We start from the raw sequence: 241,335 nt of genomic DNA on the forward strand, positions 1-241,335 counted from the left end.
GAGACGGCGCTAAGTGGCACAACGACGTCAAACACGTGAGCCGTTGAGACGGCGCCAAGTGGCACAACAACGTCAAACACGTGAACCGTTGAGACAACACCAAGTGGCACAACGACGTCAAACACGTGAACCGTTGAGACGGCGCAAAGTGTACAACAACGTCAAACACGTGAACCGTTGAGACGGCGCCAAGTGGCACAACGACGTCAAACACGTGAACCGTTGAGACGACACCAAGTGGGTCAACAACGTCAAACACGTTACCCGTTGAGACGACACCAAGTGGAACTACAACGTCAAACACGGTAACCGTTGAGACGGCGCCAAGTGGGTCAACAACGTCAAACACGTTAACCGTTGAGACGACACCAAGTGGCACAACGACGTCAAACACGGTAACCGTTGAGACGGCGCCAAGTGGGTCAACAACGTCAAACACGTTAACCGTTGAGACGACACCAAGTGGGTCAACAACGTCAAACACGTTAACCGTTGAGACGACACCAAGTGGAACTACAACGTCAAACACGTTAACTGTTGAGACGGCGCCAAGTGGCACAACGACGTCAAACACGTGAACCGTTGAGACGACACCAAGTGGGTCAACAACGTCAAACACGTTAACCGTTGAGACGACACCAAGTGGAACTACAACGTCAAACACGTGAACCGTTGAGACGACACCAAGTGGAACTACAACGTCAAACACGTTACCCGTTGAGACGACACCAAGTGGAACTACAACGTCAAACACGTGAACCGTTGAGACGACACCAAGTGGAACTACAACGTCAAACACGTTAACCGTTGAGACGACACCAAGTGGAACTACAACGTCAAACACGTTAACCGTTGAGACGACACCAAGTGGAACTACAACGTCAAACACGTTACCCGTTGAGACGACACCAAGTGGAACTACAACGTCAAACACGTGAACCGTTGAGACGACACCAAGTGGGTCAACAACGTCAAACACGTTAACCGTTGAGACGGCGCCAAGTGGGTCAACAACGTCAAACACGTTAACCGTTGAGACGACGCCAAGTGGGTCAACAACGTCAAACACGTGAACCTTTGAGACGGCGCCAAGTGGGTCAACAACCTCAAACACGTTAACCGTTGAGACGACACCAAGTGGCACAACGACGTCAAACACGTGAACCGTTGAGACGACACCAAGTGGGTCAACAACGTCAAACACGTTAACCGTTGAGACGACACCAAGTGGAACTACAACGTCAAACACGTTAACCGTTGAGACGACGCCAAGTGGGTCAACAACGTCAAACACGTGAACCATTGAGACAACATCAAGTGGGTCAACAACGTCAAACACGTTAACCGTTGAGACGACACCAAGTGGGTCAACAACGTCAAACACGTTAACCGTTGAGACGGCGCCAAGTGGGTCAACAACGTCAAACACGTTAACCGTTGAGACGACGCCAAGTGGGTCAACAACGTCAAACACGTGAACCTTTGAGACGGCGCCAAGTGGGTCAACAACGTCAAACACGTTAACCGTTGAGACGACACCAAGTGGCACAACGACGTCAAACACGTGAACCGTTGAGACGACACCAAGTGGGTCAACAACGTCAAACACGTTAACCGTTGAGACGACACCAAGTGGGTCAACAACGTCAAACACGTTAACCGTTGAGACGACACCAAGTGGGTCAACAACGTCAAACACGTTAACCGTTGAGACGGCGCCAAGTGGGTCAACAACGTCAAACACGTGAACCGTTGAGACGACACCAAGTGGGTCAACAACGTCAAACACGTTAACCGTTGAGACGACACCAAGTGGGTCAACAACGTCAAACACGTTAACCGTTGAGACGACGCCAAGTGGGTCAACAACGTCAAACACGTTAACCGTTGAGACGACACCAAGTGGGTCAACAACGTCAAACACGTTAACCGTTGAGACGACACCAAGTGGGTCAACAACGTCAAACACGTTAACCGTTGAGACGACACCAAGTGGGTCAACAACGTCAAACACGTTAACCGTTGAGACGGCGCCAAGTGGGTCAACAACGTCAAACACGTGAACCGTTGAGACGACACCAAGTGGGTCAACAACGTCAAACACGTTAACCGTTGAGACGACACCAAGTGGGTCAACAACGTCAAACACGTTAACCGTTGAGACGACGCCAAGTGGGTCAACAACGTCAAACACGTTAACCGTTGAGACGACACCAAGTGGGTCAACAACGTCAAACACGTGAACCGTTGAGACGACACCAAGTGGGTTAACAACGTCAAACACGTTACCCGTTGAGACGACACCAAGTGGAACTACAACGTCAAACACGTTAACCGTTGAGACGACACCAAGTGGGTCAACAACGTCAAACACGTTAACCGTTGAGACGGCGCCAAGTGGGTCAACAACGTCAAACACGTTAACCGTTGAGACGGCGCCAAGTGGGTCAACAACGTCAAACACGTGAACTGTTGAGACAACACCAAGTGGCACAACGACGTCAAACACGTGAACCGTTGAGACGTCGCCAAATGGGCCAAGAGCCCCTTCTCTGCTGCAGCCAATCAGGCGTCTTCTCCATGAAGAAAACAAGTGGGTGAAACCGCCGACACTGGAGTTTCATGAGGGTTGAAAAGTGTCTCCCACTAAAGTTTTACGACCATCATTAGTGCAGTGATGTGCAGTCATTATTCCAACCCCCACAATAAAGAGCTGGTGTTCCCTCAGAACGATCCCAGCTGAAGTTCATTAACACCAGACTCAGATGTGCTCCATCATGACCACAATGATGGGAACACACGCTTTTCTGTTTGGTAAAACCCTTCCTCGTTAGAACATTTCTGCAACATTTTCTGTGATTCCTCAGCAAATTATCATCAAGATTTGGGTTTTTTGTTATCAGCATTTTATTGTGAAGGTTTTCCTGTTCAATGATGTTTTCCTCTAAACTTCCTCCTGCAGACATCGATGAAGGAATCTGCTGCAGCCTCAAATGTGTGTTCATAAATATTAAGATGTTATTTCTCTGATGACTGAAAAACTAACAGAAAATCCACCATCAGCTCTTGAACCAATCAGACGCGTCCGGCTGGCGGCAGCCAAGAGCACCTGCATGACCTCACCAAAGAAGTCTGAGCAGAGAGGCGCTTATGTAAGCCCTGAGGCTGCAGCACAAAGCCGCCTTTGTGTTCCTGCTGGACACACGCACACACACACGCATGCACACACACACGCATGCACACACACATACGCTCCAATCCCTCCACACAGCTGTTGGTGGTGGTTCCTGGTGTGTTCTCCGTGTTGGTGGGTTCATGAAGGTAGTTAGCGTGAAAACAGCCGTCTAATGAAAACCGTTCATGAGTCCATCTGGACCTTGTTCCATCACAGTCTCCTGAAGACATGAAGCTCATGTTCTGGAACACATGGACCTGTCACAAATGGTAGACGCTGTCATGGAAGTCCATGAGTCAGTGTTCAGCTGAGGCTTGTCCAAAACTTTTAATAGATTAGAGTCAAATAAACGGAGCTGACAATCATCACAGGGAGGAGAATCATTCCAGCTCTGAACATAAACACAAAGCCTGAAACATGAGGAGCTCAGCTGCTGCTTCTACAAGGGGAGAAGGACGGCAGGATGGATGCTAGAAAAATCTATAATAGATGGATGATGAATGAAAGAATGGATATTAGACAGAGTAGTTAGATGGCTGCACTTTTGGTGGTTGGATGGATGGATGGATGGATGAAAAACATTCAAATTAGTGGTTGGATGGTTGACTTATTCTTTTAGAATAGTGGATGTCTGAAGGTTGGATGGATGGATGGATGGATGTGTGTGTCGGAGGGAGGGAGGGATGCTGGATGCAGGACGGATGTCTTTTAGAGGCGTGGATTGATCATTTATTAGAAAGCGCGGTTGGATGGATAAATGTTGGATGACAGGAGCAGCTGGTTGTTTCATCCTCCAGGACCCCCTCTCTCTCTCTCTCTCTCCTGTAAATGGTTCCAGATGTCTCTCGACCTCCTCTTCTCTTCTCTCCTGGAGTTCTTTGGACAGAAGACGAAGGTTCAGTTTTCATGCCAGCTCACATGGAGAAAAGCCCCCCCCCCTTCTGAGGGGGCTGCCCCCCTCCCCCACCATTAAGGGCTGTTCTCCAACTGCACAAACAAGAACATGAAATCAGGAAATCCCCCAGAACACCAGAGAGGCCCGTTTGGGCCCGGCAGCTGCAGCTGCTCAGAACAGAACATGGACCACAAAGGTTCTCCTCAGAGAAAGACTAGAAACATGTTCCGGGCTCCAGGAAAGGTTCTGGATCGTGAACATGACATCTTCTGATGTTCTGAACAGATCTCCACAGGTGAGGAGGCCGTGTCGTTCTCACACCTGGACGGGAATGAGCGTTTTCCCAGAATGCCATTCTCACCCTGGAGCTCCGTGGCTGATTCTGGGCCAACCAGCACACACCTGGACAAGCTCCGCCCCTGCAGAGACGGTAAACCAGGAACCCGTGTCTCCAGGGTTCTCCTTCTCCCTTTGTGACGTTCCTCAGATCATCCGACACCTGAGGAAACGCTGAGCGTCTAAAAGGTCACCTGCGCCGTCTGGACCCAAAGAGGCGGAGCTGAATCCTTTGATTTCCCATCAGGCCTCACAAGTTTCCATTAAAAGACGCACTAAGGAGGTGACTAACACAGGGATGAAGAGGAGGAAGAGGAGGAATAGGTAAAAATAAATGAAATAAAAGAAGAACAGACGCATGGAAACGTAAAGAATCAGTCCCAGCTGACAGTCTGGTTCTGGTTCTGTTCACTTACCTCAGTCATTAAGGTCAGACCCATCTGTTCATCAGAACCCTGAGCTTTTATTTTGACTTCCTGCTGTGCCGTGCCTCCAAAATAAAAGCTTACAGATGTGGTGTGTTTGAAGGTAAAAAACACCTTCTGAGTTTGAGAAATGGAAGGAGGAGAACCTGATGAAGAACATTCAACACAGAGTTCTAAAGAACCCGGATGTTGCTGTGGAACCTGATGTAAACAGAACCATAAATACTCAGAAGAACGTCTTCTGTCCTCCTCCAGACTGCAAACCGATGTTCTGGTTATGGTGGGTTCCACTGATGGAGAACATGAAGCCCAGAACCAGCAGAGGTTCTGGTTCTGGGCTTAAAGACGAAGGTTAAAAGAAGCAGCTTCAGATCTTCATCCTTCAACTGCTCGTCTTCCTCTCCACGTCTGACCGTCAGCTGGAAAAGCTGAAAACAATCTTTTCTCTGCACAAACACACAAACAAGCTCACACACACATGCACACACCTACACACATAAGGTCACACACATGCACACACAAGCTCACACACAAACGCACACACACACATGTACACACCTACACACACAAGCTCACAATCACATAAACATGCACACACACATGCACACACACACCCACACACACAAACGCACACACACACATGTACACACCTACACACACAAGCTCACAATCACATAAACATGCACACACACATGCACACACACACCCACACACACAAACGCACACACACACATGTACACACCTACACACACAAGCTCACAATCACATACACATGCACACACACACATGCACACACAAGCTCACACACACAAACGCACACACACACATGCACACACCTACACACACAAGCTCACAATCACATAAACATGCACACACAAGCTCACACACACATGAACACACCTACACACATATGGTCACACACACATGCACACCCATGGATGCACACATAGGGACGCACACACACCCACACACATGCACACACACTAACGCTCACATATACATGCACAAACACACACGCACATACAAGCTCACACACACACAAACGCACACACACATGCACACACAAAAACGCTCACATATACATGCACACACCTACACACACAAGCTCACAATCACATAAACATGCACACACACATGCACTCACAAGCTCACACACACACACAAACGCACACACACACCTGTACACACATAAACCCTCACGTATACATGCACACACCTACACACACAAGCTCACAATCACATAAACATGCACACACACATGCACACACAAACGCACACACACACAAACGCACACACAAAAACGCTCACATATACATGCACACACCTACACACACAAGCTCACACACACATGAACACACCTACACACATATGGTCACACACACATGCACACCCATGGATGCACACAAAGGGACGCACACACACACATGCGCACACACACACACAAGCTCACACACACACAAATGCTCACATATACATGCACACACACAAACGCTGTCACACACATGCACACCCATGGATGCACACAAAGGGACGCACACACACACATGCGCACACACCCAAGCTCACGCACACACAAATGCTCACATATACATGCACACACACAAACGCTCTCACACACATGCACACCCATGGATGCACACATAGGGACGCACACACACATGTCCCAGCCCCTCCCCAAAGAGCCAAGAAGCCGATTCTGAGCAGCCATGAGTGAAAAATGTTTATTCCAGAGAAGAGAGAACGGCAGGTTTGTGCTGCTCTAGTGTTGAACAAACAGCATAGAAAACACAATACAAAACACAGGAACGCACAACAGACAACGACACAGTACCGCACACACGCCATCATCTCAGAACCTTCTGCTTTACACTGAGGTCCACCGGCTGCTGACTACAGAAGAATGCTGACATTTACAGAACGTCTAGGACCAACTACCACCACACATGATCAGGGTTCTGCAGAGACCAGCTTCTCTTTGGTTTGGGTTCTTTGTCCGTTCACGTTCTCCTCGTTTCTCCATTAACTACACGAGGAAAAATGTAGAACTGACAAAACAGGAACACAACAATAAGAACATCAATAGGCAACAAGATGGTTCCAACAGAATGGGAGAGGATCCAGCAGGAACCAGAACACCTGTGATAGAACCTGACACTGGAGGAACCAGAACACCTGTGTTAAGATCTTGAAGTGAAACAACCAGAGAACCACTAATAGAAGCTGATACAGACAGGAACAGAGGAACCTGACACTGCAAGAAGCAGAGGATCTGTGACAGAGCCTGGTGCTGGTGGAACCTGAGAACCTGGGGCAGAACCTGACACTGAATGAATCAGAAAATCAATGAAGGAACCTGACACAAAAAACAGAGAACCTGTTACAAAACCTGAAACCAGAGAACCCACGAAGAACCTGGTGTAAAAGACAACGTGTGACAGAACCTTCCACGTATGGAACTAAAGAACTTATGCCAAAACCTATCACTGCAGGAACCAGTTAACCTATGGTAGAACCAACACTGAAACCTTTGGGAACAAGAGAACCTGTAATACACCTTGATGCTGAGGGAACTAAAGAACCGGTGGCGGAACCTAATAACAGGGACAGGTGAGAACCTGACAGCAAAACAACTAGAGAACCTGGACTAGAACCGAATAGTGAATTAATCAGAGAACCTTTGCTGTTAGAGAAGAACAAAACCTTCATGGAGCAAGAAACTCAAAAATGTCGTAGAACCTCTTAGAACTGAATTTAGCAGAGCTGTGAGACCACAGACCATCTTTAAAGAACCAACCAACTTTGTTGAAACTACTCCACCGGAACCATCTAGTGTTCTTTATGAACTCAGGATCAGCTCCACAACAGAACCTAAGAACGGAAATGTGTCTGATTGTGAAGAACCTTGATGTTCCGTAGATGCAGACCGGTCCAACCGTTGGAGGTTAAAGAACTCTGTCTGTGGACGGCTCCTTTCTGTCTGGACCGTATCGCAGGGACATCTGTGAAACCTCTGAGGAAACCACGAGAACCCAAACCTTTAATGCAAGAACAGCTTTGTGTTCCGTTCTGCAGCCTTTGGATTTTCAGTTCAAACCCTGAAGCGTCGGTACGAGGTCCGCTCAGGAACAAGTCTACACATCTAACACACTAAAGCAAAGATCAGAAATGTAAACATTGCTGAGATGAAGCAGATGTTAACGGTCTGAGATGTTCCAGACCCAGATCCAGGGTTCTGCGGTTCTTTAAGTGAAGTCCTAGAGAAGGCACTGACGAGGAACGCTGAGGCTCACCGCTCAGAGGTACTGAGTGGGCCTGGATGCTGGCAGAACCCTTTGATCTACCACAGCGCGTGAGCAGAGATCCTAATGTGCAGGAGGAAGAACAGGAAAGGTTTGGTCCAAGTCCCTTCAGGAGAACCCAGCAGAGAACATCCACAGAAAGAAGTCCGGCATCTTTGCCTGCAGCGACTGTCTTTCCTAACCGCAGGAGCAGGACGCCGTCTGCAGGAGAAACAGGATTTTAAGAACAACTTCCAACTGCTGAACAGACTCTAAGAGCAAAGGCTTCAGGAGCTTCAAGAGCTTCAGGAACTTCAGGAGCTTCAGGAGCTTCAGGAACTTCAGGAGCTCCAGGAGCTTCAGGAACTTCAGGAGTTTCAGGAGCTTCAGGAGCTTCAGGAACTTCAGGAGCTTCAGGAGCTTCAGGAGCTTCAGGAACTTCAGGAGCTTCAGGAGCTTTAGGAGCTTCAGAAACTTCAGGAGCTTCAGGAACTTCAGGAGCTTCAGGAGCTTCAGGAGCTTCAGGAGCTTCAGGAGCTTTAGGAGCTTCAGAAACTTCAGGAGCTTCAGGAAATTCAGGAACTTCAGGAGTTTCAGGAGCTTCAGGAGCTTCAGGAGCTTCAGGAGCTTCAGGAGCTCCAGGAGCTTCAGGAACTTCAGGAGCTTCAGGAGCTTCAGGAGCTTCAGGAGCTTTAGGAGCTTCAGAAACTTCAGGAGCTTCAGGAAATTCAGGAACTTCAGGAGTTTCAGGAGCTTCAGGAGCTTCAGGAGCTTAAGGAACTTCAGGAGCTTCAGGAACTTCAGGAGCTTCAGGAGCTTCAGGAGCTTCAGGAACTTCAGGAGCTCCAGGAGCTTCAGGAACTTCAGGAGTTTCAGGAACTTCAGGAGCTTCAGGAGCTTCAGGAGCTTCAGGAGCTCCAGGAGCTTCAGGAGTTTCAGGAGCTTCAGGAGCTTTAGGAGCTTCAGAAACTTCAGGAGCTTCAGGAACTTCAGGAGCTTCAGGAGCTTTAGGAGCTTCAGAAACTTCAGGAGCTTCAGGAGATTCAGGAACTTCAGGAGTTTCAGGAGATTCAGAAGATTCAGGAACTTCAGGAGCTTCAGGAACTTCAGGAGCTTTAGGAACTTCAGAAACTTCAGGAGCTTCAGGAGATTCAGGAACTTCAGGAGTTTCAGGAGATTCAGAAGCTTCAGGAGCTTCAGGAGCTTCAGGAACTTCAGGAGTTTCAGGAACTTCAGGAGCTTCAGGAACTTCAGGAGCTCCAGGAGCTTCAGGAACTTCAGGAGTTTCAGGAGCTTCAGGAGCTTCAGGAGCTTCAGGAGCTTCAGGAACTTCAGGAGCTCCAGGAGCTTCAGAAACTTCAGGAGCTTCAGGAACTTCAGGAGCTTCAGGAGCTTCAGGAACTTCAGGAGCTCCAGGAGCTTCAGAAACTTCAGGAGCTTCAGGAGCTTCAGGAGCTTTAGGAGCTTCAGAAACTTCAGGAGCTTCAGGAAATTCAGGAACTTCAGGAGTTTCAGGAGTTTCAGGAGCTTCAGGAGCTTCAGGAACTTCAGGAGCTCCAGGAGCTTCAGGAACTTCAGGAGTTTCAGGAACTTCAGGAGCTTCAGGAGCTTCAGGAGCTTCAGGAACTTCAGGAGTTTCAGGAACTTCAGGAGCTTCAGGAGCTTCAGGAGCTTCAGGAACTTCAGGAGCTTCAGGAAATTCAGGAACTTCAGGAGTTTCAGGAGCTTCAGGAGCTTCAGGAACTTCAGGAGCTTCAGGAGCTTCAGGAGCTTCAGGAACTTCAGGAGCTCCAGGAGCTTCAGGAACTTCAGGAGTTTCAGGAACTTCAGGAGCTTCAGGAGCTTCAGGAACTTCACGAGCTCCAGGAGCTTCAGGAACTTCAGGAGTTTCAGGAGCTTTAGGAGCTTCAGAAACTTCAGGAGCTTCAGGAACTTCAGGAGATTCAGGAGCTTCAGGAGCTTTAGGAGCTTCAGAAACTTCAGGAGCTTCAGGAGATTCAGGAACTTCAGGAGTTTCAGGAGATTCAGAAGATTCAGGAACTTCAGGAGCTCCAGGAGCTTCAGGAACTTCAGGAGTTTCAGGAACTTCAGGAGCTTCAGGAGCTTCAGGAACTTCAGGAGCTCCAGGAGCTTCAGGAACTTCAGGAGTTTCAGGAGTTTCAGGAGCTTTAGGAGCTTCAGAAACTTCAGGAGCTTCAGGAGATTCAGGAACTTCAGGAGTTTCAGGAGATTCAGAAGATTCAGGAACTTCAGGAGCTCCAGGAGCTTCAGGCGATTCAGGAACTTCAGGAGCTCCACGAGATTCAGGAGCTTCAAGAGCTTTGGGAGCTACATGTAGCATGTTCTGCTGAGGCTCATGGGAAATGTAGTCCTAGCTTCTGCTGACCTAAAGCCTTGAGCTGAGACTGGGTAGGGGGGTGCTTTACCTGTAGGACAGCAGGTGGGAGGAGTTATGTGGTGGAGCTCCCCCTCCTCTCCAGGTATCTGCTCCCCAGAGACAAACAGGGTGAGATTGTTAGAACTGTCCTACGCTGAGGATGAGGAGAAGCTTTTACACACTGATCTTCATCATACAGTTTATTGTCATTTCCTCTTGAGGAAACATCTGAACTTCACCTGAACCTTTCTGTTGATTCCGTTTGTTTGAATACATTTATGTGAAGCTACAACTTTTCTTTTTGTCTGTCAGACTCTTTCTTTTAGAAGATCAAACGTTTTTCAGCAGAACCTTCTAAGGACTGGACAGAACACCACAACACAGGAAGACAACACTCACACTTGAGTCTGCCGCACAAAGTCAGCAAAGCGCTGGTCTCTGGAGCACAGCTCGATTATCCGGAGACGCTCCTGGATCTCCTGCAGAGGTCAGAGGTCACCAGAGACAGTGTTACATAAGACAGCGGAGCCGCAGGTAAAAATACCCATCAGCCCGGCGCCAACATCCTGCTGAGAGGCGGCTCTGCGGGCCAAAGAAACATCACAACAAAGTCACCCTACTAAACTGGGAGGAGCCAAAGATAGCTGTTCAAGAGGGGGAGGGGCATCAGCAAAGAAGCCTGTCAAGTTCATTCCAATCAGGTTAGACTGTTTCATGTTCCTGATTCTAAAAAATACTCATTTTCGACAGCAAAATATGTTCGGTAGTCATCAGCAAAAAAGTGTTCCTCGTGTTCTTCAACCCGTCAAGTACCGCTTACTTGCTACAGAGAAGAGTAAATATCTGGTTAGTATTAGTTTAGTACTGGCTATTATTGGTTGAATGCTGTCAGCTTACTCCCATCCTTCCGAGTTGCCTTGATTTTAGCCTCTAACCGTTGCTTCCATGGTGGGTACTGTTTTCTTCCATGGTTGCTCTTCTAGCCAAGCATCTCAAGGATCACTGCTGCTGAAGTGTAGACCAGTTCATTGGTTTCTGAGATGGTTGTGGTAGGAATTGCCCTCAATGCTTCATTCACAGTTTCCAGTAGACTTTCAGGTACGTCACTTAACCGTTGTAGCTGGTGTCGGGGTTGCCTAGTGTTCATTGTAGACATGATCTTGTCTTTCAGGTCAGTTGCTGCCTCGCTCAGCGTAATTGTTGGGACTGTGTTGGGAGTGTGGCATAACCTCCTCTCTGACCTGTTGTTCTGGCTCTTCCGTGGCATTGTATTGTATCGCTTCAATTTCAAGTTGTGATAGGAGTTGCTGTTTCTGGATGTTAGAGCACTGGGCTACCAGTTGTTTGGTAGTTAGCCTTGATTGTGGGTTTCGAAGCATCCATTCATTCCACATTCTCTGCATGTAACCCCTCTGGGTGGGATTACTTGAGTAGTAGCATTCTAACAGAACCTTGTTCTCACATCTAGTCCATTTCCGTCTTGTTCCAGTAGCCCACTTTCCATCAGAGTGCTCTGGTCCCTCAGCACCTGACACAGACCTTGTTTGGCCGGGCGACGCCTGAGCCGGCATGACATGTGGTTCATTGTCTCTCATGTTGTGAGGTAGGCTTTAGCATTAAGGGTTCTTGCCCAAGGACCCTCACTGGGTAATGTTAATTGCCCATCATTGTTATGGTAATTGCCCCATTTCCATGGTAAATGCCCCATTTCATTGCCATTTTTTCCATTACCATTAATTGTTCGTTCCGCCCTGGGAATCGAACGCGGGTTTCCTGCATGACAGTCCTGCACCTTACCAACCGAGCTACCCAGCTGAATCTTGGTTTCGGCGGAGGCGCATTTCACGGTAACATGACAACGCGCCACACCACGTAATAGTCTGCTTTTTGTCAAAAAAGCAATACACATCGGAAAAACAAAAACAAGAATTAAGTACTAAAAACTGGTTAATATTTATTTCTTTAGTAAGTGACTATAGTATAGGTGGGTTAATGGCCTTTAAAGTATGCATTATCACGTTAACGCACGCCGTGGAAGACTGAATAAACCGCAAAGTGCGTTAATTCTAATAATGCAGGCCATTAACCCTTACATGTTATTGATTTACTGAAATAATATATTACTTTAATCTTGGTTATGATGCTGTTAAGTTTAATGCTGGTAATTATTGTTTAATGCTGTTAATTATTGTTTAATCCTGGTTATAATAGTTTAATGCTGGTTATTATAGTTTAATGCTGGTTATAATAGTTTAATGCTGTTAATTATTGTTTAATGCTGGTTATAATAGTTTAATGCTGTTAATTATTGTTTAATGCTGGTTAATATAGTTTAATGCTGGTTATAATAGTTTAATGCTGTTAATTATTGTTTAATGCTGGTTATAATAGTTTAATGCTGGTAATTATTGCTATAATGCGGATGATGGTGGGTTTAATGCTGGTTTTTATTGGTCATCATGGGACCCTCTCTGTGTAGTGCAATAAGTGAATGAATCATTAGAGCCTTTCCTTACCTGGGGGGTCAGGGCCGTGTTCCGGTAAATGTGGAGCGTCTCCTCGGTGGTCACTGGATTGGAGGCGTATTGGGGAACCGCAGCGTCTGCGTGCTGGGACGTGCCGTCGTCATAACGACGGTAGTACTGTGTGGTCACTGGATCGTTTTCAAACATGGGGTTGAACTTGGTTGCTCGCTTTAGACTGGGATCGCTCTCCCCCCTCCTGAAAGAGAAGGAGTTCAGCCTGGACGTTCTCCGTCTCTGTAAACTTCCCCACACTGGAGACTTGGCTCACCGCAGAGGGTCCTCTGTGTCTTCACCGTTGTATTGCTCCCTGAGTGTTCTGGCCAAAAAGAAGATGATTCCAGCCGCCACGGCCAGAAAGCCGACCACAGAGACGATGGCGATGCCCACCACCAGCGGTTCAGAGACGTACTCTTCACAATGCTCCCCCCGGTACCACCAGTTCTCCCCAACTCGACACCTACGGCAGAGAACAGAATGAAATCCCACTGACACCCCCCAGTGTTTGCAAAAGGTGGGGCCCTGTGAGCAGAGACTGGCATGTGTGCAGACACATTTTCTTTTACATTAGATTTACAAACCGGTGCACTGTGCTGTAGTGGTTAGCTCTCTTGCCTTACAACAAGAAGACCCTTGTTCAAATCCCAGGGATCGCATGTTCTCCTGGTCTAGGTGTGGGTTCTCTCCGGTTTCCTCCCACAGTCCAAAAACAGGCTTCATTGGTTCATTTGTGTGAGAATGTATGAATGAATGTGTGGTTCTGTGTCCCGGTGACAGAAAGGTGTGTAGGACACCGCAGAGAACCCACACAGTAGCTGGAATAGGCTCCAGCAACCAAAGGGGATTCAGCAAGTTCTGAAAATGGTTGATGGATGAGTGGATGGATGGATGGATGAGTGGATGGATGAGTGGATGGATGGATGAGTGGATGGATGAGTGGATGGATGGATGAGTGGATGGATGAGTGGATGGATGGATGAGTGGATGGATGAGTGGATGGATGGATGAGTGGATGGATGGATGGATGGATGAGTGGATGAGTGGATGGATGGATGGATGAGTAGATGGATGGATGGATGAGTGGATGGATGGATGGATGGATGGATGAGTGGATGGATGGATGGATGGATGATGGATAGATGGATGGATGAGTGGATGGATGAGTGGATGGATGGATGGATGGATGATGGATAGATGGATGGATGGATGGATGGATGAGTGGATGGATGGATGGATGAGTGGATGGATGGATGGATGAGTGGATGGATGGATGGATGATGGATAGATGGATGGATGGATGAGTGGATGGATGGATGGATGGATGAGTGGATGGATGGATGGATGTATGTATGGATGGATGAGTGGATGGATGGATGAGTGGATGGATGAGTGGATGGATGGATGAGTGGATGGATGAGTGGATGGATGAGTGGATGGATGGATGAGTGGATGGATGGATGGATGAGTGGATGGATGAGTGGATGGATGGATGAGTGGATGGATGAGTGGATGGATGGATGGATGGATGATGGATAGATGGATGGATGGATGGATGAGTGGATGGATGAGTGGATGGATGGATGAGTGGATGGATGGATGAGTGGATGGATGATGGATGAGTGGATGGATGGATGGATGAGTGGATGGATGGATGGATGAGTGGATGGATGAGTGGATGGATGAGTGGATGGATGGATGGATGATGGATAGATGGATGGATGAGTGGATGGATGAGTGGATGGATGGATGGATGGATGATGGATAGATGGATGGATGGATGGATGAGTGGATGGATGGATGGATGAGTGGATGGATGGATGGATGGATGGATGAGTGGATGGATAGATGGATGGATGGATGAGTGGATGGATGGATGGATGAGTGGATGGATGAGTGGATGGATGGATGGATGGATGATGGATAGATGGATGGATGGATGAGTGGATGGATGGATGGATGGATGAGTGGATGGATGGATGGATGGATGGATGTATGTATGGATGGATGAGTGGATGGATGGATGAGTGGATGGATGAGTGGATGGATGGATGAGTGGATGGATGAGTGGATGGATGGATGAGTGGATGGATGGATGGATGAGTGGATGGATGAGTGGATGGATGGATGAGTGGATGGATGAGTGGATGGATGGATGGATGGATGAGTGGATGGATGGATGGATGAGTGGATGGATGGATGGATGAGTGGATGGATGGATGGATGAGTGGATGGATGGATGGATGATGGATAGATGCATGGATGAGTGGATGGATAGATGGATGGATGGATGAGTGGATGGATGGATGAGTGCATGGATGAGTGGATGGATGGATGGATGATGGATAGATGGATGGATGGATGGATGGATGAGTGGATGGATGGATGGATGGATGAGTGGATGGATGGATGGATGGATGGATGGATGAGTGGATGGATGGATGGATGGATGAGTGGATGGATGGATGGATGGATGAGTGGATGGATGGATGGATGAGTGGATGGATGGATGGATGGATGAGTGGATGGATGGATGGATGGATGAGTGGATGGATGGATGGATGAGTGGATGGATGGATGAGTGGATGGATGGATGGAAGAGTGGATGGATAGATGGATGGATGGATGAGTGGATGGATGGATGAGTGCATGGATGAGTGGATGGATGGATGGATGGATGATGGATAGATGGATGGATGGATGGATGAGTGGATGGATGGATGGATGGATGAGTGGATGGATGGATAGATGGATGGATGGATGGATGTATGTATGGATGGATGAGTGGATGGATGGATGGATGGATGATGGATAGATGGATGGATGAGTGGATGGATGGATGGATGAGTGGATGGATGAGTGGATGGATGGATGGATGGATGAGTGGATGGATGATGGATAGATGGATGGATGGATGGATGAGTGGATGGATGGATGGATGGATGGATGAGTGGATGGATAGATGGATGGATGGATGAGTGGATGGATGAGTGGATGGATGGATGGATGGATGGATGAGTGGATAGATGGATGGATGAGTGGATGGATGAGTGGATGGATGGATGGATGAGTGGATGGATGGATGGATGAGTGGATGGATGGATGAGTGGATGGATGAGTGGATGGATGGATGGATGGATGGATGGATGGATGAGTGGATGGATAGATGGATGGATGGATGAGTGGATGGATGAGTGGATAGATGGATGGATGAGTGGATGGATGAGTGGATGGATGGATGGATGAGTGGATGGATGAGTGGATGGATGGATGAGTGGATGGATGAGTGGATGGATGGATGGATGGATGGATGGATGAGTGGATGGATGGATGGATGGATGGATGGATGAGTGAATGGATGGATGGATGGATGGATGGATGGATGGATGAGTGAATGGATGGATGGATGGATGAGTAGTTTCTAAATGACCCAAGAGTCATTTTTTATCTATACTGGCCCTTTGGACTTGATGAAATATTCCCGCCACACAGTAGCTCATGCTTTTGGACAGTCAGACGGTAAATCGGCTCAACTCAAGCTTCATTCTAGAGAAAGTAACCACCTGCAGTTGCTCGTATGTCTGCTGAACCTCCCACCTGCAGATGGCGCCTTTGCCAGGCAGGACATCACATTTGCCGTCATTCAGGCAGAAGTCCTGTTGCAGATCACAGACGCTCTGACACGGGAGGCCGTCCACGCTCAGGTAGCCGGGGTCGCACACGCACTCGGCCTCCCCAGACCACTGGTTGACCATGCACCTGGAGAACTCGTTACAGGCCTGGAACTTGCAGGGATCGGCCCGGTCACCTGGGAAACAGAGAACCAGGACCACCATCATGGAGGGAGGCATCTGTGTCTGGACAACACCTGATTGGCTCATGAACGGTTGTAACCATAACTGTTGACAAAGATGCTCCGACACAGTGGACCACCGAGAGCAACAACCAGCCCCATGAGAAGACACAATCACACACTTCCTCCCCTACTCAGCAGTACAGACCGAGTACATTTGTAAATGGGGGGGAGGGTCAGTTTCCTGCAATGCTTTAGGGACTGGTCCATGTGAACCTGAAAATAAACCTCTTTGAGCATAAAGAACCGGACTGGTGCACCACGTTTGATTCCAGACACAGGAACAGTTTTTCCTTGAACTTAAATCCTGGAAACCCTTTGACCCATAAGCCAAACCCCTGCAGCAGAGCAGCACAGCGATTATGTGGCGCTCAGAGCCGAGAGAGTCATTGCTGCAGATTAGGCTGGTACGGCTGCAGCGTGATTGGCTCAGACAGATTAAAGAGCCGCCGCTCAGCAAACGTGCAGGAAGCCTGGAGTCTGTGCTGCATCAACAGCAGCGCCTGCCTTCAGTCCACAGCCTGGACCCTTCTGACGCCAGACCTGAGGAACAGCGCCGACCACCCGTCTGCTTATGGCGACTGAAGCTCTGGCAGCAGCAGCTGCTCCTAAACCAGAAAACGTCTGCATGCTGCTGATCGGCTTTCAAACGCCATGCTGCTGCTGCATGGCGTTCTGCAAAGACGTCCTTGGGTTTACAGAAGCAGACGGGCGGGTCGCTCCGGGTGCCGCTCGTCAACACTGACCGATGGGAGGGAAGGCAGACTGTGAGTCACGGCGAGCTGCAGCTCAGGTTCCTTCCAGACAGATTATGGGAGGCATTAGATAAGTGGAGGGAAAGGCGGACTGCAGGTTCCTCAGGCTCATGGTCTGCTTAGACCCTGAACCTTTTCCTAAAGGGGGTCAGATTTGGTGAAAATGTGTGAAGCAGTCGCTCTAAACCTCATAATAACAATGTCAGCTATCTGATGACATTCCATTCACAATAGGAGACTTCTCATTTCTTCACGTAGAACAGAAATGCATCTAAATCCATTTTTACCTCAACTAGTGTGAAGTTCTGATTGGAGGAGACTGGAAAAAACTTTAGTCAACGTTAAATCTGGGTCACATGACACGTTATAGATTATTCATTATGAAATGCTCACTGCAAACATGTCCATATAATCAGGAGAGCAGGAAAATCACAACCAACCACTGTGGTTTGGATCAGAGAACAAAGAAATCGGTTCTTCTCGTTAAGGCGCTAAAGGCCATGCAGCCACAGATTAATGATAACGTAGATTAGCCAATCACAATCCAGAAATCATGGCCCATAGAAAGTACTGGGGGCAGATAATATTGATTTTATGTAGGGCTGCACGATATGAGGAAAACTTGCGATATGCGATATTAGAGATTAATACTGCGATAACGATATAATTTGCGGTATATGAAAAAATAGAAAAATGCCAAAAACATCATTCCCATTTCATTAGAAACAGTTTAAAATTACACTCCAAATGACCCTCATCGACATAGGTGACAAACATCTAACATAATAGGCCTCCATCTGATTGGTAAACAATGGGAAGGCGTCCATCTGATTGGTCAAAGCATAAAGGGATTTATTTGATTCGTGAAAAGCGTCAAGCTGCCATAAGATTGTTTTAACACATTTTGGGTTTACGATTTATTGCGATATTCGCAGTCTTTTGCGATATGCCTATTGCAGAGCTGGATATTGCGATAACGATAAATTTGCGGAATATTGTGCAGGCCCAATTTTATGACAGCAGCCCAAGACATTTGATCCAGAGCCGTTTGGGCCCCTGGGCCGGACTTTGGACATGCCTCTACCATCAAACCCCCGATGACATCATCTCTGATGATGTCATGTCATTTCTGTCTGCGCGTGTCCTCATAACCTCCCACCTGACTCCACATCCAGCGAGTGCTTGTCGATGGCCATGTTCATCTTCTGGTAGGCCGTGTTGGCGAAATCCTCCAGGATGAGGTAGATCACGTTGGTCACCTCTTTGGGAACCGGTTTACCAAACCGCATCCTGCTGTTCACTACAATGCTGCCGTTCCTGAAGTTCAGGATCTCCAGGTTCTGGAAGTTGTTAAGGTTGGACTGCAGGTAGGGGACCAACTACAAAAACAAAGAACCTGCATGAATAAGACAGAAGGCGCTGAGGTCTTAGCACCTGGAGGACGGTTCTCACCAGATGAAGGAACTGTTGCTCCAGAGCTTTGTACTCCGTAGAGCTCTTGTTGAAGAGGTCTGGAGAGAAGGCCATGTTGGTGACCCTCAGGCTAAAGAACACGGTGAGAGCCCTGCCAGGCTGGACTGGCAGGGCTCCAGCAGCTCTGTCCAAACTGTGAGCTTCGCTGAAGAAGCCGCTGCTTTCCCCTTCCTCCCCCACGCCGCCATACTGGAACACGTCAATGCTCATGTTGATGGCTGACAAGGTCTGGTCAAAGGATGGAGAACTGCTGTTATCCACGTCTGCCAGGCCGTCCACAGGTTCTGCTTGCTCGTCCACAGGTTCTGCTTGCTCGTCCACAGGTTCTGCTTGCTCGTCCACAGGTTCTGCTTGCTCGTCCACAGGTTCTGCTTGCTCGTTCACAGGTTCTGCTTGCTCGTTCACAGGTTCTGCTTGCTCGTTCACAGGTTCTGCTTGTGACTGAGAGTCTCCTGTTTTCCCAGCAGAGGAGTAAACTTCTGCTTCAGATGGTTCCTTTTCCACGCCAAAATCCTCTCCAGAGGGTTCTGCTTTCACCTCTAAAGTCTCTACAGAAGGTCCTTCCTCAGCTCTGAAAATGTCTTCTCCTGGACCCAAAGGTTCTGTTTCACCTTCTGATGGTTCCGCGTTGTCCCCAGAAACAACGTCTGTGCTTTCAAATGGTACCACTTCTATGAATTTTAGAACGTCGGAAAGGTCTTCTTGGACTTCTGAAGGTGTTTTGGTCCATTCCAAAGGTTTCCCATCACTTGTTAAAGGTTCTTCTGTTCTTCCAAAGTTGTCTTTTGTCTCTGAAACTCCAGTAGAAGTATTTTTATCTTCATGCAAACCCAAAGGTTCCCCTCTGACGGCTTTATCTTCAACAACCAAAAGTTCTTGTTCTCCAATTGAGGATTTGAACCTCACATCAAAAGGTTCTTTCCTATGTTCTGAAGGTTGAGCTTCCACTCTTGCTGAGTCTGGTTCCCCTCCTGAAGGTTCTGGTAGATCCAGACTTTGATCCATGGTCTTGCTCCCTACCAGCACCCCCAGCGTGGACCGAGAGGTCTCTGAGAATGGAGGGTGGATCGGAGCTGCAGTGACATCATCAGGGTTCTGGTGGAATAGATCTTCCTCGTCTGGAACCAGATCTGATACTCTGGTGAATGGGGATTCCTTCTCAGGTGAGAGGATTGTGTCGCTGCGCTCTGGAACCCAGGTTCCAACTGTTGCTGTGACAACCAGGACTTCATCCACAGCTAGGTCAGGGTCCATGACCTCAGGTTCTGGAGGTGTGCTGTGAGTGGTACCAACATGCAGGTCCTCCAAAATCTCAACTTTGATGTTGATTTTTGTTTTAGAGAATGGAGCTACTGAAGGTTCTTCTGGGGTGGCTCCATCATCTGACTCACTCACTGCCTGGACCAATGGTCCAATGGTTACAGGTGTGTGGTCTTCAGCATTAGGGACTTCAGGTAATTCAAGTGGATGGATCAGTTCCTCCATCTCTACTGATTCTTTTGGTCTTGCAGCTGCAATGTCTTCTGTCTCAGTGGTTTCTTCCACATTTTCAATTGTTTTTTCCACCTTCTCAGTGGTTTCTTTCACCTCCTCAGAGGCTTCTTGCACCTTTAAAAAGACTTCTTGCACATTCTCAGTGGTTTCTACCTCCTTTCCAGAGGCTTCTTCCCCCTTCTCAGAGCCTTCTTGCACCTTCTCAATTGCTTTTTCAAGCTTCTCAGTGGTTTCTTCCACCTTCTCAGAGGCTTCTTCCCCCTTCTCAGAGGCTTCTTCCCCCTTCTCAGAGGCTTCTTGCACCTTCTCAATTGCTTTTTCCACCTTCTCAGTGGTTTCTTCCCCCTTCTCAGAGGCTTCTTGCACCTTCTCAATTGCTTTTTCCACCTTCTCTGTGGTTTGTTCGAACTTCTCAGTGGTTTTTTCCACCTTCTCAGAGGCTTCTTGGCCCTGTACAGAGGCGTCTTGCACCTTCTCAGTGGTTTTTTCCACCTTCTCAGAGGCTTCTTGCCCCTGTAAAGAGGCGTCTTGCACCTTCTCAGCGGTTTCTTCCCCCTTCTCAGAGCCTTCTTGCACCTTCTCAATTGCTTTTTCCACCTTCTCAGTGGTTTCTTCCACCTTCTCAGAGGCTTCTTGCCCCTGTACAGAGGCGTCTTGCACCTTCTCAGCGGTTTCTTCCCCCTTCTCAGAGCCTTCTTGCACCTTCTCAATTACTTTTTCCACCTTATCAGTGGTTTCTTCCACCTTCTCAGAGGCTTCTTGCCCCTGTACAGAGGCATCTTGCCCCTGTACAGAGGCGTCTTGCACCTTCTCAGCGGTTTCTTCCCCCTTCTCAGAGCCTTCTTGCACCTTCTCAATTGCTTTTTCCACCTTCTCAGTGGTTTCTTCCACCTTCTCAGAGCCTTCTTGCACCTTCTCAATGGCTTTTTCCACCATCTCAGCGGTTTCTTCCACTTTTTCGGGGGCTTCTTGCACCTTCTCAATTGCTTTTTCCACCTTCTCAGTGGTTTCTTCCCCCTTCTCAGAGGCTTCTTGCTCCTTTTCAGAGCCTTCTTGCACCTTCTCAGAGGCTTCTTCCCCCTTCTCAGAGCCTTCTTGCACCTTTTCAATTGCTTTTTCCACCATTTCAGCGGTTTCTTCCACCTTTTCGGGGGCTTCTTGCACCTTCTCAATTGCTTTTTCCACCTTCTCAGTGGTTTCTTCCACCTTCTCAGAGGCTTCTTGCTCCTTTTCAGAGCCTTCTTGCACCTTCTCAGAGGCTTCTTCCCCCTTCTCAGAGCCTTCTTGCACCTTTTCAATTGCTTTTTCCACCTTCTCAGTGGTTTCTTCCACCTTCTCGGAGGCTTCTTGCCCCTGTACAGAGGTGTCTTGCACTTTCTTAGTGGTTTCTTCCAACTTTACAGAGCCTTCCTGCCCCTGTACAGAGGCTTCTTGCACCTTCTCAGTGGTTTCTAGCTCCTTTTCAGAGGCGTCTTGCACCTTCTTAGTAGTTTCTTCCACCTTCTCAGAGGCTTCTTGCACTTTCTCAGAGATGTCCCTCACCTCTTCCAGAGTTTCCTCCACCTTCTCAGTGCTTTTTTCCACCTTTTTATTTACTTCTTGCACCTTTTCAGGGTTTTTTTGCAGCTTCCTGTCTGAGTCAGCGAGACCAAACACTGTTTCTGTCTTTTGAGTCCATTCTTCAGGTGGGGAACCCGTGATTGGTCCTTCATTGGAAACCATTGGAGTCTCTGTGTGGTCTTTCCAGAGTCCAGATGCCTCCACTGTAGTTGGAGGCAGTTTCACGGTCAGGGTTTCCTGGGGTAGGAGTAAGGGTGGGGGTGTTGGGGTGGAGTATTGTGGAGATGTGCTGATGTGTGGAGTCAGCAGCTCTGGACTCAGATAAGGAGCCTCTGTGTATCTGCTGAAGGTCTCTCCTTCAGAAGGAGCAGGAATTGCTTCCTCCAAATCACCAGCATGTGCTTCCTCTGCTGTGGACGGTGGTTCTGCTGAGGCCACGTCCTCGTCCATGTCCTCCTCTAAATCGGGCGGAGGAAGAACGTCTAGCTTGTTTCGTTCTACGATACGACTAATGTTAAACTCTGCTGGTGGTGGCAACGACCAGAGATCTGCTCCCTGGTCGTCTCCAGAGAACCCAGATCCAGACCGGTCATCGAGTGAACCTTTAGAGTGAGTCTCCACAGACGGGAGTATGCTGACTGCAGGAGGACCTTCAGGACGTTCTGAGGGCTCCTCTTGTGGAACCCCTGTTCTGGAGCTGAGCGTGCTAGTGAGGAGGAAGCCCTCCTCCTGGATGTGCTCTGGGTCTGTGGAGACGTACATCAGGAGGTTAGTATCTCAGACATCGGTGGTCCTCATGGTCCACAAACTGGACTCACTCTGCTCCTCCTGAGGCTCCAGGTTGCTGATGGGTGGAGGGGCAGGCGTCCTCTCATCAAACAGGAAGACATCGTTTTCGCTGAGCGTCTCCTTCTGCTCGCCTTTCCAAGGGTCGATGGGGTTGAAGAGAAAGTCCTCCTTCTTCAGGAAGACCTCACTGCTGTCAGCTTCGTGGGCCGGAGCATCCGGAGGCTTCTCTGCTGCCAGAACGTTGTCCTGAAAAGAAAGAACATTTCAGATGTTTCTGCAGACGGATCAGACCTCCGGTTGACCAGAAACTATGAGTCACCATGTTGTTAAAGGTGTCGGCCGGTTGACTGGTTGGTTTCACTGCAGACCAGATGTTTTCTGCTGCTAAAACAAAGACGTGAGAGCTCCGTCAGAGACTTTAGAGGAGAAACATCAGAGGAGCACAGAGAGGAGATCTTCTGCAGATGAGGACATCTGGAGCAGCTTACAACTCTCCACAAGGTCCAGGCTGCTGTTGCTCTTGAAGGTGTCCTTGTGCAGAGCCTCCGTGATGAAGTTACGGAAGTCGGTGATGGTGTAGATGACGGTGGGCTGTTCGGCACCGCCGGCAAAGTTCTTCTCCACCAGGTTGTTCTGCAGAATGATGAAGTCCAGAGTGTCGTTGGAGATGCCGCCGCTGTCCACCTCCACCTCCAGAGTGATGGAGTAATGCACCAGAACCACCAGACCGCTGGGAAACCAAAACATGGCCAACTGGGTCAGAACTTCGAACAGAAGGTCCACATCAGACATGGAGATGTCAACAAGGGAAAAATTCAAAGTATTCCATCATCTTTAAAAAGAGAGGCTAACAAAAATATCAAATATGAGAGAAAATCCACAAATGTAGGAGCTGTTTTGTACGGAGACAGCTGGTCAGAAGCAGGGGATAAAGGCATGTGCCTTTCAGTAAGACGCTTTCAGTTTTCTAACCGTTTCAATCCATTCCTAATTTCTTCTGCATTCTGACCATTTCTGACCTTGTCAGTTTCTGACGGTTTCTGTTATCTGACTGCAGATCTGAGGGCGATGCCTCCAGCTGAAGGTGATACTGGTGTTACCATGGTAACAGATGGGTTGAACTTACCGTTCCAGGTCCTTCTGAGGCCTGAAAACAGAAAGCAGAACATTAGACAGAGGAACAATTTGACTTTCTCCTGAAGTTCTCTGCTAGAACCAAACGTTCTTCATCAGAGAACAACCTTACAATGAAGGCTCATTCTCAGAAGGTGAGTGAGAAAGTTCCAAAGTGTACCTGAACTCAACGATGGAGATGCTCTTGAAGCCTGGCAGTCTCTCAAAAGCGTCTTCAACCTGTCAGACAAACAGAAGACATTTGATGGACTCCAGAAGGTTGCAGATCTTTGGCAGACCAGTTTTCTTTTATCCCAGAAGTCCAAGAGAAAGACAGTCATGGATCAGCAGATCCAACCATGTTCTGATCCAGGAAAAGCTTCAGGGGTCATCTTTCTGAGGGCAATGCAGAAAGATGACGTCGCAACCGAGCTACCCAGCCGGTTGGTAAGGTAAAGGGCTACAACGCAGGAATCCAGGGTTCAATTACCGAAGGGGAATCAACAATGGTACTGGGGGCAATTACCATATCAATGGCGAGCAATCCACATCACCCAGTGGGGGTTCTTGAGCAAGACCCTCAACGCTACTGCCTCCCAGGCGCGGCTCGTCTGCAGCTCACCGCTCACCCAGGGGATGGGTCAAATGCGGAGAACAAATTTCGCACACCTAGGTGTGTGACAGAAAGTAGCACTTTCTCTGATGAACCCTGAAGCTGAATAATAACATCTGCTCCATGGATCATCAACCATGTTCTTGTGCCTTCAGGTTTGAGGCAGACGAAATCAACTGCTCTGGATTTACCGTCTAACACAGATGAAGGTTAGTTTAGAGGTTAGTTTAGTAGAACCAAAGGAAGCTCCGCCTCTGCTCACCCTGCGTTTGAAGTGTCTGGCCAGGTGCTGGTACTCCAGGCTGCTGGGGTCCCTCAGAGCATCGTTGTAGCTTTGTCCCTTCAACTTGATCCTCAGATCCACCGTCTGGTCCTTCAGGAGCCGCGGGGGCTTCAGCAGTGTGTCTGCGATCTCGTTGTCGATCTGAGAACCCAAAGAAACATCATGTCAGTTTTGGTTCAGTTCTGAAATCAAGGTCAGCGCAGACTTACCGAGCTGTCATGCTCCACCTCTGAAGGGAAGCCGTTGTTTCCAAGTTGGTTGTCCTCCTCTTCTTCATCTTCTGGGATGTCTAGGAGATCCGGGAAGTTGCCGTTGTTGGTTTCCACCACGTACTTTGTTGTGATGTCCACAGGAGAACCGCTGATGCCGGCTAAACTTTTATCTGTGGCTCCAGCGGCTGATCCTGGGATGAGGTGGTCCTGGATGATCTCTGGTGCAGCTTCTGCTGCGGTTTCCTCGCTGGTTGCAGTTTCTAGGTCGTTGGGAAACTTTTCAGGGAACTCAGGGGTTCCAACCTTTGTGTTTTCAACGTCTGAAAGCCTCCCCAGATGGTCTGCAGTCTCCAGGACATCTGCTGTTATTCCACTCTGCTTAGAGACTTTACTCTTGAGCTCATCCACATGAGAAAGTACTTCCTCTGTGGAACCCTCCCTACCTAAATCAACTGGAGGTCCTTCAGGAACCTTTGGTTCCTGTATTTCCCCCTCTTCCGGCTCTGGCGTGACCTCCTCTGGGTCTTCTGGGACAACAAGGATAACAGGAGTGATGTCCTGGTCTGATTCCAGAGCAGGCTCTAGTACTTCCACCTCTCTGGAACTCTCTAGAGTTCCACCGTTCTCCATAGGTTGATCTGCTGTTTCTCCTTGTTCTTCATCCACCAAAATCAAATCCTCAGATGGATTAGTATCAGATTCTACCTCTGGTACAGGTTCTTCTGTGTGCTCTCTGGTTGGTTCTGTCTTCTCCACCATTTCATCATTTGAGGGATGAGATGTTCCTGTTTCATTCCTGAAACCTTCTGGGTCTTCTGTGGGTTCAGGACCACTTGCTGGTACTTTGGTAAATTTAGTGTCTTCTTTTGATTCAGTTGCAGGTTCTGGTATCTGTGGTGGTTCCCTTGTGGGTTCTATCTCTAGTGTATATGTTTTTGTTGGTTCATGTTCTTGTTCGAATGCTGTGGGCTCTGCTTCTTTTTCTGGTTCTTTGGGAGCTTCAGTGTAATTCTGTAACTTTTCAGTGGGTTCTGCTTGTGTTGGTTTTGCTTCTTCAGATTCTTCTAATGGGATCTCTGATGTTTTGGCATCTGGACGAGCTAGTTCTGTGATGGGTTCCTTCTCGTGTGCAGGGTTTATTTCATGTTCTGATTCCTGTTTTAGTTCTTCAACTGATTCTGGTTCCTTTACAGATTCTCCAACAGCTTTTTCTTCTTGCGTTGGCTCTTTGGTGGGTACTGGTTCCTGTGCTGGTTCTTTGGCGACTTCTGGTTCTTCGATTGGCTTTCTTGCTTGTTCTCCACGAAGCTCTTTTGTCAATTCTTTGGTAGTTTCTGGTTCCTGTGTTTTTTGTGTGAATTCTGGTTCTTTAGTTGGCTTACTTGCTTGACCCTGTTCTCCAAACAGTTTTGGTTCTTCTCCTGGTTTTGTGACATATTTCTCTTCTTGTATTAATTCAGTGGTGGGCTCTGGTTCTGGTGGTTCTTTTGTAGGTTCTGCTTTCTTTGCTTTTTCTCTAGGAACCTCCTTTGTCAATTCTTTTGTGTGTTCTGATTTCATTGATGGTATTCCTGTGGATTCTGTTTCTTCTGAAGTTGTGCCTGGCTCTGGTTTTAGTTTTGTTACTGGGTCTGATTCTTTGGATTCTTTATTAAGTTCTACCTCCTGTGCTGTTTTTTGGAGGGGTTCTCGTGATGGTTTTATGGCATCTTCTGGTTCTTGTTTTAGTATTGTGCTTTGTTCTGCTTCCGTGACAGGTTTTGTATTCTCTGTTGGTTCATTTGTTGGCACTGGTACTTGTACTGGTATTATTGAGTAGTCTGGATCTGATTCAAGTTCTGTAATTGGTTCTGCTTTTTTTTCTGGTTTTATAGCATGTTTTGCTTCTCCTGATTCTGATGTGCTTTCTAATTGTTCTGTGCTTGTTTGTCCTGGTTCTGTGATGTACTCTGATTCTTGTATTTTAGTTGGTTTTTGTTCCTTAGCTGGTTCTCTGTGAGGTTTTTCTTCCACCGTTGGTTCTTTAGTTGACACTGGTACTTGTGCTGGTATTCTAGCTTGTTCTGGATCTGGTTCTGTGATTAGTTCTCCTTCAATTGCTGGTTCTCTTGAAGGCTTTGGTTGATTCTCTAAATCTGATTCGTGCTTTGATGTGTCTGCTCCTGTTGGTGCCAGTTCTGTGATGGATTCAGCTTCATATGCTGGTTCTTCAGTAACTTCTTCATTTGCTGGTGCTCTAATTGGTTCTGGTGGCTCCTGTGTTTTTTCTTCAAAAAGTTTGGAGTCTGCCACTGGTTCTGCTGAAGGTTCGGTTTCTCCTATACTTTCTTTAAGAGTGTGTGTCTTGTGTGCTGGTTCCTCTGGATATGTTGGTACTTCTGCTGGTTCTTTTATGGGTTCTGGAGTATCTTCTTCAGGTTTTGGGTCCACTGGAACACTTTGGGGAGGTGCTTGTTGTTTTGGTGCAGCTTCTTCTACAGGTTCTTGATTCTTTAAAGTTGCACCAAGAAGCTTTGGTTCTTCTGCAGTCCTGAAACCTTCTTCTTCTGTCAGTGTGTCTGGTGTACCTGGAATAACTGGTTCTTCTGCTTTAACTGTAGATGAATCTAGTGACGGTTCCGTTGTATGCTCTACCGAAGGTCTGGCCAGTTCCGTTTCTGGAACTGCGTCTTCTGTGGTTCCGGTTACCTCCGCAGCACCCTCAGTCTGGACATCCACCGCTGGTTCAGGTGTCTCATCTTCATCAATGACCTTCGGTTTTACAGATGTGTCTTTCTCCACGGTTGTCGGTAGACCTTCATCCATCTCTTTTTCGAAAATCAGAGTTGGTTGGGAAGGAACCTCTGCTAGAACGTCCGGTTGATTCTGCCCCGTATCTTCACCAACCTCCATTTTTGTTGTTCTGATAGAAACCTGAGAACTGTCTTGTGGTTCAGAGACGGTGATGGATTCTAGTTCTGGAAACACATTGATGGATGATCCCTCATGTTCTGTGCGTGTTCTCTCAAATGCAGGTGGAGGTGTTTCTGCAATGATCTCAGCTCCATGAAGGCTGACTGCAACAGTTTCTTCAAGAGGAGGTTCTGGATGTGGTGTTGCTGTTCCCACTTCAGACATTCCAGAAGGGGCTGGATCAGGTAACCTTTCTATGATGTCATTGGCTAAAGTTACAGCTGGGATGACGCTTAAAGAAACGTCTCGTCTTTCCTCGTCTTCTGACACTACAAAGCTCTTGGTGGTGGTTCCAAGCACAATGTCTTCAGGAACCTCAGAGATCATGTGCTCTGATCTCACCAGAGTGACCGGGTCTGCTGCAGGTCTTAGAGTGGGTTCTGGAAGAACCACAACAGCTCCACCTTCTGAAGGAGGTTCTTCAGAATCCTGAGGAACGTTCTCCAGGATCTCATTGTCGGTTCTATCTAAGAATGTTCTGTTTTCCCTCTTGTCCTGGTCCAAACCATCACCAAGTTGGTGTGTGGTATTGACCTCAGAGGTCACCTCCACAGGTTCCTCAGCAATCATCTGAAGATGAGGAATGTTGGGGTCAGAACCTCCAGGACTCTGAGAAGTTTCCTCCACATTGTTGGTCTCTTCGGGTGCTGTGGTGAGGTCCACTTGGCCTCCAATTCCAGTTGTTCCAGCTGCTTCCTGACGGGAACTTTTGGTCTCAGAGAGCAGAGAAGTTGAAGACGTTCCTTCAAGGCGTGGTTGAAGTTCTTGCTGGTCTGCTGTGACGATGACTGGACTCAGACTGGTTCTTTCTGAAAAATGAGGATAATGATGGAGAACGTCTAAACTGGACCTTAAGAACAATGTCAGCTCATCTACTGCAGAACCCCCCCCCCATGTGAAACCCCAAACCAACAGGGGTTTCTCCCAGCAGAACCCCACCCCTACCCTAACTATGAGTGAAGGTTTCAAACCTTCACTTGGTTCAGGTATGGGTCTTTGGTGCTGCATAACATGTGGTCAAACAGCTGGAAGCAGTTGCCCCCCCCCCCCCCCCCCCCCCCGCATATGACTGAACGTATGCTGTGAATTCAGCAGGGGGCGGAGCTGCACCTGTGATCTAACTGACCCCGATCATAGCGAGAGTTCAGGCACGTCTACACCTCTATTGTCCCCCCTCCCTCCATGGACCAGTCTGCTGCCCGTAAATAGGCTTAGGCGTCTATTCTGAGAGCGAGCGCGTGACGGGAATCAGCCTGGTGCATCCATCCTGCTTCCCGTAAGTCCGATTGGGGCGTAAGGTGAGCCGACCTGAGCGTCCACCTGTACAGCCTGTGCCAAACACAGTCTGGCTTGCAGCCGTCAGGGGGGAGGCGTACTTACAAAGGTCACCGTGAGGTTACGATCAGGACGCTAATCCCTGCAAACATCCATCCTCTCACTGTAAACTATCCAATTTGCTAAAGACGCCCAGCAGATCTATCCAGCCAATGACGGCAGTAGCTCACGGTGCGTGGGGTCTGAAAATATTTTGTATTTGGGTTTCAGAATCAGATCCTGGCAGCAGATCAACAGACAGACCCGCCGCCACCACCAACAACTAGCATGACCCCTCAGTAATCCCCTTCAATCGTCGTTTTATCCCGGGAAATCCACCAGACACAAACATGTTGATGCAAAGGTCTGACATGGAGAACGTCCACCAACAGAACACCCATCCAGAACAGAACGGGTCGACTCAGAACAGAACGGGTCGACTCAGAACACAACGGGTCGACTCAGAACACAACGGGTCGACTCAGAACACAACAGGTCGACTCAGAACACAACGGGTCGACTCAGAACAGAACGGGTCGACTCAGAACACAACGGGTCGACTCAGAACACAACGGGTCGACTCAGAACACAACGGGTCGACTCAGAACAGGAAGGGTCGACTCAGAACAGGAAGGGTCGACTCAGAACAGGAAGGGTCGACTCAGAACAGAACGGGTCGACTCAGAACACAACGGGTCGACTCTGAACACAACGGGTCGACTCTGAACACAACGGGTCGACTCTGAACACAACGGGTCGACTCTGAACACAACGGGTCGACTCAGATCAGAACGGGTCGACTCAGAACAGGAACGGGTCGACTCAGAACAGGAAGGGTCGACTCAGAACAGAACGGGTCGACTCTGAACAGGAAGGGTCGACTCAGAACAGAACGGGTCGACTCAGAACAGAACGGGTCGACTCTGAACACAACGGGTCGACTCTGAACACAACGGGTCGACTCAGATCAGAACGGGTCGACTCAGAACAGGAACGGGTCGACTCAGAACAGGAAAGGTCGACTCAGAACAGAACGGGTCGACTCTGAACAGAACGGGTCGACTCTGAACAGAACGGGTCGACTCAGAACAGAACGGGTCGACTCTGAACACAACGGGTCGACTCTGAACACAACGGGTCGACTCAGAACACAACGGGTCGACTCAGATCAGAACGGGTCGACTCAGAACAGGAACGGGTCGACTCAGAACAGGAAGGGTCGACTCAGAACAGAACGGGTCGACTCTGAACAGAACGGGTCGACTCTGAACAGAACGGGTCGACTCTGAACAGCACGGGTCGACTCTGAACAGCACGGGTCGACTCAGAACAGGAACGGGTCGACTCAGAACAGGAAGGGTCGACTCAGAACAGAACGAGTCGACTCTGAACAGAACGGGTCGACTCTGAACAGCACGGGTCGACTCTGAACAGCACGGGTCGACTCTGAACAGCACGGGTCGACTCAGAACAAAATTGGTCGACTCAGAACAGAACGGGTGGACTCAGAACAAAACGGGTCGACTCAGAACAAAACGGGTCGACTCAGAACAGAACGGGTCGACTCAGAACAGAACGGGTCGACTCAAAACACAACGGGTCGACTCAGAACACAACGGGTCGACTCAGAACACAACGGGTCGACTCTGAACACAACGGGTCGACTCAGATCAGAACGGGTCGACTCAGAACAGGAAGGGTCGACTCAGAACAGAACGGGTCGACTCTGAACAGAACGGGTCGACTCTGAACAGAACGGGTGACTCAGAACAGAACGGGTCGACTCAAAACACAACGGGTCGACTCTGAACAGAACGGGTCGACTCTGAACAGAACGGGTGACTCAGAACAGAACGGGTCGACTCAAAACACAACGGGTCGACTCAGAACACAACGGGTCGACTCAGAACACAACGGGTCGACTCAGAACACAACGGGTCGACTCAGAACACAACGGGTCGACTCAGATCAGAACAGAACGGGTCGACTCAGAACAGGAAGGGTCGACTCTGAACAGAACGGGTCGACTCTGAACAGAACGGGTCGACTCAGAACAGGAAGGGTCGACTCAGCACAGAACGGGTCGACTCAGAACAAAACGGGTCGACTCAGAACAAAACGGGTCGACTCAGAACAAAACGGGTCGACTCAGAACAAAACGGGTCGACTCAGAACAAAACGGGTCGACTCAGAACAGAACAGGTCGACTCAGAACAGAACGGGTCGACTCAGAACAGAACGGGTCGACTCAGAACAAAACGGGTCGACTCAGAACAAAACGGGTCGACTCAGAACAAAACGGGTCGACTCAGAACAAAACGGGTCGACTCAGAACAGAACGGGTCGACTCAGAACAAAACGGGTCGACTCAGAACAAAACGGGTCGACTCAGAACAAAACGGGTCGACTCAGACATAGGGATGCAGCGATTAATCAACTTAATCCATGAATCAATTTCTATTCCTACGATCGATCTGACGCAGAATCGAATCGACCTAAACTTTTAAAATCAATAATCGATATCAGAAAATCCCATCTGCATTGAGGTCCAGTAGGTTTATGTGACTGAGGTCAAACCGACCAATCACAGTGGACAATACTGTGGAAAAACAACAGTGGTGAACTTTAGGAAACTAACATGTTAATGGATTTGACATTCATTCTAGTTTACTTGTTGGTTTGGACACAGATTTCATTAACTTGATGATCTGGAAGAAATCCAAGAATCTGGAAAACTGTTCAGTAGCAGGAATTTCTGTCTGAGTCTCACTGCTGGAAGTTTGGATGAAGAGGATCTGGATCCACTTTAGGAAAGGGGATTGGATTGATCAATATGGACCAAAATTGACTAGGAATCCTATTGTCAACCACAAATTATAATATGAAATGAATTAAAGTCCTCACTGATCCAGACCCCTAGAGTCTGGTCCAGACCCCTACAGGCGGATCCAGACCACTACAGGCTGATCCAGACCACTACAGGCTGATCCAGACCACTACAGACTGATCCAAACCACTACAGTCTGATCCGGACCACTACAGGCTGATCCAGACCACTACAGGCTGATCCGGACCACTACAGGCTGATCCGGACCACTACAGGCTGATCCAGACCACTACAGGCTGATCCGGACCACTACAGGCTGATCCGGACCCCTACAGGCTGAACCAGACCACTACAGGCTGATCCGGACCACTACAGACTGATCCAAACCACTACAGTCTGATCCTGACCACTACAGGTTGATCCGGACCACCAAAGGCTGATCCGGACCCCTACAGGCTGAACCAGACCACTACAGGCTGATCCGGACCACTACAGGCTGATCCGGACCACTACAGGCTGAACCAGACCACTACGGGCTGATCCGGACAACTACAGGCTGATCCGGACCCCTACAGGCTGAACCAGACCACTACAGGCTGATCCGGACCACTACAGGCTGATCCGGACCCCTAGAGGCTGAACCAGACCACTGCAGGCTGATCCAGTCCAATACAGGCTGATCCAGACCAATACAGGCTGATCCAGACCAATACAGTCTGATCCGGACCACTACAGGCTGAACCAGACCCTTACAGGCTGAACCAGACCACTACAGGCTGATTCAGACCACTACAGGCTGATCCAGACCCTTACAGCTGATCCAAACGACTACAGGCTGATATAAACCACTACAGTCTGATCCAAACCACTACAGGCTGATCCAGACCACTACAGTCTGATCCAGACCACTACAGGCTGAACCACACCACTACAGGCTGATCCGGACCACTACAGGCTGATCCGGACCCTTACAGTCTGAACCAGACCACTACAGGCTGATCCAGTCCAATACAGGCTGATCCAAACCACTACAGGCTGAACCACACCACTACAGGCTGAACCAGACCACTACAGGCTGATCCGGACCACTACAGGCTGATCCGGCCCCCTACAGGCTGATCCAGACCAATACAGGCTGATCCAGACCAATACAGGCTGATCCGGACCCCTACAGGCTGAACCAGACCACTACAGGCTGATTCAGACCACGACAGGCTGATCCAGACCCTTACAGGGTGATCCAAACGACTACAGGCTGATCTAAACCACTACAGGCCGATCCTGACCACTACAGACTGATCCAAACCACTACAGGCTGATCCAGACCACTACAGTCTGATCCAGACCACTACAGGCTGAACCAGACCACTACAGTCTGATCCAGACCACTACAGGCTGAACCACACCACTACAGGCTGAACCAGACCACTACAGGCTGATCTGGACCACTACAGGCTGATCCGGACCCCTACAGGCTGAACCAGACCACTACAGGCTGAACCAGACCACTACAGGCTGATCCAGTCCAATACAGGCTGATCCAAACCACTACAGGCTGATCCGGCCCCCTACAGGCTGAACCAGACCAGTACAGGCTGATCCAGACCCTTACAGGCTGATCCGGACCACTACAGCCTTATCCAAACCACTACAGGCTGATCCAGACCACTATAGGCTGATCCAGACCACTACAGGCTGATCCAGACCCTTACAGGCTGATCCGGACCACTACAGCCTTATCCAAACCACTACAGGCTGATCCAGACCACTATAGGCTGATCCAGACCACTACAGGCTGATCCAGACCAATACAGTCTGATCCGGACCACTACAGGCTGAACCAGACCACTACAGGCTGAACCAGACCACTACAGGCTGAACCAGACAACTACAGGCTGATCCAGACCACGACAGGCTGATCCAGACCAGTACAGGCTGATCCAGACCACGACAGGCTGATCCGGACCCCTACAGGCTGAACCAGACCACTACAGGCTGATACAGACCTCGACAGGCTGATCCTGACCACTACAGGGTGATCCGGACCCCTACAGGCTGAACCAGACCACTACAGGCTGAACCAGACCACTACAGGCTGATCCAGACCCTTACAGGCTGATACGGACCACTACAGGCTTATACAAACCACTACAGGCTGATCCGGACCCCTACAGGCTGAACCAGACCACTACAGGTTGATCCAGACCCTTAAAGGCTGATCCAAACCACTACAGGCTGATCCAGACCACTACAGTCTGATCCAGATCCTTACAGGCTGATACAGACCACTACAGGCTGATCCTGACCACTACAGGCTGATCCTGACCACTACAGGCTGATCCTGACCACTACAGGCTGATCCTGACCAATACAGGCTGATCCTGACCAATACAGGCTGATCCAGACCACTACAGTCTGATCCAGACCCTTAAAGGCTGATCCAAACCACAACAGGCTGATCCAGACCACTACAGTCTGATCCAGATCCTTACAGGCTGAACCAGACCACTACAGGCTGATCCGGACCACTACAGGCTGATCCGGACCCCTAGAGGCTGAACCAGACCACTGCAGGCTGATCCAGTCCAATACAGGCTGATCCAGACCAATACAGGCTGATCCAGACCAATACAGTCTGATCCGGACCACTACAGGCTGAACCAGACCCTTACAGGCTGAACCAGACCACTACAGGCTGATTCAGACCACTACAGGCTGATCCAGACCCTTACAGCTGATCCAAACGACTACAGGCTGATATAAACCACTACAGTCTGATCCAAACCACTACAGGCTGATCCAGACCACTACAGTCTGATCCAGACCACTACAGGCTGAACCACACCACTACAGGCTGATCCGGACCACTACAGGCTGATCCGGACCCTTACAGTCTGAACCAGACCACTACAGGCTGATCCAGTCCAATACAGGCTGATCCAAACCACTACAGGCTGAACCACACCACTACAGGCTGAACCAGACCACTACAGGCTGATCCGGACCACTACAGGCTGATCCGGCCCCCTACAGGCTGATCCAGACCAATACAGGCTGATCCAGACCAATACAGGCTGATCCGGACCCCTACAGGCTGAACCAGACCACTACAGGCTGATTCAGACCACGACAGGCTGATCCAGACCCTTACAGGGTGATCCAAACGACTACAGGCTGATCTAAACCACTACAGGCCGATCCTGACCACTACAGACTGATCCAAACCACTACAGGCTGATCCAGACCACTACAGTCTGATCCAGACCACTACAGGCTGAACCAGACCACTACAGTCTGATCCAGACCACTACAGGCTGAACCACACCACTACAGGCTGAACCGGACCACTACAGGCTGATCTGGACCACTACAGGCTGATCCGGACCCCTACAGGCTGAACCAGACCACTACAGGCTGAACCAGACCACTACAGGCTGATCCAGTCCAATACAGGCTGATCCAAACCACTACAGGCTGAACCACACCACTACAGGCTGAACCAGACCACTACAGGCTGATCCGGACCACTACAGGCTGATCCGGCCCCCTACAGGCTGAACCAGACCAGTACAGGCTGATCCAGACCCTTACAGGCTGATCCGGACCACTACAGCCTTATCCAAACCACTACAGGCTGATCCAGACCACTATAGGCTGATCCAGACCACTACAGGCTGATCCAGACCCTTACAGGCTGATCCGGACAACTACAGCCTTATCCAAACCACTACAGGCTGATCCAGACCACTATAGGCTGATCCAGACCACTACAGGCTGATCCAGACCAATACAGTCTGATCCGGACCACTACAGGCTGAACCAGACCACTACAGGCTGAACCAGACCACTACAGGCTGAACCAGACAACTACAGGCTGATCCAGACCACGACAGGCTGATCCAGACCAGTACAGGCTGATCCAGACCACGACAGGCTGATCCGGACCCCTACAGGCTGAACCAGACCACTACAGGCTGATACAGACCTCGACAGGCTGATCCTGACCACTACAGGGTGATCCGGACCCCTACAGGCTGAACCAGACCACTACAGGCTGAACCAGACCACTACAGGCTGATCCAGACCCTTACAGGCTGATACGGACCACTACAGGCTTATACAAACCACTAAAGGCTGATCCGGACCCCTACAGGCTGAACCAGACCACTACAGGTTGATCCAGACCCTTAAAGGCTGATCCAAACCACTACAGGCTGATCCAGACCACTACAGTCTGATCCAGATCCTTACAGGCTGATACAGACCACTACAGGCTGATCCTGACCACTACAGGCTGATCCTGACCACTACAGGCTGATCCTGACCACTACAGGCTGATCCTGACCACTACAGGCTGATCCTGACCAATACAGGCTGATCCTGACCAATACAGGCTGATCCAGACCACTACAGTCTGATCCAGACCCTTAAAGGCTGATCCAAACCACAACAGGCTGATCCAGACCACTACAGTCTGATCCAGATCCTTACAGGCTGATACAGACCACTACAGGCTGATCCTGACCACTACAGGCTTATCCAAACCACTACAGGCTGATCCAGACCACTACAGGCTGATCCAGACCACTACAGGCTGAACCACACCACTACAGGCTGATCCAGACCACTACAGGCTGATCCAGACCACTACAGGCTGAACCACACCACTACAGGCTGATCCAGACCACTTCAGGCTGATCCAAACCACTACAGGCTTATCCAAACCACTACAGGGTGATCCGGACCCCTACAGGCTGAACCAGACCACTACAGGCTGAACCAGACCACTACAGGCTGATCCAGACCCTTACAGGCTGATACGGACCACTACAGCCTTATCCAAACCACTACAGGCTGAACCAGACCACTACGGGCTGATCCGGACAACTACAGGCTGATCCGGACCCCTACAGGCTGAACCAGACCACTACAGGCTGATCCGGACCACTACAGGCTGATCCGGACCCCTAGAGGCTGAACCAGACCACTGCAGGCTGATCCAGTCCAATACAGGCTGATCCAGACCAATACAGGCTGATCCAGACCAATACAGTCTGATCCGGACCACTACAGGCTGAACCAGACCCTTACAGGCTGAACCAGACCACTACAGGCTGATTCAGACCACTACAGGCTGATCCAGACCCTTACAGCTGATCCAAACGACTACAGGCTGATTTAAACCACTACAGTCTGATCCTGACCACTACAGGCTTATCCAAACCACTACAGGCTGATCCAGACCACTACAGTCTGATCCAGACCACTACAGGCTGAACCACACCACTACAGGCTGATCCGGACCACTACAGGCTGATCCGGACCCCTACAGTCTGAACCAGACCACTACAGGCTGATCCAGTCCAATACAGGCTGATCCAAACCACTACAGGTTGAACCACACCACTACAGGCTGAACCAGACCACTACAGGCTGATCCGGACCACTACAGGCTGATCCGGCCCCCTACAGGCTGATCCAGACCAATACAGGCTGATCCAGACCAATACAGGCTGATCCGGACCCCTACAGGCTGAACCAGACCACTACAGGCTGATTCAGACCACGACAGGCTGATCCAGACCCTTACAGGGTGATCCAAACGACTACAGGCTGATCTAAACCACTACAGGCCGATCCTGACCACTACAGACTGATCCAAACCACTACAGGCTGATCCAGACCACTACAGTCTGATCCAGACCACTACAGGCTGAACCACACCACTACAGGCTGAACCAGACCACTACAGGCTGATCTGGACCACTACAGGCTGATCCGGACCCCTACAGGCTGAACCAGACCACTACAGGCTGATCCAGTCCAATACAGGCTGATCCAAACCACTACAGGCTGAACCACACCACTACAGGCTGAACCAGACCACTACAGGCTGATCCGGACCACTACAGGCTGATCCGGCCCCCTACAGGCTGAACCAGACCAGTACAGGCTGATCCAGACCCTTACAGGCTGATCCGGACCACTACAGCCTTATCCAAACCACTACAGGCTGATCCAGACCACTATAGGCTGATCCAGACCCTTACAGGCTGATCCGGACCACTACAGCCTTATCCAAACCACTACAGGCTGATCCAGACCACTATAGGCTGATCCAGACCACTACAGGCTGATCCAGACCAATACAGTCTGATCCGGACCACTACAGGCTGAACCAGACCACTACAGGCTGAACCAGACCACTACAGGCTGAACCAGACAACTACAGGCTGATCCAGACCACGACAGGCTGATCCAGACCAGTACAGGCTGATCCAGACCACGACAGGCTGATCCGGACCCCTACAGGCTGAACCAGACCACTACAGGCTGATACAGACCTCGACAGGCTGATCCTGACCACTACAGGGTGATCCGGACCCCTACAGGCTGAACCAGACCACTACAGGCTGAACCAGACCACTACAGGCTGATCCAGACCCTTACAGGCTGATACGGACCACTACAGGCTTATACAAACCACTACAGGCTGATCCGGACCCCTACAGGCTGAACCAGACCACTACAGGTTGATCCAGACCCTTAAAGGCTGATCCAAACCACTACAGGCTGATCCAGACCACTACAGTTTGATCCAGATCCTTACAGGCTGATACAGACCACTACAGGCTGATCCTGACCACTACAGGCTGATCCTGACCACTACAGGCTGATCCTGAACACTACAGGCTGATCCTGACCAATACAGGCTGATCCTGACCAATACAGGCTGATCCAGACCACTACAGTCTGATCCAGACCCTTAAAGGCTGATCCAAACCACAACAGGCTGATCCAGACCACTACAGTCTGATCCAGATCCTTACAGGCTGATACAGACCACTACCGGCTGATCCTGACCACTACAGGCTTATCCAAACCACTACAGGCTGATCCAGACCACTACAGGCTGATCCAGACCACTACAGGCTGAACCACACCACTACAGGCTGATCCAGACCACTACAGGTTGATCCAGACCACTACAGGCTGAACCACACCACTACAGGCTGATCCAGACCACTTCAGGCTGATCCAAACCACTACAGGCTTATCCAAACCACTACAGGGTGATCCGGACCCCTACAGGCTGAACCAGACCACTACAGGCTGAACCAGACCACTACAGGCTGATCCAGACCCTTACAGGCTGATACGGACCACTACAGGCTTATACAAACCACTACAGGCTGATCCGGACCCCTACAGGCTGAACCAGACCACTACAGGTTGATCCAGACCCTTAAAGGCTGATCCAAACCACTACAGGCTGATCCAGACCACTACAGTCTGATCCAGATCCTTACAGGCTGATACAGACCACTACAGGCTGATCCTGACCCCTACAGGCTGATCCTGACCACTACAGGCTGATCCTGACCAATACAGGCTGATCCTGACCAATACAGGCTGATCAAGACCACTACAGTCTGATCCAGACCCTTAAAGGCTGATCCAAACCACAACAGGCTGATCCAGACCACTACAGTCTGATCCAGATCCTTACAGGCTGATACAGACCACTACAGGCTGATCCTGACCACTACAGGCTGATCCTGACCACTACAGGCTGATCCTGACCAATACAGGCTGATCCAGACCACTACAGGCTGATCCAGACCACTACAGTCTGATCCAGATCCTTACAGGCTGAACCAGACCACCACAATCTGATTCAGACCACGACAGGCTGATCCAGACCCTTACAGGCTGATCCAAACCACTACAGGCTTATCCAAACCACTACAGGCTGATCCAGACCACTACAGGCTGATCCAGACCACTACAGGCTGAACCACACCACTACAGGCTGATCCAGACCACTTCAGGCTGATCCAAACCACTACAGGCTTATCCAAACCACTACAGGCTGATCCAGACCACTACAGGCTGATCCAGACCACTACAGGCTGAACCACACCACTACAGGTTGATCCAGACCCTTAAAGGCTGATCCAGACCAATACAGTCTGATCCGGACCACTACAGGCTGAACCAGACCACTACAGGCTGAACCAGACAACTACAGGCTGATCCAGACCACGACAGGCTGATCCAGACCACGACAGGCTGATCCAGACCACGACAGGCTGATCCAGACCACGACAGGCTGATCCGGACCCCTACAGGCTGAACCAGACCACTACAGGCTGATACAGACCTCGACAGGCTGATCCTGACCACTACAGGGTGATCCGGACCCCTACAGGCTGAACCAGACCACTACAGGCTGAACCAGACCACTACAGGCTGATCCAGACCCTTACAGGCTGATACGGACCACTACAGGCTTATACAAACCACTACAGGCTCATCCGGACCCCTACAGGCTTAACCAGACCACTACAGGTTGATCCAGACCCTTAAAGGCTGATCCAAACCACTACAGGCTGATCCAGACCACTACAGTCTGATCCAGATCCTTACAGGCTGATACAGACCACTACAGGCTGATCCTGACCACTACAGGCTGATCCTGACCACTACAGGCTGATCCTGACCACTACAGGCTGATCCTGACCAATACAGGCTGATCCTGACCAATACAGGCTGATCCAGACCACTACAGTCTGATCCAGACCCTTAAAGGCTGATCCAAACCACTACAGGCTGATCCAGACCACTACAGTCTGATCCAGATCCTTACAGGCTGATACAGACCACTACAGGCTGATCCTGACCACTACAGGCTGATCCTGACCACTACAGGCTGATCCTGACCACTACAGGCTGATCCAGACCACTACAGGCTGATCCAGACCACTACAGGCTGATCCAGACCACTACAGTCTGATCCAGACCACTACAGTCTGATCCAGATCCTTACAGGCTGAACCAGACCACTACAGGCTGATTCAGACCACGACAGGCTGATCCAGACCCTTACAGGCTGATCCAAACCACTACAGGCTTATCCAAACCACTACAGGCTGATCCAGACCACTACAGGCTGATCCAGACCACTACAGGCTGAACCACACCACTACAGGCTGATCCAAACCACTTCAGGCTGATCCAAACCACTACAGGCTTATCCAAACCACTACAGGCTGATCCAGACCACTACAGGCTGATCCAGACCACTACAGGCTGAACCACACCACTACAGGTTGATCCAGACCCTTAAAGGCTGATCCAAACCACTACAGGCTGATCCAGACCACTACAGTCTGATCCAGATCCTTACAGGCTGATACAGACCACTACAGGCTGATCCTGACCACTACAGGCTGATCCTGACCATTACAGGCTGATCCTGACCACTACAGGCTGATCCTGACCAATACAGGCTGATCCAGACCACTACAGGCTGATCCAGACCACTACAGTCTGATCCAGATCCTTACAGGCTGAACCAGACCACTACAGGCTGATTCAGACCACGACAGGCTGATCCAGACCCCTACAGGCTGAACCAGACCACTACAGGCTGATCCGGACCCCTAAAGGCTGATGCAGACCACTACAGGCCGATCCGGACCCCTAAAGGCTGATGCAGACCACGACAGGCTGATCCTGACCACTACAGGCTGATCCGGACCCCTACAGGCTGAACCAGACCACTACAGGCTGATCCAGACCACTACAGTCTGATCCAGATCCTTACAGGCTGATACAGATCCTTACAGGCTGATACAGACCACTACAGGCTGATCCAGACCACTACAGGCTGATCCAGACCACTACAGGCTGATCCAGACCACTACAGGCTGATCCAGACCACTACAGGCTGATCCTGACCACTACAGGCTGAACCAGACCACTACAGGCTGATCCAGACCACGACAGGCTGATCCAGACCCCTACAGGCTGAACCAGACCACTACAGGCTGATCCAGACCACGACAGGCTGATCCAGACCCTTACAGGCTGATCCGGACCACTACAGGCTGAACCAGACCACTACAGGTTGATCCGGACCACTACAGGCTGAACCAGACCCCTACAGGCTGATCCAGACCCCTAAAGGCTGATGCAGACCCCTACAGGCTGATCCAGACCCCTAAAGGCTGATGCAGACCACTACAGGCTGATCCAGACCCCTACAGGCTGATGAGGACCACTACAGTCTGATCCAGATCCTTACAGGCTGATACAGACCACTACAGGCTGATCCTGACCACTACAGGCTGATCCTGACCACTACAGGCTGATCCTGACCACTACAGGCTGATCCTGACCAATACAGGCTGATCCAGACCACTACAGGCTGATCCAGACCACTACAGGCTGATCCAGACCACTACAGTCTGATCCAGATCCTTACAGGCTGAACCAGACCACTACAGGCTGATTCAGACCACGACAGGCTGATCCAGACCCTTACAGGCTGATCCAAACCACTACAGGCTTATCCAAACCACTACAGGCTGATCCAGACCACTACAGGCTGATCCAGACCACTACAGGCTGAACCACACCACTACAGGCTGATCCAGACCACTTCAGGCTGATCCAAACCACTACAGGCTTATCCAAACCACTACAGGCTGATCCAGACCACTACAGGCTGATCCAGACCACTACAGGCTGAACCACACCACTACAGGTTGATCCAGACCCTTAAAGGCTGATCCAAACCACTACAGGCTGATCCAGACCACTACAGTCTGATCCAGATCCTTACAGGCTGATACAGACCACTACAGGCTGATCCTGACCACTACAGGCTGATCCTGACCATTACAGGCTGATCCTGACCACTACAGGCTGATCCTGACCAATACAGGCTGATCCAGACCACTACAGGCTGATCCAGACCACTACAGTCTGATCCAGATCCTTACAGGCTGAACCAGACCACTACAGGCTGATTCAGACCACGACAGGCTGATCCAGACCCCTACAGGCTGAACCAGACCACTACAGGCTGATCCGGACCCCTAAAGGCTGATGCAGACCACTACAGGCCGATCCGGACCCCTAAAGGCTGATGCAGACCACGACAGGCTGATCCTGACCACTACAGGCTGATCCGGACCCCTACAGGCTGAACCAGACCACTACAGGCTGATCCAGACCACTACAGTCTGATCCAGATCCTTACAGGCTGATACAGATCCTTACAGGCTGATACAGACCACTACAGGCTGATCCAGACCACTACAGGCTGATCCAGACCACTACAGGCTGATCCAGACCACTACAGGCTGATCCAGACCACTACAGGCTGATCCTGACCACTACAGGCTGAACCAGACCACTACAGGCTGATCCAGACCACGACAGGCTGATCCAGACCCCTACAGGCTGAACCAGACCACTACAGGCTGATCCAGACCACGACAGGCTGATCCAGACCCTTACAGGCTGATCCGGACCACTACAGGCTGAACCAGACCACTACAGGTTGATCCGGACCACTACAGGCTGAACCAGACCCCTACAGGCTGATCCAGACCCCTAAAGGCTGATGCAGACCCCTACAGGCTGATCCAGACCCCTAAAGGCTGATGCAGACCACTACAGGCTGATCCAGACCCCTACAGGCTGATGAGGACCACTACAGTCTGATCCAGACCACTACAGTCTGATCCAGACCCCTACAGGCTGATCCAGACCCCTAAAGGCTGATGCAGACCGCTACAGGCTGATCCAGACCCCTACAGGCTGATGAGGACCACTACAGGCTGATCCAGACCACTACAGTCTGATCCAGATCCTTACAGGCTGATACAGACCACTACAGGCTGATCCTGACCACTACAGGCTGATCCTGACCATTACAGGCTGATCCTGACCACTACAGGCTGATCCTGACCAATACAGGCTGATCCAGACCACTACAGGCTGATCCAGACCACTACAGTCTGATCCAGATCCTTACAGGCTGAACCAGACCACTACAGGCTGATTCAGACCACGACAGGCTGATCCAGACCCCTACAGGCTGAACCAGACCACTACAGGCCGATCCGGACCCCTAAAGGCTGATGCAGACCACTACAGGCCGATCCGGACCCCTAAAGGCTGATGCAGACCACGACAGGCTGATCCTGACCACTACAGGCTGATCCGGACCCCTACAGGCTGAACCAGACCACTACAGGCTGATCCAGACCACTACAGTCTGATCCAGATCCTTACAGGCTGATACAGATCCTTACAGGCTGATACAGACCACTACAGGCTGATCCAGACCACTACAGGCTGATCCAGACCACTACAGGCTGATCCAGACCACTACAGGCTGATCCAGACCACTACAGGCTGATCCTGACCACTACAGGCTGAACCAGACCACTACAGGCTGATCCAGACCACGACAGGCTGATCCAGACCCCTACAGGCTGAACCAGACCACTACAGGCTGATCCAGACCACGACAGGCTGATCCAGACCCTTACAGGCTGATCCGGACCACTACAGGCTGAACCAGACCACTACAGGTTGATCCGGACCACTACAGGCTGAACCAGACCCCCACAGGCTGATCCAGACCCCTAAAGGCTGATGCAGACCCCTACAGGCTGATCCAGACCCCTAAAGGCTGATGCAGACCCCTACAGGCTGATCCAGACCCCTAAAGGCTGATGCAGACCACTACAGGCTGATCCAGACCCCTACAGGCTGATGAGGACCACTACAGTCTGATCCAGACCACTACAGTCTGATCCAGACCCCTACAGGCTGATCCAGACCCCTAAAGGCTGATGCAGACCACTACAGGCTGATCCAGACCCCTACAGGCTGATGAGGACCACTACAGTCTGATCCAGACCACTACAGTCTGATCCACTGGTACAGGCTGATCCACTGGTACAGGCTGAACAAGAATACTACAGTTTTCTCTAGACTGAAATGGGCTAACCTGGACTGACCCAGATCAAACCAGAGGGGGTCAAACCAGTCCAAAAGACTGATCTAGATCTATCTTGATCAACTGGATCATCAAATATCCTTTCTTCAAACTTTAGCATTTGACTGAGGACCAGCAGATGTCAGAACTCACTGGTTCTGATTTTAGAGCCACAGATTAGGAGTTCTAGAATCATCACTGATTCTAGCTGGAGTTTTCTCCAGAAAAGCTGTGGAACCACAGTGAGGATCTAAAGGTCTCTGAACTAGAGAACTCTTTCTGAACTCTCCTCTGGGTTCTGCTGTGCTAAACCTCAGGGCAGAGAACATAGGCGAGCCCCTACCTGACGGTGTCTCCGTGGCTGGACTTGGTCTCTGAACCGTCTCTGAGCTGCAGGACAGACAACAGAGAACCGTTAAAGTTCCTCACACTCAGGAACGTTCCTCTGAAGAACACAGGAACACCAAGAAAAACAAAAAGCCACCGGCTCCTTTTCTGTTTTTTTTGAGCGTCTTCCAGCATCTAAATCAGACTCCCAACATTTAAAGAGCTGGTTCTATGGGAGAATCTGGAACAAAGATTCAGAACCGCAGGTTTTCAAAATACCAGCTTCTGAAACATTCACTGAAATAAGGTTCTATTCCAACGATGGGGAAGAACTCAGAACCGGAGTTTGGTTTGTTTTCATGTTTCAGTCTGAGGGGAACTCTAAACCTGATGGTTCTCCAGATGAGCCGAAACGCTTCAAAAACAGAGTTCTACAAAGATCAGAGCTGGACTCACAGAGACCCTGAACACTTTTTCCTGATTGTTCCACTAAAGAACCGGACCATCCTGTTCTGATCCCAGATCAGGTTCTCTGTGTGGTTCTGACTGCGATGCAGTAACGGATCAGAACAGGAGAAAAGGCTGCTCAGGAGTGACTCCAGCTCTGAGGAGAACGTCTCAGGTTCTGCGGACCTACCTGCACGGACCGGATCCAGAGGAGGGGGGCTTACTGCAGCCGGTGACGGTACACAACACAGGAGTCCAAACACAACAACAACACACACGTCACAAGACTGAACATGGAGACTCTTTCAATGAAACAAACCACACAGTTAGAACTGGATCAGAACACCAGAACCCAGCTAAAGGTTCTGCTGCTTCTGGACCCAGAGAAACAACAAACCATGATGGCGGTTTGTAGTCATTCAAAGTTCAAATATTCATGTAACTGATGAGAAGAAGAGGGAAGTTCACTGACCTGTTCATGGCAGCCGCTAGAACCACCCTCTGAAAAGAACACACACATGATGGAGTCATGAGGAACACGCAAAAGGAACACAAGAACCGGACGGGGATGAACGAACAGATCTACTGATCCCTGACCGTCTCCTCCCCCTGGAGGAACAAATGTCTGCAGAATGCTGAGGAAACAGGTACTCGACCTGAAGAGAGCTGGAACCACAGGAACAGAGGTTACCATGGTAACACACGGCGTCACCATTCAAGTCCAGCAGAGCTCCAAAGGCCCTTCTGCTTAAACCACAACATGTCCAGAACCGGACCAGAGGAGGACTGGGAGAAGGTCATGGAATGAAACTCTTTGGTAGGAACACCACTGGCCGTGTTTGGAGGAGGAAGAACGCCACACCCATTGTGAAGCACGGGGGTGGAAACATTATGGTATGGGATAGAAGGAAAGGATGAAGGGATCCATGTATGGAGAGAACCTCCTTCCATCTGTGAGAACATGGAACATGTCTGCATCCTCCAGCATGAAATGGACCCTAAACGCATCGCCATGGCAACCAAGGAGTGGCTACCTAACAAACATTTCAAGGTTCTAGAGAGTTCTAGCCCAGAATCTAGACCTTAAACCAACAGAGAATCTGAGGAAGGAGTTCAAAGTCCCAAACATCCCAGTTGTGGAGAGGTTCTGCATGAAGAACGGACCAGACCTGCAGGTGACCTTTGGCCTTTGCCCTTGGGTCACATGTTACATTTTCTCCTCCATTATCCAAATAAATCAAACATGTGATTTCTGCAGAACATCCCAGACCAAACACAGAGGAACAGCCTGCAGAACCTGTTCAGACGACCCGTCACACGTTCTCCACATTCCTCTGACGGGCTGCTCCTAAACGTTCCCTCATGAGGAGCTCAAGCTAACTTGTTTTGTTTTGGGAACTGCAGACGGAGGACAAAGGGGGCGGACCTACCCTCATGACGAGGCTCCTGTGTTCCTCTGATTGGCTGAAGAACCTGCCAATCTCCATGGTGCTGACGGATCCGTTCATGCAGCGGCTGACCCAGCTTTGGTACTGGTCCCGGTCTGGCAGCTGGTCCCAGAAGACTTTAAAGGCCTCCCACACCGTCTCCTGACACACTGAAGGACAGACCAGACGGTGAAGGTGGAGGAGAACATCTCCAGACCGAATACCATCAGTAACATCAAGAACCGCTGTGCTGCAGAGGCAGAGCCCCCAACCTCTGATTGGACGATCGCAGGTTCAGTTCCCGCTTTGCACGCCCATTTGTTGAAGTGTCCTTGAGCAAACAGAACCCCACAATGCTCCTGGCCAATCAATCAATCAATCAAACTTTATTTATAAAGCACTTTCACATAAAAGTAGAACACAAAGTGCTTTACATTAAAACAAAATAGTATAATATAAAAACAAGCATGAAAGTAAAATAAACAAAAATAGGCCCCCCCTCCCCGTACCTACACAATCCCCCAGTTCTTTCACAAATCCCACCCCCTAACTGATGAGGAAAGAAAAAGAGAGATAGGCTGAGCTGGAAAACAAGATGTTGGAAAGGCTGACGACTGAGAAATGATGGATGGATGATGGATGGATGGATGGATGGATGATGGATGGACACCAGAGGAGCGGCTGAGTCAGGATCCAAACGGCGGTCAGGGGGGGTTAACCTGCCCCTCTTGAGTCACCCCCCCTCTGTTTTTGTGTTTTCCAGAACCTGGTCGGGGGTGTCCGTCCCTCTCCCTCTCCCTCTCTCCCTCCCCCCCCCCCTCTCTCTCTCTCTCTCCCTCTCTCTCTCTCCCTCTCTCCCTCCCTCCCTCCCTCCCTCCCTCATGATAAAACTGAATATCTCACTATTAATCTAACAGCATTTAACTGGTAATTCTTTGTATCTCAACATTCCTCTTGACCCTCACACCAACAAATACACAAACATCTGGACAGAACATCCTTCTGCTGTCTGAGTCATTCATATTCATAATAGACACATTAAATACATTACATTTCTGTTGTGTGCAACTCAGAGCTTTTCATCTGCGTCTCTATTTTCCTGTTAAAGCGTTTTGTCGTTGTGACGACCTCTGTGACCTCTATGAGCTCTTTGACCTCCGGACGGGTCGACTCGGTTCCATAAAGGTTCATAAACACAGGAACAGCTGCCTTGCTCTAAAGCACTCCAGCACCAGCCCGAGGAGGAGGAACCCAGACCAGAATCTGTCCTCTGAGACTAAGAGGTTCTTCTTCATCTTCAGTTATCAATAACCCAGGATGGAACAAGGTTCTAGTGACATCCATCATCTGTTCCCCTGAAGCCAGAAGATCTCTGTTCTGGTTCTTCTCTGATCCAAAAACCAGAACAGAGACCGTCAGAACATCTCAGGTTCTTCTTGGAATAAACATATTTTGGGTCTGAAACACGGATGAAGACGGCAGAACCTTCAGGAGCTCTGCATGATCACAGGGTGTGGATCAGAACCTGTGGGATCAGAACCGGAGCAGCAGAACCTCGTACCTCTCAGGTGGAAGTAGGTCAGGTGGTTGGAGACCGCCTGGTCCAAGGTCTCCTGGGAGCAGAGCTTCACGCCGCTGGGAAACAGAATGTTCCGTTTCCTGCGGGTCAAAGTGGAATGTTCTCGGAACCGGAGGGGGTCCGTCCCTGGAGCGGGTTCCTCCAAACGTCCGGTTGGATCCTTCAAACCTGCAATCTGGTTCTGAGAGGCATCTGGGGGCAGAGAACAGCAGACCTCTAACTTCAGGATGGTGTTCAGGCAGGTTCAGTCCAGGAGAACCGAGCAGAACCACTGGAGAACTCTGAGCTCCAGCACAGGAAGCAGCAGAACCAAAGTCCAAGGATCTACGTTCTTAAGCAGAACCTTTCAAATGTTTTATCATGATTCAGCAGATCAATAAGTCCAGATGATCAATGATCCACTGATCAATATGAGAACGTCAGGATCTGAGGTTCCTCTGCTGTTCTCCAGCATGAGCTCATCGGATCATTGATCCCTGCGTCCGTGACCAGACCGGCTCCTGGACGCTCGGTTCTGCCTGAAGGTCGTCGGTGGCTCACCTGTGCGGGGGTGCAGGTATCCTGACAGCAGCGCCGCGGCGAGCGCCCACAGGGCCCCCCTCCTCATCCTCATGTCGGGTCCCTGTGCGGCTGGGTCTGCGGTTCCTTAGCTCCCCAGCGGGTCCCTGGAACCTCCGGCGGTGGTCATGGCAGAACCTGGAGAAGGTCACGGTTCCTCCTGTCAGAGCGGCAGATGGGACTTTGCTGCGGCTGCAGGAGATTTCTGCTCGCCTCTAATCCTATTTGCTAAGCCGCTGGCGTGGACCAGTGTCCGACGCCGCCGAATGGCTTCAGAGCGGAACCAGCCCAGACCATGAACGCGCCTCTGCAGGCAGCGTGCTGTGACGACCACCAAAGGAAACAGGATTTATCTAAAGAACGGTAGAACGAATGCAAAGTTCTAGCAGACATTCAGTTACAGTCAGTTCATTTCCAAAGATCCTGATCAAAGTTTAAATTCTACAATTATGGGGGACTGCAGGGTTTGAGTCCCTGTGGTGTAGTGTCTTACTGACGGTAGCCTTTGTTACTTTGGTTTTCCATTTCCTAATAACTGCCCCCACAGGTGATTTCTTCAGTCCAAGCTGCTTATCTGTAGCAGATTCAGTCTTCCAGTCTGGTGCAGGTCAGCAGTCTGGTTTCTGGTGTCCTTAGACAGATCTTTGGTCTCCATAGTGACTGTGGGAGGCTGTGGACAGCTGACAGGTTCAAACAGGTGACAGTGATACAGGTAACCAGTGGAGGACAGAGGATCCTCTACAGCAGAAGTTACAGCTCTGTGAGAGACAGAAGTGTTTGTTTGTAGATGAACAAATATTTATTCTCCACCTAAATATGCTAATAAATACTTTAAAAAGTAGACAATGAGATTTTCTGGATTATTTTTCTCATTTTGTCTCATTATATAAATATATATTCAACTCTATGTGAAGGAGATGTGTGGCACTTCATGAGGCAAATGGTGGTCACACCAGATCCTGACTGGTTGTCTGAGTCCCCTGACCCCCTCAATAAAACACAACTGAAGATTTCAGAGTGGTCTTTTCTTGTGGCCAGTCTAAGGCACACCTGTGCAATAATCATGCTGTCTAATCAGCATCTTGATATGGCACACCTGTGAGGTGGGATGGATTGTCTTGGCAAAGGAGAAGTGCTGACTATCACAGATTTAGACAGATTTGTGAACAATATTTCAGAGAACTGGTTATTTTGTGTTTGTGGAAAATGTTTCACATCTTTGAGTTCATACCATAAAAAATGGGAGCAATAACAAAAGTGTTGTTTATATTTTTGGTCAGTGTATATATATATATACACAGATGGATCCACATTAGTTTAGATATTTAGTCATAAATTGACAAAAAAAAAAAAAAAAAAAGGAAAAAACGTCAACTTGAACACCCCCCCCCATGCAATAAGAGGGTAGCCGCCCTTTGACCCTGAACGGGGGCGGGATCAGAGAAACGATGGATGAAGCCCGTTAATGAGGGGAAGGGTTCTGTGGAATCAGACGTCTGCAGACGCTAATCTGCCCCCCCCCCCCCCCCCCACATACACACACTGCAGACGTCTAATTGGATAAAGAGATTACAGGGGGGAAGGGGGGGGGGGACAGAGAAACGTTCAGGGTCTTAAAAACCAAAACTGCTCAGACCCCCCCAAGAAAGTTCTGTTCCCCTGCAGTGCTGTCAGGATGGGGGGGGGGGCAATAAAGACCTCAAATCTGGATAATCTGTAGCAACACCAGGATTAACTCCACAGGAACCAAAACCACCACCATGATCCAGAACCAGAACATGGATCCAAAACCACCACCATGATCCAGAACCAGACTACTGAACCAAAACCACCACGATGATCCAGAACCAGAACATGGATCCAAAACCACCACGATGATCCAGAACCAGAACATGGAACCAAAACCACCACGATGATCCAGAACCAGAACATGGAACCAAAACCACCACCATGATCCAGAACCAGAACATGGAACCAAAACCACCACGATGATCCAGAACCAGAACATGGAACCAAAACCACCACGATGATCCAGAACCAGAACATGGAACCAAAACCACCACGATGATCCAGAACCAGAACGCGGAACCAAAACCACCACCATGATCCAGAACCAGAATATGGAACCAAAACCACCACCATGATCCAGAACCAGAACATGGAACCAAAACCACCACGATGATCCAGAACGCAGAACATGGAACCAAAACCACCACGATGATCCAGAACCAGAACGCGAAACCAAAACCACCACCATGATCCAGAACCAGAATATGGAACCAAAACCACCACCATGATCCAGAACCAGAATATGGAACCAAAACCACCACCATGATCCAGAACCAGAATATGGAACCAAAACCACCACCATGATCCAGAACCAGAATATGGAACCAAAACCACCACCATGATTCAGAACCAGAACATGGAACCAAAACCACCACCATGATCCAGAACCAGAATGCAGAACCAAAACCACCACCATGATCCAGAACCAGAACATGGAACCAAAACCACCATCATGATCCAGAACCAGAACGCAGAACCAAAACCACCACGATGATCCAGAACCAGAACATGGAACCAAAATCACCACCATGATCCAGAACCAGAACGCAGAACCAAAACCACCACGATGATCCAGAACCAGAACATGGAACCAAAACCACCACGATGATCCAGAACCAGAACATGGAACCAAAACCACCACGATGATCCAGAACCAGAACATGGAACCAAAACCACCACGATGATCCAGAACCAGAACGCGGAACCAAAACCACCACCATGATCCAGAACCAGAATATGGAACCAAAACCACCACCATGATCCAGAACCAGAACATGGAACCAAAACCACCACCATGATCCAGAACCAGAATATGGAACCAAAACCACCACCATGATCCAGAACCAGAATATGGAACCAAAACCACCACCATGATTCAGAACCAGAACATGGAACCAAAACCACCACCATGATCCAGAACCAGAATGCAGAACCAAAACCACCACCATGATCCAGAACCAGAACATGGAACCAAAACCACCATCATGATCCAGAACCAGAACGCAGAACCAAAACCACCACGATGATCCAGAACCAGAACATGGAACCAAAACCACCACCATGATCCAGAACCAGAACATGGAACCAAAACCACCACGATGATCCAGAACCAGAACATGGAACCAAAACCACCACGATGATCCAGAACCAGAACGCGGAACCAAAACCACCACGATGATCCAGAACCAGAATATGGAACCAAAACCACCACCATGATCCAGAACCAGAACATGGAACCAAAACCACCACGATGATCCAGAACCAGAACGCAGAACCAAAACCACCACGATGATCCAGAACCAGAACATGGAACCAAAACAACCACCATGATCCAGAACCAGAACGCAGAACCAAAACCACCACCATGATCCAGAACCAGAACATGGAACCAAAAACACCACGATGATCCAGAACCAGAACATGGAACAAATACTACCATGGAACTGATCCAGAACCAGAACATGGAACCAAAACCACCACCATGATCCAGAACCAAAACATGGAACCAAAACAACCACGATGATCCAGAACCAGAACATGGAACAAATACTACCATGGAACTGATCCAGAACCAGAACATGGAACCAAAACCACCACCATGATCCAGAACCAAAACATGGAACCAAAACCACCACGATGATCCAGAACCAGAACATGGAACAAATACTACCATGGAACTGATCCAGAACCAGAACAGAAAGTACCAGTATTGTGCTGCTTCGGTTAGAACAACAGATAATCTGGACCAATGTTTTTACCAAACACCTGAGGTCATCCTGAGGAACATGTGTGTGTGTGTGTGTGTGTGGTTGTTGTTCTGCATGTGTGTGTGTGTGTGTGTGGTTGTTGTTCTGCATGCATGTGTGTGTATTTCTGAACATTCTCACAATGACACACACAGACAGAAGTAAAATAAATACTTTATTCAGTAGAACAGGAATGTGTGCTGGAACACACTAGTAGACATGAAGTTCTGGTTTTCCTCCTGGAGTCCAGTCCGGTTCTAGAGGTTCTGCTCACTCCCAGCTGGACTGGTTCTGATGCAGCTCCAGGATCAGATTCCGGATCTCCTCGCGCTTCCGCCTGACCTGCTGCCGTGGAAACCAGTTCTCCAACCGCGGCGGAAGCTCAAAGTTCACTACGGGGTTCTGAGGAACCAATCAGAGTCCAGCTCAGGTCAACTGCGGTTAGGCTCCGCCCCCTGCTGCTGGCAGACTCACCTGCAGGAAGCTGTGAGCAAACTGCAGCAGGAAGACGCCGCAGTCGCTGGAGTTGTCCTGCTGAGGAACCCTGCAGCTAAATCCTTTCATCGAATCCGCGCTGAAGAGGCGGGGCGTCCTCCTGCGCACTTCCCACTCCACCTGCAGGTAGCTGAGAGGAGGCGGTCCTTAGGACCACCACACAGGTGTAAGATCTGAGCCAATCAGAGAAACTCACTCTCTGAGGAGCCGGCAGACGCCGTCATGAGAAGACGTCTTCAGAGAGTCCATGACCAGAATGCAGGGCCTGCAGAGCAGAACACAGAACGGCCGTCAGAACCAGAACCGTTAGAACCATGTCCACTAGAACCATGATCGCTAGAACCATGTCCACTAGAACCATGATCGCTAGAACCATGTCCACTAGAACCATGATCGCTAGAATCATGTCCACTAGAACCAGAACCGTTAGAACCAGAACCGTTAAAACCATGTCCACTAGAACCAGAACCGTTAGAACCATGTCCACTAGAACCAGAACCGTTAGAACCATGTCCACTAGAACCAGAACCGTTAGAACCAGAACCGTTAAAACCATGATCGCTAGAACCATGTCCACTAGAACCAGAACCGTTAGAACCATGTCCACTAGAACCAGAACCGTTAGATCCATGTCCACTAGAACCATGATCGCTAGAACCATGTCCACTAGAACCATGATCACTAGAACCATGTCCACTAGAACCATGATCGCTAGAACCATGTCCACTAGAACCATGATCGCTAGAATCATGTCCACTAGAACCAGAACCGTTAGAACCAGAACCGTTAAAACCATGATCGCTAGAACCATGTCCACTAGAACCAGAACCGTTAGAACCATGTCCACTAGAACCAGAACCGTTAGAACCATATCCACTAGAACCAGAACCGTTAGATCCATGTCCACTAGAACCATGATCGCTAGAACCATGTCCACTAGAACCATGATCGCTAGAACCATGTCCACTAGAACCATGATCGCTAGAACCATGTCCACTAGAACCATGATCGCTAGAATCATGTCCACTAGAACCAGAACCGTTAGAACCAGAACCGTTAAAACCATGATCGCTAGAACCATGTCCACTAGAACCATGATCGCTAGAACCATGTCCACTAGAACCAGAACCATTAGAACCATGTCCACTAGAACCAGAACCGTTAGATCCATGTCCACTAGAACCATGATCGCTAGAACCATGTCCACTAAAACCAGAACCGTTAGAACCATGTCCACTAGAACCATGACCACTAGAACCAGAACCGTTGGAACCATGATCGCTAGAACCATGTCCACTAGAACCATGACCACTGAAACCAGAACCGTTAGAACCATGTCTGCTAGAACCATGATCGAAAGAACCATGACCACTAGAACCATGATCGCTAGAATCATGTCCACTAGAACCAGAACCGTTAGAACCATGTCCACTAGAACCAGAACCGTTAGAACCATGACCACTACAACCAGAACCGTTAGAACCAGAACCGTTAAAACCATGACCACTAGAACCATGATCGCTAGAACCATGACCACTAAAACCAGAACCGTTAGAACCATGTCCACTAGAACCATGACCACTACAACCAGAACCGTTAGAACCAGAACCGTTAAAACCATGATCGCTAGAACCATGTCCACTAGAACCATGATCGCTAGAACCATGACCACTAAAACCAGAACCGTTAGAACCATGTCCACTAGAACCATGACCACTAGAACCAGAACCGTTGGAACCATGATCGCTAGAACCATGTCCACTAGAACCATGACCACTGAAACCAGAACCGTTAGAACCATGTCTGCTAGAACCATGATCGAAAGAACCATGTCCACTAGAACCATGACCACTGAAACCAGAACCGTTAGAACCATGTCCACTAGAACCAGAACCGTTAGATCCATGTCCACTAGAACCATGATCGCTAGAACCATGTCCACTAGAACCATGATCACTAGAACCATGTCCACTAGAACCATGATCGCTAGAACCATGTCCACTAGAACCATGATCGCTAGAATCATGTCCACTAGAACCAGAACCGTTGGAACCATGTCCACTAGAACCAGAACCGTTAGAACCAGAACCGTTAAAACCATGATCGCTAGAACCATGTCCACAAGAACCATGATCGCTAGAACCATGTCCACTAGAACCAGAACCGTTAGAACCATGTCCACTAGAACCAGAACCGTTAGAACCATGTCCACTAGAACCAGAACCGTTAGAACTAGAACCGTTAAAACCATGATCGCTAGAACCATGTCCACTAGAACCAGAACCGTTAGAACCATGTCCACTAGAACCAGAACCGTTAGAACCATGTCCACTAGAACCAGAACCGTTAGATCCATGTCCACTAGAACCATGATCGCTAGAACCATGTCCACTAGAACCATGATCGCTAGAACCATGTCCACTAGAACCATGATCGCTAGAACCATGTCGACTAGAACCATGATCGCTAGAATCATGTCCACTAGAACCAGAACCGTTAGAACCAGAACCGTTAAAACCATGATCGCTAGAACCATGTCCACTAGAACCATGATCGATAGAACCATGTCCACTAGAACCAGAACCGTTAGAACCATGTCCACTAGAACCAGAACCGTTAGATCCATGTCCACTAGAACCATGATCGCTAGAACCATGTCCACTAGAACCATGATCGCTAGAACCATGTCCACTAGAACCATGATCGCTAGAACCATGTCCACTAGAACCATGATCGCTAGAACCATGTCCACTAGAACCAGAACCGTTAGAACCATGTCCACTAGAACCAGAACCGTTAGAACCATGACCACTACAACCAGAACCGTTAGAACCAGAACCGTTAAAACCATGATCGCTAGAACCATGACCACTAGAACCATGATCGCTAGAACCATGACCACTAAAACCAGAACCGTTAGAACCATGTCCACTAGAACCATGACCACTACAACCAGAACCGTTAGAACCAGAACCGTTAAAACCATGATCGCTAGAACCATGTCCACTAGAACCATGATCGCTAGAACCATGACCACTAAAACCAGAACCGTTAGAACCATGTCCACTAGAACCATGATCGCTAGAACCATGTCCACTAGAACCATGATCGCTAGAATCATGTCAACTAGAACCAGAACCGTTAGAACCATGTCCACTAGAACCAGAACCGTTAGAACCATGACCACTACAACCAGAACCGTTAGAACCAGAACCGTTAAAACCATGACCACTAGAACCATGATCGCTAGAACCATGACCACTAAAACCAGAACCGTTAGAACCATGTCCACTAGAACCATGATCGCTAGAACCATGTCCACTAGAACCATGATCGCTAGAATCATGTCCACTAGAACCAGAACCGTTAGAACCATGTCCACTAGAACCAGAACCGTTAGAACCATGACCACTACAACCAGAACCGTTAGAACCAAAACCGTTAAAACCATGACCACTAGAACCATGATCGCCAGAATCATGTCCACTAGAACCAGAACCGTTAGAACCATGACCACTACAACCAGAACCGTTAGAACCAGAACCGTTAAAACCATGACCACTAGAACCATGATCGCTAGAACCATGACAACTAAAACCAGAACCGTTAGAACCATGTCCACTAGAACCATGACCACTACAACCAGAACCGTTAGAACCAGAACCGTTAAAACCATGATCGCTAGAACCATGTCCACTAGAACCATGATCGCTAGAACCATGACCACTAAAACCAGAACCGTTAGAACCATGTCCACTAGAACCATGACCACTAGAACCAGAACCGTTGGAACCATGATCGCTAGAACCATGTCCACTAGAACCATGACCACTGAAACCAGAACCGTTAGAACCATGTCTGCTAGAACCATGATCGAAAGAACCATGTCCACTAGAACCATGACCACTGAAACCAGAACCGTTAGAACCATGTCCACTAGAACCAGAACCGTTAGATCCATGTCCACTAGAACCATGATCGCTAGAACCATGTCCACTAGAACCATGATCACTAGAACCATGTCCACTAGAACCATGATCGCTAGAACCATGTCCACTAGAACCATGATCGCTAGAATCATGTCCACTAGAACCAGAACCGTTAGAACCATGTCCACTAGAACCAGAACCGTTAGAACCAGAACCGTTAAAACCATGATCGCTAGAACCATGTCCACTAGAACCATGATCGCTAGAACCATGTCCACTAGAACCAGAACCGTTAGAACCATGTCCACTAGAACCAGAACCGTTAGAACCATGTCCACTAGAACCAGAACCGTTAGAACCAGAACCGTTAAAACCATGATCGCTAGAACCATGTCCACTAGAACCAGAACCGTTAGAACCATGTCCACTAGAACCAGAACCGTTAGAACCATGTCCACTAGTACCAAAACCGTTAGATCCATGTCCACTAGAACCATGATCGCTAGAACCATGTCCACTAGAACCATGATCGCTAGAACCATGTCGACTAGAACCATGATCGCTAGAATCATGTCCACTAGAACCAGAACCGTTAGAACCAGAACCGTTAAAACCATGATCGCTAGAACCATGTCCCCTAGAACCATGATCGATAGAACCATGTCCACTAGAACCAGAACCGTTAGAACCATGTCCACTAGAACCAGAACCGTTAGATCCATGTCCACTAGAACCATGATCGCTAGAACCATGTCCACTAGAACCATGATCGCTAGAACCATGTCCACTAGAACCATGATCGCTAGAACCATGTCCACTAGAACCAGAACCGTTAGAACCATGTCCACTAGAACCAGAACCGTTAGAACCATGACCACTACAACCAGAACCGTTAGAACCAGAACCGTTAAAACCATGATCGCTAGAACCATGACCACTAGAACCATGATCGCTAGAACCATGACCACTAAAACCAGAACCGTTAGAACCATGTCCACTAGAACCATGACCACTACAACCAGAACCGTTAGAACCAGAACCGTTAAAACCATGATCGCTAGAACCATGTCCACTAGAACCATGATCGCTAGAACCATGACCACTAAAACCAGAACCGTTAGAACCATGTCCACTACAACCATGATCGCTAGAACCATGTCCACTAGAACCATGATCGCTAGAATCATGTCCACTAGAACCAGAACCGTTAGAACCATGTCCACTAGAACCAGAACCGTTAGAACCATGACCACTACAACCAAAACCGTTAGAACCAGAACCGTTAAAACCATGACCACTAGAACCATGATCGCTAGAACCATGACCACTAAAACCAGAACCGTTAGAACCATGTCCACTAGAACCATGATCGCTAGAACCATGTCCACTAGAACCATGATCGCTAGAATCATGTCCACTAGAACCAAAACCGTTAAAACCATGACCACTAGAACCATGATCGCTAGAATCATGTCCACTAGAACCAGAACCGTTAGAACCATGACCACTACAACCAGAACCGTTAGAACCAGAACCGTTGGAACCATGATCGCTAGAACCATGTCCACTAGAACCATGACCACTGAAACCAGAACCGTTAGAACCATGTCTGCTAGAACCATGATCGCTAGAACCATGTCCACTAGAACCATGACCACTGAAACCAGAACCGTTAGAACCATGTCCACTAGAACCAGAACCGTTAGATCCATGTCCACTAGAACCATGATCGCTAGAACCATGTCCACTAGAACCATGATCACTAGAACCATGTCCACTAGAACCATGATCGCTAGAACCATGTCCACTAGAACCATGATCGCTAGAATCATGTCCACTAGAACCAGAACCGTTAGAACCAGAACCGTTAAAACCATGATCGCTAGAACCATGTCCACTAGAACCATGATCGCTAGAACCATGTCCACTAGAACCAGAACCGTTAGAACCATGTCCACTAGAACCAGAACCGTTAGAACCATGTCCAGTAGAACCAGAACTGTTAGAACCAGAACCGTTAAAACCATGATCGCTAGAACCATGTCCACTAGAACCAGAACCGTTAGAACCATGTCCACTAGAACCAGAACCGTTAAAACCATGTCCACTAGAACCAGAACCGTTAGAACCATGTCCACTAGAACCAGAACCGTTAGATCCATGTCCACTAGAACCATGATCGCTAGAACCAAGTCCACTAGAACCATGATCGCTAGAACCATGTCCACTAGAACCATGATCGCTAGAACCATGTCCACTAGAACCATGATCGCTAGAATCATGTCCACTAGAACCAGAACCGTTAGAACCAGAACCGTTAAAACCATGATCGCTAGAACCATGTCCACTAGAACCATGATCGCTAGAACCATGTCCACTAGAACCAGAACCGTTAGAACCATGTCCACTAGAACCAGAACCGTTAGATCCATGTCCACTATAACCATGATCGCTAGAACCATGTCCACTAGAACCATGATCGCTAGAACCATGTCCACTAGAACCATGATCGCTAGAACCATGTCCACTAGAACCATGATCGCTAGAACCATGTCCACTAGAACCATGATCGCTAGAATCATGTCCACTAGAACCAGAACCGTTAGAACCATGTCCACTAGAACCAGAACCGTTAGAACCATGACCACTACAACCAGAACCGTTAGAACCACAACCGTTAAAACCATGATCGCTAGAACCATGACCACTAGAACCATGATCGCTAGAACCATGACCACTAAAACCAGAACCGTTAGAACCATGTCCACTAGAACCATGACCACTAGAACCAGAACCGTTAGAACCAGAACCGTTAAAACCATGATCGCTAGAACCATGTCCACTAGAACCATGATCGCTAGAACCATGACCACTAAAACCAGAACCGTTAGAACCATGTCCACTAGAACCATGATCGCTAGAACCATGTCCACTAGAACCATGATCGCTAGAATCATGTCCACTAGAACCAGAACCGTTAGAACCATGTCCACTAGAACCAGAACCGTTAGAACCATGACCACTACAACCAGAACCGTTAGAACCAGAACCGTTAAAACCATGACCACTAGAACCATGATCGCTAGAACCATGACCACTAAAACCAGAACCGTTAGAACCATGTCCACTAGAACCATGATCGCTAGAACCATGTCCACTAGAACCATGATCGCTAGAATCATGTCCACTAGAACCAGAACCGTTAGAACCATGTCCACAAGAACCAGAACCGTTAGAACCATGACCACTACAACCAGAACCGTTAGAACCAGAAACGTTAAAACCATGACCACTAGAACCATGATCGCTAGAATCAAGTCCACTAGAACCAGAACCGTTAGAACCATGTCCACTAGAACCAGAACCGTTAGAACCATGACCACTACAACCGGAACCGTTAGAACCAGAACCGTTAAAACCATGACCACTAGAACCATGATCGCTAGAACCATGACCACTAAAACCAGAACCGTTAGAACCATGTCCACTAGAACCATGACCACTACAACCAGAACCGTTAGAACCAGAACCGTTAAAACCATGATCGCTAGAACCATGTCCACTAGAACCATGATCGCTAGAACCATGACCACTAAAACCAGAACCGTTAGAACCATGTCCACTAGAACCATGACCACTAGAACCAGAACCGTTGGAACCATGATCGCTAGAACCATGTCCACTAGAACCATGACCACTGAAACCAGAACCGTTAGAACCATGTCTGCTAGAACCATGATCGAAAGAACCATGTCCACTAGAACCATGATCGCTAGAATCATGTCCACTAGAACCATGATCGCTAGAACCATGTCCACTAGAACCATGATCACTAGAACCATGTCCACTAGAACCATGATCGCTAGAACCATGTCCACTAGAACCATGATCGCTAGAATCATGTCCACTAGAACCAGAACCGTTAGAACCAGAACCGTTAAAACCATGATCGCTAGAACCATGTCCACTAGAACCATGATCGCTAGAACCATGTCCACTAGAACCAGAACCGTTAGAACCATGTCCACTAGAACCAGAACCGTTAGAACCATGTCCACTAGAACCAGAACCGTTAGAACCAGAACCGTTAAAACCATGATCGCTAGAACCATGTCCACTAGAACCAGAACCGTTAGAACCATGTCCACTAGAACCAGAACCGTTAGAACCATGTCCACTAGAACCATGATCGCTAGAACCATGACCACTAAAACCAGAACCGTTAGAACCATGTCCACTAGAACCATGACCACTAGAACCAGAACCGTTGGAACCATGATCGCTAGAACCATGTCCACTAGAACCATGACCACTGAAACCAGAACCGTTAGAACCATGTCTGCTAGAACCATGATCGCTAGAACCATGTCCACTAGAACCATGACCACTAAAACCAGAACCGTTAGAACCATGACCGCTAGAACCATGTCCACTAGAACCAGAACCGTTAGAACCATGTCCACTAGAACCAGAACCGTTAGAACCAGAACCGTTAAAACCATGATCGCTAGAACCATGTCCACTAGAACCATGATCGCTAGAACCATGACCACTAAAACCAGAACCGTTAGAACCATGTCCACTAGAACCATGACCACTAGAACCAGAACCGTTGGAACCATGATCGCTAGAACCACGTCCACTAAAACCATGACCACTGAAACCAGAACCGTTAGAACCATGTCTGCTAGAACCATGATCGCTAGAACCATGTCCACTAGAACCATAACCACTAAAACCAGAACCGTTAGAACCATGACCGCTAGAACCATGTCCACTAGAACCAGAACCGTTAGAACCATGACCACTAGAACCAGAACCGTTAGAACCATGACCGCTAGAACCATGTCCACTAACACCAGAACCGTTAGAACCATGTCCACTAGAACCAGAACCGTTAGAACCAGAACCGTTAAAACCATGATCGCTAGAACCATGTCCACTAGAACCATGATCGCTAGAACCATGACCACTAAAACCAGAACCGTTAGAACCATGTCCACTAGAACCATGACCACTAGAACCAGAACCGTTGGAACCATGATCGCTAGAACCATGTCCACTAGAACCATGACCACTGAAACCAGAACCGTTAGAACCATGTCTGCTAGAACCATGATCGCTAGAACCATGTCCACTAGAACCATGACCACTAAAACCAGAACCGTTAGAACCATGACCGCTAGAACCATGTCCACTAGAACCAGAACCGTTAGAACCATGACCACTAGAACCAGAACCGTTAGAACCAGAACCGTTAAAACCATGATCGCTAGAACCATGTCCACTAGAACCATGATCGCTAGAACCATGACCACTAAAACCAGAACCGTTAGAACCATGTCCACTAGAACCATGATCGCTAGAACCATGTCCACTAGAACCATGATCGCTAGAATCATGTCCACTAGAACCAGAACCGTTAGAACCATGTCCACTAGAACCAGAACCGTTAGAACCATGACCACTACAACCAGAACCGTTAGAACCAGAACCTTTAAAACCATGACCACTAGAACCATGATCGCTAGAACCATGACCACTAAAACCAGAACCGTTAGAACCATGTCCACTAGAACCATGATCGCTAGAACCATGTCCACTAGAACCATGATCGCTAGAATCAAGTCCACTAGAACCAGAACCGTTAGAACCATGTCCACTAGAACCAGAACCGTTAGAACCATGACCACTACAACCGGAACCGTTAGAACCAGAACCGTTAAAACCATGACCACTAGAACCATGATCGCTAGAACCATGACCACTAAAACCAGAACCGTTAGAACCATGTCCACTAGAACCATGACCACTACAACCAGAACCGTTAGAACCAGAACCGTTAAAACCATGATCGCTAGAACCATGTCCACTAGAACCATGATCGCTAGAACCATGACCACTAAAACCAGAACCGTTAGAACCATGTCCACTAGAACCATGACCACTAGAACCAGAACCGTTGGAACCATGATCGCTAGAACCATGTCCACTAGAACCATGACCACTGAAACCAGAACCGTTAGAACCATGTCTGCTAGAACCATGATCGCTAGAACCATGTCCACTAGAACCATGACCACTGAAACCAGAACCGTTAGAACCATGTCCACTAGAACCATGATCGCTAGAACCATGTCCACTAGAACCATGATCGCTAGAATCATGTCCACTAGAACCATGATCGCTAGAACCATGTCCACTAGAACCATGATCACTAGAACCATGTCCACTAGAACCATGATCGCTAGAACCATGTCCACTAGAACCATGATCGCTAGAATCATGTCCACTAGAACCAGAACCGTTAGAACCAGAACCGTTAAAACCATGATCGCTAGAACCATGTCCACTAGAACCATGATCGCTAGAACCATGTCCACTAGAACCAGAACCGTTAGAACCATGTCCACTAGAACCAGAACCGTTAGAACCATGTCCACTAGAACCAGAACCGTTAGAACCAGAACCGTTAAAACCATGATCGCTAGAACCATGTCCACTAGAACCAGAACCGTTAGAACCATGTCCACTAGAACCAGAACCGTTAGAACCATGTCCACTAGAACCATGATCGCTAGAACCATGACCACTAAAACCAGAACCGTTAGAACCATGTCCACTAGAACCATGACCACTAGAACCAGAACCGTTGGAACCATGATCGCTAGAACCATGTCCACTAGAACCATGACCACTGAAACCAGAACCGTTAGAACCATGTCTGCTAGAACCATGATCGCTAGAACCATGTCCACTAGAACCATGACCACTAAAACCAGAACCGTTAGAACCATGACCGCTAGAACCATGTCCACTAGAACCAGAACCGTTAGAACCATGTCCACTAGAACCAGAACCGTTAGAACCAGAACCGTTAAAACCATGATCGCTAGAACCATGTCCACTAGAACCAGAACCGTTAGAACCATGTCCACTAGAACCAGAACCGTTAGAACCATGTCCACTAGAACCATGATCGCTAGAACCATGTCCACTAGAACCATGACCACTAAAACCAGAACCGTTAGAACCATGACCGCTAGAACCATGTCCACTAGAACCAGAACCGTTAGAACCATGACCAAATGAACCATGGACAGACCTCAGAACCGGTTCTACCAGAGCCCTCAGACAGACTGAGGAAAAGGCTCCGCCCTCAGGAAAGGTGCAGGTTCTGCAGGAACGTCTGGACCTGATGGCTGCCTGGTTCTGTGTGTTTATTATTATTCCTTTATTTAACAGGGACATTAAAAGCGTGGCTGCAATGCACCAGAATCAACCCAAAGGCTGTTTTTCATCTGTCGTCCCCAGACAGGTGTGAAAATCATCAACCTAAAAAGTGTGAGGCATGAATCAAATACAGAAATAGAAAATATACAATAGACAGTCATTTAAAATACATGAAACATGCTCACAGTGAGAAACATAAACAAATATAAGACACACAGATCAGACAGGGAGGGGCAGGCATTAACATACTTCATTGTAGACACGTTTGTTGTGATATGAACCAGTTTTCAGGTCTCTAACATTGTCAGTTCCACTCTTGTCTGCTGTTCCAGAGAAGACACTCTGGCTGAAGGAACTTCTCCTCAGAGGAACTATCCAGTCTTGATGAACCCACCCTCTTTGGGAAAATGATCTTATGTTAACACACTGACTGAGTGGATGGAGGGATGACAGTCCATTGATGGTTTGATGAATCAGGCATAGTTTTCTTAGTGCTGTGTTTGTGTTTTTGTCACAGTGATGATGTCTTAATGGGTTTTATCCAGTATTTTGATTGTTTGTAAAGTGACTGCAGAGGTTTGAATGCTGAAAGTTTGTCATGTGGGATAAGATCATTGCATTCATGAACATTGTAGCAGCTGCAGTGACAGATTTGCCCTAATAAATCTAAAATTAGACACTTCACACGGTTACACACTTTCTGGATTTACCATTTATTATTGAATTTTGTATCTATTAAAATGCCAAGATATTCCAATTTTTCAACAACTTCTGTTTTCTTTCCTGCCACAAAAACATCAGCCTGAATATTTTTCCGGTTTGTCTTGGAAAAGAACATTGCAGCTGTCTTAACCTGGACCGTTCCAACCATTCTGCAACATGGTCCCCATAGTTCTGGTGAGACTCTCTGCCACCTCAGACGTGTTTTAGCATAAATGACAGTATCATCAGCATACATCTGAATGGAGGTCATTAATGTAGAGAGAGAAAGGCAGAGGCCCTAGAATGGAACCCTGCAGAACACCTGTAGAGATATGGGGGGGAGGAGGATGATTTCTCCTGACTGACAGATCTATTTGATAAATGTGATTCTATCCAGTTTATAGTTTTTAATGAGAAACTCAATTTGGTTAGTTTAGTCAGTAGTTGCTTTGTTGTTGTGTCGTTAGATCTGTGTGTGTTTGTGTGTGTTTGAAGGTGAACTAGAGTTGGTTCCATCTACATGGAACATTTTTATTCACTCCCTGGTTCTATGTTGTATAAAAAGTGAACACAAGAACAACACAAACAACAACAACGTTTGCTGGAATCCAGTATGAACAGACACAACGACAGGATGAAGGAGCAAAGTCTTCCTCACCTCTTCATCACCGTTCTTCGGCTGCAGCCTCGCAGCGTGCACTCCTGCAGACACACAACAGGAGTCACAGGTGCACACGCTCACACACACACACACACACAGGATCTGCATCTGCTCTGACTGAACTGCCGTGGCTGCATGATTACCGGCGGCTGCGCAGACGGCAGGCTGACCACCTGTCCAGCTGCAGAGACACAAACCATGTGTGAGCTCCAGCAGCAGACTCACAAACAAACACAAAGAGAAACAGGTCAGAACGGATCAGAACCGCTCACCTGATTCAAGCTGTTCCTGACGAGGTTCCTCCAGACCCGGAAAACAGATCACAACCAGGAACCAGTGAGAACTGCAGAGGAGGAGATGTGAGGAACGCAGACGCGCAACAGACGCGCAACAGACGCACAACAGACGCGCAACAGACGCACAACAGACGCATAACTGACGCACAACAGACGCACAACAGACGCGCAACTGACGCGCAACAGACGCACAACAGACGCACAACAGACGCACAACAGGCTCCAGAGAAGGGTATAGGGGGAGGGCTTACTCTTGATTGACAGGCACAAACAGGAAGTCTTTGGTGAAGATGTCCAGGTGACGCGTCCACGTCTTCACCCTCTGGTGGCGGCGGTGGCGGTCTCTGTGAGGTCGACAGGAACGGGGTCAATTTTGGCGCCACAGACATGGCGAGGGGGGGGCGGCGCTCTTACGGGACAGAGGCGGCGCCGTCTTCGTCCTCTCCAGCTGTGCGGCGCCGGCTCAGCTGTCTGAAGAAGAAGCTGCTGAAAATGTGGGTCGTCTCAGCCACGGCACTGGCCACACCCTCCACCACGAGGTACCTGCACGCACACACAGGCTAGTCTCACACCTTAACACACACACAGAACCGGGCCGGGCCGGGACACCCACTTGAGGTAGAAGTCGATGATGACATCATTGAAGAACTCGCCGGCGTCCAGACAGGCCAGGTCTTCCCGGGTCACGGTGATCCGACCCTTACATGCAGACAGCGGGTACTGGACCAGCCTGCAGAACCAGACTGTGGGTCAGAACACTCAACCGGGTCTGGGTCAGAATCTCAGGTCCTGCTGTCAGTACCTGAAGGGCAGGTGCTGAAGATCTGACGGTCCTGGTTTGGATTTGTTTACCTGACTGCTCCTCAGCGGACTGGACCCCTACCAGAACCAGAACCAGAGTCAATTCCCACAGAAGCAGAGAAAGTCTCAGTAGAACCTGACAGCTGAGGGGGCGGAGCCACGGGGATGAACACGCCTTCCCAGCGCTGAGAATTCCACGTCGTCCTCAAACTCACCCTTTGAGTTTCTCCTTAAAGGAGCTGAACTTTACCGATTATGTTACTAGATTTGTTGGCAGGTCCCTGAACGCAGCACAGCTGACGTCAGCTGTGCTGCGTTCAGGGACCTGCCAGAGCCGTAGGAGCAGCAGGAGCTCACCGCCGAGTGCCCCAGCAGCCGGAGGAGGTGCTGGTCCACCGGAGAGGGACAGCTGTGCACCAGCGTCAGCCCGTCAGCCCAGTCCAGGGGGGAGGCCGGCCCCCCGTGGGAGGAGCGGCCCTGCCGATAGCTCTGCAGGTCCAGGATGGAGGCCAGCAGGGCCGCCTGGAGCTCCGGCAGCTGCTCCTTCAGAACCAACAGGAGGACGGAGGAGGAAGGGCCTGTGGGGGACAGCAGGAGAACCGTCTGCGTCATCCGCCTGCAGCGCTCCATGAAGCAACGTCTGCAGGCGTCTGCGCAGCTCCAGCACTGCAGAGCAGCTGCCTCCGCTGGCGTTCAGATTCCCTGATCACCTGTGGCGCCGCCGGACGTCTGGATGGCGGACAGCTCTCTGTGCAGAAGGCTGGCCTGGGCGTTAGACACCCACAGGAAGAGCAGCGAGGGGGCGGGGCCTCTCCAGCCTGCCAGCAGAGTCCCGCTCCGGGCCACGCCCCCGTCCCACACTCCGTAACCCCACACCTGAGACGCCACCACCACCAGCTGGCCGTCATCCGCCCCTGAAAAGACCCAGATCATGACGGAACCCGCAGAACAAGGTTCTCCGTGGAACCACACAGCAGAACCGTAGTGTGTTGTGTGCGTGTTCTGTTTGTATGTTTCTGCGTGTGTTGTGTGTTTTTTGTGTGTTTTGTGTTCCTTCATTGTGTTTGTATGTTTCTGTGTTGTGTTTGTATGTTTCTGCGTGTGTTGTGTGTTTTTTGTGTGTTGTGTGCGTGTTTGTATGTTTCTGCGTGTGTTGTTTGTTTTTTGTGTGTTGTGTTCCTTTGTTGTGTTTGCATGTTTCTGCGTGTGTTGTGTGTGTTGTGTTACCTCTCACAGGAAGCGTGATGGCGTCCTCCGTGACCTGCAGAGGACAGAACATGCAGAACCTTCACAGCTGCTGTTACAGAGCTCACAGCGTGTTCTGGTTCTGACCCGTCATTCCTGCCTTAATGAGCTGCTCGTTAACTTTACAGCTGCACTTTTACTGCTGTGGAGCAGCGGACCTCCACAAACACTCCTCTTTAGTGTTTGGTTCTGGTTCCCCTCTGTTCACTATGATGCTTTAAATAAAGTTTTATCGTCCCCGGTTCTGCTGACGGTAACCTTCTCGGGGATCAAACCCTCGTCCCACAATGACTCGGCCTCTCCTGTTGACTCACCGTTGCCGCTCCGTTGGCGTGCGCCTGCATGAGCCCGACGTGCAGACGGCTAAACTGCAGCTGCAGGAAGGTGGGCGGAGTCACGGGCGGCTGCAGGGAAACCTGCAGACAGAGCATGGGGGAGGGGAGTGAGGCAGCTTTGTGAGCGTGCACGTGGGTGCACGTGCACAGCATCTGATACAGTTGTGGGTCAGTGGCTCGTTTCCAGAACCACCTGTGAGCCGGGCCGGCTGCTCCTAAGCTCCGCCTCTGCTGAACATGAGTCCACTAACCCGCAGCGCCTCCGATCCGCCTCCATCCTCCGCCAGGCCACTCCTCCCCGACTCCTCCCCCTCCTCCTCCTCACTGGACAGGACAACTGCAGACACACGTCGTCATGGAAACATCACTCAAACCCAGATGGGCGGGGCCAGACGGTCTCAAACTCACTGGGTTCTGCTGGAGTGACTCGTGCTTTCTTTGGGCGGGAAGCAGAGCTCCGCCCCTCTCTGAACCGCCTCCAGCGCTCTCTCTGGGCCTCCGTCACGTCCCGCGGTGGAACATACAGGCTCCGCCTCCCATTGGGCCGCGTTTGACGGACATCCGAGAGAGGAGAGGCTGCCGACAGCCTGATCCTGATCCTGGTTCTGGTCGGTGAAGTCAGCCGCTCCTCTGAGGCCTTTGGTCCAGAACTCTGACAGGAGTCGCTCTGCCGTGAAGAAAGAGGAATCTGGACCCGGTCCACACGTCCAGCACCATGGACAGCAGGTGGTCCACCCAGAACCAGCACCGGACCCACACAACCCACCCTAACTATAGAATCATCGGCTCCACCTTCAAGAGTCCACTTCATTACCCAGAACATCAACAGAACCGCCTTAACTGAGCCACCATCAATACCACCTTAAAAGACGGATTTTATTCTAACCTCCCAGAAATGAACTTTACTTTGAAAGATCCAGACTTCCTGTTACCTGGTCCTCCTCAGTGTCCTCTGAGGACTGGCCTCTGGTTTGCAGTGAGGAGGAACTCCAACTCCCAGCATGCCCCTCGGCTCGCAGCTCAGCCAAAGAGTCCACAGAGGCGTTTGTGAGGGGGAGGGACACACCTGGACAGACCACGCCCACTGGTCAGTCTGGTCATCATTGATGCGTGTCCTCCGCTCTCACCTGTCTCACCTGTCTGAGGCGGCGGCGGGTGGAGGTGCGGCGGCTCGCCGTCAGGCTGCAGCAGGCGGTCTGAGGCTCTCTTAGGACGCCATCTGGTGGAGCAGAGGGGGAAGGCGGCGTTGAGTCTGACTCCCATCATGCAGCAGAAGCCTGATGTAGTCCTCACCCTTTGGCCTGTGATTGGCAGTTCCAGCTCGCCGGCGATCTGTGATTGGCCGCTGAAACTCCGCCTCCATTGGGGCTGTTGAGACCGAGCAGCGTTTTGACCACGTCTCTGAACAGAGGCCTGCGGGACGCCACCGCACAGAGACACAACAGCAACACAACATTAACACAACTTCAGTGGGCAGCACCCCAGCTGGGCTTTTGTTTTGGGAGGGGTGGGGGTCATACCAACCTGTCCCTCCCTGCTGCAGGGCTGAGGGCGCCCCTCCCCTGGCGTCTGCGTAACCCCCCTCTGCTGCAGGAATCCTCGTAGCCCTGCACACATGACGGGACAGTCCACCTTAAAACCAGCAAGGACATGTTCTCTGGATGGGCAATTCCACCTTAAGAGGAAGTTAGACACAAGGAGATCATACTTCCTTAAAGGACTCAGAAGCCGTTCCGTATTTGTGGGGGGGCACCAGTGGACGTCTCCTTAAAAGGACATCTGGGTCTCTGAGGCCCGCTCCTCTCAGAACCGCTCCGACTCCAGAACCTTTTCTGGACCCAGAGACGGGCAGGTTTTCTTTAGGTTTCAGATAGTGAGGGGGGGGGGGGTCATCTGTTACAGTAGGGGGGTGAACGTCTGGTCCAGGGTTCATGCTGGGGTTCAGGGTTCAAACCCCCCTTCATCTGACCCCCTCAGCCCGTTCATTCCACCTTAAGTGGACTCAGGTGTTTCCCCCTGATGGACTGAACACACCTGGTCTGCCGGGGGGGGGGTCTGTCAGTCCACCTTACATTTTGATGACCTCCATGAGCAGCAGACAAGCTGACTGGATCCGGGTCAGTCCGCCCCCCAGCAGGGGGAGGGACCTCCTCCTCGTATCCACGGCAACCAGCATCCCTTTAAATGCACGGAGGAACCTGAGGCGGGGTCTCAGGTGAGCAGACATCTGATTGGCTCACGGGTTAGGAGTAAAGGACATGGGGGGGTGGAGGCGAGTGATTGGCTGAGGCGCCTCCTAAAGCTCCTCACACCCAGGGAGGGGGGGACCGGGGGCCGTCAAAGGTAAACAACAGTCTGTCAGCCAATCATAGAGCAGGAGGGACGGACACGCTGGTCTCAGACTGACGGGTCCAAGGCGAGGAGAACGTCTGACGTTAGCTCCTCCCACACGCGGTGGGAAACTTTCTGACCTTTGGGACAAACGTGGAGCAGCGACTTTGATGCGTGTCAATCAAAGGATGAGACACATGGACAGACGTGGAAGTGAGGAAGGACTATTCACTACAACTCCCATCATGCATTGGGCTAAAGTGGCGGCTTCATGAGGCTGAACACAAACGTCTGCTGTAATATATTAAGCAGGAAGACACTCAGTGATGGTCAGAAGTCATCTTCATAGAGAAACAGCTGCTTTCTAAAATAATCCCATTAAACTTTATTCACGTTTAGAAAACCTGAAGTTCAGTTTCAGTTAAGTTCAACAACAAAGTAACAGAAGCACTGAACTGACATGAAAACATTTAATCACCATAATAGAGAAACGTTTCTGATTTAGACAGAAGAAAACTACCAACACTTTAGTGTGTTCATGTTTTTGTGTTGTTAATTTAAACTTATATCCATAATGTTGATCTTCTAGTGTAAATCTATCTATTCTGTGATTATAGGCCTCAAATGACAGAAACTGAATGAGCGTTTAGACAGAAGGTGGTTTCTGTGACCTTCCATTAAAATGCATTTTAGTTAGAACAGCTGGAAGTTCATGTTTGTGTCTGAATTATGACGGACATGCAGCAGAGATGGTGGAGAGACAGTACATCAGTACACTCTCTCTCTCTCTCTCTCTCTCTCTCTGACATTTGAGTCAGGGAAAAGTGACCAGAAACACTGACCTGTCTGTCTACACAGAGATCTGTCACCTCCAACGTGAATCACATGACCAGAAACTGTGGAGCAGCCAATCAGAACACAGGAAACCAAATCCCACCTTAACCTGAGGGGCGGAGCTCTGGAGGCGGGACAGAGGGGACTGCATGTGGAAGTGGGAGGAGCCTTCAGGCTGCTTCCTCTTTGGGATTTTGAAGGAGGACGACATCCTGAAACACAAAGACGTGTCGGTCACAGAGCAGCTGGAGGTCTGAGAGAGAGATGACAACATCTGGATGATGGCTGCAGCTGGATCACTGAGATCATCCTAATAATTATGGTAATAATGTCAGTATTTACCAACTACTGTAGATATTCTATCAGGTGTCTTTTCTGTGGTTTAGTTGGTGTCAGTGTTTGACATAAAGACTACAGTAATGCAAGAAAACAGCTGAACTTTCTGACATCATTAATAAACTAGAGATCATTTTTATGAATGGATGTGGGTTTATGGAGGATTTCTACTGTTGGTGTTTCATAAAACTAGGGAAATGTCAAATATGTTTGGAGTAATCCCACTGATGAGTTCTATGATTTAGTTTATAATGTTAGATAAGACCTAAAAATGGTATTAACAATAAGTTTATTTACATCCAATCCTCTGATGTGTTTCACAAAGACACACACAGAACCAAAGACACACACAGAACCAAAGACACACAGAACCAGAGACACACACAGGACCAGAGACACAAAGGACCAAAGACACACACAGAACCAAAGACACACACAGGACCAGAGACACACAGGACCAAAGACACACACAGGACCAAAGACACACACAGGACCAGAGACACACAGGACCAGAGACACACACAGGACCAGAGACACACAGGACCAGAGACACACACAGGACCAGAGACACACACAGAACCAAAAACACACACAGAACCAGAGACACACAGGACCAGAGACACACACAGGACCAGAGACACAAAGGACCAAAGACACACACAGAACCAAAGACACACACAGGACCAGAGACACACAGGACCAAAGACACACACAGGACCAAAGACACACACAGGACCAGAGACACACAGGACCAGAGACACACACAGGACCAGAGACACACAGGACCAAAGACACACACAGGACCAGAGACACACACAGGACCAGAGACACACACAGAACCAGAGACACACACAGGACCAGAGACACACAGGACCAGAGACACACACAGGACCAGAGACACAAAGGACCAAAGACACACACAGAACCAAAGACACACACAGGACCAGAGACACACAGGACCAAAGACACACACAGGACCAAAGACACACACAGGACCAGAGACACAAAGGACCAAAGACACACACAGAACCAAAGACACACACAGGACCAGAGACACACAGGACCAAAGACACACACAGGACCAAAGACACACACAGGACCAGAGACACACAGGACCAAAGACACACACAGAACGTCACACACCCAGACATTATTGCTAAAATGATGCAGGAGTCCAGATCTAATCTAATCAGATCTATGATAAAAGAGCAAAGAAAACAGAAAGACATGATTTGTAATTTCTTATGAATATTTCCAGGTTTGTTTGTTTTGTTCTACAGCATCTTTATATTTGTATCATTTTGACAGAATATATTTCTATGGTGAGTAAAATATTAAATGTTATTTAAGGTTTAACTTGAGTTATTCTGGATTAATGTTCCTGTTTTTATTCATATTTATCTTTCAGTTCAGTTTTAAAGGTTTTAAAGGTGTAAAAGTTTATCTTTAGTACGGAGCGGTTATCCCGGAAACGTCCACACGGGGGCGCCCGCCGACTTCTGCCTAAATCTGCGTCCTCCCGGACGGAGGACGAGTTTGGACCGAATTTCTTGGGCCGAATTATGGTTCTACGGTTCTGTTCAAACTACGAAACCCGGCAGGGTTTGAGTTTCTCTCCATAAACGGATCAGAACCGGCGGACCCACCTACGGAACTGCGGCAGCCGCACGCTGGCCTCCAGGTCACCGGGAAGTTCCGCTCACTGTCCGGGCCGAAGTTCCGGACAGGGTTCGACGGCGGCTCAGTCCGGTCCAGTTGGGAAAAAGCTCCAAAACCCCTTTAAGCCGCATTTGTTTGGACCTGCTGTCGGGACACAGAAACGGAAGGACGTAACTGGAGGCTTCATACGTGATGACGTCATCGAATTGACTTCTTCTGCGCTCTTAAAGCGGGTAGATGCAGATGTAGCTCTGCCCCCTGCTGTACAGAAGAGGAATGACACCAAAGAAGGAGTCTCGTGCACACGCGCGCGCGCTCATGAAGTTAAATAAAGTATTTTAAACTAAATTCCAGTTTTAAGCCTCTGTGTGTCACAAAGTCCAACAGAAATGTGGATTATTCTCTGTAAACATGACCTCCAGACCTCATGTTCCTCACATAGAACCATATAGACATCTATGGTTCCTCATACGGGAGGTTTTGGGTTCAGAATGTTTGGGGAATTTCCTGAAGGAGAACCTGGAAAACAACAGATTCGACCAGGAGGTTCTGGAAATCAGAACCGTAAGTAGAAGAACAGAGAATCTGGTGGAGGTGCAGCAGTTAAAAACTGATGAGTGAGGTCCAAAGTGTCTGATGGGTTCTTCATCTGTGGATCAAACTCACCAATAGAACCACAAACAGCCTAGATAAAGAAGCGTCATAAACGTCATCAGCCAGCAGGGGGCAGCAGCAGACCTCTGCAGATGGGGAACATCTGCTTCCTCCATTCATCCAGAAGGTTCTGCTTCCAGACTGAGGGAAAGGTTCCAGTCCTGGTCCTGAACATGAAGCAGACCTTCAGAGACGCTTACGGCTGAGCCTCCATCAGGTGCAGCAGGGTGGGCGGAGACTTCCTGCTCTGATGATCCACATGCAGCGTCTGTGTCTGCAGGTTGAGGGTCTGACGCCGTGGGCTCTCTGATCTGCTCCTGCGTGTCAAAGCTGCTGCATCAGTCTGAGACCACCAACATCACAGCTCCGCCCCCAAAACCACTCTGCTTCTGCTGAAATAGATCTGTGACAACCAGGAGACTCTAAAGTCTGGCTGCTGCTGAACATGGAGCTGAGGATGATGATGGTGGTGAGGATGATGATGGTGGTGAGGATGATGATGGTGGTGATGATGGTCAGAGCTGAAGGAGTGAATGTGATGAAGGTCAGAGCAGAGTTGGGTACAGACGTCTCCTTAAACTGCTCCATCAGGAACAAAGACATCTTCTGGTTTGTAGAGATCTACGGTCAGATCAGAGCAGGAATAGGACGACTTTATCATCCTGACATGTATCAGTACTATTCTCCGGATTCTGAATCCAAATATTTCATGATGGAAACCCGTCTGGAGATCAAGAACGTCACCAAAGACGACTGCAGGTCTTACTTCTGTGCAGAGAAGAACAATGGGAACCTCGTCTTTGTGGACTCTTTCCTACTAGAATCAGGTAAGAACGTCTTCCTGCAGACCAGGGGCCTCATTTCTAAAGGTTGCGTACGCACAAAAGAAGGCGTACGCCACTCTCTACGCAATAGTTGAGATTTATGAAAAGCAACTTGACGGGAAAATGTGCGGCCCTTCACGCTCTGACCCAGGCGTACGCACAAAAACGGGTGAAATGAGAAACGGCGACACCGTCGGCAGATGGAAGAAACACGTGAAAGTGAAAATGACAATACTGCCTCTCAGAAATAACATGAAGACTTCACAAAGCAAGTCTTACAATTAACAGCTACACCAACACCCGTTTGAACGATCAGCAGTGAAACAAACAAAAAAATCAAACGAAAATTACAACAGAAATTCAGATGAACACATATTTGCAAAAAGAAAAGTGAAATATGTTCTGCAATATTGGCATGTAGTGCAATTCATCCTCATAAATAATATATTTAACAGAACGAAATAATGTACAAAACTGATATTCTCCTCAGTGTGTCCGTCTGGTGGAGCAGATATAGGTGCAGACAGACAGACAGACGGACAGACGTACTAATTCTCCACTGGGGAAAGTTGTTTTCATAGTAAAACATTTCCTCATAAGCTACAGAATTATGGTATTCATGCATATGCCTTTAGTTTGTTTTATTTTTGATAAAACAATGTATGGCGTATGTCTCAACCATTCAGAAAGCAACGAGAAATTACATTTGCTGATCAATTTCCCATTTCCACGTGGATTATTACCGACATCTGTAGCTTGTCAGATGTAATTAAATGGAGGGAAATAAAATGTCCCATCACAATGCGTAATGACGCACAATGGCTGATCTTAGAAGATGTGGCATCTGGTAGCTTTAAATCGTTGTCTCTGTATTTAAACTTTTTAGTAATAATTGATTTAAGTTGCTGATATTCCAAGAAGTTATATATTCCATGTTTGTCTTGAAGTTCCTGGGGAGTTATGAATCTTCTATCAATAATTATGTGCTCTAGTTGTTTTATGCCCCCTGCTTGCCAAGCTGGGAAGTGGATAATTTTTTTGTTTATGAGGATGTCTGGGTTGTTCCAGATGGGTGTCATTTTGCACGGATGAATTGATGATTTTGATATTTTGAGAAATTCCCACCAGGCTGTTAAAGTGGCATTTATATTAATACTTTTGAAACAATCCTGTTTTTTAACTATTTGGCTAATAAATGGAAGATCTGACAGGTTGATCTTTCCACATAACGCCTGTTCCAAGTCTAACCATGAGTTGGTTTCTGGATTATTTTTTTAACCATTTTAAGATGTATTGTAATCTATTTGCAAGAAAGTATTTGTGGAAGTTAGGTAATTCTAATCCTCCACAGCTTTTTGCAGATTTTAAAGTTTTTAGACTAATTCTTGCAGGTTTATTGTTCCATAGAAAGCTTGATATGGATGAGTCTAATGTTTTGAACCATTTTAATGGCGGTTGTGTGGGAATCATTGAGAAGAGATAATTAACTTTGGGTAAGATTTTCATTTTTACCGTGGCTACCTTGCCCATAAGGGACAAAGGCAGGTTGGTCCAGCGTGTTAGATCGTCCTGTATGCTTTTCAGTAATGGGGTGTAGTTTAGCTGCACCAGTTCTGATAGTTTGGGGGGAAATTTGATACCCAGATATTTGATATTTCCTGATTTAACTGGTATTGTGAGTTTTTTCTCCGCATTATTGTTCAGTGGTAATAAAACAGACTTATTCCAATTAATGGAATAGTCTGATATAGAAGAGAATTCATTTATAATTGTTGCCGTTTCATTTACAGAATGTAAGACCTTTTCTTTTTTATTTAACCACGGTCCGAGGTTGTGAGGCTACAGCATTACGGCGTCTACCACCGTTTGCCGCTCACGTGCCTTTTTGTCATTAGTGATGCCCACACTGTGCCCTCCAAACAACACTTTTCTCCTCTTTTCCACCTCGCCAACGATAACTTCTACTTCACATTGAGTGAAGTTACGTTTTTTTCATTTCCTCTCTGTGTTTGCCATGGTTTCAATCAATGAATATTCATTTGTGGGCGTTTCACGGACTATTTATGGGCAACTATGGGCGTGTCATGAAGCCGCAAAAGCTGCGCTGCATTTAGAATTGGTTGTGATTTATTAAGGGAAAGATGCGTAGGATGTGCGTGCGCACGGTTTTATAAATCCGAATATTTCTGTGCGTACGCACGTCCTATGTTTCATCCGTACGCCACTTCTGACGCAAATCCTACGCAAAGTTTTAGAAATGAGGCCCCTGATCCTCATGGAGCTTCACTAAAGTCTCATTGGTGTTAGTTACTACCTCACTGAATGTAATCAGATTACTGAAACCCCGTAAATGCTGCTAGAGAAGGAGAGGAAGAAGCTAAATGTCGTTGGTATTTGGAGACATTTACATAGCAGACAGAACGGATCATGTTCCTACTGAAACTCTCTTCATCCAGGACTGAGAACCACTGATGGACGGTTCTGAGGACCAGTATTTGAAGGAAGGATAAGGATACAGTAACTTATCCTGCCCCCCCCAGTGAAGAAAGAATACAATCATTATTTTCAAACCTGCAGTCTGATCCTGAGAGAAAATCCTGATTAATTGATAATCAGCATCAGACCTCTGACAGGTTTATCTGAACTCCGTGGAAGGAAACTGTTCAATAATCTTAGGAATTCAGATCTACTCTAGATCTAGAGAGTATAGATTAGGGTGACCTATAGGAAATATCAGGTGGTAGATCACATAGAGGGAAAATAAGTATTGAACACGTCAACATTTCTCTCAAAAAAACACATTTCTAATCGAGCTATTGACAGGAAACTTTCACCAGTTGTCGGCATCAACCCAAGTAATGCACACATAGAAAGAAATCCAAACATTTATGTCCATAAATGAAATTATGTGTAATAAAGTGAAATGGCATAGGGAATAAGTATTGAACACGCTTACTGAAATGTATTTAATACTTAGTGCAAAAACCTTTTGTGATGATTCCAGCCTCAAGACGCCTCCTGTATGGAGAAACCAGTGGAATACATTGCTCAGGTGGGATTTTGGCCCATTCATCCACACAAACTGCCTTCAAATCTTCAAGGTTCCGGGTTTCTTCTGTGAACCCGGATCTTCAGTTCTTTCCAAAGATTTTCAATTGGATTCAAGTCTGGTGATGGACTGGGCCATTCTAGCAGCTTTCTTTTCTTTTTCTTCAACCAGTTGAGTGTTACCTTGGCTGTGTGCTTGGGATGGTTGTCTTGCTGAAAGATCCACCCTCTTTTCATCTTCAGCAGCCTGGCAGATGACAGCAGATTCTGATCAAGAATGTCTCCATACTTTTCTCCAGTCATTATTCCTTCAATGATATGAAGTCTACCAGTACCACATGCTGAAAAACAGCCCCACGCCATGATGCGCCCACCTCCAAACTTGACTGTTGGTATGGTGTTTTGGGGGTGATGTGCGGTGCCATTTTTCCTCCAAACATGTTGTGTCTTATGACATCCGAAGAGTTCAATTTTGGTCTCATCTGACCAGAGCATCTTCTCCCAGAATGTCATGGGTTTATCCAAATGTTGTGTCACAAACTCCAAACGAGCTTCAACATGCTTCTTCTTCAGAAATGGAGTCTTGCGTGGTGTGCGTGCATGGAGGCCATGGCGGTCGAGTGCATTACTTATTGTTTTCTTTGAAACAACGGTACCTGCTGGTTCCAGGTCTTTCTGAAGCTCTCCACGAGTGGTCCTGGGCTGTTGGAGAACCCTTCTGATGATTGTTCTGACTCCTCTGTCTGAAATCTTGCGAGGAGCACCTGGCCGTGGCAGGTTTATGGTAATGCCGTGTTCTTTCCACTTCCGGATGATGGCCCCAATGGTACTCACTGGAACTTTCAGAAGTTTAGAAATGCGCCTGTAACCAATGCCTTCAGTGTGTTTTGCAACAATAAGGTTGCGTAGGTCTTTGGACAGCTCTTTGCTTTTACCCATCATGCAATGCTTCTTGTCTAACACCTTGCTGGTGAAAAACCTTTTTAAAAGGCATCAATCAGGACTATACCAGCTGATATTACTTTGCACTAATAGGGGGCAGGTTAACCTTCTGAATACTGACAAACTCCAGCTCCTTTCTTGGCTTGCCAGACCTTTTTACCCTCCTTTTCTTCATGTGTTCAATACTTATTCCCTGTGCCATTTCACTTTATTACACATAACTTCATTTATGGACATAAATGTTTGGATTTCTTTCTATGTGTCACGGTGCGGGGTGGCTCGAGAGCCGGAAGGATCCAGATGCAGAGACGGGAGGCCAACGGGTTCAGGGACTAGAGGGTTTAATACAAAACAAAAGGCGCTGCAGAGCAGGATGACAAAACCAAAAACAAAAACTCACTGTGACGTGGCATGAGACAAGGAACATGGCATGAAGATGTGAACACCGAGACAAAGGCTAATGGACCAGCACAGGAGGAAGGCAGAGACAAGACTTAAATACAGACAGGGCAGACAAGACACAGGGGCAGAATGGGGACCAAAGGAAGTAAAACTCAAGAAACAAGACATGACAGGAAACCTTTCAAAATAAAACAGGAAACATAAACAAACAAGACAGAACAAGGACGAAAAACAAGACAACAAACTCAAACCATGACACTATGTGTGCATTACTTGGGTTGATGCCGACATTTGGTCAAAATTTTGTGTCAATAGCTCGATTAGAAATATGTTTTTTGAGAGAAATGTTGACGTGTTCAAAACTTATTTTCCCCGCTGTATACAAACTTTTATGTAATTTAGATAATAATATTTCACTTCCAACAACAAAATGGGATGCAGATTTGAGCATCAGCACAGATGAAAGCTTCTGGTCAGAACTTTGTCTAAACACCTTTAAACTGACAAAAAGTCCAAATCTGCAGCTAATCCATCTCAAAACTCTTCACAGAATTTACTATACTGGACAGAGGATGTTCAAGATGGGTCTCAGTAACTCAGACATTTGTCAGCACTGTGATAATAATCTACCTGACAATTACATGCATGCACTATGGTTCTGCACTCCTGTCCAGGCTCTCTGGCAGTAGGTATGTGCCGATCTATCAGTCTGGCTTATGGTTTCAATCACTGCCTCACCGTCACTTTGTGTGCTTGGTGACATGAGTGCCATCGATGTAGAAGGAGGATTAGCATCAATCATTTTCATAACTCTTTGTATTGCTAAAAAAAACTATTTTAATAAATTGGAAAAGCAAGAAAAATATAAATATAAGTCAACACAGAAATCTGCTGCTTGATCATATCAGCTTGGAAAAAATGTCAGCCCAAGGTTCAAGTAACTTTGAAAGAATTCAGTCTCTCTGGTCTCCCATAGCTAACTCCATGACTTAGGGGGTGGGGGGCCTGGTTGTCGCTGCTCCTTGCCCTTCTTCCGTGGTTCGGGGTGGGGGTCGGGGCCTCCGGTGCCTGGCGGGGGCGGTGGGGGCTCCGTTGGTGGGGGGTCGGGTCCGGTGCCTGGGTGGGGCGGACTGGGGCGTGGCATGGTCCTCTGGGCTTGGGTGTGGGGGGGCGTGGGGGGTGGTGGTGGCCTGGCTTGGCTTGGGAGGGGGGTCCCCTTGCCTGTGCTGGGGGGGGGTTGGCGGGGGGCCCTGCTGGGGGGGAGGCCCAGCGGCACTGGATGGGCTGCCCATCTACACCTGGGGCTGGGATCGGCCCTTCCCTGGCTCTGGGACAGGACGGGACAACCCTCTTGGGACCCCCGGTCGCTCTGTGGGTCATCCGCTTCGGCTGCGGGGTCTGGGGTGGGGGCCTTGTCAGCCCTGTCCTGTGGGGGGGGTGTTCTGGGGGGAGGGGGGCCCACTATTGGTACGGGACCTTGGGGGGTTGACGGGTCCGGGTCTCCGCTGAGGCATTTGGCGGTTGCCCCGGCCGGTTGGCTGCCTCGGTCCTGTCCAGGCCTGACCAGAGCTCTTCTAGGGCTGGCGCTTGGAGGTGGGGGCCTGGACTTGGCTCCTCTCTCTCTGTGTGGGGTGGGTGGTGCTGGGCCTGGGGTGTCGGCGCCTCGGGGGATTGGGTCTCTGGGCTGGGGTGACCTGGCCCCTATGCTGGAGGAGGGCTGGGGGACGGCTGTTTGACCACCGGGGGGACAGTCTACCAGCTGTCCCCAACCTACCCCCTTCCTCATATAACCTCATATTAGGGTGAAGGGGTGGGGGGTTTAGCCTGCGATGTGCCTTGGGGGCGGAGCTAATTGGCAGTGGTACCCCTCCCATGGTTGCCGCATGGAGTGGGCCCCCTCTCTTTCGGTTTTATTTGCACCTTAGACATGTAGGGCCCTTGGTAGGGGGGGTGCTTTGGACATCACTGCAAGCAAGCAGCAGATGTCCTCCTAGCACCCTACCCGCCAATTTTAACCGCACCTTAGACATTTAGGGTCCCTTGGTGGGGAGGGTGAGGGGACATCACTGTGAGTAATCAGGAGATGTCCCCTCATTGCCCTACCCGCCAATTTTAACTGCACCCCCCTTAGTACACACACCCTTCCCCCCTCAAAATAAACACTCCAACATATAACCCATACACGCACACACATTTTGCAAGGAAGGTGGGACCTGGGACTATCTGTCCCCTACCCCTTCCCTGGTGGGGGGTACGGGCCCTTGGCAACGGCTGCTGTGTCCCCTGGGTGCCGGTCTCCTGGGCCCGGCGGTGCTCTTTCCGCTCGGGGGGGGGGTTCACATTACACCTGAGCCGGGGGTGTCCATGTCCCTGGGGCGGGTTTTGGTCCTTGCCCCTGGGCGCCAAGGTTATTATAGTTAACGAAAAAGAACGAAAAAACTAAAACTAGAACTGAAAAAACATTTTCGTTAACTGAAATAAAAATTAAAACGAGAGTTTAAAAAAAACGAAAACTAACTAAAACTGTTTGTTGTGTGTATAAAACGAACTGAAACTAACTAATATTAACCCCAAAAAATACTTCGTTTTCGTCTTTGTTAATACATAAGTCTTTTGGGTTGAAATAAAATCTATTTACTTCACGCTGCTAGTTTTACTGTGTATTTGACCCTTACGGCATCACGTAGTCTGTGACGTCAAATGATGTCTATCAGACACTGCCGGCTAGCGTTGTCATAGACATTTACATGAGCGTGATGGCTGCATTAAAAGTTGGGAGAAAGCGGGAGAGTCCTATTTGGGACCTTTTTGAATATAACAGCGTCGAAAACAAAAGTAAGTGCCTTGTAGTCGAAGCAGGAGACAAAATTTGTGGAACGCTCCTCAAAGGGAAAAACCTTACGAATCTAAAAGTACATTTAAAAAGCGCACACAAAAACGCAAATCAACAGTACCTAGACAAGCTAGCCTGTCGCCCGCCCTCCCCCGAGAAAGAAGCCAGAGCAGATAACGTAATGCTGTTATCGGCTGTTGTATTTGAATTTAAGGATGGTTGTCCTTGTGTCCTCTGAATAATAAGTGTTTCAAAATATATCTTTGAGTTTTTATCATACAATACTTATTCTGGTGATTTTGAATCATGCACCTGACAAATATCCTAATTTACAAAAAAAAAATGAAAAAACTAAAACTAACACTAAAACTAACAAAAACTAAACTAAAACGTAGCAATTTCAAAAAATAAAAACTAGTAAAGCTGCCTCTAAAAACTAATTAAAACTATATAAAATTTAAAAACAAAAATTCAAAACGAAATAAAAACTAAAACTAATAAAAAATCCGAAACTATTATAACCTTGCTGGGCGCTGGTCCCCGCCAGATTTCCAACAGTGGCCGAGCCTGGTCGGGCCATGTTTACAACACCCCTTGTGGGCCCCCCTTTTTCCCCGGGGTGCTCTCCTCCGGAGTGGGGGGGGGCTGGCCCCTGCCTTGCTCATCCCTGGACCAACCGTGGGCCGGGTGGGTGTCTGCCTGGAGTGCGGAGCGGGTCTCCCTTGGGGGGTCCGGGCTCGTACCTGGGATTGGGGCGGGGGGATGCCCGGAACTCCTCGGTGGTAATGGGGTGCTCGTCTGGGGCTGTGGGTGTCCTTCTCGGGTGGGGCCCTGCGTTTGGCTCTTCCGGCGCGGCGGGGGCTGCTCTCCTGGTTGGGCTGGGGCGGCGCTCTCTTTCCCCCCATGCCTCCCTACTCTCTGGCTCTGGGGGCCTCGCGGCGGTCCTGCTGGTCCTGGCCTGGGTGGCGGATTTGGTCGCACGGGCGGCGGTTGTTCCCTGCCTGCTGCCGTGTGGCGTTGGGGGGGGTACGGGCTGCCGCTGCTGCTGCGGCGGGGGTCTTGTTGTGGGGATGGCTGGGCGCTCCTCCTCCTTCTTTTCACATTCTACCATCCATTTTAGAAGAACATAAACACTCACCTGAGCACAGGTGTTAGCTCACCTTTGCACTAATTGTTTGCATGATTGAATGAATGAAAGATTTCACACTAGTTGGTTTTAAGGCATAAGTATGCGTGTGAACACTATCTGTTTTGTGTACATGTTGACATGTGGACATTTTTGCGGCTAGCAGGTGTGTTTATAATATTTGAGTGTGTGTGGACAGGCCCCACCCTTTTTTGTACTACATTTGAACCGTACCGTAGTGATAAACAACCAGTAAGCCTGTCTGCTCTATGCTGCTTCATGGTCTTATCCCCCTTCCCCTCCTATTATCACCCTCTTACCCCCCCCCTCTCTCTCTAACATCCCTCTCTCTTCTTCCCCTCTTTCCTTTTCCGTCCGGTCCAACACCAAAGATTTTCAGACATGATTGAAATTAATAAAGTTTGGCCTCAATTACAAAAGGGGTTTATTCAGACATACCTTTGGTTTGTCTGAAGATTAATAACCCCTCTTGTTAAAGTAAAATATGTCCAACACAAGAGGCCCTCAGCTCTCATCTGCCTGCCCAGCTGTTGGACAGGACAAGTTAAAAAAAAAAGAAAAGAATATGTTAAAAAAGGTACCAGATCCAGAACGGTTCTCCTGACCCATAGAAGGACAGCTGTTGAATGGGGTCTGGGCTTGTTCTGCATCTGCATGTTCTCACGAGTCTGCGGCTTTGCTTTGGCTTTAGCTCCTTCCACAATCCAGGAATATCTGCCATAGGTTCTTCTTCACAGGTTCTATGTAGTACTGTGTGTGTGTGTGTGTGTGTGTGTGTGTGTGTGTGTGTGTGTGTGTGTGTGTGTGTGTATTCAGGTACCCTGTGCCATCATCTGCCCTCAGATGTATTTATTTTGTTGTGGTTTCTGAGTCAGACTTTTAGAATGAGGCTAACAGGAAGTGATGTCACTGAACTCCTGCACACTGCTAGAAACGGTTCAACGTCCAAGGATATCTAGACTTCTTGTCAGGGGGTCTTCATCATAATCTTCATCATAGTCTTGATCATAGTCTTCATCAGACGTGAACTGGAAAATCAACCAGGTGGCGTTTTTGCTGCTAAATCACCAATTGACCGTATCAGAGAACTGAACTGAGTGACTCCTCCCCCTCATGTTCCAAACAGGAAGTGGTCCAAAGAAGTCAAGATCCTGTAGATGTCTATAAAGAAATTAACTCAGTCATTCTATTGGTCATAAGAACGCTCTGGATCTGATGCCTTTTTCAAAATCTTCTTTATATTTTTTGCTTTCCATGGAAGGGGTGTGGCTTCCACCAAACTCACTCCTGATTGGTGACAGTAGTTGCCATAGTTGCCATAGAAACGGTGACACTGACGAACTCGAACCAATCACAATTTACCAAGCTTGGTTTGGTGTTTGCAGAGGTTCTCATGGTTGGTTCCTTCAACCACAGTCAGGGAAGGTTCTGGTTCCAGGTTCTTTGTGTTTCTGAGAACATTGACACCAATCTGGAACCAACAGCAGAGCAGACAGATCTGCAGGAGGTTCCTCTGAAACAAACATCTGGGAACATCTAAAGTTCTGCTGAGGATGAGAGTTAAACCCGTCTTTAGTTCTGTTCTGGATCATCTACTCATTTTCATCCTTCCTGGTTCCTCCAGATGTTCCTGACAGTCAGACGCCGTCCACAGACTCAACCAGCTCCAACCAGAACAGAACCGGTGAGAACCGTGGACCCGAGCTGCTGCAGAGGAAGGAGGTGGTGATCTCCTCTCTGGGTCTGAACGGACTCCTGCTTCTCATCCTCATTGGTGGGGTTGCTGATGGTTCTGGTTCAGATCAGTAGAGGAACCAGATCATTGATGGACCTTCATGTTCATGATGGTTCCTTCCATGATGGTTTGTTCTCCTCCTCCTGTGTCAGCAGGTCTGATGTTTCTTCATCTGAGGAAGAGGAGGAGCAGCAGCAGGACTGACGTTCCAGAACATCACCAAACCCAGGAGACTTATGTAAGAACCTGACTCTGATCCTCTGACCCAAAAGTCCTCAGACAGAACCTCATCTCCATCCTTCATGGAGCAGCAATGTTCCACTGAGGAGAGAACGTCTGGTTCTAGAGCAAACAAAGCTCTCCGATGTTCCTCCTTCTGAAGAACAGCAGCTCCATGAAGGTCCAGATCTCTCATGGTCCAGTCAGAGTTGGTCTCTCCAACAGGGTTCTCCAGGTCCACCATTAGAAGGTTGCAGGTTCTGTTCCTGTCCTTGTGTTGAAGTGTCTTTGGGCGGGAGACCGCCCCCACATGGGTTAGTGTGTTCTGTTACATTGATCCGGTTCTGGAGTTCTGCAGAGACTCTGGAGAACCAGCAGAGTGTTAGATCAGGGAGGTTCTGAAGGTTCTGTTTCTGTGAGGTTCTGTGCTGTTTTGCAGTATGACCTGGCTATCTACCACAAAGTCCAGCATCCTTTGTGACTCTCTGCTGCCTCACCTGGACACACCTGGACACACCTGGACACACCTGCCTCACCTGTAGTCACCTGTCTCACCTGGACACACCTGCCTCACCTGGAGTCACCTGTCTCACCTGGACACACCTGCCTCACCTGGACACACCTGAACACACATGGACACACCTGCATCACCTGGACACACCTGAACAGGTGACTGACCTGGACCAGACCTTTGGTGATCAGAGGACTGGATCGGTGGAAGAACACAGAGGAGGAGGAGCCTGCAGCTGTCATGACTTGAACGTTTTTGTTGTCCTTGTTTGTTGTTTTTGCATCGAATGTTTGTTTTCTTTCATCTTTGGATCCAAATAAATGTAAATAAAGTCAGAGAGCTTCTCCTCCATCTTTGTAGTTTTTATCTAAAGTTCTGGTTTCCTGAGAATGTTCTCCATCACCTCCAACAACAGAACTGTGGGGGCGAAGTCACAGCAGTCCCACAATCTCCATTTTGGAGCCTATCGTCATGGAAACAACACATATCAATCTTCTGAGGACCCCTGCACCTTGGCTAAGGACACCTCCCATGACCAGACGGCTGCTGTAGGGGGGGGGGGGGGGGGGGGGGGTTGGTGGTGGGGGCTGTTTTCTTTATGTTGTAGCTGTCCTCAGCTGTAGCTGTCCTCAGCCCAAGGTAAATGTCCCTCACGGGGCAATAACGTATTTATTTATTAATTATTGATTGAATGCCATGAAAAGAGGAAGCTGCTTCGTTCTATTGGTGGAGAGGCTGAACCTGCAGTTCACAGCAGATGTAACTATAGGAGTGGTGTAGCATCAGACACACATACAGTTTATTTGGATAAACCCTTTCTGTATCTCAGAAGAAACTTTATTTGCTTTTGTGTGGATTTCTTTTTTGAACGGACTGAAGACAGAGGGGGAGTTGGGTATTAGAGGGGGGGGCAGAAGGGTGCAAGAAAAGAAGTTGGAGAATAATTAAGGAAATGAATAGGCAGGGACAGTTTTACATCATTTACATCCACTCACATACTATTGTTTTCTGGAGTTCCTGTTATTCTGTGTTTATTTTACAACATTATGGGGTTGAAGGTCACCTTCATCTATAGTTCTCTGTAAACATTAGTTAGGTTCATGTATTTGAAATGTGTTTTCAGACGGAAGACACAAAGAACTCTGTAGAGTTTCACTGTGTTGTGTTCAGCAGTGACTATGAGAGTGTTGTGGTGAGTCCATGGTTGAAGTGCAATGATGAACAACTGCACACCACAAACGATCACAAGAACAAAACAGGAAGTGGAGTCAGACTTGCTATTGTCTTTAAGGTAAGGACGGGACAATAAAACAGATTTCTTTACCATTTTTTATATAACCTGAAAAATCCAGCATTTTAGAAATGTTTCTAAACGCTTCATGGTTTGTCCTTCAAATGTTCTCTGCATTTGTTCAAGTTCCAATAAGTTCTTCAACTAAAGATCAGACAAAGATTTTCTTTGTTTTTGGTTCTCCAGTTCAGAGCAGACAGAAACCACATGTGGAGATCCACAGGGCTCCATTCTGGGCTTCTCCTGTATTGGTTCTGCCATGTTGTGGATACGTTTCTATGCAGATGACACACTGCTCAGACTTTTTGGAACCGTTTCTTTTGTGGTTTGAATCCACCTCTAAAAATGTGTCCCAGGACTTGAACTCATTTCATTTGCTGCATAAATGAATCAGCTTTTTCTTCTCACACTTGAGTTTCAGATCAAATGTAGTAAAATGATTTATGGACTCACCTGTGCGACAGACCTGTCCAGGAGAGACCACCTCCCACCTGATGACGGCTCCATCAGCTCCAGCAGACCCTTGAGGTCCAGGGTTCCCCTCAACAACTGAAGACAGGAATCTGAGACCCGCCAAGGATCACTCAGGACTAGGACGTGGAGGTCATGGACTCCTTCCAGGACCTGGGTGTTCACCTGGACAACTAACCCAACCATAAACACAGATGAGGCATCCAGGAGGGTCCGAGGATCTAAAGGGGGGGGGGGGGTCTGTACCTATAGATGCTGCTGGTGGGATCAATAAAGTTTTATTTAATTTTTTTTAATTATTATTATTTGCTGTGATTAAAACAGGTTTAGGATGTAATTAAAGGACTTTCTGGGCGTAGACTTCAGCCAGTCTGATGGTTTTGTAAAAATGTCTCAAGAAAGGAATGTTGTAAAGATCCTGAACCGCTGTGACATGCAGGCGTGTAGAACAAGGGAGACTTCATGTGACCAGAAGGTAAATGATTCTGAGGATGCACCTGAGATGGCCGGTGTTAACAGAACAGTGAGGCTGTTGGCAGCCTCATCTATCTGACCATCTGCACACCTGATTTAAGTTTTGTGGTAAACAAATCATCAACATTGTGCTGATCCCACCGACGAGCACTGGGTTACAGTTAAACATGTTTCACCTAACCTCAGAGACACCGCTAACAACCAACTCTGTTTCAGAAAGAGCAGTGAGGGTCTAGGCCTCCAGCTGGCTACTGACGCATTAGACAGATTATTGAAACTAAGGAAACCAAGAAGCAACCAACAGTAGCCCTACCCACTTATAGATGGCCCCGGCCCTGACAATCCAGGAGTGTCCTTCTGTGGAACAACAATATAGACACACATGAGTAGATAAAAACTCTAGTTTATGAGGACAACCAGGGGACCATAGCACTTATCAGACAGAAATGCCAACGAGTGGACTTTATCAGGTCCACCATTAGAGATGGGAGGACATCACTGCCCCTCAGAAGACGTAGTTTCAGATGTTCTGACTAAACCATCACCAAACAGAAGTTGATGAGGTTTGCAGAGATTGTGTTTGGTGTGAAAGTGCCTGACATTTGAGTGACGTCCTAGTTGTTTGTTTATATGGCAATGCTAATGTACATAATGCAAGTCATTCACAAGTGGGAGTGTTGATGAACATATGACTGCTTGTAACTGCACACGTGTTGAACCTCACTTTGGTCTCTGACCGTGGTCAGAAGACGAAGGGAGATCCTCTCCAGGGTTGAAGCCTGATCTACCTCTGGGATCCACGTCCCCGTTTGGACCCTCAGAGCCTCCAGAGCGGGTCAAACCAAGAAAAGAACAGTCTCAGTTCTTTAAGGGGAACTTTCTTTATTATTTTTTCTCAACTCCAAACTGACGACTGACTGCACATGAACGCGTCCACACTCTTACATGCACTCTCTCACATGCACACTCACTCCCCTCCTCTGCTGCACCACAAAGAGGTGAGACACATCGGTTTAAACACACAATCCCACAACCCATGTGAGCAAAGACAACCTGTCCATATAAGGAGAATGCTCACTTCCTTCCTTCTCTCTCTCCACTTGACTCATGTCAGAGCTAAAGGTTTTTTTGTACTGCTGCTAATAAGAAGTCAGTGACTGAAGTCAGACGTGGCTGTCTGCTGTCATTTGTTCAAATTTTTCCAGTGCAGGAGGACAAAAGGTAGAAACCTGCGCTGAAGAATTACACCTGCTAACAGACCCCCTTCCCCGGACCGCTCCACCTGCTCCGGTACTTCACCTGGATTCCTCCGCCGCGGCGGGAAACGTGTGGATTCGGAGCGGGAGACTTCAGGGAAGAGCCCGGGAACATGGAGAGGCGCGTGCGTGCGCTGGCGCTGCTGGCGGCTCTCCTCTGTGTGGGTAAGCGGCTGCTCCAGCTCCTAAAGAATTCAGCATCATTAGGATTTATGACAAAAACTATTTGAATGGTATTTTTAAACTTTATGTCAGAAATCCCAGCGGCTAGCTGCGTCCACCTGCTGCCGGTCTGCACCGCGGTTCACAGGGAAAATCAAAAATATGAAGCTAAAACGTGTCAGCAGAGTCAGGCCGATTTAAAGAACGGCTTTAGAAAAGCTCAAATATTCCCACAAACCATTCTTTAGATCAGGAACGACACTGAAGTTGGCTTCTGATTCACCAGTGCACTAAGGTCACTTAGAACCGGGTCCTGTTCAAAAACCGCTGGACCTGGACTGCTCAAACCTGGATTCAATTCTGATTTAGATCCTGAAGAATCCGTTAAACACAATTTCTGATTTGATGTAATTTAAGGATAATAGGGACAATGGAAGGACAACTTGAAGCTAAACACCAAAACAGGAAGTTTAAAGTAAATCAGGAAACAAACCAAGAAACATTGAACAAAAAACCAAAACCTAGGTCAGGGTCACATGCTAACCGTGACCATAACTATGTGTCCAATCTGATACCTGTTTCCCAGTTTCTTTTGTATGTTGAGATTGTGATGTCTCCTCGTCCAGCCTTCTTTCCTGTAGTCCATCATAAAAATGCCACCTTTTGTCTGTGCCCAGTCTGTGAAATGAAACAAAGTGATTTAACACACCAGGTGATGTTATGGCCACCGCCTCCTACCTGTGTGAACAAATACAATAGTACAATGCATGCAGGTATGAATTGATACCAGTAGAAGACATGGCAACCCACGCACACAGGTACGTTGGGATGTTCTTCTTTGTTTGGGGCGTGGCCCAGCACCTCTGAAAAGATTAAAAAGTGAGAAAGTCCAGCATTTGTTTCAAATATTTGGGCTTTTCTTTGTTTGATTCTCATATCTATGCTACTTTCTACATCCCTATTGCATGGAAGTAGTCCGATAATGTCATTGGACCACTGAATGTTCTGTAGATGTGAGAAAGACTGCTGACATGCAGACGTCAGTACAGCGACACTTCAATGAGTGACGGACAGCATGTTCTAAGTTCTAACAATCAGCTGGTCTGCAGGTTGAAGTTCTTTCATTTCACTTGTGTTGACTCTCCAGCTCTGCTTCTGTCCTTCAAGTCTTTCCACATCTTCATTCAGTGACTTGAACTTATTCACCCACAAGTCTGAGGCCTTCAGGTCAGCAGCTTGTAGCTCTAAATCTCAAGTCTGTGCTGTAGTCCAGCCTGTTTTCCATGCAAACCCTGTTGTTGCAGGGATGAGATGGTATTTCCTAGGCCTTGCATTTTCACATTCAGCTGGTTTAGATGTCCAGTCATGTCCACGATAATAGAACTTCAGGAGCCACTCAGTGTCAGATAACTCAGGATGCTGGACATGTTTCATTTCAAGAAAAGGCCAGATTTCACTCAGACAATCAGCAAACAGCTGAGCACCTCCCCCCTTGACAACCAAAGCAGACCAGGATAACTCCTCCCACCTTCATCCAGCAGAGCTTTAAACTGGCCATCATTCAAAGCTCTGGCAACAATAAAGTTGACCACCCAAACGATCAGTGACATCACCTCGCCAAGCTGCTCGCCACACATCTGAGCACAAAGCGCCTCCTGATGACGGATGCAGTGAAACTGAGGACGAATCTCTTTTCATGTTCACAAAGAGACGTGATGAATCCTCTGTTGTTCCCCACCATGCATGGATCCATCAGCGCACATCCAACAAGTTCATCCATCGGTAGATTCTATTCTTTAGCAAACTCATGAAGGATTTAAAGACATCCTTCCCTCTTGTTGTCCCTTTCAGAGGAAAACAGAGACTTTCCTCATGTAGTGTCACAGACAACATACCTGGTAATCACACTGAACTGGGATCAATTGATCACGTCTGTTGACTCGTCCAGAGAGAGAGAGAAAAACTGTTTATGTCTGTTGATGAATTGATGTCCTTGACTTGTGTGGCCTCAGTCTGATTGACATCAGGATGGTCTGATCGTGAACAGTTCTAGCAGACAGAGGCGTGTCTTTATCTGTTTTAAAGAGTTGCTGCTGGCTAGCTTCAGTCTGGACATGATCCTGACAGGCTTTATTTCTGCTGTCCCCACAGGACACTTCAATGCAAATGCAGCATGAAATGTGTGGAAGTGTCCTTTAATATTTGACCTGTTCACTGATGCAATCTTATAACTGCATATAAGGCCCAGGCTTTGGACGCTCCTGGTTCCAGACCTTCTGCTTTGGACTGAATTAACTTCAGGAAGTGGTCAGAAAGAGTCGCAGACGCTTTAAAAAAGACGGCGGCTGTGGTCTGATGGCTGCTCTGCAAAGCGTCTCGTCTGACACGAGGAAATCAAACCCTGAACGTGACGGTCAGCCGCTTAGGCCTTGACCTTCTGCAGGAGAAACCCTCCACCCAACAGGCCGACCCAGATCCCAGCTGGCCTGCTGACGGATCACTCAGGTCTTTTTAAGGTCGAACCAGGTCTGGGTTCAGGTCTGGCTCCAGGTCTGGGTTCAGGTCTGGGTTCAGGTCTGGTTCCAGGTCTGGGTTCAGGTCTGGTTCCAGGTCTGGTTCCAGGTCTGGGTTCAGGTCTGGGTTCCAGGTCTGGTTCCAGGTCTGGTTCCAGGTCTGGGTTCCAGGTCTGGGTTCCAGGTCTGGGTTCCAGGTCTGGTTCCAGGTCTGGTTCCAGGTCTGGTCCCAGGTCTGGTTCCAGGTCTGGGTTCAGGTCTGGGTTCAGGTCTGGGTTCAGGTCTGGTTCCAGGTCTGGTTCCAGGTCTGGTTTAGGTCTGGGTTTAGGTCTGGTTCCAGGTCTGGTTCCAGGTCTGGTTCCAGGTCTGGGTTCCAGGTCTGGGTTCCAGGTCTGGGTTCAGGTCTGGTTCCAGGTCTGGTTCCAGGTCTGGGTTCAGGTCTGGTTCCAGGTCTGGTTCCAGGTCTGGGTTCAGGTCTGGTTCCAGGTCTGGTTCCAGGTCTGGGTTTAGGTCTGGTTCCAGGTCTGGTTCCAGGTCTGGTTCCAGGTCTGGGTTCAGGTCTGGTTCCAGGTCTGGGTTTAGGTCTGGTTCCAGGTCTGGTTCCAGGTCTGGTTCCAGGTCTGGGTTCAGGTCTGGGTTCAGGTCTGGTTCCAGGTCTGGTTCCAGGTCTGGTTCCAGGTCTGGGTTCAGGTCTGGTTCCAGGTCTGGGTTTAGGTCTGGTTCCAGGTCTGGCTCCAGGTCTGGGTTCAGGTCTGACGTTCCAGAGTCCCGTTGGACCAAACCTTCTCAGCACATCAGACCTGGACTCTGTTATGAGGATGAAGGACGAGTCCAAAGTCAGATGGACGGGTCAGTGGAAGCTGCTGAGGCAGGAGGAAGCATCCCATAATACTCTACAGTAATGAGTCCTCTGTGATGGGAGTTTGGCCCAACGTGAACATTCTTCCTCCTGTTTACGTTCACCTGTGATGATGGTGACGATGATGATGATGATGATGGTGATGGTGATGATGATGATGATGATGATGATGATGATGATGATCTCTTGGTCCCCAAAGGTCAGAGTCAGGCCCGGATCGTCAAAGTGCCTCCTGGTCCGTTGGTCAGAGTGGAAGGTGAGCCGGTCTCCATCAGGTGTGATGTCACGCAATACGATGGACCTCGTGAGCAGGTGAGGATGACATCACAGCACGCCTTTAAGCCCCGCCCCCCACTGCTTCCACTGATGGTTGATCCCTCCTCTCCCCCCTCAGGAGTTCGTCTGGATCATGTCCAAAGAGGATAAACGTCGGATCAACATCATCTCCACCATGGAGAGCGACTTCACGGACGCCGCTCTCAGAAGCCGCGTGGCGTCCAGCGACATCACGATACAGCGGCTGCAGGATAACGCGGTGGAGCTGAGGGTCAAAGCGGTGACGGCGCAGGACTCTGGGACCTACTGGTGCAGGACGCCCAGCACAGACTCAGTGACCTCCGGGAACTACGAGGCTCAGGTGATCCTGACAGGTAGGAGGCTGTCGGAGCGGTGGGAGGGGCCAACACCATGACCTCTGAACCCTCTGTTTGTGAGAACTCCTTCCTGGTGGTTGGAGTCCTGGTTAGCAGCAGTTGTTGATCACATTTGATCAGGGTGGACGGATTCATCTGTGGTGAGAAAGCAGCCTAAAACTGACAGACCGACAAAGCGGAGCGTCCCTCCGACAGACAGGAATTCTACGACGCCCAGTCTTTCCTTCATGGGAGTAGAGCTGAGAATGTTCAGTTGCACCAGATTTACACGCTCAGACGTTTCTCACCAAACTCTTCTAGCTCTGGTGGTCGGACACGCACTGCTAAACTGTAGAAGGACAGAGAGTGAAGAAGCCCCTCCCTGCCTGTACAGTGTGATCCCTAAGAGCTAACCACAGATTCAAGAACCAGCGTGGGGCGGGCTCTGAAACAGGCGGCACATGCCTGCAGTGTCCGACACGTAACAGGGAGGAAGGTGAGACGCAGGCGTGTCATAAATCCTGCAGACTGAACGAGGCGCCGTTAGTGCTGTTCACGTGACACATGCACGCTCCTCACTGCATCCTGACTGTTAGAAGAACACTGCACTAACCACACACCTGCGCACAGGTCAACCCTCACGCCGTCATGTGACCAGGCCTCAGGAGGCAGGAGGATTGTTTTTGTCGTCCGTTTGTCTTTAACCAGATCCTCACTTCCTGTTCTTCTCCTGTCAGTCATCCCCAAGTCCCTGAAGGTCTCTCCTCAAGCCCCGCCTCCAGTGGTTCCAGAGGGAGGTGACCTGGTCCTGGCCTGCAACGTCACCCGGGACCTGACCCACTCCACCTACCTGTCCGTCAGCTGGTCTGTGAAGAAGGCCGCCTCCCCCGAGGAGCTCCTCACCTTTGGTCCTGGGGAGGGAGTGACGGTGGGAGTGGGCGTGGCTCAGAGATTCTTGGACGGGGGCATACGCTTACTTCCTGGCAGGAACGGCGTCTTTCAGCTGGTCATCTCCAGAGCGATGGCGTCTGACAGCGGCGTGTACGGATGCACCGGCACCGAGTGGACCAGCGAGAACAGGAAGTGGGTCCAAATCGTGCAGAGCGTGACTGAGATGGGGCGGGTCACGGTCACCCCCACAGGTGAGAAGGCCGCTCTTCATCTCACCTTAACTGTTCCACACGCTCAGCTGAAGCTCCGCCTCCTAGGGAGGTTAGAGGTGACCTGAGAGGTCCTCTGTTGCTGCAGGCAGAGCCAATCGGTAGGTCTTAGCTTTAAGTAGACGTAGATGAGGAAGGTCACCATCTGACGTAGAAATGGACGGCAGCTCTGCTGGATTTGATGCTCTGTACGTGAAATCAGTGGTTGTCAATAGGTGGACAACAAAAGCACAGACAACTGAAATATTAATTAGCAAAGGGGAGTCTGGATACTGGCAAAGGAAGAACAATGAGATCCATGAGAGATCCTAGGTTTTAATAGTATTTTAGCCGGGCTGAACCTCATGTATCTAGAGGCAGACAACAACAGGTCTGTCAATGCAGATGCACTCATCCAGTCTCATGTCAAGTAGCCGGCGTATATTAAAATATGGAGGCCTGAGTTTAATAAAGCCTGTTTGATCCTTGGAGATGATTATAGGGAGGATATCCTCCAACCTACAGTATGAGACAAAATGCTGGTGTCTGTACCAAAGAGGGAGAGTGGTCTGGAAGAGCAGTCAGCTGGGTCTTTACCTCTTTTAGCAATGAGGGTAAAACAGGCCTCAGGAAAGGACTTGGGGAGAGACCCCACCCTGGAAGAGTCAGACAGCACAAGACATAAGGATGAGAACTTTGCAGACATTTCTGTTGGAAACCCATCAGAGCCTGGAGATTAGCCAGACTGCATAGATCAGGGGTCCCCAAAGTTTTTCCAGTGAGGGCCACACGACTTTCCATTTTCTGATCGGGGGCCGGGGTCAGTCAGAAACAGAAAAAGTCTAACAGTCTCAGGGGGGCAAAAATGTAAACTGAAAGCCATACATAACCAAACATTAATAACCCAATCTGATAATAAATAAGCCTCTCTGGGTTCTTCACCCAAAAAAAAATATGATAATCAGCAAATATATAATGGGACTCTTTATGAAATCAGGAAAAAACATAAAACCCTCTCTGGGTTCTTTACATAAAACGTCAGGAAATATTTAGTAACAGTATTTTAGACCAAATAAATGTCTGGTTGTTGACAGAAATAAACATGAAATCTCAGTTGTAGAGCAGAATCTCTGAAATGACTCAGACTCTGAAGGTTTTTCCGTTCTTTCCTTATAATCCAGAGGTTTTCAGGAGGCTAGACTCTGATCAACTTCCTATCTTAAATACTTGCATTCTGGATCAGTGTTTCCCTTAACTAACATTTTTGTCATTTTTCTGTTTTGATGGGGGGGGGGGGGGGGGGTCAGGTTCTATGACTGGGGCAAAGTTCAATTATTCAAATAAGATTACATAAGATAACTTTATTTATCCCACAAGGGGGAAATCTTTATGGGAGAGCTTTATTGATGCTTCCACAACAGTGGCACCTCCAGAAATGTTTCAGGGGGGGGCCGGTAGGGGGCCACAATAAATCTTGGGGTGGCACACAGAAACCATGAGCTATGTTTTAAAAGTTCATTCTATTAAAACATATAAATCAGCCTTTAGAAAACCAACAGGAAGTTAAATGTGTACTGCTATATTTTGATGGTTGTATTTATATTTCATGCTTTGGTGTGTCTGCTTGGGGTGTTCAGCTCTTGACTGACAGATATTTATGAGTTTGTCTTCCTCATTCTCTTCGGTCATTCATGCTGCTCGGTCTCATCTTCCTCCTCCTCACTACTCCTCTGTCTCTCCCCTACCATCTCTTTCCCTCCTTCTGCTGGACTTTTCTTCTTAAAATAAGAATATATGTTGAATTTCTCTTCATTCTCTGAAAATTGACAGACACAAGCATCAACTAATAACTTTAGGTAACATGACAGAAACACATGAACATGCTGCAGTAACACAACAAAGAGTCATCAAATATGACAGGCCCACGGACGTCTACAGTAAATTGTCATCCCACATCCACCACCGCTGGTGATGCGGTGTGTTTGTAATTGTCCACAATACAGATCAGGTGATCTAAAGTAAACAGATTGTTAAAAGACCCACAGGAAATGTTTAACAGGTGGGAAAAGAAATGCAGTGGGGGGGGGTGTACTATGTGTGCTGAAACCAGTGCTAGCTCGATGCAGGAAGGGGGGGCGCGTGTAAGGGTGTGGAGGGCGTTCACGTCCGGTCAGTCGCTGTTTTGGAGTCAAGGAGAAAATAATAAAGAAAGTTGCTCTTGAAGAACTGAGCCTGGTTCTTTGGTTTAACCCGCTCTGGAGGCTCTGAGGGTCCAACGAGGAAGAACCCCGAACCAAAGTCATCCTCACCGTCTGATTCTGTTCTGCTTCCAGCAGCTCGTCTTTGGCTTTAGATGTCTGCACACGCAAAGGCAGCAGGGAGGGGAGGGGAGGGGGTGGGGCTGTGCATTTGGGATGAAATGCATAACTGATGCTACCACAGTCTATAGCGGCTAGTGGGGGGGCCAGGAGTGACCGTGCCACTGCTTCTGTGAGTCTTGATGGCCAAGCTAAAAACAATAATAATGCAAAAGAAAGGAGAAAAAAAAGGTTCTCTCTGGTATCGTTCAGGGGGCCGGGTCAGATGGGTGGGCGGGCCGGATCCGGCCCCCGGGTCGTAGCTTGGGGGCCCCTGTGTTAGACGTTCAGTGTCTGAACTACGTACATGACTTTCTGCAGGAAAGCTGCGTCTGCTTTAAGTTGTTTAGGATGAGAAAAGCCGTTCTTCTCCTAATGGGGGGGTTTAGACCTTTAACGTTCCAGCTGACCAACTTTATGTAACTGAGCATGTGGGTCTGTGGTAAAACCTGCTGCAGACAGGTGGATGTGTGAGCAGCCAGAGGAACAACAGTGGTGGCTACCAAAGGGCAAAAACAACAGTTTGGGATAGAGCCATAACTCCCCCACAGCCCCCCAAACCAGGAAGCTGCTCTAAAAATACAAGCTCTTCAGAACCAACTTTTAGTTTTAAATGTTCTCCCTGACAACAATCTACTCAGACTCTGAGGGAATATAAGTACACACTGCAGCCACTCTGGATGGCGTCTGTTCTACTGCTGACTCTGGCTGCATGGGGGGGGGGGGGGGGGGGGGCTGCAGCACACCACAGACTACAGAGGCACCATCAGCACCATCAGTGCTGCAGACAGTACAATGCTTTCTACACCCGCTTTGAGACGCCCCCCCGCACAGAGGAACCAATACACTCTTGCACCATTACACCCCCCTCACCCCCACCAGTCGTCTCATCAGCCCAGGTAACCAAAGCCCTGAGGAGGGTCAACACCCGCAAGGCGACAGGACCGGACAACATTCCTGGACGAGCCCTCAGAGCTGCTAACGAGCTGACAGACGTTCTCACCTCCATCTTCAACCTGTCCCTCAGCCAGAGAACCACCCCCACCTGCTTCAAGACCACAACCATTGTCCCCCTCCCCAAGAAGAGCCCTCCCACCTGCCTGAATGACTACAGGCCAGTAGCACTCACTCCGATCATTATGAAGTGCTTTGAGAGAGTGATGCTGACCCACATCCAGAGCAGCATTCCAGACACACTAGACCCCCCCCTGCAGTACGCATACCGGCCCAACAGGTCCACCTCAGACGCCATCGCTGCAGCACTGCACACCTCCCTGTCACACCTGGAGAATAAAGACTCCTACATCAGGATGCTCTTTGACTCCAGTTCTGCCTTCAACACGGTCGTTCCCCACAAACTTTTCTCCCTTGGAATACATCCCATCATCTGTGACCGGCTCCTGGACTTCCTGACTGGGAGGCCTCAGTCTGTCAGAATAGGGAACAGGACCTCAGCCAGCATCATCACAAACACTGGCACCCCCCAGGGCTGTGTCCTCAGCCCCATCCTCTACACCCTGTCCACCCACCACTGTGTGGCCTCTCACAAGGACAACATCATCCTGAAGTTCGCTGACGACACCGCTGTGATAGGACGCATCACTGGCGGGGGCAGAGCGGCCTACAGGAGGGAGGGGGCCAGTCTGGTGACATGGTGTGAGGACAACAACCCCACCCCCCCTCAACACAGACAAGACAAAGGAGATGATAGTGGACATGAGACAATAAACCCTGAATGTTTGGATCTAAATGAAAGAAGAAAACAGCTTCCAGCTCCTCAAACAGAAACCTGATTGAAGAAAACGCCCCCCCCCCCCCCCCCACACACACACACAGCAATGGCCAACCTGGAACAGACCCTACACCCAGAGGTGAGACAGAACACAGACTGGGGTTACCTAGTCCACTCAGCTGAATGAAGACCATGTTAAGAGGCTCCAGGTGATGGGGGGGGGGGCTGATGTATCTGTTAGCCTCATCCACAGAGCCTCCATGTTGTGTCTCCATCAGCCACAGTGACCTGGAGCAGGATACAGCAGAGGGGTTTGAGTCTCTGGTTATAAGCTCATCATGTCATCAGCAGCATGTCTGAAAGCAGCTGGACGTCCTGAGACTAGAGGACTCAGTGAGACCAACTGTCCAGGACTACGGCATGGAAGACCTCCTTCACCTGGCAGGAGGGGCTCAGGTGCTGAACGCACTCCTCTGGAGGCTGTCAAACGTCTCCATGAGGTCCGTCACCGCTGACTCAGGTGCTCTGAAGGCAGCTCCACAGATCAGAGGCGTTGACCGCGGGCCTCCACCGCCAGGCGTGTTCGGTCCAGCTTTAGTCCAGCCAGAGACCCTGCAGAGAACCAGACTCAGAGCTGACTGCAGGAGGACCTAAGGTTCTGCTGTGGTTCTGCTGTGGTTCTGCACACATGTGTCCAGGTCTTCATCACAGCTGCTCTGCCTCTTCCTCACAGGAATCCATCAGAGGAGAATCAGCTGAAGTCAGAAAATCGTCTCCACGCTGAAAGTTTGGTTTCCTTCCTCTGCTGGTCTGTGGTTTGACAGCAACTGAACAGTCATCAGTCAGAGGAACAGGAAGACGAGCTTCATCTGACGCTGACAGCGGAGATAACCGGATAATGGAGCTGAGGATGATGATGGTGGTGATGATGTTGATGGTCAGAGCTGAAGGAATGAATGTGACGAAGGTCAGAGCAGAGTTGGGTACAGACGTCTCCTTAAACTGCTCCATCAGGAACAGAGACATCTTCTGGTTTGTAGAGATCTACGGTCAGATCAGAGCAGGAATAGGACGACTTTATCATCCTAAAACATCTGAATACTACTCTCTGGACTTTAAATCCAAATATTTCATGGTGGAAACCCGTCTGGAGATCAAGAACGTCAATGTAGACGACTGCAGGTCTTACTTCTGTGCAGAGAAGAACAATGGGAACCTCGTCTTTGTGGACTCTTTCCTACTAGAATCAGGTAAGAACGTCTTCCTGCAGACCTGATCCTGACTGCAGTGGAGAGGAAATGTTGGAACCTAAAGTTAGAAGAACCTCCATTACCCACAATCCACATCTTCAGAATGAAACTAAACATAAATGTTTCAAATAAATACTAGATAGGTCAAAGCTGAAAACAGAAGAACCTTCAGGTAAATGTTCCTCATTCAGCAGAGGTTCTCCTCAGAGATGCGTCTTCTGAGGCTTTGGCCTCAGTAAACACAGGAAATGCTCTTTTTGTGGACAAACTAGATCCTCTTCTTCTGTGTGGGGGGAGTGAGTGAAGGACTTGGGGAGTTACTGATTCTGTTGCCTTTTTCTGTTTTTTCTTTTCTTGATCACGTTGGTGTTGGTTTTAGCTGATTGGGTGTATCTTTGGTTCATATATTTTAGTTTTGGGGGGGTTTCTGTGGGTTTTTATCTGGTGGCGGTTGGACGCCATGTCTCTCACGTCCCTCACCAGGAAACACGACATTTAAACAGGCGCCTGCTCCCTGCACGGCGTGGAGGGGGGGCCTCTGGCCGTGGCAGACGTTATCTCTGTGATTGAATCTGCTGCTGAATGAACAGACGTTGTGTTTGCTGGATAAAGTGGAACCTTTGTCTGCTGTTGTGTATCCAGTCAGATGGAAATGAAGGGAACAGTCTGTCAGTCCAGTGTTTAGCTAAAGCCGCTAACAGGACATGGGGTCAGAACAGGACAGTCATGAGTGAAGAAGAGTCTGGACGGAGCAGCAGTCGCTGTGCCTCAGCGAGCAGCACCAGCCAAGAGTTACCGAGTGGCCAAGATGGCTGAAGCGGTTCCAGCGCTACAGGATAGTTTCTGGACTCAAACCGTCACAGGAGTTCCAAATGAACAGCTTCATGTACGCAGCCGGAGACGGATGACGTCCTGAATGTGTCGCCCCTCACAGACGCACAGAAAAAGTCCTACGATGACGTCACTGCAGCGTTCACAGCAGACTGTGAGGAAGAGGAACGCCATTTGTGAAAGAGCGTCATTCAACCGCAGGAGTCAGGAGGCGGGTGAGAGTGTGGAGTCTCTCATCACGGCGTCGATCACGCTGGCACAAAACTGAGTTTGGAGCTCTGAGAGCAGCTGATCCGGGATCATATAGTTGTGGGAATAAGAGAGGCCAGACGGTCAGAGAGCCTGCAGTTACATGCAGATTCCCTGGAGAAAGCCATGATGCACGTGAGGAAAGGTGGGGAGATGAAGAGACAGCAGCAGTTCTCAGGGGGCGGAGCTACCAGGACAGGTGGAGGATATACATTGGGGGGGGGGGTCCACAACATCTGTGGACAACAGCACAGTAAAAGCAGCGATGAAGAGGATTCTGCATCTCTGGGTGAGATGGTGAACAGAGAGGTTGATGCAGGATGTGGATGTGGTGAAGGGACCACATCAACCACTGCTGGCTCTTCCTGCAATAACTGCTGTAGATCATCAGGCAGGTGAGTTCAGGCCAGACTGAAGGCCATGAACCCCACAGTGTTCTCTGCTCTGGGGGTGTTGAAACAGCCACACAGAATAGAGTTGGAGCAGGGGGGGGGGGGGGGGGGGGGGTCCCATATTTCCTGCATTATGCCCCTTGTATGTGTGGGGGGGGGACCTTCTGCCCTCAGCCAAATGTAATGATTCAGCTCATGCAGCGAGCTAAACACAAAGGGCTTCACATAAAAGCAGATTAAACAGTCATAAAAACCGAAAATTGTTAAAAACAGCAAACAAAGGACAATCACACAAAGATGGGACCCCTCCCTCAACCCCCCCAACCCACACCCCATCTACCCAGCCCCCCCCTGTAGAACCCTGAACAGGTCTGGCTTGGCTCCACAGACTTGCTTTTCTTGAGCCACTTTTAATTTTGTAAAAAGATCATGCTTCTCACAGGGTTCTGAATACATCAAAGAGCTTTACTTTTCACGCATGCGCACCCCTCTCCAACACGCAGCACGTGCCTCTCTTCCCAAACCAAGCTTCCCACCTTACGTACCGCATGTGGCCACTAGATGGCTATGGATTCATATACTGTTCATAATTAAATAAATACATATTTAATTAAATAAATAAATATGACCTCGTGCAAATACACAATAAACCAATAAATCTCTCATAAATATATAAAAAGATCATGAAATGGTGAAAAAGCTGCACACTGATTTTAAATTAGCCATTATATTATTCAATATATTTCATTTTGCTTTAAAAACCTGTTCATTATTTTAAAACAGCATTTTAAAATATTCATTTTTAATCATGTTGAATTTTACTATAATTCTGTCTTTTTTCAGAAGCTCGTATTTCAAAATCAATATTTTCCAAAGTAGCTTTGTTTTATTTCATGTTGCTGTTTTTCACAATGGCTGATTTATTTCATGAAGAGCTTTTTCAGCAGAATGGGTCTATCTGTCAATCAGTGAAAGTGGGCGGGATCTAAACGCTCATTGGCTGATCCATGGATATCGACTCTTATTCCTCGATACCAGCTCAGCGGTGGTACCAGTCAGAGAGATGACATATTTCAGCGATATCCGTGAGGCTTTGCTGACATTAGAGGATCAAATAGAGACAAACTATCTGTCTGCTGCACCAAACATTGACAACTCTGTTTTTGTAGTTTGAGGGTTTGTGTGGACCAAACCACAGAGGAGCTCCGGGGGGTATTCCAGGAAGCATGTTTAAACTAGCCTGACTTTAACCCTGAACTCTGGCTGAAATCCGCCTGAACTTGCTTACTCTGGGTATGTCGGTTCCAAAAGACCGGATATGAGTTAGCGTAATTACGCTCGACTTGGTAACCCTGGGTTAATGCTCGGTACATAAAGACATAAAGTCACCATGGAAACGCGTGGAGAAAAAAAAAGAAAGCGCTGTACTTAAGTGAGACGGAGTCTGAGATTTTAATGACGGCGGAAAAAAATTACAAGTCCATCAAAAAAGTAACACGGCTGAAAAATAATTTAGTTAAATTAATTCAAACTCAATAATTGTTTATACGACTCAAATTTACGTATTTATCTAACTAAATGTCACATTACTCCATTAATCTTTTTTCCATCTTAATTACTTATATTTCTTGAACTTTCATATTTCTAAGTTTGAGCGGCAGATATGCTCATTTTTATAACAATAAAAAGGGCGGGGGAAAAATGCACGGAGTGCATAAACTCATTAAAGAAATTTCCGTCACTGTAATTGCTGAATAAGATGGTAGAGGTGCTATATAAACTCATCATCCTCTCCTTCACTCTCACTCATGGTGCAGAGACTTAAGCACAGTGGGACAAAATAACTCGGCAAAACACGGTGAAACAGCTACACAACTAAACACATTTTGTCAAAAACCCACACTTAAACCAAAATCTGTCCAGACAGGCAAAGGGAATGATATCCCAGAATCCCTTGCGGTGCCGATCTAACGGCAGCATAAAAGTTACACCTACAAGTTTAATTGAATTAATTTGAATGAAAGGAAAATAACTGTCTGAAAACTACGTGTTATTTTTAAGGTGACCTAACAAAAAATGATTATTATTTTTTTATTTTTTATTTTTTAACTTGTCCTGTCCAACAGCTGGGCAGACAGATGAGAGCTGAGTGCCTCTTGTGTTGGACATATCTTACTTTAACAACAGAGGTTATTAATCTTCAGACAAACCAAAGGTATGTCTGAATAAACCCCTTTTGGAATTGAGGCCAAAATTTATTAATTTCAATCATGTTTGAAAATCTTTGGTGTTGGACCGGACGGAAAAGGAAAGGAGGGAAGAAGAGAGAGGGACGTTAGAGGGGGGGGGGTGATAGTGAGAGGGGGGGTAAGACCATGAAGCAGCATAAAGCAACAGGTTTACTGGTTGTTTATCATTACGGTACGGTTCAAATGTAGTACAAAAAGGGCGGGGCCTATTCGCACACACTCAAATACTATCAACACACCTGCTAGCTGTAAAAAATGTTCACATGTCAACATGTACACAAAACAGATAGTGTTCACGAACGCATACCTATGCCTTTAAACCAACTAGTGTGAAATCTTTCATTCATTCAATCATGCAAACTATTAGTGCAAAGGTGAGCTAACACCAGTGCTCAGGTGAGTGTTTATGTTCTTCTAAAATGGATGATGGAATGTGAAAAGAAGGAGGGAGAGCGCCCAGCCACCCCCACACCCAGACCCCCGCCACAGCAGCAGCGGCAGCCGGAATTGCCCAACGCCACACGGGAACAGGCAGGGAACGACCGCCCCCCGGGCGACCAAGACCGCCACCCAGGCCAGGGCCAGCAGGACCGCCGCGAGGCCCCCAGAGCCAGAGAGCAGGGAGGCGCGGCGGGAAAGAGAGCGCCGCCCCAGCCCAGCCAGGAAAGCAGCCCCCCCGCCGCACCGGAAGAGCCCAACGCAGGGCCCCACCAGAGAAGGACGCCCACAGCCCCAGACGAGCACCCCACCACCACCCAGGAGTTCCGGGCATCCCCCCACCCCAACCCCAGGTACAAGCCAGGACCCCCCAAGGGAGACCCGCTCCGCACTCCAGGCAGCCATCCGCCCGGCCCACGGTTGGTCCAGGAAGGAGCGAGGCAGGGGGCCCGCCGCCCCCGCCCAGGAGGGGGGAACCCCGGGGAAAAAAGGGCGGCCCACAAGGGGTGTTATAAATATGGCCCGACCAGGCTCGGCCATGTTGGAAGTTTGGCGGGGCCCAGCGCTCAGGGGCAAGGACCAGGACCCACCCCCCAGGGACACGAACACCCCCGGCTCAGGTGTAATATGAACCCCCCCACCGCGCGGAGAGAGCACCGCCGGGCCCAGGGAGCCGGCACCCAAGGGACACGGCCGCCGTCGCCAAGGGGCCCGCACCCCCCACCAGGGAGGGGGTAGGCGACAGATGGACCCAGGTCCCACCTTCCTTGCAAAATGTGTGTGCGTGTATGTGTGTTTGAGATGGTGTGTGTGTGCATGTGTGTGTGTTTATGTTGGAATGTATATATTGAAGGGGGAGAGGTGTGTGTACTAAGGAGGGTGCAGTTAAAATTGGCGAGTAGGGCACTAGGGGGACATCTCCTGATTACTCACAGTGATGTCCCCTCACCCTCCACACCAAGGGGCCCTAAATGTCTAAGGTGTGGTTAAAATTGGCGGGTAGGGTGCCAGGAGGATATCTGCTGCTTGCTTGCAGTGATGTCCAAGCACCCCCCCTACCAAGGACCCTTCATGTCTAAGGTGCAAATAAAACCGAAAGAGGGGGGGGCCCACTCCATACGGCAGCCATAGGAGGGGGGCCACTGCCAAGTAGCCCCCCCCCCCCCCCCCCCAAGGCGCATCGCAGGCTAGACCCCCCACCCCCTCACCCTAATATGAGGTTATATGAGGAAGGGGGTAAGTTGGGGGACAGCTGTTTGACCACCGGGGGACAGCTGGTAGACTGTCCCCCGGTGGTCAAACAGCTGTCCCCCATCCCCCCCCCAGCAAAGAGGCCAGGGCCACCCAGCCCAGGGGCCCCACCCCCGGAGGCGCCGACACCCCAGGCCCGGCACCACCCACCCCACACACAGAGAGAAGAGCCAGAGAGCGCCGCCCCCCCCGGAGCAAGCCCAGGCCCCCACCCCCAGACGCCGGCCCTAGAGGAGCTTTGGTCAGGCCTTGGCGGGACCGAGGAGGCCAACCGGCTGAGGCAACCACTGATTGCCTCAGCGGAGACCCCGACCCGTTAGCCCCCCCGACCCGTTCCTAATAATGGGCCCCCCCACCCCCCCAGAACGCCCCCCCACAGGACAGGGCCGACAAGCCCCCCACCCCACCCCAGACCCCGCAGCCGAAGCGGATGACACCCAGAGCGACTGGGGGCCCCGAGAGGGTTGTCCCGTCCCAGAGCCAGGGAAGGGCCGATCCCAGCACCAGGTGCAGATGGCCAACCCAACCCTAACCCTAACCCTTATCTTAACTGAAGCAAATAATTAAGTTAGATCAAAGTATAAAGTTTCTCTTTTCAACATCCATATGTGGTCTTATCACCCTCTCATGGTGGAGAAAGTTTTATCTGAGCTTCTTCATCCACTAAATCATCTTCAAATGGACACGCCATGCTGCTTCACCTCTCTGTAAACAAACTAACCTTCAACATAACCTGCTCCAGACCAGGTTATGTTCAGAGCATGAGTTGCTATGGTAACTTGACATACCCTGAAACATACCTCTGTTTTTGGAACTGAAAGCTGAGGTTATCAACTTCCTTAGCCTCAAACTTATCGTGGGAGCTAGCAGAACCTGCTTTCTGGAAGACCCCCCCCGGTCGTCCACGTCTATAAGTCCCCCGTTGAAACACTCCTCATTCTTACGCCATTCACTCAGAGCTCACATCGTGCCTCACACAGTGTGTCGGCTCGCGGGAGGTGAGCTGCGCAAAGCGGAACAAGCCTGCTGAGGCCTCCTGAACCTTATATTTTTCGATTTTCAATGAGACAATGATTTTATTTTCCCTCCCTTCAGAATGTTGAACCTTTCCTGCGATGACGTTTCTGACCGTGGTCGGAAAACGCAGCGGAGATCCAGGATTGATTGAGCAATTCTCCAGCCAGGGCTTACTCCATAATCAGGCTCTGTACTTTGGGGGAAACCTTTTTTTACTATTACTTTTCCGGGGGGACAGGGCAACAGACCCTTAACTTGCGCTCACACATACACTGTCGCGCTGCCTGGGCGCTCTGATTTACATGTAAATTAAGACGTAGTTAAGTTTGAGTGACTGCAGGAGCTGAAGCAGAGACTCTCTCTGGGATGATCTCATGAACTCAAACATGGAAACATTGTTATCATATGAAACTATTCAAATTAAATAAACCTGATCTTTTAACACTCCATGTACATTGAGCATCCATGCATTGTTACTGAGATAAACACAGCCACAGCTCCAAGTGGCTATCAGGCTAAAAACATTAGCTGGTAGCTCCTCCCACACATGGCATGGTGCGTTCATGGAACTCCAGTTCAGAGAAGCTTAGTGGAACTCCAACAGCCACCCAGCCTAACTTAGGCCACTACTAGATGTTGATGAGAAGATGAAAATTGCCGAACCGACCACAAAATCACCTGAATTATGCACACTCGCCCAAAGCTACTTTTGTCCGCAAATGTAGAACAAAAACTGCCCAATTTCTGGTAACACTGTGGATGTGTTGAGGTGCATACTCCCCCTAGTGTTGAGGAGAGTGCATTGCACCGTCACCTTTGCTGAAGCATCTTCGATCGATGTAGTCAGGGTGTTGCTGCTCATGTCTGAGTAAAGGAGTAGCCAATCACAAAAGTGTCTCCGCCTTGTCTAGTTTGATTGACAGAGAGACTCATTCTCCTGAAAAAGCTCTGCATGAAATAAATAAGCCAACTGATTACACTGATCCCTAAACCGAGAAAGGATCCTCTTTCCTTAGATAACTGGCGACCAATCACCTTATTGAATTGTGATTATAAGATATTGGCTTTGATTCTTGCAAATAGAATAAAGCCAGTCTTAGATACAATTATTGATGAAAATCAGTCTGGATTTATGCAGAATCGTCATATCTCAAACAATATTAGATTAATTTTAGACATACTAGATTACTCAGAACTCGTGCAGGATGACAGTCTCATTCTTTTTCTGGACTTTTATAAAGCCTTTGATTCTTTGGAACACAATTTTATTATTGCTGCTTTAATTAAATTTGGTTTTGGTCAATTCTTCTGCAATGCCGTTCAAACTTTATATGTCAATAGTAATAGTTCTATAAAACTCGCCAGTGGAACTTCTAGATTCTTCTTAAAACGTGGGGTAAGGCAGGGATGCCCCTTATCAGTCTATCTGTTTCTTCTTTCTGTTCAACTCCTTAACCTACATATCAAACTCAGCCCATTAAAAGGTTTAATTGTGGCTGAGAGGGAAATATTCATAAGTCAACTAGCAGATGACACTGCTCTCTTTCTCCGAGACGCTTCACAAGTAGCTGTGGCGATTGATATTATCCAATCCTTTTCTAAAGCTTCAGGACTTACCCTTAATTTAAATAAATGTGAAATTCTGCCTGTTAAAAACTGTTTGCTTACATCTATCCAAGGTATTCCTGTAAAAACATCTGTTACGTACCTTGGTATTCAAATCACTAAAGATATGCAATCCAGATGTTCTACAAATTTCTCTCCAATAATAGATAAAACCAAAAAAACCTAAACCAATGGCTGCAAAGAGATTTGTCTTTGAAGGGCAGAGTTGTGCTTACGAAAGCAGAAGGAATCTCTCGTTTGACGTATGCAGCTCAATCTCTACAGGTTAATAACACAGTCTGCAATACAATTAATAGAATATTATATAACTTTCTATGGAGAAATAAAACTCACTATATCAGAAAATCTGTTATTTTAAATACCTCTGATAAAGGCGGTTTAAATTGTATTGATTTCACTGCCCTTAACAATACACTCAAGGTAATCTGGATTAAGAAATATCTTAATAACCCCACATCTATCTGGAACTTTATTCCACATTTTGTATTTTCAAAGGTAGGAGGCCTTAACTTCCTGCTGTGCTGTAACTATAGTATTCCAAAAATCCCTTTGAAACTGTCAAATTTTCATCAACAGGTTCTCTTAGCCTGGGCTCTGATCTACAAACACAACTTTTCTCCACAGAGTTGTATTATCTGGAATAACTGTAATATTGTCTATAAAAGGAAAACTCTGTTTTTAAATAATTGGTTTAATAATGGTATAATTTTCCTCAAACAATTATTCAAAGAACCTGGATTATTATATAACTACTCAGATTTCACAAAGCAGTATAAAGTACCAATAACTCCCAAAGAATTTGCAGTAGTGTTTGATGCCGTCCCATCTGGGCTTTGCATGTTATTCAGGGGTTTCTACAGCGCTCCTCCTCTGACTCTCCATCCTCCTGATGTGCTCAAATCCCCTCTGGGTAATTTCTGCTTCACTTCCGCTAAACAGTTGAACTCAAAAATCAGAGCTTTGTTTCAAGATAATTTAGTTTCTGTTCCATCAGCTATCTTTTATTGGGCTAATTTCACTTCTAACATTGATTGGAAAAAAGTCTGGTCTTTACCACAAAAATACTTCTTAACAAATAAAGTCAAAGAAATCTCTTTTAAACTCCTACACAGATTTTATCCAGCAAAGCATTATTAAACTAAATTTAAGGCTGACATAAACACCAGTTGTACTTTCTGCCAGAAACAACCTGAAACCTGCTCTCATTTATTCTGGTCTGTGAATTCACACAGATTTTGGAAAAACATTCACAAATTTATCTCCAACTCTATTTTTGCTGACATACAACTTTATTATAAAAACATACTTTTTGGTTTTCATAGCTTTGATGTTAAAGACCGTGATGCTTTCTTTTGTGTAAACATGGTATTATTTATGGCTAAATTTCATGTAAACAAAAGAAAATTTTCCAATAAAAACCTGATTTCTTTGTGTTCAAACTGGAACTGCAGCATTATTTAAACTTAATTTCTGCTTCAAAAAATACAAAAGCTCAAAAAACAATTAACATTTGTAAATCTTTTGGAAAGATAACATAAGTTTACTCTCGCATTTTCTCTTTTTATTTTATCTATTTTTTTTCTATATTTATTTTTATTTTTTGTATGTGTTGCTAAAATTTAGAATCTAAGAATGTAACATGTTTAGTCTGTATTCAGAAGTGTAATTATTTTTAATTTTTCATTTTGTGGTTCTGTATGTTGCAATTGTTCAATAAAAAAAAATAAATAAATAAATAAATCAGCCATTGTGAAAAACAGCAACATGAAATAAAACAAAGCTACTTTGGAAAATATTGATTTGGAAATCCAAGGTTCTGAAAAAAGACATAGAATTATAATAATATTCCACATGAATAAAATGAATATTTTAAAATAATGAACAGGTTTTTAAAGCAAAATGAAAAATATTGAATAATATAATGGCTAATTTAAAATCTGTGTGCAGCTTTTACACCATTTCATGATCTTTTTATATATTTATGAGAGATTTATTGGTTTATTGTGTATTTGCATGAGGTCATATGTATTTATTTAATTAAATATGTATTTATTTAATTATGAACAGTATAGGACTCCATAGATGGCAGCGTAAGACATAATCTTTTGACTTAAAATGAACTTTTTAATCGTACTGTCCCAAATAAGAAAAAACAACAATTAAACCCATTTAACCAATAACAAAAACATAAAACACTGGGGGAGACAGAACAGGGGCCTGTTTCAGAAAGGAGGTTCAACCAACTCTGAGTTTTCTGTTTCAGAGAAGCTGATCCGAGTTAGATCAATCAATTCTGAGTGGACTGATTCGGAGGTGAGCGTGAGCACCGCGACTATAAGAAGCCATTATCAATGGAGCGCAGATATCACGAGTCACCATGGCAACCGTGAAAAAAAGAGGTCTGCGTATTTTTCTCCAGCTGAACTTGACGTGCTGCTGCAGAGTTACAGTGAATATGAGCAGATATTCCAGAAGAAAAGCAACACCGCTGCATCTGCAAAACAGAGACAGTTAGCGTGGAAAACATAGCTGCTCAAGTTAATGCATAAGTTTGCATTTAAATCATTGCTATAAAATATTGGCTGTAATAACTTTTTAAATAGCGTAAGGTGTGAAATAAAAAATGGTGATATTTATGTGTACTTTTGAAGTGTTATTCCTGGTGTAAATGCATGAAATGCTGCATAGTGTACAGAACCAATCTGGGGGGAAAAATGCATTTAACGTCGGTAATGTTTAGAGGACTTTCTTGTTAACCTTCCCCTCTTGCAAACGTTGGTCATTTTAATATTAATACATGCAATTGTGATTTTAAAAGTGAACTTTTGTCTACTGTTGAACCTTTCGCTGCGTGAAGACTTCTCCTTTCTTTTCTCTCTTCTTTCCGACCGACCGTGGTCAGAAGCGCAGGGGAGATTTCCTTCAGGGCCGAAGGGAATTCTCCTTCGGGGTTCACTTCCCGTTGGAAACCCTCAACCTCCAGAGCGGATAAAGAATGACTCCAAAACAGTTATTCTGGGAATGACACCTTCTCTTTATTTAACTAAGTGCTCCGTCCTCAGAACACACAATATATACCACGCACCCCCCCCCCCCCCCATCTGCACCTGCACTCGCCCCTCCCCTTGTCTCTCGTGGATCGCACCCCGCTCAGCACAAACACACTGCAACACTACCCTTGTATTGATCAAGTGGTATAGGTGTATGTGGGATTAAGAAAGTAAGCAGTGCTAGCAAATTGTGTTTCCAAAAAGTAATTGTTACATTAATCTAATTCAATGTCCCTGATTTCATTTTCATGTAGATGCAATCCTGCAGGAATTAAAAGAACATGGCAGCAGCTAAAAATGAAGTATAAAAACATAATTCAATCAGGTCAAATTTGAGCATGTCATGGATGTAGGCTTTGTTGACAATATTTTTCTATTGGGTCCTCCAAAAAAGGACAAGCCATTCTTGTCACTTAGACCGTCTCTGTGTGACGGAAATGTGGGCAATGAAGGTTAAAGCGAAAAATACCGCTTCGTCTTTAAAAAGGGGAGGGGACCGGCAGAAACCTTGAGTTTAGAGAATAAAACCTGCTCCCGACCAGGTTAGGTTCACAGTAGAGCCCTGCGCGGGACTATTTTCTTCATCCCGCTCCCGCCCGCTGAATTTCTGACCAATCCCGCCCGCTCCCGCAAGGTATGCGTTACACTCCCGCCCGCTCCCGCAAAACTCATAGAATTAAGTCCCGCACAGTAATAGAGATGCATTGATTTTGTATCGTCTCCCGTCCCGCAGGAAAAAACACGTATTTTTATTGATATAATTAAAGAGATTCATGTCCCTCCTCCAGCCTCATATTTTCATGCATTCCTCTTTTTTGAAATTTGCAACTGAATTATTAAATATATTTTTACAAATCCTGTTCGGTTAAAAGTGTGCGTGTGTCCGCGCGCAGACAGACGGCCTGAAGCGCGCTGAACCAGCCGGTAAAGATGCAGGTCAAAGTCATTTGAATTTATGGAGGAAAAAAACATTAATGGTTCAACAGAGCTGAAAATCTATGAATTAATTTTTTCCTGACAGAAAAATACTTTTAGCTTCAGCCTTTTCCAGTTTTGCTGATTCGCAGATCTGAGAACCATGCGTGACTCACGATGAACCTCGTTTGAGGTTCTTTTCTGCTTCATCCATTGACATCATGTCCCTGCCAGGTAACCTGATCCATCCTTATCCGCGCAGTGTTGCCGGATAGAGTCACAGCTCTTTCATCCGTGTGCTGCGCTATCTACCCTGACTATCGTGTTAACCTATGATGACCGTATTTTGCGCTCTCTGTGTAGAATACACTGGGAGCGCGGGGAAAAACAACTGTCAGCTACAGAGTATATGAACAGGTGAACAGGTAGAGAGGAAAAGCAGGTAAAGAGGCGGGGGAGGGGCTTTGGCTTCAAACTCTGTCAGAGATGCAAACACGGGCGTCAGATTAAGACGCAGCTTTCCCTGCAGGAGTTGAAGCAGAGACTTTCTCGGATTATTTTATGAAATCAAACATGGAAACATGATTTCCAAGTAGAACTCTTCAAAATTATAAACCTGATCTCTCCACATTCTTGGTGTCTATCATGCATTTTTGCACACATCGCTCCATGCAGCGATCAGACCAGAACCTCTAGCTGGTAGCTCCGCCTACACGGGACCGCGGTATCAGGCTTTAAAGAACACAATTTCTAAGAGGCGGGGCGGGGCGTTGCACGCCCCCAACAACAGGTTAGATGACAGAGGCCATTAGGCGTCTCTACCTGGTGCCTTCACGGAGCTTCAGTACATAAGAATCCAACAGCCGCACAGCCTAACGTAGTCCGCTAATATATATTCATGAGATATTCATGCCAGCACTGATCCCGCGGGGTTTTTTATTTCGCCGCCCGCTCCCGCCCGCAGCACAATTGAAACCGCCCAATCCCGCGAGATTTGGATTGGGTCCCGCGGGACCCGGCGGGACCCAATCCCAATGCAGCCCTCTAGTTCACAGCATAAGTAACCATGGATACTGACTCCGAGTAGAAGTTACCTCTCTTTCAGAAACGGGTTTGACTTACTCTGCTTTCTCTGGTTTAACAAACCTCCCATTCTGAAACGGAAAACCCAGGGTTTCCCTGATTTCAGGGTTAATGCACTCAGAGTTTACACTTAACCTCCTTTCTGAAACAGGCCCCGGGGGGCCCAGAGGAGCATCACAGAAAAGAGACTTTTTCCCCCTGAACCTAACAAAAACACCATCAAATAAATGTATTTACAAATGAATAAATGCCAACCAGCAAGAACTTAAAGTGAAGCACAAAGGTGTGAACCAAGGCCAGAATAACAAACAACCCCCCCTTACTGAAATATGAAATCTTACCTATAAATGAACGAAAAGGGAAAACATGACAAACTGTAACCTCCCTGGACTGACAAACAGGAGAAAACATGGACGTTCACCTCTACAGCTTCACTTAAACATTACTACAAACAAAAGACTACACAGAGTGGACCTGAACACAAAACCACAACAACTACACAATCCCACACACTACACAACAGCTCCAAGCTGCAGTGGAGGCTGCTGTCTTCTCTCAGGCTGGAGCTTAGAGTCCAATGGAGGCCACGCCCTTTCCAGCACCACACCTGAAGGTGATCAGACCAACAAAGATCCACAAAAACACAGAGGTCCCACTCTGATACAGAAATAAATTCCACAGAACCAAAAGAACCAAACCACATACGTCCACAGGTGTGACACCCAGTCAGAGAGCTGCTACCTCTGCAGTAACAGAGGAACAGACGCTGGACGAAAACTGAGAGTTCTCCAAAGATAACGTTCCTTCTGTAGGCCTCTGTGTCACAGCTGAAGGGGTCTCCCCAGACCCAAACAAAGTTAAAGCTGAACCAAAAGACGTGGAGGGAGTGAGGAGAGTCATGGGCGTGGCCAACTACTTGTAACAATTCACTAGGATAACTAGTCCTGTTTCTAATAAATAAATACACGAAAAGGGGTTAAACACAAAAGAGCGTCTTAATGCGGAGAAACAATTTGCAAATAACAGAAAATTTCAGACACAACCCGTGCATAAATCAACAGCCAAAATGAAGGTATAGTCAGTTCAAACAATATGATCATCGTTCCATTCAAAAACAAACATTCAGGTGATTAGGCGTGCTCAGCCTTAGTCATTCATAGAGTTCAATTCGTCCGGAAAGTCAATAATTCCAAAAAATGAGGAGAGTCAATAAAGAAAGAAAAAAATAGCCCTAAAGCGATCGCTATTTTTTGGTATACCAGTAACTAAAAAAAAATGGTTGGATCTCACCAGCGTTCTTCCAGGATCGCTGACGTGGCCTCTCGCAGCAAACTCCCCTGCTCCCGATCACGAAACACGTCTGCTGTGGGAACCGCGCCTCCCGGTAATGTTTCCTCCGTCGATCTAATGATCCGGCTCCGGTGGGTTTCTTTCTTTTTCCGTTAAAGCCATCAGCATCCGAAAAAGTCAGAGAATTCACTCCAAACATCCACCTGTGGAGCTGTCATTCGCGGCCTGCAGGTGACAGGGGAGATCCCCGCGCCACACCCCTCACCGGCGTTTTCGAGGAAGTCAGCTGGCCCCGCTGTCTCGTCATCACCCCCTATATAGTCTTTTGATGACGTTCCCCATTATTTAGCTTTGATTCATTTCTGTTTATGGAGTAATTTACATGAAAAAACAGGCAACCCTTTTTTCCCCACAGCAGGAGTACATACATATGCTTTTATATACAAAACATAAATTCCTGACGGTACCATGTCAAAAGAATTTCTTAGCTATGTCTTGCACACATCAGTATAATGTGACATTGTCACATACTTAGGGAAGTTTCTCCTTCATCTGGCCTCATGTTCAAAGCCATTAAGAGATCTGCTATGTGAAGAGAAAGAGGCTTTTCAGAATCTAAAGACCTAACTGACCTCACCATCGCTCCATCGTCTCTAGACGCCGAGACGTGAGTGGCAGCTGACGCATCTTCATATGGCCTCGATGCCGTCCAGGAATAAAAAGATGGAAGCTGGAGGCCAGCAGTGTTCATTTCCAGAGGTTTCTGTAGAAAAACATTACCCTCTAATAGGAAAAGAGGTTCTGGTGGTGAAGTGGGCTTGTAAAGGCTAGAACATCCATGGACTAAGAGTCAGGTTGGAGAGCGACCATAAGCCTCTGTACCCGTGCTGAGCACCAAGGCTCTAGATGAGGTACCACTGAGGGTGTAGAGGTTTTGATGGACACTCATGAAGTTCATGTGTGACATGGTGCACGTTCCAGGAAAGTTCTTCATAACTGCTGAGACTCTGTAAAGAGCACACACTCACACAAGAGGATGGAACAATGAAGCAGAGGTCAAAGTGTTCGTGGACTCAGTAGTTCAGAGAATTCCTGCTACAGAACCCAAACTAAAAGAAATCCAATAACGACAACAACAACCCTGTCTGTGGGAAAGTTATCCAGTACTGTGAAACAGGCCTGAAAGGCCCAGGCTGCCACAGGAGCTGAGTGATCATTGGTCAGAAAAGGACTATCTCAATCTGGCTGGTGAGTTGCTGAGAGGACAGAGACTGGTCATTCCACAAAACATGAGAACAGAGATCCAGAACCAGATTCATGACGGACACCAGGGCATAATGCAGGGCTAGAGCTCACCAGGTGACTGGGTCTGTCTGTGCACATCAGTCAGGTTGTGGAAAACCGTAACATGTTCACAACATAAAGCAGAACATCAAGAACCACTACTGACCACACCGGTACCAGAGCGGCCCTGGCAGAGGGTTGGTACTGACATGTTCTTTTGGAATAAGGACACTTGTATTCCTGTGGGGGACTCTTCTTGTGGAGAAGACTAAAGCACTTCTCTGTTATCGGGCTCCACCACTCGAGTGTGACTACCCCCCCTGACAGCTGTAGACAACACTGCCACAGTAGCCTGTGACTCTTCTCCAAAGATGGCCAAATGTGAATCAATTCTTAACCAAACAGAGACGTACAAAGCAAACCAGCAATGACAGTACGATGGGCGTCACCAGGCCCGTCCTCTGACGGTTCTCCAACAGGTCAACTGTAAGGCTGCCAAGAGAGAAGACAGAAGGGACGGTTCTGCAACATGCAACTACACCTAGGTCGTACATTATTGACACTGATGAAGGTCAGATTAGAAACAAACGCTCACATTTATGTTCTGCAGCACAATCAGAGCTAACTGGTTCCCCACAGCAGTCTAGGGAAGAAAATGCAGGTAGAGAATCTAGAATACCCAGTAATAACACACAGGACACTGCTGAGACGGCTAATGGGACATCTTCTGGACAAGTGTCCCAACTGCCCACACAGTTAGATCTGTGACGGTTGGAGTAGAAAAAAAATGATGTGAGGAAGTTTGTGTTTAACAGAAATAGAAAAAATAGAAACACAGACGAGTTGAACAAGCTAATGTTCCTTTCTATTCTAGATAGGGGGACGTCTTTATGTTCTGGAATGGAATCTTTAATGTTACCAAAGAAGGAGTGTTCTCACTACACAGAGGAGGTGTTGGATAAAGCAAAGTGGAACTGTTGTTAGTTGTTCTGTATCCAGTCTGACAGAAATGAAGGGAACACAGAACCACTGATGTGAGGAACGTGGTCTGGGTCATGTCAGTCCAGTGTTAGCCTAATGCAGCTAACATGACATGACAGGTCCAAAGTGTCTGATGGGTTCTTCATCTGTGGATCAAACTCACCAATAGAACCACAAACAGCCTGGATAAAGGAGCGTCATAAACGTCATCAGCCAGCAGGGGGCAGCAGCAGACCTCTGCAGATGGGGAACATCTGCTTCCTCCATTCATCCAGAAGGTTCTGCTTCCAGACTGAGGGGAAGGTTCCAGTCCTGGGGCCTCATTTATAAAACTTTGCGTAGGATTTGCGTCAGAAGTGGCGTACGGATGAAACATAGGACGTGCGTACACACAGAAATATTGGGATTTATAAAACCGTGCGCACGCACATCCTACGCATCTTTCCCTTTATAAATCACAACCGATTCTAAATGCTGCGCAGCTTTTGCGGCTACATGACACGCCCATAGTTGCCCATAAATAGTCCGTGAAACGCCCACAAATTAATATTCATGGCTTGCTAAATCATGGCAAACACAGAGAGGAAATGAAAAAAACGTAACTCCACTCAATGTGAAGTAGAAGTTATCGTTGGCGAGGTGGAAAAGAGGAGAAAGTGTTGTTTGGAGGGCACAGTGTGGACATTACTAATGCCAAAAAGGCACGTGAGCGGCAGACGGTGGCAGACGCCGTAATGCTGTAGCCTCACAACCTCGGACCGTGGCCGAAAATAAAAAAGAAATGAAAGAAATGATCGGACATCAAAGTCAAGGCAAAAAAAGGTCTAGCGCTGCATCGCCAGAGTGTGTCCGCCACGTGGGAGGGTGGGGGGGGGGGACCGGAGCTGACCCCTCTTGATGAGAAACTGGCCGCTATTATTGGGGAATCCCTATTAAGTCCCCCTTATCGGCGTCCTCCTCCGCCTCAGTCACCTGACTGAGACGGAGGGGACGCCGACGCGCCAGGGTCAGGGTGACACAGGTAAGAGAAATAATTCAAATGAATGCAGTCAAGTCACATGTATGCAGGCTACACAATTACAGATTATTAATATAGAACAATTTTATTTTAGTTGCTGGGTGTTCCAGCGGGGCCAGTGGTTACGATGCTGCAGCTGAGCAGCCGTCTGGACCCAGCGTCTCCACGGCACGCGGCTCTCAACCCTCCAGCAGTGGACGTGTCCTCACCGATGCAGTCCTTGAAATGCAGAGGGAAGTCAGTAGTTCAATCAGAGAGGTAGCCAAGGAGTTGGGCGAAATCAAGATCGCCCTGACTGAAATAAACTGCACGATGAGGGAATTCTTAAATAAATAATATTTTCCACACCTCTTTTTCTTTACAAGCATCACTTCCAAACGCTGGCGCACAGCAGCAGCATTTGGCTCAAATACGTGGGGAAGGGGTTCAGGGTCGGGGCCAACACAGCAATCAGCGCCAGGGGGTAGAGGCGCGTTTTTAAGCTGTGCCACATTGTGTAGCACAGCACATGCCAGCACGATTTGGCACACACTGTCATTTTCACGTGTTTCTTCCATCTGCCGACGGTGTCGCCGTTTCTCATTTCACCCGTTTTTGTGCGTACGCCTGGGTCAGAGCTTGAAGGACCGCACATTTTACCCTCAAGTTTGCTTTTTATAAATCTCAACTATTGCGTAGAGAGTGGCGTACGCCTTCTTTTGTGCGTACGCAACGTTTAGAAATGAGGCCCCAGGTCCTGAACATGAAGCAGACCCACACCTCTAACTCCATCACCCTGAACATAGGAGCCCCGCAGGGGTGCGTCCTGAGTCCCCTGCTCTACTCTCTCTACACACACGACTGCGTGTCTTCGCACAGCTCCACATCCATCATCAAATTCGCTGATGACACTGTGGTTCTGGGCCTCATTGACAACAACAACGAGACCGCATACTTGGATGAGGTAGAGAGATTGACATCATGGTGCCAGGACAACGGTCTCTCTCTGAATGTGAGCAAAACTAAAGAACTGATTGTGGACTTCAGGAAGAGACAACAGCAGCCCTACACTCCTCTTATGATCAGCGGGTCCCCTGTGGAGAGGGGGAGCAGCTTCAAGTACCTGGGTGTAAACATCTCGGAGGACCTGACTTGGACTACTCACATTCAAACACAGGTTAATAAAGCAAGGCAAAGACTGTACCATCTGCGACAGCTGAGGAAATTCAGGGTCTCACCAGCAATCCTGAAAACCTTCTACTCCGGTGCCATAGAAAGTGTACTGACTCAGTGTATCACAGTGTGGTATGGGAACAGCTCAAGCCAAGACTGCAAAGCCCTGCAGAGAGTCGTGCGCGTAGCTGAGCGCATTTCAGGGTCTGCTCTCCCCTCTCTGCAGGACATCTACCTCAAACGCTGCAGAAGTAGAGCCGCAAAAATCATCAAAGACTCCACCCACCCCAGTTATCATATTTTCACTTTGCTGCCATCTGGTAAGCGCTACCGTAGCCTGATGGCAAAGACCGAGAGACTCAGGAGGAGTTTCTACCCCCAGGCCATCAGGCTCTGAAACTTTAACTCTAAACGTGTATCTTAATTATTTAAGTCTACAGTCCACATTCATGCACATTTTTGCATTCTATATTTAATTCTACAATACACATTCTTTTCTTATTTCATCTTTACATAGTTTCACTTATGTATATTATGTATATTTTACAGAAATTTATTATGTACATTTCCTGTACTGTTTTCTTTAATTATTGCACTGTCCATGGAGCGGACCTGGGTTACATTTCACTACCGGTTGTATTTACTAAATATAACTTTGTATGTGACAAATAAAAGAATCTTGAATCTTGAATCTTGAATCTCTTGACCTTCAGAGACACTTACGGCTGAGCCTCCATCAGGTGCAGCAGGGTGGGCGGAGACTTCCTACTCTGATGATCCACATGCAGCGTCTGTGTCTGCAGGTTGAGGGTCTGACGCCGTGGGCTCTCTGATCTGCTCCTGCGTGTCAAAGCTGCTGCATCAGTCTGAGACCACCAACATCACAGCTCCGCCCCCAAAACCACTCTGCTTCTGCTGAAATAGATCTGTGACAACCAGGAGACTCTAAAGTCTGTCTGCTGCTGAACATGGAGCTGAGGATGATGATGGTGGTGAGGATGATGATGGTGGTGATGATGGTCAGAGCTGAAGGAGTGAATGTGATGAAGGTCAGAGCAGAGTTGGGTACAGACGTCTCCTTAAACTGCTCCATCAGGAACAGAGACATCTTCTGGTTTGTAGAGATCTACGGTCAGATCAGAGCAGGAATAGGACGACTTTATCATCCTAAAACACCTGAATACTACTCTCTGGACTTTAAATCCAAATATTTCATGGTGGAAACCCGTCTGGAGATCAAGAACGTCAATGTAGACGACTGCAGGTCTTACTTCTGTGCAGAGAAGAACAATGGGAACCTCGTCTTTGTGGACTCTTTCCTACTAGAATCAGGTAAGAACGTCTTCCTGCAGACCTGATCCTGACTGCAGGTCTCTTCATTCAGCAGAGGTTCTAACCTTTGTAGACGCAGTAAATGGTCCTTTTGTGGACAAACGAGGCGTCTTCTTCTTCTTCTTCTTCCTCTTCTTTGTCTTCTTCAGGACGATCTCACGGTCCCCTCCTCCAATGTGGAACAGGATTGTTTGCAGTACCTGGGAGTTTTTCTTTGTGGTCCTGTCACGGTCAGAAAGAACTGGGAGGATGTTGTCCATAACCTGGGGGGAGGGGGGGATGAAGAAGTGGTGATGGCTGCTCCCCCGGATGTCTTTTAGGGGGGAGTTCTGGTGTTGCTTCCCTGCTTTGCCACCGGCTGATGTGTTTGGACCTCCTTCAGGGTTGCTGTCTCTGCTTCAGTCCAAGCTTGTCAACTTCTTCTGGGACAGTCTACACTGGTGCCACAGGAAGTGTTGTTTCTTCAGAGGAGGGGGGGACAGGGCCTAGTGAGCCTGGATCCTGCTCCCTTCAGGATCCAGTTCCTGCAAAGGTTTTTGACGTGATGTGGGGGAGCTAGCTGCACCTTAACGTGTGACAGTGGAGACGGGCAGGTGGAGGGACAGGTGAGTCAGGTGGCAGAGGTCGTCTCCTGACTGCTGGAGGGAGGGGCTGGACGTGAAGGGGAGGAGGCTCCTGGGTGATTCCTGCAGCAGGACCACGGCTCTCGACCGTGATGAACTGTATCCAGAGGTGTGGTTGAGCCCTGATCTGGGGGGTCTTACTGGACATCTGCTTGGTCCCTTCAGTCCCAACAGCCTGAGGATGTTGTTCATGAATGTGAAGACTTTGAACAGGACTAAGAACCGCCTTCCCAGCAGGTAGACTAACAAACTGAGTGGGGGGGGGGGGACCACATTGGAGAGTTCTTTCCAAGGATGGAGGGACAGGGTGGATGTGAGGGAGGTGACTGCAGCAGGCCCTGGTCTGTTGGACCTGACACGGTTCTGATGCTTCTGTTATCTCTGTTCTCAAGCCAACTGTCTCTGGCCTTCCTGAGATCAGAAGGAGACCATTTCCTGTTTTAGTCAGTGAGAGACTCTTCTAACGTCTGTGTTTGCTCTTCTAAAAGTGATTTTCTCCATTAGTTGTTTTATTTGTGGGTCAGGGTTCAAGAAGACAGACAGAGAGAAGGCAGGGCAAGTTTATCTGTAGATCACAACTCAAACACAAAGTGATTCAGAGCAGGAGGCCGGTCCCTGAAGGCCTCAGAGTCCAGGGGGGTATTCCAGGAAGCATGTTTAAACTAGCCTGACTTTAACCCTGAACTCTGGCTGAAATCCGCCTGAACTTGCTTACTCTGGGTATGTCGGTTCCAAAAGACCGGATATGAGTTAGCGTAATTACGCTCGACTTGGTAACCCTGGGTTAATGCTCGGTACATAAAGACATAAAGTCACCATGGAAACGCGTGGAGAAAAAAAAAGAAAGCGCTGTACTTAAGTGAGACGGAGTCTGAGATTTTAATGACGGCGGATAAAGATTATAAGTCCATCAAAAAAGTAACATGGCTGAAAAATAATTTAAATAATTTAGTTAAATATATTCAAACTCAATAATTGTTTATACAACTCAAATTTACGTATTTATCTAACTAAATGTCACATTACTCCATTAATCTTTTTTCCATCTTAATTACTTATATTTTTTGTACTTTCATATGTCTAAGTTTGAGCCGGCAGATATGCTCATTTTTATAACAATAAAAAGAACGGAAAAAAAATGCACGGAGTGCAAAAATTCATTAAAGAATTTTCCGTCACTGTCATCACAGCCTTTAGTGGTAGAGGTGCTATATAAACTCATCATCCTCTCCTTCACTCTCACTCATGGTGCAGAGACTTAAGCACAGTAGGACAAAATAGCTCGGCAAAACACGGTGAAACAGCTACACAACTAAACACATTTTGTCAAAAACCCACACTTAAACCAAAATCCGTCCAGACAGGCAAAGGGAATGATATCCCAGAATCCCTTGCGGTGCCAATCTAACAGCAGCATCAAAGTTACACCTACAAGTTTAATTGAATTAATTTGAATGAAAGCAAAATAATTGTTTGAAAACTACGTGTTATTTTTAAGGTAACCTAACAAAAAAATGATTTATCTTAACTGAAGCAAATAATTAAGTTAGATCAAAGTATAAAGTTTCTCTTTCCATCATCCATACATGGTCTTATCACCCTCTCATGGTGGAAAAAGTATTATCTGAGCTTCTTCATCCACTAAATCATCTTCGAATGGACACGCCATGCTGCTTCACCTCTCTGAAAACAAACTAAGCTTCAACTAAACCTGCTCCAGACCAGGTTATGTTCAGAGCATGAGTTGCCATGGTAACTTGACCCACCCTGAAACATACCTCCATTTCTGGAACCGAAAGCTGAGGTTATTAACTTCCTTAGCCTCAAACTTACCGTGGGAGCTAGCATAACCTGCTTTCTGGAATACCCCCCTGATGGTTCACATGGCACTAACATGTCAGAGATGTACTTTAAGGCCATGGAAAGACTTGGAAACAAGCAGAGCTGCTTTCAAGTCGTTTCTTTGAGCCACAGGAAGCCAGTGCAGAGACCTGATGTGATGCTACTTCCTGGTTCTAGTCAGGACTCCAACAAAGGAGCCTGATAAATACAATGAATTATTTTGCTGTTCAAATCGTCAACAGCTTCCTGTCCTCTGCAGCTTTTCACAATAAAAGTCTTTGGAAAAGTACACCACTGTGTGTGGTAAATGGATCTGAGCCGGTTCTCCCTTCTTCAGATGTTTGGACCCCTCCACTGACCAACACGTCTGTCCGTGACGTTCAGGACCGCAGAGGTCAGGCGGCCGTCATCTACCACGGCGTCCTGGTGGGGGTCCTGGTCCTGTCTCTGGTTGCAGGTCAGAGCTGCTGTTTGCAGAGACAGGAGGACCTGCTGCTCTGACTCTTCTGCTCCTCTGCAGGATTACTTGTTTCCTCTGTGAAGAAGGTCAGCAGACACCTGGAGGGAGCAGCAGCTTCCACCGCCAGCAGCCCCCAGATGCTGCAGACTGAAGGTAGGAGGTCTGCTGCTGCTTCTGTCCGAGTCTCCTGAAAACTCTGTTTTCTCATGTTCCACACATCCTTTAGGATAAACCAGCTGAGGAGGAACATCTGTGAGAACGTGCTAATGTTCTGCCAAAGGACGTTAATGCTAGCAATGCTCAATAGCTGCTAATGCTAACGTTAGCTCCTGTTATGTTGTTAGCATGCCATTGGCTGTAATGCTAACGTTAGCTCATGTTGTGTGGTTAGGGTGCCCTTAGCTCTAATGCTAACGTTAGCTCCTATTGTGTTGTTAGCATGCCATTAGCTGTAATGCTAACGTTAGCTCCTGTTGTGTTGTTAGCATACCCTTAGCTCCAATGCTAACGTTAGCTCCTATTTTGTTGTTAGCGTACCCTTAGCTCTAATGCTAACGTTAGCCCCTGTTGTGTTGTTAGCATGCCATTAGCTGTAATGCTAACGTTAGCTCCTGTTGTGTTGTTAGCATACCTTTAGCTCCAATGCTAACGTTAGCTCCTATTATGTTGTTAGCGTACCCTTAGCTCTAATGCTAACGTTAGCTCCTATTGTGTTGTTAGCGTACCCTTAGCCTTTAATGTTAACGTTAGCTCCTTATGTGTTGTTAGCGTGCCCTTAGCTCCTATTGTGTTGTTAGCGTGCCCTTAGCTCTAATGCTAACGTTAGCTCCTATTGTGTTGTTAGCATACCCTTAGCTCCAATGCTAACGTTAGCTCCTATTGTGTTGTTAGCATACCCTTAGCTCTAATGTTAACAGCTTGTCATCATGCTGTTCCTGTTTACATTACCTGTTCTCCTTTTTCAGCTGCTTCCTTTAGGGGGCGCCGCAGAGAACCATCTACCTCCATCTAATCGTCTCCTCCACATCCTCCGTCTTCCACCCCTCACAATATGTGTGATGTTTCCTCTGCTGATTCATTTCCTTCAGTGTCCATACGTGTCGGTATCCTAAGAATCCTACCAACAACCACTGCATACCATCGTCTAAACATCATCTGTTCCACTTCCAGATCTACATTTTCAGACTGAATGGTCTGATCAGTGGTCCAACTTCCTGGATCTGATGTAGACATTTGAATATATCCACCGTTTCTGCAGGAAGAACTGTTTGTCTGTTGAGGTTCTGTTGTACAACTGGATTAAACTGTTGGATCACAACGGTTGAACAGAGGTCTGCTATTGGTCCCTTTGAGGAATCTGTGTATGCGTCTATAGAACCATCATCATCATTTGTAGGTCTATAGAACCATGATCATCATCTATAGAACCATCATCATCATCTATAGAACCATCATCATCATCTGTAGGTCTATAGAACCATGATCATCATCTATAGAACCATGATCATCATCTATACGTCTATAGAACCATGATCATCATCTATACGTCTATAGAACCATGATCATCATCTATACGTCTATAGAACCATGATCATCATCTGTAGGTCTATAGAACCATGATCATCATCTATAGAACCATGATCATCATCTATACGTCTATAGAACCATGATCATCATCTATACGTCTATAGAACCATGATCATCATCTATACGTCTATAGAACCATGATCATCATCTATACGTCTATAGAACCATGATCATCATCTGTAGGTCTATAGAACCATGATCATCATCTGTAGGTCTATAGAACCATGATCATCATCTATAGAACCATGATCATCATCTATACGTCTATAGAACCATGATCATCATCTGTAGGTCTATAGAACCATGATCATCATCTATACATCTATAGAACCATGATCATCATCTGTAGGTCTATAGAACCATGATCATCATCTGTAGGTCTATAGAACCATGATCATCATCTATACATCTATAGAACCATGATCATCATCTGTAGGTCTATAGAACCATGATCATCATCTGTAGGTCTATAGAACCATGATCATCATCTATAGAACCATGATCATCATCTATACGTCTATAGAACCATGATCATCATCTATACGTCTATAGAACCATGATCATCATCTATACGTCTATAGAACCATGATCATCATCTGTAGGTCTATAGAACCATGATCATCATCTATAGAACCATGATCATCATCTATACGTCTATAGAACCATGATCATCATCTATACGTCTATAGAACCATGATCATCATCTATACGTCTATAGAACCATGATCATCATCTGTAGGTCTATAGAACCATGATCATCATCTATAGAACTATGATCATCATCTATACGTCTATAGAACCATGATCATCATCTGTAGGTCTATAGAACCATGATCATCATCTATACATCTATAGAACCATGATCATCATCTATACGTCTATAGAACCATGATCATCATCTGTAGGTCTATAGAACCATGATCATCATCTATAGAACCATGATCATCATCTATACGTCTATAGAACCATGATCATCATCTGTAGGTCTATAGAACCATGATCATCATCTATAGAACCATGATCATCATCTATACGTCTATAGAACCATGATCATCATCTGTAGGTCTATAGAACCATGATCATCATCTATAGAACCATGATCATCATCTATAGAACCATGATCATCATCTATACGTCTATAGAACCATGATCATCATCTGTAGGTCTATAGCACCATGATCATCATCTATAGAACCATGATCATCATCTATAGAACCATGATCATCATCTAAGACAGCAGTCCCCAACCTTTATTTCGCCACGGACCGGTATGTTATATGTGGCGGACACACGCTGCAGCAATGCTACAATAAAGGGAGAGACATGTGATAAGACGTACTCTGCACTTTTATTGTGACATGCTAAACATTGTACATGGCACATGTGTCATCATCCTCTCCCCTTCCCACACTCATGGTGCTAAAAAGAAGTAAACACAACAGAAAGAAATAACTAAGGCTGAAACAACAGAACTGCCAGATGAAAGATGAAAGTAGGCAAAAAGAAACACCTGTGATCAACCCTATTGTGACCAAAGCAGGCAAAGGGGATCAATTCCCATAATTCCCTGTTCTGCCAACTCCCACAGTAACCCCTGCAGCCTGTGGAACTCCCACAGCAGACCAAACGCGCACGTGACCCACACTACAGTACACCAAAATAATATGACCTGCATGAAAACTGTGGTATTTTCTAAACATAACAATAAACACGAATTATGACATGAGCAACACTCCCCTAACCCGCAACACTCTCTGGTTGCTATGGTAACGTTTAAACATGCCTTCAAAATAAGAGCATGAAAAATCCAACTCACCACAATGCTGAATGGTTGGAGGGAATCTCCCATTGGGATAAATCCATATTTTAAGTAGGACTCCTGATACTGTCTGTCAAATGTAGCTTTCTGTTTTTGGAAGTGGAAGGCTCCTCTTCTGTCTCCTGGATGGGCCTTTTCCACTTGGCAAAGAAACTTTCCAAAGACGTTTGTTTTTACTCACTTTGCTAGTTCCTGGGTTTTATTTTAGCGGTATCCTATCATGTGACCGAGACGAGCGCCTTGTTCTGCCTCAAGAGGAACATAGACGGATGGAACAGAGAAGCTAGAGATTTTTCAAAATAAAACATCTTTCAGATTCCGAAATAAATAAAATGGAAGTCATGCAAGTTATTTTATTTTTTCTGTGCGGCCCGGTACCAAATGACCTACGGACCGGGTTGGGGACCACTGATCTATAGGTCTATAGAACCACGATCATCATCTATAGGTTTATACAGTCAGGACCATAAATATTTGGACAGAGACACATTCTTTCTAATTTAGTTTCTGTACATTACCACAGTGAATTTTAAATCAAACCACTCAGCTGCCATTGAAGTGCAGACTTTCAGCTTTTATTCCATGGGTTGAACAAAAAGATTGCATAAAAATGTGAAACACTAAAGCATTTTTCAACACAATCCCTTCATTTCATGGGCTGGTAAGTCATTGGACAATTGACTTCCATGCTATTGCATGGGCAGGTGTGGGCAATTCCCTCGTTATGACATTATGGGTGAAGCAGATAAAAGGCCTGGAGTTGATTAGAGGACTCGTGCTGCATTTGGAAGATTTTGCTGTGAACAGACAACATGCGGTCAAAGGAGCTCTCCATGCAGGTGAAAAGGGCCATCATTAAGATGAGAAAACAGAAGAAAACCATGAAACCAGAAACTGCTACAGTATTAGGAGTGGAAACATCAACAGTGTGGTCCATCCTGAGAAAGAAAGAAAGCTCTGGTGAACTCAGCAACACAAAAAGACCTGGACGTCCACGGAAGACAACAGTGGTGGATGATGGCAGAATCATTTCCATGGTGAAGAGGAACCCGTTCACAACAGCCAACCAAGTGAACAACACTCTCCAGGAGGTAGGCAGATCAATATCCAAGTCTACCATCAAAAGAAGACTGCATGAAGGTAGATCCAGAGGGAACACTGCAAGATGCAAGCCACTCAGAAGCCTCAAGAACAGGAAGGCCAGACTGGACTTTACTAAAAAGCTTCGAAAAAAGTTCTGGAAAAACATTCTTTGGATGAAACCAACCTCTACCAGAATGATGGCCAGAGAAAAGTATGGAGAAGGCGTGGAGAAGCTCCTGATCCAAAGCACACTACATCATCAGTAAAACACGGTGGAGGCAGTGTGATGGTCTGGGCGTGCATGGCTGCTAGTGGCACTGGGACACTAGTGTTTATTGATGACGTGACACAGGACAGAAGCAGCCCAATGAATTCTGAGGTGTTCAGAGACATACTGTCTGCGCAGATCCAGGTGAATGCAGCTCTGTCTGCGCAGATCCAGATGAATGCAGCCCTGTCTGCGCAGATCCAGGTGAATGCAGCCCTGTCTGCGCAGATCCAGGTGAATGCAGCCTTGTCTGCGCAGATCCAGATGAATGCAGCCCTGTCTGCGCAGATCCAGATGAATGCAACCCTGTCTGCGCAGATCCGGGTGAATGCAGCCCTGTCTGCGCAGATCCAGGTGAATGCAGCCCCGTCTGCGCAGATCCGGTGAATGCAGCCAAACTGTTTCATAATCCAGATGGACAATGACCCAAAACATCCAGCCAAAGCAACTCAGGAGTTTATTAAAGCAAAGAAGTGGAAGATTCTGCAATGTCCAAGTCAGTCACCTGATCTTAACCCAGTTAAGCAGCATTTCACTTGTTGAAGACTAAACTTCAGACAGAAAGGCCCACAAACAAACACCAACTGCAGTAAAGGCCTGGCAGAGCATTCAGAAGGAGAAAACCCAGCATCTGGTGATGTCCATGAGTTCAAGACTTCAGGCTGTCATTGCCAACAAAGGCTTCTCAACCAAATATTAGGAATGACCATTTGGTTTGCAGTTATTTCATTTGTCCAATGACTTACCAGCCCATGAAGTGAAGGGATTGTATTTAAAAAATGCTTTAGTTTTTCACAGTTTTATGCAATCTTTTTGTTCAACCCATGGAATAAAAGCTGAAAGTCTGCAATTCAATGGCATCTGAGTTGTTTTATTTAAAATTCAATGTGGTAATGTACAGAAACTAAAATAGAAAGAATGCGTCTCTGTCCAAATATTGATGCTCCTGACTGTATAACCATGATCATCATCTGTAGGTCTATATAACTGTGATAATTATCTAAAGGTCCTCAGTGTCTAACCTCTCAGCAAAATAAAGTCTATACCACCACAGCAGCATCAGAAAGCGTCAATCATCACGAGCAGAGCCTCAACTTCAGGGTTCAAAGGTGAGTTTTTGATGTGGAGAACCGATGTTCTGAACAACTAAGATCTAGTTTGGAGGAGAACAGCTTCAGGGTCAAAGAGCATCAGACACATGCAGGTAATCTGATTACTCTGTGTGGTTCCACAGGGTTCATCAGGGAGAAATGAGGTTCCCACAAACACGTTTCAACCAAAGTTTAATCTGAGAAACTGGAGATCCTCATCAGGAGAACCTCTGAACCAGAGAAGGTTCTGGATGGAAAGTAAAGATGGAAACACATCTGAACTCCTGCCCTAACCCCTGACTACTACACACTATGTAGAGCTCTGGATTTGAACAGCTGTTCAGACTCCATGATCACTACTTTTGTTTATTAGACGGTGAATAAGACGTCACCAGATCCAGGAAGTGAAAATCTCAGCAATGAGAACATTTTACAACTATTTATGAATCTACTGAGTTCTCAAGATGATGAAAAAAAATTTAAATACATTTTCTTCACAAAAAATGTTCAAACGCAATGCATTGTGGTCTATATTCACCAATCTAGCGGGCATTGATGACACTGGTTCTTTGCAGAGACTTCTGGGAAATTTCTAGAGCTCAGGATTTTGGAATTGTAGATTCAGACATCGTTACAAAACGGCAAACGCACTTTATAGTGAAGGAGCTCAGTCAGAGAATCCAGAGACAGAGAACGGAAAACAACCTTTCAAAATAAAAGTCCTTCAGTGCTTCTAGAACAGAAGTTCCAACAGGTTCTCCTTCATTCATCAACATAAATAAATAACGACTGGATCTGTAGGAACAGGAACGTCTTCAGTCTGAATGACCTTCTGCAGAAGAACGGAGGTTAAAGCTGCATCCTGATGAGGAGGAGGGTGTTCAGGTGCTAAACATCTGCTGCTGACCTCCTGTGGGAATAGAACCATAAGGTTCTAGCAGCCCAGCAGCACAGCAGCCAGCAGAACCACGTGGAGGATGGAAGGTCCAGCTGCTCCTGCCGAGGAACCTGCAGTCTTAGGCGCCAGCGTGGGCCTCACTTCTGAAACACAAAGACACTCTGTGAAGATGATGAAGACTCAACGTCCTGGTCTTCTTCATTGGAGGAACATCATCTTCATCTCACCTGAAACTCTCAGCTGGACCCTCCTCTTATGTCCAGGAACAATGTTACAGACATAAGTGTCTGAATCACTGATCTGCAGGTTCTTCATTTGGATGGAGAAGTTTCCGTTCTTGAATTCTTCCTGGAAGCTGAACACTCGATTCTGGTACCTCTGGTTCTGGTCTGAGAACACTGGAGAACCGTTCTCAATGTTAAAGACGGCGTTGTCATCTTTGTCCCTCCAGAAAACGTTGATCTGGTTTGGAAGAGGTTCTGAGAAGATGCAGGGCAGCAGGACGCTTCCTCCAACAGAACCGTCCAACACCAGCGAGTCCTGGCAGGTCACTGAGGAGGACAGGAGGGTTCAGACACACCTGTCCACCAATCAGAGGGCTGCATTTCTGTCCACCAATCAGAGGGCTGCATTTCTCTCAGTCAGAGAGTTCACCTGCAGTCAGCTCTGAACACATTTGAATATGAAGACTGAGCCGTTGGAAGAGGAACCAGTTTTCCATTCAGCCTCAGTCACATGACAAAGCCCCGCCCCCACCCACTCACAGGTGACCTTACCTGAGCTCAGAGCAGCCAGCAGCAGCAGAGAGACAGGAACCCTGCAGAGAGACAGACAGCAGCTTCAGAGTTCATCTTCCTCTGAAGCTCCTCCTCATCCTCACGTCTGGCTGGGACAAACAGGAAGTAGTTTGTTTGTGACATCATCAGCATGGATGCGGTCTATAGCTGCAGAGGAAGTGAGAGGAACCAGGAGGAGCTGCTCCCCCAGGAGGACTCCTCCTCCTCAGGAGGAGCTCTGATAGCATCAGCGCTCGTCTGGTTCTCTAGACGGGTCTGGACCTGCAGCCTCATCAAGACACACCTGGACAGAACTGCTAACCTCCCTGCTGCTGGACCGGTCCAATCTGTCTGAAGGAGGAGTGGCCAACAGGTTCTGACCGTCTGAGAGCAGAACTCCAGCAGAACCGGGTAAGAAGCTGCTCATACGGCTGAATGTTCTATCATCTGTGATGTTCTCCATCAGATTTTGAGGACTCTGCAGAACCTTAAGCCGTTTATACGACCATATTAGGAAAAACAGGAAGAGAAACCTGTTTACACTCGTCTGCAGATAAATGTCAAAGGTCACAGAGAATCTGGGAAAACAACAAGTCTGAGTGTTTAAGTCAAACGGCGGTAAAAAAAAAACCTTCTGATGATCAGTAATCTATAATCAATCTTTGAGCTTTAACCTGAAAAATGAAAACACAGCATTTCATGTTTGAAATAAACACATGTAAGGGTTAATGGTGTGTGCATGATCACTTTTTTAATGCACGCCGTGGAAGCCTGAACCGTCCTCCGCCTCGTGTCGGATGCTTTCTTCCGCCAAGTGCGTTAAAAAGTGATCATGCACACTTTAAAGGCTATTAAAACCCGCTTATACCATGGTCACTTACAAAAGAAATGAATATTAACCAGTTTTTAGTATTAATTCTGTTTTTTTTACGATTTGGATCTCACGAAAAGCGGACTATTTGTTACGTGGTTCGGCGCGGTGTCATTGTAATGTGACAATATATATAGCTGCAGTCAAGATTTGGCGAAATATCTATGCTGATCGTCCCGATGGGTTGGATAAAGCATCAGTTCAGAGAGAAAGTTTATCTCACACCGCTTTTGTCTAATTGATGAAGCTAAAGGTTGTTTTAAAGAAGCCGGTGCAGTGATACAAAACATTTAAGCTAGCTGACCGGAACTTATTTTTGGGGCGTGCAGTTCACAGAGAAGGCCGATGGAAATCTGATTACTTAGCAGTAATCTAATTCCTCTGCAGATATCTAACTCTAGACCAGCTTTCCAGCAAACTTCACTTTTCCTAAATTAGTCTGAAATCTGATTACTCGTCTACTTCAACACTAACATATTCTCTACTGTAATCTAATCACATTCACAGTAATCTGACTACTGCAATCATGTGAATATTTGATTGGACTAAGGATGAAGTCTGGAGTTTCTGCCTTTGTTCTATAGAACTGTTCTGAGCCACGATGACGTCACTGGATGTCATTAATCTGCATTTAGCATCAAATTAAATTGAATTCTGAACAGAATCCCCAGGATTGTGAGGCTCCGCCCATTTTGACCTACTTTATCTGTTTTCTGATCTTAAAGGAATCCCGACTAACCAGTTTCAAACTTTAGTTAGCTTAAGGAAAACATGCTAGCTAGCTTCACTGGAACCGGAAGTGCTTTGTTCCGTTATCCTCTGTCAGTTGCTAAACATTTACAACCCCCCCCACCACCCCAACCGAGTCCTTAACTGACCTCCAGAAGACTTTCATCCTGGAACTTTGGACCTTCAGCAGGACTTTATGACACCCTGAAACCTGCTAACAAATGCTAACACGCTAACGTGGCGTCACCACCCTCTTCCAGGAAAAGGACTGTGTGCGCATGCGCTCTAGGCTAGCAGTGACGATGATTATCAATAAATGTGATAAACTGGCTAAAGATAGGCAACATTTGTTAGCCTAGCTCTCCGCGTTCGGTTAGCATTTACGTACCCGCGGTACTAGAATGGTTTGGAGACAAATGCTAACAGGTCGGAGCTAGCGCGAGCTGCTTTCACGCACTGCTTCTGTGCAGCTCGGCGATGACAACAACTTCAGAACTCTAACGGAACCGCACCATCTGTGAAAGAAAGAAAGAAAAGAGTCAAAACCCAGAACTTGGTTCCGCCCACCCGGATGATAAAAATCCTGCAGTTCTTCCTCTAGAGGAGCACTGTTGAAGGAAATTATGCCCATCCATTTATCATCCATCATCCATCCATTCCATCCATCATCCATCCTCCATCATCCATCCATCCATCATTCATCCATCCATCCTCCATCATCCATCCATCCATCATCCATCCACCCACACATCCATCAACCATCCATCATCCATCCACCCACTCATCCACCCATCCATCAATCATCCATCCATCCATCATCCATCCATCATCCATCCACCCATCCACCCATCCATCCATTCATCCATCATCCATCCACCCATCCATCCATCCATCCATCCATCCATCCATCCATCCATCATCCATCCACCCATCCATCCATCCACCCATCCATCCATCCACTCCTCCACCCATCCATCATCCATCCATTCCATCCATCCACCCATCCATCATTTATTCATCCATCCACCCACACATCCATCAACCATCCATCATCCATCCACCCACTCATCCACCCATCCATCAATCATCCATCCATCCATCCATCATCCATCCATCATCCATCCACCCATCCACCCATCCATCCATCCACCCATCCACCCATCCATCCATCCACTCCTCCACCCATCCATCATCCATCCATCCATCATTCATCCATCATCCATCCATCCATCCATCATTCATCCATCCATCATTCTTCCATCCATTCATCATTCATCCATCCATGAATGTCAGATCTTTATGCAACAAATCATTTTTAATCAATAATCTTATCTCTTCTTTTAATCTTGATTTTATGTTTTTAACTGAAACACGGCTTGACAAAAACACAGGAAACATAGTTCTAGTCGAATCAACTCCCCCCAACTACAAACATGTATCAGAAATACGAGAAAATAAAAAGGGTGGAGGCGTTTCTGCACTGTTTAGAGATAATATTGCAACCCGCAGACTATCATTTGGTGTGTTTTCATCATTTGAGTATGTGTCCTTTAAGATTGAGTTAAAACAAACTCCTCCCTTACTCTGCATAGTCATGTACAAACCTCCTCAGCACAGCCAAAGTTTCATTGATGATTTCACTGAAATGCTCTCAGTTGTGTGCACAGACTTTGATGGTCTAGTCATTACAGGTGATTTTAATGTTCATGTTGATAATGTCAATGACAGAAATGCAAAAGAGCTCAATGCTGTCCTTGAAACCTTTGATCTAATTCAGCATGTAAGTTGCCCCACCCACAGCAGAGGGCACACTCTGGACCTGCTCATCACAAAGGGGGTTAATATTTACAATGTCAGTGTGGTTGATGTCGCCCTCTCTGATCATTTCTGTGTATTCTTTGACCTGTCTGTTGCTCCCAAACCACCGCCTGGCCCTGCAGTTGTCCAGAGGAGACAAATAAATGAGAGCACTAGGGCACAGTTTGTAGAAATGATAAACCCTGAAAACACCTCTGGTGCCAATGTTGATGAAATGCTGAATTCTGTTACTTCTAGCATCTTGAATGTTCTGGATGCCATTGCCCCTATGAAGGTTAAATTGAGAAAACATAGACAGAAAGCTCCCTGGAGGAACGATGATCTAGTCAGGGCACAGAAACAACAGTGCCGCAGAGCTGAGCGAAAGTGGCGCAAGTCAAAACTCCAGGTTCATTATGAAATGTATAAGGGGGAGTTGTACGCTTACAACCAGATCTTATGCAGAACAAGGGAAAGGTACTTCTCTGAAATCATTGGAAGTTGCAGCAGCAACTCTCGTGTCCTGTTCACAACAGTAAACAGATTAACTAACCCTCCAACCCAGCTACCAATAGAACTAGTTTGCACACCTAAATGTAATGAGTTTGCTGTATTTTTCAATGACAAGGTTCAGGGCATTAAAAAAGCCATCAACTCCACAACACATAACTATCGAACGGCCACCTACTCACTCTAAGCTGACTCACTTTGTACCTGTCACTGACCAAACTGTCCAAGAGACCATCACCCGTCTGAGCTCGTCTACATGCTGCCTTGATGTGTTACCCACTAGATTTCTAAAGTCTGTCCTGAACAGTGTGTTGCCATCAATTACTCAAATAGTTAACATGTCTCTTCAATCTGGAATATTTCCAGAGGCCTTAAAAACTGCAGTCATTAAACCTCTCCTGAAGAAAAACGGTCTTGATCCCACTGTACTGAATAATTACAGACCTATCTCTAATCTGCCATTAGAATTTATATAATAAATTTTACGTTGATTATTTCTATGATGTATTGTGATTTTAATGCATTTTTCTGTTTTGTGAAGCACCTTGAATTACTTTGTGTACGAATTGTGCTACACAAATAAACTTGCCTTGCCTTTCCTGGATTCTGTCCCTGCTGCCTTTGGGCAAAGGTGGGCTAAATCCTGGATAGTTTGCCGGTCCATCACACAGAGACACACAACAGTACTTTGAGAACCCAAAGGATGGGTTCTCAAAGTACTGTCTCTGCTGTAACTGTGTTTGATCGTCATGGTAACAGCTAAAGAGTAAATGGAAGGAGGTCCCTTGATGACAGAAACCCAACTAAACTAAAGTTCCTTTAACTCCTCAGGAACACCTGGGGGGTATTCCAGGAAGCATGTTTAAACTCCCCTGACTTTAAGCCGGAACTCTGGCTGAAATCCGCCTGAACTTGCTTACTCTGGGTATGTCGGTTCCAAAATACCGGATATGAGTTGGCGTAATTACGCTCGACTTGGTAACCCTGGGTTAATGCTCGTGCATGTCAAGTACATAAAGACATTCTCAATAGATCGCCGATTTCCGGAGTCACCATGGAAACACGTGGAGAAAAAAAGAAAAGAGAGCGCTATACTTCAGTGAGACGGAGTCTGAGATAAATGACAGCGTATGAAGATTATACGTTCATCAAAAAAGTAATATGGCTGCATCATCAAAAGAAAGAGTTTCTGCTTGTAGTAGAACAGACAAAGTAAACGCACGAGTTTCTGATCTTATTTCCATTTTCATGTGACGCACATATATATAACTTATCCAATTTTGCCAACTTAAATAAATTACTTCTACTGGTAATAAGTAATTGAGTTAAATTTATTCAACCTAAGTTCTTACGTCTATAAAACTCAATAATTGTTAATACAACTCAAATTTACATATTTATTTAACTAAATGTCATATTACTCCAATTCAAGTAATTTTTTTTCCATCGTAATGAATTATAATTCTTGAACTCTCATATGTCTAAGTTTGAGCTGGCAGATCCACATTTTTATAACAATAAAAAGAACAAAACAGTATTTACTATGTGCTTATATTCATTTAGTAATTTTCCAACAAAATCATATAATTTTGCAATGTAGGGGTGCTATATAAACTCATCATCCTCTCCCTCCGTTTCCCTCATGGTGCAAACACTTGAGCAAAGTGGGACAAAATAACTCGGCAAAACACGGTAAAACACTGTAAAACAGCAAAACAACTAAACACATTTGGTCAAAAAGCCACACTTAAACCCAAATCCGTCCAGACAGGCAGAGGGAATGGTATCCCACAATCCCTTGCGGTGCCGATCCAACAGCAGCACCAAAGTTGAACCTACTATTAATTATTAATTTGAATGAAAGCAAAATAACTGTCTGAAAAATACGTGTTATTTTTAAACTGACTTAACAAAAAAAAAGATTTTTAATCTTAACTGAAGCAAATGATTAAGTTAGATCAAAGTATAAAGTTTCTCTTTCCAACATCCATATGTGGTCTTATCACCCTCTAATGGTGGAAAAAGTATTATCTGAGCTTCTTCATCCACTAAATCATCTTCAAATGGACACGCCATGCTGCTTCATCTCTCTGTAAACAAACTAACCTTCAACTAAACCTGCTCCAGACCAGGTTATGTTCAGAGCATGAGTTGCTATGGCAACTTCACCTACCCTGAAACATACCTCCATTTCTGGAACCAAAAGCTGAGGTTATCAACTTCCTTAGCCTCAAACTTACCGTGGGAGCTAGCAGAACCTGCTTTCTGGAATACCCCCCCTGATGAAGCTGCTAGGATGAAGAATGAACCGGTTCAAGAAGACCAGATACACAACTGAACTTCATAACTGGGATGAAGGAGAGTCTTCATCAACAGTCCAGCATTGGTCCCTGACTATGATGTTGTATATATAATAAAGGAGATAGACCCTCATTCACTGCAGTGATCAGACGTCATCAAGTCCTTCACAATCAGCTGAACTTCCTTTTCCACGTCCAGCTAGTTTCATTTGATCATCCAGACATCAACAGACCTCTTTTCCTCTTTCTCTCCATTTCTAGCTTACTGAGACGGTGGCAGAAAAACCAACAGTCCTGACACCATAACCTGTTGTCTTCCAGACTCTGAAGCCCCGCCCCTTAAGCCCAATCAAAAGATGGCCAGAGCAAAGTTTATCTTCTATTGATAAACCCTGACCTCAAAGGGGAGGGGCATAGTAAAAAACAAAGTGTGTACGTTTTCCCTAACAGACAGGTGTGATGAGTGAACAGGTAGACTGACTGGAGACACAAACCTCTCCTCTTATTTCTTTCTTGTTCTGTCCATCAGCAGATCAAACAGATCAGAGCTGAGGCCCTCTATTGGTGAACAGATGTAACTGTAGATGATGTAGCATCAGACACACAAACAGTATATTTGGATAAACCCCTCCTGTATCTCTGAAGAAACTTTATTTATTTCTATGTGGATTTCTTTTTTGACAGGACTGAAGACAGAGGGGGGTTGGGGATTAGAGGGAGTGGGCAAAAAAAATAGAAAGGGGGTAAAGAAGTTGGGGAGGGATTTAGGATATGCATAGGTGGGGGCAGTTTTACAACAAAGAGAGGCAACAAGTTCCTGGAGGTTTATCATTTACATCCACTCACAGACTCTATTGTTTTCTTGAGTTCCTGTTTTTCCTGTGTTTATTTTACAACATTATGAGGATGAAGGTCACCTTCATCTATAGTTTTCAGTAAACATTAGTTTTATGATTCACATATTTCAAATGTTTTCAGACAGAAGAGACAAAGAACTCTAGTCCTGTCTCACTGTATTGACTTTATGACTTTATGCAGTGACTGTGAGTGTTGTGGTGAATCTTTGGTAAAAGTGCAATGATGCACAACTCCACACCACAAATGATCACAACAAGAGCAAAACAGGAACTGGAGTCTGACTCATATTATCCTTGAGGTAAAGACAGTACAAAAAACTGTTTTCTTCACAGATTGTTATTTAACCTAAAAAAATCAAATGTTTTAAACATATTTCTAAAATGATTTGTCCATCAAATGTTCCCTGCATTTGTTCTAGTTCTAATAAATTCTTAAACTAAAGTTCAGACAAATGTATTCTTTGTTTTTGGTTCATTAACCACATGTGGAGATCCACAGAGCTCTATTCTGGGCTTCTCCTGTATTGGTTCAGTCATGTTGTGGATACGTTTCTATGCAGATGACACACTGCTCTATTGACAAGGCTTTTTTTTAAATACGATGACTGTTCCTGAAAGTTCCTGTTGAACAGGAAGCCTGGAGGTTTGGAGTCTCAGTCAGTGGTTGCTGTTCTACAAAGTTCTGCATGAGCGCCGGTCTGCTTCCTAAAGAGCTGTGGAGTTTTCTAGTCTCAGTTTACAGGTCAGACACGGCAAAGAATCAAACATTCAGACCTTTTTGATCAGCTTCTTTTGTGGTTTGGATCCACCTCTAAAAGTAGCCACGGTTACATGCGCAAAATATCTTGATCGGATTAATGGTCGAATTAAAATCCAACCATGGACATGGGATCAGAAAAACTTTTTCCGAATAGAAAACAAGCGTTCACATGGACACACTTTCGGTCTTAATAAATCATTTGGGCATGCACAGTAGTGTTGAAAATACCGGAGGAGGAAATGAGTCCCACAGTAAACAAACTGAGTTGTCACATACATCTATGCAGCAGCTCGGTAATTTATGAGACGAGCTTCTAAACAGGCTTTTATTAATGTAATGAATATTATGAAGAGCCTGTTCGCTCATCATTTTATTTTTAATCCGTGTGGTCAGAGCTTTGTCTGTTGAAGAAGAACGGAGCCGGAAAGAAGCCAGGATTAGGAGAGGCTAACAGGCGCTAACAACATTAGACTGGATGAACATAAACTCATGCAGGAAATGCTGCATCTGCATCTTGGCTGCACGTAAATGTGTGGGAATAACATCAGCCTTTATTTAGTCGGGACACGACTGGAAACACTAATCCAGGTGATTGTTTGAACGGTTTTTAAGGACTAAGCGACATTTCTGCCTTGAAGCTCACACGCCGCCCCAAAGCCACTGTGTGTGTGCACGGTTCTCCTGAGTCTGGCAGCCGCTAACCCAGAGCGGCGGGACGGATCGCAGTCCAAGTCTCCCAAACATAACAAAACAACAAAACGCACACAAAGCATCCTCCCCTCCTCTCAAACACACAGTTAGTAATGCAGCTGCTCTGCTCAGAGACACAATTCGCTCGGTCCACCGGTGTAGGTACCATAACTGTTCGGCCTTAAACTTCCGTTCGGGGTCCTTCAGGGTCCTGGGACTAGTGCTGACGTCATGTTATGTGATTGGCTGTGCACTGGTCAGATGACGTGTAGGCAGTGATTGTTCTGGACAAATTAAGACACTACCATAGAAGAAGTGCCTTTATTATTGTTATAATTATTCTTAAATGCATTTTCGCATGATAGTTTTTTTAATCTGTGCCGCTCCTCTTCACTGTGACCTGAAACTAAGTGGACTCTTTCAGCTGGAATCCAACTCTAACCTGCAGCAAACAGAGACGACTATGACGAGCAAAGCTGTTTGATCTCAGTGACTCTGTAACATTGAGAGAAGAGGAACCATGTTACAGAACAGCTAGAACCATGACCGTCATGTCTGCAGACTAGAGAATCATTTACTAGAGGTGTGAAGGATTAAAGTCTGAAGGTTCATGAAACTGAGTTCAAGTGAAAGAAGCCACAATCTGCTGAATCATCAAAAGACTTTATGACCATTTTTCTAGCTGAACAAAGTTCCTGAATCCAGTTTTCACAAATAACTTGAACCAGAAACGTGTTTCTGGCGTGAGAACGTCTTCCTCACCTGAAAGCAGCAGAAAGAAAGGAGGAAGAACGGAGGAGAAGAACCAGCTGCACTGAAGCAGCAGGACATGCAGGACGGCCTCTGATCTGCTCAGACAGGACGTCTGTCTGAAGGCGTCCATCTTCCTGCTGAGGCTGTTCACCTGGATCCTCCTCTTCTCACCTGTCGGACTGGTCCGTTTCTGGACTAGGAGCTTGAATATTAGCCTGGATCTGTCTGGTATGCAGCACACCTGGAGAGGGGGCGGAGCCAGCTTTCCTCCGGTTCTACCTGTTCTATCAAACCAGTACTGACATCTGACAACCTGCAAATGTGCTCTGAGCTCGCCATCTGTTTAGGGGCGGGGCTTTGTCATGTGACAAGTAGTTCCACTTCCCAAACGCCTCAGCCTTCATTTTGAAATGGACTCAGAACCTCTCAGAACTAAGGTTCTGACTGTGGTTCTGCTGGTTCTGGTTGGGTTCGGTGTGGGTGTGTTGTTCTTCTTTACCAGGTGTGGTTTATTTTTGCTGCAATGACAGCTTTCAGACACAAGGTGGAGCCACTGAGTCGCAACCATCATCTGACTGAAGATGAAGAGCAGGAGGAAGAGTGGGCTCTTCCTCACCTTCACACATGTGCCCAGGTCTTCATCACAGCTGCTCTGCCTCTTCCTCACAGGATGAGAATCAGCTGAAGTCAGAAAATCGTCTCCAAGCTGAAAGTTTCGTTTCCTTCCTCTGTTGGTCTGTGGTTTGACAGCAACTGAACAGTCATCAGTCAGAGGAACAGGAAGACGAGCTTCATCTGACGCTGACAGCGGAGATAACCGGATAATGGAGCTGAGGATGATGATGGTGGTGATGATGATGATGGTCAGAGCTGAAGGAATGAATGTGACGAAGGTCAGAGCAGAGTTGGGTACAGACGTCTCCTTAAACTGCTCCATCAGGAACAGAGACATCTACTGGTTTGTAGAGATCTACGGTCAGATCAGAGCAGGAATAGGACGACTTTATCATCCTAAAACACCTGAATACTACTCTCTGGACTTTAAATCCAAATATTTCATGGTGGAAACCCGTCTGGAGATCAAGAACGTCAATGTAGACGACTGCAGGTCTTACTTCTGTGCAGAGAAGAACAATGGGAACCTCGTCTTTGTGGACTCTTTCCTACTAGAATCAGGTAAGAACGTCTTCCTGCAGACCTGATCCTCATGGAGCTTCACTAAAGTCTCATTGGTGTTAGTTACTACCTCACTGAATGTAATCAGATTACTGATGATCCCATAAATGCTGTTAGAGATGGAGAGGAACGCTCAGAGACTAAATGGTGTTGATCTTTAGGGACATTTAGACGACAGAACGGTTAATACCTGGACTGAGAACCGCTGATGGACGGTTCTGAGGACCAGTATTTGAAGGAAGGATAAGGATACAGTTACTTGTCCTGCCCCCCCCCAGTGAAGAAAGAATACAGTGATTAGTTTCAAACCTGCAGCCTAATCCTGAGAGAAAATCCTGATTTACTCGATAATCAGTGTCAGACCTCTGACAGGTTTATGTGAAGGAAACTGTTCTATTATCTTAGGAATCCAGATCCTACCTTTATGGTAGACCATAAAGGGAAAATGTTCATGCATGTTTTCTACGTTCATGCTCTGGGTCAAAGGTCATAGAGAACACCTCTACAACACGTAAAGGGAAGTAAGGGGGGGGTAGGTGAGAGGTGCAGATTCTACACTTTTTCATCCCCCAAATCCTGCAGACTGTACTAGAAGCTGTTAGAGCTGTTCACGTGAAACGTGCACGCCCCTCTCTGCAGCCTGACTTTTAGAAATGAGAAAATGAGCCAATCAGAGTGTTTGTGTGACTGTCATCCTACGGGAATTTCCGGATCACGTGCACGCCCTGCATGCAGCATCTGTGCACGGTCAGTGGGGGAAGCAGCAGGGGGCAGCTAGGGGTTGCTATAGCAACTGCAAGATTTGACAGAGCAAATGTTAAGCTAACATGGTTAGGTTCATGTTGTGGGACAGAACATGGATAATTATTTAGGATTGTTGTAAATTAAAACAACACAGATAGAGGCTTCAATAGAACAACACTAAAAAATAATTTCAGTTTAATTTGAATTAGGGTTAGTTAGGGTCAATGTGGACATTAGTCACGTCAACTTTATTTATAAAGCACTTTTAAAACAGCAGAAGCTGACCAACACAGGATAGCAACAAAACAACAATGTAAAGCAAACAGCATATAATCAATAAAAACATTAAAAACATCAACTCACACTGAGTTAACAGCCAGGGAGAAAAGGTGAGTTTTTAACTTGGATTTCATATCATTCAGTGAACGGGTTAACCTGCCTAACCTGCATAGGGAGTTCATTCCACCAGCTGGGGCAGCAGCAGCAAATGCCCCATCCCTCTGAGTTTATACTGCGTCCTTCATCCAGGAGCAGATGGTCAGCTGATCTAAGTGAGCGGGAAGGGGAATGGGTGGGCGGAGCCAGACCATTGAAAGACTTTTAACCATTTAAACAAATAAAAGAATTCTAAAACCAACTCTAGAATGGACAGACAGTCAGAACTGGTGTAATATGCTCTCTCTTCCACGCTCCAGTTAACAAGCGTGCAGCAGCGTTCTGCAACAGCTGGAGAGCAAGGATGAGTGAGAGACACCAAAGTAAAGAGAGTTACAGTAATCTAGTAGTAACAAAGGCGTGGATTACTGTCTCAAAGAACTTTCTTGATAAAAACCATTTAACTTTAGTCAGCTGCCTTAGAAAGAAGCTGGATCTCACCACCGAACTGATCTGCTTGTCCAAATTAAAACCATCTTCACTCCTAAGTTTGTGACAATAGATTTAACAGACTGAGTGAGAGAGTCCAGACCTTCAGGGTGTGACTCACTGTTGCCATGGGGACCAAAGACAACCACCATCCTGATCATCATCAGTAGGAGGGGAACATGGGAAAAGGCATTTTAGGGGTAAACTAGACCAGTGTTTTTCAACTAGTGTGCCGTGGGAAATTACCCTCATTAATCATTCACTGATCTAAAAACATTTTCCATCTCCAGGATTTCAGCTCTGTGTTCATCCAAACAGGCCCTGATAAAACACTGAGTAGTTAGGAATATAAAAGATCATAAAATTACTTTTTCTTTGTCTTTATTTAATTCTATTAAAGACATTTTGATAAGAATCACGGTACCGCGATTTAGCTGCAGCTATAAGTGTGTAAGGAAAAGTCCCGCCCCTTTAACTGTCTCCGCCAATCATTCTTGAAGGCTTACTCACATGTCATCAGTCTGACCAATCAGAAGTGGTTAAAGTCTTCACTTCCTTGTTCTTAATTCTGCTGATAAAGTCGCTCGCTCTAACAAAAATACCAGCTAAAGCTCGTCTTTAGCTGGTGGTTCATCTCTTAGAAAAAAACAGCCGCAACTTCTTGCTTTTTCTGGCACAATTATCACAAAAATCCACGTGAGATTGCCGGGGGGGGGGGGGGGGGGGTGCTGTCGATCAATGCAGACCATGAATTTCTGTTTCTTTTTTTTTTTTTTGGATGCTGGTGTGCCGCGGGATTTTTGTCAGGGTTAAAGTGTGCCGTGGCTCAATAAAGGTTGAAAAACACTGAACTAGACTGATTTGTTATTTCAAAACTATGTCCAAACTCTCTTTTCTGTAGATTTGGTCTCTAGACATGAAAGTTTAGTCAGAAACTACGTTTTAGTGTTTTCTGTGTGAATGATTTGAAACATGGAGCATAAATGTTCTCCAGTTCTGAAATGATCTGTATTGGTTGTAAACCTTCCTCACCGTCCACAGCCGTCAGCGCTCTACACGTCCTCCATGTCTTCCATGCATCACAATGACAGACAGACCCCCCCCCCCCCCCCACGTACCAATCAGGCTGAACACTTTGTGTGGTAGCTCCTCCCACACACGGCTGGGGCGTCAAGCTCACGAATACATTTTTGGACCGGTGAGCTATTACAAAGCATCACCACAAAGCGGCGTCCAGAACGGCGTTTTTTATGCTCAAGCAGCAAACCTGCAGCTCGGTGAAGGAGAGGCGGTCAACACCAGAACCTCCCTGGACCCAAAAGAACCTCTAAATGAATGACGGTTTGTTTTCCTGTCACACTTCAACATCCTCTCTTTCTTCAGAGTTTGACACATTTTTAAAGGTCAATCTATTGACGAGACAATAAATGTGAATCTATTCATCAGCATCGTCTGAACATCCTGTTACTGTCCTGCTTCAAATGTCATTTTACAGAAAAGATCAACTCCTTACAGCCACTTAGTGACCCCTGAGCTACTGTCAGGGTCCTTGGGACCATTGATTGTATCAGAGAACTGGACTGTAGCATGACCCCCCCCCCCCCCCACATAGAAAATGGTTCTGGGGCAGACCAAATGAAGTCTACCCAGTCGCCATTTTTCTGCGACGCCACCATGTTAGAGCCAGACGTGTCGGTAAGCAGCCATTGGTCCGAGTCGGTCTGAGTCTACGTTTCTATGGCAACGGCTCCTCCCAATCAGGAGTCAGCATGGTCAATGGCCACACCCCCTACCACTAAAAATGGGCTCAGGAAAATCTGTCAAAAGCTTTTTGGACGTTTAACACAGGGCCGCCTACTTTTACTGAGGCGTCTGATTGGTCAGTTTAGAACTCAAATAACTTGAACTACAGAAAAAAATATCAAGAAGATATTAAAAAAGGTACCAGATCCAGAACGGTTCTCCTGACCAATAGAAGGACAGCTGTTGAATGGGGTCTGGGCTTGTTCTGCATCTGCATGTTCTCACATGAGTCTGTGGCTTTGCTTTGGCTTTAGCTCCTCCCACAATATAGAATAGAATGTCTTTATTTCTATAGCACTTTTCCCCGAAAGAATCACAAAGCGCTTTACAAAGAGCATAAAATCATAGCAAAACACAAAAAAGTAATAAAATACAATAATAATAAAACAAAACACAGTAAAACTAGGACTAAAATCAAGTAAAAGCTTTCCTGAATAAAAACGTCTTGACCTAAGATTTAAAACACTCAATGGAGTCGATCTGACGCAACGACAGACCGCCCACAGTCCAGGAATATCTGCCAAAGGTTCTTCTTTGCAGGTTCTATGTGGTAATGTGTGGTAATGCGTGTGTTGTGTTGGTGGGGGGGTATTTTTGTGTGTGTGTATACTCAGGTACCCTGTGTCATCATCTGCCCTCAGATCTGTTTATTTAGTTGTGGTTTCTGAGTCAGACCTTTAGAATGAAGCTAATAGGAAGTGATGTCACTGAACTCCTTCAAACTGGTAAAAACAGGTTATTTAGACTTCAGGTCATAAGTATTCATCATCGTCTTTATCATAGTCTTCATCATTGTCTTTATCGTCGTCTTCATCAGGCGTGAACTGGAAAATCAATCCGTTCACGTTTTGGCTGCTAAATCACCAAACAGTCATTGACCGTATCAGAGAACTGGACTGAGTGACTCCTCCCCCTCACGTTCCAAACAGGAAGTGGTCCAAAGAAGTTAAAATCCTATAAACTTCTATAAAAAGATAAACTCAGTCCTTCTATTGGTCAGAAGAACCGTTATGGATCGGATACCTTTTTCAAAATATTCTGGATATTTTGTCTGTAGTTCGTGATATTCAAGTCATAAACGGACCAATCAGACGCCTCAATAACAGCATGTGGTGCCCGCTGGCCCCACCTCAATGTTTGACTGACAGATTCTCCCGAGCTGCTATCCGTGGAAGGGGTGTGGCCTTCCAACAAGCTCACTCTTGATTGGTGACAGTAGTTGCCATAGAAACGGTGCCTCACTTCCCAGCTTGGCCAGCAGGGGGCGTAAAACAACTAGAGCACGTAATTATTGATAGAAGATTCATAACTCCCCATGAACTAAAAGACAAACATGGAATAAATAACTTCTTGGAATATCAGCAACTTAAATCAATTATTACTAAAAAGTTTAAATACAGAGACAACGATTTAAAGCTACCAGATGTAGTTACCACTCTGATTAATTTCTCAATGAATAAAACTCTCTCCAAAATATACAAACTTTTATGTAATTTTGATAATAATATTGCCCTTCCAACAAAAAAATGGGATGCAGATTTAAGCATCAGCACAGATGAAAGCTTCTGGTCAGAACTTTGTCTAAACACCTTTAAACTGACAAAAAGTCCAAATCTGCAGCTAATCCATTTCAAAACTCTTCACAAAATTTACTACACTGGACAGAGGATGTTCAAGATGGGTCTCAGTAACTCAGACATTTGTCAGCACTGTGACAGTAATCTACCCGACAATTACATGCACGCACTATGGTTCTGCACGCCTGTCCAGGCTCTCTGGCAGCAGGTATGTGCCGATTTATCAGTCTGGCTTAAGGTTTCAATCACAGCTTCACCGTCACTTTGTGTGCTTGGTGACATGAGTGCCATCGATGTAGAAGGAGGATTAGGCTCTATCATTTTCATAACTCTTTGTATTGCCAAAAAAACTATTTTAATAAATTGGAAAAACAAGAAAAATATAAACATAAGTGAACACAGAAATCTGCTGCTTGATCATATCAGCTTGGAAAAAATGTCAGCCCAAGGTTCAAGTAACTTTGAAAGAATTCAGTCTCTCTGGTCTCCCATGGCTAACTCCGTGAGTTAGGGGGTGGGGGGCCTGGTTGTCGCTGCTCCTTGCCCTTCTGCCGTGGTTCGGGGTGGGGGTCGGGGCCTCCGGTGCCTGGCGGGGGCGGTTGGGGCTCTGTTGGTCGGGGGGGTCGGGTCCGGTGCCTGGGTGGGGCGGACTGGGGCGTGGCATGGTCCTCTGGGCTTGGGTGTGGGGGGGCGTGGGGTGGGGGGGGGGCTGGTCGTCGCTGCTCCTTGCCCTTCTGCCATGGGTCGGGGTGGGGGTCAGGTTCTCCTGGTGCCCGGCGAAGGCGGTGGAAACTCCGTTGGGTGGGGGGGGCAGCTCCGGTGCCTGAGTGTGGTGGGCGGGGGTGCCGCATGGTCTTCTGGCCTCAGGTGTGGGGGGGTGTGGTTGGGCGATGGGGTAGGTCTGGCCTGGCTTGGGGTGGCGGTCTTTTTGCCTGCGCTTTGGGGGCTGGCGTGGGGGCCCGCCTCCGGCTGGGTGTCCTCCTGCGCCGGATTGGCTGCCCATCACTCCTTGGTAGGGGGGGGACTTGGACATCACTGCCAGGAAGCAGAAGATGTCCTCTCAGTGCCCTCCCCGCCATTTTTAACCACACCCTTTATTTCACACCCCCTGTACATCACAAAATACACACTCCAACACACATGCTCACAAACACACATGCTTCAAACAAGGAAGAGGGACTTCTGATCTTCTGTTCCCCGCCCCCTCCCTGGTGGAGGGAACTGGGGCCCTCTTTCACGGCGGCCCTGTCCCTGGGGTGCTGGCTTCCTGGGCCCGGCAGCCCTCTCTCCTCACAGGGCAAGGGATCCTTGAGCTCTCTGGCAAGAACGGGAGACAGGGATCATATCAAATCTGAGCCGGGGGGTCTCTGTGTCCCGGTGGTGGGGGTTCTGGTCCTGGCCCCTGGGCGCCGGCCTTCTTCATATTTTCCAACTGCGGGGGAGCCTGGTTGGGCCATATTTATAACACCCTGGGGGACCCTCACTCCTCTTTGGCGTCCTCCTCCTGGCCGGGTGAGCCGCCCCCTGCCTTACTCTCTCCTGGACTAACCGTGGCCTGGGGGGGCTGCCTGGAGCGTGGGGGCGTGTCTTCCCTAGGGGGCCCTGACTCGTGCCTGTGGCTGGGGTGGAGGGATGCTCAGAACTCCTGGGTGGTGGTGGGCCGCCTGTCTGGGGCTTGGGGTGCCCCCTGGGGTGGGCCCCTCGTTGGGCCCCTTGGGCACGGTGGGGAGGCTGCTCTACGGGTCGGGCTGGGGATTGCACTCTCTACCTCCTGCGCCCCCCTGCTCTCTGGCGTTGGGGGCCCCTGCCCGGGGTGGCAGACATGGTTGCCTGGCAGGGGGTCTTTCTCTATCTGCTGTACTGTGCAGGTGTTGGGGGGTCCTGGCTGCTGATGCTGTTGCGGTGGGGGCCTTGGTGTGTGTGTGTGTGGGGGGGGGGGCTGGGTTCTCTCACTCTTTTTACATCCCCCCCAGAAAACCATAAACTCTCACTCCAGCACAGGTGTTATCTCACCTTTGCACAACAGTTTGTGTGACTGAGTGAAGTGTTTCACATGTGTTAGTCTGAATGCAGTGTGCGTATGTGAATGTTAGTTGTAGTGTGTCCATGTAGACCTGTGTTTGTGTGTGAACACTTTTGGAGCCAACAGGTGTGTTTGTAACGTTTGAGTGTGTGTGGACAGGCCCCGCCCATTTTAGAGGTTTCATTCATCTTAACCTGTCAGTTGTGATTATAAAGCTGCAGCAACTTGTTGCTTTCTGTCGCTTCAGGATCTTACCCTCACTACTATCATCACCCCTCTACCCCCCCCCCTTATCTGTCATCCCTCTCTCTTCTTTCCTCCTTTATTTTCCGTCCAACAAAAAATATTTACAAAAATAATTAACATGAATAAAGTTTAGCTGAAATTCCAAAAGGGGTTTATTTAAATATACCTCTGGTGTATCATAAGATTCATAACCGCTGTTGTTAAAGTAAAGTATTTTCAACACAAAAGGCTTTCAGCTCTCATCTGTTTGATCAGCTGTTGGACAAGTTAGAAGGAAAAAAAAAGAAAAGAAACGTTGCCTCAGACCATCTTGGACCAATCAGTGTTCACCAAGCTTGTCTGGCTCCAACATGGCGATGCCCATAACATGGAAACTGAGTTGTCTTCATGTGGCTGGAGCCAGAGGTAAGACATTTTCTATGGGGGGGGGGGGGGGGGGGGCAGTCTCTCAGTCCAGTTTTCTGATACGGTCAGTGGATGTAGCACGTTCTTGAACGCACCACACATGTAGCCACAGAGTCTCTAGGTTTTAGCAGATGGTTTCAGGAAATGACATCACAAACGAGGAACCGACCCTCCAGGAGGTTCTCAGTAAAGGAGAAGACGGTTGAAAGAGTCTCTGGTTTCCTCTACGGCGGTTTTTGGATGAAGACAGGTCATGGTTGGTTCCTTCAACTACTGTCAGGGAAGGTTCTAGTTGCAGGATCTTTGTGTGTCTGAGAACATTGACACCAGTCTGGAACCAACAGCAGAACAGACAGATCTGCAGGAGGTTCCTCTGAAACAAACATCTGGGAACATCTAAAGTTCTGCTGAGAATGAGAGTTGAACCGTCTTTAGTTCTGTTCTGGATCATCTACTCATCTTCATCCTTCCTGGTTCCTCCAGATGTTCCTGACAGTCAGACGCCGTCCACAGACTCAACCAGCTCCAACCAGAACAGAACCGGTGAGAACCGTGGACCCGAGCTGCTGCAGAGGAAGGAGGTGGTGATCTCCTCTCTGGGTCTGAATGGACTCCTGCTTCTCATCCTCATTGGTGGGTTTGCTGCTGATCTTGGAGTTCTGATGGTTCTGGTTCAGATCAGTAGAGGAACCAGATCATTGATGGACCTTCATGTTCATGATGGTTCCTTCATAGTTCCTCGTTTGTTCTCCTCTATTTCTGCTGTGTCAGCAGGTCTGATGTTTCTTCATCTGAGGAAGAGGAGGAGCAGCAGCAGGACTGACGTTCCAGAACATCACCAAACCCAGGAGACTTATGTAAGAACCTGACTCTGATCCTCTGACCCAAAAGTCCTCAGACAGAACCTCATCTCCATCCTTCATGGAGCAGCAATGTTCCACTGAGGAGAGAACGTCTGGTTCTAGAGCAAACAAAGCTCTCCGATGTTCCTCCTTCTGAAGAACAGCAGCTCCATGAAGGTCCAGATCTCTCATGGTCCAGTCAGAGTTGGTCTCTCCAACAGGGTTCTCCAGGTCCACCATTAGAAGGTTGCAGGTTCTGTTCCTGTCCTTGTGTTGAAGTGTCTTTGGGCGGGAGACCGCCCCCACATGGGTTGGCGTGTTCTGTTGCATAGATCCGGTTCTGGAGTTCTGCAGAGACTCTGGAGAACCAGCAGTGTGGTAGATCAGGGAGGTTCTGAAGGTTCTGTTTCTGTGAGGTTCTCTGCTGTTTTGCAGTATGAAGAGGTCAACCTGCCGCCGCCTGCAGACCTGGCTATCTACCACAAAGTCCAGCATCCTTTGTGACTCTCTGCTGCCTCACCTGGACACACCTGGCTCACCTGGACACACCTGCCACACATGGACACACCTGGACTCACCTGTCTCACCTGGACACACCTGCCACACCTGGCCGCACCTGGACTCACCTGTCTCACCTGGACACACCTGCCTCACCTGGACACACCTGTCTCACCTGGACACACCTGTCTCACCTGGACACACCTGCCTCATCTGGACACACCTGCCTCATTTAGACACACCTGCCTCATCTGGACACACCTGCCTCATCTGGACACACCTGCCTCACCTGGACACACCTGTCTCACCTGGACACACCTGGACACACCTGTCTCACCTGGACACACCTGCCTCATCTCGACACACCTGCCTCATTTGGACACACCTGTCTCACCTGGACACACCTGCCTCACCTGGACACGCCTGCCTCATCTGGAAACACCTGGGCACACCTGTCTCACCTGGACACACCTGTCTCACCTGGACATACCTGTCTCACCTGGACACACCTGCCTCATCTGGACACACCTGGATACAACTGTCTCACCTGGACACACCTGCCTCATCTGGACACACCTGCCTCATTTGGACACACCTGTCTCATCTGGACACACCTGCCTCATCTGGACACACCTGCCTCATCTGGACATACCTGGACACACCTGTCTCACCTGGACACACCTGTCTCAACTGGACAGGTAACGGACCTGGAGGTCTGATTCAGGACAGACGGTTGGTGATCAGAGGAGGACCGGACCGTTGGAAGAAAACCGAGGAGGAGGAGCCTGCAGCTTATGACAACGTTTTTGTTGTCCTTGTTTGTTGTTTTTGCATCAAATGTTTGTTTTCTTTCATCTTTGGATCTAAATAAATGTAAATAAAGTCAGAGAGCTTCTCCTCCATCTTTGTAGTTTTTATCTAAAGTTCTGGTTTGCTAAGAATTTTCTCCATCACCTCCAACAACAGAACTGTGGGGGCGGAGTCACAGCAGTCCCGCAATCTCCATTTTGGAGCCTATCGTCATGGAAACAACACAAGTGAATCTTCTGACGACCCCTGCACCTTGGCTAAGGACACCTCCCATGACCAGACGGCTGCTGTAGGGGGGTGTTGGTGGGGTGGGGGGGTTATCTTGATGTTCCGGTAAACAACATTCTGGTTTGAATTGTCCAACCTCCTGATCTCTATGAGGAGACAGATGCTCCCCCACCTGCAGCATGAATGACTGCATGTCTGTGCGCCGAGAGAAAGGAGGGGGGCTATGAAGGCAACATTCTGATTTACAGACAGGACAGTGAAGGCAGCATGAACCAAAGCAGATGAGTGTTTGAATCTCAGATGCTCTGAAACCAACTTCCTGTTGTTTGGGGGAAAAGTGACAAAGGTGTCTGAAACTACCCCCCTCCCCCCCTGAGATGTTTCACAGAATCTCCCCCACAATTCTGAGTCTGCGGTCTCAGAAGTGGGTCACATGATCACACCTGAGAAAGGTTTGACCACACAGACGCCGTGGAGGCAGAGCAGAGTTTGCAGAGGAACAGATGAAGATGATAAATGCCTCTCTGGAAACGGGTTACGTGCCACAGTCTTTTAAATATGCAGTTGTTAAACCTCTTCTGAAAAAGCCCAGTTTGGATCCTAGCATCTTGGCCAACTATAGACTGATATCAAACCTGCCCTTTATTTCTAAAATCCTAGAAAGAGTTGTAGTTAAGCAGCTTTAGCGCCACCTACAGGACAACAGCCACTTTGAAGACTTTCAGTCGGGGTTTAGACCTCACCACAGTACGAAAACTGCACTAGTTAGAGTCTCTAATGACTTGTTATTGGCCTCAGAAAAGGGACTACTTTCTATTCTGGTCCTGTTGGACCTCAGTGCTGCCTTTGACACTATCGACCACGGTATTTTACTCCATAGATTAGAGCAGGACATAGGGATCAGAGGATCTGCTCTCCAGTGGTTTAGATCCTATCTGTCCGATAGGTATCAGTTCGTTAATACAATTAATTACCTCCTCTTGAACCCAGAAAAAACTGAGGTCATTATACTATAAAAACCTGAGAGATGCTCTGTCTGCTCAGATAGTCTCCCTGGATGGCATAAGTATAGCCTCCAATTCCACAGTTAGAAACCTTGGGGTTTTATTTGACCAGGATTTATCATTTAAGGCTCACATATCTCAGGCGTGTAGAACTGCCTTTTTTCACCTGCGGAATATTGCTAAGATCAGAAATATACTTTCTAAGAGTGATGCTGAAAAACTCATCCATGCATTTGTTACGTCTAGACTGGATTACTGTAACTCCTTGTTAGCAGCGTGTCCTAAGAGTTCCTTAAGAAGTCTCCAGCTTGTTCAGAACGCAGCAGCTAGATTGTTAGCAGTACTAGCAGAAGAGATCACATCACTCCTGTGTTAGTTTCACTTCATTGGCTCCCAGTTGATTCTAGAATCAAGTTCAAGATCCTCCTGTTAACCTATAAGGCCTTACATGGAATGGCCCCGTCCTATATTAAGGACCTCATAGTCCCTTACCATCCAATCAGAACACTTCACTCACTAAATGCAGGACTGCTTGTGGTTCCTAGAATCAGTAAAAGTACGGTTGGAGGTAGAGCGTTTAGCCACCAAGCCCCTGTCTTATGGAATAAACTCCCAGCTCATGGAAGAGAGGCCAACTCAGTTTCTACATTCAAAGCTAGACTGAAAACATTCCTCTGTGGACAGGATTATTGTCAGACTAGTTAGTATTCAGAGATTATTTAACTTAATGTTAATTTGTTTAAATTAAACTTAATAATAACTATTTCTTTTAAAAGGGTGCTAGAAGTTGAAGCTGGGGTAACTATGGTACACTGGGGTTCTGTCCTCTTTCCTTTTTTACTTCTACCCTTCCTCTCCTCTATTCTTGATCATAATTTATCATTTAGTTCTCCATGCCTCTGTTTGGTGCAGTGCGATTCATGTATTGTCCCTCTTTCCCCTCCTGGGGAGTGGGAGTGCTTCCAGACTCCAGTTGGTTCATCCGTGCTCCAGTTCCTGGCCGTGTACCTCGTCTCTGCTCCTGCTCCTACACCTGGCTGTGGTTCCTGTCTCCGGCTCGACTCGCGCCTTTGACTGTCCCCACAACCACGGCTGGATGAAGCTCGTCTGCTGGACTTTTATATATGTAGTTGTAGATTTAGATAAGTTAATTCTTCTCTAAGAGTTCTGGTAAATCGCCTGTCCGTACTGGGGGAGGATCCCTCCTTCACCCCTGAGGTTTCTTCGTTTTTTCCGGAATCCGTTTTTTTTTAGGAGTTTTTCCTTAGAAAGGGGGTTTAAGGTCAGGGATGCCAGTTAAGTTTAGTCAGTTTAGTTAAAGTTTAGTTTTATTCTGTTGAATTCTATGTATTCATGATCCTTTTGATTTTAGGTTTAACTTTTTCATTTACCGACACGAAGCCCATCCAGACGACTGTTGTTGTGAATTTAGGCTATAAAAAAAATTGAACAGAACTGATGAAGACGAGGCAAACGTCTTCCTCTGAGTCACATGATCACATCAGCAGAACCGCAAGAATGAAGCCACCAAGACGTACAGAGCTGGTGACAGAGTGTGCACGTGGTGAGGCCTGTAGGAGTGTGCACGTGGTGAGGCCTGTAGGAGTGTGCACGTGGTGAGGCCTGTAGGAGTGTGCACGTGGTGAGGCCTGTAGGAGTGTGCATGTGGTGAGGCCTGTAGGAGTGTGCACGTGGTGAGGCCTGTAGAAGTGTGCACGTGGTGAGGCCTACAGGAGTGTGCACGTGGTGAGGCCTGTAGGAGTGTGCACGTGGTGAGGCCTACAGGAGTGTGCACGTGGTGAGGCCTGTAGGAGTGTGCATGTGGTGAGGCCTGTAGGAGTGTGCACGTGGTGAGGCCTGTAGGAGTGTGCACGTGGTGAGGCCTGTAGGAGTGTGCATGTGGTGAGGCCTGTAGGAGTGTGCACGTGGTGAGGCCTGTAGAAGTGTGCACGTGGTGAGGCCTACAGGAGTGTGCACGTGGTGAGGCCTGTAGGAGTGTGCACGTGGTGAGGCCTGTAGGAGTGTGCACGTGGTGAGGCCTGTAGGAGTGTGCACGTGGTGAGGCCTGTAGGAGTGTGCACGTGGTGAGGCCTACAGGATTGTGCACGTGGTGAGGCCTGTAGGAGTGTGCACGTGGTGAGGCCTGTAGGAGTGTGCACGTGGTGAGGCCTGTAGGAGTGTGCACGTGGTGAGGCCTACAGGATTGTGCACGTGGTGAGGCCTGTAGGAGTGTGCACGTGGTGAGGCCTGTAGGAGTGTGCACGTGGTGAGGCCTGTAGGAGTGTGCATGTGGTGAGGCCTACAGGAGTGTGCATGTGGTGAGGCCTAAAGGAGTGTGCACGTGGTGAGGCCTGTAGGAGTGTGCATGTGGTGAGGCCTAAAGGAGTGTGCACGTGGTGAAGCCTACAGGAGTGTGCACGTGGTGAGGCCTGTAGGAGTGTGCATGTGGTGAGGCCTGTAGGAGTGTGCACGTGGTGAGGCCTGTAGGAGTGTGCACGTGGTGAGGCCTGTAGGAGTGTGCATGTGGTGAGGCCTAAAGGAGTGTGCACGTGGTGAGGCCTGTAGGAGTGTGCATGTGGTGAGGCCTAAAGGAGTGTGCACGTGGTGAAGCCTACAGGAGTGTGCACGTGGTGAGGCCTGTAGGAGTGTGCATGTGGTGAGGCCTGTAGGAGTGTGCATGTGGTGAGGCCTACAGGAGTGTGCATGTGGTGAGGCCTAAAGGAGTGTGCACGTGGTGAGGCCTACAGGAGTGTGCACGTGGTGAGGCCTGTAGGAGTGTGCATGTGGTGAGGCCTAAAGGAGTGTGCACGTGGTGAGGCCTACAGGAGTGTGCACGTGGTGAGGCCTGTAGGAGTGTGCACGTGGTGAGGCCTACAGGAGTGTGCACGTGGTAAGGCCTGTAGGAGTGTGCACGTGGTGAGGCCTGTAGGAGTGTGCACGTGGTGAGGCCTGTAGGAGTGTGCACGTGGTGTGGCCTGTAGGAGTGTGCACGTGGTGAGGCCTACAGGATTGTGCACGTGGTGAGGCCTGTAGGAGTGTGCACGTGGTGAGGCCTGTAGGAGTGTGCACGTGGTGAGGCCTGTAGGAGTGTGGACGTGGTGAGGCCTACAGGAGTGTGCATGTGGTGAGGCCTAAAGGAGTGTGCACGTGGTGAGGCCTGTAGGAGTGTGCACGTGGTGAGGCCTGTAGGAGTGTGCACGTGGTGAGGCCTGTAGGAGTGTGCACGTGGTGAGGCCTACAGGATTGTGCACGTGGTGAGGCCTGTAGGAGTGTGCACGTGGTGAGGCCTGTAGGAGTGTGCACGTGGTGAGGCCTGTAGGAGTGTGCATGTGGTGAGGCCTAAAGGAGTGTGCACGTGGTGAGGCCTGTAGGAGTGTGCATGTGGTGAGGCCTAAAGGAGTGTGCACGTGGTGAGGCCTACAGGAGTGTGCACGTGGTGAGGCCTGTAGGAGTGTGCACGTGGTGAGGCCTACAGGAGTGTGCACGTGGTAAGGCCTGTAGGAGTGTGCACGTGGTGAGGCCTGTAGGAGTGTGCACGTGGTGAGGCCTGTAGGAGTGTGCACGTGGTGAGGCCTGTAGGAGTGTGCATGTGGTGAGGCCTACAGGAGTGTGCATGTGGTGAGGCCTACAGGAGTGTGCATGTGGTGAGGCCTAAAGGAGTGTGCACGTGGTGAGGCCTGTAGGAGTGTGCATGTGGTGAGGCCTAAAGGAGTGTGCACGTGGTGAGGCCTGTAGGAGTGTGCACGTGGTGAGGCCTAAAGGAGTGTGCATGTGGTGAGGCCTACAGGAGTGTGCATGTGGTGAGGCCTGTAGGAGTGTGCACGTGGTGAGGCCTGTAGGAGTGTGCATGTGGTGAGGCCTGTAGGAGTGTGCATGTGGTGAGGCCTACAGGAGTGTGCACGTGGTGAGGCCTGTAGGAGTGTGCATGTGGTGAGGCCTAAAGGAGTGTGCACGTGGTGAGGCCTACAGGAGTGTGCACGTGGTGAGGCCTGTAGGAGTGTGCACGTGGTGAGGCCTACAGGAGTGTGCACGTGGTAAGGCCTGTAGGAGTGTGCACGTGGTGAGGCCTGTAGGAGTGTGCACGTGGTGAGGCCTGTAGGAGTGTGCACGTGGTGAGGCCTGTAGGAGTGTGCACGTGGTGTGGCCTGTAGGAGTGTGCACGTGGTGAGGCCTACAGGAGTGTGCACGTGGTGAGGCCTGTAGGAGTGTGCACGTGGTGAGGCCTGTAGGAGTGTGCACGTGGTGAGGCCTGTAGGAGTGTGCATGTGGTGAGGCCTAAAGGAGTGTGCACGTGGTGAGGCCTGTAGGAGTGTGCATGTGGTGAGGCCTAAAGGAGTGTGCACGTGGTGAGGCCTACAGGAGTGTGCACGTGGTGAGGCCTGTAGGAGTGTGCACGTGGTGAGGCCTACAGGAGTGTGCACGTGGTAAGGCCTGTAGGAGTGTGCACGTGGTGAGGCCTGTAGGAGTGTGCACGTGGTGAGGCCTGTAGGAGTGTGCACGTGGTGAGGCCTGTAGGAGTGTGCACGTGGTGTGGCCTGTAGGAGTGTGCACGTGGTGAGGCCTACAGGAGTGTGCACGTGGTGAGGCCTGTAGGAGTGTGCACGTGGTGAGGCCTGTAGGAGTGTGCACGTGGTGAGGCCTGTAGGAGTGTGCACGTGGTGAGGCCTGTAGGAGTGTGCACGTGGTGAGGCCTACAGGATTGTGCACGTGGTGAGGCCTGTAGGAGTGTGCACGTGGTGAGGCCTGTAGGAGTGTGCACGTGGTGAGGCCTGTAGGAGTGTGCACGTGGTGAGGCCTACAGGATTGTGCACGTGGTGAGGCCTGTAGGAGTGTGCACGTGGTGAGGCCTGTAGGAGTGTGCACGTGGTGAGGCCTGTAGGAGTGTGCATGTGGTGAGGCCTACAGGAGTGTGCATGTGGTGAGGCCTAAAGGAGTGTGCACGTGGTGAGGCCTGTAGGAGTGTGCATGTGGTGAGGCCTAAAGGAGTGTGCACGTGGTGAGGCCTACAGGAGTGTGCACGTGGTGAGGCCTGTAGGAGTGTGCATGTGGTGAGGCCTGTAGGAGTGTGCATGTGGTGAGGCCTACAGGAGTGTGCATGTGGTGAGGCCTAAAGGAGTGTGCACGTGGTGAGGCCTACAGGAGTGTGCACGTGGTGAGGCCTGTAGGAGTGTGCATGTGGTGAGGCCTAAAGGAGTGTGCACGTGGTGAGGCCTACAGGAGTGTGCACGTGGTGAGGCCTGTAGGAGTGTGCACGTGGTGAGGCCTACAGGAGTGTGCACGTGGTAAGGCCTGTAGGAGTGTGCACGTGGTGAGGCCTGTAGGAGTGTGCACGTGGTGAGGCCTGTAGGAGTGTGCACGTGGTGAGGCCTGTAGGAGTGTGCACGTGGTGTGGCCTGTAGGAGTGTGCACGTGGTGAGGCCTACAGGAGTGTGCACGTGGTGAGGCCTGTAGGAGTGTGCACGTGGTGAGGCCTGTAGGAGTGTGCACGTGGTGAGGCCTGTAGGAGTGTGCACGTGGTGAGGCCTGTAGGAGTGTGCACGTGGTGAGGCCTGTAGGAGTGTGCACGTGGTGAGGCCTGTAGGAGTGTGCACGTGGTGAGGCCTGTAGGAGTGTGCATGTGGTGAGGCCTGTAGGAGTGTGCACGTGGTGAGGCCTGTAGGAGTGTGCACGTGGTGAGGCCTGTAGGAGTGTGCATGTGGTGAGGCCTGTAGGAGTGTGCACGTGGTGAGGCCTGTAGAAGTGTGCACGTGGTGAGGCCTACAGGAGTGTGCACGTGGTGAGGCCTGTAGGAGTGTGCACGTGGTGAGGCCTGTAGGAGTGTGCACGTGGTGAGGCCTGTAGGAGTGTGCACGTGGTGAGGCCTGTAGGAGTGTGCACGTGGTGAGGCCTACAGGATTGTGCACGTGGTGAGGCCTGTAGGAGTGTGCACGTGGTGAGGCCTGTAGGAGTGTGCACGTGGTGAGGCCTGTAGGAGTGTGCACGTGGTGAGGCCTACAGGATTGTGCACGTGGTGAGGCCTGTAGGAGTGTGCACGTGGTGAGGCCTGTAGGAGTGTGCACGTGGTGAGGCCTGTAGGAGTGTGCATGTGGTGAGGCCTACAGGAGTGTGCATGTGGTGAGGCCTAAAGGAGTGTGCACGTGGTGAGGCCTGTAGGAGTGTGCATGTGGTGAGGCCTAAAGGAGTGTGCACGTGGTGAAGCCTACAGGAGTGTGCACGTGGTGAGGCCTGTAGGAGTGTGCATGTGGTGAGGCCTGTAGGAGTGTGCACGTGGTGAGGCCTGTAGGAGTGTGCACGTGGTGAGGCCTGTAGGAGTGTGCATGTGGTGAGGCCTAAAGGAGTGTGCACGTGGTGAGGCCTGTAGGAGTGTGCATGTGGTGAGGCCTAAAGGAGTGTGCACGTGGTGAAGCCTACAGGAGTGTGCACGTGGTGAGGCCTGTAGGAGTGTGCATGTGGTGAGGCCTGTAGGAGTGTGCATGTGGTGAGGCCTACAGGAGTGTGCACGTGGTGAGGCCTGTAGGAGTGTGCATGTGGTGAGGCCTAAAGGAGTGTGCACGTGGTGAGGCCTACAGGAGTGTGCACGTGGTGAGGCCTGTAGGAGTGTGCACGTGGTGAGGCCTACAGGAGTGTGCACGTGGTAAGGCCTGTAGGAGTGTGCACGTGGTGAGGCCTGTAGGAGTGTGCACGTGGTGAGGCCTGTAGGAGTGTGCACGTGGTGTGGCCTGTAGGAGTGTGCACGTGGTGAGGCCTACAGGATTGTGCACGTGGTGAGGCCTGTAGGAGTGTGCACGTGGTGAGGCCTGTAGGAGTGTGCACGTGGTGAGGCCTGTAGGAGTGTGGACGTGGTGAGGCCTACAGGAGTGTGCATGTGGTGAGGCCTAAAGGAGTGTGCACGTGGTGAGGCCTGTAGGAGTGTGCACGTGGTGAGGCCTGTAGGAGTGTGCACGTGGTGAGGCCTGTAGGAGTGTGCACGTGGTGAGGCCTACAGGATTGTGCACGTGGTGAGGCCTGTAGGAGTGTGCACGTGGTGAGGCCTGTAGGAGTGTGCACGTGGTGAGGCCTGTAGGAGTGTGCATGTGGTGAGGCCTAAAGGAGTGTGCACGTGGTGAGGCCTGTAGGAGTGTGCATGTGGTGAGGCCTAAAGGAGTGTGCACGTGGTGAGGCCTACAGGAGTGTGCACGTGGTGAGGCCTGTAGGAGTGTGCACGTGGTGAGGCCTACAGGAGTGTGCACGTGGTAAGGCCTGTAGGAGTGTGCACGTGGTGAGGCCTGTAGGAGTGTGCACGTGGTGAGGCCTGTAGGAGTGTGCACGTGGTGAGGCCTGTAGGAGTGTGCATGTGGTGAGGCCTACAGGAGTGTGCATGTGGTGAGGCCTACAGGAGTGTGCATGTGGTGAGGCCTAAAGGAGTGTGCACGTGGTGAGGCCTGTAGGAGTGTGCATGTGGTGAGGCCTAAAGGAGTGTGCACGTGGTGAGGCCTGTAGGAGTGTGCACGTGGTGAGGCCTGTAGGAGTGTGCATGTGGTGAGGCCTACAGGAGTGTGCATGTGGTGAGGCCTGTAGGAGTGTGCATGTGGTGAGGCCTAAAGGAGTGTGCACGTGGTGAGGCCTACAGGAGTGTGCACGTGGTGAGGCCTGTAGGAGTGTGCACGTGGTGAGGCCTACAGGAGTGTGCACGTGGTAAGGCCTGTAGGAGTGTGCACGTGGTGAGGCCTGTAGGAGTGTGCACGTGGTGAGGCCTGTAGGAGTGTGCACGTGGTGAGGCCTGTAGGAGTGTGCACGTGGTGTGGCCTGTAGGAGTGTGCACGTGGTGAGGCCTACAGGAGTGTGCACGTGGTGAGGCCTGTAGGAGTGTGCACGTGGTGAGGCCTGTAGGAGTGTGCACGTGGTGAGGCCTGTAGGAGTGTGCATGTGGTGAGGCCTAAAGGAGTGTGCACGTGGTGAGGCCTGTAGGAGTGTGCATGTGGTGAGGCCTAAAGGAGTGTGCACGTGGTGAGGCCTACAGGAGTGTGCACGTGGTGAGGCCTGTAGGAGTGTGCACGTGGTGAGGCCTACAGGAGTGTGCACGTGGTAAGGCCTGTAGGAGTGTGCACGTGGTGAGGCCTGTAGGAGTGTGCACGTGGTGAGGCCTGTAGGAGTGTGCACGTGGTGAGGCCTGTAGGAGTGTGCACGTGGTGTGGCCTGTAGGAGTGTGCACGTGGTGAGGCCTACAGGAGTGTGCACGTGGTGAGGCCTGTAGGAGTGTGCACGTGGTGAGGCCTGTAGGAGTGTGCACGTGGTGAGGCCTGTAGGAGTGTGCACGTGGTGAGGCCTGTAGGAGTGTGCACGTGGTGAGGCCTACAGGATTGTGCACGTGGTGAGGCCTGTAGGAGTGTGCACGTGGTGAGGCCTGTAGGAGTGTGCACGTGGTGAGGCCTGTAGGAGTGTGCACGTGGTGAGGCCTACAGGATTGTGCACGTGGTGAGGCCTGTAGGAGTGTGCACGTGGTGAGGCCTGTAGGAGTGTGCACGTGGTGAGGCCTGTAGGAGTGTGCATGTGGTGAGGCCTACAGGAGTGTGCACGTGGTGAGGCCTGTAGGAGTGTGCATGTGGTGAGGCCTAAAGGAGTGTGCACGTGGTGAGGCCTACAGGAGTGTGCACGTGGTGAGGCCTGTAGGAGTGTGCATGTGGTGAGGCCTGTAGGAGTGTGCATGTGGTGAGGCCTACAGGAGTGTGCATGTGGTGAGGCCTAAAGGAGTGTGCACGTGGTGAGGCCTACAGGAGTGTGCACGTGGTGAGGCCTGTAGGAGTGTGCATGTGGTGAGGCCTAAAGGAGTGTGCACGTGGTGAGGCCTACAGGAGTGTGCACGTGGTGAGGCCTGTAGGAGTGTGCACGTGGTGAGGCCTACAGGAGTGTGCACGTGGTAAGGCCTGTAGGAGTGTGCACGTGGTGAGGCCTGTAGGAGTGTGCACGTGGTGAGGCCTGTAGGAGTGTGCACGTGGTGAGGCCTGTAGGAGTGTGCACGTGGTGTGGCCTGTAGGAGTGTGCACGTGGTGAGGCCTACAGGAGTGTGCACGTGGTGAGGCCTGTAGGAGTGTGCACGTGGTGAGGCCTGTAGGAGTGTGCACGTGGTGAGGCCTGTAGGAGTGTGCACGTGGTGAGGCCTGTAGGAGTGTGCACGTGGTGAGGCCTGTAGGAGTGTGCACGTGGTGAGGCCTGTAGGAGTGTGCACGTGGTGAGGCCTACAGGAGTGTGCACGTGGTGAGGCCTGTAGGAGTGTGCACGTGGTGAGGCCTGTAGGAGTGTGCACGTGGTGAGGCCTGTAGGAGTGTGCACGTGGTGAGGCCTGTAGGAGTGTGCATGTGGTGAGGCCTGTAGGAGTGTGCACGTGGTGAGGCCTGTAGGAGTGTGCACGTGGTGAGGCCTGTAGGAGTGTGCACGTGGTGAGGCCTGTAGGAGTGTGCATGTGGTGAGGCCTGTAGGAGTGTGCACGTGGTGAGGCCTGTAGAAGTGTGCACGTGGTGAGGCCTGTAGGAGTGTGCACGTGGTGAGGCCTGTAGGAGTGTGCACGTGGTGAGGCCTGTAGGAGTGTGCACGTGGTGAGGCCTGTAGGAGTGTGCATGTGGTGAGGCCTGTAGGAGTGTGCACGTGGTGAGGCCTGTAGAAGTGTGCACGTGGTGAGGCCTGTAGGAGTGTGCACGTGGTGAGGCCTGTAGGAGTGTGCACGTGGTGAGGCCTACAGGAGTGTGCACGTGGTGAGGCCTGTAGGAGTGTGCACGTGGTGAGGCCTGTAGGAGTGTGCACGTGGTGAGGCCTGTAGGAGTGTGCACGTGGTGAGGCCTGTAGGAGTGTGCACGTGGTGAGGCCTGTAGGAGTGTGCATGTGGTGAGGCCTGTAGGAGTGTGCACGTGGTGAGGCCTGTAGGAGTGTGCACGTGGTGAGGCCTGTAGGAGTGTGCATGTGGTGAGGCCTGTAGGAGTGTGCACGTGGTGAGGCCTGTAGAAGTGTGCACGTGGTGAGGCCTACAGGAGTGTGCACGTGGTGAGGCCTAAAGGAGTGTGCACGTGGTAAGGCCTGTAGGAGTGTGCCCGTGGTGAGGCCTGTAGGAGTGTGCACGTGGTGAGGCCTGTAGGAGTGTGCACGTGGTGAGGCCTGTAGGAGTGTGCATGTGGTGAGGCCTAAAGGAGTGTGCACGTGGTGAGGCCTGTAGGAGTGTGCACGTGGTGAGGCCTGTAGGAGTGTGCACGTGGTAAGGCCTGTAGGAGTGTGCATGTGGTGAGGCCTGTAGGAGTGTGCACGTGGTGAGGCCTGTAGAAGTGTGCACGTGGTGAGGCCTGTAGGAGTGTGCACGTGGTGAGGCCTGTAGGAGTGTGCACGTGGTGAGGCCTGTAGGAGTGTGCACGTGGTGAGGCCTGTAGGAGTGTGCATGTGGTGAGGCCTGTAGGAGTGTGCACGTGGTGAGGCCTGTAGAAGTGTGCACGTGGTGAGGCCTGTAGGAGTGTGCACGTGGTGAGGCCTGTAGGAGTGTGCACGTGGTGAGGCCTACAGGAGTGTGCACGTGGTGAGGCCTGTAGGAGTGTGCACGTGGTGAGGCCTGTAGGAGTGTGCATGTGGTGAGGCCTGTAGGAGTGTGCACGTGGTGAGGCCTGTAGGAGTGTGCACGTGGTGAGGCCTGTAGGAGTGTGCATGTGGTGAGGCCTGTAGGAGTGTGCACGTGGTGAGGCCTGTAGGAGTGTGCACGTGGTGAGGCCTGTAGGAGTGTGCATGTGGTGAGGCCTGTAGGAGTGTGCACGTGGTGAGGCCTGTAGAAGTGTGCACGTGGTGAGGCCTACAGGAGTGTGCACGTGGTGAGGCCTAAAGGAGTGTGCACGTGGTAAGGCCTGTAGGAGTGTGCCCGTGGTGAGGCCTGTAGGAGTGTGCACGTGGTGAGGCCTGTAGGAGTGTGCATGTGGTGAGGCCTGTAGGAGTGTGCACGTGGTGAGGCCTGTAGAAGTGTGCACGTGGTGAGGCCTACAGGAGTGTGCACGTGGTGAGGCCTAAAGGAGTGTGCACGTGGTAAGGCCTGTAGGAGTGTGCCCGTGGTGAGGCCTGTAGGAGTGTGCACGTGGTGAGGCCTGTAGGAGTGTGCACGTGGTGAGGCCTGTAGGAGTGTGCATGTGGTGAGGCCTAAAGGAGTGTGCACGTGGTGAGGCCTGTAGGAGTGTGCACGTGGTGAGGCCTGTAGGAGTGTGCACGTGGTAAGGCCTGTAGGAGTGTGCACGTGGTGAGGCCTGTAGGAGTGTGCACGTGGTGAGGCCTGTAGGAGTGTGCACGTGGTAAGGCCTGTAGGAGTGTGCACGTGGTGAGGCCTGTAGGAGTGTGCACGTGGTGAGGCCTACAGTATTGTGCACGTGGTGAGGCCTGTAGGAGTGTGCACGTGGTGAGGCCTGTAGGAGTGTGCATGTGGTGAGGCCTAAAGGAGTGTGCATGTGGTGAGGCCTACAGGAGTGTGCACGTGGTGAGGCCTACAGGAGTGTGCACGTGGTGAGGCCTGTAGGAGTGTGCACGTGGTGAGGCCTACAGGAGTGTGCACGTGGTAAGGCCTGTAGGAGTGTGCACGTGGTGAGGCCTGTAGGAGTGTGCACGTGGTGATAAAGTTTTTTCAAACGGCTAACATGCTAACATGCTAACATGCTAACATGCTAACGTGTTCCTTCCAGCAGGAACGTTTCCTCAAACATGAAACCAGAACAAAGAACGTTCCTCTGTACCTTTGAGCCAAGCAGGAAACTCTTCCAACCTCCATCCAGAGCAGAGTCCTTCAGAACCACAGCGCCCCCATGTGAGCGGAGGCTAGAACCACATCTGTCCAGGAACCTGAAGCTGCTGTTGGATCCTGGTCCAGACCTGGAGTTCTGCAGAACTGCTGCAGGTTCACCTGTTCAGAAGGTTCTGCAGATGTTCTGGTGTTCTGCAGATGTTTGCTCAGGTGTTCCAGGTTCTAACCTCTGAAAGGTTCTGCAGATGAACTGAGGTTCTCACAGAACTGGAGCTGCACCGGGACAGGATCCGTGTTCCGTGTTGGTGCTTGGAGATCAATCATGACACAGAGAACCGGTCCAGAACCATTTATTGACACAGATGTTCCACCTCTACAACGGCCCGTCCTGATCCGTCAGGAACGTTCTCCGTCAGAACCCAGCGGTGGGGCTGAGTGTGTTCTCCGTCCAGCAGGACGTTCTCCTGGCTGTGGGAACCCAGACGTTCTGTCAGGAGGTTCTGCTCCTCCTCCCTGACTCCTGCGGGAGCCTCAGTCCTCCTTCAGGCGGCCCGGCGCCTCCTGCAGCCGGCGCTCCTCCGCCCGCTGCCTCCTCAGCGCCTCCTCCGCCCTCCTGCTCTGGTAGATCTTCACCCCGGCGAACCCCAGACACAGCAGGAAGGTCTTCAGGGCCAGGATGTAGAGCAGGAGCGGGACGTTGTCCAGAACCTGCACACAGAACCGGAGAACCCGCAAGGAAAGATCTGGAAGGTCAGGACCCCCTCACCCCCCCACCATGTGTGCCAGCTGTCTGCTGGGGGAGGGGGGAGTGTGTGTGGGGGGGTATTTAGGCTCCAACGTAAAGCTGTTTAAATCTGCTGCTTATGAGGTTCTACTAGAACCAGAACCAGCCTTCAGGTTTGTTTGGGTCTGAGTCAGAACTTAGTCCGTTTAAAGACCAACTAACTGTTCCTGCGTGACGTCACCGTGTCAGCCGACAGCGAGCAGCTAAAGTTCGGTATGAAACAGAAGAACCAGAACACTAGAGGTTCGGTTCTGACCCGAACAGAACCGCCGTTTACCTTCCAGTTGATCATTTTCCTGCTGTCCTGTTCTCCGTCCGTGAACACAACAACGCTCACGTGGAGGCGGGGCCTAACCTGACCGACCAACAGCATGACAGAACGTCACGTGTGCTGCGTTCACGGTCTGCGGGAAACCTGGGTTCTGTTTAGAAAAGAAACGAAAGTTTTGAGAAAATCTGTCAAAGCTTCAATAATTTAGGAAAATTCAGTTAGAATTCAAACTTTAGGAAAAGATCACAAAGAAAGAAAGTTTATTTAATTATTACACTTGACCCTGAATGCATCATTAAACTATAGAAGGAAGATGCGTTCATGGCGTTGCTGGGAGATTTCAACAATTTAAGCAGATAAAGAAAAGCAGGAATAAATAAAAGTAGATAAACAGAAACATCTAGATATGATTTCATGAACAGAAACATTTGAACTCCACACTTTAAGTGAGTTTTTTAATACTTTATTGTTCAAAACATTTAGAACCAGATCACGACAAGAACAACAGTCATAGTGACAATATCGGGGGGGGGGGGGGCATTTCTGTCTCAAAAGACATATAACACATTTCTATACGTAGAAAATGTTCAGAGACAGTTTCATAAATACGTAGGTCTGTTTTGTTTAAACTATTAGAAATGGGACGTAAATATAATTCTAATTCTTTATGAAAATGAAACTTACCAAATATTATAATTAGATTAAAGCCAATTTTATGATAGATTTTATGTTATTTTTTGTTGGCTAAATATGATCTATTTAAATATGATCTATTCAAATGAGTGATTTCTAAACGTCATTCTATCCAAACCTTTTCTAACAGTGATGTCATCATTCCAGCAGGTCACTGACTCCTCAGACAGTTGGTCTCAATCATCGTCTTCTATCTCAGCGTATTGATCAGTGGAATAGATTCTTTGCAGACGATTAGCAGATATTTTTGGTTCAGAATTTCTGATCCAGAGTCAGATCTGCTTCCAATTCATTTTTAAAGACAGAAATCTTCCAGGGATGTTAGAAAACATAAATGTTTCTGAGAGTTCAAAGGTTAATCAAAGTTACGGTGAGTAGAGACGGTTCCTGAAGGTTTTTCTGTTTTCTGATGGGATTTCTTCCAGAATGTTTCATGCAGAACATTACAGCTGCTGATTGACAGAAGGTTCTGCTTCAGTGAGGAACATCAGAAACACGACTTTTCAGTCTGGAACCTTCAAATCCCTTCATCAGTTTACAGGAGGCAACAGAACCAGAACCAGAACCGGGTTGGAGACTGAACCGGACTGTTCCACAGGTTCCCTCAGGTCAGCCTGTCATCATCACCTGGACATCAGTGCACTCAAACTCTCTTCAGGGAGGGTCGGACGCTGCACTCATGGTCCAGAGGGTTTCCTGCAGAGTTCTGATCCTGAGAATCAACAGAATACGTTCTGTTCTGATGGAACTGTTCTGACTGGTTCTGATGGAGGGTCAGGCAGGTTCTGATGGAAGTCAGGGTTCAGTTGGGACCCAGCACTCCTCTGAAGTGGGCGGAGCCTGTTCTGCAGACTCAGCAGAGGCAGAAGGTCTGACATGTTCTGGTCCAAATGTTCCTTCAGCCTGATGAGGTTCTGACACCGAAGCAGTCTGAACCCAAGAACCGGTCTGAAGACACGTCTGCTGTGATGCTCCTCAGAAGATCCTCCCCAGGATGGAGTAAAGGATCTTTCAAGAACCTTAAGGTCGTCGTTCAGGTGAAGGTCGTCTGACCTCCAGGTGAAGGTCGTCTGACCTCCAGGTGAGGCTCAGACACGTCAGTCTGCAGCTTCAACCATAAAGATCTGAAGATCAAAGAGGAAAAGACGCTTTCACAATAAGAGTCTGAACATGACCTCATTTTTCCACTTCTTTTATTTTGAAGGGTTCCTGAAATGAGACATTTCCTGTCTGCGTGTTCAGAGACATGCGTGGAGAAATGACCCCCCCACACGGTCTGCAGATCCGTCTGACCTGCAGACGTCCTCTCACATGGATGGGGGCGTGTCCATGGTCTGGTGACTCCACCCCCGTCACTGGCGCCCCCTGCTGCTGGCTGTGGACATGGTGAGGGGCAGAGACACGGAGGACAGCGAGGACACCTCCCAGTACAGAGAGCGGGACAGGAAGAGCTGGTAGAGGATCACCATGGAGATGGAGCGACAGAGGACCACGCCCACAGTCACCACCTGCACAGACAGGTGAAGGGAGGGGCTGAAAGCTCACAATCAGAGGGGGAGGAGGAGCCACAGCTGCTGGGGGGGTCTGACCTTCTGCCTCTGGTGGCGGTTGAAGACCCCCGACAGGAAGACCAGGACGGGCTGGCAGAGGAACCACAGGAAGCAGGCCTGTGGTGGTTTCCATGACGACACATGCAACACAGACAGGTGTGTGAGGGGCGGAGCTTAGAGGGAAGTGATGACATCATCCAATGTTCCCACACTCTGATGTTGAACGCTGCTGCAGGTCAGTTTTCTGTGAGGGAGGGGCCATGTGTCAGAGGGGATGCGGTCAGAAGCTGCTCGCCACACATGCAGGCGGGGTTAGCTCCGCCCTCAGGGGAGTGTGGGGGGGGGTTACCCTGGAGAAGCTCAGGTAGAAGTCCCTCTTCAGCGCGCTCCTCTCTGTGGAGATGATCCAGAACAGGACGGACGCCAGCAGGACGGCCAGCCCCACCCTCAGCACCACCAGCAGGACAGACGCCCAGCTCTGCTGGGCGTGGCTACCGTGGTGCTCCGGCTCCGCCTCCGAGAGCTGCTCCCACAGCAGCAGAACTCCCTTCAGAACAGAGAGGAACCTCGTCTCAACGTCCTGCAGCTCCCAGGTCGGGTCAAAGGTCAGAACTCCTGCTCACCTGGGCAATGACTCCACCCACAGAGAAAGCCGCAGAAGCTGGAGACCACTCCCACTGCAGCGGTCTGGACTGGGCCTTCCTGACCCGGGTCAGAGTCCAGCCCCCACAAAGACTGAGCAGGAGGAAGAGGACGGCCCCCTGAGACAGCATGTCCCAGACTGCAGAGGAGACGCTACACACCTGAGTCACCTGTTGACCCTCACAGGTAAATCCGTTCATGAATGTGACATCATAGTTCTGGACCTTCACCTACAGTCAGCCAGGTGGCCCATCAGAGGGAAACCCGACCCGTCTGTAGAGAACCTGAACAGAACCAGAGGAACCAGACTTACTGTGAGGTTCTGCAACGGTTCTAACATGAAACCTCAGATCCTGGAGGAACGTTCTCAGGTTTCATGGTGGAATCCAATGGAAGCTTTGACTCCTCCCCCTCTAAGGGGCTCAGCTTCTTACCTGCACAGGTGGATGTACTTCCAGAGGGCGGAGCCTCCCTGTAGGGCCAGTGCGGCGGTCAGCAGCTTGAGGGCGGTGTGCATGGGGCCCCTCTTCCTCAGAGCCCGCTGCAGGGGCCCTGTGTAGATGCAGCAGGACAGGAAGTAGGCCAGCAGCAGGAAGGAGAAGAAGGAGTGAAGACCTGAGGGGGCGGAGACACGGGGAGAGGGAAGAGACACGGGGAGAGGGAGGAGACACGGGGAGGGGGAGGAGACACGGGGAGAGGGAGGAGACACGGGGAGAGGGATGAGACACGGGGAGGGGGCGGAGACACGGGGAGGAGACACGGGGAGGGGGAGGAGACACGGGGAGAGGGAGGAGACACGGGGAGGGGGAGGAGACACGGGGAGAGGGAGGAGACACGGGGAGGGCGAGGAGACACGGTGAGGGGGCGGAGACATGGGGAGGGGGCGGAGACACGGAGAGGGGGCGGAGACACGGGGAGGGGGCGGAGACACGGGGAGGGGGAGGAGACACGGGGAGGGGGAGGAGACACGGGGAGAGGGAGGAGACACGGGGAGGGGGAGGAGACACGGGGAGAAGGAGGAGACACGGGGAGGGGGAGGAGACACGGGGAGGGGGAGGAGACACGGGGAGGGCGAGGAGACACGGTGAGGGGGCGGAGACATGGGGAGGGGGCGGAGACACGGAGAGAGGGCGGAGACACGGGGAGGGGGAGGAGACACGGGGAGGGCGAGGAGACACGGTGAGGGGGCGGAGACATGGGGAGGGGGCGGAGACACGGAGAGGGGGCGGAGACACGGAGAGGGGGATGAGACACGGGGAGGGGGCGGAGACACGGGGAGGGGGAGGAGACACGGACAGGGGAGGAGACACGGGGAGGGGGCGGAGACACGGGGAGGGGTAGGAGACACGGGGAGGGGTAGGAGACACGGGGAGGGGTAGGAGACACGGAGAGGGGGCGGAGACATGGGGAAGGGGAGGAGACACGGGGAGGGGGAGGAGACACGGGGAGGGGGAGGAGACACGGCCAGGTGAAGGAGCGCCTCCTGCTGCTGGGACTAAAGCAGAGAGAGGTTCTGACCCGACTCCTCGGCGCTGAAGTGGTCCAGAGGGTTCCCTGCAGAGTCCGGGTTCAGGAGCAGGACGGTGAAGGTGAGGTCAGGGTCCCCAGAACCATCAGGGTCCTCCTGGTGGGACATCAGAGACACAAAGCTGGCTCAGGTCCGGAGCAGCAGGACTCGGTTCAGGTGTTGTCCAGCCCACCTGACAGGTGTGTCTGTCAGCATACAGGAGCGTCCAGGATGTGGGCGGGGCCTGACGGGGGATGCTCTGGTTGTGTTCCGCTCGGCTGAGAGAGACTGTGGACAGAAACTAAGATGAAGTCGTTTGGACCCGGCGGTCCGGACCGGCACTCAGACTCACCTGTCATCTGGGCTTTTCTGAGCTTGTCGGTGCAGCTCAGGCTGTGCAGGTCCAAACCCGGGTCCTGGAACAGGAGCAGCCGGGCCTGCCTCTGTGCCGCCAGGGCGGGGTCATCCAGCCGGCACACCAACAGACCGCCGTCTCCTAGGAGACCAGAAGGTCCGAGAAGGTATAAAGTCTAGACCAGAACCAGGCCTGCAGGACCTGCAGGACCCTCGATCAGAACCCTCGTCCAGCTCGAAGGTCTACTACTGGAACAGGCCCCCTTCAGATTATGACTACAATACCCACAATGCCTAGAACCGTCCAGCAAAGGTGTCCCTGTTTTGGAGGCGGAGTCCCCCATGTGGTCACCAGGCGGACATCGTTTTAGTTTCTCATCAAATGTTTTATTTGTATTTATCAATAGAATCATTTCTAATGTTTACATTTTGGGTTAAAACCCTCTGAGCAGCGGAAGAGCCGATCTGCGCATGCTCCGGGGCTCCGCTACAAGCAGCATCACTCACCCCGGAACACGAACGCCGTGATGAACTGGCCGTTTTCCCGCCACGCCGCTTCGCTCCGGAAAGTTCCCGCCACGGTTTTCCCGGAAGTCCCCAGACAGAACAGCAGCGGCGCGAGGAACCCCGCGAGGAGCCGCGACATTCCCGCCGCTGCAGATGAAAGCCGTTACCGCATCGGTTCAATGAGCCACGCAGGCGGACTCCGAAGGCTGCGTCGATGTGACGTCACAAGCTGGGATCAAACAGGAAGTTTTCAAAGTAAAAGCACAAAGGGGAAGATAAAAATCTGCGTTCTTCAGTTTTTTCCTAGATTGTCTGAAAAAAGAAATGTTTTCAATCCCAGTAAACATGAAGTGAAATATTTAGGAATTTAATTAATTAAAGACGAAAAAGAAAGAGAAAGAAAAAACAAGATGGAAAAAATGACCAACTGGAGAATTCATTAAATCAATGGTTAATCAGAGATTTAACCATTTTTGGAGGAAACTTGTTTCCAAATCAGAAGGAATTTCAAAATTAATACATCAATGCCAGTCTCTCTACATTAACCCAGAGAATGTCAAAAAAATGACGCATTAAAAAATTACAGCTTTTTCTAAAAAGCAGTAATTTGATCTCAGGTTCTGCTTTGGTTCTAGACTCCACTGGTTCTACTGAGCGCTGAAGCTCCACTGTCTTCCAGCTGCTCCCTCTAGGGGGCGCCACACTGATCCATCCGCATGTTTGCATGGTCTCCTACAGGTGTGGGCTTCTTCAGCTTCACAGGCTGATTGGTTTTTGGGATGTGACTGTGAGGTTTTGGTTCTGTGATGGACAGCTGAGCCGCCTTCAACCAGCAGTGTGTGGGATAGGCTCCAGCAACTCTGTGACTCCAAACAACACGGTTACAGAATAATACATTACAATTATGATGGCATATTATTACTGTCATGTTTTCTTTAACTAATCCTAGAGTTTCCATGTGTGAATTATTCTTCACTGACTGTAATGTTGCCACATCCTTGTGTTAACTGTACATAACTCCTTCTCTATATGTTGTTACATTTATTTATGTTCTTGGTTTGCTGAACTATTGCATTATTTAACCTGTGTACATCAATATCTTCTGCATTACATCACTATAATCCTCTTTATTTACAGTGTTATTTAGTCACAAACCTTTATTTATGCAATTATTAACTTTTTTATCCAACAAATAAAGTTTAAGCTAATCTGGTAGAAACTTATTTAACAAAAGCTAATTCATTTGAATTAAAGTTGTCAACTTTCGCTGATGCTTTTATTATGAAAGAACAGCCGGATACAGAACTTTATTTTTATTTTTATTGAACTTCAAACAAACATAGACACATAGCTACAGCACAAATAAATAAAAAAGTATAAAATACAATAATAAAAAATAAAAATATAACATTAAGATTGTAGTTACAATACTAGGGATTTTCATACAACATGTAATCTTCAATGAAAATACACAGTTTTATTGCATTTTATGTTTTTATTCATTTCAGAGATTTAAAATCTAAACTGATCTCAAATGTATTGAATAATGGTTTGATTTTTAAAATCTGCTCTTATGAATGAAAAATGTCCCAGATATTAATAAAGTATTGAATGTCACATCACATACATTATAACCAGAAACTCTCCAAATAATATGATGTGTTTTTGTGATTGAATACAAACTTTGAGGATCACCAAGAAATAAAATCCTCCCAAAAACTGTAAACATATATAAACACAAAGAACAGATGATCAAGTGTTTCTATATTTATGTCACAGACAGAACAGTCATAGTTCATTGCATTGATAGACTGTATTTATTATTTTAAATGGATTTCTTTGGACAGAATTTCAAATGTTTGCCCGGCAAGACGGCGATGAAAGCAAACGTCCGGTAAGCGTCCTGCGCAACATAACCTTGAAAATGTTACTTTAAGACGGACTATTCATAAAACCGACTCTCCGCTGGATGTCAAGATAAAATAAAGAAACTTTATGAACCAGCTGGAGATGGCCTTATGACTATACGAGCATGGCTAAACCCAATGCTAAAGCTACAGCTAATGCCAGAGCTAAAATGCTTTTTCCACATGACTACTGCACACCTGAGGACATGGAAACAAATGCAAAGGGGACAAAAAACAGCGTGGCATCACCTTTGAAGCCAGCTGTGCCACAAAAAGGCTAAGACCAGATGAAAGCTGCTCTCTCAGACCAGGAGAAGCCTCAAACGCCGCAATCTTGGCTGCAATTGAAAGCCTCAAAGGCATGATGATGGACTTTAAGTCGGAGCTGCAGCAAAACACTCTGACTATATCCGCTATCGCCAAAGCCGTGGAGTTTAACTCTGCTGAAATCAAAGAATGTAAAGACAGAAATAAAAAGTTGGAAGAAGAAGTGAAACGTCTGAAAGAGAAAAATGTGGAGTTGGAGCAGAGAACATCAGAGATGGAAAAGAAAACGTTGGAATCGGAAAGATACAAGAGAAGATGGAACTTGAGACTAAATGGTGTTAAAGAAGAGAAAGGGGAAGACACTCGAGGAATTGTGGCAGATCTCATCACAAAGATCGCACCACCCTGGACAGAGAAAGTGGACCACATTCTGGACACGGTACACCGGCTGGGCCCAACTGATGTCAACCGCCCTCGTCAAATCATCATTCAGTTCACAGGAAGGAGATACAGAGACGAGCTGTGGCGAATGACTAAACACCATCCAGTCTGTCGAGACCTCAACATCCGCTTTGCAGGAGACCTCATCAAAGAAGACAGAGAGGCAAGGAAAGCTGTGTGGCCCAAAGTTGAGCAGGCGAGAAGGAATGGTTGTAAGACAATGTTTGGTGGTCCTTATGCTTTCATTAATGGTCAGAGAGTCACACCATGACTTTAGTAATTTATTTAGTTAAGATGGTTATTGTAAATTCAAGGTTTTGTTGCTTAAAAGTTTTTGTTCAGTAATACTTTCAGCCTTATTTAGGTCTGTTAAGTTTGCCTTTTTGTTACATGTTGCACCTTAAAACAGGTATTTCTTTACTTTCTTTAAATGCCAGAGGTCTAAGAGATCTAACAAAGAGAAAAAGCTTTTTTTTATTTTGTAAAGGGAAACATGTTTATTTTGTTTTTTTTACAAGAAACCCACTCTACAAATGAAGATAAATCATTTTGGTCTCAGCAATGGGGGGGGGGCCAGGTTTTTCTCTGTCATGGCAGTCCCAGGTCAGCAGGGGTCGCTGTACTTGTCAAAAACTTCCAAAGCAAGATTGTGTCATATAGCAGATGAACACGGTCGGTGTTACCAAGATGGCGGAATAAGCGGTTACTTTTTTGGGGCTCCGACGCTTCACCTGAAATAACAACTCTTTCCATGTGAGACGTTCAACCAAAGCTAAAATACCAGCAAAGAACTCTCAAACCCATTCAGCCTGAAAGAGGTTTGTTTACCACTGTTGTCGTTGTAATTTTCAAACTTTGACGTGCAGAAATGGCTAACACTAGCAAAGACCATGAGTAGCATCTAGTGGCCTCAGGACAGACGTGCAGCAATGGAGAAGCTGAATGGATGGAGGAACAGGAAGACGAGAGTCAACAGACACCACACACCGGTAAAAAGCCCAAACCCTAAAAAGATTCAAAAGAATGCTCCACAAGAACGCAAGGAGGAAATATCCAACAGTGTCCTCTTTAACGCCATTCAAACCCTGACAACCAAGTTTGACACTCAAAGGGAAGATCTGAAAGGATATGAGTTTCAACTACAAGAGATCACAGATGCAGTTAAACAAGTTAAAGAGTCTGTTGATGCAAATACAGCTGCTGTTAAAAGCGTTGTGGAAGATGTGAACCGCCTCAAACTGCAGATGGTGTCTCTGCAAAAAGAAAATGCTTCTCTCCGTGAAATGTGTCTGGAACATGCAAGATATAAAAGAAGATGGTCTTTGCGACTTATTGGCCTTCCTGAGAAAGAAGGGGAAATCACACGAGATGAAACCCTCAAGATCCTTTCCAAAGTGATGTCAAAGGTCAACGTTGAGGAACTACGACACTCAGTGGACACAGTGCATCGGCTGGGACAGAAAGGAAAAAATAACCAACCAAGACAGATTATCATCCAGTTTGGAATGAGAGTTGTTCCAGACCAAGTCTGGAGAATGTCAAAAAAGATCTAAATGTTCGCTTCAAAGAAGACTTTTGCAAAGAAGACAGAGAGACTCTTCAGCGTCTTTGGCCGAGAGTGGAGGAGGCGAGGAAGAGAGGACTCAAGGCCTTTTTAAAGGACGGCTACGCGGTCATCGATGGTCATCAGGGGCCTCATTTCTAAAACTTTGCGTAGGATTTGCGTCAGAAGTGGCGTACGGATGAAACATAGGACGTGCGTACGCAAAGAAATATTCGGAGTTATAAAACCGTGCGCACGCACATCCTATGCATCTTTCCCTTAATAAATCACAACCGATTCTAAATGCAGCGCAGCTTTTGAGGCTTCATGACACGCCCATAGTTGCCCATAAATAGTCCGTGAAACGCCCACAAATGAATATTCATTGATTGCGAAACCATGGCAAACACCGAGAGGAAATGAAAAAAAACGTAACTTCACTCAAAGTGGAGTAGAAGTTATCGTTGGCGAGGTGGAAAAGAGGAGAAAGTGTTGTTTGGAGGGCACAGTGTGGGCATTACTAATGCCAAAAAGGCACGTGAGCGGCAAACGGTGGCAGACGCCGTAAATGCTGCAGCCTCACAACCTCGGACCGTGGCCGAAGTAAAAAAGAAATGGTCGGACATCAAAGTCGAGGCAAAAAAAGGTTTAGCGCTCCATCGCCAGAGTGTGTCTGCCACGGGGGGTGGGGGGTGGGGGAACACCGGAGCTGACCCCTCTTGATGAGAAACTGGCCGCTATTATTGGGGAATCCCTATTAAGTCCCCCTTATCGGCGTCCTCCTCCGCCTCAGTCACATGACTGAGACGGAGGAGACGCCGACGCGCCAGGGTCAGGGTGACACAGGTAAGAGAAATAATTCAAATGAATGCAGTCAAGTCACATGTATGCAGGCTACACAATTACAGATTATTAATATAGAACAATTTTATTTTAGTTGCTGGGTGTTCCAGCGGGGCCAGTGGTTACGATGCTGCAGCTGAGCAGCCGTCTGGACCCAGCGTCTCCACGGCACGCGGCTCTCAACCCTCCAGCAGTGGACGTGTCCTCACCGATGCAGTCCTTGAAATGCAGAGGGAAGTCAGTAGTTCAATCAGAGAGGTAGCCAAGGAGTTGGGCGAAATCAAGACTGACTGAAATAAACTGCACGATGAGGGAATTCTTAAATAAATAATATTTTCCACACCTCTTTTTCTTTACAAGCGACGCATCACTTCCAAACGCTGGCGCACAGCAGCAGCAAATGGCTCAAATGCGTGGGGAAGGGGTTCAGGGTCGGGGCCAACACAGCAATCAGCGCCAGGGGGTAGAAGCACGTTTTTAAGCTGTGCCACATTGTGTAGCACAGCACATGCCAGCACGATTTGGCACACACTGTCACTTTCACGTGTTTCTTCCATCTGCCGACAGTGTCGCCGTTTCTCATTTCACCCGTTTTTGTGCGTACGCCTGGGTCAGAGCGTGAAGGACCGCACATTTTCCCGTCAAGTTTGCTTTTTATAAATCTCAACTATTGCGTAGAGAGTGGCGTACGCCTTCTTTTGTGCGTATGCAACCTTTAGAAATGAGGCCCCTGGACCTGATGGAATTACAGCTGAGTTCTACAAACACTTTTGGACTGACATCATTCAATGAATGCATCGATGAACAGATGTTGTCACCTACAATGTAAAGACGCATTTTTTCCCTTTTACCCAAACCAGGCAAATATGTGTTATTAATTGATAATTGGAGACCAATCACACTTCTTTGTTGTGAATATAAAATACTAGCACATATCTATGCTAACAGACTGAAATCAGGAATATCTCAGATCATAGACGAATCACAATCAGCATTTATTAAGGGGAGACATATTCACCACCACACTCGCTTAATCTTAGATATATTAGATTACAATCAAATTATTCCTCAGGAAAGTCTTATCCTTTTTTTGGATGTTTTTAAGGCCTTCGACTCATTAGAACACGCCTTTTTGTTTAATGCCTTGAAAACCTTTGGCTTTGAATCAAAATTTTGTAACATAATTAAAATGTTCTACAAAGACATAAGTAGCAACATTTCCATCAACCGAGGTTTCTCAAACAGTTTTCCTGTTAATAGAGGCGTTCGCCAAGGATGTCCAATTAGCCCGCTGTTGTTCATAATTTCAGCGGAATTACTAGCCATCTTTCTTAAATATTCTCCAGATTTTGAGGGTATTAACATTTTCGACAGGGAATTTAAAATTAGTCAATTTGCTGATGACACAGCTTTATTTTTAAAGAATAAAAATATGGTACCTGTTGTTATCAATAAAATACTTTGGTTTTCAAGAGCATCTGGCCTTAATCTTAATAACCCTAAACCTAAAAAAAGTGAAGTGAAATATCTTGGTCTGATAATAACTAAAAACAGTAATGATAGAGAAAGTGTAAATATCACTCCCAGACTAAAAACAATACATTAAATCAATGGTGGGGGCGTGGCCTATCAATATTTGGCTGCATTCTATTATCCAAAGCAGAAGGTTTTTCTAGACTTGTGTATCCCTGCCACTCATTATATACATCCCCAAAAAACATCAAGTTGTCTAATTCTATTCTCTTTAAATTTATTTGGAAAAATAAGACTCACTATATACGAAAATCACAATTGGTCAGAGATTATAAAAATGATAAATTAGATGTTGAATCACAGATTGTAGCGTTTAGAATGAAATGGTTAAAAGGCTGTTTTTCCCAGCCTCATTCTGTGTGGAGTCATGTCCCAAACAAACTCTTCGGTGGGTCAGGGGTCTGAAGTGGGATTATAATCCATCAAAAATACCAATAAAACTATCAAACTTTTACAAGCAAGCCTTAGAATTTGGGAAGATGCTTTTCAACCATAACTTCTCTCCTCACAAAACTGTTTTAAATTCAAATGAATTTTATCTATAAAGCACCTTTCATGTCAAACTGACAGCTCAAGGTGCCTCCATTAAAAAAAACAAAACAAGAATACAATAAAACCAAACCCCACACATGAAATAAAATCATTAAATAAGCCCTTTATAATAAAACACACAAAAACAAGCACAAATAAAGAGAAATGACAGAGCTGAAGAACAGAGAACCCAGAAGGCGCCGTCCGCCCCGTCCTCCTGTTGGTCGGGGGGTCAGCATCTGCAGCACAGGCACAGCTCATCCCCAGCACCCCCCGCCCCAGAGACCCCCAACCCCCAGGTCCAGAGCACCCAACATGGGGGCACCAGGCCCGGCAGCCAAGAGATACCAGAGGACAAGCATGGCCAAAATCTCATGGAGCCCGAACTCTAAGACCCCGGCCAAGGGGGAAAAAACACTCAAACAGTCTAAGATGTAGAAGTAATAAAAAAATGAAGTTAAAATGTATTTTAAAAAAAAAAGGTAAAATATGGAAATATTAATAAAACAAAATAAGATAAGTGAAAAAAAAGTCTAAAATATAAATTAGAATAAGTTAAGATATAAAAAGACTAAAAGACATTAAACAAATAAATATGTGATAAAACAGCATATAAAATATAAGAGTAAAAATACCACATATAAGAGCTAATTAAAAGCTGAGTTAAACAGATGAGTCTTTAGTTTCTTTTTAAAAACCTCCACAGTGGATGAGGCCCTCACATCCTCAGGCTGTTCCACAGACGAGGTCCATAGTGTCTAAACGAGGCCTCACCGTGGATTTCTGACTCCAGGACCATCAGCAGGCCCCCCCCTGAGGATCTAAGGACTCTGGGAGGTTCATGAGCTAAAAGCAAGTCTGATATAAAAGAAGGACCAAGGCCATGGACAGTCTTAAAAACTATTAAAAGAATCTTCAAATGGACCCTGAAGCTGACGGGGAGCCAGAGATTCTAGGATGGTCTGATGTTCTCCCTCCTCCTGGTTCTGTGGAACAACAGATTCATAACTGTAAACACGAAATCCTTGTTTCTGTCTGACTGGTCTGATAATGTTGTGTGTTCATGACTTGATTACTGATGGAAGGCTGTTATCATACTATGAGTTTGTAATTAAATACAAGATGAAGGATTCTAGTAACTGTTCTAACTCAGTCTGTAAAGTATTTCCTCTACTTAATCTCATTCATAACACACTACAATACAATCAAACCACAATTTCCAGAGCTGAACATGAACAATATTCCCCTAAAGGATAAAAAATGCAACAATAAATGAGTAACTCTAACCTTTAAACAAAATATTCTGCAGCTTTAGTATAAACAATAGATGTGACTTAGAAACCACCCAAATGAACAAATCTGTGTCTTTAAACACAAAGTACCCACTTCCACCTAAAATGAAAGAAAGGCATTTTAAAATAATATCTGAGGTTTACCCTGCTGGAGATTTATTACATAAAAGATTCACATTTGAATCTGAAGCAGACATATTCTGTTCATCTGAAACATTAGAACATCTCTTTACAGCTGCAACCAGGTTAAACATTTGGACTGATATTCAGAATTGGCTGTCAGTCAAAGTTTTAAATATTCCCTGTTTTTCCTTATGTGATGTTCTTTTCTATCTGGAAAATCTGGAATTTCTGATGTCATTAATGTTGTTATTATTTTATGCAAACATTTCATTCAGTTATGTAAACGGTAAATACGGTACATTCCCTTTGTTTGGTATTTTCCTGATTATTATAAGTGTCTTAAATGCATTCCAAACAAAAACAAGAAAACTACAGTAATTATCAAAATATATCAAAAGTTTTGTTATTTTGAATTGTTTTTGCCTTTGCCTATTATTTCATTTTATTTCGTTTTTCTATATGTGCATTTATAACGTTTGTTCACCTTAACTTGGTTTGTATATTTATATAAAAAAACAACAACAACAAAGAGGTACACACATTATTAAAAATATTGTTGTTTTTTGTTTAAAAAAAAAATAAAAAATAAATAAACAGCCGTTGACAGTAAAAAACAAAAATGGTTTGAGTACAAAATGCATCAGAGACTAAACCTGATCACGTTCGTTTATTGTATTTCTAAACTACAGTAATTAAGAAATACATTTCTTAAGTAAACAAAGAAACAAAAATGACAAAAAAAAGACAAATTCAAGCAAAAAGAGCCTAAAAAACTGTTTCTAAAGAGAATAATTACCATTATAAATAAACATTAAACTTTATAGTTAATAACAAAGATAAGCAATAATTTGGAAATTCCTAATACATTGAAAGAAACAAAAGAGAAATTTAATTAATTTAATTAAAATGAATGAACAACTTTATAAAGTATATAACTGATATCTAACATAATAAAAAAAAAGTGAAAAAATGAAAGATCTTTGGAATGCAAACATTTTCATCGACAATCTGCAAATATTTGAATTCTGTTTCTTTTTTCTATGTTTTCTTCGCAGATTTTGTTCAATAAAAAATGGGAAAGATTTTAAAAAAAAGAAAAGAATAAAAAGATGAAGACGGTCACTGTCTGATCATCATAGTAGATATTGATAACCAGATTTATCTGCTTTAACAATGAGGTCAATTTATACCTAAAATTCATCAAATTAATAGATTCACCTAAAGCCATAACAATTTATGACATCCTGAGTGATATTCCCAATATTTGAGACAATTTATTTATCTGTTGTTTCCCCCTGATTTGTAACATTATCCAACTCTGAAATTGTTGTTTCCTGGGGCCAGTTGTTCAAAGGTAAACTGATCGGATTTTGGTGATCGGATTGGATCAAATCTTGAAAATTGGTTGTTCAAATGGAAAGAAGGAATCTGAAATCAGATTAGATCACAGAATCCATTCCAATCCTAGTTCTAATCTGGATCAAACCTTCAGTTTGTGTTGTTCTAAACTTGTCAGTAGGATTTGGAGAACTTTGATCCAAAAAAACTGGGTTATCCTGATCCCAACAGGAAGTAGGATTTAAGGTGGATTCCAGGAGGGAAATGTAGAAAACTTTAAAATTGGTCAAATAATACATTTGTTTCATTTAGTATTTATACTTTTATTTATATTTTGCACTTGACTTGTGTAACGGTTGTAACAGTGATGAAGTAGATACAGTAGACATAGGCTACCAGTTAAGCTATTCAGTAAAGTAAAAACAACCAAAGCAGAACTGCAGATCCTCCTAAAAGCAGAGCCTGGAAATGCTGCTCTCTCCTCCTCAGATAAAGAAACTCCCTGAACATTCTTTATTTTGTTAACTATCGGACATTTAGCCATTTTATCTAAGACGTTTTCAAAATATCCACAATGTATTTGTTAATGTATATTTGTTTTATTTTTTGTGACTCAGATGAGGGGTCATAAAAGAAATTATGAATGGAAGTGGATGTTTGTTATTTTGTGTTTTGTCTCAGAATAACAAACTCTCACAGTGACCCCATGTTGGCTCTTCTACCTGGGGGGTATTCCAGGAAGCATGTTTAAACTAGCCTGACTTTAACCCTGAACTCTGGCTGAAATCCACCTAAACTTGTTTACTCTGGGTATGTCGGTTCCAAAAGACCGGATATGAGTTAGAGTAATTACGCTCCACTTGGTAACCCTGGGTTAATGCACATGCACAGCAGGTACATAAAGACATTCTCAATAGATCGCCGATTTCTAGAGTCACCATGGAAACGCGTGGTTAAAAAAAAAACGCTTTACTTCAGTGAGACGGAGTCTGAGATTTTAATGACGGCATACGAAGATTATACGTCCATAAAAAAAGTAACACGGCTGCATCATCAGCAAAAAGAGTTTCTGCTTGGAGAAAAAGAGCAGACAAAGTAAACGCACGAGTTTCTGATCTTGTTTCCATTTTCCTTGTGACGCATATATATATATATATATATATATATATATATATATATATATATATATATATATATATATATATATATATATATATATATATATATAACGTATCCAATTTTGCCAATTCAACTGAATTACTTCTATTGGGAACAAACAATTGAGTTAAATTTATTTAACCTAATTTCTTACGTATATAAAACTCAATAATTGTTTATACAACTCAAATTTACATATTTATCTAACTAAATGTCACATTACTCGAATTCAATTAATCTTTTTTCCATCTTAATTAATTATATTTCTTGAACTCTCAAATGTCTAAGTTTGAGCCGACAGAAATATTCTCATTTTTATAATGATAAAAAAGACGGGGGAAAAAATGCACGGACTGCAAAATCTCAAGTGGGAATTTACCGTTATCATTACATACGTAGTCCGTAGGGGTGCTATATAAACTCATCATCCTCTCCTTCACTCTCACTCATGGTGCAGAGACTTAAGCTCAGTAGGGCAAAATAACTCGGCAAAACATGGTAAAACACAGTAAAACAGCTAAACAACTAAACACATTTGGTCAAGAACCCACACTTAAACCCAAATCCGTCCAGACAGGCAAAGGGAATGATATCCCAGAATCCCTTGCGGTGCCGATCTAACAGCAGCATCAAAGTTACACCTACTTAATTGAATTAATTTGAATTGAAAGTAAAATAAATGTCTGAAAACTACGTGTAATTTTTAAACTGACTTACAAAAAAAAGATTTATCTCAACTTAAACAAATAATTAAGTTAGATCAAAGTAAAAAAATATATTTTTTCAACATCCATATGTGGTCTTATCACCCTCTCACTGTGGCAAAAGTATTATCTGAGCTTCTTCATCCACTAAATCATCTTCAAATGGACACGCCATGCTGCTTCACCTCTCTGTAAACAAACTAAGCTTCAACTAAACCTGCTCCGGACCAGGTTATGTTCAGAGCATGAGTTGCTATGGCAACTTGACCTACCCTGAAACATACCTCCATTTCTGGAACCGAAAACTGAGGTTATCAACTTCCTTAGCTTCAAACTTATCGTGAGAGCTAGCATAACCTGCTTTCTGGAATACCCCCCTGTTCTTCTCATAGCTGGTAGTCCGTGTTGTGATATGTTGTCCCATTTAGAACACAGGAAATCTGGATTTGGTAATCTTGAAAACTGTGGATCTGGATCAGGGTGATCCAGTCCAATGTTGCTTTGAAAAACCGGCATAAAAGTAAGACGGATTACCTGATCCTGCATAGGAAAAAATGTGATTTCTAAATCCGGATCATTTTGATTGAGATTCAGATTAAACTTTTTGAACAACTGGCCCCTTATGTTATACTTTTCTCTAATTTCTCTATGATTATGAATATGGACAGGTTTATGTATCCATACTGATAAGAATTTTCTTTTTTGCTTCCTTTCAAATTGCAGTATTCTTTCTTGTATTCGCCATTTTATGTAAATGTTCTGGGGTTGTTTTGTATTGTGTTAAAAAAAACCCAACTTTAACTGTTTGTTCTGCTTCCGCCTCAGTTTGGTTGATCTGGGTTTCATCCAATCATGTAAATCCTTCCGTATGACGTCACACACATGAGCCAATCCGCGTTTGGCGGGAGGTTCCACACCAGCGCCGCCTCCTTCAACGTGTCCACAACACTGCCGTAAAGCGGCCTGAACTGTCGTTCGACCGGGCAGACTTTTGGATCCGGGAACCGTTTTTCTGCGGTCCATTCCCCGACGGCGGAGCTGCTCAGGCCGTGACTGCAGCGGCATGGGGGCCTTTGAACGGACCGTTCTGGTAACGGGGGGCTCCGGGTTCATGTAAGTTTGTGACGGAGACGCAGACATGCGCAGTGTCAGTGTGTGTGGCGTGAATGATCCTTAGCGGTTCTCACCGGGTCTGCTCTCTGCTGTGTGTTTGGGGGGGGTCCCGTCCGCCCCCCCGCCCCCTTACCTGCAGCTGTCTCTGCAGCGGCTCTCACCGGGTCTGCTCTCTGGTGTGTGTGTGTGTGGGGGGGGGTCCTGTCAGAGGGTTGGGGTGTGTGTGTGTGTGTGGGGGGGGGGGGTTTCTGTCAGGGTGTGTGTGTGGGGGGTCCCGTCCGCCCCCCTTACCTGCAGCTGTCTCTGCAGCGGCTCTCACCTGGTCTGCTCTCTGGTGTGTGAACATCCAGACTGGAGGATCATCAACCTGGACCAGGTGAGTCTGAAGGTTCAGAGGTCATCTCCCCCTCAGACCTCCCTCACCCTCTGTAAGTGACCCCCCCCCCCCCTGTGTTCCAGCTGGATTCCTGCTGCAGCCCCCGGAGCCTGCGCAGCGTGGAGGACAGGAGGAACTACACCTTTGTCCAGGTGAGTGGCGGTGAGGTGTTGGTGGTTCTGCCGGCGGGTTCTTCAGGGTTCTCCCCCCACAGGGAGACGTGTGCGACCCCTCCCTGCTGGACCGCCTCTTCAGCGCCCACCGCATCGACGTAGTCTTTCACCTGGCGGCCAGAACGCACGTGGGTGAGCGGCGGCTGCAGGGCCCGGTTCTGGAGGAGTTTGTGACCCGTTTCAGCAGCTCTTGTGTCCTCCCTCAGAGGCCTCCTTCCAGAACCCGGCCAGCTTCCAGCGGGTCAACGTGGAGGGAACCAGAACCTTACTGAGGGCCGCCCAGATGGCCCAACACCGGCCACAGCGGTTCCTGTACATCAGCACGGATGAGGTGTACGGAGCCGGCGCCGACCGGGTCAGTGCAGGGAGGGGCCCGGTTCTTCTTGCTGGATGGAGATCCGGTTAAGGGTTTGAGGTTCATCCCTGGTTCCCCTTCAGGCGTTTGATGAGCGCAGTCCGCTGAGGCCCGCCAACCCGTACGCCGTCAGTAAGGCGGCTGCAGAGAACCTGGTCAGGTTCTACTGGGACCGGTACCAGGTAAGCGGGTTGAAGAGTGCAGCTGTGGTTCTGGTCCTGGACCCGGTTCTGATGGTCTGCGTTTGTGCCTCCAGCTGCCCGTCATCATAACCAGGAGCAACAACATCTACGGCCCCCGGCAGCACAGCGAGAAGGTACGGCAGCGAGGGTCGTCATGGTAACCAGCGGCCCTAAAGCTAGAACCCAGAAGTTCCTCTGCTGGTTGGAGCCCCTCCAGGTCCAATCGTTCTGTGATCTGGGTTCTGCAGAACCGAGTCAGCAGGTTCCCTTCCTCTTGTGGTTCCAGGTCATTCCCAGGTTCCTCAGCCTCCTCCAGCAGAACAACAAATGGTGGGTGTTCTCCATCTTGGTTCTGCCGGGTCAGAACGGTTCTCCTTACGGCGTGTTCTCTCTGCCGCAGCACCATTCAGGGAACCGCCCCCAAATCGCGCCACTTCCTGTTTGTGAGCGACGCCATCGCCGCCTTCCTGCTGCTGCTGGAGAAAGGAGCCGTGGGCGAGGTCTACAACGTGGGTTCTAGCTGGGAGGTTCCCATCCTGGGGCTGGCTCAGCAGCTGGTGAAAACGGTGGGTTGCAGGTTCTGCGTCAGCTTCAGGCGTCGGGCTGAGGACTCACTGCTGCCGTCTGCAGGTCAGGAACGTTCCGGACTCTGAGGTGGGCGAGTGGCTGGAGTTTGTGCCGGACAGGTCAGTACAACGGAAGAACCTTCAGAACCCCAGGATGTCCTAGCAGGTCCAAACACAGCTGGAGGGATGTTCTCCCCTCACAGCGTCCAGAACATGGAAGAACGTCGGACCAGGTGTTTGTGAAGCTAACCGCTAAAGCTAACCGCTAAAGCTAGCTGCTAAAGCTAGCTGCTACGCAGCTTCTGGAGGGTTCTAGTCAGGAGGTCCATCCATCACCAGTGTGAGGACCCTCCTGCAGGAGAACCTGCGGCTGGATCCGGCCTAAGAACGTTAGAGACCCCGCCAGAAAAACCTGGATATGACGTTACCACGGCAACAGCATCCACTGTTCCGTCACCACGGCAACGCCATCAGCCATTCAGTTATCAAAGTAGCAGAATCAGCAGCACCGTTACCACGGCAACCAGATAACATGGTCCAAATCAAGCCCTTGTCACACAGAGGTCCTGCTCTGTGTGACGGTACTTTCTTCTCCTGGGGGGCTGTAACTCTTTCCTGTAGGGGGCGCCTCACTGGAAATGAAAATTCTGCATTGGTTCTCTTCAGTGTTGGGGGGTTCTGCTTTGGTTCCACAGGCCTCAGGTGGAGCTCCGGTACCCGATCAGCAGTGAGAAGCTGCGGCGTCTGGGCTGGGGGGCGCAGGTGTCCTGGGCTGAGGGCATCAGGCGGACAGGTGAGGCCATCAGCCAATCAGGAACCTTCCCCAGGAGACGCTGAACCGTCTTTGTCTCACAGTCCAGTGGTACCAGGACAACCCGGACTTCTGGGCAGACCAGCCGACGCAGGCCCCCCCCTCCTGAGGGCGCGGGTCCTCCTGCAGACTGACGTGGAGAACCGGTTCCTGTTGGACCAGAGGATGAAACCGAACCGCCGCCGTTCGTCAGAAACCTTTTCAACATTTGAAATCCAGCTTCACTTCTGTGAAGTCAGCTGCCCCCCCCTCCAGAGTTTACATCATGAACATTTTATTTCTGAAGTTTTAGGCCGTCAATAAAAGTCTGACTCCTCCAAACGGGTTCCAGTAGAATGTTTGGTAGAACCGTTCTGAAGGCGTGAAGAAGGCGGCGGGTTTGAACGTCTCCAAACTTTATTTGTGGTCAGACACACGGCGTGTGGAGCTGTGCGAGCGCGGCCGCTACACTAATACAGGAAGCAGCGGGCAGCCCCCCCTCAAAGGCTCTGGCCAATCAGAAAGCACCGCTGCAGTCACGCTGTGACGGTTAAACGGGGGGATGCTTCATATTATGGTCTGTGGAGGCTTCTCTCTGATTGGCCAGCAGCCTCTGGCGGCGGCGACGCCCACAGAGATGCAAACACAACATTGAAAGACGGCGCTTTAAAGATGACCACAGTGTCCACAACCGGGCCGCCCAGCAGAACCACACCCCCAAACCGGGTCCAGGTCTGGGGGGTTCTGTGGGTTTATACAAACCGGTGTTGGGTGGTTCCGGTTTAGTCCAGACCCTGAATCCAGACCCTGTTGGGTTTTCCTCTCAGACCAGCAGCAGTATCAGTTTTTTAAATCAGACCTAACATGGGGGGGGTGGGGGGTCAGTGGGTGGAGCATCAGAGACCCCCCCCCCCCCCCCCCCCTTCACCTGTGGTAAAGGCAGGTTCCCCCCCTGAGAATAGAGCTGCATCTGAACTGGAAACACCCCCGAGGACCTGTATGGTCCTCGGGGGTGGGTTAGGGTTAGGTTAAAAGGTTAAAGGTGGGAGCTCATGTTTGGTCAGCAGGTGAAGTCTGCAGCACTATGAAGCCCCGCCCACTGCAGCAGCTGCCACGCCCCCAGGAAATAGAAATGTGACTGTTGGCAGCGACGCCCCGCGGTTCTGTTTGGACCGGGCCTCAGGAGAACCTGGACTTCTGTGTCAGCGTATAAAAATAAAGATTTCTCCAAAATGTCCCACAGCTCAAGCAGAACCAAACCCAACGGGCCTGGAAGAAACCCAGCACCAGAACCGCCCCCCCTTTCACCTGTCAGGTGTGTTTTCTACATGACTGAGGGTCCCCCTGGTAGCTGTCATCCAGAGGGGGGGGGGGGGGGGGGGGGGTCATCTTCATCAGGAGCAGGTGACAAAGATCCAACCCACTACAGACCGCTCCATCAGAGCCGGACCGGGGGGGTTAAGGCATCAAAGGATCTACAGAAACTGGAAAACTAAAGTGCATTCAGAACATTCATTCCACCTTAAATCCTCAGTCACCTTAAGACTCAACTACAAAAACACTGATGACATCACAGTGGGGGGCGGATCCTAACCTCTACCGTTAGCCTTTGAGCAAACTAGCATCATGCCAGAAACCACAAAAACGGGTTTTGAAACATCAGGACGTCTGACAGGAAATGGGACGAACCTCAGCGAGGAAACCCCGCCTCCATCTGGAAACCCCGCCCCATAAGGGACCTCAGCGAAGAACCCTTCCCCCATGACGAACCTCAGCGAAGAAACGCCGCCTCCATGAGGAAACCCCGCCCCCATGAAGAACTTCAGTGAGGAAACCACGCCCCTGATGAATTTGAACGACACAAACCAAACTGCATTTGTGTTCAGCTGTTTTAGTGAACTACCACCAAATTACTGGAGCCCTTCAGTCTGCAAGGCTCCATGGAGGAGGACACGCCTCCTCTGACCCCCACCCAGCAGGAAACTACACGGACAGGGGGGTCCGTGTTCTGCAGGACAGAGCCAAACTATTGGAAGAACCTCACAGTTCCAGCACCTCCTCCTAAGGCAGCTCCTCCCTGCACCTCCTTCACCATCTTCTTCATGGTTCCTCCTTCAGGTTCACACATGACTGGTTCTCCTCTGGAGCTTACAGCACCTCCTCCCTTTGGTCCGTCTGCCCTCTGGCTCCTCCCTCTAGCTCCTCCCACCAGCTCCTCCATGTGGCCAAAGAACAACAGAGGTCTCCCCGCCGTCGTCCATCTCTAAACAGAAGAAACTCACAGCATTGATGTCAGACGTCCTTTTATTCACATCTGAGCTCCTGGACCCCCCCTCCCCCAGCCTGGAGGAGCTGCTGGAGCTCCTCCAGGCTGGGGTGGGGGGGGTGGGTCTGTGTGCTGTGGTTCTGTCTTCTGGATGTTCCACTGTTCCACGCTCATCCCTGTTCCTCCAGATGTTTGAGGTCACAGATACCTGCCCCCCCCAGGAACAGGAACTTCCTGTGATGGGAGGAGCCTCAGGTGGGTGGGCGTGGACTGTCTACACTGTGAACCCTCTAAGCCCCCCCCTGAGAGAGCCGACCCCCCCCCCCCCCCCCCCATGCTGCCCAAAACCTGAAAGAGACCGAAGCTGCAGAACCCCCCATAACCCCCCCACTTTGCCGTCAGGACGGTTCCATGAGCCGGACTCTGTAGCAAACATCTGGCCCCCCCCAGAACCACCAGCGTCCAGCAGCACACATAGGGTGGGGGTCCGGAAGAAGCAGAAGAGCCCCTTCATCTGCTAGCAGCTGGGGGGTTGGGGGGGACGACGGCAGGATCCGTCCTGATCCGGTTTGTTCTGAGGGAAATCTTAACCCTGACCCCCCCTGCATGAACAGCTGCTGGGGGGGGCAGCTTTTAGTTTTGCCGGGGTGTGATGTAGTCCCAGCCCGGCTGGTTCTGGGGGGGGCAGACCTGTTGGAACCGGGTCGGTCTGACATCATGGACCCGATTCTTTAGGCACAGAACTCTGGTCCTCTGGGCCTCAGGACCCCCCCACCAGGACCGCTCCAGACCACATCATCAAGGCTGAATGTTCTGTTGAAGGAGGCGGAGCTTAGCCGGCGCTGAAGGATCAGAACCGTTCTGGACCCGACCCACTGCTGGAACTTCAATGGAGACACTAAGAACCAATGAAAAAGCAAAGTCTCTCATGGAGGGGTCTTCACCCCCCCATCCTTCAGGACACCTGAGAGGGGGCGTGGCCTCCCTCAGTCGGAGTCTAGAGTCCCTTCATTGGCCGACGTGAAGAAGGGCGGAGCTTCAACCCACCAGAAGTCTACGGCTAAGAAACAGACATGGGGGGGGTATATATTTGGTCACATGCATGTGGGGGTCTGAAGGGTGGTGGGGGTGAAGACGACACGGGGCGCTTAGCTGCCCCACCAGTCCACTTGAGAGTGGGAGTAGTTGCCCCCGTAGCCGTCGCTGGTGTAGAAGTTCCCAAATCCTCCTGGGAGGAACAGGAAACAGTTCTCAGGAAACCGCTTTTCAAAATAAAAGCCTGCACTACACAGTTCTGTGGGGCTCACCGGTTCCAAACCCGCGGTTTCCCACGTGCACCCCCTGGTTGCGTCCACCACGCCCGCCAAATCCCCCTGCGCCGCCCCCGGCGGTGGTCTGGCGGTAGTCCCGCGCCCCGAAGCCTCCGGCGAACCTGGACACCAGAACACAAAGAGCTGGTGACGGCTGTGGCGCCACGGGGGCCGCCGGGACGCGTGGAGGGGGCGGGCACCTCTTGGAGCGCCCCCTGCTGGTGCTCTTGTGCTGGTGCTCGTACGCCAGGCTCTCCAGCCACGACGGCACCTCCTGTTTGGCCTCCACCAGGATGTCCAGCAGGTCTTTGGTGATGTTCCCGTTCTTGTCGTTGAAGAAGGACGTGGCCAGACCTGCGGGAACACCGGGGGGGCGCACCATCAAAGCTCCGCCTCTTTTGACAGAACCTCGCTGGCGTTCGCTGGCGCTCACCCAGGTTCCCCACGCGGCCGGTGCGCCCAATGCGGTGGACGTACTCCTCGATGTCGCTGGGAAGGTCAAAGTTGATGACGTGCTTGACGTTGGAGATGTCCAGACCGCGTGCCGCCACCTGAGGACAGGACAGTCAGGACCCGCCCGCCGCACCACCCCAGCCCGCCCGCCGCTCCGTGCTCACCGCCGTAGCCACCAGGATGGGACACTTCCCCGACCGGAACTGGCTCAGCGCCTCCTCCCGGTCCCGCTGGGAGCGGTCGCCGTGGATACTGGTGCAGGCGTAGCCCTCCCGGTACAGGAAGTCCTCCAGGGCGTCCGCCCCCTTCTTGGTCTCCACAAACACCAGAGTCAGCGAGTCCTTCCCTGTGGACCAGAGGAGCCGGTCCTGAAGCCGCTTCGGACGGAACCAGAATCTGAACCCCCGGGTCACAGCCGCAGGGGTGAAGCATGCAGACATCCGCTCGCCCCCCTCCCTCCCCCAGGAAGCTGCATGCAGAGATCACACAACACGGACCACACAACCGCCATGCTCGTATGAGCGGGCACAGGAGGGGGCGGAGCCAGAGCTTACCGGGCTTCTCCACGCCGTCTCCACAGCCGTCCTGCACCTCGGTGGGGATGACTTGAGATAAAACGACACCAAACGTTCACATCTGACTGTGTTCCTGACAGAAGGTCACGGGCGCCGTCTCTGTGTGCTGTTACCCACAATGCAAAGCAACGACCCCCCCGGTTCAACGCTCAGACGGCGTTCAAGGCATTCAGATGTTTTCACACCGGTATGCCGTTCACGCGTCAGATTACTGATCGCCGCCGCCTCCCGGCCACGGAGCCGCCGCCTACGGTTTCTGGACATTCAGGTGCCACATCCTGGAAAACGTCCGTTTGTGGTCCAGTTTGAGAGCTAACCCGCTGGAGGTACATAAAACTAAATCTGGAGGCTCTTTCTATCATCGTCTCCATGACAACAACAAACATGGAGCTGAGGCGGCGGCGGCCGCCATGACGGCACCGCTCTCCGTCCGCCAACCGCCCACAGGCCAGCATGGCGAGTGCCGCTGCTCAGGATCCTCTTCCTCTGCTCTCTATCTGTGCAGAGTTTCCGGGTGTCCAGGGTGCTGGAGTTACTGAACGCCGCCGGCCAGGGTCCATCTGGACCACGGGCGCCGTCTTAGCAGACTCAAACGCTCAACAGTAACCAGGACGGCCTCTGGGAACCCGCGGGCCCAGCGGCTGAAGAAAACGGATGGAGGTTCAGGATGAAAATCTGCATCCAGCAGCTGTATTGGATTAATTTTTCTAGCCTTTGCTTGAGTCACGTCCCTAAAGCCGAGTCCCTGATTGGTTGATGCGGCGCGCCCAACCAATACATTTTAAAATGTAGACTTTTACTTTGAAACACTTCCTGTTCCGTCCCTGAGTGGTGGGCGTGGCCAGAGGCCGTCCCGCTCACCTGTGGCACTCAGCAGGTCCAGCAGGAAGGACCTCTTGTCGCTCTCCTCCACCCACACCACCTTCTGGGTGATGTTCTCGGAGGTGGAGCCCACTCTGCCCACCGCCAGGAAGATGTAGTCCTCCAGGAAGTCCCTCGCCAGGATCTGCACAGACCACGTTCACGAGCACGCTCTGTAGGGGAGGAGCCTGACTCTGGGGCGGGGACGGCTCACCTGGATCTCTTTGGGGAAGGTGGCGCTGAACATCAGTGTCTGCCTGATGCCCTTGTGTGGCATGGTGTCTTGCTCCACGATGCGGCGGATCTGAGGTTCGAATCCCATGTCCAGCATGCGGTCCGCCTCGTCCAGGATGAGGTAGCTGTGGGACGGCACCGCTGAAACATCACCGCGACCCCTGAAAGCCCCGCCCCCGCCCCGACTCACTTGCAGTAGTCCAGGCCGATCTTGCCCCGCTCCATCATGTCCACCAGCCGTCCCGGCGTGGCCACCAGCAGGTGGCAGCCCCGCTCCAGGTCCCGGATCTGCTGGCCGATGTCGGCACCTCCGTACACCACGCAGGGCCGCACTCTGGACCGGTAGGAGAACTGGACAGAGCCACAGCGTGTCTGTGAGACGGCCGGACCCGGGGCGGGTTCTGGGCGGCGGCGGCGGTTACCTTCCGGGCCTCGTCGTAGATCTGCAGGGCCAGCTCCCGGGTGGGGGCCAGAACCAGCGCGATGGGGTACTGCTTACGGCGGCCGTACTTCCCATTGTCCTGCGGGGAGGCCAGAGTTGGGCGTCACATGGGAGCTCCGCCTCCTGCTCCTTGAGCCTGGCGTCCGCTCACCGTTCCCGAGGCTTTGGCGGCGTTCAGGGCTTCTCCTGGTCCGTCCGTGTAGATCTGGCTGAGGATGGGCAGAAGGAACGCCGCCGTCTTCCCCGAGCCTGAAACACAGACCATCAGTCTCTGCAGAGGCGTGGCTCCAGAGCCAGTGGGGGGCGGTCCCACCTGTCTGGGCGCACGCCATCAGGTCCCTCTTGGACTTGATGATGGGGATGGCGTATTTCTGGACGGGGGTGGGTCTGGTGTAGCGGGTCAGAGCCACGTTCCCCATGATGATCTCCCCCATGTCTATGTCCTGAAACTGGGGGTGGGGGGGTTACACACACAGACACAGGACCCCCCCATGCTAGAGGTGGGGCAGCTTACGCTCTCGATGTGGTGGGGGCAGTTCTGCCCCGTCGCCTCCACCGGGATGTCGTCGTATTTCTCAAAGTTGATCCCCGTGTTGCTGCCGGAAAACAACTCACTGCACACACACACAAACAGAGCACACACACACACACATACGGAAACACACACAGACGGAAACACAAACACACACACACACACACGCACACACACAGCTGATGAACAGAACCCCTCAGAACCTACTAGGACCGGGTTCTGGAACCACAGACTCACTGTTCCAGACGCTCGTTCCTCTGCGTGGGTTTGGACCAGTCCCCGTCGTCTCTGGACTCCTCCACCCAGCGGCTGTTCCCGGCCCCCCCCGCTCCGAATCCGCTGTGTTCATACCTGGAACGGCACGGCGGCTAAAGCGGCGGCTAAAGCGGCGTGAGCCCTCCGGTGTTCGGCGCCTCACCTTCCTCTGTTGGCGGTCCCGCGGTCGTTGAAGAAGGCGGACTTGCCCCGGTTGTTGCTGAAGCTGCCGTAGGCGTCCTTGGTGGGGGTCCATCCTCCTGCATCTGAAGGCACAGCTGCTGCTGTAAGAACCGCCGGAGAACAGCAGCTAGTGGGTTCTACAAGTCATTCTAGTACACAAAGGTCTGGGTACTCTCACTGTGTACTTTTTGAGGTACAAAGGCAGAGTATTTTGGACTGTGTCCACTTTGAGATTGAATGCAGTGACTGTGGTGCAGAATTCCAGTTAGTCCGTCCTGGTTCTACACGTCCTGCACGTCATCTGACCAGGATTTGTTTACCTCCACTGTGTCTGTTAGTTATTTATACACAAACATATCAGTTGTCATTTGTACTGACATTGGGATGTCATTCGGGCTCTAGATGCAGCCGGATGGTGACAAAGAGAGGCAAGGTTGTCCACACAGAAGGGGTCTCACTCCCAGAAGGAACAATAGCAGACATCGAGGACAGTTACAAGTACCTTGGAATTCCACAGACAAATGGCAACCTGGAGCAGGCAACAAGGCAAGCTGCAACAGCTAAATACCTCCAACGAGTAAGGCAAGTCCTGAGAAGCCAGCTCAATGGCAAAAATAAGACCCGGGCAATAAACAGACCCAAGGTGTGGATCTACCACACAAGACAAGGCCCAAGGTGTGGATCTACCACACCAGACAAGGCCCAAGGTGTGGATCTACCACACATGACAAGGCCCAAGGTGTAGATCTCCCACACATGACAAGGCCCAAGGTGTGGATCTACCACACCAGACAAGACCCAAGGTGTAGATCTACCACACCAGACAAGACCCAAGGTGTAGATCTACCACACCAGACAAGACCCAAGGTGTGGATCTACCACACATGACAAGGCCCAAGGTGTAGATCTCCCACACATGACAAGGCCCAAGGTGTGGATCTACCACACAAGACAAGGCCCAAGGTGTGGATCTACCACACCAGACAAGGCCCAAGGTGTGGATCTACCACACATGACAAGGCCCAAGGTGTGGATCTACCACACCAGACAAGGCCCAAGGTGTGGATCTACCACACATGACAAGGCCCAAGGTGTAGATCTCCCACACATGACAAGGCCCAAGGTGTGGATCTACCACACAAGACAAGGCCCAAGGTGTGGATCTACCACACCAGACAAGGCCCAAGGTGTGGATCTACCACACATGACAAGGCCCAAGGTGTGGATCTACCACACCAGACAAGGCCCAAGGTGTAGATCTCCCACACATGACAAGGCCCAAGGTGTGGATCTACCACACAAGACAAGGCCCAAGGTGTGGATCTACCACACAAGACAAGGCCCAAGGTGTGGATCTACCACACCAGACAAGGCCCAAGGTGTGGATCTACCACACATGACAAGGCCCAAGGTGTAGATCTCCCACACATGACAAGGCCCAAGGTGTGGATCTACCACACCAGACAAGACCCAAGGTGTAGATCTACCACACCAGACAAGACCCAAGGTGTAGATCTACCACACCAGACAAGACCCAAGGTGTGGATCTACCACACATGACAAGGCCCAAGGTGTAGATCTCCCACACATGACAAGGCCCAAGGTGTGGATCTACCACACCAGACAAGACCCAAGGTGTAGATCTACCACACCAGACAAGACCCAAGGTGTAGATCTACCACACCAGACAAGACCCAAGGTGTAGATCTACCACACCAGACAAGACCCAAGGTGTGGATCTACCACACATGACAAGGCCCAAGGTGTAGATCTCCCACACATGACAAGGCCCAAGGTGTGGATCTACCACACATGACAAGGCCCAAGGTGTAGATCTCCCACACATGACAAGGCCCAAGGTGTGGATCTACCACACCAGACAAGACCCAAGGTGTAGATCTACCACACCAGACAAAACCCAAGGTGTAGATCTACCACACCAGACAAGACCCAAGGTGTAGATCTACCACACCAGACAAGACCCAAGGTGTAGATCTACCACACAAGACAAGGCCCAAGGTGTAGAATCTACCACACCAGACAAGACCCAAGGTGTAGATCTACCACACAAGACAAGACCCAAGGTGTAGATCTACCACACCAGACAAGACCCAAGGTGTAGATCTACCACACCAGACAAGACCCAAGGTGTAGATCTACCACACCAGACAAGACCCAAGGTGTAGATCTACCACACCAGACAAGACCCAAGGTGTAGATCTACCACACCAGACAAGACCCAAGGTGTAGATCTACCACACAAGACAAGACCCAAGGTGTAGATCTACCACACCAGACAAGACCCAAGGTGTAGATCTACCACACCAGACAAGACCCAAGGTGTAGATCTACCACACAAGACAAGACCCAAGGTGTAGATCTACCACACCAGACAAGACCCAAAGTGTAGGCTGTGCAAAGAGGCGCCTGAAACAATCCAGCACATAACTGCAGGACGTAAGATGCTGGCAGGTAAAGCATACATGGAGCGCCACAATCAAGTGGCTGGAATAATATACAGGAACATGTGTGCAGAATATGGACTAGAAACCCCAAGTTCAAAATGGGAAACACCTCTGAAGGTGGTAGAGAATGAAAGGGCAAAGATCCTGTGGGACTTCCAGATCTAGACTGATAGGATGGTGATGGAGAACCAACCAGACATTGTAGTGGTGGATAAAGAACAGAGGAAAGCCGTTGTGGTGGATGTGGCAGTGCCAAGCGATGGGAACATCAGGAAGAAGGAACATGAGAAACTGGAGAAATACCAGGGACTCAGAGAAGAACTGGAGAAAGCCTGGAAAGTGAAGGTGACAGTGGTGCCTGTGGTAATTGGAGCACTGGGGGCAGTAACCCCCAAGCTGGAGGAGGGGCTACAACAGATACCTGGAAAGACCTCAGACCTCTCAGTCCAGAAAAGAACAGGAACAGCTGAGATACTGCAGGACCCTCAAGCTCCCAGGCCTCTGGTAGAGGACCCCAGCTTGGAGGAGAAACCACCACTTAGGGGGAGGGGTCGTGGTTTTTACTGATATAAAGGTGGATGTTTTGGAGCTTGTCGTCTCATGCTAAAACAGAGTGGGAACCCCTGATTTCAACCAAATCTCTTCACCTGACGTCCACTGAAGCTGAAAACCATAGAAGTAGAGCAAACCGGTCTCCAAGGCGCCCCGGCCAACGATTGAGGGTTTTTGTTGATGTCAATCATTTCAAACATGTTTAGTTTATTAATGATGGCTAATGTTTCCTGACTTAGAGAGAAAAGGAGATGAGAGGTAAACAAACACTGTTGGTTCAGCCCCCCCCGTACCCACCAAAGCCCATGGGCTGTGCCGGGTTTATGGGGTTGAAGGATCCGCCCCTGTTGCCGCGGTAACCACCCACTCCGCCTCGGCCCCGCTCCATGCGGGGCGGGCCGCGGTTGAAGGCGTTCCCGGCGAGGCGGTTGTCATGGAAACCGTTGACGAAGCCGCCGCGGCCTCCGTCCCACCCGTCTGCCGGAGAGAACAGGTGGAGGTGATCAGAGGAAGAGCCGTGGCTCCGCCCTAACGCCAACGCCGCAGGGGGGACTCACATCCGGCCGCGATGGTGTAGCCGCCCGGTCGTCCCGCCGCAAAGGCGTTCCCTACTGAACACAGACGGAGAACGTCACAGGTTCTGAGCGACCAGAACCGACCCGACAGCTACAGGGGAACACCGGCTGTTCTCCAGGTTCTGAATCAAGGTTCCTGAAAGGTTCTCAACTTAATCTGTTAATCCCACCAGAACAAAACAGAACCCTTGTTCCAGAGAAACCGTCCCGCTCCGGAAACGGGACGGCGTCCCGGCGGCAGAACGCTCTGACTCACCGTTCTTGGACACATCTTTGGTCCGCAGATGTGGAGGAATATATCGTCCTGGAAGACGGAGAACAGAGTCACTGCCTCTGACAGGAGGAATAGATTACAAAAGTAATCCAGATTACTCTCTGCTTCAAAGTCCTCCTCTGAAGAAGATCCTGATTTAGAGTTTCTGTCCTGTTCTAGAGGAAATCTTCTATGAAAGAGAACAAAATCCTAAAAACATTTCATTTCTGCTTCAAACTGTCGTCTCCGTTTCTGTGTCGCTAAACAGAAACTGTGGAGAACAGAGACTGCCAGTCCTGACATTTATGCCCCCCCCCCCCCCTCCTGTCAAGCTCTGCACTCATGTTAGACCTAGCAGAAAGGGGGGGTAAAGGGCGGAGCTCCAACGGCCACGCCCACATGGAGGAGGATTTGGAACCAGAGGTTTCAGAGAAACATGATCTGAAGACGTTTAGGGTTTTGGTGAAAACACCACTGGGAGGGGGTTTCTTTAAATCATCATGGGGGGGTTGAGGCAGGAGCGTCATGACACTTCCATGTTCTGATGGTTCTAGGTGGTGTGGATCTGGAACCCAGAGGAACTTCTCCGGCTGCTTACTGTTAGTACCTCCCCCTTGTCCATCCGGGGCGCTCAGGTCCAGAACGGCGAGCTGCAACACAAAGACAGACGCTTCACGTTCCTGTGGAGCAGCAGAACCGCAGCAGAACCACCACATGTTCTATGGGTTCTTATCATCAGAACCTGAACTCCTGGACTGAACCGGCGCAGTTTTGTTTAAACCCAGAAACCCTGCAGATGTCTGAAAGGGGGCGTGGCCACTCTTTCAGGTGAGTCCACCTGTGCTCAGACGGTTTCCTCCCTCAGAACCGCTGGAAGCAGACGGTTTTGCTGGAGAACCGACTCAGTGTTCTGTGTTTATGAATAAAGGTTTCAATCAATCATTTTTGACAGTCAGGTACAAAGAAAACAAGAAATCCTTTCAGTTCAGCTTTAATGAGGTTAGTTTTCACTCATGGAAACTGTTGATTTATTTACCTTTTAAGGTTCATATTTTTGATGTTTACATGTTTCAGTTTTTATTCCTAAACAAAGATGTGGTTTAAAGGAAAACTTTATTCCTACTCTGTAATTAGAAATAAACACTTTTAAGCTCCTGGATACAGAACATTGAGTCTCACTTCAAACTCTATAAACATTATTTTGTTTTCAATCAGAAGAAGAATAACTGTGGTGTTTATGTCATTTTATAAAATAATTGATTTTATTTTCTAAAGTTGTTCTCGTCTGTTTTTCAGACTTTATTAAACTATTTAAATAAAAAATGTTTGTTGTTTTTCTGGAATCGGAACAGAAACGGTTCCTTTCTGCCGGAAACGCTCCGTAAATGTCGCGGCTCTTTCAGGTGAATTTAGGAGGCGCGCGGACGCGGGCGCGCGCCCCGCTTCGGGTCAGCTCCGGACGGTTCGGCTTCATTAAACAGAACATCGAGTACTTTCTGGATCCGGACTGGTTTCCGCGGTGACGCAGATGAAATTGACTCTGTTTTGTCCCTTCTGCGCTTCCGTAATCGTCGTTTACCGCTACTTTGATGCTGGGATGGAAATCTGCGATGTTTTCTCTTCCATCCTCTCCGCGGGTGCGTTACATATGTTCACCCGGGGAGCCCGCCTGCGCAGGGGGGTCCCCTTTAGCCCCTACTTCCTCCTCAGTTCCGGTTTTAAATCGGTTAGCCCCCCCGCTCAGACACAATCCCGTCGTTTAAACCCCGCAGGACGGACGCCGGGACGGTCCCGCACCCCTCCCGGTCTGGACGCGGACACTGAGCAGACGTTTGGAGCGGACCCGCGAACCCCAGCTCGGTGAGCGGCAGGCTAACTAACGTGCGTCCCCCGGCGGTCTCGCGCGCCAGCCCCCACCTGAGCGGTGGGCTCACCTGCTGCTCCAGCGCGTGGGCGTTTTCGACGGCCACATGACTCATCACTAAGGAGTACGGGGGGAAAATGTTGGCGCCGGGGAAGGACCTCTTTGTGTGCCGGTTTGTTGTTGTTTGTCTCTGCCTCGCGCCGGTCTCCGTGGTGACGTCAGCCTGTTGTTATTTCATTTGGCGGCAGAACGAGGCGGTTCTGGAATCAAGGTGCGTTCGGGGCGGAATTCGGGCTCAAATCCGGAGTTTGGAGCGCGAGGGGAGAGGATAACGGCGGCGGCGGCGGCTGCTGCAGACCCGGCGGAGGCTGAGTGACGCGCTCGCGGAGGAAGCGGCGGAAGCGACATTTCACAATAAAAGCTTTGAGTGGAGCTCACAAAAACAAAAGCGGAGAACAGGAACCAAAAAGAGCTGAAAACTATGGAGTCCTATACTGTTCATAATTAAATAAATAAATATTTAATTCAATAAATAAATATGACGTCATGCAAATACACAATCAACCAATAAATCTCTCATAAATATATAAAAAGATCATGAAATTGTGAAAAACCTGCACACTGATTTTAAATTAGCCATTGTATTATTCAATATATTTCATTTTGCTTTAAAAACATGTTCATTATTTTAAAACAGCATTTTAAAAATATTCATTTTAATCATGTGGAATATATTGTAATTTTTTGTCTTTTTTCAGAACCTCGGATTTCAAAATCAATATTTTCCAAAGTAGCTTTGTTTTTATTTAATGTTGCTGTTTTTCACAATGGCTGATTTATTTCATGAAGAGCTTTTTCAGGAGAATGGGTCTGTCTGTCAATCAAACTAGACAAGGCGGAGACACTTTTGTGATTGGCTATTCCTTTACCCAGACATGAGCAGCAGCACCCTAACTCCCCTGACTACATCGATCGAAGATGCTTCAGCAAACGTGATGGCGCAATGCACACCCCTCAACACTAGGGGGAGTATGCATCTCAACACATCCACAGTGTTACAAGAAATTGGGCAGTTTTGGTTCTAAATTTGCAGATAAAAGTGGCTTTGGGCGAGTGTGCATAATCCAGGTGATTTTGTGGTCGGTTTGGCAATTTTCATCTTCTCATGAACGTATAGTAGTGGTCTAAGTTAGGCTGAGTGGTTGTTGGAGTTCCACTAAGCTTCTATGAACTGGAGTTTCCATGAACGCACCATGCCGCGTGTGGGAGGGGCAACAAGCTAATGTTTTTAGCCTTATAGCCACATGGAGCGGTTGCTTGTGCTTATCTCAGTAACAATGCATGGATGCACAATGAACAGGGAGAGTGTTAAGATGTCAGAAACGTCATCGCAGGAAAGGTTAAACATTTTTCTTGAGAGGGAAAAATAAAACCAGAGGACCTGATTATAATCATTGTCTCATTGAAAATAGAAAAATATCATAAGGTTCAGGAGGCCCGAGCAGGCTTGTCCCGCTTTGCACAGCTGCCTGGTCTCACTCTGTCGATCCTCCTGCGAGCCGACATGTGTCACGATGTGAGCTGTGAGTGAATGGCGTAAGAATGAGGAGTGTGAAAGATGTTGACGACCGGAGCTCCTTTGTGGTTTGGTCCACACAAACCCTCAAACTACAAAAACAGAGTCGTGGATGTTTGTATCTTCTGCAGCAGACAGTTTGTCTCTATTTGATCCTCTAATGTCAGCAAAGCCTCGTGGATATCGCTGAAATATGTCATCTCTCTGACTGGCACACCGCTGAGCGGGTATCGAGGAATATGAGTCGACTTCCATGGATCAGCCAATGAGCGTTTAGATCCCGCCCACTTTCACTGATTGACAGAAAGACCCATTCTGCTGAAAAAGCTCTTCATGAAATAAATACGCCATTGTGAAAAACAGCAACATGAAATAAAAACAAAGCTACTTTGGAAAATATTCGATTTTGAAATATCAGCTTCTGAAAAAAGACAGAATTATAGTAAAATTCAACATGATTAAAAATGAATATTTTAAAATGCTGTTTTAAAATAATGAACATGTTTTTAAAGCAAAATGAAATATATTGAATAATACAATGGCTAATTTAAAATCAGTGTGCTGGTTTTTCACAATTTCATGATCTTTTTATATATTTATGAGAAATGTATTGGTTGATTGTGTATTTGCATAAGTTCATATTTATTTATTGAATTAAATATTTATTTATTTAATTATGAACAGTATAGGACTCCATAGAAAACATGTTCGATCCGCACCGAGATCAGAATATTGAGGATTTCTATTTTCTAAATATGTAAAAATCAAAGACAAACACGATTCTAATGAAAAATATGCTTTAAAAATGAACATTTCTTCTTTCATTTTTAACAGTGTTAGTTTCTGTCTCCTCTCTGCAGCTTTGCTGGTGGATCTGCTGATGTGCAGAGTCTTTCCTCTGAATGCAGCACGGTTCAGTCAGTCAGTGGGGATCGAACCAACGTCTCCATAACTGTGTCCTCATCAGCAGAAACGTACCCCCCATGTTCCAGGACTGGACCCTCTGTTGGAGCATCTTCCTCATCATCAGCAGTTGCTGCTGTCAGTCCTTCATGTTGATGAAGACGCGTCTGAAGCCTTCATCCTCCTCATGGGCCGCAGAACTTAAGGTTCTGCTGCTCGTTTTCTGGAGGATGGGATGTTCTCCATCAAGCAGACATTTACGGTCAGCTTGTTCCCTTCAGTTTTCTGCTGAACCTGGGGTCCGTTTGTTCCACCCCCCACATGGAGACCTGGTTCTGGAGGTGTTCCTGGTTTCCTGTTGGATCTGCTCGCACGTCCATCTTCAGGGACCTGAGCTCCGCTGACGGCCTGCAGAACCTGCTGGTTCTGCCTGCGTTTCTGGTTCTGCCTGCATTTCTCCTCTCCGTCAGCAGATGGCGCCCAAACCCCACGTGTGGTCTTCATCAGGGATGAAGATCTGATTCTCAGCTTCCATTTCTCATACCAAAGCAGATCCGCTGTTTGAGTCCAGAATTCCTGAAGGTTCTGGTGGTTCTCCTTATCTGGACTGGGTTCTCGTCTCAACATTTATGAAAGCATGAAGGAGAAGGTCCTGCAGTGGGGGGTGGGGAGGGGTCCTGTCTGGAGCTGCTGACAGCAGATGGCAGAAGAAGGGAATGATGGGAAAACGCTCATTAGCATCAGGGAGAGTGTGACTGATGATTTCCCCCGAGCTGCAGAACCATGAGATGGTTCTAGGCTCCGTGCACGTGAGCGTGTGCACGTTTGGACTCCTCTTTTGGGGATTAAAGTCAGTTTTTTTTCTCAGGAAACAGTTTGTTCAGATTTCCTCAAACACCTTCATCCTCCTCCTCCTCCTCCGTCTTTCTCAGCTCCATTCCCATAGCTGTGAATTTCCAGTCCTCATGATCCATTTGCATACGTTTGGTTCCTCGTTTGGTTCCTGAAGGACGCCATCCATACGATGGACCGGTTCAGCCTTCAGTGTGCGTTCACTGGTTTGTGGGAGGAGCCTGAAGACGGACTCAGACACTCGTGTGGCGACGCGAGAACGCCAGAGTTTGAGGACGGGTCTGAAAGGTCCAGTTATGTTTACCTGGACGAGTCCAGAACCGGGTGGGACTGTGGTGTTACACACATTGACACACAATGACACATTTACACACATTGACACACAATGACACACACATTTTCACACATTGACACCTACACACATTCACACACACATTCACACATAGACACAAACATTTACATACATTCACACACACTGACACACACATTCACACACTGACACACACATTCACACACACTGACACACACATCTACACACTGACACACACACTGACACACATTCACACACACTGACACATTTACACACACTGACACATTCACACACACATTTACTCACTCACACATTCACACACTGACACACACATTCACACACACTGACACACACATTTACACACAATCACACACACATTTACACACTGACACACACATACACACACTGACACACACATTCACACACACATTTACACACTGACACACACATACACACACTGACACACACATTTACACACAATCACACACACATTTACACACTGACACACACATACACACACTGACACACACATTTACACACAATCACACACACATTCACACACACTGACACACACCATTAACCCACGAGTCACTGAACGTCTGATCTGCTTCCTTTAGAATAAAACCAGCACATATTCTTCAACGTTTTATTAAATGAAAGTTTTTATGCTGGAATCTCTAAAAGCGTCAAAATTCATAACCTTATCAGCTGGAAGAAAATCAGAAGACAAACTTCAAAAAGGAACAAATCGTGATGAAGATGATGATGAAGATGACAGTATTAGTCTGGATTTTCCTGCTGTTCCGTCTGCAGCCTCTTCATCTTCCGGGCTTGTTGGCTTCATTCCTGCAGGTCTCATCCTCCTCTTCGTCGTCAGGAAATGTGCATCAATAAAAATCTTTTACAAATGTTTTCCCTCACAGCAGGTCTGACCCCCCCCCCCTTAAAATAAAGCATGTTTTTAATTATCTAAAGCAGCTTCATGAGAAAGTCACTCAGCAGGAAAATGAATGGAAGTAAAGAAATAAAAGAGAGATAAAAACAAATAAAGAGCTGCTGAGGCTGAAAGCCTTCAGATGAAGATCCAGAGATTTAGTCAAACGCTGCCGACGGATGAGAAAAGAAAACTAGCTGAGAGACTGGAATGTGCTCCGAAATGTCCTCCATGTTCCCGGGCAGAACTCCATCAGCTCACAACTCCTGCCTTTAGTCTTAACCAGTATAACTCAGTAGAAACCAGTTTAACCCAGTAGAAACCAGTTTGACCCAGTAGAAACCAGTTTAACCCAGTAGAAACCAGTTTAACCCCAGTAGAAACCAGTTTAGACCCAGTAGAAACCAGTTTAGACACAGTAGAAACCAGTTTAACCCAGTAGAAACCAGTTTGACCCAGTAGAAACCAGTTTAACCCAGTAGAAACCAGTTTAACCCCAGTAGAAACCAGTTTAGACCCAGTAGAAACCAGTTTAGACACAGTAGAAACCAGTTTTACCCAGTAGAAACCAGTTAAGACCCAGTAGAAACCAGGTAGAAACCAGTTTAGACCCAGTAGAAACCAGTTTTACCCAGTAGAAACCAGTTTAGACCCAGTAGAAACCAGTTTAGACACAGTAGAAACCAGTTTTACCCAGTAGAAACCAGTTTAGACCCAGTAGAAACCAGATTACACCCAGTAGAAACCAGTTTAAACCCAGTAGAAACCAGTTTAGACACAGTAGAAACCAGTTTAGACACAGTAGAAACCAGTTTAGACCCAGTAGAAACCAGTTTAGACACAGTAGAAACCAGTTTAGACACAGTAGAAACCAGTTTAGACCCAGTAGAAACCAGTTTAGACCCAGTAGAAACCAGTTTTACCCAGTAGAAACCAGTTTAACCCCAGTAGAAACCAGTTTAGACCCAGTAGAAACCAGTTTAGACACAGTAGAAACCAGTTTTACCCAGTAGAAACCAGTTAAGACCCAGTAGAAACCAGGTAGAAACCAGTTTAGACCAAGTAGAAACCAGTTTTACCCAGTAGAAACCAGTTTAGACCCAGTAGAAACCAGTTTAGACACAGTAGAAACCAGTTTTACCCAGTAGAAACCAGTTTAGACCCAGTAGAAACCAGATTACACCCAGTAGAAACCAGTTTAAACCCAGTAGAAACCAGTTTAACCCCAGTAGAAACCAGTTTAGACCCAGTAGAAACCAGTTTAGACCCAGTAGAAACCAGTTAGACCCAGTAAAAACCAGATTACACCCAGTAGAAACCAGGTAGAAACCAGTTTAGACCCAGTAGAAACCAGTTTAAACCCAGTAGAAACCAGTTTAGACCCAGTAGAAACCAGTTTAAACCCAGTAGAAACCAGTTTAACCCCAGTAGAAACCAGTTTAGACCCAGTAGAAACCAGTTAGACCCAGTAGAAACCAGATTACACCCAGTAGAAACCAGGTACAAACCAGTTTAGACCCAGTAGAAACCAGTTTAAACCCAGTAGAAACCAGTTTAAACCCAGTAGAAACCAGTTTAAACCCAGTAAAAACCAGTTTAGACCCAGTAGAAACCAGTTTAAACCCAGTAGAAACCAGTTTAAGCCCAGTAGAAACCAGTTTAAGCCCAGTAGAAACCCAGTAGAAACCAGTTTAGACCCAGTAGAAACCAGTTTAAACCCAGTAGAAACCAGTTTAGACCCAATAGAAACCAGTTTAAACCCAGTAGAAACCAGTTTAAGCCCAGTAGAAACCAGTTTAAACCCAGTAGAAACCAGTTTAAACCCAGTAGAAACCAGTTTAAGCCCAGTAGAAACCCAGTAGAAACCAGTTTAGACCCAGTAGAAACCAGTTTAAACCCAGTAGAAACCAGTTTAGACCCAATAGAAACCAGTTTAAACCCAGTAGAAACCAGTTTAAGCCCAGTAGAAACCAGTTTAAACCCAGTAGAAACCAGTTTAGACCCAGTAGAAACCAGTTTAGACTCAGTAAAAACCAGTTTAGATTTCGTATAAACCAGTTTAGACCCAGTAGAAACCAGTTTAGACCCAGTAAAAACCAGTTTAGATTTCGTATAAACCAGTTTAAACCCAGTAGAAACCAGTTTAAGCCCAGTAGAAACCAGTTTAAGCCCAGTAGAAACCCAGTAGAAACCAGTTTAGACCCAGTAGAAACCAGTTTAAACCCAGTAGAAACCAGTTTAGACCCAATAGAAACCAGTTTAAACCCAGTAGAAACCAGTTTAAGCCCAGTAGAAACCAGTTTAAACCCAGTAGAAACCAGTTTAGACCCAGTAGAAACCAGTTTAGACCCAGTAAAAACCAGTTTAGATTTCGTATAAACCAGTTTAGACCCAGTAGAAAACCAGGTTAGAATGTTCTAAACTTTAGGGAACCTGAACAATAACTCTGATGTCTGAAGACATTTAGAAAAGTTTGAATCTATGTGGAAAGTTAGTCTGATTCATTTTCAACCAGAATAAAATATTATAAAGACCCCCCCCCATGAAGGAGGTGAACCCAAATGGATCCCATTTACACTAAAATGTCTGAACTCTGACATTTGAAAACAATCCTCTGCTTTAGGTCATCTGAGGAGTTTAAGTCTGCAGAACCCCCACCCCCCGCATCATCATTCAGGGAGGGGGGCATTTCATCCAACTACAGAGGAAGTGACATCACTTCTTTATGCCTCTTCCTCCCTTGACCCGCCCCCCTCCATCATGGTTCTCTGCCGTCAGTCTGGCGGCGTCCTCAGAACGGCGCCGGAGCGTTTGCTTCTGATTATCCATGACCTTGTTGATAAAGTTTTCTTATCAATGTTTCTGGTGTTTTTCCAGAGCTAGAGGACCAGCAGGACCAGCAGGTCCAGCAGGACCAGCAGGACCAGCAGGTCCAGAAGGACCAGCAGATCCAGCAGGTTCAGGAGGACCAGGTGCTCTGGACCGCAGCGGCGCCAACGGTCCAGTCAGACCCAAACAAAGTTCCTCAGGATCTGTAGAACTTCTAGGATGTTCTGCTAAACCAGCGGCCCGTGTCCCTGCAGGGGGTCATGTGACCCAGAGGTCAGCCAGTCCCAGTTCAAGGTTTCCTCGGTTTCTGAATGGGGGGGTGTGGGGCGGGGCCTGGTGGCAGGGTGGGAGGGGCCTGTGCAGCAGCTGAACAGTCAGTGGAGCTGACGTTTCTCACTGAAGCTGACCCCCCTTTTACCCCCCCTCCGTGTCCAGCTGCCAGTGACAGTCAGGTCAAACTAATAATAAATCAGACCCCCCCCCCTCTGCCCCCCCGCCATGTGTTGACAGTCTCCATGGCGAGGTAACCAAAGGCCACCGCCGCCACATTCCTGCACGCTCACACGTGTGCGTTAACATTTACTCTGGGGGGGGGCGCCGCCTGGACCTTTCCTTCCCAACCCCCCCCACCTTTTTGGATGAGATTCACACAAACTCCATCAGTCTGCAGGTCAAAGGTCACCTTCCTTTCAAAATAAGAGCTTTGAGCAGTAAAGTCATGGATGGGTGGGGGGGGGGCATCCTATGAGGGAGGGGGGTCTGTGAGGACATGGACACATTAACAGACGGGTTCTATGTCCCGACAGAAGCAAACGTTTATTAAATGTTTATAAAATGATTTTATTGAATCTTTGTCTCCATGAATCCAAACATGACCTTAAAATCCGTGAAATGAAGTTTGTTTCCAGGAAACGCCGCCGCCGTTTTCCCAAAGACTTCCTGTATGAATCTGAAATGTTTCTATAAAAAAGCTGCTGACGGACACCAGCAGGACTCTTCCCGCCTTTCCAAACCTGTTTCCTTCACCTTTGCTCCGTTTCTATTCTGGGGAACCGGCAGAACCCGGCCGGAGCGCCGCTCTGCTGACGGACGCCGTCCAGGGAGACGGCGCCTCAAATATAGCCACGCTTTCTGCTGAGTCATCATTTCCATCAGATGTTCTTTCCTCTCCGTGGTCTCCAGAACCGCGGCGCCGCCCGTTAGCTTAGCTGGCGCTAGCATGACGGCTTACATTGAAAAGTGGTGAACAGGAAGTGGAACGGCGTGCTGGATGGACGCTTGGCGCCAAAACATGTAACCACAAACAGAAAGAACACACATGCACACACACAAGAACCACAGCCTGACCGTGTACGGCTGACAGGGCCGTGCACACGCCCACGTGCACACGCCCACGTGCACACATCTCTCAGTTAGAAAATCTCTTAAAATCTATGTTAGAGAACAAACGCCGTTCTCTGTTCCAGTAGGAACGTTCTGGGGGGGCGGCCCCTCCAGTGCTGACTGAATACTTTGGAACAGGATGTTCACCTTCAGCCGACAGGAGGAAAAGTTTTCGCCCCCCGCCAACCCCCCCAGCAGGATTCACAGTCTGGACGCCGGCGCGTGAAGAAAAGCGGCTTTTCTCCAGCAGACATCCGTTTTTCCCAGCTGGCAGTGAAGTCTCCAGCAGACCCCCCCATAGACCCCCCCGACACCCCCACTGCAGAGTCCAGAGCACCCCCCCGAAGCCCCGCCTCACTCCCACCGCCCGTCGGCCGCGACCAGCTGGGTGTCCCAGAAGTCGCTGTTGGGCGTGTGTCTGTGGAGTGGGTGGAGCTTCTTCCTGGCGCCGCGGTGGGACGGTGGTTGGGGGGGTGTATGTCAGTCCTTGTCCGGGAAGAGAATGGGAACGCCGCCGTTCCTGCCGCCACTCCTGCCGCCGTTCCTGCAGCAGCGGGCGAAGAGGAGGCCGAGGAGCACCGAGAGGAGGCCCACCACTGCAGACACAGGGAGGGGGGACGGGGGGGGACGGGGGGGGACGGGGGGGGATGCATCAGAACCTACCGGACCAAAGCGGAGCTGCTTAGAACGAGCCCAGAACCTTTGTCACTGCCCCCCACGCCACAGTAGAACGGAGGAGAACCAGAGCTGCTTCTAACATTTAGAGTGGAGCATCAGATCCGGTTCTCCATGTTCTACGTTCTCAGGAGAACCTCACTAGAACCCAGTGGAACATCCTTCACAGAGACAAGAACAGGAAGTTACCCAGAGAGGCGGCGGCGCCGTACAGGAGCGGGAGCTTCAGGGAGTCCCACACTGCAGGAGAAGAGGAGAGACCCTTAGCAGCGTGTTCTGCACCTGAGGACGCTCACCTGTGGGCGGGGCCTCACCTGCAAACCTGACCGTCAGGAAGAGTCTGCTGGAAGTCAGCTCTCCGGCTTCGGTCCAGGCTCCCGTGGCGGCCGACACGTACCACGGCGTGACGAAGCACTGGTACTCGCCGCTGTCGCTGCAGGAGGGCGGAAAGCGTCAGCTCGGCGGCGTTGGTTGGCTCACCTGTGCGGACGGACGAGCTCTCACCTGGACTGAGTGCCGTGGATGCTCAGCAGGAAGCTGTCGGCGTCTTTGCGCTCCACCGAAACGTCGCTGGAGGAGTTCCGGAGCGCCTTGCTGACGACGCCAAAGCGGCTCATGGAGCCCACCAGGACCGGTGCTCCGCCCCCTCGCAGGCGGCTGAAGTACCACCTGACTTCGTACGCCACACTACCTGAGGGACGCAGACGGCAGAAACAGGATTCAGCAGACCTTCCAGTTACAGAGGAAGCCAGAGAACATCCAAGGAGGAGCAGAGGAGACGCAGGAACAAAGAGCTGGAGAGTCAGGAGGAGGAAGAGGAGGAGGAGGAAGAGGAGAGACAGGCGGTCATTAGTCTGTCAGGGAGAGAAGAACCATTAGGAACCACGAGGAACTCGCAGAGCCCGAGTCATCCTCCTCCTGGAGACAAAACCAGGATGAGGATCAAGAAGAAACCGTTCTGGTCCAGGAAAACCAGAACGACGAAGAACCGTTTGAGTCTTCATCAAGTTAGAACGCTGGTTTATGAGAATCAGGATGAAAACCAGGAAACGACGCGCAGCCTTCCAGTCAGGAGAACACAGAGCATAAACACGCTAGGAACACGCTACAAACAAGGCTTGCCATGACCTCCAGAGTTCCATGAAGGCCGCCAAGAGAACCTCTAGCCAGACACCATAGAGCTGCTGAAGAAAAGTCCAACGTAGCAGATTTACAGGAACACAATAAAAACACATGTGAAGAGGAGGAAGAGGGGGAGGGGGAGGAAGAGGAAGAGGAGGAGGAAGAGGAGGAGGAGGAGGAAGAGGAAGGGGAAGAGGAGGAGGAAGAGGAGGAGGAGGAGGAAGAGGAAGGGGAGGAGGAAGAGGAAGAGGAGGAGGAAGAGGAGGGATGATCCATGAGGAGGACACACAACCTCTTCAGAGAGATGGATAAATGTTTCTGATCAAACATTACCCACAATCCCCCTGTTCATCTCCTCCTCATCCAGATCTCTTCATTTTACTTGGGGGGGGGGGGGGGGGGTACTGTCATTCCCACAGAGATGAAGAGCAGAGCTCTCTACCCAACCAGAAGACAAGGCATGAGACCACACTGGGGTGGGGGGGGGGGGGGGGGGTGGGGGGGGGTCAGCTGGCTGCTTGCACCCCCCCTGCCCCCCATAGACTGGGGGTAGCTCTGTGATCTCCAATGTGAGGATCTCTGCATGGTGTTCCAGGAGTTCTAGGATGAACATGGTTCTGGAGGTTCTGGTTCTGTTTCTACCTGAACCTGAACTGTTTCCATCGGTGGTTTGAACAAACTTTATTTAAACAGAAATAAACCATAAAAACAGGACGAAAGTCAAAGCAGCTAAAACGAGAAAAGAATCCATAAAACCTTCATCTACGACCCCCCATGAAGAATAACGGCTGCAGATGAAATCATGTTTTTGTTCTTTACCACATAATTGCATTAGAACACCCCCCCCTCCCCACCAGCAGGAGTCCACAGGGGGTTAATGGAGGAGACGGTTCCTTCACCATCAGACATCAATCATTTCAGAGCATCATTACCCCCCACCCCCCACCCTAGAGGAGCACACAGCCCCTCAAGAGATGATACCGCACCCCCCCATCCTAACCAGCAGTGTGACACCCCTCAAGTGTGAGAGCAGCAGTTCACTCAGATCATCAAACAGCATCTGATCTTCTCCCCGAGGGTCTTCAGGCAGCTGTCTGCATCAAGGGGGGGGGGGGGGGGGGGGGGGGCGCAAAGACACAAACACTTTCAGGAGTAAGATCACCCCCCCCCATCCGCTGTGTTCAGAAAGGTGATAATCAGTGACCTTTGAAGAATTACATCATCCCCCCCCTTTATAGTCTGCCCACTTTCAGGGGAGGAGTCCCTTTGAGACCCCTCCCCCTTTACTGGGTCTGGTTCTGCTTTCCTCTCTATCACCTTAATGACAGCTTGGAGCAGGATTGAACCCACAACCTTCCCTGTAAAGAGCGTCGGCAGCCAGAAGTCATAACTCAGAGGGTCGTGAACCAGAGTGCCGGCAAACAGAGCATCGTGAACCAGAGCATCATGAACCAGAGCGTCGTAAACCAGAGCTTTGTGAACCAGAGCGTCATGAAACAGAGCATCACCTTCCAGCTTGCTTAGAGCAGATTTGAACCTAAAACCTTCCCTGTAAAGAGCGTCAGCAACCAGAGTCTCAAGAACCGCAGCGTTGTGAAGCAGAGCGTTGTGAACCAGAGCATCGGCAAACAGAGCGTCGTAAACCAAAGCGTCGTGAACCAGAGCGTCATAAAACAGAGCTTCAGGAAGCAGAGTGTCGTAACCCAGAGGGTCATGAAGTAGAGCGTTGTAAACCGGGGGGTCAGGAACCGAAGGGTCGTGAACCAGAGCGTCGTAAAACAGTGCGTGATGAACCAATGTCGGCAAACAGAGCATCATAAACCAGAGCGTCGTAAACCGCAGCATCCTGACCCAGAGCGTCGTAAACCGCAGCGTCGTCGAACAGAGCGTCGCAAACCGGAGTCGTAAACAAAAGCATCGTAAAACAGTGCATCATGAACCAGAGCATCGGCAAACAGAGCGTCGTGAACCAGAGTGTCATGAACCAAAACGTCGTAAACCGCAGCGTTGTGAACCAGAGCATCAGCAAACAGAGCATCATAAACCAAAGCATCGTGAAACAGAGCTTTGTGAAGGAGAGTGTCGTAAACCGGAGGGTCGTGAACCAGAGCATCGGCAACCAGAGCGTCGTGAACCAGAGCATCATAAACCGCAGCATCGTTCACCGGAGGATCCTGAACCAGAGCGTTGTGAACCAAAGCATCGGCAATCAGAGCTTCGTGAACCAGAGCATCATAAACCGCAGCGTCATAAGCCAGAGCGTCGTGAACCAGAGCTTCAAAAACCGCATGAAACAGATCGTCGTGAACCAGAGCGTCATAACCCAGAGGGTCTTGAAGTAGAGCGTCGTAAACCGGAGGGTCATGAACCTGAGGGTTGTGAACCAGAGCGTCGTAAAAGAGTGCGTGATGAACCAGATTGTCGGTAAACAGAGCATCGTGAACCAGAGCATCATGAACCAGAGCGTCGTAAACCAGAGCTTTGTGAACCAGAGCGTCGTAAACCGTAGCATCATGAAACAGAGCATCACCTTCCAGCTTGCATAGAGCAGATTTGAACCTAAAACTTTCCCTGTAAAGAGCGTCAGCAACCAGAGTCTCAAAAACCGCAGCGTTGTGAACCAGAGCATCGGCAAACAGAGCGTCGTAACCCAGAGGGTCATGAAGTAGAGCGTCGTAAACCGGGGGGTCAGGAACCGAAGGGTCGTGAACCAGAGCGTCGTAAAACAGTGCGTGATGAACCAGTGTCGGCAAACAGAGCATCATGAACCAGAGCATCATGAACCAGAGCGTCGTAAACCGCAGCATCCTGACCCAGAGCGTCGTAAACCGCAGCGGCGTCGAACAGAGCGTCGCAAACCAGAGTCGTAAACCAAAGCATCGTGAACCAGAGTGTCATAAAACAGAGTTTTGTGAAGTAGAGTGTCGTACACCGGAGGGTCGTGAACCAGAGCATCGGCAACCAGAGCGTCGTGAAATAGAGCGTCGTAAACCGCAGCATCGTTCACCGGAGGATCCTGAACCAGAGCGTCGTGAACCAGAGCATCGGCAAACAGATCGTCGTGAACCAGAGCATCATAAACCGCAGCGTCATAAGCCAAAGCGTCGTGAACCAGAGCATTAAAAAACCGCATGAAACAGATTGTTGTGAACCAGAGAGTCATGAACCTGAGGGTCGTGAACCAGAGCGTCGTAAAAGAGAGCGTCATGAACCAGAGTGTCGGCAAATAGAGTGTCGTAAGCCAGAGCATCGTGAACCAGAGTGTCATGAACCAGAGCATCGGCAACGAGAGAGTCGTGAACCAGAGCGTCTTGAACCAAAAAGTTGTAAACCGCAGAGTTGTGTACCACTGTCGTAAACCAAAGCGTCGTGAACCTGAGTGTCATAAAACAGAGCTTCGTGAAGTAGAGTGTTGTAAACTGGAGGGTCGTGAACCAAAGCGTCATGAACCAGAGCATCTGCACGATATCGTCATAAAACAGAGCTTCGTAAGCCAGAGCACAGTGAACCAGTGCATCAGCAAACAGAGCGCAGTGAACCAAAGCGTTGTGAACCAGAGCGGCGTGAACCAGAGCGTCATGAACCAGAGCATCAGCAACAAGAGCGTCATTAACCAGAGTGTCATGAACCAGAGGGTCATATACCAAAGCGTCGTAAACCCTAGCGTCGTAAGAAAGTGCCACTTGAATCACAGCATCGGGAAACAGAGCGTCATGAACCAAAACGTCGCAAACCGCAGAGTTGTGAACCAAAGCGTCGTGAACCAGAGTGTCATAAAGCAGAGCTTCGTGAAGTAGAGTGTGGTAAACCGGAGGGTCGTGAACCAGAGCGTCATGAACCAGAGTGTCGGCAAAAAGAGCATCGTGAACCAGAGCATCATAAACCAGAGCTTCGTAAACCAGAGCGTCATAAACCGCAGCGTCATAAGCCAGAGCGTCGTGAACCAGAGCTTCAAAAACCGCATGAAACAGATCGTCGTGAACCAGAGCGTCATAACCCAGAGGGTCTTGAAGTAGAGCGTCGTAAACCGGAGGGTCATGAACCTGAGGGTTGTGAACCAGAGCGTCGTAAAAGAGTGCGTGATGAACCAGATTGTCGGTAAACAGAGCATCGTGAACCAGAGCATCATGAACCAGAGCGTCGTAAACCAGAGCTTTGTGAACCAGAGCGTCGTAAACCGTAGCATCATGAAACAGAGCATCACCTTCCAGCTTGCATAGAGCAGATTTGAACCTAAAACTTTCCCTGTAAAGAGCGTCAGCAACCAGAGTCTCAAAAACCGCAGCGTTGTGAACCAGAGCATCGGCAAACAGAGCGTCGTAACCCAGAGGGTCATGAAGTAGAGCGTCGTAAACCGGGGGGTCAGGAACCGAAGGGTCGTGAACCGCAGCGTCGTAAGCCAGAGCGTCATCAACCAGAGCGTCGTGAACCAGAGCGACATGAACCAGAGGGTCGGGAACCAGAGCGCCGTGAACCGCAGCGTCGGGGCCAGAGCGTCATGAACCCTAACCCTAACCAAAACCCAAGAATCATAAATCAGAGGGTCCTGAAGTGGAGCTTTGTGATCCAACTGAAGTTCAAAGGAATTTTCAATCTTCTCAGTGAGGAGGTGAAGGAAGGATCCGACTGCAATTCTCATTTTAAATCAGTTACATCAGGATGCTGGGGGGGGGGGGGGGGGGGGGGGGGGGGGGCATGGATAAAAAGAAGGTTGGTTGTTGGGGAGGGGGCAGAGTGGCTGGGGGGGCAGAAAATCAGAGCTCATAAAACTGAAATGGTCGTCTGTGGAAATGAAAAGTCTGATTGGATTTCTGTGAAGGAATCCCTGGAGGACAGTTGGAGTAAAACACACCACAGAGCTGCATGAGTGTGTGTCTGTGTGTGTGTGTTAGCATGCGTGTGTGGGTGTGTGTGTTAGCATGTGTGTGTTCATTAGCATGTGTGCTTCAGCAGAGCTTCCTCTCTCTGTGAGCTTCATGATCCAACTTTCAGCAGACTTCCTGAAGAACTTCTGCAGCTGAACCACAGTATGAGGCCAGAACTGTCTCATAATCCAAAAAAACCAAACAGTCACATTCATGACTGTAATTTTATGCAAATGTGTATTTGGAAATGTAAACTACAGGTTTCACAAACACCCGCTGTGTTTCAACATCCACACTAAATGTGTCTCAAGTGCACAATAAGTGTATCATATGGAAGTGATTCTGTAGCATAATTAAAAATAAAATTCCAAACTAGAAATGCTTTTTCATTTTCAAAATGAAGCTGCATTTTTTGACTCAAAAATAAAATGAAAAAGCAATCCTTCAAATTTTTTTTCATTTTCTACTTCAACACCGCTTATTCTGTCAATTAAAATGATAATTAAAAAGGTATTTGACATTTCGTTTTCAAAAAGTTCTCTGGTAAATGTGTAGCAAAATTCATTTAGAAATGTCTAATTTGACAATTAAAATGGATTAACAGAAATGCTTTTTCATATTCGACATAAAAACTGCTTATTCTGTGACATAATTAGAATGAAAATGCAAAGAGGGGATTGCCTTTTCATTTTCACATCCACCCTGTGAACATTGTCGCATTATTCAGTTAGAAAAAGCAGCGAGGAGGCGGGGCGATGACGTCACTGTTTTCTCCGTGTGTCCGCCTGCTAACAGACGCATGCTAGGAGCAGCTTTGTGTTAGCGGCATAATCATAACAGTAATTAAAGCACATTTAGAAGATCGTCTCCTGCAGCTTTGGGCTGATTTTTCTGTTGGATGACAGCTGGAGTCCCATCAACAGCTGGAGCAGATTTCACCATGCTAACGTTTGGAGGAATCAAACGTTTGCTGGTTGGACGTCATCGCCCCGCCTCCTCGCTGGAAAGGCTTTTTCAAAATGAATAATGCGACAATGTTCACAGGGTGGATGTTAAAATGAAAACGCAATCCCCTCTTAGCATTTTTGTTTTAATTAAGTGACACAGAATAAGCGGTTTTAAGTACAAAATGAAAAAGCATTTTGAAGGATTGATTTTTAGTTTTGAGTCAAAAAATACAGCTTCATTTTGAAAATGAAAAAGCATTTCTGGTTTTGACTTTTATTTGAAATATGCTACACAATCGCTTCCATAGTATCACACATGCATGCTGCTTCTCACAAATGTGCACGCTGTGTTTCACAAAACACAATAAATGTTTCAGAAATGCACAACAGATGCTTGACAAACATGATTTTTAGGTAATATGGGCCATTCGATTGGCTGAAAGCGAACACGCCTGCTTTGCTGATGAGTTTGATTGACAGATTCATTAGCCAATGATGACATTAGTTGACCTGAAATTCACATCAGGGATTTCTCTCACAAATGTGGGGAGTTTCACAAATGGGGGGGGTTGTAAATGCACATCCTGCAATTCACCTTATGCGTTTGTGAAACAACGTGTGCGTTTGTGAAACAACGTGTGCGTTTTTGAAACCTTTAGTGTGCCTTTTTTGAAACAATGTGTGCGTTGGTGAAACCTTTAGTGTGCGTTTGTGAAACAACGTGTGCGTTTGTGAAACCTTTAGTGTGCCTTTTTTGAAACAATGTGTGCGTTGGTGAAACCTTTAGTGTGCGTTGGTGAAACAACGTGTGCGTTTGTGAAACAACGTGTACATTTGTGAAACAACACGTGCGTTTTTGAAACCTTTAGTGTGCGTTTGTGAAACCTTTAGTGTGCGTTTGTGAAACCTTTAGTGTGCCGTTTGTGAACCCTTTAGTGTGCCTTTTGTGAAACAACGTGTGCGTTGGTGAAATGTGTGCGTTTCTGTAACCTATAGTGTGCATTACCAAATTGATAACACACATTTGCATAAAATTACAGTTGTGAACACGTGTGTGTGCATTTCTGGATCATGAGACAGTTCTGTCTTCATAAGAAAGTGAAGGATGGGATTCAAACCCCAACATGCTGGAAGGACGCCGCAGACTCAGACTGAATCTGCCCCTCAGGGGGGTGTTAAGGGGAACCCTACAGAACCAACAGAACCTGCTGCTCTGCCTGGTTTCTAAAGATGTTTCCACCGACCGGAGCCGTCTGTCAATCACAGGACCATGGGTGGAGTTTCAGAGATGTTGGAGCTCGACAGAAGCAGCACCAGAACTCTGAAGTCTGACCCAGACTTGGTTCTGGCGGCGTCGATGATGGAAGCGTCTGAGCATCAGAACACCATCAGCAAGGTCATGGAGAGGGTTCTGGTCCGGGTCAGAGGTGGTGGTCCCCGTCCTCCAGACTCTCTGCTTCATCCCCCCCCCACCCCCCCTTTAAATTCCCTCCTGCTTCTCTGAGGGTGGGAACCAGCTCGGTGCTCTTCGTCTCCTCCTCATCCTCTCCCTTCAGCTCCTCCATTCAGGGCTCTCTCTCTCTCTCTCTCTGGCCTATTCTTCGTCTGCCTCGTTCGGCCTCTGCGGCTGGCTAACGGAGCGTGAGATTGGCTAATTAACGGCTGCCTGGCAGCCGAGCAAAGACAGCCGTGTAATCTGCATTCTGAGGAAGAACGGGGGGGGGGGGCTTCCATTTTCTTTTTTGCTGCAGCCTCCAATCTGATCAGGAAATGAGGCAGATTATTGATAGTTATGGATCACCGATGGGGGAGGGGCTTCAAGTTGGAGCTTCCTCCTGGTGGCTCAGAGGCCACAGGGGCGTGACTCCAGACTGACCCCCCGGGGGAACCTCCGCCTCTGTGCTAGGAGGGCAGAAACATTCACGGGGGGAGCCTATGACCCTCCCCAGCACGCTCCTGAGGAGAGCGGCGGCAGCTAGGCTCCGCCTCCACGTGCACAGCAGCATTCCTGCAGGCAGCCGTGTGTCTGCATGCAGCGGCGCGCTCAGATCACAGGATAAGATTCAGCCCCCCCCATGAACAACAAAGGCTCCAGGATGAAGGAGCTGTCAAACATACAAACCCCGCCCACAAATATTAATATACGTTTCCATGACGACTGAACTAAAGACCCTTTTTTTATTTTAAATAAGAACCTCAAACAGCAAAGAGGGGAAGACTTTTGATTGACAGGCATTATTGCCCCGCCTCTTTGACGACTTAAGGGAATGCGTGGGTTTGATGATGTCATTTCCTGCTGGAATGTAGAGATCAACAGAGAACGAGGCCGGGTCCTCCTGTTACACTGAGACTACTACAGCTTTTGACCTGGATGTGTCCAGATGAAGCAGGTAAATTCTTCCAGGTGTTCCAGGTGTGAACGAACTCTAATGTCCTGAAGCTTCGTCCTGTGACAGACACCCCCCCCCCCCCCCCCCCACAGCAACAAGCAGCCACACAAACAGCTGTGAGTCACGAGGCAGGCCTCACCCCACAGGAGAACAAGCAGCAACAAGAACTTCTCCTTTTTTAATCCCAAAGGTATGAGCTGTTGCTCAACCTGAGCGTGCCGGCACCGCCCCCGGCCCGACACGGCCGGCACCGCCCCGGCCGGCACCGCCCCGACACGGCCGGCACCGCCCCGCCCTGACACTTTGGTGAAACTGGAAGACATCGGGATCCGAAACCGCTCAAAACGTCCTCACTGATCCTCCTTAAAGGAGAACGCCGTTCAAACACCAGAACCACTGGAACCAGATCCGTTCAGTACTGAACCACTAGGGGGCGTCATGGCAAAACACATGAAAAACATGGCCAAGACGCCATAGATTGATCACGTGTCACATGTACAGTCGGTACTTTAAGCCAGACTGTCAGTGTTGCTGGAGTTGTGTACTGATATTTGTGTGTTCTAATGTTCAATGATGTTTCATTGTTACCACATGTCTGTGTGTTGTCGTACTGGCTGCTGTTGTGTACTGGTCTGTGGCGTTTGTGCGTGGTTGTCGTACCGGTTTGTGGGGACGACCCCGACAGCGTCAGCGAACACTCCATCGTGGCGGTCTCCATCGGGAAAACGCTGCTGGAGTTGGAGTGGAGGTTGATGGAAAACGACAGACCTGCGATGGAAGAGGAAGTACAACATGCTTCACTTCCTCAAAAACAGGAAGTACAGAAAATAGGAGAAACAGGAAATAGAACAGGAAGAATAGAAAACGGGAAACGAGACAAATAGGAAGTAGAGCAAACAGGAAACCAGAAAAAACAGGAAATAGAATAGGAAGTAGAGCAAACAGGAAACCAGACAAACAGGAAGTAGAGCAAACAGGAAACCAGAAAAAACAGGAAATAGAATAGGAAGTAAAGCAAACAGGAAACCAGACAAACAGGAAGTAGAGCAAACAGGAAACCAGACAAACAGGAAGTCAGAACGTACCGTTTTCCTGAAAATCTATCCTGACTTTGTTGGACTCGGAGGACACCACTTTGGTCCAGGTCTGGCCCGGCTTCTGTTTTTTAAAGGCTGTGACTTTGCACCAATAGTAGCCTTTGTCGGAGAGCTGCACGCCCGCCAGGCGGAACCGGAATTCCGCTGCTCCAGACTTGGTCAGAACCAGAGCATCTCTGCGTGAAGAGCAGACAGACCATGGATGTACACGTGGTCCATCATGAAACCCAGAGTCTCTGCACACCTGTGCAGCAGATCAGGTAAAAACGGGCTCGGACCGCGTACCTCCTGTTGGGTTCTGTTCCCGGCCCGTGCTGCATCACGTTGTCCGGGTTCAGGGTCATGATGGTTTTGTTGTCCCCTCCAAGGCCGTCCTGCCACTGGATTTCCACAGAGAATCCCGGATCATCCAGGTTCTCGGGGAAAGCCTTACAGCTCATTTCAAACGTGGCCCCGCCCACTGACGCCTCACGAACCGTTTTTGCAGCAACATTCACCACCGGGTCTGGAAACAAAATCCGACATGGTCAACACAACAAAAGGGGGGCGATGCTATTGCTAATCAGGAGCCTCTCGGGTCAAAGGCCATTGGCGACGCCCACTTCTGCACCAGCGCCTATAGGGTGGGCGGAGTTTGCCTGGTGAGCGGAGGTCACAAAGTCCAAAGCTGCAATCAAGCAGGAAACCAGTGCGGTGAAGAAAAAAACCTCCTTACTTTTGCGGACCCATCGGACAGGCAGGGGGGGGCTTTTGTACTCGGAGGTCTGGGTGGCGTCTCCCTGGCTGCTGACGCTCCACGAGGAGACAGTGCAGACGTACTCGCCACTGTCCACGTCCTGTGGAGCAGAAAGTCAGTCAGCCTCCAGCCGTCAGGATGCTGAACGGCAGAGCGGCGTGGCGGCAGAGCGGCGTGGCGGCAGAGCATCCTCATCACCTGCATCTGCAGGAAGCGCAGCTTGAAGGCGTTGGGCTGGACTCGGCTCAGCGCCACGGCCCCGCCCTTCAGACGCTCAGCGTACACCGGTCCTGGGATCAGGTTTCCGTGAGCATCTAAGGACGCCACGGTGTGAGCGGTGGCGGGATTGTTGGCGTCTCCTGTAGAAAATCAGACAAGAATTTGATCAAGCCAGGAAGTTCTTCAGGTTCCTGCTTTCAAAGGAAACAAGTGTGAGGAACCTGGAGCGTGCTCCCATTTCACGGCCAGCCGGCTTTGTGCTGGCAGGTGGGCGATGGCGCTCACGTTGCAGTCCAGCTCTGCGGGGTCGTCCGTGGTGGTGGGGGCCAGAGCGGCTTTGAGGGTCAGAGTGAGGTTTGGCTCTGGGGAGAAAACAGAGAGAGAGACGGTTCAGGAAGACAGCTTTGGACTAAGACATCACCTAGGACAACACCTAGGACATCACCTAGGACGACACCTAGGACATCACCTAGGACATCACCTAGGACATCACCTAGGACATCACCTAGGACAACACCTAGGACATCACCTAGGACAACACCTAGGACATCACCTAGGACATCACCTAGGACATCACCTAGGACATCACCTAGGACATCACCTAGGACGACACCTAGGACATCACCTAGGACATCACCTAGGACGACACCTAGGACGACACCTAGGACATCACCTAGGACATCACCTAGGACAACACCTAGGACAACACCTAGGACATCACCTAGGACATCACCTAGGACAACACCTAGGACATCACCTAGGACATCACCTAGGACAACACCTAGGACATCACCTAGGACATCACCTAGGACATCACCTAGGACATCACCTAGGACATCACCTAGGACCTCACCTAGGACATCACGTAGAACATCACCTAGGACATCACCTAGGACATCACCTAGGACAACACCTAGGACAACACCTAGGACATCACCTAGGACAACACCTAGGACATCACCTAGGACATCACCTAGGACATCACCTAGGACATCACCTAGGACATCACCTAGAACATCACCTAGAACATCACCTAGGACATCACCTAGGACAACACCTAGGACAACACCTAGGACATCACCTAGGACATCACCTAGGACATCACCTAGGACATCACCTAGAACATCACCTAGGACATCACCTAGGACATCACCTAGAACATCACCTAGGACATCACCTAGGACATCACCTAGGACATCACCTAGGACAACACCTAGGACAACACCTAGGACAACACCTAGGACAACACCTAGGACAACACCTAGGACATCACCTAGGACATCACCTAGGACATCACCTAGGACATCACCTAGGACATCACCTAGGACAATACCTAGGACAACACCTAGGACAACACCTAGGACAACACCTAGGACATCACCTAGGACATCACCTAGGACATCACCTAGGACATCACCTAGGACATCACCTAGGACATCACCTAGGACATCACCTAGGACATCACCTAGGACAACACCTAGGACATCACCTAGAACATCACCTAGAACATCTGAGGGTCTTCAGAAACATAAGGAGAACCTGAAGCCTTCAGGTCAGAGAGGATTCCTGATCAAAACTGCTTCTAAGGTCATAGTTCATGGAGCAGAAAGGAATATTTGGCTGGGATGGTAGATCCACCAGATCTACCTCTCTGACCTCTGACCTCCAGCAATGGGAACATGCGTGGCATCAGCAGCAGAGAACACGTCTGCTGAAAGCACGTACAAGAATGCGCTACACGCAGGGTTCCTGAACACGCATCACATGTGCAGTGAGAACGTAGATCTGATGGGGGGGGGGGGGTCCCAGCTCCAACCCCCCCTCCCCCCCAGCAAGGATTCACTTTCACAGAGCTCTGATGTTTCACAGCTTTCACATTTCATCCAGAGTGGAGCCAGGATGGAAATAGACCTGAAACCGCACTGAAGCATGACTGTGTGTGTGTGTGTGTGTGTGTGTGTGTGTGTGGGACTGTGTGTGTGTGCGGCAGGTGCTCTCAGCCAGACACACGTTACAGCTTTACACACCAGTAAGCACTCACACTTGTGTTTGGCAAAGGTAGTTTGTGATGTCAGCTGGACATCAAGCACAATCAGTGACTCACACAACGTCACCATCTGTTACAGCACAAACACACACACACACACACCCACACATACACACACACACGATCATCCTTCTCTTTCTGGTCTTAGAAATGAGAAAAAACCAGAATAAATCCTGAAGTCAGACATCAGATCTTCTCGTTTTCCAGATCTGCTGACTCAGCCTTCACAGATGCTGACTCAGCATTTCCCATGCCGTCTGTCTGACCTCCACTGGTGGCGGACCCAGACCCAGACCCAGACCCGGACACAGACCCAGACCCCTGTCCGAGTTCCAGCTGGGTTCTGTTCACTGCTCTGGAGATCCAGCAGCCTGATTTTCAAAGTAAAGCCCTCCAAAGTGAGTCAACACTGTGGGAGGGGGATAAAGTTGCATCTGGGGGCTTTACAGCATTACCCCCCCCCCCCCCCCCCCCCCCATGACATTAAGTGAAAGTGACAACAGGAACAAACTGAATTTGTTGCCGGGGGTGGGAGGAGCTGTTGTTGGTGCTGGGGGGGTTCATAACTTCTCCAACTCCGTCCCTCCATGTAAAGGCAGTGCCTGCAGCAAAGCATCATGGGAGCAGGTCTGGCTGCACATCAGCAAACAGGAAGTGACTGGCTGCTCGGGTCACGGGTGAAGACGTGGTTTGTGGGCAGCAGAAATGTCGCGCTGGTGTCCTCGGTTCCAGCAGATGCAGCATGAACCCCCCCCAGGAAGACCGCCGCAGACACAGAACGGGGCTGCAGCACGCGGCATTTACAAGTCCACCCCCCCTCAGAGGGGCAATGGGGCGTAAACAGAAGGACCGCTCCGCTGTGCCGCCATGCCAACTGACCGCCAAATCTCCAAATGCGACAGAGATCCTGCAGCCCCCACGCCGGCGGCCACAGAGACGAGGGTTTGAAACCGCTCAGAGGGACGTTTGCTCCACAGTCGCCCACTCTCAGCTCATTACTGCTGCTTCCTCTGAATGGGATTAGTAATGTGAGCCAGCGTTTCTGCAGGAACCAAACCCACAACCTCAGGATGTGGAGGACGGACTCTTATTGTGAAGCAGCACAGCAAAGCTGCAGAACAGGAACCGCGTTTATGGAGGGACGTTTATGCCCCCCCCGCCCTGCTGCACAGAACCCTCTGAGTTCCACAGGAAAAGAGGAAATATTATTAACTTTTCTTTGCCTTCAAAAAATAACACTGTTTTCACATTCCTTGTGTCTCATCTCGCTTGAACGCAACAAAAAAACAGTTTTTTTAAAGAAAAAATACTAATTTGAAAACTAAAAAACATGAAAGCAAAGAAAAAGAATCAGAAATCAAATATTTCATATGTTCATTAGCATCGTGGCTCTTGGAGAAAATGTTCCAGCTGAGGTTCCTGGAGAACGGCTCCTGAGAACCAGCCCCTGTTTTCTCCTAAATGGCGCTGACCCGCCCGGATAAGCGGGTCAGCGCCATTTAGCGGTTTGGATGTCAGACCAGCCTGACATCCAAACCCGCTGAGCCAGTTCCTGCAGACACCAAAACAATGGAGGCGGCACGGAGAACCGGCCTGAGACCGCCTCTGCAGCCGGCCCGGTCCACTTCACCCAGCACAGCACAGGCATGCATGTGGAGCGCGCGCACGTATGCATGCATGTGGAGCGCGCGCACGTATGCATGCATGTGGAGCGCGCGCACGTATGCACGTGGAGCGAGAGCACGTACGCATGTTTTTCAACTAGGGCTGCACGATATGAAGAAAACTCGCGATATGCGATATCAGTGATTAATATTGCGATAACGATATAATTTGCAGTATATAAACAATTAGCAAAACAACCAAAAATATTATTCCCATTCCATTACAACAGCTTCAAAATTACACTACAAATGACCCTTGTTAACATAGGAAGCGAACATACAACATAATAGGGCGCCATCCGATTAGTTAACAACGTGAAGGGGTCCATCTGATTGGTCAAATGCAGAAAGGGATTCTTTCAATCCATTAAACACTTCAAGCTGCCATTAGATTGTGTGGCCACATCTAAGGTAACCATTTATTGCAAATTTGCTGTCTTTTGCGATATGCATATTGCACAGCTTGATATTGCGATAACGATAAATTTGCGGTATATTGTGCAGGCCTAATTTCAACTGTTAGGGGCGGGGCTTAAAAACAACCCCATGGAAACACTGAAGCTGGTCTTCAGCCACAGACAAACATCTGTAGTGTGGAGAACCGCCGTGTTCTGGGTCGGTTCAGAGCACTAAGGGTTCTGCTTTCACTCACTGATCTCGGAGACCTTCACGGTCACGGCGTCTGACGTCTTGTCGGCGGTCTGGAGCCACGCCCCTCCCTGCTTCACAAAGGCCCGGGTCCTGCAGGCGTACCGCCCTCCGTCCGCGCCGCTCACCTCCCTCAGCTTCAGCCGGTACTCGCCCGCCCCCGTCCTCTCCAGGCTGAGCCCCGCCCCCTTAGAGGAGTTGGAGCTCACCACGCCGCCGCGCTCCATCCGGATCAGCTCTCTGCCGTCCGCCAGCCAGCCCACCTCCAGGGCCAGAGCGTCCAGCGTATCCGCGGCAACCGAGCACGTCAGGGTCAGGGTGTCGCCGGGGTAGAGGAGCAGGGAGGACGAGGAGGGGGAGGAGGTCTTCACGGTGAGGGACTGGTCTGGACAGGAGAAGACGGAAAAACCAAAATGAGAAGAATGTCACTAAAAAAAACTCAGCAGAGAACCCCCCCCCCCCCCCCCCCATAGGAACAATGCAGCACAGAACCTCTGTTCCATCTGTAAAACATGGTGGGGGGAGTATCATGTATGAAGGTCGACTCAATCAGCTGTGAGGCAGAACCAGCCAATCCCATTTGTTCCTCAGTGGGTCAGAGGTCAGGGCTGTGTCAGAATTCCTTCACTACTTAGTGAATCTACATTTCCAGAATCCAGAACCCTAGAAATTTCCCAGAAGTCTCTGTGAAAAACCATCCATGCTCACTAGATTGGTGAATATAGACCAGAATGCATTGCGTCTGAACTATTTAAATGTATTTTTTAATAAAGCATCAATGTTTTTATCTTCAGAACTGTAGATTCATAAATAATCGTAGCAAAAAGCTCACATCAGCTACGTGAAACTGATGACATCATCCTCGCCGTTTGAAAATAAGGTGATCATGGAGTCTGAATTGGTGTTGGATCTAGGGCACTAGACCCGCTCTACAGGGTTCTAGTAGGTAGGGGTCAGGGCGGGAATTCTGACAGTCTGGTTTTCCAGAGTTAGCATTTTCCAGGTCAGGAGAACATGACTGGCTGTGGCCCCGCCCCTGATGGGAGGAGTCAGAAGGTAAAGAAGGAATCCCTTCAAACCTGATCTGAGTCCTGATGAAGATCCTCAGATCCTCAAATGTTCCCTTTCAGATGCCTCCATGTGGAGAAACCCTATTGCATTATGGGATGGAACAGCAGCTTCAGCAGGAACGTTCTCTCTGGGATGGGGGCTCCAGTGAAATCCTCCCGGGGGGGGGGGCTGCGGCCCACAGCAGCAGTGAAATCAAGTCCGTCTGTCCAGAATCTCAGGCTGATCTGGACTCTAAATTGGTTTCCAGAACCAACAAAAGGCAGCAGGTGGGGGGGGGTTGGGGGGGTCTGTACGGTGTCTGGACGAGGACAAAAGAGACAAAGCCGACTCTGTTTGACTCTCCTCATCCTCTTTACTCAGACTCTTCATCACTCCAACCCCACTGAGGAGGACTCTGCAGCACAGATATCAGATACAGGAACCACGGCAACCAGAGGAGGGGGGGGCTCTGGGGGCCTCAATGCTAGCGGGGGGGGTCAGAGAGCTCCTGAGAGAGCGAGCACAGAAAAGACTTGGAAGAGAGAGAATCTCTTCAGACAGGGATGGGGAACTCTCCCACGCCCCCCCCTCAGTACAAAAGCAGCATATTGGGGGGTGGGGGGTTTAAAGCTAAGACCTACCGACTGGCTCTGCCTGCAGCAACAGAGGACCTCTCAGGTCACCTCTAACCTCCCTAGGAGGCGGAGCTTCAGCTGAGCGTGTGGAACAGTAAAAGTGAGATGAAGAGCGGCCTTCTCACCTGTGGGCGTGACCGTGACCCGCCCCATCTCAGTCACGCTCTGCACGATTTGGACCCACTTCCTGTTCTCGCTGGTCCACTCGGTGCCGGTGCATCCGTACACGCCGCTGTCAGACGCCATCGCTCTGGAGATGACCAGCTGAAAGACGCCGTTCCTGCCAGGAAGGAAGCGTACGCCCCCGTCCAAGAATCTCTGAGCCACGCCCACTCCCACCGTCACTCCCTCCCCAGGACCAAAGGTGAGGAGCTCCTCGGGGGAGGCGGCCTTCTTCACAGACCAGCTGACGGACAGGTAGGTGGAGTGGGTCAGGTCCCGGGTGACGTTGCAGGCCAGGACCAGGTCACTTCCCTCTGGAACCACTGGAGGCGGGGCTTGAGGAGAGACCTTCAGGGACTTGGGGATGACTGACAGGAGAAGAACAGGAAGTGAGGATCTGGTTAAAGACAAACAGACGACAAAAACAATCCTACTGCCTCCTGGTCACATGGTGCTTGGTGTGTGTGTTTCTATGTGTGTGTATTTAGGTGTGTGTGTTTCCATGTTTCTATGTGTGTATTTAGTTGTGTGTGTATCTAGGTGTGTGTGTTTCTATGTGTGTGTATTTAGGTGTGTGTGTTTCTATGTGTGTGTATTTAGGTGTGTGTGTTTCTATGTGTGTGTATTTAGGTGTGTGTGTTTCTATGTGTGTGTATTTAGGTGTGTGTGTTTCCATGTTTCTATGTGTGTATTTAGTTGTGTGTGTATCTAGGTGTGTGTGTGTTTCTATGTGTGTGTATTTAGGTGTGTGTGTTTCTATGTGTGTGTATTTAGGTGTGTGTGTGTATTTAGTTGTGTGTGTTTCTATGTGTGTGTATTTAGGTATTGGTGTTTCCATGTTGGTGTGTGTGTATTTAGTTGTGTGTGTATCTAGGTGTGTGTGTTTCTATGTGTGTGTATTTAGGTGTGTGTGTTTCTATGTGTGTATTTAGGTGTGTGTGTTTCTATGTGTGTATTTAGGTGTGTGTGTTTCTATGTGTGTATTTAGGTGTGTGTGTTTCTATGTGTGTGTATTTAGTTGTGTGTGTTTCTATGTGTGTATTTAGGTGTGTGTGTTTCTATGTGTGTGTATTTAGTTGTGTGTGTATCTAGGTGTGTGTGTTTCTATGTGTGTGTATTTAGTTGTGTGTGTATCTAGGTGTGTGTGTTTCTATGTGTGTGTATTTAGGTGTGTGTGTTTCTATGTGTGTATTTAGGTGTGTGTGTTTCTATGTGTGTATTTAGGTGTGTGTGTTTCTATGTGTGTATTTAGGTGTGTGTGTTTCTATGTGTGTGTATTTAGTTGTGTGTGTTTCTATGTGTGTGTATTTAGGTGTGTGTGTGTATTTAGTTGTGTGTGTTTCTATGTGTGTGTATTTAGGTATTGGTGTTTCCATGTTGGTGTGTGTGTATTTAGTTGTGTGTGTATCTAGGTGTGTGTGTTTCTATGTGTGTGTGTTTCTATGTGTGTGTGTATTTAGGTGTGTGTGTTTCTATGTGTGTGTGTATCCGTGTGGAACGGGCTGGGACGGATTCTGGTGAATGTGTTACACCAGTCGCAGCTCGCCTGGCTCCGCCTCCTCCTGTTCTCCACACTCCTCTTCCTCATTCAGGTCTGAGGAAGAGGAGTGTCAGGGTGTGCGTGGGGGGGGTGTGTGCAGCGGTCAGACTGAGGGGGCGGGGCCTAAATGTGACGCATGTTTGCATAGAGCAGAGGATCTTTGGACGGCTGCAAACAGGAAGTGCTGGAAGATCTGAAATGAGGAAGAGTTTTGTGTAGCCTTCATTGTTCCACAAAACGAAAGTGAGTGAGTTGTGTTTCTGTGGTGCTGCTGCTGACACAGGCTGTAACGTCAGATACAAACACACATGAACTCACACACAGATCACAACTTTAACAAACAAACCTGCAGGAAAGTTTCCAACCATATTAGGCTCAGAAGGTTTGGCCACGCCTTTTAAATGAGGTCATGTGACCTGGACGCTCCAGAGCCTCCGTCCTCTCCTGAAGGTGGACGTTTGAAATGATTTCTAGTTACAGTTCAGAAAAATCACTTTTCTTCAAACTAAATCAACACCATCAATTCCTACGTACGACCGGTTCCTGACTGCAGGTTCTCCGGCGGTTTAATGGCGAGGAAATATTCCACATTCCTGCTCTGAACCCTCACCGAACCATGATTCACAGAAATCCCAGAATTCCTACATTCTCCTGTTTTCATCCACGTCTTTCAAGGATTTTCTGAAGATTTAAAAAATAACAGGTCCCCAACGCAGGACGCCGCCTTTGACCAGAGTTCCTTTGACCTGAACTGAACGCAGGTCTGAATCCTCTTTGGCCGCATTTCCACGGCACGGATCAAGTGACCCAATTCCCATTTTTCCTCTCATGGCACAGATGGGATTTGACATGTGAAGGTGTGATTCAGCATGGGTTCAGATTTCCTCAGATGGGATCCAGACCAGCGTTGGGCCATGTCCCTTAAAGTGGCCGTTGACCATGTTTGCTGTCAACCATCGGGGTGGACTATTTTTAATTTTTATATAATTGCTATTCGTTATTTTATTTCCCAACTAATGACTCATCCGGGATGATCCAGTATAAACTGAGGGAAGTGACTTTAACAAAAAAATAAACAAAATAGAAAGAAGTGTTGTCCTCTCCGACACTTGACTAGTCAGGTGGACCGGCGGAGCGCAGCCTTTCAGCTTTGTGTTTGGGGGGAAGGGGGGGGGGGGTGCTTTGCTATGTGTGGGAGACTTAAGACTGCGATCCGATGTCTGACATGTCTATGTATGAAGCCTCTCAGTGGAACTCATTTCCTCTTCCGGTATTTCAAACCCTACTGCACACGTGTGAATCATTTATTCTGACCTAAAGTGTGACCCCATGTGAACGTTTGTTAGAATCTGAAAACATTTCTGGTTCCATGAACACGGTTGGATTCTAATCCGACCATTGATCCCATCAAGACATTTTGCACCGCGGCTTATGGCGTCCACTCTCAGCGTGGGGGGCGTGGCATCACCATGGTGTCTCTCCATCGGGATGTCAGTCACCCATCACCATGAACGATGGTATCGTCCATCGGCACAACCCTACTTCAGGCCTCATTCACATGTGGAAATGAATCGGACATGAATCGGATGCATTAGCGTGTCCATGTTAGCAGACACATGGGATGTTCTCCAGTAAATGTGAGTCGTCCGTCAGTGACGTCATCTCACCACCGACTGACATCACATGACTTATTAAGGTGCGTTCTAACCACAGATAAATCCGTCCACCCTGATCAAATGTGATCGACTGCTGCTAACCAGGACTCCAACCACCAGGAAGTAGTTCTCAGAAACAGAGGGTTCAGAGGTCATGGTGTTGGCCCCTCCCACCGCTCCGACAGCCTCCTACCTGTCAGGATCACCTGAGCCTCGTAGTTCCCGGAGGTCACTGAGTCTGTGCTGGGCGTCCTGCACCAGTAGGTCCCAGAGTCCTGCGCCGTCACCGCTTTGACCCTCAGCTCCACCACGTTATCCTGCAGCCGCTTTATCGTGATGTCGCCGGACGCCACGCGGCTTCTGAGCGCGGCGTCCGTGAAGTCGCTCTCCATGGTGGAGATGATGTTGATCCGCCGTTTATCCTCTTTGGACATGATCCAGTCGAACTCCTGATGGGGGGAGAGGAGGGATCAACCATCAGTGGAAGCAGCTGCTTTCAGCTCCTCCTCTGACCTTTGACCCCAACACCTTTACCTCTGACAACACCTGGTACAGGTGATCAGCAGAAACACCAAACAGCATTTTGGTTGTTTATGTATGCTGTGATTCAGAAAGTACTGCTAAATCCATGTGGAAATATTGGGGGGCGGGGCTTACAGGTGTGCTGTGATGTCATCCTCACCTGCTCACGAGGTCCATCGTATTGCGTGACATCACACCTGATGGAGACCGGCTCACCTTCCACTCTGACCAACGGACCAGGAGGCACTTTGACGATCCGGGCCTGACTCTGACCTTTGGGGACCAAGAGATCATCATCATCATCATCACCACCACCATCATCATCATCATCATCTTCACAGGTGAACGTAAACAGGAGGAAGAACGTTCACGTTGGGCCAAACTCCCATCACAGAGGACTCATGACTGTAGAGTATTATGGGATGTTCCTCCTGCCTCAGCAGCTTCCACTGACCCGTCCATCTGACTTTGGACCCGTCCTTCATCCTCCTAACAGAGTCCAGGTCTGACGTGTTGAGAAGGTTTGGTCCAACAGGACTCTGGAGCGTCAGACCTGGAGCCAGACCTGGGGCCAGACCTGGAGCCAGACCTGGGGCCAGACCTGGGGCCAGACCTGGAGCCAGACCTGGAGCCAGACCTGGAGCCAGACCTGGGGCCAGACCTGGAGCCAGACCTGGAGCCAGACCTGGAGCCAGACCTGGAGCCAGACCTGGAGCCAGACCTGGTTCGGCTTTAAAAAGACCTGGGTGGTCCTTCAGCAGGCCAGCGGGGATCTGGGTCGGCCTGTTGGGTGGAGGGTTTCTCCTGCAGAAGGTCAAGGCGTAAGTGGCTGACCGTCACGTTCAGGGTTTGATTTCCTCGTGTCAGACGAGACGCTTTGCAGAGCAGCCATCAGACCACAGCCGCCGTCTTTTTTAAAGCGTCTGCGACTCTTTCTGACCACTTCCTGAAGTTAATTCAGTCCAAAGCAGAAGGTCTGGAACCGGAGCGTCCAAAGCCTGGCGTCCAATGGCACTTCTTCAGGTTTATACCCTGACACGATAGAGACTGTTGAGACCGCCTTAGGTTTATACCCTGAAGACACGGAACCTTCATGCTAACCTAGAACGTTCTCCACCAGCTTCTCCTGAGAAGTCCTGTTTGAAGGAGAACATGCAGGGTTCTCAGAGTTCTGTTTCAGTCCAGATCTTTCTGGGTTTAGGAGCAAACGCTCCACCTGAAAACCTGCAGTCGGACTCTGGAGGAACACCTGAGCGGAACCACAAACGGACTCAAACGGATCCAACGGCCTCAGGTGGAGGATCCACAACCTCTAAGAAACTCGAAGGAGGAAACTCCCCAACAGTCACGCAGGTGAGTCCTTTCCATTGATGACGCGCTTCTCACCTGACTGACGGTTAATCCCAGCACAACAGGTACACACCTGTCCAACTATCTCACCTGGAAGCAGAAACTGACCCTGTTTTAGGGAAACTCCTTCCGCCTCCATCGCGAACCCCCCTCACCAAACCCCCTTCCTACCGGTTTTGATCTCTTTAGGAGACGAACGCTCTGAAGAATCGTTTGTGGGAATATTTGAGCTTTTCTAAAGCCGTTCTTTAAATCGGCCTGACTCTGCTGACACGTTTTAGCTTCATATTTCTGATTTTCCCCTGTGAACCGCGGCGCAGACAGGCAGCAGGTGGACGCAGCTAGCCGCTGGGATTTATGACATAAAGTTTAAAAATACGTTTAAAATAGTTTTTGTCATAAATCCTAATGATGCCGAATTCTTTAGCAGACCCGTTAACCCGCACATTTTCATAACTGGACCCTTCAGAGCCCACGGCTAGCGGTCAGGCGGCGATCGTTTCCCGCTGGTCGGAGCGCTAACGGGCTTCCGTACAGCCGGAGCGGAGGAGCTGGAGCAGCCACGACTTACCCACACAGAGGAGAACCGCCAGCAGCGCGAGCGCGCGCACGCGCCTCTCCATGTTCCCGGGCTCTTCCCTGAAGTCTCCCGCTCCGAATCCACACGTTTCCCGCCGCGGCGGAGGAATCCAGGTGAAGTACCGGAGCAGGTGGAGCGGTCCGGGGAAGGGGGGGGCAGACGGAGTCAGAACCGAAACCCGTTACGGAGAGAGAGAACCGAACCGGCTGGAAGACAGAGGCGGAATGGGAGCGGGGGGAGAGAGCGACCGGAAGTTAGGTGTCTGTCTGTGGGAGGGGCGGAGGAAGAGGGGCGGGCCCAGGTGAAGGGGAGAGGACCCGCCCCCAAAACCAAAAAAGGAGGAAAAAACGTTTTTATTGATGGAAAAAGAAACAAAAACGTGAAAAGACAGAAACGAAGGATTTTAATGTTTTAAGACGAATTATTGTTTCTTTGAACCAAAAATGATTGACAGCTCAGTTTCTCTCTGATTTTACTGCACTTTGGAAAACATCATGAATCTGTTTATTGTTTTAAGCACAACAAAATAAACATGTATTTGTTTTTTTAAATAAAACTTTATTGATCTGGAGAGTGAGAACAGAAAGGGGGAGAACTCAGAGCCCTGTGGAGCTCCTGTACTGCAGAACCCCCTCCACCTGTCTGTCCAGGAGGCAGCTGGGGGTCCAGGACGCCGGGTGAAGGTCCTGCCCCATCGTTCCACGCACCAGGTCAGGCCCGATGGAGGGGGAGGAGGAACTGAGAAGATGAAGAACTCCTGGTGGGTTCTAGGTGTACCTGCACCCGAGGCAGCAGGTGGATGGTGGAGCCCGGCAGATCTTCTGGAGAACGTGATCCTGCAGGAACCTCCACACCGCCTGCAGGGTTCCATGAAGCTCACAGCTTTTTCTGGAACGTTCCCTCCTCAAACCGCTGGGTGTGACGGAGTGAAGCTGCAGGTTCCACCTCCGGGATTCTGAGGGGGGACCTGCAGGAACGCCAGAGAACAGCCGGCGCCTGACGGAGCTGCAGACGCTCCAGAACCAGAGACGGACAGGATCAAAGGCTGGAAGGGGGAGGTGCTTTGAGGAACGTTCATTTGAGGAGGACTAAAATAGAAACGCCTCCCACCCCTCAGCTTTCTCTTTGGTTTGATCCGCTGGAGCGTCCTGAAGGGCGCCGTCAAACTCCGCCTCTCTGCTGGCTGTGAAGGTCGACGTGAAAATCTGCCTCAGCAGCAGCGCTGTCAGCTCTCATGTCTGTGTGGACCCCCCCTTGTCTCTGACACGTCCCCGTGGTCCGTGCCAGAGACGAGGGGGGGCAGAGGTCACTGGCTTCTGCAGGGCGCAAATGCAGGAAAAGTCAGGGGAGGAGCTTCAGCCGCAGGGTCAAAGGTCATCCTCATAAAACACCTGAGTGCCTCCCACTGTGAAGCAACACCTGAGCGAAGGCGGCTGGCTCCTGGGTCAGGCGGGGGCTTCCCTGACCAAAGGTGGCGTTCTGCTGCCCCCTCGTGGCGGAAGATGGCGGTCATCTTTGTCTGCAAACAGTCATGTGACCTTTGCTCCTCTGGATTTAAAGTTTACAGATGTCAGCAGGAAAATCTGGAACCCGTCTGCATGTGTTCCACTTTTCAGAGATGGGGGGCTGAAGAACCCCCCCACACACACACACACACACAACCAAAGATCTGAGGGTCAAAGGTCAGAGCGGGAGGGGTTCTTCTTCTGCTGTGGATTCATGAGCAGAAGAACATGTATGATCCAGATCCGTTTGGTCACATGACTTGTGTTTAAAGCTTTATTGTTCCGTCCTGCAGCGGTCCAGGACGGGGGGGAGGGGGGGGGGGGGGGGTTCTTCTTTCTGCACCTGTGAGAAGAAACGTGACCCCCCCCCAAAGAACTCAACTAAATCTGCCATTTAGATAAAAGTGTGACGTCTGAGCAGGGAAACAGGGGCAGAAGAGGCAGTGAGGGGCAGAAGAGGCAGTGAGGGGCATGTAGCAGCCTCTCAGCCTGTGAGGGCGGGGCACAAGTGGGTAGTGGGGGAGGGGTGCAGGTAACACTTGGGGCCGTACCTGCTCCACTGTTAATGATAATTTCTCCCATTAAAAACAACCAAAGACTTGTTTTGCTTAAAATAGAAAACAGTTGAAATGAACGAATTTATAATTAGTTTAAATTTAATATTTCCAAGAAAGTTAAAATTCCCACTATCTGTGACACACCTAGGTGTGAGACATTTGTTCTCTGCATTTGACCCCTCCCCTGGGGGGGCGGTGAGCTGCAGACACAGCTGCACTTTGATGTTTGGTGGTTTGCCCCCCCAATCCACCCCTTTAATGCTGAGTGTCCACCAAGGAGGCATTGGGTTGTGATGTTCTCATGTTCTGTTCTCATGTTCTGTTCTAATGATCTGTTCTCATGTTCTGTTCTCATGTTCTTTTCTAATGATCTGTTCTAATGATCTGTTCTCATGTTCTGTTCTAATGATCTGTTCTCATGTTCTGTTCTAATGATCTGTTCTAATGATCTGTTCTCATGTTCTGTTCTCATGTTCTGTTCTAATGATCTGTTCTCATGTTCTGTTCTAATGATCTGTTCTCATGTTCTGTTCTAATGATCTGTTCTAATGATCTGTTCTAATGATCTGTTCTAATGATCTGTTCTAATGATCTGTTCTAATGATCTGTTCTCATGTTCTGTTCTCATGTTCTGTTCTAATGATCTGTTTTAATGTTTTGTTCTCATGTTGTGTTCTAATGATCTGTTCTAATGATCTGTTCTCATGTTCTGTTCTCATGTTCTTTTCTCATGTTCTGTTCTAATGATCTGTTCTCATGTTCTGTTCTAATGATCTGTTCTCATGTTCTCATGATCTGTTCTAATGATCTGTTCTCATGTTCTCATGATCTGTTCTAATGATCTGTTCTAATGATCTGTTCTCATGTTCTGTTCTAATGATCTGTTCTCATGTTCTGTTCTCATGTTCTTTTCTAATGATCTGTTCTAATGATCTGTTCTCATGTTCTGTTCTCATGTTGTGTTCTAATGATCTGTTCTAATGATCTGTTCTCATGTTCTGTTCTCATGTTCTTTTCTCATGTTCTGTTCTAATGATCTGTTCTAATGATCTGTTCTCATGTTCTCATGTTCTGTTCTAATGATCTGTTCTCATGTTCTGTTCTAATGATCTGTTCTAATGATCTGTTCTCATGTTCTCATGTTCTGTTCTAATGATCTGTTCTCATGTTCTGTTCTCGTGTTCTTTTCTCATGTTCTGTTCTAATGATCTGTTCTCATGATCTGTTCTCATGTTTTGTTCTCATGTTCTGTTCTAATGATCTGTTCTCATGTTCTGTTCTCATGTTCTTTTCTAATGATCTGTTCTAATGATCTGTTCTCATGTTCTGTTCTAATGATCTGTTCTAATGATCTGTTCTAATGATCTGTTCTCATGTTCTGTTCTCATGTTCTGTTCTAATGATCTGTTTTAATGTTTTGTTCTCATGATCTGTTCTAATGATCTGTTCTAATGATCTGTTCTCATGTTCTGTTCTAATGATCTGTTCTCATGTTCTGTTCTCATGTTCTTTTCTAATGATCTGTTCTAATGATCTGTTCTCATGTTCTGTTCTCATGTTGTGTTCTAATGATCTGTTCTAATGATCTGTTCTCATGTTCTCATGTTCTGTTCTAATGATCTGTTTTCATGTTCTGTTCTCGTGTTCTTTTCTCATGTTCTGTTCTAATGATCTGTTCTCATGTTCTGTTCTAATGATCTGTTCTAATGATCTGTTCTCATGTTCTCATGTTCTGTTCTAATGATCTGTTCTCATGTTCTGTTCTCATGTTCTGTTCTAATGATCTGTTCTAATGTTCTGTTCTCATGTTCTGTTCTAATGATCTGTTTTAATGTTTTGTTCTCATGATCTGTTCTCATGTTCTGTTCTCATGTTCTGTTCTCATGTTCTGTTCTAATGATCTGTTCTAATGATCTGTTCTCATGTTCTGTTCTCATGTTCTCATGTTCTGTTCTAATGATCTGTTCTAATGTTCTGTTCTCATGTTCTGTTCTCATGTTCTGTTCTCATGTTCTCATGTTCTGTTCTCATGTTCTGTTCTAATGATCTGTTCTCATGTTCTTTTCTAATGATCTGTTCTAATGATCTGTTCTCATGTTCTTTTCTAATGATCTGTTCTAATGATCTGTTCTCATGTTCTGTTCTCATGTTCTGTTCTAATGATCTGTTCTCATGTTCTGTTCTCATGTTCTTTTCTAATGATCTGTTCTAATGATCTGTTCTCATGTTCTGTTCTAATGATCTGTTCTCATGTTCTGTTCTAATGATCTGTTCTAATGATCTGTTCTCATGTTCTGTTCTCATGTTCTGTTCTAATGATCTGTTCTCATGTTCTGTTCTAATGATCTGTTCTCATGTTCTGTTCTAATGATCTGTTCTAATGATCTGTTCTAATGATCTGTTCTCATGTTCTGTTCTCATGTTCTGTTCTAATGATCTGTTTTAATGTTTTGTTCTCATGTTCTGTTCTCATGTTCTGTTCTAATGATCTGTTCTCATGTTCTGTTCTCATGTTCTTTTCTAATGATCTGTTCTAATGATCTGTTCTCATGTTCTGTTCTAATGATCTGTTCTAATGATCTGTTCTAATGATCTGTTCTAATGATCTGTTCTAATGATCTGTTCTCATGTTCTGTTCTCATGTTCTGTTCTAATGATCTGTTTTAATGTTTTGTTCTCATGTTGTGTTCTAATGATCTGTTCTAATGATCTGTTCTCATGTTCTGTTCTCATGTTCTTTTCTCATGTTCTGTTCTAATGATCTGTTCTAATGATCTGTTCTCATGTTCTGTTCTGATGTTCTCATGTTCTGTTCTAATGATCTGTTCTAATGTTCTGTTCTCATGTTCTGTTCTCATGTTCTGTTCTCATGTTCTCATGTTCTGTTCTCATGTTCTGTTCTAATGATCTGTTCTAATGTTCTGTTCTAATGATCTGTTCTCATGTTCTGTTCTAATGATCTGTTCTAATGATCTGTTCTCATGTTCTAATGATCTGTTCTAATGATCTGTTCTCATGTTCTCATGATCTGTTCTAATGATCTGTTCTCATGTTCTTTTCTCATGTTCTGTTCTAATGATCTGTTCTCATGTTCTGTTCTAATGATCTGTTCTAATGATCTGTTCTCATGTTCTCATGTTCTGTTCTAATGATCTGTTTTCATGTTCTGTTCTCGTGTTCTTTTCTCATGTTCTGTTCTAATGATCTGTTCTCATGTTCTGTTCTAATGATCTGTTCTAATGATCTGTTCTCATGTTCTCATGTTCTGTTCTAATGATCTGTTCTCATGTTCTGTTCTCATGTTCTGTTCTAATGATCTGTTCTAATGTTCTGTTCTCATGTTCTGTTCTAATGATCTGTTTTAATGTTTTGTTCTCATGTTCTGTTCTAATGATCTGTTCTAATGATCTGTTCTCATGTTCTGTTCTCATGTTCTCATGTTCTGTTCTAATGATCTGTTCTAATGTTCTGTTCTCATGTTCTGTTCTCATGTTCTGTTCTCATGTTCTCATGTTCTGTTCTCATGTTCTGTTCTAATGATCTGTTCTAATGTTCTGTTCTAATGATCTGTTCTCATGTTCTGTTCTAATGATCTGTTCTAATGATCTGTTCTCATGTTCTAATGATCTGTTCTAATGATCTGTTCTCATGTTCTCATGATCTGTTCTAATGATCTGTTCTCATGTTCTTTTCTCATGTTCTGTTCTAATGATCTGTTCTCATGTTCTGTTCTAATGATCTGTTCTAATGATCTGTTCTCATGTTCTCATGTTCTGTTCTAATGATCTGTTCTCATGTTCTGTTCTCGTGTTCTTTTCTCATGTTCTGTTCTAATGATCTGTTCTCATGTTCTGTTCTAATGATCTGTTCTAATGATCTGTTCTCATGTTCTCATGTTCTGTTCTAATGATCTGTTCTCATGTTCTGTTCTCATGTTCTGTTCTAATGATCTGTTCTAATGTTCTGTTCTCATGTTCTGTTCTAATGATCTGTTTTAATGTTTTGTTCTCATGATCTGTTCTCATGTTCTGTTCTCATGTTCTGTTCTCATGTTCTGTTCTAATGATCTGTTCTAATGATCTGTTCTCATGTTCTGTTCTAATGATCTGTTCTCATGTTCTGTTCTCATGTTCTTTTCTAATGATCTGTTCTAATGATCTGTTCTCATGTTCTGTTCTCATGTTCTGTTCTAATGATCTGTTCTCATGTTCTGTTCTAATGATCTGTTCTCATGTTCTGTTCTAATGATCTGTTCTAATGATCTGTTCTAATGATCTGTTCTCATGTTCTGTTCTCATGTTCTGTTCTAATGATCTGTTTTAATGTTTTGTTCTCATGTTCTGTTCTCATGTTCTGTTCTAATGATCTGTTCTCATGTTCTGTTCTCATGTTCTTTTCTAATGATCTGTTCTAATGATCTGTTCTCATGTTCTGTTCTAATGATCTGTTCTAATGATCTGTTCTAATGATCTGTTCTAATGATCTGTTCTAATGATCTGTTCTCATGTTCTGTTCTCATGTTCTGTTCTAATGATCTGTTTTAATGTTTTGTTCTCATGTTGTGTTCTAATGATCTGTTCTAATGATCTGTTCTCATGTTCTGTTCTCATGTTCTTTTCTCATGTTCTGTTCTAATGATCTGTTCTCATGTTCTGTTCTAATGATCTGTTCTAATGATCTGTTCTCATGTTCTGTTCTAATGATCTGTTCTCATGTTCTGTTCTAATGATCTGTTCTAATGATCTGTTCTCATGTTCTCATGATCTGTTCTAATGATCTGTTCTCATGTTCTCATGATCTGTTCTAATGATCTGTTCTAATGATCTGTTCTCATGTTCTGTTCTAATGATCTGTTCTCATGTTCTGTTCTCATGTTCTTTTCTAATGATCTGTTCTAATGATCTGTTCTCATGTTCTGTTCTCATGTTGTGTTCTAATGATCTGTTCTAATGATCTGTTCTCATGTTCTGTTCTCATGTTCTTTTCTCATGTTCTGTTCTAATGATCTGTTCTCATGTTCTGTTCTAATGATCTGTTCTAATGATCTGTTCTCATGTTCTGTTCTCATGTTCTTTTCTAATGATCTGTTCTAATGATCTGTTCTCATGTTCTGTTCTAATGATCTGTTCTAATGATCTGTTCTAATGATCTGTTCTCATGTTCTGTTCTCATGTTCTGTTCTAATGATCTGTTTTAATGTTTTGTTCTCATGATCTGTTCTAATGATCTGTTCTAATGATCTGTTCTCATGTTCTGTTCTAATGATCTGTTCTCATGTTCTGTTCTCATGTTCTTTTCTAATGATCTGTTCTAATGATCTGTTCTCATGTTCTGTTCTCATGTTGTGTTCTTATGATCTGTTCTAATGATCTGTTCTCATGTTCTCATGTTCTGTTCTAATGATCTGTTTTCATGTTCTGTTCTCGTGTTCTTTTCTCATGTTCTGTTCTAATGATCTGTTCTCATGTTCTGTTCTAATGATCTGTTCTCATGTTCTCATGTTCTGTTCTCATGTTCTGTTCTAATGATCTGTTCTCATGTTCTGTTCTAATGATCTGTTCTAATGTTCTGTTCTCATGTTCTGTTCTAATTATCTGTTTTAATGTTTTGTTCTCATGATCTGTTCTCATGTTCTGTTCTCATGTTCTGTTCTAATGATCTGTTCTAATGATCTGTTCTCATGTTCTGTTCTCATGTTCTCATGTTCTGTTCTAATGATCTGTTCTAATGTTCTGTTCTCATGTTCTGTTCTCATGTTCTGTTCTCATGTTCTCATGTTCTGTTCTCATGTTCTGTTCTAATGATCTGTTCTAATGTTCTGTTCTAATGATCTGTTCTCATGTTCTGTTCTAATGATCTGTTCTAATGATCTGTTCTCATGTTCTAATGATCTGTTCTAATGATCTGTTCTCATGTTCTCATGATCTGTTCTAATGATCTGTTCTCATGTTCTTTTCTCATGTTCTGTTCTAATGATCTGTTCTCATGTTCTGTTCTAATGATCTGTTCTAATGATCTGTTCTCATGTTCTCATGTTCTGTTCTAATGATCTGTTTTCATGTTCTGTTCTCGTGTTCTTTTCTCATGTTCTGTTCTAATGATCTGTTCTCATGTTCTGTTCTAATGATCTGTTCTAATGATCTGTTCTCATGTTCTCATGTTCTGTTCTAATGATCTGTTCTCATGTTCTGTTCTCATGTTCTGTTCTAATGATCTGTTCTAATGTTCTGTTCTCATGTTCTGTTCTAATGATCTGTTTTAATGTTTTGTTCTCATGTTCTGTTTTAATTATCTGTTCTAATGATCTGTTTTGATGTTCTGTTCTAATGTTCTGTTCTCATGTTCTGTTCTCATGTTCTGTTCTAATAATTTGTTCTAATGATCTGTTCTCATGTTCTCATGTTCTGTTCTGATGTTCTCATGTTCTGTTCTAATGATCTGTTCTCATGTTCTGTTCTCATGTTCTGTTCTAATGATCTGTCCTAATGTTATCTTCTCATGTTCTGTTCTAATGATCTGTTCTAATGTTCTGTTCTAATGATCTGTTCTCATGTTCTCTTCTCATGTTCTGTTCTAATGATCTGTTCTAATGTTCTGTTCTCATGTTCTCTTCTCATGTTCTGTTCTAATGATCTGTTCTCATGTTCTGTTCTCATGTTCTGTTCTAATGATCTGTCCTAATGTTATCTTCTCATGTTCTGTTCTAATGATCTGTTCTAATGTTCTGTTCTAATGATCTGTTCTCATGTTCTCTTCTCATGTTCTGTTCTAATGATCTGTTCTAATGTTCTGTTCTCATATTTTGTTCTCATGATCTGTTCTCATGTTCTGTTCTAATGATCTGTTCTCATGTTCTGTTCTAATGATCTGTTCTCATGTTCTGTTCTGATGTTCTCATGTTCTGTTCTCATGTTTTGTTCTCATGATCTGTTCTGTTCTCATGTTCTGTTCTAATGATCTGTTCTCATGTTCTCTTCTCATGTTCTGTTCAAATGATCTGTTTTAATGTTCTGTTCTCATGTTTTGTTCTCATGATCTGTTCTCATGTTCTGTTCTAATGATCTGTTCTCATGTTTTGTTCTGATGTTCTCATGTTCTGTTCTCATGTTTTGGTCTCATGATCTGTTCTGTTCTCATGTTCTGTTCTAATGATCTGTTCTAATGTTCTGTTCTCATGTTCTGTTCTAATGTTCTGTTCTAATGTTCTGTTCTAATGTTCTGTTCTGATGTACTGTTCTAATGTTCTGTTCTAATGTTCCTTCCTCTCTAAAAGTGGTATTTGGATCCGTCTCTGGGTATTCCTCTATAATCCTGATCTCTGAACACCAGCCCCTCCCAATCCACCAAAACCTCACATTGTGACTTGTGACATCACAAAGGAAGGAACAGCCCCTTCCAGGAAGAGTCTGCGCAGCCAGCCCCGCCCCCAGACACGCCCACTTTCTCCATGGAGCTGCGGGGATCGGCTAAACGTTTTCCTTTTTCTCCATCTTTGTAAAAGTTAGAATTTTGTTTGGTTAGGGTTAACCCTTGTGCTATCTTAGATGACCCCACCCTTACTTTGACGTGTTCTCCCTATCGTGACAAAGGTGGATAAAGGTGGAAAGATTTCATGTAATCCATGGACACCAGTGAAGATCACAAATCATTGAGGAAAAATGGTTCAGACCACTGTCTAGTGGGTCTAGATGACCCAACTCCCAATGTTAAAGTGCCTAGGATAGCACAAGGGTTACAGACACTCAGACACACTGCTGGGGCCGACTCTGGGATGATGTCATGCAATGGGCGGACCCACACAGAGAAAAAGGCGGAGCCTCAGAGATTGAGTCGCCTTACCTCCAGGTTGGATAACGAGCTGCATAAGTAATTCATATTTACTAAGTTCAA

General features: G+C 48.2%; 11 protein-coding genes and 3 long non-coding RNA genes across 41 annotated transcripts; 6 read left to right on the forward strand and 8 right to left on the reverse strand.

Moving 5' to 3' along the window:
- Positions 1–6,536: 6,536 nt before the first annotated feature.
- On the reverse strand, positions 6,537–49,704 carry impg2b (interphotoreceptor matrix proteoglycan 2b). 4 transcript variants are annotated; one of them, XR_002872094.2, is made up of 22 exons: positions 49,366–49,704; positions 48,808–49,017; positions 47,250–47,416; positions 46,292–46,320; positions 46,010–46,042; positions 45,389–45,435; positions 25,148–28,911; positions 24,918–25,079; positions 24,224–24,282; positions 24,056–24,076; positions 23,418–23,659; positions 23,249–23,313; positions 22,959–23,175; positions 19,066–22,886; positions 18,773–18,992; positions 16,603–16,813; positions 13,280–13,468; positions 13,003–13,207; positions 10,886–10,965; positions 10,536–10,593; positions 7,004–8,331; positions 6,537–6,967 (listed from the first exon to the last, which is right to left on the reverse strand). XR_002872094.2 is itself a non-coding variant. In XM_078930243.1 (21 exons), exons 1-20 carry the CDS (start codon positions 49,436–49,438, stop codon positions 10,560–10,562), a joined length of 9,846 nt encoding a protein of 3,281 aa, XP_078786369.1. In that variant the 5' UTR covers positions 49,439–49,704; the 3' UTR covers positions 6,537–8,331; positions 10,536–10,559. The 4 variants fall into 4 exon arrangements, 3 of the variants coding, with proteins under 3 accessions (XP_078786369.1, XP_023805177.1, XP_023805184.1); XM_078930243.1 differs by having other exon boundaries at positions 6,537–8,331; positions 23,249–23,310; XM_023949409.2 differs by having other exon boundaries at positions 6,537–8,331.
- Positions 49,705–53,360: 3,656 nt separating this feature from the next.
- senp7b (SUMO specific peptidase 7b) lies at positions 53,361–74,258 on the reverse strand. Of its 2 annotated transcripts, none has more exons than XR_002872093.2 (22): positions 74,043–74,258; positions 72,164–72,272; positions 70,420–70,502; positions 70,189–70,308; positions 70,032–70,114; positions 69,828–69,961; positions 69,304–69,562; positions 69,147–69,232; positions 68,875–68,976; positions 68,543–68,576; positions 68,026–68,229; positions 67,673–67,893; positions 67,317–67,393; positions 67,128–67,244; positions 66,929–67,057; positions 66,766–66,858; positions 66,491–66,561; positions 66,342–66,399; positions 66,216–66,259; positions 53,890–53,958; positions 53,673–53,823; positions 53,361–53,600 (listed from the first exon to the last, which is right to left on the reverse strand). XR_002872093.2 is itself a non-coding variant. In XM_023949401.2 (22 exons), exons 2-22 carry the CDS (start codon positions 72,269–72,271, stop codon positions 53,469–53,471), a joined length of 2,355 nt encoding a protein of 784 aa, XP_023805169.1. In that variant the 5' UTR covers position 72,272; positions 74,043–74,258; the 3' UTR covers positions 53,361–53,468. The 2 variants fall into 2 exon arrangements, 1 of the variants encoding a protein (XP_023805169.1); XM_023949401.2 differs by having other exon boundaries at positions 66,362–66,399.
- A 760-nt stretch (positions 74,259–75,018) lies between these two features.
- Positions 75,019–86,468, forward strand: LOC111946392 (uncharacterized). Of its 2 annotated transcripts, none has more exons than XM_023949402.2 (4): positions 75,019–75,536; positions 85,530–85,679; positions 85,793–85,878; positions 86,299–86,468. In XM_023949402.2, exons 1-4 carry the CDS (start codon positions 75,155–75,157, stop codon positions 86,338–86,340), a joined length of 660 nt encoding a protein of 219 aa, XP_023805170.1. In that variant the 5' UTR covers positions 75,019–75,154; the 3' UTR covers positions 86,341–86,468. The 2 variants fall into 2 exon arrangements, with proteins under 2 accessions (XP_023805170.1, XP_023805171.1); XM_023949403.2 differs by having other exon boundaries at positions 75,021–75,536; positions 85,796–85,878.
- A 2,555-nt stretch (positions 86,469–89,023) lies between these two features.
- Positions 89,024–124,915, forward strand: LOC101174974 (immunoglobulin superfamily member 8). The gene is made up of 7 exons (XM_011493217.4): positions 89,024–90,027; positions 93,596–93,708; positions 93,791–94,046; positions 94,766–95,170; positions 123,467–123,586; positions 123,650–123,742; positions 124,555–124,915. The coding sequence occupies exons 1-7, from the start codon at positions 89,976–89,978 to the stop codon at positions 124,599–124,601; spliced, it is 1,086 nt and encodes a 361-aa protein (XP_011491519.1). The 5' UTR covers positions 89,024–89,975; the 3' UTR covers positions 124,602–124,915.
- LOC144983570 (uncharacterized) lies at positions 89,889–90,967 on the reverse strand. The gene is made up of 3 exons (XR_013647303.1): positions 90,839–90,967; positions 90,600–90,702; positions 89,889–90,047 (listed from the first exon to the last, which is right to left on the reverse strand). It is a non-coding gene; the product is annotated as an uncharacterized LOC144983570 (long non-coding RNA).
- Positions 115,813–116,016, forward strand: LOC144983571 (uncharacterized). The gene is made up of 2 exons (XR_013647304.1): positions 115,813–115,952; positions 115,983–116,016. It is a non-coding gene; the product is annotated as an uncharacterized LOC144983571 (long non-coding RNA).
- Positions 124,916–129,612: 4,697 nt separating the features above from the next.
- On the reverse strand, positions 129,613–133,248 carry LOC101174558 (CD276 antigen homolog). The gene is made up of 4 exons (XM_078930294.1): positions 132,861–133,248; positions 131,112–131,152; positions 130,563–130,886; positions 129,613–130,478 (listed from the first exon to the last, which is right to left on the reverse strand). The coding sequence occupies exons 1-4, from the start codon at positions 132,875–132,877 to the stop codon at positions 130,372–130,374; spliced, it is 489 nt and encodes a 162-aa protein (XP_078786420.1). The 5' UTR covers positions 132,878–133,248; the 3' UTR covers positions 129,613–130,371.
- Positions 133,249–141,058: 7,810 nt separating this feature from the next.
- On the forward strand, positions 141,059–151,458 carry LOC110014300 (uncharacterized). Of its 4 annotated transcripts, none has more exons than XM_023949288.2 (4): positions 141,059–141,554; positions 149,700–149,849; positions 149,988–150,073; positions 150,494–150,666. In XM_023949288.2, exons 1-4 carry the CDS (start codon positions 141,203–141,205, stop codon positions 150,560–150,562), a joined length of 657 nt encoding a protein of 218 aa, XP_023805056.1. In that variant the 5' UTR covers positions 141,059–141,202; the 3' UTR covers positions 150,563–150,666. The 4 variants fall into 4 exon arrangements, with proteins under 4 accessions (XP_023805056.1, XP_023805061.1, XP_078786417.1 ...); XM_023949293.2 differs by having other exon boundaries at positions 149,991–150,073; XM_078930291.1 differs by lacking the exon at positions 141,059–141,554 and having other exon boundaries at positions 149,726–149,849; positions 150,494–151,458.
- A 13,205-nt stretch (positions 151,459–164,663) lies between these two features.
- Positions 164,664–165,540, reverse strand: smim11 (small integral membrane protein 11). The gene is made up of 2 exons (XM_011493151.3): positions 165,391–165,540; positions 164,664–165,037 (listed from the first exon to the last, which is right to left on the reverse strand). The coding sequence occupies exons 1-2, from the start codon at positions 165,484–165,486 to the stop codon at positions 164,861–164,863; spliced, it is 273 nt and encodes a 90-aa protein (XP_011491453.1). The 5' UTR covers positions 165,487–165,540; the 3' UTR covers positions 164,664–164,860.
- A 1,713-nt stretch (positions 165,541–167,253) lies between these two features.
- gpr180 (G protein-coupled receptor 180) lies at positions 167,254–170,880 on the reverse strand. Of its 5 annotated transcripts, none has more exons than XM_020700245.3 (10): positions 170,638–170,880; positions 170,129–170,272; positions 169,970–170,064; positions 169,788–169,893; positions 168,704–168,884; positions 168,500–168,553; positions 168,251–168,422; positions 167,977–168,174; positions 167,667–167,744; positions 167,254–167,585 (listed from the first exon to the last, which is right to left on the reverse strand). In XM_020700245.3, the coding sequence occupies exons 1-10, from the start codon at positions 170,774–170,776 to the stop codon at positions 167,430–167,432; spliced, it is 1,323 nt and encodes a 440-aa protein (XP_020555904.1). In that variant the 5' UTR covers positions 170,777–170,880; the 3' UTR covers positions 167,254–167,429. The 5 variants fall into 5 exon arrangements, 4 of the variants coding, with proteins under 4 accessions (XP_020555904.1, XP_004084862.1, XP_078786410.1 ...); XM_004084814.5 differs by having other exon boundaries at positions 168,251–168,408; positions 168,504–168,553; positions 170,638–170,879; XR_002288883.3 differs by lacking the exons at positions 169,788–169,893; positions 169,970–170,064; positions 170,129–170,272; positions 170,638–170,880 and having other exon boundaries at positions 167,667–167,871; positions 168,704–169,780.
- A 12,372-nt stretch (positions 170,881–183,252) lies between these two features.
- tgds (TDP-glucose 4,6-dehydratase) lies at positions 183,253–186,214 on the forward strand. Its single transcript, XM_023949278.2, has 12 exons — positions 183,253–183,430; positions 183,740–183,806; positions 183,890–183,958; positions 184,021–184,111; positions 184,186–184,334; positions 184,418–184,516; positions 184,591–184,650; positions 184,803–184,846; positions 184,917–185,082; positions 185,147–185,202; positions 185,778–185,875; positions 185,938–186,214. Exons 1-12 carry the CDS (start codon positions 183,381–183,383, stop codon positions 186,000–186,002), a joined length of 1,014 nt encoding a protein of 337 aa, XP_023805046.1. The 5' UTR covers positions 183,253–183,380; the 3' UTR covers positions 186,003–186,214.
- Positions 186,215–188,158: 1,944 nt separating this feature from the next.
- On the reverse strand, positions 188,159–199,089 carry LOC101161371 (ATP-dependent RNA helicase DDX3X). Of its 15 annotated transcripts, none has more exons than XM_078930262.1 (20): positions 198,763–199,089; positions 197,436–197,478; positions 196,832–196,879; positions 196,558–196,611; positions 196,298–196,477; positions 192,964–193,066; positions 192,783–192,896; positions 192,528–192,627; positions 192,327–192,462; positions 192,165–192,262; positions 191,994–192,092; positions 191,762–191,922; positions 191,552–191,696; positions 191,338–191,482; positions 190,456–190,506; positions 190,066–190,247; positions 189,882–189,999; positions 189,649–189,802; positions 189,446–189,570; positions 188,159–189,366 (listed from the first exon to the last, which is right to left on the reverse strand). In XM_078930262.1, the coding sequence occupies exons 1-20, from the start codon at positions 198,805–198,807 to the stop codon at positions 189,287–189,289; spliced, it is 2,181 nt and encodes a 726-aa protein (XP_078786388.1). In that variant the 5' UTR covers positions 198,808–199,089; the 3' UTR covers positions 188,159–189,286. The 15 variants fall into 15 exon arrangements, with proteins under 15 accessions (XP_078786388.1, XP_078786386.1, XP_078786384.1 ...); XM_078930260.1 differs by having other exon boundaries at positions 192,964–193,081; XM_078930258.1 differs by having other exon boundaries at positions 192,964–193,084.
- Positions 193,506–193,836, forward strand: LOC144983572 (uncharacterized). The gene is made up of 3 exons (XR_013647305.1): positions 193,506–193,626; positions 193,691–193,722; positions 193,755–193,836. It is a non-coding gene; the product is annotated as an uncharacterized LOC144983572 (long non-coding RNA).
- Positions 199,090–206,911: 7,822 nt separating the features above from the next.
- LOC105358570 (prostaglandin F2 receptor negative regulator) lies at positions 206,912–231,660 on the reverse strand. 2 transcript variants are annotated; one of them, XM_078930251.1, is made up of 16 exons: positions 231,375–231,655; positions 229,614–229,726; positions 229,125–229,380; positions 225,700–226,104; positions 223,894–224,274; positions 219,752–219,892; positions 219,510–219,670; positions 219,291–219,411; positions 218,861–219,080; positions 218,564–218,751; positions 218,139–218,246; positions 208,659–208,845; positions 208,469–208,587; positions 208,344–208,394; positions 208,121–208,138; positions 206,912–208,090 (listed from the first exon to the last, which is right to left on the reverse strand). In XM_078930251.1, exons 1-16 carry the CDS (start codon positions 231,424–231,426, stop codon positions 207,960–207,962), a joined length of 2,652 nt encoding a protein of 883 aa, XP_078786377.1. In that variant the 5' UTR covers positions 231,427–231,655; the 3' UTR covers positions 206,912–207,959. The 2 variants fall into 2 exon arrangements, with proteins under 2 accessions (XP_078786377.1, XP_023804921.1); XM_023949153.2 differs by lacking the exon at positions 208,121–208,138 and having other exon boundaries at positions 206,912–208,075; positions 231,375–231,660.
- Positions 231,661–241,335: the final 9,675 nt, after the last annotated feature.

This window comes from Oryzias latipes, chromosome 2 (genome assembly GCF_053564925.1).
Source record: "Oryzias latipes strain Hd-rR chromosome 2, Olatipes_Hd-rR_3.1".
In the NCBI taxonomy this organism is placed as follows: domain Eukaryota; kingdom Metazoa; phylum Chordata; class Actinopteri; order Beloniformes; family Adrianichthyidae; genus Oryzias; species Oryzias latipes.

Bases quoted from the DNA above. Each gene is read 5' to 3' on its own strand.
- impg2b (XM_023949409.2), bottom strand. From the start codon at position 49,438: ATGAGGATGAGGAGGGGGGCCCTGTGGGCGCTCGCCGCGGCGCTGCTG. The intron at 22,887-22,958 runs GTGAGTCCAGTT...ACGTCTCCACAG, and splicing joins GGAGCCTCAGGAGGAGCAGA to ACCCAGAGCACATCCAGGAG. The intron at 13,469-16,602 runs GTGGGAGGTTCA...TCTCTGCCGTAG, and splicing joins GGCAAAGGCGCCATCTGCAG to GTGTCGAGTTGGGGAGAACT.
- senp7b (XM_023949401.2), bottom strand. From the start codon at position 72,271: ATGTCGTCCTCCTTCAAAATCCCAAAGAGGAAGCAGCCTGAAGGCTCC. The intron at 67,894-68,025 runs GTGATCAGGGAA...TGTCCCCCACAG, and splicing joins GACGTCCGGCGGCGCCACAG to GCCCTTCCTCCTCCGTCCTC. The intron at 67,245-67,316 runs GTACTGACAGCA...CTGGTTCTGCAG, and splicing joins CTTCAGCACCTGCCCTTCAG to GCTGGTCCAGTACCCGCTGT.
- LOC111946392 (XM_023949402.2), top strand. From the start codon at position 75,155: ATGGAGCTGAGGATGATGATGGTGGTGAGGATGATGATGGTGGTGAGG. The intron at 85,680-85,792 runs GTGGGGTTGCTG...CTCCTGTGTCAG, and splicing joins CCTGCTTCTCATCCTCATTG to CAGGTCTGATGTTTCTTCAT. The intron at 85,879-86,298 runs GTAAGAACCTGA...GCTGTTTTGCAG, and splicing joins ACCAAACCCAGGAGACTTAT to TATGACCTGGCTATCTACCA.
- LOC101174974 (XM_011493217.4), top strand. From the start codon at position 89,976: ATGGAGAGGCGCGTGCGTGCGCTGGCGCTGCTGGCGGCTCTCCTCTGT. The intron at 123,587-123,649 runs GTCAGAGCTGCT...GCTCCTCTGCAG, and splicing joins GGTCCTGTCTCTGGTTGCAG to GATTACTTGTTTCCTCTGTG. The intron at 123,743-124,554 runs GTAGGAGGTCTG...CTCCTTTTTCAG, and splicing joins CCAGATGCTGCAGACTGAAG to CTGCTTCCTTTAGGGGGCGC.
- LOC101174558 (XM_078930294.1), bottom strand. The intron at 130,887-131,111 runs GTAAGGTCACCT...TGTCCTCCTCAG, and splicing joins GCTGGCTGCTCTGAGCTCAG to TGACCTGCCAGGACTCGCTG. The intron at 130,479-130,562 runs GTGAGATGAAGA...TTTGTGTTTCAG, and splicing joins GGTCCAGCTGAGAGTTTCAG to AAGTGAGGCCCACGCTGGCG.
- LOC110014300 (XM_078930291.1), top strand. From the start codon at position 150,495: ATGAAGAGGTCAACCTGCCGCCGCCTGCAGACCTGGCTATCTACCACA.
- smim11 (XM_011493151.3), bottom strand. From the start codon at position 165,486: ATGCTGTTGGTCGGTCAGGTTAGGCCCCGCCTCCACGTGAGCGTTGTT. The intron at 165,038-165,390 runs GTAAACGGCGGT...TTCTGTGTGCAG, and splicing joins GGAAAATGATCAACTGGAAG to GTTCTGGACAACGTCCCGCT.
- gpr180 (XM_078930284.1), bottom strand. From the start codon at position 169,674: ATGTCTCCGCCCCCTCTCCGTGTCTCCTACCCCTCCCCGTGTCTCCTA. The intron at 168,554-168,703 runs GTAAGAAGCTGA...GGTTCTGTTCAG, and splicing joins AAGTACATCCACCTGTGCAG to GTTCTCTACAGACGGGTCGG. The intron at 168,175-168,250 runs GTGAGCAGGAGT...TCTGTTCTGAAG, and splicing joins TGGGTGGAGTCATTGCCCAG to GGAGTTCTGCTGCTGTGGGA.
- tgds (XM_023949278.2), top strand. From the start codon at position 183,381: ATGGGGGCCTTTGAACGGACCGTTCTGGTAACGGGGGGCTCCGGGTTC. The intron at 184,651-184,802 runs GTACGGCAGCGA...TTGTGGTTCCAG, and splicing joins CCCGGCAGCACAGCGAGAAG to GTCATTCCCAGGTTCCTCAG. The intron at 185,203-185,777 runs GTCAGTACAACG...TTGGTTCCACAG, and splicing joins CTGGAGTTTGTGCCGGACAG to GCCTCAGGTGGAGCTCCGGT.
- LOC101161371 (XM_023949165.2), bottom strand. From the start codon at position 198,807: ATGAGTCATGTGGCCGTCGAAAACGCCCACGCGCTGGAGCAGCAG. The intron at 192,897-192,963 runs GTGAGGCGCCGA...GTGCCGTTCCAG, and splicing joins GGGACCGCCAACAGAGGAAG to GTATGAACACAGCGGATTCG. The intron at 192,463-192,527 runs GTAAGCTGCCCC...CCCCACCCCCAG, and splicing joins GCCCCCACCACATCGAGAGC to TTTCAGGACATAGACATGGG.
- LOC105358570 (XM_078930251.1), bottom strand. From the start codon at position 231,426: ATGGAGAGGCGCGTGCGCGCGCTCGCGCTGCTGGCGGTTCTCCTCTGT. The intron at 219,893-223,893 runs GTGAGTGAAAGC...TTTTCTCCCCAG, and splicing joins CGTGAAGGTCTCCGAGATCA to AGCCAAACCTCACTCTGACC. The intron at 208,588-208,658 runs GTGAGAGCTCGT...GCCCTCCTGCAG, and splicing joins ATCCACGGCACTCAGTCCAG to CGACAGCGGCGAGTACCAGT.